The sequence below is a fragment of the Oncorhynchus tshawytscha genome, linkage group LG04, assembly GCF_018296145.1.
Source record: "Oncorhynchus tshawytscha isolate Ot180627B linkage group LG04, Otsh_v2.0, whole genome shotgun sequence".
Taxonomy (NCBI): Eukaryota; Metazoa; Chordata; class Actinopteri; order Salmoniformes; family Salmonidae; genus Oncorhynchus; species Oncorhynchus tshawytscha.
The window spans coordinates 59,561,768-59,839,373 of NC_056432.1; the positions used below are offsets into that span (position 1 = coordinate 59,561,768).

The 277,606-nt window shown below is 44.4% G+C and overlaps 8 protein-coding genes across 16 annotated transcripts; 4 read left to right on the forward strand and 4 right to left on the reverse strand.

Annotated features, from left to right (window-relative positions):
- Positions 1-6,682: 6,682 nt before the first annotated feature.
- On the forward strand, positions 6,683-25,267 carry cdh15 (cadherin 15, type 1, M-cadherin (myotubule)). Its single transcript, XM_024418781.2, has 14 exons — positions 6,683-6,938; positions 19,551-19,715; positions 20,159-20,314; positions 20,708-20,852; positions 20,952-21,133; positions 21,306-21,434; positions 21,621-21,806; positions 22,053-22,297; positions 22,417-22,559; positions 22,654-22,887; positions 22,988-23,227; positions 23,342-23,487; positions 23,596-23,790; positions 23,905-25,267. The coding sequence occupies exons 1-14, from the start codon at positions 6,870-6,872 to the stop codon at positions 24,103-24,105; spliced, it is 2,436 nt and encodes an 811-aa protein (XP_024274549.2). The 5' UTR covers positions 6,683-6,869; the 3' UTR covers positions 24,106-25,267.
- Positions 25,268-25,389: 122 nt separating this feature from the next.
- Positions 25,390-31,524, reverse strand: spg7 (SPG7 matrix AAA peptidase subunit, paraplegin). Of its 2 annotated transcripts, XM_024418780.2 has the most exons (18): positions 30,963-31,524; positions 30,639-30,870; positions 30,381-30,483; positions 30,199-30,291; positions 29,835-30,076; positions 29,294-29,433; positions 29,001-29,103; positions 28,787-28,912; positions 28,535-28,697; positions 28,246-28,419; positions 27,906-28,030; positions 27,712-27,814; positions 27,284-27,394; positions 27,053-27,168; positions 26,737-26,893; positions 26,496-26,659; positions 26,301-26,378; positions 25,390-26,145 (listed from the first exon to the last, which is right to left on the reverse strand). In XM_024418780.2, the coding sequence occupies exons 2-18, from the start codon at positions 30,852-30,854 to the stop codon at positions 25,930-25,932; spliced, it is 2,430 nt and encodes an 809-aa protein (XP_024274548.1). In that variant the 5' UTR covers positions 30,855-30,870; positions 30,963-31,524; the 3' UTR covers positions 25,390-25,929. The 2 variants fall into 2 exon arrangements, with proteins under 2 accessions (XP_024274548.1, XP_024274547.1); XM_024418779.2 differs by having other exon boundaries at positions 30,639-31,523.
- A 2,329-nt stretch (positions 31,525-33,853) lies between these two features.
- Positions 33,854-178,060, forward strand: LOC112249124 (ankyrin repeat domain-containing protein 11). Of its 7 annotated transcripts, XM_042320948.1 has the most exons (16): positions 33,907-33,922; positions 34,187-34,306; positions 58,921-59,069; positions 68,512-68,590; positions 125,242-125,309; positions 149,038-149,183; positions 153,465-153,597; positions 160,052-160,225; positions 161,278-161,478; positions 161,832-161,974; positions 162,065-162,212; positions 162,367-169,568; positions 169,768-169,866; positions 170,148-170,315; positions 170,951-171,043; positions 171,163-178,060. In XM_042320948.1, the coding sequence occupies exons 6-16, from the start codon at positions 149,097-149,099 to the stop codon at positions 171,346-171,348; spliced, it is 8,634 nt and encodes a 2,877-aa protein (XP_042176882.1). In that variant the 5' UTR covers positions 33,907-33,922; positions 34,187-34,306; positions 58,921-59,069; positions 68,512-68,590; positions 125,242-125,309; positions 149,038-149,096; the 3' UTR covers positions 171,349-178,060. The 7 variants fall into 7 exon arrangements, with proteins under 7 accessions (XP_024274551.2, XP_042176883.1, XP_024274550.2 ...); XM_024418783.2 differs by having other exon boundaries at positions 33,854-34,306; XM_042320947.1 differs by lacking the exon at positions 58,921-59,069 and having other exon boundaries at positions 33,906-33,922.
- A 752-nt stretch (positions 178,061-178,812) lies between these two features.
- On the forward strand, positions 178,813-196,868 carry slc22a31 (solute carrier family 22 member 31). The gene is made up of 9 exons (XM_024418788.2): positions 178,813-179,396; positions 181,880-181,983; positions 182,178-182,332; positions 189,316-189,484; positions 191,761-191,906; positions 193,732-193,840; positions 194,025-194,239; positions 194,560-194,671; positions 194,771-196,868. Exons 1-9 carry the CDS (start codon positions 179,007-179,009, stop codon positions 195,174-195,176), a joined length of 1,806 nt encoding a protein of 601 aa, XP_024274556.1. The 5' UTR covers positions 178,813-179,006; the 3' UTR covers positions 195,177-196,868.
- Positions 196,869-197,278: 410 nt separating this feature from the next.
- LOC112249126 (dipeptidase 1) lies at positions 197,279-205,926 on the reverse strand. Of its 2 annotated transcripts, none has more exons than XM_024418790.1 (10): positions 205,517-205,926; positions 204,769-204,895; positions 204,373-204,505; positions 203,885-204,035; positions 203,281-203,350; positions 202,667-202,843; positions 201,724-201,808; positions 200,100-200,175; positions 198,073-198,208; positions 197,279-197,845 (listed from the first exon to the last, which is right to left on the reverse strand). In XM_024418790.1, exons 1-10 carry the CDS (start codon positions 205,642-205,644, stop codon positions 197,654-197,656), a joined length of 1,275 nt encoding a protein of 424 aa, XP_024274558.1. In that variant the 5' UTR covers positions 205,645-205,926; the 3' UTR covers positions 197,279-197,653. The 2 variants fall into 2 exon arrangements, with proteins under 2 accessions (XP_024274558.1, XP_024274557.1); XM_024418789.2 differs by lacking the exon at positions 205,517-205,926 and adding an exon at positions 205,155-205,403.
- An 11,994-nt stretch (positions 205,927-217,920) lies between these two features.
- On the reverse strand, positions 217,921-227,301 carry LOC112249127 (sulfotransferase 2B1). The gene is made up of 6 exons (XM_024418791.2): positions 227,082-227,301; positions 226,529-226,737; positions 226,279-226,405; positions 226,086-226,183; positions 221,069-221,249; positions 217,921-218,319 (listed from the first exon to the last, which is right to left on the reverse strand). The coding sequence occupies exons 1-6, from the start codon at positions 227,218-227,220 to the stop codon at positions 218,123-218,125; spliced, it is 951 nt and encodes a 316-aa protein (XP_024274559.2). The 5' UTR covers positions 227,221-227,301; the 3' UTR covers positions 217,921-218,122.
- Positions 227,302-244,411: 17,110 nt separating this feature from the next.
- Positions 244,412-258,229, forward strand: LOC112249745 (sulfotransferase 2B1-like). Its single transcript, XM_024419521.2, has 4 exons — positions 244,412-244,547; positions 244,729-244,894; positions 255,276-255,456; positions 257,936-258,229. Exons 1-4 carry the CDS (start codon positions 244,534-244,536, stop codon positions 258,130-258,132), a joined length of 558 nt encoding a protein of 185 aa, XP_024275289.2. The 5' UTR covers positions 244,412-244,533; the 3' UTR covers positions 258,133-258,229.
- Positions 258,230-272,115: 13,886 nt separating this feature from the next.
- LOC112249128 (haptoglobin) lies at positions 272,116-276,854 on the reverse strand. Its single transcript, XM_024418792.2, has 4 exons — positions 276,711-276,854; positions 274,362-274,462; positions 273,029-273,297; positions 272,116-272,854 (listed from the first exon to the last, which is right to left on the reverse strand). Exons 1-4 carry the CDS (start codon positions 276,713-276,715, stop codon positions 272,279-272,281), a joined length of 951 nt encoding a protein of 316 aa, XP_024274560.1. The 5' UTR covers positions 276,716-276,854; the 3' UTR covers positions 272,116-272,278.
- Between the last annotated feature and the right edge of the window lie 752 nt (positions 276,855-277,606).

The window sequence follows — 277,606 nt, forward strand, 5'->3', positions numbered from 1 at the left end:
GATTTGTCAGGACCAGTGAAGGAGGGTCTCTGAAGCCCAATGTGTCTGTTAGATAGTCTTCTACTGCCCTCTTCAGGTGAGTATGAACTCCTTTATTATTTACATGCTAACGACAAAGACAAACTCCCCTAATCATAACACAGAATATGAATTGGTCTCAACAAATATACAGCGATGGGAGAACGTAAAAGACTTTCGAAGCCGAATAAACATGTTGAATTGAACACTTGCTAGAGATCAATCCAGAGAGCAGACACAGAACCGTAGTGTCCATTCACATAGCCTTCTTATTTCCAGCACCATCATATCCACCTAAGGCAGTATAATTATAATGAGGACACCCAGAGTGTGTTCCTAATGACACACCCCTGTACTGTCTGTCTCATTATCTCTGGGCCCGATGGGGAGAAAGGTTGCTATGCTTGCTACTGTTCTTATTGCTGCTTCAGAATGGTCAGAGTCACATGTCACCCCGGCAGAGTAAAATGACATAGAGAATGAGCCCCAAACCACCACAGGCTGCTCTTACTATTATCACCTCCATGGGCATTGAATGTAAGAGCTCTACAAGGACAGATGAGAGTAGAGGTGAGCCATACTCTTAATAGAGATCTCTAGCATGAGTAACACCACAAACCCTGCTCTCATCGTTGCTGCTTGACATTTTCTCTATAGCTTTTTGGACTTTCTGTTCTTCTCAAATGCTTGACTACTTCTTCCTTAATACATACAGTACCAGTCTGAAGTTTGGACACACCTACTCATTCAGGGTTTTTCTTTATTTTTACAATCTTCTACATTGTAGAATAATAGTGAAGACATCAAAACTATTTGTCACGTTCGTTATAAGGATTGGACCAAGGCGCAGCATGCGTACATTCTTATTTATTAAAATAATGAACACTGAACAAACTAACAAAATGACCCGATACAAAGGCGTGCTGACAGGCAACTACACATGGACAAGCTCCCAAAAACACCAAAGGGAAATGGCTACCTAAATATGATCCCCAATCAGAGACAACGATAAACAGCTGCCTCTGATTGGGTACCATATCAGGCCACCATAGACATACAAATCACCTAGATCTACAAAAACCCTGACATACAAAAACCCTAGACAATACAAAAACTAGCGTACCCACCCTAGTCACACCCTGGCCTAACCAAAATATAAAGAAAACAGAGATATCTCAGGTCAGGGCGTGACACTATTAAAAATCTCATATGGAATCATGTAGTAACCAACAAAATGATAAACAAATCAAAACATATTTTATGTTTGAGATTCTTCAAAGTAGCCACCCTTTGCCATGATGACAGCTTTGCACACTCTTGGCATTCTCTCAAGCAGCTTCATGAGGTAGTCACCTAGAATGCATTTCAATTAACAGGTGCGCCTTGTTAATTCATGGAATTTCTTTCCTTATTAATGTGTTTGAGACTATCAGTAGTGTTGTGACAAGGTAGGGGTGGTATACAGAAGATAGCCCTATTTGGTAAAAGACCAAGTACATATTATGGCAAGAACAGCTCAAATAAGCAAAGAGAAACGACAGTCCATCAATACTTTAAGACATGAAGGTCAGTCAATATGGAACATTTCAAAAACCATCAAGCGCTATGATGAACCTGGCTCTCATGAGGACCGCCACATGGAAGGAAGACCCAGAGTTACCTCTGCTGCAGAGGACAAGTTCAATAGAGTTAACTGCACCTCAGATTGCAGCCCAAATGAATGCTTCACAGAGTTCAATAACAGACACATCTCAACATCAACTGTTCAGAGGACACTACGTGAATCAGGCCTTCATGGTCCAATTGCTGCAAAGAAACCTCTACTAAAGGACACCAATAATAAGAAGAGACTTGCTTAGGCCAAGAAACACGAGCAATGGACATTAGACTGGTGGAAATCTGTCCTTTGGTCTGATGAGTCCAAATTCGAGATTTTTAGCTCCAACCGCCGTGTCTTTGTGAGACGCAGAGTAGGTGAACGGATGATCTCTGCACGTGTGGTTCCCACCGTGAAGCATGTAGGAGGAGGTGTGATGGTGCTTTGCTGGTGACACTGTCTGTGATTTATTTAGAATTCAAGGCACACTTAACCAGCATGGCTACCACAGCATTCTGCAGCGATACACCATCCCATCTGGTTTGCGCTTAGTGGGACTATCATTTGTTTTTCAACAGGACAATAACCCAACATGCCTCCAGGCTGTGTAAGGGCTATTTGACCAAGAAGGAGAGTGATGGAGTGCTGCATCAAAAGACCAGGCCTCCACAATCACCAGACCTCCACCCAATTGTGATGGTTTAGGATGAGTTGGACCGCAGAGTGAAGGAAATGCAGCCAACAAGTGTGGGAAATCCTTCAAGACTGTTGGAAAAGCATTCCAGTTGAAACTGGTTGAGAGAATGCCAAGAGTGTGCAAAGCTGTCATCAAGGCAAAGGGTGGCTACTTTGAAGAATCTAAAATATATTTGTTGTTTAACCCTTTTTAAGTTACTACATGATTCCATATGTGTTATTTCATTGTTTTGATGTCTTGACTAGTATTCTACAATGTAGAAAATAGTACAAATAAAGAAAAACCCTGAATGAGTAGGTGTGTCCAAACTTCAGAGTGGTACTGTATATTTTTGAAATGATCTGTGACAAGAACATCTTATTTTTGTATTGCTTACCAAAAAAACTGCATATTGGGGTTATATTTTGTACAATGAGAAAACAATGGAACTCGGCTAGTCTAACGCGAAATGTAGAGTTGGCGTGTGACCATGGATGGCCAGAAGTGGGCAGTAGACTATTTCCCTGTGTTCAGAGGGGAATCCAACCACCTCCTCTCCACCCCCCGTGGTCTGGCTGAGGAATGGGGGGGATGGAGTTTGTGTTGTGGGTGTGATGAAGGGCATGCGGGGGCGGAGGAGCAGGGAATGGGACGCTCCTGCCAGCTGCTCCCCTAACGTGACAGAGACAGGTGCTGACAATTCATCCCTCAGTCAGCCCAGGAACTTCCACAGACAGACACAGAGACACATTCATGGACAGACATTCATTCATCGCACATACCAGGGTTAGCCAACAAACACACCAGCTATTTTCACTCTTGTTATAGGCCTTCTGTACCCACTGGGCACAAAAGTCAATTCAACGTCTATTCAAAGAAATAGAACGTTAGTTCAAAGAAATTGAATTTACATGTTGTGGAAACAACTTTGATTCAACCAGTGTGTACATACTTCAACTTTAACACACTTAAACTGTTACATTAGTTACAATAGTCTGTTTCACACTTTTTCTACAAATCACCTGATTACTTCCATAATAATTCCATTACCCCAAACAAGTAGATTTAAACAACTTTTAAAGCACAGTGTAACTGTGGATCTTGCCTCCCAGAACCATGCTGGAAGGACAGCTTTAGTACATTGGGAAACATGGTGTAATGCAGGGCCGTGCACAGACCTTTCAGGGGACAGGTGCTCAAACTGAAAAAAGGGCATACGCCTATTTGTTTTGTAATTTATCTTCAGAGCTTTTAAATAATAACTTCATAATTTAATATTCATAACTTCTAACTCAAGATATATGGCTGGCTGGCTAGTGGCTTGTGTGGATATTTTAGTATAGACTAGACCTACCTGTGTTGCTGCTGCCGACTGAGGAAGGAGTTGGGTCGGAGGGAGGGTCGTTGATGCAGCCACTCCCCTCTGTCGTTGGAACCTGGACTCAGGTGTAAATGTAACATAGTAAATGTAAATCTGTCTGCCTCCAATTTGTTTGATATTTTACGTTTCGTATGTTATGTATTAATTTGTGGATGTCCATCATCCATTTCGTATGATATATAAGGAATTACAATTCGTACAATATGTTACGAATTTGCAATACGTATGATATATATGCCCACCAACCACCCACCTTTCATTTTTGCTGTCGCTCTTTCTTGCAGTCAAATTACCAAATTGCCCTCTATTTGCCTCATAGGCAGAATGTTATGAATTTTTTCCTAATTAATAAACTTGAAAAAATATATATATATATATTCCAGTGTTTATATGTCAAACGGTGTAGTTATATTTCAGTCTTCTGGGATGTATATAGAGTGTTACATTGGAATGCAAACTCAAAATTGAATAGATTTCAACTCTATATCTGACATGGTACAAGTGTCTTCTTTTTTGTTGTTGTTGCCCATAACCATGAGTGTAAGGTGTTTACTTTTGTTTCCAAGTAGATTTGTTTAAGACTACCAATAAACACTATGTATGACCCTGATTTACCTTGCTGCAGTAAATTAAGTAACCTTCTGTCTTAGTATATAACCATACCAAACGTAACATATGATACTAATTTGACTGTCCCAGATTTACATTTAGTATGTTACATCTAGTCTATGAGACCAGGCTGGTCGTTCTGGTACTCTCTGCTGCACATATCAGCAAATCAGACCGAATATTCATGATGATGTACAGTATATTAAGCGTTAATCAAATGTTATACAACTGGTGGGTCTAATGCTGATTGGTTAAAACCACATTCCAGCTGGTGTCTATTCCACAAGTTACCACCGGCTAAATCTACAACGTTAAAATGCCTATTTACTCTGATCCATCTGATTGCGCAATCCACTGTCTCATCCAGCCCAGGCAGGGAAGTTATCAACTTGATCTCAACTATAAAAATAATCTAGACATTCTATCAAATTTCTTTTAGACTAACTTTTAGTTTTCAACAGTGGATATTTGTATAAACCTTACTGTCTGTCTCTCCAACATTTGCAACATTGTTTCAATTTTCAAATTCCATCTCCAGCTGTCCCATAGTAATGAATGTGTCGAGAGTCGGGATGAGACAGACAGGCAGGCAGCATTTCTCAGCCAGTCGAAATCATGAATCAGCTGGCATAATGTTTATGAATATATACAAAGAAATGTCAATTGAAAAAAGGTCAAGCGAAACAAAGTGCAGCTAGTTAGCAGTCTTTCCAGCTTCAGTTTGAACTGATTGTGTTAGTTGTGTTGATGGCTAGCTCCTCTGAACAACTGACGAGAGAGCATATGTTCTATGCCAGGCACGAACAACTGGGTCACGTCCATAGATACAGAACAAAAAGACTGAACGACTGGGTCGTGTCTCTAGCAACCAAACCGATAGAACAAATGACCAGCCGGCTTGGGTAGCAGTGGGTGGGGGTTACGAACTTTACAATGCCACAACGATTTGTGGGCAATGGGTTCAGAACAACAAAGACAAAACTTTATACGAAAAAATTAGACCACCACCCAAAAGGATGAGTGTGAGGACAAGAGGGCATGTGCTGGGCACAGGTTGACTACTATCTGTGCAAGTGCCTGGTGTAAAGGTATAATGTGTTTACTCCCAGCTACTCATTTTAACGTCTGACCCTAGAGAACACTCAGAGACAGCGGTGATGAACATTGAGAGTAGCGTAGAGAACAGTCTGGTTTTCAGATCCTCCGCGGCTCCCCCTGTTCTCCCCTCAGTCTCCCCTCTCCTCACCTCTGGCCGCCTCATATCAATCAGCAGTCAGCACAGAGGGTGAAAAACAGAGATCAGTAAGTGAGCAGCACTCTCTGAGGAGAAAAACAAGTCTGGACTGGGTGAGAGGCCTAGCTTCACATCTCCACAAACTTAACACTACCTCCTCCTCTCTGCTCTTTAAAGACTCTTCAGAACAGCAGAGTCAGGCACCCTTCAAGGATGCATTTTGAGAGATACAGCACATTGAAAGATTCCCCACTGCCTTAAAAGAAGTGCCATACTGTAATGCACAGAGAGCAGTAAGATCTTCTTCACCCGCTGTTTTGACATGGTGTTCCAAACAGCTGAAGATGAAAGGGTGTTGGGAAAATGGTCTGTATTTCTGAGGACCCAACATACACATAACAGAACTGCATGGGCAGTAAAGGTTCCATATGCACCCTTAGGACATGTAATTACCTCCAACTGGGCAATAGGCTTGTGTCTGTGCCAGAGTTAGTGAAAAGCAAATGACCTGTTCAGAACTGTAGAGAGAGGACCTTCACAAACTGAATTTAGGGAATTGTCAGATGACGTTGTTTTGGACATGTGTTCTGTTTGCGACAGTGAATATTGTATTAGTACGTTGAGGGTGAGTGCAGTGTTGAGTGCGAGTGTGTACATACAGTAGAGGCTCCTCCTGGGCTGTGTGGTCCAGGGTCAGGGACAGCAGGCCGGCCAGAGCAGAGCAGTGACCGACTGAACACTGCTGCTGAGGACTGACCTTCCCCAGGGCTCTCTCCACACAGTACAGCCACCAGCTGCTCTTCTGCTCTCCTCTCCACACTCCTTTATTTTCCTCTTTCTCTCTCGTTCCCTCACTATCTCGTTCTCTTTCTACCTTTATGTTTCTCTCCATCTCTCCTTTACTCTTCCCTCTGTCCCTATCTTTACATTTTCTTTCTCTCTGTCTCTCGCTCTCTTTCTTGCTATCTCAATCCTCTCTATATATCCATCTTTCTCTCTCTCGCCTTTTCTCTCTCCCTATCTCTCTCTCTGCATCCAGTGACCCCCCCCCCTATTTCCCTGCCCATAGCTGGGGTGTGTCTCAGTTGGAGACTCAGAGGGCTAAGGGGTTAGAATTTCAAACTTCAGCCCTCCCATGCACCCCAGTGCACATGTGCTGTCACTCAATCGCCTCTGCACTCACTGCCCAGAGAAAGAGAGGGAGAGAGACACACAGGGGGTTTGGATTTGAGACATTTGGTTCCATTGCCCAGTACTGTCAGGAACCCCGAGCTTCTCTTAAAACTGGTTTGAGAAAGAGGATCCACCGTGGTCATTGGGTACAGTACGTGTTGGAGTTCGTTGAGAAGATCACATGCTGGCACAGGAGATGGCATCAAGGGGGTTGGCAGTGCTGTGTGTGCTGGTGGCTGGCCTTGGTCAGGTAGGAAATATCATACTACTTTGAGTACTGTGGTGTCACTCTATAGACTTCATGCCCTACACTTTCTTAAATCACACAGAATTGGAACCATTTCAACTTCAGGCTATAATATATATGCCATTTAGAAGACACTTTTATCCAAAGCGACTTACAGTCATCCGTGCATACATTTGACATATGGCTGGTCCTGGGAATCGAACCCACTGCAGTGGTATTACAAGCGCCATGCTCTACCAACTGAGCTACAAAGGGATACATTTGATATTTTCTCACAGTATGCTTGTCAGACTTTTACTTTGATGTATATGTGTTATTTAAAGCAGTTTAAATGTGATTTAAGTCGTTTTAGCTGTATTTGTTCTATATTTCCACAGTGCAGGAGTTAGGGGTTAGCTGTGGTGGGACAAACTTTTAGCTGTTTATTTAGTCAATCTATGGTTTATGTTTGAATTGATGAAATATGCTATGTTTAACATGTTTAACAAACTGATTTTCATCAATACAAGTGATAAACATCATGTGAAGAGGTGAACGTGGCTATTGGCTAATCTAAACATTTCAGAACCGTTGTAGATCAGATGATGAATACTCTTGTAAATGACCAACGAATGCTGATTTTTTTATACATCAGGCGGAAATCGGGGCTCGACTGTTAGCAGGCTTGTCATCAACACCATTATAAGACACATAATGGATGACATTGTAAACAGACATTTTACTAACATAACTTCAAAACTCATTCAGTCACTAGGGCTGTTTATACATGTAATGGAACCCAGGTTGGAGATGTAGACAATTGGCCCTCAGTAACCTCTTCTGTTGAATGGCCTGAAATCATTATGGATGTTGCAGGTTTGCAGCTAATTCATTTCCAAAATTATGGATCGCAAGATTTCAAACAATTTTTTAAGCAATGGCTTTGAATTGATGATGGCAAAGTGTGTAGCCTACTGTATATTTTTATAATGACATAGTTCTAAAAATGGGTAAGGGCAACTATCTGAGACACATTTTCTTTATTAGTGTATCAAATTCGAGAACCACATGGTAAACGACATCAGCTGTAGAAGATGGTCGTAATAGATCATTGAAACAGCCGCGGGGAATGCCAGTCAGTCACAGTTTGCCGCCAGCCATCGGTCATGTGTCTTACTGTGATTTAGAGGAACAGGTATGTGATGACGCAACCTATGGGGCTTAGCTTGCATCACAAAATGTGTAATCTGAAAGTAATACACTTTAAGTACAAACACATACCAAAGAACATGAACACCGGGACCATCAACAATAGACTATAGCCCAATGCCCACTCTACACTTGAAGGCCCATACATACATATGATTTGGATTATCCATACACTTCAAATCACATTTAATTAGTCACATGCGTCAAATACAATAGTGAAATGCTCACTTACAAGCACCTAACCAACAACGCAGTTTAAAAAATATGAATAAGAAATTAAAGGAACAAGTAATTAAAGAGCAGCAGTACAATAACAATAATGAGACTATAATACAGGGGGTACTGGTACAGAGTCAATGTGCGGGGGCACCGGTTAGTTGAGGTAATTGAGATAATATGTACATGTAGGTAGAGTTATTAAAGTGACTATGCATAGATAATAACAGAGAGTAGCAGCAGTGTAAAAGAGGGGGTGGGAAATGAAAATAGTCTGGGTAGCCATTTGATTAGATGTTCAGGAGTCTTATGGCTTGGGGATAGAAGCTGTTTAGAAGCCTCTTGGACCTAGACTTGGCACACCGGTACTGCTTGCCGTGTGGTAGCAGAGAGAACAGTCTATGACTACGGCGGCTGTAGACTTTGAGCATTTTTAGGGCCTTCCTCTGACACCGCCTGGTATAGAGGTCCTGGATGGCAGGAAACTTGGCCCCAGTGATGTACTGGGCTGTACGCACTACCCTCTGTAGTGCCTTGCATCGGAGGCTGAGCAGTTGCCATACCAGGCAGTGATGCAACCAGTCAGTCATGCTCTCGATGGTGCAGCTGTAGAACCTTTTGAAGATCTGACGACCCATGCCAAATCTTTTCAGTCTCGTGAGGGGGAATAGGTTTTGTCGTGCCCTCTTCACAACTGTCTTGGTGTGCTTTGACCATGTTAGTTTGTTGGACACCAAGGAACTTGAATCTGGACACCAAGGAACTTGAAGCTCTCAACCTGCTCCACTACAGCCCCATCGATGAGAATGGGGGTGTGCTCGGTCCTCCTTTTCCTGTAGTCCACAATCATCTCCTTTGTCTTGATCATGTTGAGGGAGAGGTTGTTGTCCTGGCACCACACGGCCAGGTCTCTAACCTCCTCCTTATAGGCTGTCTCGTCGTTGATCACCACTGTTGTGTCATCGGCAAACTTAATGATGGTGTTGGAGTCGTGCCTGGCCGTGCAGTCATGAGTGAACAGGGAGTATAAGAGGGGACTGAGCACACACCCCTGAGGGGCCCCTGTGTTGAGGATCAGTGTGGCAGATGTGTTGTTACCTACCCTTACCACCTGGGGGCGGCCAGTCAGGAAGTCCAGGATCCAGTTGTAGAGGGAGGTGTTTAGTCCCAGGGTCCTCAGCTTGTTGATGAGCTTTGAGTGCACTATGGTGTTGAACGTTGAGCTGTAGTCAGTGAATAGCATTCTCACATAGGTGTTCCTTTTGTACAGGTGGGAATGGGCAGTGTGGAGTGCAATAGAGATTACATCATCTGTGGATCTGTTAGGGCGGTATGCAAATTGGAGTGGGTCTAGGGTCTATGGAATATTGATGTGCGCCATGACCAGCCTTTCAAAGCACTTCATGGCTACAGACGTGAGTGCTATGGGTCGGTAGTTGTTTAGGCAGGTTACTTTAGTGTTCTTGGGCACAGGGACTATGGTGGTCTGCTTAAAACATGTTGGTATTACAGACTCGGACAGGGAGAGGTTGAAAATGTCAGTGAAGACACTTGCCATTTGGTCAGCGCATGCTCGCAGTACACGTCCTGGTAATCAGTCTGGCCCTGCGGCCTTGTAAATGTTGACCTGTTTAAAGGTTTTACTCACATTGGCTGCGGAGAGAGTGATCACACTGTCGTCCAGAACAGCTGGTGCTCTCATGCATGTTTCAGTTTTATTTGCTGATGGATCGTCGGAGGGCATAGCGGGATTTCTTATAAGCTTCCGGGTTAGAGTCCCGCTCCTTGAAAGCTGCAGCTCTAGCCTTTAGCTCAGTGCGGATGTAGCCTGTAATCCATGGCTTCTGGTTGGGGTATGTACGTACGGTCACTGTGGGAACAATGTCATCGATGCACTTATTGATGAAGCCAATGACTGATGTGGTGTACTCCTCAATGCCATCGGAAGAATCCCTGAACATATTCCAGTCTGTGCTAGCAAAACAGTCCTGTAGCTTAGCATCTGCTTCATCTGACCACCTTTTTATTGACAGAGTCACTGGTGCTTCCTGCTTTAATTTTTGCTGGTAAGCAGGAATCGGGAGGATAGAATTATGTAATCTATTTCAGTAATCTATCTGTGAGTGGACCGATGTGAGAGACCTAAAACCACAGAACAAGATCCTTCATACCTGAGGATCCTAGTTACTCAGGTTACATACAGCACATCAGATAACTATTTTAGCTCTGTGTGTAAGTTTAACCTATGTGAGTTTGAGGTGTTACAACCCAGTGAGTGGAAAGTGGCTGGCGAGATTTCACAAACACCTACTACATCTACCCCAATGGGAGAAAGGCTGTGTTGTTTTTGAGAATATCCTTTGGAAAGAAAGAGGGTTGTGTTGCCTACAGAGCATGGGCTCTGTTCATAGAGACGGTCATGTTGGCCAGCAGCTGTTCCCAGATGCGTACTTGATGCCATTTGTCCTGCTCAGTAATCCCCGCAGCGGAAAGAGGAGTCGGCCACTCCCTAAACCATGAAATCAGGGACAAATCCGTCCATAAAGCAGCAGCCGGTGCTGAGTTCATGCTCATTGGAAGAAATCACTCAGTACAGCTGCTCAGCGTCTGAAGCACAGGCCTGTTCTGTCTTCTTTCTGTTTTACACAGACTTGGGTTTCAGGAACAGGAAGGGCCTCCACTACAGGGTCAGAATCAACATTAAAACCACCATGCCAGTGCACTGTTACCAGAGATTATCTTTCCCAATGGCTCTTTCCCAATTCATATTTCCTTGATTGCTGGCATCCACTCTCCTCACCTCTTTCTCAAAGATCTGAGTGGAGAGGCCTTGGATCTTCCCCTCCAATGTGAGGTGAGGAGAAAGGACATGAAGATGAAGGAAAGACAAATTAGGAAAGAGACAATATTGTAACAGGCTTTGGTGTTACCTCCATTTTCACCAGCTGAGTCATTGACCAATTAGTGACCCTTCAAAGGATAGGGTCTCTCTCTTCATGTTGTTAGAAAACAGGTTCCATTTAGTCTTTGTGTTCATGTTCCATTCACAACAGATGTGACAAACATTACATGGAAAGGAACAGGAAAATACATTTTTGAAATGGGACACTTGTTATCCCATCTCATTCAGAGCACCTGATGCCTTGCATCAAAGGATGTTTTCTCTCTGACACAAAAGGTAATGTATTTTCTTTTGAATGAGATAAGGGAATGGCAGTGGCAGACAAGGCCGATGGAACAAAAACAGCAGTGTTAATGGGCACGGTAATGGTCTCTCCTTGGACTTCTATCATGACCCGCTGAAAGAGGACTGACCCTGGAGCGAAGAAGGGGTAGTGGTGGAGGTGGTGGTGGTTGTAGGGATGGTGGTAGGGGTGGATGGTGGTAAGGGTGGTGGTGGTGGTAGGGATGGTTGTGGTGGTGGTAGGAGTGGTGGTGAGGGTGGTGGTGGTAAAGGTGGTGGTGGGAAGACTCCTGAGCCAGAGCTGGGAGAAAGAAATAAAGGTGACATCATGAGCTGAGGAAGTGGTTTTGGTCCTGGTACAACCTCCCTCAGGTTTTAATAAAATTCCACTCCAAATGAACAAGTGCTATTTTCACTCCCACACTCTGGGAGCGGAGTCCTAAGTAACTCTCGCCGTCTCCACTAGGTCAGCATTCATGAAGCTCAGACATCTGCTTTTGTGAAACCCTGGCTCGTACCCCCAAAAATAGGAGGCCCAAGAAGCTATAGCTGAGGGGTTGGGAAGCGAGGTAGATAGCTGCTCATTACAAGACACTGAATGAGCCTTTGGAACAGTGACGGAGGGGGAACATGAGGGGAACAGGGGAACCTGTCTGACCCTCCACCCCATGACCAGAGGGATTGTCAGGCATGCTGCCTGCATTCTCTCCCTCTTCCCCTCCTGCTCATGCTGTGGTACTCTGGCCAGTTCACATACACAGACTGTACCTCCACTCAGCTAGCACATGGCTGACTCAGGGGTCTATTTTATATTCTATTTTAGAGAGGCAAGTCTCTAAAGTTATGACTTACTGTTTGAATCCGTAACAAAGCAGACATAGAATTGGAACTCTAGCAAGAGCATACTGTAATTCTAAAAGCCTTATGTTTCTGTCTAGATATATATGAGTGACGGTAAATATCTGTGTCTCTTGCACTGACTACGACCAGCTGCGGTAAATGGAGTGAATTAAGCAAAAATAGTTGTTTTTATCACACAGCAGCTACTACTGTAAACCACAAATACATATTTCAAACAGAGTTACTACTCTCATGACATACCTCATACAGTTGGTGCAAGCTTGTAACAGCTCTGAAGATATAAGGGAAGGGTATCAGTCATGCTCCCCCACCATGTCATACCCATGGGTGTGTGTGTGTGTGTGTAACTTTTTTTTCTCTCTCATTTTCAAGGCACTTGTTTTTTGTTGTTGTTTATCATTTGAAATCCCTCCCCTGACTGAGCATCCTTGACTCAACAGCATGAATTTGAATAATTTCATCCTTGGATACTATAGTAGACAACGGCATAATGTTCTATCGACCAAGCTTCAGTAAATAATTGTCCACTCCATGGGACAGATGTTGGTCTCTTAGCAGCTAAGTTTCATTCACAAAATGCAGGATCTAAATGAGAGATTGGCACACTTTCAAAGCTATTTTTAGAGACAACCGAGAGAGTTGCCAAGGGTCCTTGCTGCTGGCACTACCCATGACAGTCTCCCTTCAGCTCCTCAGTGTGGGGTCAGTCTGAACAGTATTTTCTTCACAGCAACCGCTTAATACGTGGAAACGTTGCCGCAAACCTTTTGACAGTAAACGTTATCACACACCGCAAATAAGATCATGGATGTTTTGATTGTGAAATACACAGTGATTTTGAAATACAATTTATTGAGATACTCTGCATAGTTGTATATCAAGCTTGGTGTTGACCTTGATATCAGCAACGCTGACCGCAATAACACATCTGTTCTGATACCTTAACTTTAACTTTCCCAATAAGTTTGCCAGCTTATTCCCTCCTCTTGGCCGCGTCATTAACCAGTCTGCAAATCAACACAAATAAACAATTGAAAGGTTGTGTATAAAGTATGATCTGGTTTGGTACCGCGAGACACTTACCACGAGACACGTACCGCAGTCCTACCTACCTACTTCAGAGCGCAGTCCTACCTACTTACTTCAGAGCGCAGTCCTACCTACCTACTTCAGAGCGCAGTCCTACCTACCTACTTCAGAGCGCAGTCCTACCTACTTACTTCAGAGCGCAGTCCTACCTACCTACTTCAGAGCGCAGTCCTACCTACTTACTTCAGAGGGCAGTCCTACCTACCTACTTCAGAGCACAGTCCCACCCACTTACTTCAGAGCGCAGTCCTACCTACCTACTTCAGAGCGCAGTACACCTCACTGTGTTAACGGGGGTGTTGACCCCCAAGAGACACCAGGCAACTGCTGGCCACGGGGTGAGAGGCCAAGGTGTAAAAGTATCTGGGAAAAAGTCCCTAAAACAGTTCATGTTGGTGAGAAGAAAGAGGAGGCCTGCTGTCCTTCACCCTAGCTGTCAGAGGTGACTGGTGCTAATTGGTAAGATGACTCCTAGGTGTAGCCCAGTCACTGCTGAACTGGAAAAGAGATGAAGACATTACAGAGCCCTCCTGGTTTTGTTTGCCACCCAGATGGAGTTGAGACCACAGGAGATCAACACAATGATTTTAACTGTGTCTGTTCACTGATTCTCTTCAGAATGTAGCAGGCTCTTTCCAAATTAGACCTCTAGCCCCATTCAACAACCTGATCTCACAAAACTAAACAGGAGCACAGTGTTCAGTTTTGGTTCACAAGGCTAGACCTCAACATCTATTTCTCTAATTCTGATAGTATATGCTATTATTTTACTTAAGTTATTCTTCCTGAGCTGTTGTTGTATTCAATCAAAACCAGTAACCCCACAACCACAAAAAACCTGTTTGAATTCACAAGTTGCCGAGTAGAGCGGTTGAATCAGGAATTCAACAGGAATGTAGTTTCAGTCTTAACCGCATCATCCAGTTACAGATTTTGATTGAACAGGGCCTTTGGCCTCTGACTGGCCGTAGCTTGATCTCTGATCTGTGATCAGAGCGGTAGTGGAAGGTGAGAAGGATTTGCTGTCTAGACTGGTATGTGAGTGTAAACATCTCTGTATGAGCGTAGGCAGGGCTACACCAGTGGCTTAGGGTCGGGGTCAGGAATATAGAGCACTCTAAGATTAGTCTGCTCCTAACTCAGCCTGCACATAGTTGATATTCTCCTCAGACTGTATGCTACAGCAGCGTAACAAAGTGCCAGTGTGTCATATCTCCAGGCTAAGGGACAGGGAAGGGTCACCATGTCCCAATATACAATAGTGATTCAATCTAATAATGTATTCCGCATATCAGTGTCTTTATGTATGGAAAGAGTCACATGAGGAATTGGCTATGGTCAATGTTCCATATTCTGTTTAGTTGTGTTAACATGTTATTACTCTGAAATTACAAGTTGTTACTACAGACTTTATGATTGACGATGAAAAGCTGAATGAGAACAAAAAGTGTTATTTTTATATAGACAATACTTATCTGCCAATGACCGTGATCATGTTGTTACCACTAAATGCTGAGATTTTTCTTCTGAAGAGTGATGACAGGTGGTGTCTTTCTTAAGGAATGTGTGTTTGAATGTGTGTGTGAGGAATTCTGTCATCAGAGCGGATTCGTAAGGTGACCCCCAACCCCTAGTCAGGTGCAAAGTTGAACATAAAGGGGAGTCTGTAAGTGTGAGAAAGAGAGAGGGTGGGAAATCACAGGAACTAAATCCATAGGTGACAGCTGGTGTGAGTGTTTCTGAGTGTGTCTGAGTGTGTGCTTGAGATAAAGGCAGAGCGTGCGTGATAGAGAATGAGAATGAACACGAGAGTAATTGTTTTTTGGCAGGCATGATGGGACCCCATGTCGTCCAAAAAGTTATACTTTTGACATTCTTCCAAGAGTCTTGATGATCATCCAGGTGCTTCCAGGTGCTTTTTGGCAAACTTGAGTCAACTTTTTGGATGAGATGGGTCCCATTATGTCTGGTGAATACCAAACACTGCATTCCACAGTAAGAACCTCATACCAACGGTCAGCATGGTGGTGGTAGTGTGATGGTTTGGGGATGCTTTGCTGCCTCAGGACCTGGACGACTTGTCTTAATAGAAGGAACCATGAATAACCATGAACCATGAGCCATGAATTCTGCTCTGTATCAGATAATTATATAGGAGAATGTTAGGCCATCCATTTGTGAGCTGAAACTGAAGCGCAGCTGGGTCATACAGGAAGACAACGATCCAAAATACAATCAATTCTACATGAAAATGGCTAAAAAGCAACAAATTTGCAGTTTAGGAATGGCCTAGTCAAAGTCCAGACCTAATCCCAATTGAGATGTTGTGGCAGGACTTGAAACAAGCAGTATATGCTTGAAAACCCTGTCGCTTAGTTAAAGCAGTTCTGCATGGAAGAGTGGGCAAAATGTCCACCACAGCGACATGAGAGACTGATCAACAACTACAGGAAGCGTTTGGCTGCAGGGATTGCAGCTAAAAGGTGGCACAACCAGTTATTTAGTGTAAGGGGGCAATTACTTTTTCACACAGGGAATTGAGTGTTGCATAGCTGTTAATTAACTAAATAAAATAAGTATCATATTTTTGGGGTGATTTATAAACTCAGGATCCTTTTATCTAATATTAGGTTTTGGTTGAAGATCTGATAACATACAGTATCAAAAATATACAAAAGTACAGAAAATCAGAAAGGGGGCTAATACTTTTTCACGGCACTATATGCATACTGTATCTGTATTCTCAGACGTGAAATCCATAGATTAGGGCCAAATGAATTTATTTCAATTGACTGATTTCCTTATATGAATTGTAACTCAGTATCATCTTTGATATTGCTGCATGTTGCGTTTATATTTTTGTTCAGTGTACAATATGCACTGAGTATACAAAACATTAAGAACACCTGCTCTTTCCATGAGATAGACTGACCAGGTGAATGGATCCCTTATTGATATCACTTAATAAATTCACTCCAATCAGTGTGGGTGAAGGGGAGGAGAGAGGTTAAAGAAGGATTTTTAAGCCTTGAGACATGGCTTGTGTGTGTGCCATTCAAAGGCTGAATGGGGAAGATAGCAGATTTAAGTGCTTTTGAATGGGGCATGGTAGTACAACCTGGTCTAAGACCATTTCGTATTATTCTGTACGTGAATCCGAGATACTCCATTTAGTATGGTATATTACGTTTCGTATGGTATGTATTCACTTGTGGATGTCCATCACCTATTTCGTAGACATGTTATGAAATATAATTCATATTATATGTTACGAATTTTAAAACGTACAATATGTTATGAATTTGCAAAACATACTACAGTTGAAGTTGGAAGTTTACATACACTTAGGTTGGAGTCATTAAATCTTGTTTTTCAACCACTCCACACATTTCGTGTTAACAAACTATAGTTTTGGCAAGTCAGTTAGGACATCTACTTTGTGCAAGACACAAGTAATTTTTCCAACAATTGTTTACAGACAGATTATTTCACTTATAATTCACTGTATCACAATTCCAGTGTGTCAGAAGTTTACGTACACTAAGTTGTCTGTTCCTTTAAACAGCTTGGAAAATTCCAGAAAATGATGTCATGGCTTTAGAAGCTTCTGATAAATGATGTCAATTAGCCTGAGTCAATTGGAGGTGTACCTGTGGACGTATTTCAACGCCTACCTTCAAACTCAGTACCTCTTTGCTTGACATCATGGGAAAATCAAAAGAAATCAGCCAAGACCTCAGGAAAACAAATGTAGACCTCCACAAGTCTGGTTCAACCTTGGGAGCAATTTCCAAACGCCTGAAGGTACTACGTTCATCTGTAAAACAATAGTACGAAAGTATAAACACCATGGGACCACGCAGCCGTCATACCGCTCAGGAAGGAGACACGTTCTGTCTCCTAGAGATGAACGTACTTTGGTGCGAAAAGTGCAAATAAATTCCAGAACAATAGCAAAAGACCTTGTGAAGATGCTGGAGGAAGCAGGTACAAAACTATCTATATCCACAGTAAAACGAGTGCTATATCGACATTACCTGAAAGGTCGCTCAGCAAGGAAGAAGCCACTGCTCCAAAACAGCCATAAAAAAGCCAGACTATGGTTTGCAACTGCACATAGGGACAAAGATCGTACTTTTTTGGAGAAATGTCCTCTGGTCTGATTAAACAAAAATAGAACTGTTTAAACACCATCCCAACCGTGAAGCACGGGGGTGGCAGCATCATGTTGTGGGGATGTTTTGCAGCAGGAGGGACTGGTGCACTTCACAAAAAGATGGCGTCATGAGGGAGGAAAAAAATGTGGATATATTGAAGCAACATCTCAAGACATCAATCAGGAAGTTAAAGCTTGGTCGCAAATGGGTCTTCCAAATGGACAACGACCCCAAGCATACTTCCAAAGTTGGGGCAAAATGGCTTAAAGACAACAAAGTCAAGATGTTGGAGTGGCCATCACCAAGCCCTGACCTCAATCCAAAAGAAAATGTGTGGGCAGAACTGAAAAAGCGTGTGCGAGCAAGGAGGCCTACAAACCCGACTCAGTTACACCAGCTCTGTCAGGAGGAATGGGCCAAAATTCACCCAACTTATTGTGGGAAGCTTGTGGAAGGCTACCCGAAACGTTTGACCCAAGTTAAACAATTTAAAGTCAATGCTACCAAATACTAATTGAGTGTATGTAAACTTCTGACCCACTGGGAATGTGATGAAAGAAATAAAAGCTGAAATAAATCACTCTCAACTTATTATCCTGACATTTCACGTTCTTAAAATAAAGTGGTGATCCTAACTGACCTTAGACAGGACATTTTTTACTAGGACTAAATGTCAGGAATTGTGAAAAACTGAGTGTATGTAAACTTCCAACTTCAACTGTATATGCTACGAATTTGCAAAACATATGATATAATGATATACAAATTCTAGCTAGGTGGCCAATGTTAGCTTGCTGACTAACATTAGATTGGCTAGGGGTTAATGTTAGGGTTAGGTTTAGGAGAAAGGTTAATGTTAGGGTTAGGGATAACTAAAAGTGTTAAGGTTAGGGGAAGGGTTAGCTAACATGGGAAGTAGTTGTAAAGTAGATAAAAAGTAGTAAGTAGTTGAAAAGTTGCTAATTAGCTAAAATGCTAAGGTTGTTCCACTCATCCAACCACCCTACTTTTGTTTTTGCCTTAAGTAACTATCTGCCAAACGTAACACATCATACTAATTTGAGCATCCAGGATTTACATTTACATTTACTACAGGCTGGATAGTAGGTGCCAGGAGAAACCGGTTTGTGTCAAGAACTGCAACACTGCTGGGTTTTTCACGCTCAACAGTTTCCCGTGTGTATCAAAAATGGTCCACCACCCAAAGGACATCCAGACAACTTGACACAACTGTGGAAAGCATCGCAGTCAACATGGGCCAGCATCCCTGTGGGATGTGTTCCTAATGTTTGGTATACTCAGTGTATGTCTCCACACACCTTGGCTATTGAGGGATTCAAGACAATGTCGTTTTTTTATTGATCTCAGATTCTGTCTGTCATTGTAAAAGTAGCCTGTCATTTAGATCATTTGTGAGGTAAAGTCTCCAGTCATCTACATTTTTCCCTGGACGCTAGGCTACAAAATAATTGTCCCCATGTGTGCAACTTATGCAAGCACCATTTCTTTATTACAATTGTGATTTATTTTCATACGTTCTGGTACTTCAGAGCACCCCCCAGAGCACCCCCTCTCGGGCTCACTTTTTGTTTCCAGCACCTCCCAATTTACATGTAGTGTGTGAAATCTGAACCCATGCCTCTCCACCCCTCACCCACTTTAGGGACGGGGTAGGGGACGGGGGTCACCATTCAACCACCACCAGGCCGCAGAGAGAGGCCAGCTGCTGCATCCCTCACCAACTGATATTAGTAGCCACAACACGACTACCAAAAATATACAAATGTATTTGGGTTCTGTACTCCTTGACATGAAGAATGTGAATCATGATTTAAACGACTTCATTCATCCAGAAATGTATGGCCCTCACTCAGACCATCTAAATGGTCTCTTAAATGAATCCCATTCTGTTGCCCCCAGGTCGGGAGCAGTGGCCAAGCGGGCAGGGAGGACCTGAACCCAGCGGCCCTGTATCCATGGAGACAGAGGAGCAGTGGGGGTCTGAGCAGGGTGAAGAGGGACTGGATCATCCCTCCAATCAGGGTGCTGGAGAACAGCAAGCAAGTCCCTGAAAACCTGGTCCAGGTACTGAATCACGTCATCTCATCTATACTGATGTTAGGGCCTCTATATTGTACACATTAACTGATGAGAGTGTTGGCTAAGTGACTACAACGTAAATGTTAGGGTAACACTGACACTTTTTGGTCCAGTGAAATTGATCTTACCAAACATGGTATGTAAGATCAGTCACGTGTGATCAAGACAACCTACTGCTCTCAGACTAAAGTGAACATGGCTATTGTCCAGACAGACAGCCATTTAAACTGAGCATGAAAGAGCCACGCTGGCCTCTCTGACCTCCAGAACCACTAACCAGTTATGTGCTGTTGCTCTCCCTCTCTATTCCCATCAGTGACCACAATCACATCTGGTACTCTATGTGCTGTTCTGTTCAGTTCACTCTCCTCTCACTCTTCCAATGAGATTCTCACCCAGCCATCCTCTTGTGTTGTCTGTTTCCCCAGATCAAATCAGACAAGATTTTCACTGGAGAAGTGATCTACAAGCTGGAAGGACCAGGGGTTGACCAGGACCCTAAGAACCTGTTTGAGATAGACGATAAAACAGGCTGGATCAGGAGCATGATTCCCCTGGACAGAGAGAAATACAGAAGCTTCACGGTACAACTCACAGGAGAGACATTAGCACTATTGCCTTTGACACATAAATTATACTATGTCACTGCAGGTCAGCCAGAACCCTTCTTTTTTTTGGGTAACAAGGAATGTCACATGACATAATAGCATGTTATTCAATGTTAGCATGTCATCCAATGTTTTTCAACTGAACGTCTACCAATGCGATTTTGTTAAATTGACTGTCTTGGTTGAGTGAGAAGGGAAGTATGTTACTATAGTGGGTTGTTTTCTTCCCAGGTCTACATGAGCAGCTGAATATAGACCCAAATCAATCACAGTCAATAAGCTGAGAATTGTGTAAGAACAGCAAACACTATGAATGAAAAGAGGATGTGGAGAAACATAAGAGTAATGTCCTGTTTCTGTTCTCGGCAGCTGAAAGCCTTTGCCCTGTCGCCCAGTGGAGAGAGACTGGAGAATCCCTCCACCATTGAGATCGTAGTGCTGGATCAAAATGATAACCGGCCCAACTTCTCCCAGAAAGAGTTTGCTGGATCCGTTTATGAATTCTCCGTACCAGGTATCACCTACACACGCTGTGGATGTACACGCAGTCGGTACACAAAATGCCAACTGATTGGGTAGTGAACTGAGAGAGTGATTGTTGTTGTTTTAACAGGCACATCTGTGATGTCTGTGACTGCGACTGATGCTGACGACCCAACCACAGACAACGCTATCCTGAGCTACTCCATCATTGGCCAGGAGAGCATCCCGCTTCTCCGCATCAACAAGACCATGTTTGGCATCAACAACGAGACAGGGGCCATTTACACACGAGACGTGGGTCTAGACTGGGAGGTATAAGGGCTCTTCCTTTGTCTTTTCATTGACCCATTATTTAGGTCATGCCCTTTCTGGTTCATCAGAAGCACAATATTTTGAAAGGTGTTTGAAAGGAAAAACTAATTCATGTAAAATAATATGCTGTATGTGCCATAAATGACTGTGAACGTCTGTGCATTCCTTACAGGTGGTTAAAGGCTTTCGGTTGAAACTGCAGGTTGCTGACATGTCAGGCATGGGGTTAACCAGTCTTGCGAATGCAGTCATACATGTGACTGACATCAACAACAACCCCCCACGATTCTCCCCAGACCAGGTGAGTTTCACTGTTTAATCTCTCAGGAAACTGTTAGCTCCCTTCCATCAATTGCCTTTTATCAGATGATATAAACGATATGGACACATCATTCAGGCCAGCTTCAAAATATAGACATGCACATTCACATGTGTTTATATAAACTAAACACAACACAACTGCGTTGTGTCTGTTTCCTGAATACAGTACACTATGTCAGCTGTGGAGAACAAAATAGACTTTGTGATTGGCTGGGTCAACGCCACAGACAATGATGAGCCAGGGACAGGAAACTGGGAGACAAAATACACCATCGCCAAGGGCAACCCCTCTAGGAACTTTGCCATTCGCACAGACCCTGTGACCAATGAGGGTATTCTGTCAGTGGTGAAGGTAAGTTATTCTCCATCCGGCAGGAGGACGGGAGGGAATGTGTGGGGGACATTCTGGCTCCATGTTAGAATGACAAACATGACAATCAGTTAATCCAGTTTATATAAAGCCTATATAGAGTATAGAGCATGTGTTCACACACAGTCAGAGCCAGGCCTTGATACATGACACTGTTACCCCATCTAGTGGTGACTAACTATCCAAGTTGTCTTTCAAAACCTCTGCCTTTTTTGTTTGTTATTGCAGGCTCTGGACTACGAGTCCCAAGAGGTGTATACTCTGACTCTGACAGTGGAGAATGTGAACCCTCTCAGCATCAAGGCCCCCAAGAACCCTGTAAGCAGTGCCATAGTGGTGGTGACCGTGGTGAATGAGAACGAGGCCCCACGCTTTATTAAAGACCCCATAGAGATCTTGGTTCCTGAGTCTGTGGACCCTGGCACCGTGCTGGCCAGTAACATTGCCTACGATCCCGATAATGCAAAACTCAAGTAAGTTTGGTGCACTGGAGAACTCTTTCATTTGTGTTTACACTGAATATATAAGAATATACGTTTATATACTATCTGTGTCTATAAGGAAATGAAAACATTGCTGTCATTTCAATCAGGTATGACATACTCAGAGATCCTGAGGGATGGCTTATAATCAATCACGAGACTGGAGAAATCGCAGCCAGGAAACCGTTCAATGTCCTCTCCCCTCATGTCAAGAACAACATTTACAATGCAGTCATCAGAGTCACAGACACAGGTGAGTATCCCGAGTTAGCCACTGCTTCACCTCACGTAACTTGAGGCGTCAGGTCAAGCAGGAAGTGACAGTAAATGATGCCATTTCCTCCTAGACGCTGGTGGAATCTCGACCACAGCGTCTCTGGTGATCACGTTGTGGGAGACCAATGACTTCCTCCCTCAGCTGTTCCCCTTGATGGGGACGGTGTGCAGCGAGTCAGGCCGGAAGACATCTGGTCTGTTCCTGACGGCTGTGGATGAGGACCTGCCCCCTCACGCTGAACCCTTCACCTTCCACCTGCAAGACATTAATGTATCTGCCAACTGGACCATCATACAGGTCAATGGTAAGGACAGAATTAGATACTCCTATCATCCAGGACATATGTTATGTCTTCTCATTCCAACTCCCTCTATCTGTGTTTGTGTCACTCTCTCTCTCTCCAGAGACTCATGCAGTGCTGCGACCCCTGGTAGAGCTGGAGACAGGGGAATATGCTGTCACTGTGTTGGTGACTGACTCTGGCACCCCAAGTCTCAGTGCATATGCTCAGGTCAATGTGACTGTGTGTCCGTGTGGGAAAGACGGTGAATGTAAGACCGAAGCTGCTGCCATATTCGGAACACGAGTTGGTGTCAGCTTCATTGCCTTACTGGTCATCATGGCCAGCATCGCACTCCTGCTGTGTAAGCTATACCTCATGTAAACCCTCACAACACCTGAACAAAGCACATCGCTACATGAACACACACATTTTCCCAAATGTTTCTGTGCAGTGAGATGGGTCTCTGTGTTCTCAGTGTTGCTACTCCTGGCTGTAGCCGTGGGTAACTGCAGACGGCATCATATGAAGAAAGGAGAAGGGCTGTTGGTGGGGGATTCAGACGAAGACATCCGTGACAATGTCCTGAACTATGACGAGCAGGGTGGTGGAGAGGAGGATGAGGTCAGACATTATAACACGTTCCAGCTGGCAGAACCAAGTTATCTGGTGACAACATCGCCTCTCTTGTCCTATAGACACTTCATATTCCTCATCCTTTACTCTCACTAGAATGCCTTCAACATTGACCTACTGAGGAACCCAACGGATGTGGGACCACTCCCAATATCCTACTACCCTCCCGTCTCTGGCATCCCCAGGGGAAAGCAGCCACTCAGGAAAGACTACCCAGACAACCTGCCCTCCCCCTCGTATCCACGGAAACCCCCAGCGGACCCCACTGACATTGAGGACTTCATCAATGATGTGAGAAAGGATTCCATCATGGCCCTGGCCTATTGTTTTAGTCCGTTGAAATAAGAACGGTCCAAATCCCCAGAGAGAAACAAATGTATTTCTTGCCTATTTGTGTCTCCACAGGGCCTGGAGGCAGCAGACCATGACCCCAACATCCCTCCCTACGACACAGCTCTGATCTATGACTACGAGGGTGATGGCTCCCTGGCAGGCAGCCTGAGCTCCATCGCCTCAGCCAGCTCAGACGGCGACCAGGACTATGACTACCTCAACGACTGGGGACCACGCTTTAAGAAACTGGCCAACATGTACGACCCACGCTAAGGAGACTGCCTGGTTATTTAGCTACCAGTACATTTACCGTAGCTTTATCCTCAGATGCCATCTATTTTCTCCTAAACTCCACCCAACTCCCTATTCTTCATCATACATCCTCCCTCTTCTTCTTGTAGCTAGAACCTGAGATCATCCTCAGTGTAGGATTTTGACTGATTGGCAGAAGTTTAGTGGATCTCTGTGTTCCTATTCCTTTATGTTTCCAGTTGTCTCCGGCAGTGCATTAGCTCAATTCTTTAGGCTCTTTTGACACTACATATTGTTCTCCTCCAATCCCTCTCTTTGCAACTGTAAAAGGTCACCGTTGTCATTTTCAGGACTATCATGGGTAATGTTTATATTCTCCTCCCAGTTTAGCGACTTTCTGACCGGCTTGATGAGACAACCACACAGCATTCTGCAACATCTGAATGGTTCACCTTGTGCTGAGTGGTATGCGTGTGAATGGCGAAGGGAGGGAAGGAAACACATGGTAGAGCATACCAATGAGAGAAGAGAAATATGCACTGTAGTCCTCCAGTCAGTCAGTCCATAGAGCCACTTAAAACCACAGTGGCCTTACCAGTCAGGTGTGTCATCTTGGAGGTTTCTCTAATCATTTTTTGGTTTGTGTTTTGTAGAAAGCTTTTTATGTGAGAGGAATGTATAGAAAGGTTGACCATGTACTTAAACAGTGATGGCAAAAAGGGCTAAGCATGCTATAAAGGGAAACAGAACGTCTGTGGAATTGTACCCATGTCTGGTATTAACTTTTAAAATACTGTATGTGACCTCTACCATATGAAAACATTGATTTTCTAAATGCTGTTAGTGTTACGTTTTTATAAATATTTTGTACATATATTTTCCATTTCTTTAATTTAGTTTTCCCCTAACAATATTACATTAATCCTCAACTCCTAAAACAAACTCCACTTGGGAGGTCTATACACTTTGATAATTCTCCTGCCATTTCAGTTTGACACCTACAATTAAAACATTTGAAGCCAATAACCAATGCTATTACATTTGAGGAGATATGGCTTGGTGGACAGTTTTCCTTCCAACATAATGCAATACTCAAACTCCTGTGAGAACCAATGGTTTGGATGTGACATTTTTGTTTTCTTGATTGACATGTATAAATTATAAATAAATACTTTACATAATACATATGTTTCAAAGCAGTTCTCATATTACTATTCATTTATAAATACTCAAAATAGAGGACATTTTCTTGAAGTCATATTCAAGTTTGGTAAACAGAACACAAGATGGCGCTGCCAACTCAAGGACAGTTGAAATAAAGCTTTATTTAAACACCCCTGAGCATCACAGGGATTTTGGAGCAAATCACCATTTTACAACTCAAGGTAGGATTCTGCCCATAATACAATGAACTGCATATCCACTGCAGCAATGAACAACCTTTACTGGTACACCATTTATGCCATGCTAAGGCTGACCCAGACCAGGTGCCACTTACCCAGAGTATGGTTAAAATACTCTGAAAACCTAAAAAAGGCCCAACAAATGTTCCCTCTAAGGAAGTGAAAGAGGACCCGTGGTCCTAAAAGGTCTATGAGTTCACTGTTCCTCACCACTAACAGATACACCTCGTCTAGTTACACCTCACTGGAGTGAATGGACATTTATCAACAAACTGAACTGATATCCACCAGGAAAAGCAGGTGAGGTGGCACTTAACTGTTTATGGTGATTTGTGTACTGGAAACTTGCAACCTCACAGCGAGGGGCTCTGGTCCTCCTACATTATATTGCTGGAGGAGTGTGTGTACAGATTCTTGCAGAGGAGTGTTGAGACTGACCGGGTCATACAGGCCTCAGGTTCAGATGTACATCATTATCATCCTTCCTACGAGGAGGTGGGCGTGGCTCATCATCCTCCCCTGTGTCCTGCTTGTCCTTCTCTGCTTCGATCCAGCTTTGAGGGGCGATCATCTTCTTGGGCCCGTGGGGAGGGGGTCCCAGCAGAGCCTCGATGTCCTCATAGTTCACCACTTCCCGCTCCAGAAGAGCATTGGCCAACTGAAAATACACACAGAGAAAGCCGGTTAGCCAACTGTGAACGCAAAATTGTTTGACAATGGAATACAATGCATGATGAGTGTTTAAATATGGTAGCTATGTAGACACCACGTCACACAAAAATATGGCTAACAAGTGTGGAATGAGGGTCTTACCATTATCAGCTTGTCTCTGTTATCTAGAAGCAGTTTCTCGGTCTGTCTGTAGGCGCGTGCTATCAACAGCTTCGCTTCCTGCAAGAACCAAAATACAAGCCATCCTTCACAAGATTATCTCCAATGAACAGAACTACAGGTAAACTTACAACAGGGGAATCTTCTACTCGTAATGTTTCGCGGGTGTAGACTTACGTGGTCCATCTGCTGCTGGAGGCCCTGGCTGAAGGGCCTGCGTCCGACAGCTCCCTGCTCCTCTGTCTCAGGGAAGGACACCTGACCCACACTGGAGGACATGCCATACTGCTTCACCATGGAGTAGGCCACACGAGTCACCTTCCGCAGGTCATCCTGGGCACCTAGCGCAAAGACAAACGTCTCACAGACTGAATGCTATAGGTGTGTGTATGTTGTGATGAATGGTCAGACAGCCTACCTGTGGTGACCTTGTTGAAGGTGATGGCCTCTGAGGCTCTTCCTCCTAGAGCCATACACATCCTCTCAAACAGCTGTTCTTTGGAGAACAGGTACTGGTCTCTGGGCAGGATCTGGGCAAAGCCGAGGGCAGCGTTGGTCCTGGGGGCAATGGACACCTGGCAAACAAGACAACCAGTGAATATATCACCATTGTACAATATATGGCTATCTACTATGTTTTTGGTCCTGTTCATTTCTCCATAGTATTCAACAATATCGCATTGAGCAAAGACACACTGACATTAGTGGATATACAGCTATGGAGGTGGTGTCACCTTCATGAGTGCCTCTGTGTGCTCTAACAGCCATCCAACCAGGGCATGGCCAGACTCATGGAACGCTACAATCTTCTGCTCCTCTTTGGACAGGATCTTACTTTTCTTCACACTTCCTGGATACAAACGGAGAAAGTCAATAAGGAACCAGAAATCAATCTCTACCACAAGAAATTTGGCGAGTGAGTTCCACGGTGGCAGACATTCATAGACATCGTAATGACCTCGTACCGGCTAGGACTCTCTCCACAGCGTACTCAAAGTTGAAGGTGTCAATGGACTTGTAGCCTTCCCTGGCAGCGTGCAGGGCTGCTTCGTTACAGATATTGGCAATGTCTGCCCCTGAGAGAGTAATACACAATCCCGTTAGTAAATCAGTGTATTCTAAAAACTGTGAGCCCATGTTCAGTGACAGCATACAAGAAGGCGAATATACAGTTGTTTTAGAGGGGTGCTATTTAAGCAATAAGGCCCGAGGAGGTGTGGTATATGGCCATATATCACAAACCCCCAAGGTGCCTTATTGCTGTTACAAATTGGTTACCAACGTAAAGGGTTTTGTCATACCTGTGGTATACAGTCTGATATACCATGGCTGTCAGCCAAATAAGCATTCAGGGCTCGAACCACTGAGTAACTTCAGCCATGTGTGTACATACCACTGAACCCTGGGGTGAGCTCTGCCAGACGCAGGGAATAGCTGCTGGCTGGGTGGGTGAGCTTGAGTATCTTCAGGTGCTGCTCGTAGATCTCCTTCCTCTCCTGAAATGCACAAGAAGGAAACAGCTCATGCACACTTAATACATTGGAGATCTTCAGGACATAGATACTTTCAGAGGACAGGGCACTGTACCTGCAGAGTGGGGAAGTCGATAAATATGTGCCTGTCCAGTCTCCCTGGTCTCATGAGAGCATTGTCCAAAATGTCCGCCCGGTTTGTGGAGGCCAGGACTATCACATGGTCAGTAGTGCCCATTCCTATTGGGAGAACGGTAATGAACAGTATGTAAGTGCAAACAATGTTGCTGAATAGCAAAAAAAGACATGATACATGTATTATGTTCCCCCCAAAAATACTTAAAACCTTCACATGTCAGTTATGATAAAGAGATTGATAACCGTGACGAAGTAGCAGAAAGCTATTATTTGTGTAACCCTAATCTCGGTTAACTCAAAACAAACCCCCTCCTCACCGTCCATCTCCACCAGCAGTTGATTGAGGGTCTGCTCTTCCTCGGTGTTCGAGAAGCCAGACATGTTATTGGAGCGCTTCTTTCCCACAGCATCAATCTCATCTATGTAGACGATGCAGGGGGCTCGGGCACGCGCCTCTTTGAACAGACTCCTCACCCTGGCAGCACCAAGACCTGCACTTACAGACAAAAGATACTTCATTATTGCTTTGACTTGCTGTCCACCTTGCAGTCTTCTTTGGACAACTTAACGGATAGGACTTCTGATTGGAAACAGTGCAAATCTTACCCCCAATGACTTCCACAAACTCAGAGCCTGCCATGGCCAGGAAGGGCACCTGTGCCTCTGTGGCCACAGCCTTGGCCAGCAGAGTTTTTCCACAGCCTGGGGGCCCCAGCAGCAGGGAGCCCTTAGGGACTTTGGCCCCCAGGTTGAGGTACCTGTCTGGGCACTGCCAAGAGAAATCAGGAGTTAGCAAGACACCTGTTGACATTGCTACTAACTGTCACACAAATCACCTCTTTACATTTGCCCTCTTACCTTCAAATAGTCAACAAACTCCTTCACCTCCATCTTTGCCTCGTGCATGCCCGCCACATCTTTGAAACTCACACCCTTCCCAGACTTGCCATTCACAATAGTGAACTTGGCCATTTTCAGCTGGTTCTGTTGAGCACATCACAGACAAGCATGAGAAACACAACAAAATGGCTAAGACTAGTAAAGGGAAAACAGTTCAACAGCCCCTACTTACAAATGCACTGAAGCCGCCCTCTTTTCCACCCATGCCAGCCAGGCGGAAAATATACCATAGGATTGCCACCCCAATGGCAGCCATTCCAAGGGCATAAAGTGCACTGTGACAGAAAGAGACAAAAGTAATATTGTACCAATGTCATGGAAACACACATGACATGTTATTGAGGTATAAACATATGACATGTCATTGAGGTGTAATCATATTACCTAACCATGGCTTCCATGTGATATTCATTCTTGCATGATCACATCACAGATACAGCTGTTGGTTGAGAGTCAGGTACTCACTTTCCAAAGAAGCCAGTGCGCTTGTAGGAGACTGGGATCCTGTCCTTGGCGTCAATATTCAGCTCCTCTTCTGCAGCTCTGAGCTTCTCCTCAAATTTGTCAATGTTGGCCACCTGCATACGGTACATCAGAGCCAGCCTCTGCACACAGATGAACGGAGGAAGCGTGTGAAGGGGGGCATATTTCACTGAACATCATCTAGATTCCTGTGCTTATAAATAGGTGACATGGCCATCACAACATAAAAGTGGGGATGGAATGTAGCAACACTAAAAGCTGAGGGGTATACTACAAAGTAGGATCAATGAGTTAGCCAGCTAACATTGATAAGCAACCCAAAATAACTATTGATTTTCTGGTTAATTAAAAAGCTACATTTAGATACGTGTTTTCATTTGTTGAATCAATTAGACCAAGCTCATCTTTCTAAAAAAAAAAAAAAATGAATATTTAGGCAAGTTATCAAGGGGTTAGCCAGTTTCTGCTTTGTAGTATACTGTACATCAGTGTCCAGATTCTAGAATGAGGAAAAGGAACGTACAGGCCTTCCGAAGATGACTGCTCCAGGGTGGAGGTAGATTTCCACGATGTCACTCTCCGGGACCACCTGCACGCGAGACACCTCACCCTTGGCCAGCATCTCATTGACAAAGTCATTCCAGGAGATGTTTCCCCCGCTGGTATTGATGGAGTTCAGGAGGCTCATGACCAGGGCGATGATGAAGAGAGTGCGCAGACGTTCCCTGTACATCTGATCCTCTTGCTCCCGCCGCTTCTTCTCCTCTGAACGACAATGGGGAATTAAGAGGTGCAGCTAACATCTCACCTGTGTATTCATGGCACAAGATAGCTAGTATAAAGGACTGTAGCCTGAATGCAAAGCGGTGTTGAGGTTTCTTACTGACCTTCATCTTCCTCTGGAGTTTTTCCCTTGGGTCCATCACTGTTCTTTTGATCTTGTTGTGTAGACTGGGATGTGCTGAAATAATTTGTGGAACCTGCAATGATAGGGTACGAGTCAGCGTCAGACTGGGAAATATTAGATCATCTTCAAATTAGTGTGTGTGTGTGGGGGGGGACTGCTTACCTAAAATATTCCACAGGTCAACAGGGTTTTTGAACAAGCTGTTCTTGATCATTAGCTTACTTATTGCAGTCAATCTGGGACTCATGGGTCTGTGTAGCAGTTGCTGGTGAAAGAAGTAGTAGCATAATATTAGACCAGGACCTTTTCCTGTTGCTCACAGTTACAGGAGCTAAGTACATAACAGAGGAGTGGTGTGACCATTGTGATTTGAATGACAGTCAGCTATTGTCATGGTGGAAACAAAGACATGCAACTAACCTGAATGAGCCCAGGGTTGAGGCCATTATGTGGTTGAGTCACAAATGGACGAAGTGGGCATGATAATATTTTACAGTTCATACATGTCGATTGCTGCAGTTTGGCGCCATCGTTGTTTGGACGCTTGTTGACAAATTGACAGTTGTTGCGTCCCGACACGGTCCATATTATAGTCTTGTACTTTCTACAAGAACTGGCACGTCGCAGAGCTGCCATTTCCCTGCCTGCTAGACTACCGAACATTCGCACAGGTTAGATACAAATACAGTACAGCTGGCTAGCTAATAAAACTGACATGGTCAACATTAACAGTGCATTCACTACCTGGCTAGCAAATTTCAGTAATGACAAATAGGCTTCGACCTTGAGATTGCAGCAGTGGTAAGCGCGGTATTTTGTTATATAAAAAAAAGCGAACTACATCGTTAGCTGTTGTTATTCAACATGACAAGAATAATAAAAATGGTGTGCTACATTAAAGACATTTCACTCCTTACAACGACCAGTCCTCAGTACATGTACAACTGTCTATGTATCTTAAACGACAAGATTTCGTTCACAAATCCTTTGATATGCTCTGAAATGTAGATGTACCCATCACTCTGTTTTGGTAACGAATTTGTATCATTGAAGCAAGGTCAGTGAATTAAATAGGTAAAATCCCTTGTTAAGCTGACCACGAGAGCAAATAAGCACATACATATCCTGACGCACTTAAAAAGTGTTTGCTGAACCCCGAACTTTAACCCCAAGAGATACGTGTCCCTTGACCAAAGAGTATCTATATATTTGATTTGATTCTATGTTCACGCTGAGATAGACATAACATTCAATTTGCGGAAAATATATAATTTATTGTCAATAAACTAATATTAGACTAGGACCTTTTCCGGTTGCTCACAGTTACAGTAGCTACAGTACATAAAAAAGAATATTCAGTACTAAACGGCCCTTTGACCCTTGTCGGATTACGTCACGATGTTGCTTCATGAGCGTTCTACCTGCGCAGGATTTTCACATCCAGGAAACACGTTCATTGAGATAAAAATGGCACATAGAATAGATGCTAACTGTAATAAAATACAAAAATACACGTATTATTGACATTGTGCTTGTGCGCTATAACATCATTGTATTTTACTGTATCTGCCTCTTGTGTATGCTAAATAATGTCTCTATGGACTTCTTTGCTGTAGTTACAAAAGTAGCCACCAGAGGTAGCTATGGCATCGAGCATTCATTGTGTTTATATTTTGAAAAAAATAACATTTCTAATACTTTTATCAGTAAAATCATGGTGAAAAACAGCTTGGAAAGTTTTGTTGTTTTCTTGTTCATAAAGGTTTGTGCATGACATTGTGATTGTAAAAGCTGCCCTGCCTAAGAAATATCAGAGAAAATCTTATTGTTTGGAGGCTCCTGAGGGGAGCAGCGGTCTAACGCACTGCATCTCAGTGCTTGAGGTGTCACTACAGATACCCTGGTTCGATTCCAGGCTGTATCAAACTGGCTGTGATTGGGAGTCCCATAGGGCGGCGCGCAATTGGTCCAGCGTCGTCCGGGTTTGGCCGGTGTAGGCCGTCATTGTAAATAAGAATTTGTTCTTAAATTTAGGTTAAATAAATAAAAAGTAGCCTGGTAGACAATACCAAAAATGATATACTCTGTGGTACAAGACTGAAGTGGAGCAGTTTGAGTGCTTCCCAACACAATTGTGAAGAGTACATGACAATACCTCTTCCCCCCCAGGAGGCTGAAAATAATTTCCAATGGGCCTTTCAGATCCTCAAAAAGTTCCATAGCTGCATCACTGCTTGGCATGGCAACTGCTTGGCATCTGTCCGCAAGGTGTTACAGAGGGTAGTGCGTGTGGCCCAGTACATCACTGGAGTCAAGCTCCCTGCCATCCAGGACCTCTATACTAGGTGGTGTCAGAGGAAAGCCCTGAAAATTGTCAAAGTGTTCTCTCCTGCTACCGCATGGCAAGCGGTAACAATTAGTTAAATAGTTAACCATATAGAGGTACAGATTCGTTAACCAAATATCTGCATTTACCCATTTTGCACAAACTCTTTTGATTTACATACACTGCTGCTATTGTTTATTATCTGTCCCTTTATTTCTAGTTATATGTACATATCTACCCCAATTACCTCGTACCCCTGCACATGGACTCAGTACTGGTACCACTTCTATATCGCCAAGTTATTTTTTGTTGTTACTTATTGTGTATCTAATATTATTATGTGTTTTACTTTACTATTTACAATTGTTTTTCTATTTTCTTTCTCTCTGCTTTGTTGGGAAGGGCCCGTAAAGTAAGCATTTCACTGTTAGTCCACACCTGTTGTTTACGAAGCATGTCACACAAAAAAAAATATCCTGAAAGCATGCAGTACAATGTTTATGTCCATTTAATATGGTAGAGGACCTCAAAACAAAGAATGTTTAGAAAGTCCAAATAAAGGCCCATCCCATCACCGTGACGAACATTTAAATAAGCCAATGAGGAAACAGATTCAATAAAAAAATACTATCTTAACCAATAATAGCTCTTCTTACATCTCCGTGCATGTCATTTTGTCGCCCAGCAGAGGCCGCTAGTCAATGGGTGCAATCGATATGCATTACCAAACAACCCAAACCCGTCTGACTTTCAAAGTGTGCAGAGCTCATCATCAACAACATTATGATATTGAGACTGTAGTTGTCAACGGTAGGAAATCATGTATTGATGAAAGCACCGAGAAAAAGTGTTTTGGAAGTGAAATAGGCTATTCAGACCTGTCCTACCTGTGATTTGTACATTTGGGTCAAACTAGGGTGCTATAGTTACCTGTAAAGGTGCTTTGGTTATACTGACATCATGAGTTGGACTACGATAATATTCAAGTATGCAATAATATGTTTGTTCACGTGAATAATAATAATACGATATGAGGTGTCTCACTCCATCACGCTGGGCGAGGTAAGTCAAGTGCACCCAACCTTTCGTACTCCATTTCCTTTGCTTGCTCTCCCAACTGTGTAATGGAGATGGGTCCCCAACCATGGAAACTGAAGTACTCGGTCAACCATGTTCGCGCCTTCATATTATTGTACAATATAGATTTAGTACTTTGATTTGATCCATAATGGCGCCAGTTTCATCGGTGCACAAATAGTACACGCCCACATTCAAGAGCCAACCACAATCAGTGTTTCATTTGGCCTCTTTCCTTCAGACGCATATCGAAGCCCGTCTGGAAACAGTTTGCAAGGGGTCGTTAAAGAAGATTAAGCCGGTAACAAAATATCGTTTTTAGCTACATTAAGTTTACCTTTGAAGGCTCCAGTTTTGATTACTGAGCATACAAATCTTCAATTCAGACCATGGTGACAAAATAAAAAGTGTACACGGACGTTTTCGAGGAGATTTTAAGCTTTCTCTGTCGGTTGTTGGTGTTCAGGAATTAGCAAGCTAGTTAGCACTAGCCTAGAAATACTAGCCAGCCTAGCTTGCTAACGTTAGCTTCCAATAGTCTGATTATCAACTGAGATGTTTGCAGCATTTCTCGGATGTCTACGGACGGCAGATTGCTGAACCAGAGGGCCTCAAATGGGAAAAACAAGCATCGGACAGGAATATCGGGGATAAGCTTGTCGACGTAACTCAGATTCTGTTGAAGGTAAGACGCAGTAACATTAGTTGGCTAGCTGGCTGTGTTTGTTAGGCGAATAACGTTAACGAACTAGATATGCTTAGCTTGTTATACCGTTAGCCTTAGCTGTTAAGCTAACTAGATAACATGGCTTCATGCTCGAGTCGAAGAAATGTGTTATGAAGCTAGCTGACCCTCCCCCCGACTCAGCATTCTAACTGCGTACGCGTTTAACTAGCAAGATGACAGGTATAAAGACTTAATTTAGGCGAAAAGTGTGGCATACTAGCTAAAAACTAGCCTGCGAGTCGTTTGTTGACCTACAGATCCTGTTAATGTTATAGCTAGATATTTAGTTGCATAGGTGTTTAGGATATACTCACAAATGTATTTGAAAGGCTTCAGTGCCATCCATGTAATAGCCTACACTTCTCTTCAGGCGAAGAGGCTGATGTATTTTGTTTTAAAAAAAAGAATAACACCATGTGTTCAAGGGGATGTTGTATCACTACCAGTGACGTTATTTCATACAACTCAACTGCTTATTTATTTTTGGAAAAAGACACAGATGGGATGAAATAATTGGTTATGTTGATGTGTAATGCAGTGGTGAGATCAACTAAGACGTGCTCTCCGAAGTTGCTTGACTTCTCCTCGATTTGGCCATTTTCCTGTTCGACTCATGGGTCCATGGATCCAGGATTGGTATTTTGATTAGAATATTTTACTGTAATGTATTAACACAGTTACTGTGAAATGTGTCATTTACTCTGTCCTAACAAGAACATCATTATGGTTACCATTAAAGTAACACAGGTGTGCAGTGTTTTCAAATTAGTTCCTAATATTAGTGCCAATATCATTCCATTGCTTGACAGGCTCTATCATTTGAGAGGCTGTGGAATGGTATGAATATTTCAACTCAACAATAAGTCACAACAGTAAGGCTTTGACTTCTGGTTGTGGGAGAGCATGAAAAGAAGGGCAAGGTTCCTAACAAACGACCACTCTACTTGGAGTAGACTGTTGTTGATAACGTTTTGGTGCAGTATCAGTTCTGTTGAAAACACTGCAGTGGAGCTGCTGGCTGTATTTTCTTACAGAGATACTCTGAGCTCTTCAGCTTGTTGGGTGTTCACATTGAAATTCATTGCAGACACAGCAATGCATGTAATCCCCCACCACCTTTGTCAAGATGTTGGAAGCGCCAATTTCATGTCTCTAAGTTTCTGTTGTTATTTTGCAACTTCTTCCCCCTTCATTTTTGATGTAAATACACCAAGGCTCTGTGTTGGATGTATTAAATCAACTTTCTGCAATATGTAGCCCTAGTACCCTTGTACAAAACACGTTACTTGATATATATGCTTGGTACACTCCCCATGTTAGTTTCAGCTTTAGGATGAGGTTTTGGAGAACTTTATAGCCTAAATTTTCACCAGAGTGTCCTGTTGTAGTGTGTAAGCCTGAGACAGGAAATTGTGTCCTGTCTGGGTCAGAGAGGTCAGGAGCTGTGTTGAGAGCTGGGATTTCTCAGAACGATTTCCTGTTCAAGGCAGCCATTCTGTGCCGTCCTGTGTGCCCCGTCTTCAGCTGCCTAAGTGAACCTCTTTTACTCAGGTTCAGAGGCCGTGATTCCTGTTGTGTCCTGGTCCAAGTCTTCTGAGCGTTTAGCCTGTTCGTGGTCATGGCAGTGCCACTATTTGACATGGTCCCACTGTGCCCTCTCCAGCCTACAGTGTGTAACGTGACACCTTCAGCACTATCAGGCAGGCTAATAATGGGCACAAATATAAATCGCAGTGGGGAACAATGAGTGTACCTCACAATGCCTCTCTGGCAGTCTGGATTGGACGGCCTTGCTCAGTTTGGCATGTTATATCTTGTGTAGAGGAGAGTGGCGTGGCTTCCGCAAGTCTGTACTTCCTCTGTCTTGCAGCCCTCTACTGTGTTTACGTTGCTGCTCTGTGCGACTATCTAAACCTGCAGTGCAGGAAAGACACAGCAAAACATCAGAACTGCGACTGTCTGTGGTTCGTCCCACCACATCCTCTCTATGCTTTTGCCCTGGGGTCAGTGTGCAGTAGCTGCATTGCCCCCACACTTGTTGTGGCATGCAGGGCTGAGAAACTGCTCACCTAAAGATTAACAATGTTTATACACAGACAACCGTTTCCATTGACTTGGGTCATAGCTCTGACAAGGTTTTGGCTCTTGAATCACAATGTTTTTTATTTCTGTTTACTCTGGTTCCAGGCCACATGTTTGAATGTGGGAAGGAAGGTTTTGTTATGATGAGAAACCCAGTCATTTAGCTAGCCCCACCAATACTGTGGACAGAATTTAGGTATAGCCAGTGTTCCACATTGGCCAGCAGTGTTTCAAAAGCTTTGTGCCCACTGAATGGAGCTTTTACATTTTGTTGATCAAATCCAATTTTATTTGTCACGTGTGCCCGAATACAACAGGTGTAGACCTTATAGTGAAGTGCTTACCATGCAACAGTATGTGGGTCCACCGTACTGACAGTGCCTGACATAAGCAGCAGTAGGGGTGCGTGTTGTTGCGGTAACCTACTTATTCAAGTTGAAATGGGAAAGAAGAACCCATCGTGTGTAGGCACAGGTAGAATACAGCCGAAAGTCCTCACACGCTCTGGCTTCTTCCTACCAAACCCTCTCCCAGTGCTGAGTGTTGGTCTGTTGCAAACAAGGATGTCTACTACTGCTTCTCTTTTGCTTCCCTTTTTTCTTGGCAGTGTCAATCTTTTATAGCTTTCTCCCAGCTAGTGCAATCTCTGGACTGTCAAATGCCATTTAAACCTCTTTGAAATTGGTTCCCATCTCTCTCTCACACACACACACACACACACACACACATAAATAACAACATGGCTGTGTCCCATTCTCCTTGCTCTGGGGAAGCCTCATTTGGGGTTTGGGTAGTCCTGTGTCTGATGCCTCCTCTACTGGTCACAGGTTTTTGCTCACGTCTTCCACTGCAGCACTTTTGATAATATTTCTTCGCTGACTCTTAGATTAAAGGGAACGGGTCTCCCATCCTCTGGTTTGCTGCATTTTTCAAACACAACTTTTAACAGTTTTGTTTTTGATTTTTTGGTAAGGGGACACTTGAAGTAGAACATTTTGTTATTGCTTTTAGGTGAGAGGCACGCAGTGTTATTTTTCAGAGACCAATACATTGTTTTCCAAAAGTCATGACGCAAATGCTTTAATGATGGGCTTTTGCTTCCTTGTTTACAGATGGATACTGTTGTACTTTTGTGTATTTCCTCCCAAAAAGTCCAGCACTTTATGTTCAAGAAGTTGTTTGCGTATGAGAGAGCAGTTACTGTCGAGTGTGGGGGAGACTACAGCGTTGCTAACGTGGGCAGATGTGAGCAGGGAAGGATCAAAAGGGGGGGGGGGTGGTCATGTAAACCTGAAGACAACAGTTGGTGTTTTGATTGGATGTGTAGAGCACTGCGTGGTGTTTTATCCATACGTGGCACTGAGAATGTCCTTTTGTAGCTGGCCTGTCCAGCCAGTTCTTCAGACACTGCCTGTGAGCCCCTGAAAGAGGAGAGCTCTGACGTGTCCTCTACTGCTGTCTGGGCCGAAAGAGGCCAAGCTCAGCTCACATGGACTTGCTTGCCTTGCTTCAATCACTCCTCCTCACTCGTAAATGTTTTAGTCTTTCTTTTTTTCTCCTCTCCCTCTGTTGCTCAAGTTCTAAGTGAGCATAGTTTTATCCATAGATTTGAAATGCCTCTCGATCACATACAAAAAAACATGCTTGGGAAGAGGACTGCCATTTTAGAAATGGGTTTAGGCTACCGGCTAGAGTTGTGCCAGAGAATTAGAGCAGTAGCCAGTTGAATTTCCTGTGGGTTGTCGTGGGCTCGTATGTCCCCTGTGATGGGGTGGGTGGGGGAGCTTGAACTGGCTGAATCTCAATCACTGGGGCCTTCAGCTCTGCTGTCCTTTTGACGGGGCAGCTGCAGCCATTCAATCGGCCCATTTACATTGAAATGCAGCGACAGGAAGGGGGTGGGGGGCGTGGGGCAGTGCGTGACAGAAAAGCAGACCTAACCAAAGAGGACGTCCACCACGGGGCTATGACGCTTTGTTTTCACCAGCCGTGGTGCCATATACATCACACAAAGGCCGTAAGCACCCTCCTTTGACCACCAAGGACATTTTCACCACTCAGCTATTCTTTTTTACATTTTTTTTTTATATACAACCACACTTTGATTTGTGGAGTTTGTTTGTTGGTCAATCTCTTTCCAACAATTAGCAGCTGAAGTTTTTGTTTGCTTTTGCGCTTTGCACATTGCCAATGTATTTTAACCACACATTAGTTAGGATTCTTTCATCACATTGTTTCCACCATATTCTTTGGCTTGTTTCCACTAGCATATACTCTGGTTGTTATTATGCATTGCATTCAGACCTTCTCGTTGCCAGTTCTAATGGGTGTCACACTGTGATCTTGGATGTTAAACTAAGCCTGCACACAGGAACTTTCTGTTACTCATTAGGTTTTGATAGACAACTGTGTTTCAGACAAATGAGGCCACTGTGCCATGGCTAGGTTCGTATAGCTAGCTTTCCAGGATTGCTTGAAGCTCCTTTGTGAAGTGTGACAATGATTTAGAGGCTCTGTCTGGTGGGGCGGTGGGTTGTTATTCTACATGCTGTTCATTTGGACAGGTTTATGTTTGTCGTACTTACCCTGTGGGCACCTTCACCTAACTGTTGGGATGGCCTTGCATAGTTCCTTCTAAGGTTAAAGCATGCTTCAGTTTGTTTTGCACCCAAATACTGTTTCCTCTTGAAGCCAAGCCAACTGCCCTTCAAACTAGTTTGTGGTGTTTGAGTCTATAGATTGTCAACTCCTGCTGGCTGAGGTGCTGGTTGACACCTGCTTTTCCTAAAGTGTCTCATACCGTGCATTCGGAAAGTTTTCAGACCCCTTGATCTTGTCCACATTTTGTTACGTTACAGCCTTTTCCTAAAATTGTTTAAACTTTTCCTCGTCAATACCCCATAATGACAAAGAAAAAACAGGTTTGTAGAACATTTTGCACATATATTAAAAACCTATCACACTTGCATAAGTATTCAGACTCTTTTCTCAGTACTGTGTTGAAGCACCTTTTTTGGCAGCGATTACAGCCGCCGTATTCTTGGGTATGACGCTACAAGCTTGGCACACCTGTATTTGGGGAGCTTCTCTGCAGATCCTCTCAAGCTCTGTCAGGTTGAATGGAGAGCGTTGCTACACAGCAATTTTCAGATCTCTCCAGGGATGTTTGATCAGGTTCAAGTCTTGGCCCCTCAAGGACATTCAGAGACTTGTCTCGAAGCCACTCGTGTTGTCTTGGCTGTATGCTTAGGGTCGTTGTCCTGTTGGAAGGGAAACCTTTGCTTCAGTCTGAGGTCCTGATGTCTCCGGAGCAGGTTTTCATCAAGGATCTCTATGTACTTTGATCCGTTCATCATTGTCTCAATCATGACTAGTCTCCTAGTTTCCTGCAGCTGAAAAGGTTCCCAACAGCATGATGCTGCCACCATAATGCTTCACCTTAAGGATGGTGTTGGCCAGGTGATGAGCTGTGCCTGGTTTCCTCGCATGGCATTTAGGCCAAAGAGTTCAGTCTTGGTTTCATCAGACCAAAGGATCTTGTTTCTCATGGTCAGACCTTTAGGTTACTTGGCAAACTCCCAGAGGGCTGTTGTGCCTTTTACTGAGGAGTGGCTTCCATTTGGCCACTCCACCATAACGGCCTGATTGGTGGAGTGCTGCAGTGATGGTTGTCCTTCTGGAAAGTTCTCCCATCTCCACAGAGTGACCATTGGGTTCTTGGTCACCTCCCTGACAAAGGCCCTTCTCCAACGATTGCTCAGTTTGGCCGGGCGGCCTGCTCTAGGAAGAGTCTTGGTGGTTCTAAACTATTTCCACTGTGTCCTTGGGGACCTTCAATGCTGCAGAAATGTTTTGGTACCCTTCCCCAGATCTGTCTCTACAGACAATTCCTTCAACCTCATGGCTTTGTGGGACCTTATATAGTGTGTGCCTTTCCAAATGATGTCCAATCAATTGAATTTACCACAGGTGGACTCCAGTTGTAGAAACATCTGAAGGATGATCAATTGAAACAGGATTAACCTGAGCTCAATTTCGAGTCTCATAGCAAAGGGTTTGAATACTTATGTAAATTCTAAACATGTTTTTTCTTTGTCATTATGTGGTATTGTGTGTGTAAATGAATGAGGAAAAACATGTATTTTAATACATTTTAGAATAAGGCTGTAACGTAACAAAAATTGGGAAGGGAAGGAGTCTGAATACTTTCCGAATGCACTGTACATCCTGCAGTTAACTGGAATGGTCCGCTTAGGGGAAAACACCTTCAGCACTGAGTTTTCATACTCTCAGGCGCAACATCGACTCAACAAACCAAATTGGTGTTTGGTAAGTCAATGGGAGTAGTTAAAAAAAAACAACCTGTGTCCTTAGTTGTTAATTTTCTCATTCTAAAGGCAAAACCTTGAGTGGAGTTGATCACTACTACAGCCGTGTTAAACAGCCAACTAGCGCTAGCTAATGCTACCTAGCAAAATCGGTACTTGGGAGTCAAAGTATCAATATAATATTCAGATAAGTAACTAAACTGGTGTTTAGGTTATCATGCTAGTCCTTAAGCTGTTTTGATGTTGAGAATGTTAATCATCCTACTGCCAAATGTTGGCCTACTTTCATTATTTGTCCTACGTGTGTCAAACTCCACTCGGTAGTGTTGCTTTTTATAGAAACATGCCAGCCTTATCTTGCTTGAGTATGTAAGTAGGACAGAACAATTTATTACTTGCTAATTACGTATGCTTCCAATGCCATTTTTCACCTACAATTATGGCACAGATGTTATTTTCCATGTAGAAAGCCTAACATGCCTTTACTCTGCCGTAGGTTTGAAATTCCATGCTAATTTCCCGGAATGATGTCTCGTTTTGAACGTAGCACGGGAGATTTAAAAAATCTTGGCTAATCCTATGGTCTGAAGGAGCCGGTTTTCAATTTCATGTGGAACTTGCGGTGCACTTTCAGAGAACCATTCCAGTTGCAGGGTCCACATTGAAATCTATTTAAGGCTATTGCTGTTCTATTATGAATGTTTTACATTATGAATTATTCAATTGTGTGTAACAGGGTTATTTTTGGAGCACTTGAAAGTGCAAGTAAGAGCGCTGACCAGCCACCCGCTGAGAAACTTCACAGGGTTGAGTCCTGCTGTGCCCCTTCTTGCTACTGTCAGTCAGTCATGCTTATCTGCCTTCCTGGCTGGCCCAGGCACAGCCAGGTGTGGCCATGTCATGCACAGTCATGTTAGCTAAACAAACACCCTCCTGAACCACACATACACCCACACAAACAACTAGGGCTGGGAATTGCCAGGGACCTCACAATAAGATATTGCGATTCTCATGATTCTATATGTATTTCGATTCTGCGATATCTTTAAAAAAAAAAAAATTTTTAAATGTGATTTGATCTTCCAAATGCATTGCTCACTAGACTACGGTCAAACGTTTTAGTACACCTACTCATTCAAGGGTTTTGCGTTTGACTGTTTTCTACATTGTAGACTAATAGTGAAGACATCAAAACTATGGAATCATGTAGTAATCCAAAATGTGTTCAACAAATCAAAATATGTTTTATATTAGAGATTCTTCATATAGCCACTCTTTGCCTTGATGACCGCTTTCCACACTCTTGGCATTTTCTCAACCAGCTTCACCTGGAATGCTTTTCCAACTGTCTTGAAGGAGTTGACATATGTTGAGCACTTGTTGGCTGCTTTTCCTTTACTCTGCGGTCCGACTCATCCCAAACCATCTCAATTGGGTTGAGGTCGGGTTATTGTGGAGGCCAGGTCATCTGATGCAGCACTCCATCACTCTCCTTCCTGGTCAAATAGCTCTTACACACCCTGGAGGTGTGTTTTGGGTCATTGTCCTGTTGAAAAACAAATGATAGTCACATAAACCAGATGGGATGGCGTATCGCTGCAGAATGCCGTGGTAGCCATGCTGGTTAAGTGTGCCCTGAATTCTAAATAAATCCGTGTCACCAGCAAAGCACCACCACCTCCATACTTTACGGTGGGAAATACACATGCGGAGATCATCCGTTCACCCACACTGCGTCTCACAAAGACACCGCGGTTGGAATCAAACATCTCAAATATCCACTGGTTTAATGTCCATTGCTTGTGTTTCTTGGCCCAAGCAAGTCTTTTTCTTATTGGTGTCCTTTAGTACTGGTTTCTTGGCAGCAATTTGACCACGAAGGCCTGATTCACGCAGTCTCTGAACAGTTGACGTTACATGAACTCTGAAGCATTTATTTGGGCTGCAATTTCTGAGGCTGGTAACTAATGAACTATCAAATAGGGCTATCCTCAATGTCCCCCTCTACCTTGTCCAACACTAACTTTTTAACAAGGCACACATGTTAATTGAAATGCGTTCCAGGTGACTACCTCATGAAGCTGGTTGAGAGAATGCCAAGAGTTGTCATCAAGGCAAATGGTGGCTATTTGTTCAACACTTTTTGTTGTGGTTGTTGGTTAGTACATGATTCTATATGTGTTTTCATAGTTTTGATGTCTATTAGTGTTCTACAATGTAAAAATAGACTCTCTCTTGAATGAGTAGGTGACCAGTAGTGCATGGCTGCTATATAGACATGAGAGAGGATGAGAAAATGAGTTTTGAACAGTCATGGAAATAAGTTCTGGAGACATGTTGGCTTACTATTTAAAAAAAGAAAGTTGGAGAACAAGTTACAGGATGAAAGCTACTGCACTCTTGACACTCTTGACACAGGTACAGCTGACTAAAGCTACCAAATCGCTTTTTACAAATCGATACTTGGAGTCACATCACTACGAACAACTTTTCTGCTCGGGATGGTCTCGCTAGATTGTGTCTCTGCTTAAAGTGCTGCTATACTTCCTCACACAGTTGGCAAGGCACTCTACCTATGCATAGCTCGAGTTCTTCAGGAAACGCTGTTCACCGGAAGTGAAGGGCGTTGGAGCTAACTGTTTGCCTCGTTTCCTTCATTGAGTAAATCACTGACACACTTTAGCGTGTCTGTGTTTGGGAGAGGGGCTATGCGGTACCAGCGGTTTTCCCATCTCCATTGTTTCTGCAAAGTTTGTTTGCCAAGTCATAGGTTTCCTACAGTGTCTCTGCAACATGTCAATTCTGAGTGAAAGTTCACTTCTCCTTCAGTGAGAGAATGCCAGGTATGCAGCACCTCGAATGTAAGGCAGGAGGTGGAGAGGCATCTCTCTTTTAATCTGTGTGATCAAAGCCTCTGCAGCATGCACTTCATTAAGCACTCCATTAAGTGCTTTTTTTAGCCAACATGCTCCAACCTCAGATTCATCTGTGCTCGGGGGGGGTTGATTCTCGGGGTGTGTGTGTGTGTTTCCTGGCAGTGGAAGGTTAGAAGAAGGGCTAATGGTACTGCTGATAACATATGCATGGACTTGGAATCTGAATCAAATGACTCTCCAGGCCAGAATAGTCCGCCTGCTAGCTGCTGTGAGCTCTTCGCTTTTCATTTGACACTGTCGTGTGATACTGATTCTTACCACTTAAAAAGACAGATCCACTGCAACATTACCAAGATTTTAAATAGGCTAAGGCTCTTTTTTTACGGGAGTAGACATGCTGTTCTCCTGCCTTTTTTGCGACGTCACCACTGATTTCTCTCTAATCTAAAAAAGGAACATCATGTTGACATACGATTCAAGCTTAAACGTGTATTAATCTGAATGTGTGTGTGCCCTTAAAAGAGAGAGCGAGGCGGTATGAGCACAGAATGATAGTGGAGAGGGTTGTTATGAAGGGTTATTGCGTTCCCTAATGACAACCTGTCCGACCTAGCTGTAGTGTTTTGTACAGCGCTGCATGCCAGCTCTGCCTGTGAGAACAGGAAGTTGATGCATCTTTCCCACAACCAGGCCCCATGCCCAGCACCATCCGTGATGAAGTGAGAGTGACCACCACAGCCATAAGCGTGGCCTCTACCTGTTAGAATCCTGTGTGATTCTATGTCTGTGTGAATGAGTGTTTGTTTGGTAACACCTCCGCACATCGTGTTGTTCTGAGCCCTGTTAACCTCTATAGGGTACGTGAGACGGTAGCGCCCCCACCTCTTCAACAGCCAGTGAAACTGCAGGGCGTCAAATTCAAAACAACAGAAATCCCATAATTAAAATTCCTCAAACATACATGTATTTTACACCATTTTAAAGATACACTTGTTTTAAATCCAGCCACAGTGTCTGATTTCAAAAAGGCTTTACGACGAAAGCAAACCAAACGATTGTTAGGCAAGTGCCTATTCACAGAATAACACAGCCATTTCTCCAGCCAAAGAGAGGATTCACAAAAAGCAGAAATATAGATCAAATTAATCACTAACCTTTGATGCTCTTCATCAGATGACACTCATATGACTTCATGTTACACAATACATGTATGTTTTGTTTGGTAAAGTTCATATTTATATTCAAAAATCTGAGTTTACATTGGTGCCTTACATTCAGAAGTTCCAAAACATCCTTTGATTTTGCGGAGAGTCACATCAATTTACAGGAATACTCATAATAAACATTGCTAACAGATACAACTGTAATGCATGGAATTTTAAATCCACTTCTCCTTAATGCAACCGCTGTCAGATTTATTTTTTTAAATGGAAAAAAACCATGCAATAATCTGAGTCGGCGCTCAGAGCCCAATCAAGACACAAATATATGCGCCATACTATGCAGTCAACAAAAGTCATAAATAGCATTATAAATCTTCACTTACCTTTGCTGATCCTCGTCGGAATGCACTCCCAGAGGACTCCCACAAGAAATGTTTGGTAATGTCCATCATTTATGTCCAAATAGTTACTTTTGTTCGCGCGTTTGGTAAACAAATCCAAAGTCACGAAGCGCGTTCACTAAAAGCAGACGAAATGTCAAAGTTCCGTAACAGTCAGTAAAAACATGTCAAACGATGTATTGAATCAATCTTTAGGATGTTTTAAACATAAATCTTCAATAATGTTCCAACCGGAGAATTCCATTGTCTTCAGAAGTGCGATGGAACAGAGCTCCCTCTCATGTGAACGCGCATGGTCAGCTCATGGCAGACCTTACTCATTCCCTTCTCCTTTGACCCCACTTCACAGTAGAAGCATCACACAAGGTTCTAAAGACTGTTGACATCTAGTGGAAGCCTTAGGAAGTGCAACATTACCAATATCCCACTGTATCTTCAATAGGAGCCGAGTTGAAAATCGACCAACCTCAGATTTCCCACTTCCTGGTTGGATATTTTTCTGCCATATGAGTTCTGTTATATCATTCAAACCGTTTTTTGAAACTTCAGAGTTTCTATCCAAATCTACTAATAATATGCATATTCTAGCTTTTATGGCTTTGTAGCAGGCCGTTTACTCTTTTCATCCGGACATGAAAATACTGCCCCCTACCCCAAAGAAGTTAAGGCTGGCTGTAGCTGCAATCTGTGATGTTTTCAATGCTTCATCTTCCAGGTGGTATTTGGGAAGCAGAACTAAATATACCCTTCACTAGTGACCACACACAGACTTGCACACACACAAGCATGTACACGCATACTGCCACACAAATGTTCCCCATCCCCTCTGTGGACTTGGCAGTAATTTCTGCCCAGCCTTAATTCATGCATATCCACTTGTCCTGGGCAGACAGGTTTCCGATGAGGAGAAAATGAGAAATCACAGGGACTGTGTCTGTTAGAGGTGGAGGGTGGGGGGTTGGTGGCTGGTAGTTTGGCTCCTGGCTGTTGGGGGAGGATTGGAAGTGACAGAGGACAGAGATCCTCTGAAATACCTCCTCCGCCCCACACACACCTGACACCCACAGCTAGCCAATAGCCATGGTGGTCAGCTACCGTTACAGTGAGGCCCCTGTTCGGGGACAGCGTGCCTCTCAACGCTATGGGAATGGAAATCCCCTTCAGAGCACATTACCACATGATCCATACTGCCTTGATGAGGGAGAAGAGTGTTGACTGTGCTTAAACAACCATAACAGTCATTGGTTTCTGCACCACAGGTATTATGTCCATGTCCTGTAAGTCAGCTGGTGTAGCAGCAGATTAGATGAATCGGTTGTGTCTGGCTGCCTGGCTGAGAGAGAGCTAGTGAGTGGGTGGATGGCTATGGGCAGTCTTAATGCAGAATTGATTTAGGGTGGCTGTATGGGGGATGATGTGCCATGGGCTGCTTCCTGCACCTCCCTCCCTCCCATCTTCAGATTCACTCGCCATCATTGAAACCCCTCTGCCTTTGCTGCCATGGGAACAGGAAATCACTAACAAAATGGTCCTTGAAACGGTCAGGTAGGCTCTCTAGCAGCAGATCTTACATCAGTGAGAAAATGACATCTTTGACTTTGAGGAATAATTTTCTTTTACATTTTTTCTTTTCTTTTTTACTTTGCTGTCTCTAGGGTAATTGGCCACCTTAGTTCTTATATACTTGGGTGAGGGGAGTCGTTGCTGCTAGTATAACCTACGATACTGAGGCCATGTTATGGGTTTCTGAGAAGGTTGTCGCAGTTTCCCTCCATGTCACTTTTCTTTCTCATCATAATGTCACTCTTAAGGCGTCCGCATGCTTCCCAGCCAATACTGTTCGGAAGAGTTTGCATATATTACGATGACATTTTGATGTTTTACTTCGTTTTGGACTTCGATAAGTTTTTTTTTTTTCGGCTGTTCGGTCACATTTTTCTCGACGCAAGCTGAACTCTGTAGGGAGTCTTCAGCAAAGTGTGTGTAGTCATTCAACGAGAGACAACTCGTCCTCATGCAAATGCTTTAACTTGAGAAATACTGCATCAAACATCCTAGCCGCCCTTTTCTTGTTTTTCAAGCAAAGGTCTTTTAAGGGAGAATGCAAGCACAGTTCGGCTAGGTACCAGCCGAATTGAAGCATGCTGACGCCTTTACCCCCCCCCCCCCAGGGCTCGTCCTCTAGTAAATCTCCTCAACCATGTTTTCCATTCCATTTTTAATCACTGCTCTTTCTGTTTCTCTCGCTGCCATTTCTCTCTGCATTCGAAGACCGTGTCAGTGCACCAGCCAAGGCTCCTGCAGCCCTGTTCGTCTCAGAATGTTAAGTGCGTGAGGCTGCTTATGCAGTGAGCTGCTCCACAGAAACACAGCGCTGTTCCCTTCCCTGCCTCCATTTCTGCTGTGACTCAGTCAGATGTTGTTTACTTCATTATTTCAGTGCAGCCGTCACATCTCCAACATGAGGGGGCTGGAGATGGGTGGAGGATAATGCTCATTTTAAAATGTTTTCTCACACACGTAGCCTCTCTCCCTACCACATCACTGGATTCCTGCCGCTTTGGATCATTACACCGGATCATCGCAGCAAGCTAGCTGCTACCGAGTGGCTACTGTTAGCTAATGCCTCTGCCCTGAAGCAAGCACCAGTTAGCTTTGAGCTAGCCACGAGCTAGGCCCATATACCAGCTACTTCTAGAGCTACAATGCCTCTTTTGCCTTTAACCAATTGGCGGAGCCCTGCCGATCCATCACGACTGGTCCGCCGACGTGGTCGCCCGATGTCGTCTCAATGGGCTTTTCCATTGCGATGCCGCCGAAGACCCATCTTCTTGCCCGGTCCGCTAGCTTTCTACGCGCAGTGTCTCCCACTCGCCTAGCGCAGTACTGACTACTGAACGGCTCCCTGACTCACCTATTGCTGTTCTTTGGACCCGATGATCACTCGGCTACACAGCTGATGCCCCCTTGACTGTTTCAATAACACGGTACCTCATTTTGTTTCTGTCGGCCCCAGCCTTTAACTCAGGTCCTGTATGTACCTAACTGACCCGCTCTGCCGTTCATTGCCATTTACTTGTTGTTGTCTTAGCTCTCTCGGTCAGCATATGTGACTGCTTTATGCCTCTCCCTAATGTCAACATGGCTTGTCTACTGCTGTCTCGGCTAGTCCTTATTGTTTTATTTCACTGTAGAGCCCTCAGTCCCCCTCACCTTGCCTTAGATCTCTTTTGTCCCACCCCCCACACATGCAGAGACCTCACCTGGCTTAACTGGTCCCACCAGAGGCGAAGCCTGTGTCACTCAAAGCCTAGGTTTACCTTCACTGTACTCCCATCCTACCAAACCCTTGTCTGTACGTTATGCCCTGAATTTATTCTACCACTCCCAGAAATCTTTTATTCTCTGTTCCCAAAGTATTAGACGACCAGTTCTTATAGCCTTTAGCCATACCCTTATCCTACTCCTCGTCTGTTCCTCTGGTGATGTAGAGGTTAACCCATGCCCTGTGGACCCCAGTACCACACCCATTCCCAGGCGCTATCATTTGTTGACTTCTGTAACCGTAAAAGCCTTTGTTTCATGCATGTTAACATAAGACGCCTCTTCCCTAAGTTTGTTTGATTGATTTCACTGCTTTAGCACACTCCGCCAACCCGGATGACCTAACCATGTCTGAATCCTGGCTTAGGAAGGCCAACCAAAAATTCTGAAATTTCCAACTACAACATTCTCCTCCAAGATAGAACTGCCAAAGGGGTCGCAATCTCCTGCAGAGTTCTGTCATGCTATCCAGGTCTGTGCCCAAACAATTCGAGCTTCTACTTCTACAAATCCACCTTTCCAGAAATAAGTCTCTCACTGTTGCTGCTTGCTATAGGCCCCCCCTCACCCCCAGTTGTGCCCTGGACTCCATATGCGAATTGATTGCCCCCTCCCATTTATGGTTTGTACTGTTAGGTGACCTAAAAATGAGACATGCTCAACACCCCGGCCGTCCTACAATCTAAGCCAGATGCCCTCAATCTCACACATGATCAAGGAACCTACCAGGTACAACGCCAAATCCGTAAACACGGGCATCCTCATAGATATCATTCCGACCAACCTGCCCTCTAAATACCTCTTCTGTCTTCAACCAGAATCTCGGCGATCACTGCCTCATTGCCTGCATCCGTAATGGGTCCATGGTCAAACGACCACCCCTCATCACTGTCAAACGCTCCCTAAAACACTTCAGCGAGCAGGCCTTTCTAATTGACCTGGCCCGGGTATCCTGGAAGAATATTGAACTCATCCTGTCAGTAGAGGATGCCTGGTTATTCTTCAAAAGTGCTCTCCTCATCTTAAATAAGCATGCCCTATTCAATTTTTTTTAAACTAAGAGCAGATAGGTCTGGAGTGAACAAAGGGCTGACTGCCCTTGACCAGCACAAAAACATCCTGTGGCGTACTGCTTTAGCATCGAATAGACTCTTTTCTCTGTATATATCAATGATGTCGTTCTTGCTGCTGGTGATTCTCTGATCCACCTCTATGCAGACGACACCATTCTGTATACTTCTGGCCCTTCTTTGGACACTGTAACAAACCTCCAAATGAGCTTCAATGCCATACAGCACTCCTTCTGTGGCCTCCGACTGATCTTAAATGCTAGTAAAACTAAATGCATGCGTTTCAACCGATCTCTACCCGGCCGCCCGGCTAGCATCACTACTCTGGACAGTTTTAACTTAGAATATATGGACAACTACAAATACCTAGGTGTCTGGCTAGACTGTAAACTCTCCTTCCAGACTCACATTAAGCATCTGTAATCAAATTTTAGATTCAGCTTCATATATCGCAACAATGCCTCTTTCACCCATGCTGTCAAACATACCCTCGTAAAACTAACTATCCTACCGATCCTTCACTTCAGCGATATCATTTACAAAATAGCCTCCAATTCCCTACTCAATAAATTGGATGTAGTCTATCACAGTGCCATCCGTTTTGTCACCAAAGCCCCATATACTACCCAACACTGCAAACTGTATGGTCTCTTTGGCTGGTCCTCGCTTCATATTCGTCGCCAAACCCACTGGCTCCAGGTCATCTATAAGTCTTTGCTAGGTAAAGCCCCACCTTATCTCAGCTCACTGGTCACAATAGCAACACCCATTGACTATACGTTTGTTTATCCCATGTGTAACTTTTGTTTTTCTCAGACTGCTTTGCTTTATCGTAGCCAAGTCACAGTTGTAAATGAGAACTAGTATATTAGCCATCTAAACTAGCATTGTAAATGAGAACAAGTAAATGAGAACAAGTATATTTGCAATCTAAACTAGCATTGTAAATACTGAGAACAAGATCTCATTTACAGCTGGCCTACCTTGTTTAAATAAAGGTGAAATAAAAATTAAAACCATCTTCCTATCTACTGCTGTTCTCCAATGAATAATACGGTAAAATCGGAAAATAATATTTCTTAAATGTCATGGCTAAATCTGCGCAGGCATTCTGACAACCTGGCATTCACCCTCTGATTTGCTTCTGCAGAGGAGTGTAAATGTAATATCAATGTACACATCACTGTGGTGATGACGATGATGGGGTTGGACTTGGTACTGAGAAATGTGCTGCTGAGTTTTAGATTAGGGAAGACTATGGGGTTGGTTTAGAATTGTTTTGTGTGCATTTTCTGACGTCTCCATTTTTGGGTCTTCTACAACGTAATGGATGGGGGCGGGTGTATGTTGTTAAATCTGTGTTCTCAGGCTGACCCTTAATCCACCTCTGCTGTTGCACTAGGGCATGTGTATGTGGTAGACAGTCGGGGGGGATCAACCCCTCCCATCGGGTCTGTGAACTAGTCAGTCACAAACAAGCACTCAGCCATGGTAGTGAAGATGTGTGTGCATGTCTGCTGCCTGCCTGACATTTAGAAAGTCTTCAAGGTTTAATTAGGGGCTATTTTGAAATGGCAGTGTTATTGTATGTTATTTCAGAAGACCGTATCAACAGGAGACCAGGGATGTCTGCCCCCCCATAGGGGAGGTTGGATTTCCTTTTGACCTCCTCGTCCACAACTCACTCATTTATCATACTCATGTTTCCTCTTGAATTCTGTGAAGGGTTTTGTTATTTCTGTAAAAAGGAAGCAGAAACTCTCCAGGAGAAAGCACACATACGTTAAAAGCACACGTTTTGGATTCGGGCCAGTGGGAATGTGGGTTTTGCAGTACGAGAAATGGTTACCTTGACAACAGCAGAATGTTGGGTGTTTTGCTGATCGAGTGTGTGAGCCCGGTGTGGCTGTGTTGAACAAACAAGTACTGGTCACTGTGTCAGGAATGGTGCTGATTCTCAAGTCAACCCTCCCATCTCCTTCCTGGCTCTCTTCCTTCATTTGATAAAATCCCTTCATTTTGTCCTTTTTTATTTTCTAACTTCTATCTTCTCCTCACCATCTGGTTGCATCACTCTGCCCATCTTCCCTTCATAATTGTTCCTCATCCCATTTTACATTCTGGTGATTTAGCAAACGCTCTTATCCAGAGCGACTTACAGTTAGAGCATTCGTCTTAAGATAGAATGCAGAGGGGATGTGGTTGTCCCGTAGGACTAACCTTAACCTACCCTGGCCATGTTGGAGGCCTTCTCTACGTGGGCCTGGGGTAATAATGCACATCCCTTCAGATGGACATTGGCATTTCTTATGACATCGCTTGTTTTGGGGAGGTTCAAAATCGTATTGAATTGGATTCCAGTTTAGAAGTCAATGAGATCCATATGTCTGAACTGTGGTGTGCAAAGTGCAATGTTCATTTGGCAGGAATGCCTGTTATGGGGGCCTAGTTGAAGGCACAAGCTTATCTTTTCCTAATGCAAAAATCTTTAAAAAAATGATTATATATAATATATTTTTTTCAGTAGTCAAACTCTGTCATCAATACCATGTTCAGGACTAAAACTTAGCCCTATTTCAGTGTGTAGCTTTAAGTACCTTGTTGAACATTTGTTTTATTCTGCTAAGAACTTATCAAAGGCCATGATGTAAGAAACGATGGGGCATATGTTATTGTTCATGAATAATCAGTAAATGTTAGGTCATTTCCCATTTCACTGCAGTCTTTAGAATACAAAACATGGATGTGCACGTGAGTGCAAACAACAAGGAGTGTTTGTGCCTGTGGTGTTGGCTCTGTTCTCAGTCCCCCTGTCTGACTGCTTCTCTGCAGCCTCGCCTGCCTGCGCTGGCAGTGAGGTGGTTTGGCATGCAGGAGCCAGCCTGATCAATAATGTAAAGGTTTTTGAAGAGGGGCAGTGTTGCAGGTCTCTCTCACATGCCGCGCACATCCCTCCTTCCCTCTACCCCCCCCCTCCCTCAGGTGGCAGTGTCAGGTTCCAGATGGGATGGCTGAATCTAATTTTCCTCTTTAAGATATTAAAATAAGCGTGCAGCTGATACTTGATGCTTGAAATATTGCAGGCTGCCACTGGACTCTCGCATCAGTCATATTAAGCTGCGGTTGTTCAGAGCTGTAAGTTATTGTGGGGGCTTTGAGAGGCGGACAGGGTGAGATATTGGATAAGGTGGAAAATAACATGCACCCCTTGTTTACATATCAGCTCTCACAGGGGTCATTTTTCACGCAGAAATGTCTTGCTGCGTTTTGTAAACGCAGATCTAAAATGCTTATTGTAATATCTGTTCGGGATCAGACGCATTTTGTGCTCCACTCTTGAGAATTCACTAATGAGTATTCTATAACGGGACTCTGAGAATTCACTAATGAGTATTCGATCACGAGACTGCACACAGATGTGTGTAGCTAATTTTCTCCTGTACTTTTCTCGGTGAAGTCGTCTACTTTTCTCTGGTAAAATGCTAGATTAACTTAAAGAAAACATTTAAGAAATATAGCTGGCTATGATAGTTTTTTGAAATATGATGGCCATGCATAGTTTTTGCAAAAAAGACCTTGCTTTTTCATTTTATGCTCATTTACTTGTCTCTCCTGGCCAAATAGTGTTGCGCTTCTGTCATCTGATGAAAATGAAGCTGTTTTCTGAATGTGCTGCACAGTGGAAAAGTTTAGTTGCACTCCCCTGATCAGCAAAAAACCCCACTGACTTTCAATATAAAATGCAGGTTGAAATGGTTTAAACTTTTTTTTGATGGTCTGCTTATCGAAAATGCTGCTTTCTGATCTCTTACGTGACCCCTGTCTCGATAGTAAGTGCCTGTGTCTCGTCAAAGGGGGTAGATGGAGGCTATGCTTTCGTGAACGAATGGAAGCCAAGAAACGGCGCTGTGTGCACCAATGTTTAAAAAATGAGGACTGCTCGGGTAGCAGGCTGCCAACACCCAAATGATTCCTTTCACACACCCATGCCGTACTACTTATTTATCATGTTTTGAATTGCTTTGAACTCCTACTCGTATTTGCAGCCAGCTCACACGTCTTATACTGGCTTGTATCACGTCTCTCCATGTCTGAGGACGTCAGGAGGTTACATGTAACTCGGCCACGGGGGCATCCGTGGGCGCTGTTACCTTCAAGTGGGTTTAGCTAGGTCGTTGTGGACTGGGATGTCGGATACATGTAAGCATCTGCCTCTGAATCCAGAGTTTGCATGTTCAAATCCAGATAGAAAGTTGTTTTTGAGATTGTAGTCAAACCTACCTTAAGCCTTAACCATTCAGCGTTAATGCCAAAACTTAACCTTACACTTTGAAATTTGACGTTTTAGAAACGTGGCTGAAAGTCCAATTCTGAAGTGAAACTGTATGAGCTTGTTGTGTGTTTGGTCTAGTGAATCATTCACGGTATTAACACAACTGATCTAAATAACGGAAACCCAAATTGCCATTTAGTCCCATTGTTTTCAGTTTGGGTTTACAGAGCTCCTGCTGTTTTAGATCCTACTGGAAATGTGTAATATCCTTCCCTGGTACACAACACTCCAGCTATTTGGGTAACTTGGTTAACATATTGTTTTCAAGAATAATTGACAACAGTATGTCTATTCCTGTATTCTATTTAGTAATACTTGTATTTTGGGACAGATTTGAAAAAATGCACTCTTCAAACAAGTGTTGAGTAACAACGCCACCCTGAGCAGCTTGGTGCCCCGCCCACAAAAAAATTGAGCTAAGGGAAATGCTGTCTGTGTGAATGCTGCTCTGTAGGTGAGCAGTGCAGACTCCCTGTCCCCCTGTGTCAGTGTCTGCTCTGTAATGCTTGTTCAGTGTTCAGACAAAGGTCGAAGTTAGTGTCCCAGTCCCAGGCTGCTGTCAGCTCCGTCAGATGTGTTCTCGATAGGGCAGCCAGCGAGGACTGGAGAGGTGCTCTGTATCCCAGGGACACAGGGAAAGAAGGGGGTGGGTCTGCCTCCTCGTTCAGATTTCCCAGATAAATGGAGCTGACCAGATTGTGAAAATGGTGGCGCTTCCTCTAATCCAATGCCCTGGGGAGCAGAATAGAGGGGGGGCAGAAAAGAGGCACGATAAAGGATGGCTGTGCATGCCCTTGGGCGACCATTAGACCACCCGTCTCCACCGTAATCCCACAATGCACTGGTGCCCCACATAAGCCTGCATGTTCACACAAGCCACGGGCCAGGCCGCAGACACACAGTGGCAGCCCGGGCTGAAACAACACAGTCCAGCCTGTTGTTTTTTAGAGCCCCACTCACTTTATCCTCCCCCAGCCATATTACTAAAGCTCTAATGGGACTGACCTCTCCTCTCAGTAGCTCGGCTCTCTTTTCCATATTTTCCAGTCTTTGCTTTGAGCTTCAGAATAGCATGTGTCTACACTCTTGCGTCCAGTATTTACCCCCCCCCTCTCCTGCAGACACAGCCAGTGTTTTCAGCTGTATCACCATTGCAACATAGACTAATCGCCGGAAATATACACTTTAAATAGCTATGGCTCTATGGCATGTGTAATTGTTTTGTGTTTGAGATCGAGGGTCTGAGTTTTAACGTTGTTGTGTGTGTTCCCTCTGTCTTATTTCCAGGAAGTTATCTGGACACAGTGTGGTATGGTTTTAACAGAGCAGCCCTGGCAGCCATTGTCTGTTGTTGAGGCTAGGTTTTTAGGATTGGCCATGACTGCTCTCCCAACTCCAAAACCCTGGACGTTGGGCCTCAAAGCTGGACTCATGAGTATACAGAGACCGTAGTTGAAATCGACACTGGCCAGGTTCTCGAACTTGTCAGAGGTATGACTTGCCTTATCATGCACCTATGTGCACACCACTCCTCATGAACAAAGTCCAGTATTTGGCATTCCCCTGTTGATGTTGAAATATCCCAGATTAGTAGGGATTGGTTTTAGAACGCAGTGTTAGTATTTTCACTTCAAATAGCCAAACATGCGAAAGAACACCTTTGTCCTGAGCTGCGACTGCTTACTGTCAGGATGGGGGTAAGGGAGTGGAGGCTTGAACTCTCACCTCTGACCTTCTGCATGTTTAGGTCAACTCCTATATGTCCTGCTTTACTTGTATTTCTTCTCATCAACTAGGCCATATCATAAAACCTTACCCCTGTAGGAGCAGAACAGGGATGTTAGCCAGAAGGAGAGAGAACTAGCTAGTATTTGTAGTCCTATGTCCTGCAGCGTGTTTGGATGTGAAGCTACAGGCTAGTTGTGTGCTGACAGTGCTCTCTAACCCTGGTCTTTCTGGTAGGCTCACCTAAAAGCCATGCTGATTAGTATCTCTGGATATTTGTGACAATTTTGTGCCAGGTTTTGTGCCTCAATCGGCAGTTTTTACTTGTTGCCTGCCTTCTCAATCTCCCGTTGTGCTGAGTCAAACCTAATTAGCCAGGATAGATGCAGCCATTACAAATGAGCACTTCAGTGCCTCAGTGTCGCTCAACACAAGTTTTGTAAACACGGCTGGTTTTGGGGAACCAGTCTCATTCACCAGAGAACCCTGCTAAACATGTATATTAGCACACAGAAATAAATTGGAGTAGTAACCTGTAGACGTTGCACCTGGATGGCCACTGTATGCCAAACACTCCCACTCTTTGGTGGGAGACCCTGGAGGGGCACCAAGCTGTAGCACAGAACCAAAAGGGAAAGAAAATGAATATAACATCAGCATCTCCCTTCTCTCTGCAGACAGGCCTCACTGCCCCTGCAAAGAGGCTCTTAAAAGGGGCCAGAAATAGCTCAGGCTCCCCACATGCCCTGCAACCCTTCAGTTAAGTCTAAGTAACTAGGATTTCTGGGTTTGACTGTGAATGGCCAAACCTATGGTGGCGTGTCGGTGCTCCCAGCAGTCTGTCCACCCATGTGGTAGAGATTAAAGGTCCAGTTTGGTCCTGTTAGACTTTACTACTTCCCCAGTCATAAATGTACAATTCCTGGACACATTGGACTGGCAGCTCCCTGCACTGCCTCTCTGTGTGTGAACGGGTGACTTCTAGTCCAGCTCAACGTCAGCAAGTAGTAAATTACCTCATGGGGGTGTGTATTTTTTTTCAAACCAGTCGGATGTCTCTGCCGTCTCCACTTGAGCCGCCGCGCCAAACATATGTCACATCCTGCCCAGCTGCCTCTGCCAGACGGGACTATGGATATTTGCACAAGAGCATTTGTGTACTTCTGCCTCGCTACAGCCAGGGCAAACACACTTTCAGGAAGCCTCAAATACTGACACAGGATGAACTTGTTTTGGCGTTCTTAAAATACCTGGTCTTCCCTGCCCCCTGCCTACAGACATAGCTGTCTCTTCTCGTTGAGTCTTGTGCCGGGCATGAGGGGGCCACCACATTACCACAAGGTAGGAGCCATGTGTTTTTGGCTGAGTCATCCTGCTTGAGATGTTTGAGAAGTGTAGGCTTGGGCGCCTTGCAATGACTGGTAGCTTAAACAGTCTCAACTATGTTGGCATGAAGTCTGCAGAGCCTGGCCCATGCCCTGTGGTGAAACTGGACTCCTGTCTTTGGTAATCCCTCCCAGTGTATGAATAATTGTGGAAGCATCCTCTTTCAGGAGGAAAATAACCAGCTCCCCGAGAGCTGCGGCAAAGCGCTGGGGCTTGGCTTCTCAGGCTCTATGTTTCCCTTTTAAGGTCAACATAGCGTCCACCCTATGAGTGGAGTAAAACCTCTGGCCAGCCCTGGAGGGAGAGAGATCCTCCGTAGACAGATAATGGAGTTTTAATGTGCAGTGTGTTTGCTAGTAGTAGGGGCTCTTATCAGTGACTTAAAGGAAACTTGTCTCGCTCATTTGTTCATAAGTGCACAAAGGGAAATCAGTGAGTTTGGCGTTTATCGCAGAGGTTTTTTTTCTCCAATCAGGATTTAAAGCTCCATACGACATTTCACTCAGTGTCAAGTTGAATTTAACCCTGGCATGATATCCTCAGATGTCCATAGTCTACCCAACCAAGAGCTTACCCTGGGTTGGTCTGCCAGAGACTGATCTGTGTTATCCATGAGTGATGTCTTGCGTGTTTTAGCATGACCCGGCTTAAAGGGAGTGTACTTTGTCACTGTGTGGCCGGGGGATTTTCTTAGTAAGATTACAAGCCTGTATTCAAGCCCCATTATGAGGGAGTGCTCTACTCTCCATTCTGGATTAGTCCAATCCCTGGATTCCTGCTGGGAGAACCAACAGGGTTCTGATTTTACCAGACACACCACCCAGCCCAGTGAGGCCTGACCCCTTTAATCTGGCCTGCCTGTCTTTTTTGCCCTTGCACCTCCAGCCCTTGGCCTGGCCTGGGCTCTAGTGTCATCCACTTCAGTCACTTCAGTTATGTTAACTTGAGATTCTTGCTGTCCCATTTCTAGCTGCTAAGATTGACATCCATTAAAATGGATTGCAGATGTAACATATTTTCTTAATCTATGACTATTGAAACAGTAAAGACGTGACCTACAGAAATTGCAATGCATGCATACAAGGAACTGCCATTTTTCATTAAGAGTTTAATGAACGCATGCAACAATATGCTTCTATCTTAGTCAAAAGGCTATATAGCCTATTATTGAACATGCAACTGTTGTAATGAAATCGCCAATAAAACATCATTTTCAAACATTTGCCAAAATGCCATTCGTGGGAAACACTGTTGTAAACAGAGCACCTAATGCCAGCGTGATAGAATTTGTATGTTTTAAGACGATGACTAAAGTATTCCACCCTGAAACCATATAATTGTATGAAATGTGCTACAGTCATAATCCAATAATATGTGCGACTAGGCTTTTTAACACTAGGCCATTGTGTTACTATTTCGCAATATGAGCAGGGTATAGTTGAGACATTCAAGGACAACTGAACTGTCGACCTGTGTTGATAACGGTGAAACTAGTAACTGGAATGAGGCCTCACCACCCTAGGAAGGAGAGAAACTGTTAGAAACGGCAAGGCATGCAGAAGACGATGAAACATGTTGCAGAAGTCTGACAATGTATGTGAATTGTGGAAAAATACAGCCCACCTAAAGAGGTCGAGTTTCTACTGATGTGAGTTAATTTGTATGTGTGTTTATAAAAAGATTGTTCTCATTTTGAAGACCGAGCGCTCTCTGAATAAAGTATTGATCTATTGCAGGCTGAGACTGTCAATTTCTTTGAACTGGAGATATACAACCTTCAGAAATTAGACAGACAAAATAGTTCAGTTAGAACATTGGGATAGAAATTCTCGTGACAACTTGGTCCTTCGAGCCGGATCTCAATACCTGTTTCTGTCGTCCCAGGGGACACGGAAACCGTGCACGGGCGGATCAGGAATCCGTAAGACAAAGGCCTGACCTCTGAAATTGAGGGTCCATTTCAGGCGAACTTGTACACGACAGGAACTGTGATGAGATCCAACCTACATTGAATTCTCTGCTGCAGGAATAAGGTCAGTAGTCTTTAGTCATGGATTTTGGGGGTAGGATCTAAACTTGCATTAGACGTATACATTGTAAATAAAAAAAATCTGATGTAGGTAAGGTGATAATCACGAGTCAAACAGGACTCTTATTCGGTATATCATTTTCAGGAATTTATATAGAGAAAGCTCAATGTCAATTATCTAGATATACAGTGGGGCAAAAAAGTATTTAGTCAGCCACCAATTGTGCAAGTTCTCCCACTTAAAAAGATGAGAGGCCTGTAATTTTCATCATAGGTACACTTCAACTATGACAGACAATATTAGAAAAAAAATCCAGAAAATCACATTGTAGGATTTTTAATGAATTTATTTGCAAATTATGGTGGAAAATAAGTATTTGGTCACCTACAAACAAGCAAGATTTCTGGCTCCCACAGACCTGTAACTTCTTATATAAGAGGCTCCTCTGTCCTACACTCGTTACCTGTATTAATGGCACCTGTTTGAACTTGTTATCAGTATAAAAGACACCTGTCCACAACCTCAAACAGTCACACTCCAAACTCCACTATGGCCAAGACCAAAGAGCTGTCAAAGGACACCAGAAACAAAATTGTAGACCTGCACCAGGCTGGGAAGACTGAATCTGCAATAGGTAAGCAGCTTGGTTTGAAGAAATCAACTGTGGGAGCAATTATTAGGAAATGGAAGACATACAAGACCACTAATAATCTCCCTCGATCTGGGGCTCCACGCAACATCTCACCCCGTGGGGTCAAAATGATCACAAGAACGGTGAGCAAAAATCCCAAGAACCACACGGGGGGGACCTAGTGAATGACCTGCAGAGAGCTGGGACCAAAGTAACAAAGCCTACCATCAGTAACACACTACGCCGCCAGGGACTCAAATCCTGCAGTGCCAGACGTGTCCCCCTGCTTAAGCCAGTACATGTCCAGGCCTGTCTGAAGTTTGCTAGAGAGCATTTGGATGATCCAGACGAAGATTGGGAGAATGTCATATTTGGTAAAATATTTTGGTAAAAACTCAACTCGTCTTGTTTGGAGGACAAAGAATGCTGAGTTGCATCCAAAGAACACCATACCTACTGTGAAGCATGGGGGTGGAAACATCATGCTTTGGGGCTGTTTTTCTGTAAAGGGACCAGGACGACTGATCCGTGTAAAGGAAAGAATGAATGGGGCCATGTATCGTGAGATTTTTAGTGAAAACCTCCTTCCATCAGCAAAGGCATTAAAGATGAAACGTGGCTGGGTCTTTCAGCATGACAATGATCCCAAACACACCGCCCGGGCAACGAAGGAGTGGCTTCGTAAGAAGCATTTCAAGGTCCTGGAGTGGCCTAGCCAGTCTCCAGATCTCAACCCCATAGAAAATCTTTGGAGGGAGTTGAAAGTCTGTGTTGCCCAGCAACAGCCACAAAACATCACTGCTCTAGAGGAGATCTGCATGGAGGAATGGGCCAAAATACCAGCAACAGTGCGTGAGAACCTTGTGAAGACTTACAGAAACCGTTTGACCTCTGTCATTGCCAACAAAGGGTGTATAACAAACTATTGAGAAACTTTTGTTATTGACCAAATACTTATTTTCCACCATAATTCATTAAATCCTACAGTGTGATTTTTCTGGATTTTTTTTCTTCTCATTTTACTTGTCATAGTTGAAGTGTACCTATGATAAATTACAGGCCTCATCTTTTTAAGTGGGAGAACTTGCATAATTGGTGGCTGACTGAATACTTTCTTGCCCCACTGTAAATGTAAAACGGGGCGAGGTTGAATATAGAATAAAACAGGAGGAATTGGGTCCGCAATGACTCAAGGTAGTTGAGGCCATTACCAAAATAGACCCTAAAAATAATCTGATATTGAGACAGTCTGGGACGGTCAAAAGAATAGGTGTGTACGTGTGAGATATATTAACAGGTCAAAAGCCACAAGAAACGATTAAATCGATTTTTAATATCATTGAACCCGTATACGTGTGAGACCTAATAATCCATCAAAAGTCGTAATACTAATTATTCCTAGTTCCAAGGGAACAAAGGAGAGGGTTTACTAACATGGGAAGTAAATCCTCAAAGGAGGTCCCGGAATTAACCGGGCATGAGAGGTATGTGGAATCCAAGGATAAGAGGAACATCTATTATGGTCCTAAGTGGAGAAAGAACTATGTGTATGAAGGACATCTAGACGTAGACAAACTCACATCTATGATTTAATAGAAGTGCATGTAAACTGGAGATAATATAAGGGAAAGAGCAGGTTTGGGGAAGAATTGGACTTACAAATAGGTTGACTAGTAATGGACCAGATTAAATTCCTGTAAACATTCAATGTCATAGTAAACTGCAAGGAAGATTTAATTACCCATAGAAAGGATTGACCTAAGTGGAGGAAGAAGTATGGTTTTGAAGGGTGCCTAGATGTAGATAAACTATGATAAAGCAGATACATTAGACGTGTGTCAATAATCAAGGGAAACAGCAGGTTGAGGGTTTGATACAGCCAGGGTGTGGCTGTCTGAAGCCTGGAAAAGAAGGCAAGTGTAAAGAAAGAAGAAGAAAGTAAGTAATAAAGATAGCGAGAGCAGAGAGAGACTGAGACAACGAGAGGGAGAGGGAGAGAGACAGAGATATGGAGATGAGACAGAAAAAGGTTAGGCTTCCCCTGAGCCCAGAAAGTCTAGCAGTGGAAGGAATATTCCATCCAAAAACTGGAGTAGAAGGGTTCAGGAGGGATATGGAAGGACTGACCGAATGTTTCAGGCTAGATACAGGGATACCGGAGATGTTACGGTTAAAAGGAGTGGCAGATGTGGGAGTTTTACCTGTAACTGTTACTCCTAAATTATTTTGTTGACCTTATTGAAGGCAGTATTTATTGAAACCAGAAGTAATAGCAGGGATTAAACATATGTTTAATTAAATAATGATGTTATTATTGGAGGAGAAGATGAGTTTTGAAACTTGTCCATGTTTTTAGTCCGAAAGGGTGGTGCTTAGTGGTGCTGGATTTATAGGGATTAAATAGACTTATTATTTTTAAGATTTTTTTTTTTTTTTTTTTGCGTCCCTGGTTCTAGTACTCTCCTAAATTTGTTGAAAATAGATAGTAGATATTTCTCTGATTTGGTAAATGAGTTTGTCTTAAATTTTATTTCACCCAGATGGTTTGGATTTATAATTTTAGGGCGAAGGTGGGTTTATAAATTGTTTTACGGTTAAGTAATGTTTAGTTACCAATCCAACTTGTATTCTCCCTTAGGTAGTTAGCTGTTGTTGTATGTAGATTATATTTCTGTGAGAAATTTAACACAAGGCTGTGAAATTTATATTTTTGTTGAATAAGGTTATAAAGTTAGCAAGAATAAGTTTTAATTATGGTAGACTTATGTCAAGTATTTAGGACATATTTTAAGCCAACAGGGCAGGAAATAGATGGAAATAGAAAGTGATTTTATAAGCGTTAAAATGAATTATGAAAATAAATATGTTGCAGTTCTTAGGGATGGCAAATTACTGTACATAATAGATCCCACACTATGCAACATATATAACTTAATTGATGGGACTGATTTATGATTAACCCATGTTATTGTTAGATAAAATAAAGTGGACTCCCGAAGGAGAGATTTAATTTGTACACATGAAACATATGCTATGCTTTGCATTAGTTTGAATTATTAGAAGATTTTTATTTAAATAGTATACCCAAAGACAGGGATAGAAGCGTCCAGGAGGGTATCGAGACAAACTGAATCCTCTATGTAATGATCTTAGGGATTACGACTATAGAGTTTTCCCAAATCTATGACGGTAAGCAGGGACACAGTCAGTCAGTATTTGGTAAGATTGAGGGAGCTATTTAATGCAAATAGTGGATTGGTAGATCCTGGACTGTGAAACTTGTCAGGCAATAAAAAAAGATTCTGATAGGATGGGGAACTGCCACTTTGGCGGAAGTGAAGAGGTATGCAATTCACCATGAACACCATGGGAAAGAGGAGAAGAATAAGAAAGAACAGAAAGGAGCAGAGTATCTAATAGTACGTCTTGGGGAAATAGTAGACCAGCATAAAGAAGGCTTTAAGGGGAAGGGACGATAGAAAGTGTTTTAATTGTGACAAAACAGGACATCTGAGCTCCTCCAAAGGATGAGAGACAAAGACCGTACCGAGACAGACAGAACAAGAATAGGAGGAGTCCGGAAGACTCTGAAGAAGAGGAAGCTTGACTAGATTGGTAAGAGGAGGATAGTGAGAGTGATCTAGACTGCGAGGTATTTGAATTGGCCAACATAAATTTAGCATTACAACAGGAACAGAAACCATACACAGCAGCACAGATAAATCTTAAAGAAGACAGAACAATTGAAAGAGAATTGTTACAGGATAGCCACGACACGGCGCCCCAAAAGGAATTGGACATGTGGAAAAGAAAAGGGGCGGTCCTACAGAATAATGTTTGGCATAAGGATAATTTACCCAAGTCACGGTTTAGATATGCGGCAATATTGACACATGGGCAGAGCCATGTGTCAACAGGGGGGTGGGTATAGCAGGTTAGGAAACACTTTGTGGCCTATGGGATAACACATCAAGGTAGAGTAAGAGCGCCACTGGGGGAATACCCCCCAGGTAGAATATCCATTCCAACAATTGGAAATGGACTATTTTGAACTATCCCGAAGTGAGGAAAAGAAGTGGTGATTAACAATAATAGATAAATATATTAAATGGGGAAAAGCGTTCCCAACTTACTTGGCGGACATGATTACGATAGCTAAAGCATTGGGTCAAGATATTATCCCTAGATTTGGTTTACTAGAATCTATTTCTTTAGACAACGGGTGACATTTTTGGTTAAGCGGGTAAAAGAGGCCAGAAATGGAAAATTTTTAAATAGGAAAAGATACGGTTCATAATACCCACAATCGTCAGGATTAATTGAACACAGGAGTGACACAATTAAGGAAAACACACATGAGCACAGGTAGAAATTGGGTACAATGTTTACCAATAGTATTAATGACTGAGGGAAACTTCAGTTAAAAATGGTCTGTCCCCTTCGAGAAAGTGTTTGGTCGACCATACAGAATGCCTGAATTGGGAGGACCCGAGCAGGCCCACATAGAAGTAGAACATACTCTAGCAGAACACATGAAGATTGTTTGTTAACCACACTCGTATGTCAAAGATTTTGTGTCCCACAGGTGAATTACAGAAGGTGATTCACTCAATACAACCAGGAGACTGGGTGTGGATCCAGTCCCTGAGGAGAAAAGACTGGAAGCAGTCCCGTTGGGAAGGGCCATACCAGGTTTTGTTGGTAACCGCTTTTGCCGTTAGAATAGCTGAGAGAGCCGCTTGGCGTTACCCACTACAAAAAGGTAGGAACACATACAAACACTGCTGAATACTCAGAGTTGAGGAACAGAACCGAGTACCAATAGGGTCCGGGGGTTACCTCCCTAACGAAGATTCCCTATCCTGACCTATCATCACTGTGTGCGCTCATAGAGTTGTGGGTATGGGGTGGTTCCTAGCAGATAGACTAAGGACAGGAGAGGGTTGGTGATTTTTGGGAATATGGGGGACCCTGAGCTGCATCATAGTCTTGGTAATTTTCCTGATACATCCAGATACACCACCTTCCGGCACCTATTATACTACACCCCCACCATTGTTAAGAAGTAAAAGAGAAACTACCCACATACCGACCGTCAAGGATGAGTGACCTACAAAATAGGAATCAGAGAGGGGCAGAATGTAGGTGATTTTAATGGCTGTACGACGGTAGTTAATGTGACTGACTTAGATTTGGAAGCACAGGAGAAAATTCTGAACCTCACAGCCCCTATAACGGCTGAATGGTGGGATTGTACCAGCAAAGGATGTATCTGACAGATACTACCAAAAGGGTGGGTAGGTACTTGTGCCCTGGTGTTATTGGTCCAACCAGTTATAATTAGTAATCAGAGGCCAGTTATAGGAGGCCAAAGTAGGCACAGGAGGAGTTTTGACCAGGATGGGAGTAGCCCTGTCTAGATGGATGCTGTTGGCATCCCTAGGGGAGTTCCAGATGAATACAAAGCTATGAATCAAATGGTTGAAGGCTTTACCACTACGTTCTTTTGGTGATTGACAATAAATACAATTTTGGATTGGATTAATTACATCTATTAAAATCAAGAGATTCATTAATGAAACCGAAGATGCAGTAAATTTTTCCCACCTCCCTCATGACCTGGCAAAATAGGCTGGCTCTCAATATATTATTGGCCGAAAAGGGCGGGGTATGTAGAATGATAAGGGTTCATTGCTGTACCTTCATTCCAAATAACACCGCACCAGGCGGAAGCGTCACGAAGGTATTGGCTGGGTTGACTGATCTTAGTGAAGAATGGGCTAAGAACTTGGGGGTTAATACATCACAGGGTGGTTTGATGAAATGTTTGGCAAATGGAAAACCATAGTAGCTACCATCTTGGGGGCTGCTATTGCTTGTATGGGTATGCCCGTATTATGTGGTTGTCTTATTCCATGTGGTTGTCTTATTCTCTGTGTCCGAGAGTTGGGAAGCATGGCGTTGGAATCTGCTGTGACCCAGCAGATGGTGAGGTATGAGCCCATACCTGACTCAGACCAGTGGGATGAACGCTACATGCCTCCTGGAATGCTGGACGATGATGACCAATTTGACCCCGATGATCCACAATTTAAAACTTTTCTTAGTTCTAACGTGTGAAGGTTATAGTGAAAATCTCAAAAGGAAGAGTTATAACTGGAAGTAGAAATAAAACTATACCCAGGTGAGGTGAAATAGACGTTGTACATTTATGGGTGATTTCTTTTAATAAACAAATGTTGTATCAAGATGTAATATTTAGTCAAAAGGTGGATTGATAGAATTTGGATGTTTAAGATAATGACTAAAGTATTTCACCCTGAAACCATATAATTGTATGAAATGTGTTAGTCATAATCCAATAATGTGTGACTAGACTTTTTAAGACTATGCTATTTTGTTACTATTTGAAGTGTTCACTTGTGATGATAACAGTGAAACTAATAACTGAAATGAGGCCTCCCCACCCTTGGGAGGAGAAAAACAGTTAGAAATGGCTAGTCTAGGGCCTCCCAGGTGGCGCAGTGGTTAAGGGCGCTGTACTGCAGCGCCAGCTGTGCCACCAGAGACTCTGGGTTCGCGCCCAGGCTCTGTCATAACCGGCCTCGACACACAATTGGCCTAGCGTCGTCCGGGTTAGGGAGTGTTTGGCCGGTAGGGATATCCTTGTCTCATTACGCACCAGTGACTCCTGTGGTGGGCCGGGCACAGTGCGCGCTAACCTAGGTTGCCAGGTACACGGTGTTTCCTCCGACACATTGGTGCGGCTGGCTTCCGGGTTGGATGCGTGCTGTGTTAAGAAGCAGTGCGGCTTGGTTGGGTTGTGTATCGGAGGACGCATGACTTTCAACCTTCGTCTCTCCCGAGCCCGTACGGGAGTTGTAGCGATGAGACAAGATAGTAGCTACTAAACAATTGGGGAGAAAAAGGGGGTAAAATTCAAAATAATAATAATTTTAAAAAATGGCTAGGCTTGCAGAAGATGAGGAAACATGTTGCCGAAGTGTGACAAACAATGTATGTGAATTGTGGAATAATTCAGCCCACCTAAAGAGGTGGAGTTTCTACTGTTAATTTGTGTGTGCAATAAAAATATTGTGTTCTCATTTTGAAAACGGAATAAAGTTTTGATCTATTGCAGGCTGAGACTGTCTTTCTTTGATCTGGAGATTTACAACCTTCAGGAATTAGACAGATAAAATAGTTCAGTTAGAACATTGGGATAGAAATTCTCGTGGCACAGCGGAGCTAAAAACACTGTTCTAAACAGAGCACCTGATGCCAGCAGAGCTGAAAAATGCGACATAATAAGAATGTGACAAATGAAAATCTCAGAAACCGAGGGGGAATCTAATAACATCAACTAGGATGAGTTGCTAATATGACCAGGATTGTGCCTTTGGGTTCTGAACAGCGAAAGAAAGTTGATATGAAAACCAATAGAACAACAGAGAAATGCTGGTTAATGGCATCAGGAAGTCTTTCTAAAATAACTGCTTCCACTATTCTATGGCTGGATTTTGGCGATTCTACTTTGAAGCAAGGTAACACATTTCTCATTTGAAGTAAAATGTTCACGTTTCAAACTTATGCAGCCTCCAGCTCACATTGCATATTGGTGGGTGACACGCTTGACGGCCTGCCTACCATTGACTTATAGCCTATACACTCATGGCGATTTTGTTTTGTAGGATTCTCTGGACTTCTCTACTACAGCCTTTTTTTAAAAAGCAGGATTGAGAAATACTAGCTGCTTTTAATCGTGGCCTTCAAAACATTTTAGAATTTGTTACATGGCATATTTGTTGTGCAATGGCTGCATATAAAAGCACTCCAGTACCAGCTTTTTGAGGAGCTCATCTTGCGTTGTCTGACAGGCAATAGGCTATTCTGCTCCTCAAACTAGGCTCTAAGGTTTGCGCGTGTGATAAATAAGATTCTTGACGACTAACGAAAAACACGCTGCAATATAATTCTACAAAATGATGCAAATTAACCTATAGACTGGATGTGACCGGTCAAATATATTTTCGCTGGCTAACCGATGTAACCATTAACATCTCTACTAATGGGATGAAATGTTGCTTTCATGGCCTTGTACAGTTTTTAATGGCAGTCTGACAGATTTGGTACACTTTGCACCTGTTCTCTTCAGAAGGGAAGAGGACAAGATGCAAGCGAAAGCCCGTTTTTATATTTAATTCATTTCTGAAAAGAAACAAACTCTTGGTTAATAACTCACTCTAAGACTGAAATCATGTTATTCTCTATCCTTTATACATATACTTTTCTACAATACCACTGAGCCTAACTGCGGGTGTGTGTGGTCCTCTTGAGTCAACTTATCATTTGTGCTAGTGGACACACTGGTATTTGAACAACTGCCATGGAACAAATGTGAACGAGGGGCTAGGTGACAGCGACACAGGAATGTAACCGAGGTGGCACAACTGAAGGCCTTTGAAAAGCCCCTCTATCGTTCAAATCCTGATAAACCCCTGCCCTCAGAGTTTGGACAAAGCTAGGGTTGAGGGGCTGGCTGTGGCTAGGGGGGTTGTGGGGCTGGCTGGGGGGCTGTGGCTGTGGGGTTGGTTGTGAGGGGCTGTCTACAGGGGTAGGAGAGGCTGGCATAGTGAGGCTTTAACCTTTTGAAAGGTTGCACTAAGACCAGCCTCTTCTGGAAGCCATACAATGTTGGGGGAATAGCACAACCTGAATGGGAGAAGATGACTCCCTACGCCAGATCTCATTAGGAATGTGAAACGCCAGCCAGCATCTCGGTAACTAATCCTCCGGTTTTGTTTTGTTTTGTAGGATTCGTTGGACTTCTCTACTGCAGCCCTTTTTAAAGCAGGATTTTAACGTCACCCATCCGCGGACAGCCATGGAATCGGTATGTATTGCTACATTCTCTCCACGTTGTCTCTGGAGCCATCTCTGTTCCTTGGCCCTGTGTTTGTTACGATGTACTGAAGGTTTGAACACGCAGTATCTTTTTTAATTTTTTAAAATGTTTACAGAAAGGGGTTTGTTTTCTAAGGCCCGTATTCCTGTACTCCAGCAGTCTTGTTGTTTTGACTGGCCACTTTTCGCCAAACCATCACAGACTCTAAATAAACTACACTCATATGGCACTATAGGGAGGGTTTGCTGTGGAACTGAGACATAGACAGGAGCAGTGCTAGTACCAACTGGCCGCTTTAAAGCCCTGCACTCTCGACTGGAATGTGTGTATTAAGAGCAGGACTTAGTGCATGCCCAGGCCCTGCCTTCCTGTCCCTTTGTTAAAGGGGTTCTGTGTTTTAGCTGGTGTGTGTGTGTGTGTGTGTGTGTGGCTGTTTGTGTGGTGAGCGACTTGGTTTGGAAAGTAGGTCACCGCTCCTGTAGAGCTCAGTGTCACTAATGAAGAGTCCCTCTCCTGCATGCGGCTCATGTGACCGTGCTGCTTGATCAGTAAGTGGTGGCAGCCCCACGCCTCTGAAGAGACTGCCGCCTTTTCCCCACGGCGCACAGCCCCGGCACACAGACTTTCAGCATGGGGGCTGTACAATCGATCTCCCCTTTCGTTCTCTTCCTACTCTCGTTTTGTCCTCCTGTAGCCTTCTCTTTAGCCAGACTCTGAGCAACGGGAGCTGGTGATGTTTACCTCTGAAATCACACCGTATCTGCTTACTGTCAATGGAAACCAAGGAAACTGATCAAAAAGCTCATTATGCTGTCAGTACCGTTTCTCTCGTCCCCACCCCAACTTCTCCTCGTGATGCCAGTCACATGGTTTCCAGGCACCAGTAGAGTAAATCAGAATCAGATTTTATTTTTAACTGCTCTACATCCTCCACTTTGCCAATGGTTAGCAGAAACAGACGTAGGATTACTGTGTACCTCTCTCCCTCTGTTTCATGCGCTGTCCTCTCTCTCTCTCTTTGCCACTCCCTGTCTCTCTCTCGCTCGCTCTCTGTCTCTCTGTGTTTAGCCTGCTCCCAGCCCTCGGCAGTGCTGATATTATTGTCAGCGTTATCTGCTGGTTGGGAGTTGTGCTGTGTTGGATGGTAGTGCAGATGAAAGGGTGTCTCTCCAGTGAATGTTCTCCCTGCACTGTTTTGCCTCTACTCTTTACCAGCGTGTTGATTTTTTTCTCTCTCTCCCTCCCCCTTTCTAAAGTAGGCCTGTTCTTCAATGGGATTAGTCTGCAGCACTCTGAACAGGAAAGTGGGCCCTGCCAGTCATATTACATAACTCTCATAGCCTGGCTTGAGACGACTATAGGGGCTTTGTTCCCCCAGACCCCGCTCCCACCCGCCTACCTCTCCTCCTGGCAGGCCACATGCTAATGCTCTATTGAAAGAGTCTGTGTGCTCCAAACAGGCATGGCTCTGTGGCCAGGGAGGAGAGCAACTCTGCATCATTACCCTGCAAATTGGCATTTCACTCGTATCTTTAGCTGAGGAATGTGAACTCGAGGCAGAAGGAGCGGGAACTTTGGTGTGATTAGGTTTCCTTGTAAGCATGTTGAATGATGAGATGATATAGGAGGTTGTGGACCGTTCAAAGGATTGAACCTTTGTGGTGTTGGCATGTCGTATTGTTTTTCTCTCGTATGTAATATTCTTGTTTGGGGTTATCCCCACTGACTAGACTATTGTGCCCCATTAAACCACTTAGGTTGCAGACCTGTATTGTGGTTATATTGTTCTCTGGTATAAGCCCATGCCTCGTGATTCTATAGCTTATTTGAGCAGAAGTTTGACAGTTCGTTCATTTAGTAGGCTTGCGGCATAATGTGAAGAGCAGGATTGGTAGGGGATAAAATGGTGCCTTTGCCCAAGGTTTTTCTTGCCATTCTGTTCCAAGTCATTGGAGCTAAGCACCGAGGAGGAACCGTTCTTTAAGATAATATCCAGGAGTGTGATGTCATTGTTCCATTAATCAGCGCAGCTGCTGATTGGCTCAAGTTCAAACCCACCCTGAAAGGAAGTGGCAACTAGCTCTCTCTCTCATCCCACTGCAGAGGGAAGGATGTTGGTAGCTGTGGTGCGTATCGCCAATATGTGACGACTCCAACCAGCGTTACAGCCTGGCTGATGGAAAACGCCTCCATGTATTTTTCAACTTACCTGCACTTGCCAACTCTTTCTTTGTTCTCGAAACCGGAAAAGGTGCATCTTTATAAATGTGCAGGTGGTTACAAAAACCAGCGATAATTCTGAAAGATATTAAATCCATGTTTTGTATTGAGTGAGAAATGCCTCTTGCGTGTGTCGATCTTTGTTTTGGTCGATCTGTGACGTGCCGCCATCTACTTCTACACTTGGCCGAGGCACATAGACAATCCTAGTTCCTGCCAAGATGCTGGGAAATGCTAGGTGTGCGGTAGCTAAGATGGCGAGGAAGCTATTTGGGCAGCGCAGAACATGGCTTTAATAACTTTCAGAATGTTCTCTGTTGAACCACATGCAACTGGACACAGGTGTTTTATACGATACTATGTTTCCCGTCTCGAGAACATAGTATCGCCAAATGCAGGTTATTTGAAAGATACATGCCTGCGTTTTCCATGAGCCAGACCGTAATGCCGATTTTGGAGTCATCACATATCGGCGATACCCACCGTAGCTAGGTGGTAGGTAGCATCCAGCTGTCTTTCTGTCTGTCCACAACTATAAATGCGGATTTCGGAAGTGTGCGGTCACCAGCTCGAGTCAAATATAACCCTTTTGATAAACGGGCTGAGACACCGACCTTTCGGCATGGCTTGATGGCAGAAACTTTGTATTGTGTGTTTTCTCTTTGCAGATGGCGAAGCTCCATGGCTGCTGGAGAAGTTGTAGGTAGCCGTAGTAATAGGAAGGTACAGGGGGTCATGTCCGACTCTGCCACTGAAATGGTTTTTGATGGCAGGTTGGTCCTAGCACCACACTGGTCTTTGGAAATTAGCATGTAGGTGTGAGAATGAAAAGGATAAACAGCGCGCCGGCTACATAGAAAATAGTTTGTAAGTGTCGACTACAGGGCTCTCTCCTCTGAGGAATGAAGTGGTTTGAAAGGGAAGTGGTGGGGAGATGGGAAGGGAAAATATTTAAGTCTTGAATGTGTCAAAAGAGAACAGTGCTTTGAATGCAGTTTGTGGTGGAGAGGAGAACAGGACGTATCTGTTTTTTAATTAAGAGATGTTATGCTGCCTGCTTGAAAAGAATGTGCTGCTAGAAGGTCAGGGTTGATTCTCGTGCTCTGCTCAAGGGTATGGCTCAGAGCTGCTGACAGCCAGGCAGGCCAGTGTCTGTCCCTCCACTCCCACACACTCGGTCAGAACCAAGCTCGCCCACCACAGCATCGTACTGACTGCATAGGAGATGGGACTGGCTGACTGGCTGTGATGATAGATAGCCAGTGCTACTCTGAAATGATCAGATTTATAGTGTGTTCTGGATGCTGAGGAGTTGGCTGACTGTTTTTGAAGATGGGACAGAATGTCTTTAAATGTTCTACCTCCCCTTCTCCAAAGCCAAGTTCCCATCAGTGAGTCGTCCGTCCACAAAGTCTGTGTTTAGATCTTCAGTCTAATTTTTAGAGCTGGGCTTTGGCTTAGTGCTGGGAATAACAGTAACCTCTTTACGGGCTGCTGTGTGCCTTGAACCAAAAGATATGACAGTGCATTGGACAAGACTAGACAATGGCCTCACGGGATTCTGTTCAATCAGGGTCCAAGAGACCAGAGTGACTGGTCCTAGCCTGTTCGCTGCCTCTCTCCCTCCAGTACAATACCCTCTGAACAGTGCTATGTACCCACCAGGCACCCAGTGTCTCCCTCTCTGGGCCTCTGTACTGTACCTTCTCCACCCCTCGTCTCCTCAGAGGATCAAACACTCCCCCCATCAAATCTGACGGGGGAGGAGGGGGTATGAACCACAAAACCCATTGGAACAAATGATTGTGTTTGTTCTAATGTGAGTTATAGGGGCCCTCCCACAGCGTCTCCTGGCAGCCTGTGTTTCTGCCTGTTTGCGCGGGTGTTTAGAACTCTGGCTGGGTGATTTAAGGAACATGGAGACACTACATTATCTGACCCTTTCAGCCCAATCTGCAAGCTGTAATTGGATTATTTGTAATGTAACGTGTTGGAAATATGGAAGGAATGGATCTTTTTCCTTTATCTGACTGGTGGAGTTTAGTGTCAGCTCAGCAGCCTGACTGTGAAAAGGCCTACACCACAGTGCTCTTCTGCACTTTGTTAGTGTTGTATTTACGGGAAAGGACAGTTTGATATGAGTGATGGGACTTAGTACAGATGAATTGGTTATTTCTACCTTACCTTCGTCTCCCTTTCTGGGGCGGGGGCGGCAGGTAGCCTAGTAGTTAGAGCGTTGGGCCAGTAACTGGGATCGAATCCCCGAGCTGACTTGGTAAAAAGGCAGTTTTACCCACTGTTCCCCAGTAGGCTGTCGTTGTAAATAAGAATTTGTTCTTAACTGACTTGCCTAGTTAAATGAAGGTTTAATTTAAAAAAAATACAATTTGTCAATGTCACCAGACTGGTCAGCCCAACTTCTGGGCAGCAAGTCTACTTCTCATTCCACAACACTAGGGTTTTCATCTATTTCTGACTTTACTGTCAATGTCTGTGGGATTTGAGTACTCCGTATTAAAATGAATAATGGAGAAAATAGAGAATCATATTTTAAGATAGATAGAACATGATCAATAAATATTTCTAAACATTGCCTCAACGATTTGCTTTCGATAGCATTACTTTTCTTACTATTTCACTTGCAGCTATTGTGTAGCTAATTTCTGAGATGATTGTGTCTGTGGAACTCGGTGAAGTCAGCGAGTGGGAAAGATGGTAGAAAGAGGAGCCACAACAACCATTATCCTCTTCCCTGTCCTTCCCCCATCCCCGAGTGACGCTGTGGTTTTTCCCCTGACTGCTGCCAGGTCTCTTCCCCCCCCTCCTCTCTTCTCCCTGGATCATGATGACTGAGCTGTTTGCACGGGGCTGGAGATTAGCAGGCTAATGTAGTGTTGAGTGGGAGAGGAGAAGCTGAGGCACAGACAGACACAGTGATGGGGCCTGGGCCTGCTGAGCAACACGGGGAAGACCCCCTAACATTGGGCCTGGGCTGTGCTGGCGAGAGCCTGACAGTGTCATGGTAAGCTATACCCTTGTGACGGTGAATGGAATGTATTGAGTTAGTATTAAACACACACACAGCCTTATCTCCTGCTCTGTCCGAGTGCTCTGGTAGTAGACAGGCCTACTTTAGGGAGCCACTTATTCACGTGTGAATGAGTGGAGTAGCTTGATCCCTCGTCTCTGGTTTCTCACCATAATGGCAGCCATAATGGCTCCGTTTCTGATTTATGTCAGGCGGGATCTGATTTCAGGAAACTCTGCAGTGAATGTAATTTTTTCTTCCAGTAATCTGAATTCCCTGTGCTCCCCACCCAGCCCACCTCTCAGGGGAGCCTGGAGCAAAGTGCTCGGGCCTGGGCGGACAGAACTGTAGCACGGCAGCCCAGCCCACTGGAAGGCAGTGGCAACCCAATCCTGCTTCCAGCTTTTCGGTTCAGTCCGCTGTCACTCCAGCAGCCAGAGCACTGTGACCTTGGTTTCAAGTAGCCCTGGCTTGGTAGTAAGCCAATACCACTCCTGGGATGGTATGACCTTGTTCACCAGCCCACTGTATGTCTGCATGCCTCTCTCCCCCCTTGACAGAGGGGGTGACCTTTGCTTGCTGCGATAATTCAAAACAAGAAATAGAGTCATTGGCTAGTCATTGGCCCTGTCCTGCTGCTGGTTGCATAAAGGTTGTTGATTGTCGTATTAACCCGTCCTGGGCTCTGCTCTGAGAGGCTCGGAGCTCTCTGTCTCATGTGATTATTTTCCTACAGGTGCCCTCCATTGTTCTCTGTGTGTTGGCTACAGCAGAAGACTATTACGTCACCATCAAATGAGCTCCCTCTGGTCTAGTACACCTGTCATTTGGCCCCTTGGCTTGGTTGGAACTGTGAAATTACTTTCCCCCCTTTTTTCAATCAACTGATTGGAGCCCTGGCCAATCAGTGGGTTTGTGTCGTCTCGTTGATACAGAGAGGGAACGGCACGTTTTAATGTTGTCTGAATGAATGGAACTGTTCAGTAGCTAGGCTAACTGTTTGTTAGATATTACTGCACTGTCGGAGCTGGAAGCACAAGCATTTTCGCTACACCCCCAATAACATCTGCTAGTCACGTGTATGTGACCAATACAATTTGATTTAACCGATATGCTCTCTTAGTGAAATCCTATGGCTTCTTTTGTGGTTGAGGTTTGTTTGGTGTTGTGCCAAATCACTGTTATCTCATGTTGGTTATTGAGCCGAATGCTTGTTGTCAGTGGTAAAGCCTTACACTGCTAGTACCCACTGTGTTTGCGTATGACTGAACAACAAGGACCTATAGTTCAGCAGCTGGACCGGTCTCTCGTCAGCATCCTGTTAAATCATGATGTTCATGACCAATTCTGCACTCCAGCCACCCAAGCCATAGTGTTCTCTCTGCTACCGCACTGCAAGCAGTACCAGTGCACCAAGTTTGAAACCGACAGTACCCCGAACAGCTTCTACCCCCAAGCCATAGGACTGCTGAACAAGGCTACTGAATAGCTAATCAAAGGGTTACCCGGACTACCTGCATTGACCCTTTAAAAAAAAAAAAGTTTTTAACACTGTGGTTCCCAAACTTTTTACAGTCCCGTACCCCTTCAAACATTCAACCCCCTCTAGTCCCAGGGTCAGTGCACTCTCAAATGTTGTTATTGCTGTCATTGTAATAAGCTTGCCACACACTCATGTATTACATTTATTAAACATAAGGAGTGTGAGTTTGTCACAACCCGGCTCGTGGGAAGTGACAAAGAGCTCTTATAGGACCAGGGCACATAATAATAATAATAATAATAATAATATAATAATTATTATTATTATCATTATAATCATAATCATCATCATCAATAATTTTGCTCTTTATTTAGCCATCTTACATATAAAACCTTACTTGTTCATCAAATTGTGAATAACTCCCCACAGATGAATGAGGGCGTGCTTGAAAATATGCACATAACTCTGAAATGTTGGGTTGTATTGGAGAGAGTCTGTCCTTTTCCACACAGTCTGTGCCTGTATTTAGTTTTCATGCTAGTGAGGGCCGAGAATCCACTCTCACATAGGTACGTGGTTGCAAAGGGCATCAGTGTCTTAACAGCCGATTTACCAAGGCCGGACACCCTGAGCGCAGCCCAATCCAGAAATCTGGCAGTGGCTTCTGACACCCTCAAATCAGTTAGCCTAGCTACTGAGAGTCCCTGTAATCATAGATTCAGATCATTCGGGTGAGAAAAAATGTCACCCAGATAGTCCAGACATGTGAGAAACTCGTCATCATGCAAGCGGTCAGACAAGTGAAAATGATGGTCAGTAAAGAACATTTTTTAAGCTTGTCTCTCAATTCCCAAAAATGTGTCAATACTTTGCCCCTTGATAACCAGCGCATTGTTGTATGTTGTAAAAGCGTTACATGGTCGCTGCCCATATCATTGCATAATGCAGAATATGCACGAGAGTTCAGGGGCATTACTTTAACAAAGTGAACCATTTTCACTGTAGTGTCCAAAACCTCTTTCAAGCTGTCAGGCAATCCCTTGGCAGCAAGAGCCCCTCGGTGGATGCTGCAGTGAACCCAAGTGGCATCGGGACCAACTGCTTGCACACGCGTTACCACTCTACCATGTCTCCCTGTCATGGCTTTTGCGCCATCAGTGCAGATATCAACCCATCTTGACCACCAAAGTCCATTTGATGTCACAATGCTGTCCAATACTTTAAAAATATCCTCTCACGCTGTCCTGGTTTCCGTGGTTTGCAGAAGAGTATCTTCCTTAATTGACCCCCCATAAGCGTAACGGACATATAACAGGAGCTGTGCCAGGCCTGCCACGTCTGACTCATCCAGCTGTAATGCATATAATTCACTGGCTTGTATGCGAAGCAGTAATTGTTTCAAAACATCTCCTGATATGTTACTGATGCGTCGTGAAACAGTGTTGTTTGATGAAGGCAGTGTTTGTATAGTTTGTTTTGGCCTTTTCCCCCAGCATTGCCCCAGCCATATCTGCGGCAGCAGGGAGAATTAAGACCTTCACAATAGTATGGGGTTTGCCTGTCCTAGCCACTCGGGAGCTCACCATATAAGACTCGTCTAGTAGACCCTTGTTATTAATGGTATCTGTTTCTTTTATACATGTCTTACTACTCGAAAGTCGTCTTTATTCTCGCTCAAAAAACTCCTGTGGCTTATTTTTCCAAATTGTCGTGTTTCGTTTCTAAATGTCTGCGCAAGAGTGAAGGTCTCCCACGAGAGAGTAACGGTTAATGTGATTGGATGTTAATTATTTGACTAGGCTCCCTGTACCTCAGTTTGGTTAATACCTGTTCTAACACTCTTGCACTGATTCTCTGAAAACACACACAAACACACACACACTTTAACATTCACCACATACGCTGCTGCTACTGCTCTGTTTATTATCTATCCTGTACCTACAGTGCCTTGCGAAAGTATTCGGCCCCCTTGAACTTTGCGACCTTTTGCCACATTTCAGGCTTCAAACATAAAGATATAAAACTGTATTTTTTTGTGAAGAATCAACAACAAGTGGGACACCATCATGAAGTGGAACGACATTTATTGGATATTTCAAACTTTTTAAACAAATCAAAAACTGAAAAATTGGGCGTGCAAAATTATTCAGCCCCTTTACTTTCAGTGCAGCAAACTCTCTCCAGAAGTTCAGTGAGGATCTCTGAATGATCCAATGTTGACCTAAATGACTAATGATGATAAATACAATCCACCTGTGTGTAATCAAGTCTCCGTATAAATGCACCCGCACTGTGATAGTCTCAGAGGTCCGTTAAAAGCGCAGAGAGCATCATGAAGAACAAGGAACACACCAGGCAGGTCCGAGATACTGTTGTGAAGAAGTTTAAAGCCGGATTTGGATACAAAAAGATTTCCAAGCTTTAAACATCCCAAGGAGCACTGTGCAAGCGATAATATTGAAATGGAAGGAGTATCAGACCACTGCAAATCTACCAAGACCTGGCCGTCCCTCAACTTTCAGCTCATACAAGGAGAAGACTGATCAGAGATGCAGCCAAGAGGCCCATGATCACTCTGGATGAACTGCAGAGATCTACAGCTGAGGTGGGAGAATCTGTCCATAGGACAACAATCAGTTGTATATTGCACAAATCTGGCCTTTATGGAAGAGTGGCAAGAAGAAAGCCATTTCTTAAAGATATCCATAAAAAGTGTTGTTTAAAGTTTGCCACAAGCCACCTGGGAGACACACCAAACATGTGGAAGAAGGTGCTCTGGTCAGATGAAACCAAAATTGAACTTTTTGGCAACAATGCAAAACGTTATGTTTGGCGTAAAAGCAACACAGCTCATCACCCTGAACACACCCATCCCCACTGTCAAACATGGTGGTGGCAGCATCATGGTTTGGGCCTGCTTTTCTTCAGCAGGGACAGGGAAGATGGTTAAAATTGATGGGAAGATGGATGGAGCCAAATACAGGACCATTCTGGAAGAAAACCTGATGGAGTCTGCAAAAGACCTGAGACTGGGATGGAGATTTGTCTTCCAACAAGACAATGATCCAAAACATAAAGCAAAATCTACAATGGAATGGTTCAAAAATAAACATATCCAGGTGTTAGAATGGCCAAGTCAAAGTCCAGACCTGAATCCAATCGAGAATCTGTGGAAAGAACTAAAAACTGCTGTTCACAAATGCTCTCCATCCAACCTCACTGAGCTCGAGCTGTTTTGCAAGGAGGAATGGGAAAAAATGTCAGTCTCTCGATGTGCAAAACTGATAGAGACATACCCCAAGCGACTTACAGCTGTAATCGCAGCAAAAGGTGGCGCTACAAAGTATTAACTTAAGGGGGCTGAATAATTTTGCACGCCCAATTTTTCAGTTTTTGATTTGTTAAAAAAGTTTGAAATATCCAATAAATGTCGTTCCACTTCATGATTGTGTCCCACTTGTTGTTGATTCTTCACAAAAAAATACAGTTTTATATTTTTGTTTGAAGCCTGAAATGTGGCAAAAGGTCGCAAAGTTCGAAGGGGCCGAATACTTTCGCAAGGCACTGTATATGTACATACCGGTAGTTACCTCATACCCCTGCCCATCGACTCAGTACTCCCTGTATATAGCTATGTTATTTTTAACTCATTATTCACTGTGTTTATTCCTCGTGTCACTTTTTATTTGATGTTTTTAAACTTTGCATTATTGGAAAAGGACCCGTAAGCATTTCAGTTTATTATTGTTATTATTAATTTGATTTATTTCACCTTTTATTTAACCTAGCCTACCACTAGTTGAGAACAAGTTCTCATTTGCAACTGCGACCTGGCCAAGATAAAGCGTAGCAGTTCGACACATACAACAACACAGAGTTACACATGGAATAAACAAAACATACAGTCAATAATACAGTAGAACAAAAGAAAACAAAAAGTCTATCTACAGTGAGTGCAAATGAGGTAAGATAAGGAAATAAATAGGCCATGGTGGCGAAGTAATTACAATATAGCAATTAAACACTGGAATGGTAGATCGGCAAGTAGAGAGAAATGTGCAAGTAGAGATACTGGGGGGGGGTGCAAAGGAGCAAAATAAATAAATAAATACAGTAGGGGGATGAGGTAGGTAGATAGTTGGGCTATGTGCAGTGATCTGTGAGCTGCTCTGACAGCTGGTTGGTCTACACCTGTTTAGAATGTGATAAATCGGATTTGATTTCATAGGCTTCCTCCTCCTGTGAATTCCTCCCCGAGGCCAGCTGCATTACCACCAGCTACCACCTCAGTTGTCAGTGTAGTGTTGGTGCAGCCTCTGTCTCCATGATGTGGTTGGTCCTCCAAATATGACGCTCTGTCTCATGTCTGTACACAACCAATGAAGCAGTTTTCTTTTGTTGTGCCTGCCTGTTTTAAACGACTTAAGACTATCTGAATGAAATCTTAAAAGCGTGTGTTTCCTTTTCTGTTGCGAGGGGTGCAGGCCATTTTTGTTGTTGCCTGTTGTGTGTCCTGGCCCGTGTATGCAGAGAAACAAAGAGGGTTAGCAGGCCCGGGCTTCTCTTTGCTCTGTCTCTCCGGATCCAGGTGTTCCTCTACCAGTGGGCTCACAGCGACAGACAGCAGACACATAATGTTTGCCCTGTGTGTGTGTGTGTGTGCCCCATCTCTTCTCCTGGCTTTGATTCACTCCAGCTGGCCGACTGGAATCAGCTCTGAATCAGCCCAGGCTTGTATGCTGGGGAGAATTCCTGCTTGGAATTGTAATTGCTGTTTTATGTGAAGATGTCCCCCATCTCACTAAGTTTCCATTTTAGCTAAGGGGTGGGGGGGAGGGGGTTATTGCTTAAAGTGCCTCGTTACATTCTGTAAAGTTGGGGGTCTGTTTTTTAATACAAAAACTATTGAAATAAAAATAATGTAAAGCTCTGCACTTTCCATCTACTTCCTTTGATGTAAACAAAATGTGTTGCTCTGTCATAAGCCTTTAGCACTCTGGGTTGGAATGGATCTTCTTACGACAGAGGGGCATACAACAAAGCAGGATCAATGAGTTAACCAGAAATTGCTATAGGCTTTCTGGTTCATTAAGAAAGCTAAACTTAGATATGTGTTTTTTTGGTTGTTGAGTCAATTAGACCATGCCTATTTCAAGCTGATCTTTCCAAAAAATACAAGTTATTTCAGAATAGTTAGTCAAGTTATCTGGCTACCTCATTGCTCCTGCTGTGTAGTATACCCTTAGGGCCAGTATAATGGGGATATAGATAGATCCTGAGAAACAGAGCAGTAGATTGATTGATGTTTTGGACTGAGTTGTTGTTCAGCTGTTCACAGAGATGGTGATAAAGAGCGGGGGGAGAGATCGAGTCACTGAGCATCTCTGTGTTTCCATGCTCTCTGACGGAGCCAAGCAGGGGAACAGACGAGGCAGCAGATGGGCCTTCTCGGACTTAACCCTTCCCACGCCTCTCACGGGCCTGTCTGTCCAGGCAGGAAGGAAGGAACTCGCTCATGGCTCGCTCTAGCCACCTCAGTGTTCATCCAAGCCATGTCATATCCACTATGGCGGACCATCAGTGTCTGATGAGAAGTGGTCAGGGTGACATATGGCCGTCTCCATGGGGGGCAACAGTGTGCTCCCTCATCCTCTCTCTCTCTCTCGGTCCCCCTATCTGCTCTCTCACACTCCATCTCCCTCTCCTCTCTCCTGCGGAGAAAGGGCCTGGTGTACTGCCGCTCCAGGTTTATGGAAATGAAGACACATCACACCCCTGTGATAACCACTGGCTGCCTGCCAACTCGGTCAGATGACCGCTGTCTGTGAGCGAAAAGTCTGTCTGTCTCAGTGGGCGGTAAACATGGGCTTAGTTTGAATCTGACTACCCTGCTACTGAGAATCTCTGGTCTACATATACTAGGCGTAAGCATGCTCACCTGCTATCTCCAAATGCAGATCTAGGGCCAGGCCCCTTGTTACTTGTTAATCCATTTTTGCTCAGCCAACTGTTTTGATGGTTTCTCTCTCCCTCCTGGCACCAGTGCTTTAAATAGAAGCCCCTCTGGGAGGATCAATACAAACTCCAGGGTAATTGATGAGAGGAGGCAGGCTCTGTGACGACCTGCACCCTGCCAGTGGGAACCTGAGGAGATTACAAGGTGGGAAGCGGGTTTCATCACATGCAGATTTAATCTCTCTTTTGGAGAAGCCCTAGTGTGTTGCTCGGTCTGTTAGGTGTCCACTGCCTACAGACAGGGAATTCAGGGTTGTGTCTTAGCTTGTGTTCCCTTTCCAGATAGTCTACATCTGTTGCACTGCCATATGACCAATGCTGTTATCTGGCAGCAGCTCTTTCTGTTTCTGTAATGAATACTAGCTTTACTCATCAGTGAAGAGAATAGCAGCCAAACAGTCATTTCAATCCATGGTTTAATCTTCGAGTAAGCTAAAGTCTGTGATACCATCTCTTGCTGCTGCTTAACGAAGGGCCACGCTATAGGCCCCCCTGAGGCCCCAACCTCACCCCTTTGGCCATCCACGGCGTCCTCTGGGCTGTTTAGGCTTGGCTTGGCTTCTCCTTTTTGTTTGGTGGGGAAGGGAGGCTGTGCATTATTCAACCTGACCCAACCTGATGCAGGGCTGTAGGGGGACTCTCTCTCATTGTCCTGCTTTTGTTCTCCTTTCACTTCTCAAGTCTCTCTGGACTAAAGTGTTTTTTCTGGTGACCTCTGACTAAGACTTAATGACCTCCCAATGAACGCCAGGGAGGCTTTATGTCCCCCACACATTCTGTTATTGTTTGGGGAACAGAAAGCAGCTCTCGGTCTCTGTTAATTTGAGGCCTGGATTGGAACGGTGATGGCTGGAGCTGTTGATGATGCATGGTGTGACTGATGAGGTGGAACACTTGGACCATGGAGCCCATTGTTATAGGGCCCAAGTAAATGGCTCTCACCCAGCCTCCGGTCCAGAACCCAGAGGACAGAAGGCCTCACATTTAGCTCCAGATTTAAGGGTTTCTGTTTTGGTGTGGTTTACTTTTCAGATTAAGTTGTCTGCTTCCTTGCAATGGTGCCTGCCAGGAACCTACTGTGTCTGTCTTGGACATGGTTTGCTACCCTTGTCACCGCATCTTGTGTTTGACTTGGACTTAGTGAAGCTCGGAATTTTGACTTCCACTCTGAAAGAAGCAGTGAAGGGGAGAGCAGGGATTGCATGTGTGTGTTTTTATGTCAGAGGTTTCTGAAGAAATGGACTGGACTCTCTCCAGTGGCAGCCCTGCTTCTCCTGATGGATTCTGGGGTTCAGAGTGTTGGGCTGTAGTTCTTGTTATACTGATACAGCAGTATTCTAGTTAAGCAAAACTACAACATTAATTGAAGTTAACTTTCCTTATTAAGTCTCGCATTCTTCAAGGATACAGAGTGGCATTGCCAAATACCTAGTTTCTGTTTACCTCATTTGCCCTCCTTTGCCGTAGACATGGCCCACGAGGAGTTATTTATTTTTTGTCTGAATTAGAAAACTCGCCCTCATTCCATCCACGCCTCATGTGCATTATTATTCGGTAGGCTATTTGTAACAGTTGTGCAAGGTCATTTTGAGTGTTGCGTTGTTGGGGGAACTACCATGTTTCCCCAGCTGCTGCTGCAACAACAACAACTTCCCCTCTGCTTCTCAAGCAGCTCTTTGACCAGCTCTTACTATTTCCCTCAGCCAGGAATGTGTTCCTGTCAAAATGGCATGTCCCTCTGGGTTCAGAGTACTCCACATTCGCCTTGTTTGTCATGGTAGTCCCAGGAGAGACTCACAACACCGGAATAGCTGATATATTCTGGACTGAAATAGTACGGCAATTATCATATTTTAATTCCATCTCTCTCTCCTTCTCTTTTTCTCTCCTCTCTTTCTCTCCTTCTCGGGAAGAAAAATGTGGTTTATCTGTGCTTCCTGTGTAATTGCTCTACATCAAAAAAAATAGTTTCTTCATTTAACCTTTTATTTAACAGGGCAAGTCATTTAAGAACATTGTTATTTACAATGATGGCCCACCCCAATTGTGCACCGCCCTATGGGACTGCCAATCCCGGCAGGTTGTGATAATCACCCACACAGCCTGAGTGCTGCTGTAGTTTGGAGGTTGTTTATATGTTAAGTGTAGATGCCGTGCGTTCAGAAAGTATTCAGACCCCTTTGACTTTTTCCACATTTTGTTACCTTACAGCCTTATTCTAAAATGGATTCAATTGTTTTCCCCTCTTCAATCTACACGCACTACGTTATAATGACAAAGCAAAAACTATCACATTTACGTAAGTATTCAGACTCTTTACTTTTGTACTTTTTTGTAGCGCTTTTGGCAGCGATTACAGCCTCGAGTCTTCTTTGGTATGACACTACAAGCTTGGCACAACTGTATTTGGGGAGTTTGTCCCATTCTTCTGTCAGGTTGGATGGGGAGCGTCGCTGCACAGCTATTTTCAGGTATCTCCAGAGATGTTTGATCGGTTTCAAGTCTGGGCTCTGGCTGGGCAACTCAAGGAGGTTCAGAGACTTGTCCCGAAGCCACTCCTGCATTGTCTTGGCTGTGTGCTTAGGGTCGTTGTCGTGTTGGAAGGTGAACCTTCGCGTTCGGGACAGTATATATATATGTATATATATGTATATACACTGCTCAAAAAAATAAAGGGAACACTAAAATAACACATCCTAGATCTGAATGAATGAAATATTCTTATTAAATACTTTTTTCTTCATATAGTTGAATGTGCTGACAACAAAATCACACAAATTATCAATGGAAATCAAATTTATCAACCCATGGAGGTCTGGATTTGGAGTCACACTTAAAATTAAAGTGGAAAACCACACTACAGGCTGATCCAACTTTGATGTAATGTCCTTAAAACAAGTCAAAATGAGGCTCAGTAGTGTGTGTGGCCTCCACGTGCCTGTATGACCTCCCTACAACGCCTGGCCATGCTCCTGATGAGGTGGCGGATGGTCTCCCGAGGGATCTCCTCCCAGACCTGGACTAAAGCATCCGCCAACTCCTGGACAGCCTGTGGTGCAACAGTGGATGGAGCGAGACATGATGTCCCAGATGTGCTCAATTGGATTCAGGTCTGGGGAACGGGCGGGCCAGTCCATAGCATCAATGCCTTCCTCTTGCAGGAACTGCTGACACACTCCAGCCACATGAGGTCTAGCATTGTCTTGCATTAGGAGGAACCCAGGGCCAACCGCACCAGCATATGGTCTCACAAGGGGTCTGAGGATCTCATCTCGGTAACTAATGGCAGTCAGGCTACCTCTGGCGAGCACATGGAGGGCTGTGCAGCCTCCCAAAGAAATGCCACCCCACACCATGACTGACCCACCGCCAAACCGGTCATGCTGGAGGATGTTGCAGGCAGCAGAATGTTCTCCACGGCGTCTCCAGACTGTCACATGTGCTCAGTGTGAACCTGCTTTCATCTGTGAAGAGCACAGGGCGCCAGTGGTGAATTTACCAATCTTGGTGTTCTCTGGCAAATGCCAAACGTCCTGCACGGTGTTGGGCTGTAAGCACAACCCCCACCTGTGGACGTCGGGCCCTCATACCACCCTCATGGAGTCTGTTTCTGACCGTTTGAGCAGACGCATGCACATTTGTGGCCTGCTGGAGGTCATTTTGCAGGGCTCTGGCAGTGCTCCTCCTTGCACAAAGGCGGAGGTAGCTGTCCTGCTACTGGGTTGTTGCCCTCCTACGGCCTCCTCCACATCTCCTGATGTACTGGCCTGTCTCCTGGTAGTGCCTCCATGCTCTGGACACTACGCTGACAGACACAGCAAACCTTCTTGCCACAGCTCTCATTGATGTGCCATCCTGGATGAGCTGCACTACCTGAGCCACTTGTGTGGGTTGTAGACTCCGTCTCATGCTACCACTAGAGTGAAAGCACCACCAGCATTCAAAAGTGACCAAAACTTCAGCCAGGAAGCATAGGAGCTGAGAAGTGGTCTGTGGTCACCACCTGCAGAACCACTCCTTTATTGGGGGTGTCTTGCTAATTGCCTATAATTGCCACCTGTTGTCTATTCCATTTGCACAACAGCATGTGAAATTAATTGTCAATCAGTGTTGCTTCCTAAGTGGACAGTTTGATTTCACAGAAGTGTGATTGACTTGGAGTTACATTGTGTTGTTTAAGTGTTCCCTTTATTTTTTTGAGCAGTGTGTGTATATATATATGTATATGTGTGTGTCTAAACCAGTTTTCCCTTTGTCATTATGGGGTATTTTGTGTAGATTGATAAAGGAAAAGGTTTTATGTCATACATTTTGGAATAAGTCTGTAACGAAACAAAATGTGGAAGGAATCACAGGGTCTGAATACTTTCCGAAGGCACTGTATGTGAGATCTGTCTGCAGCTCTTCAATTACGTCAATTCTTCAACTGTTCATTATCACTCTCTCTGGGTATAGGCCTATATATTAACATGCTCACCAAACGGACTCTGTGCGTGCGTCCGCCATCGTGCGCATGTTGATTTTGCCTTTCCGCGCCAGACGCGTTCATGACGTACAGGTTAAAATGGCAAAACCAACAGGGAACCAACAATATTAGTTGTCTTTTTTTGTTGGTATGTATTAGAGGTCGACCGATTATGATTTTTTTCAACGCCGATACCGATTTATTGGAGGACCCAAAAAAAGCAGATGTATTTATTTATTTGTAATAATGACAATTACAACAATACTGAATGAACACTTATTTTAACTTAATATAATACATCAATAAAATCAATTTAGCCTCAAATAAATAATAAAACATGTTCAATTTGGTTTAAATAATTCAAAAACAAAGTGTTGGAGAAGAAAGTAAAAGTGCAATATGTGCCATGTAAGAAAGCTAACGTTTCAGTTCCTTGCACAGAACATGAGAACATATGAAAGCTGGTGGTTCCTTTTAACATGAGCCTTCAATATTCCCAGGTAAGAATTTTTAGATTGTAGTTATTATAGGAATTAAAGGACTATTTCTCTCTATACGATTTGTATTTCATATACCTTTGACTATTGGATGTTCTTATAGGCACGTTAGTATTGCCAGTGTAACAGAATAGCTTCCGTCCCTCTCCTCGCCCCTTCCTGGGCTCGAACCAGGAACACATCGACAACAGCCACCCTCGAAGCATCGTTACCCATCGCTCCACAAAAGGCGCGGCCCTTGCAGAGTAAGGGGAACAACTACTTCAAGGCCACTTTAAACGTGTACATGACACTGCAACAAAATTTCCCCATGGGGACAAAGTAAGTATGTAAGTACATATTAAATTGGGGACAGGTTGAAAAACACATGGAACATTCATGGACATTTTGATAGCTTGCTGTTGCTAGCTAATTTGTCCTAGGAGATAAACACTTTTTTTTTTTTAACCTGAAATGCGTATGGTCTTTTTTGCCTGGTCTTTCTAGAATTCTGACCCATTTTGAGTCATACAAAATCATGTGTTCTCTATTCCTACAATTAATCCACATTATTTTTTTTTGTTTTTTTTTGTGGTGGTTGGCAAATACATTTTTAAGGTGCAGAACTGCCACCAACTGGACTGGAATGTGGACCTCGTTCATCTTTCATTCACCCATGTGGGTATATGCTCCTAAAATCAATGAGATGGGAGAGGCGGGACTTGTGGCGCTTCAAGCGTCTTAAATATAGCGTATTTCTATTTTAGCGCCTGACTACACAGAGGCTCGTGAGCAGTTTGGATGAAACGATTGAATAGCATATGTGTACATTTTATTTTGCAACGTGGGTGGTTTGGTCCGCATGTAAGCCCTATTTCTTAAAGAGTTTTCTCTGTTAGTTAAATTAGTTCATCCTTCATTCCTGGTCCTGACCAAGCCGGAGTACCTGTATCAGTACCTGTATCAGTGGTCAGCAAACAGTACAGACGTGACTGAGCAAGCCTCCAGCCATCCAGGAACGCCAGCCTGTTTTGAGTTTCCATTGAATCTCATAATGGTGTTCCTGAGGCTTTCTCTCTCTCTCCCTGGGGTGGGAGCATTATCTCTGCTGGCTGCAAGAACTCCATTATTTACCGAGCAGAGCACTGAGCCCGCCCTAATACAATGTTCCATTAGATTGCATCAGCCAGATTTATTGCTGGGCTCCTCATCTCCCTCACCGATCTGTGGTCTGGGCTCCGGATTCTGCAGGAGGGAGGAAACGAAGGGGGTGGTTCGGGGAAACAGGATCTGGTGTGGGGCATTTCTCCATTCTGTAGACGGACTGACTGAGAAGGAGGAGAGGAGCGGAGGGGCCTGGGCCTCGCACCTGTGAACCTCGTTTATGGCAGCGGAAACTCATCTGAGCTGCTCTGAGATGAGGAACTTGAACTGCACCATGAATGAATCTCGCGCCCATGGTTTTTAAACAGACATTTTTAATAATAACCCCCCCTCCTTCCTTGCCTTTATTAAACGAGGCAGTGGTGTGAACGGGGCTGTAGTCGCGAAGGTCGAGCGCCATATGTCAGAGTGGTAGCACCGTGTGAGGCCTTAGTCCTGTCTGCAGCACGGCCCAGCTCGCGCTTATCACTGTCTGGGGGAACGGTGTGCAGGGAAACACAATGCATGTTTCCTACTAGCACTCATGCCTTGTGGAGGTGTAGAGGTTTCCTAGGTTGCAAATATTCTAGTTTACAATCTCACACTCTTTGTTTACTTTATGGTCCTCGTAGTGTAGGCCGAAGGGCACATATGTGATCACATGCTTGTTATTGAATGCTGAAATGGCACTGCAGAATTACGATGCAGGCTACATGTATTCTCTCATCCTAAACCTTTCCTCCTCGTGTTCCGTTTTCATCCAAGCCATGGACAGTTGTTAGGAGTGACTCACTCATCCATCCATCAACCCACCCACACACACCAACGGTAGCAAATGGAATGGCTTATGTGGCAGCACTGGGGTCAAGTGGGACACCTGGGATGTTGGTTGCCTCTGCTCAAAGGACAACGTAAAGAATAATTCTGTGTCCTTTCCTCTCTGCATTTTGTTTGTAACTTAAGTAGAAGCTTATGCAGAAATCCAACCGATTTGCCTGGATCGTGCCATGTGGCATTCATAACCTAAGAAGGCCATTAGGGCTGTTAATTTTTTAGACCGAGAGTTGCAGCTCCCAGGTCTAAGTGCTGATGGAGCAGGATTTTGCTGTTATACTGTCTAGTCAAGTTCTGTACTATTTCAGCTGAGTGGTTTTAACTCTAGCTGTAAATTCCTAGCGTATAGTGGCTACTCCACTCTCCCTGTTATCTCTCATTTTTTTTCCTCTCCCCACCCCTTGTAGACCACTGCTCTCCTCCCCTTGTAGACCACTGCTCTCCTCCCCTTGTAGACCACCGCTCTCCTCCCCTTGTAGACCACCGCTCTCCTCCCCTTGTAGACCTCCGCTCTCCTCCCCTTTCTCCGTTTCCCCGGCGATTTTCCCTTTGCTGTCATTTTTCTTAGTATTAATCCATCCTTGGTTCTCTGAGCCATTATAAATTAAAATTAAAATAAACAACAGCCAGTCTAATCTATCCTCTCTCCTAACCGTTCATATCCCAATATTCACTGTGGTGTTGCTCATCAGGCAGAAAGCAGAAGTTAATTTAAAGGACATAAACTAGATGCATCATGACTGTTTTCCACTCCGAGTGAACAGAACACACAGCGTTTATTCAGATACAGCATTAAATGCACATGGTGCTGTAATCCACCCGCCCGGCTACAAGCTATACCATCAGAGCATGGAGGAAGGAGGATCCGGTTGCACAGGGTTTCTTATTGGTGTCGTTCGTATGATGATCAGTGTGATATGTTGAGTTTTTAGTGGGCCGTTTTTAATATCATCAGGAAAAGTAAAATTTTGGACCGTCTCAAAAAACGAACAAACCTGACACGTTCGATCGGGGCTTAGTGCTCGGAGCTCAGCCCAGCCCAGGGTGGAGCCTCACCGGGGTCCGGTTGTTGGTGCAGTGGGCCCCTGGGGAGCTCAGGGAGAGTGCATTACAAGTGCTTGGCTCTGTTGGAGAGCTACCTGCAGAGATGTTTTCGTCGTCAGCCGTATGCTGCCATTCCTACTGTTGAAAATATTTAGGCCTTGGGCCTCCCGAGTGGCGCCGTGGTCTAAGGTACTGCATTGCAGTGATAGCTGTGCCACTAGAGATCCGGGTTCGAGTCCATGTTCTGTCGCAGACAGCCGCGACTGGGAGACCCATGGGGTGTGGCACAATTGGCCCAGCTTTGCCCGGGTTAGTGGAGGGTTTGGACGGCAGAGATGCCCTTGTCGCATCCCACTCTAGGGACTCCTGTGGAGGGCCGAGCGCGTTGCTCGCTGACCCAGTCGCCAGGTGTACGGTGTTTCCTCCGACACATTGGTGCGCCTGGCTTCCGGGTTAAGAGGGCATTGTGTCAAGAAGCAGTGCGGCTTATTGAGTAATAGTCATTATGCCAATTATTTAATTGGTCTCTTATTAGATTATGTAACTGTAGTCAACGCCCAGCCACACAGCAGCTCTGCTGAGACAGACAGCTCTAATGGGTGTAATTAGCCTACGGTTCTTGTTTGGGGAAGGTGCAGGTGGTGTAGTGGTGGCCTGATACTGTTTGGACTGTGTGAGTGCGTTGAGGCTTGGTCTAATGTGGATGGTTATCTAATCTGGTTTCCTCCTCTTGGGTCATTGAGTTCAGTTGTGTCTTTCGGATCTGACTGGGGATCTGGCTGTATTGTTTTCTACATGGATCTCTTTTCAGACCGGTTTGGCTCTGGTTTATTTCCTGCATTGGAGGTGTTCAATATCATTTGATAGGCTGACCTGTCCCCCCAGTTGGGTGTGCATCTCATCTCCTGTGCTCTCCTCATTAGGGAAGCACAGTGGAAAGCAGCCCCCATCACAGGCCTGAGAGAGTGAAGGGAAGGAAGGCTGGCTGCTCCTAGAGCTAATGATCACAACACACAATTCATCATGTTGCCTTTCCATCCTCTCTATATTTAGAAGATAACCTCGTTAGCAAGACAGTGGGTCGTAAGGTATTTCTATCTCCCTCTTCCCAGTCTCTGAGGAGATGCAGATTTTCCGTTCCTTTGCAGAACCTCAGTCTACAGTAATGGGCCCAGGGCAGGCTGGCAAGCAACACACACGGCCCTCTCCCTCCATCTCCTCGCTTCCACGTTCCCCCAGCGGGCGTTGCCATGGCAACTGCCTGGTGGACGGCGCTCGGTGTTGCGAGGGGGTAATGGAGTGAGCGCTGGGGCTGTACGTGACAGGGAATGAGATGAGGTGGATCTGCTGTTCACCTGCCCTGCAGAGACACTCACAACAACAGCGGCAGCAGCAGAACAGGCCTCCCTCTCTCCGACTCTCTCCGGAGCCTCGGCCAGATAATCTACTAAACTCTGAATTGCATGCAAACCCACCTGTTACTGCGGCCCAAGTCCCCAATCCCGACACAGTAGAGAGATGGGAGCTTGGACATGTGGTGTGTCTGTGTTTGAAGAGGTGACAGAGGGCAGCTGTTCTTGCTGGTTGTTCTCATCTCACCAGTGACTCATGGGGAATGTAAATGGGACTTCATGGAATGAGAATGGATGGGTAGAATAGGCTGCCTGGGAGTGTAACGGTAGATAAGGTCAGTGTGGATGTGTTGGGATTTGCGACTCTAAATTCTGTATACATCAAAGAAATTGGTGAATTCTGTTTGATGGAATGGACGTGCCTTTGCGGTTAGGCTACACGTTGTGTGTGTTGCTTGCAGGCTGCAGCATATCTTCCCGAGACTCCTTCACTCTGCACCCTGGTTTAGATAATAGCGCCTACATGCTAACACTTGACGTCTTGTTGGGTCACGGTGATTCATGTGTTCTCTGAACATGTTTCATTCTCCCTCGTCCCTGAGAGGCCTTGTGCTGTTGCCCTTCCCTGACACTGAGCTGAAGGAGAGATGTGGGGCTGCTCGAGTGGCTCATTTGTCCAAGCTCCACGGTTTTCATGGTGGTGTAAATAGAGGACCTGGAGCGGGGAATGAAAGGCCCAGTGTCGTCTGGTCAGGGCGACCTTTCCAAAGACGTGACTGGAAGAGTTGGGTTTTTCCAGGCCTCTGCTCTGACCATAGCTGCTGGGCATGACCACGGAGTGACGAACCATTCACTCCAGGGGAATCCTCCCCGTTGAGTAATGGGAGATTTTACTGCAGGCTGTGGCCACGTAGTGGATGAAGTGGTGAGATGGGTGAGGGATTTTGATGCACCACTCAAACTGATATTCTTTTACATGGTAAAATCATCCATTGGCAATGAGGGTACTTTGCAGGAAAACATAAATATGGGCTAGCTAGTTCTAACCTTTTACAATGTCCAATTTGTTAATTGAATCTGTGGGAGCACAGCTGAAAAAAGCCATCAGATCGGAGTGAGTGAATATATGTTGTTTGGTGAGAATTTCCGGTTTCTCTTCTCTCCTTGACCGTGGCCTGTTAGTTTGTCTCTAGGCCTTGTTTCCCTTGGCTGGTTCTCTCAGGCTGCTCTCTGGAGCCCTGTGGCTGTAAGCCTATAGAGTGCTGGTACTACAGGGGGTAGTGCTGCTGTTTCCTGGTGCCTTGTACAAGGGCCTTTCATCTCAGGCACGTGGGGAGCGGCCTCTCTCCATAGGGGTCGGCTTCCGGGAGATGTGGACAGAAGGTTTGTCGGCTTCGCCCCTCCTTCTCTAGCAGCTGCTTTGGGAATCTGTTCTACCTCACACTTGGCGTCAAATGCTCTCTGGTGTTCGTTACCCAATGTGTCACAATAATGGTACACATCTTTAAATGGTACTGCTCTGAATGTGGAGAGTTGCTAGACAGAAGAAGCACTGCTCGTCTCCTGCACTTCCTCCTGCTCAATGGTTTTCTCACTCTACTGGCAAAAATGTGACCCTGAATAAATTGTGACACACACACAGGTTATCTTCACAGGATGTAATTCTGTGGAGGGAGGATGTTTGAAATGGCAGTCACAGCAAGGCACATGGTGTACACTGCTCCTGCCTGCCCCTAGCCCAGCAGCTCCTCTCTGTGCAGGCAGACCGCTGTTGCAGAGTGTAGTATTGCAGCGTAGCAGAGCCCAGAGCTGAGCTGTGCTCTTCATGCTTTGTTTGAAGTCATATGGCTGGGTAGACAGGGACAGTGGGGCGCTCTGATGAAACGTAATGAGGGAACATGTGAGCAGGTTTCACAGAGATGGAACAGGCCACACAGTTTATAGACAGCCTGATTTACAGCTGTATTATTCACGCCATCCCAGCCCCCCTCCCTGATCCCTTTCTCAATAACCCCCCTTCCTTCTTATCTCTTCTTTCAACCATGGCCTTTTCCTTCTCTCCCTTTCCCCTCAATCCTTTTACGAGCGGCCCATCCTCCCCCAGGCTGGCTGAGAGATGAGCCATCGGAGGGAGGGAGGGAGGGAGCCAGGGAGGGAGGGAGGGAGGGAGCCAGGCCTGGCCATTGACAGAGTAGTGAGACACAGCAGGAGGTGAGCAGCTATATATAGAGCAGCTTTGGAGGAGTGATGTCATGGGCCAGAGGAGAGGTGGGGCGCTGCGGAGTTCAGTTGCCCAGCGTTTTACTGTTACCTCTGGGAGACGGATAAATGAGCATTGGATAAATGAAAGGAAACTGATTGTCTAAGGCTGTTGGCAAGTGTGTAATGAGAAATGTTTGTTTTTGAAAAATAAGGATTAGAACTTAGATGTATTTATTCTCTAAATGCTTGTCTTTTACTACTCAATACAGGTGAAATCAACATCACCCTGACAGCTCATGCTCACTTTGATTAGAGGAAGTGTGTGTGTGTGTGTGTGTGTGTGTGTGTGTTTGTCAGCTGATGTTGCTATTGTGACGGGAAGGGTGTTTGAGTGTGGATTAGGGATGTATTGGTGCGTGTTGCATGGCGTGAGGGAGGATACTATTTCAATCTGTGGGGAAGGCCGATATGAAGTCAAGCAGTGCTGCTGGCATGAGTCTTGTTGACCCAAGAGTGACGCAGTAACCGAAACGCTGCTGCTTCCTCAAGGACAGGGAGGCGTGGTGCAGGTTCACTCTAACACACGTTGGCTAACAGAGCACAGTCACTCTCTGCCAGTGGTTCAAACGCTCAATCTGGGATCACACCTCATTATGATCCAAGGTCTAGTCTCAGTGTGTGTGTGTGTGTGTGGAGGGCTATGGGTTGCGTGGTGGGGTCATTCTGACCTGACAGCAGTGCGCTCAGTGTTAAGGCACCATAGTTTAGAGTAGGGAGCTGCACACTACACTGACCGACTGACGGACTGGTTGGTGTGGGTGTTGGCCGATGCTGTGGGGAGCAGCTAGATCCTTGGAGTGTCAGGGATTGCTGGAGCAGGTGTTGGCTGGGTCCTGCCCTCCCCGGTTTGCCTTTCACACCCCCGTTAGCATTGAGTCACGTGAGAGAGAACATTGTGCTACCCTGTAGCCCAGTGATGGTTCCTCTCCGTCATCAGGCCCCGACATGCTCGCCCACCTATATATACACACATACACACACACACACACACACACACACACCACACACACACACACACACACCCCTGTCACACTGGCTGCACCTCTCCTCTTCGCACGAGAAGCTGGAGTGTTTGAACTCATGATACACATCCAGCCGTTACTTGCGTTACCTCACGTAGCTCTTTCATAAAGCTTTTCCAATATGACATCCGATCCTGTATACAAGCCTGGGACTTGGCTCCAAAACTGGAGTCCAGATCCTGCTGCAGGCGTGTGGGCAGCTGCCTGACACCCTGCTCCTCTCCTCAGCCACAGGCCTATTTTAACACGGACCAGAGAGACTTGTTTCTGCTATTAGTCGTCTGTATGCCCCACTGTCAGAGGACGCATGTGTGAGAGAAAGCGAGAAAGAGGGGAGTTGGAGCCTAGTGTGCATGTGACTGAACTGAATAGTGTGGTCGAAATGTGACTGAGGGCTTTGTGAGTGTGTGACTGATGTGTGAAAGTGAGTGTCTTCGCTGTGCTGTACTGTGAGAGCCGAGCTGCTTTCATATCAGGCCCAGACTTTTTTTGCAATGTGGCAGCGACAGCACCAAGAAGCGCCCTCTTCTTATTGATCGTTAAACCTGATTCTTAAGTACAGAAGGCGGTTGGCTATAGCCCATCACCACCTCCTCCAAGACAGTCTCTCATGGACCCTGTCTCTGCCTTTCAACAAACTAAATGTAGCTGGAATGAGTCTTTCCTGTATATTTTCAGGGGAGGAAAAACTGGTTGTGTTGAATGGAGTGGTATTTTGGTTTATAAGGGCCACCGTAGATGTTAGTCAGGCTCCGTAAATGACAGCTGTTGGGTGAGAGGGCAGTACTCTGCACCGGGCCTTTTGTGTTGGTAAATATGGCGGTGTTGTAAAAGTGTAAAAATGCTCTCGTTTACGATGCGTCTTCAGTCTGCACCTCTGCCTCTCGTTTCCGTCTGTCTGACCTCTTCCTGCTGCTGAGCCCCTCGCACCTTTTTTACACCCCTTTCCTGCCATGCCTTGCCTAGCAACCCGCCTAACACCACAGCTGTGTGGCTCAATCAAATCAAATTGTATGTCACATGCTTGGTGAACACACTCAGTGCAATGCTGACTTACGGGCCCTTCCTAACAATGCAGAGAGAAACACAAGGGATAAATGCACTTTGAGTAACGATAACTTGGCTATACACACAGGGTACTAGGACAGTCGCTGTGCGGAAGTAGAAGGTAATGGACATCTAAGTAGAGGTCAATAGGCTAGATGATAAACAGTAGCAGCAGCGTCAAAGGGTCAACGCAGGCAGCTATTTAATGAACTATTTAGTAGTGTTATGGCTTGGGGGTGGAAGCTGTTCAGGATCCTGTTGGTACCAATGCACCAAATCTCAAACCGTTTGCCACGCCGTAGCAGAGAACAGTCTGTGACCAGGTTGGCTGGAGTCTTTAACAGTATGGAACCTTTTATTTAACTAGGCAAGTCAATTAAGAGCCCATTCTGATTTACAACGACTGCCTACCAAAAGGCCTCCTGCGGGGATAAAATATAGGACAAAAACAAACATCACAACACTACATAAAGAGAGACCTAAGACAACGACATAGCTAGCTAGGCAGCAACATGACAACAACATGGTAGAAACACTTTGGCAGCAGCACAACATGGTAGCAGCAATAAACGGTGTACAACACATTATTGGGCACAGACAACAGCACACGAGTCAAGAAGGCAGAGACAGCAATCCATTATGCGTGGACCATGTTAGTTCCTTAGTGATGTGGACACCGAGGAACTTCAAGCTCTCGATCCACTCCACTATAGCCCGGTCGATGTGGTTGGGGCGTGCTCGCCTTCCGTTTTCTGTAGTCCAAAAGCTGCAACCTTCTAGACATACAACCCACAGAGCACAAACACACACCTATAGGAACGGCCTATATTCCATTCGGAGGAGCTGTGATTGTAGCATGCTACTTTAGAGTCAATGTTGTTAATTTAGCACATCGATCTAAGGTAAATTGGCCAGAACAGTTTGCCAGCTGCGTTATGTTTTGTGCAACCTGGCTGTACAGGGGTCTCCGTCTGTTATGCTTTAAAGCACACGCAAATTGACTTGATATTGGCGGTGTACTTAGGCGTGTGTGCAGCCAGGACTCTGAACCTGCCAGACAGCCAGGACTTGGAACGTGTGTACGTATATATCCGTGTGCGTACACGTCACACTCTGCCTAGCCCCTTACATGGACATTTGCAGTGTGGCTTGCATGGGTTGCTAAGCAACATGCTGCTCTAGTATTCTCAGGTTCGGATGTCTTTTAATTTGATAGCCTGAGAAGGTTGGAAGAAGGTGGACAGAGCTGTGTGTTAGTCCAAGCCCTTTGACTTCACATAATTATTGTCCATCTGTCATCTAGGCAAAAGAAGACTGACCTCTCTCACCAAGCTAGGCATAAAAAGGGCAGGAAGGGAACAACATGATAGTGAGATGGAATCATGTTTCCCATGCCAATAAAGCCCCTTGAATTGAATAGAGGAGAAGATGCACATTTCTGTTGTGATGGGGAGTGGAGGCAGGTTTCTGTTGTGGTGGGGAGTGGAGGCAGGTTTCTGTTGTGGCGGGGAGTGGAGGCAGGTTTCTGTTGTGGCGGGAGTGGAGGCAGGTTTCTGTTGTGGCGGGGAGTGGAGGCAGGTTTCTGTTGTGGCGGGGAGTGGAGGCAGGTTTCTGTTGTGGCGGGAGTGGAGGCAGGTTTCTGTTGTGGAGGCAGGTTTCTGTTGTGGCGGGGAGTGGAGGCAGGTTTCTGTTGTGGAGGCAGGTTTCTGTTGTGGCGGGGAGTGGAGGCAGGTTTCTGTTGTGGCGGGGAGTGGAGGCAGGTTTCTGTTGTGGCGGGGAGTGGAGGCAGGTTTCTGTTGTGGCGGGGAGTGGAGGCAGGTTTCTGTTGTGGCGGGGAGTGGAGGCAGGTTTCTGTTGTGGCGGGGAGTGGAGGCAGGTTTCTGTTGTGACGGGGAGTGGAGGCAGGTTTCTGTTGTGGCGGGGAGTGGAGGCAGGTTTCTGTTGTGGCGGGGAGTGGAGGCAGGTTTCTGTTGTGGCGGGGAGGCAGGTTTCTGTTGTGGCGGGAGTGGAGGAGAGGCAGGTCGGTATTGCGTTGGACTAGTTAACTGTAGGGTTGCAAGATTGGATCCCCCGAGCTGACACGGTGAAAATCTGTTGTTCTCTGTTGCCCCCTGACTGAGGCAGTTAACCCACCATTCCTAGGCCGTCATTGAAAATAAGAATGTGTTCTTAAATAAACGTGTATAAATATTTTTAAAAATCGGCAAATCGGCGCCCAAAAATACCAGAAACGTACCTCTCCTCCTCTCCCCATCACAACAGAAACCTGCCTCTCCTCCCCGTCACAACTAGAGGTCGACAGATTAATCGGAATGGCCGATTATTTAGGGCCGATTTCAAGTTTACATAACAATCAGAAATCGGCCCTAAATAATCGTCCATTCCGATTAATCTGTCGACCTCTAGTTGTGACGGGGAGGAGAGGCAGGTTTCTGTTGTGATGGGGAGAGGAGGAGAGGTATGTTTCTGTTGTGAGGAGGGGAGGCAGGTCTCAGGGTTGTGACAGGGAGAGGAGGAGAGGCAGGTCTCTGTTGTGATAGGGAGAGGAGGAGAGGCAGGTTTATTTTATGACAGGGAGAGGAGGAAAGGCCGGTTTCTGTTGTGATGTGGAGAGGATGATTGGCATGTTTCTGTTGTGATATGGAGTTTAGGGGAGGCAGGTTTCTGTAGTGAGGGGGAGAGGCCGGTTTCTGTTGTGATATTGAGTGGATGAGGGGCATGTTTCTGTAGTGAGGAGGAGAGGCGGGTTTCTGTAGTGAGGAGGAGAGGCCGGTTTCTGTTGTGATATGGAGAGGAGGAGAGAACGGTTTCTGTTGTGATTGAGTCAGGAGGAGTGGCAGGTCTCAGTGTTATAACAGGGAGAGGAGGCAGGTTTCTGTTGTGATGGAGAGGAGGGGGGGCAGGTCTCAGTGTTGTGACAGGGAGAGGAGGAGAGGCAGGTTTCTGTTGGGACGGAGAGGAGGGGCATGTATCTGTTATGACAGCGAGAGGAGGGAAGGCAGGGGCAGGTCTCAGTGTTGTGATAGGGAGAGGAGAGGAGTCAGGTTTCTGTTGGGATGGAGAGCAGGAGGGGCAGGTCTCAGTGTTGTGATAGGGAGAGGAGGAGTGGCAGGTGTCAGTGTTGTGACAGGGAGAGGAGGAGAGGCAAATCAAAGTTATTTGTCACATACACATGGTTAGCAGATGTTACTGCGAGTGTAGCGAAATGCTTGTGCTTCTAGTTCCGATAATGTAGTAATATGTTGAGTAATCTAACCTAAAAATTACACAACTACTCCCATATACACACACACACACACACAAGTGTAAAGGGATAAAGAATATGTACATAAAGATATAAATGAGTGATGGTACAGAACGGCATAGGCAAGATGCAGTAGATGGTACAGAGTAGAGGTCGGCCGATTAATCAGAATTGCCGATTTAATTAAGGCCGATTTCAAGTTTCCATATCAATCGGAAATCGATATTTTGCGTGCCATTTAAAAATGTTTTTTAAACACCGTTATTTCATCTTTATTTAACTAGGCAAGTCGGTTAAGAACACATTCTTATTTTCAATGATGGTGGATTAACTGCCTCGTTCAGGGGGCAGAAAGACAGATTTTCACCTTGTCAGCTTGGGGGATCCAATCTTGCAACCTTACAGTTAACTAGTCCAACGCAATAACAACCTGCCTCTCTCTCATTGCACTCCACAAGAGACTGCCTGTTACGCAAATACAGTAAGCCAAGGTAAATTGCTAGCTAGCATTAAACTTATCTTATAAAAAACAATCATAATCACTAGTTAACTACACATGGTTGATGATATTACTAGATATTATCTAGCGTGTCCTGTGTTGCATATAATCTGACTAAGCATACAAGTATCTAAGTATCTGACAGCGGTGGTAGGCAGAAGCAGGCGCGTAAACATTCATTCAAACAGCACTTTCATGCGTTTTGCATTGCACTGTTTATGACTTCAACCCTATCAACTCCCGAGATGAGGCTGGTGTGACCGAAGGGAAATGGCTGGCTAGCTAGCGCGCGCTAATAGCGTTTCAAACGTCACTCGCTCTGAGCCTTGGGGTGGTTGTTTCCCTTGCTCTGCATGGGTAACGCTGCTTCGATGTGGTGGCTGTTGTCGTTGTGTTGCTGGTTCCAGCCCAGGGAGGAAAGGGACGGAAGCTATACTGTTACACTGGCAATACTAAAGTGCCTATAAGAACATCCAATAGTCGAAGGTTAATGAAATACAAATGGTATAGAGGGAAATAGTCCTATAATAACTACAACCTAAAGCTTCTTACCTGAAAATATTGAAGACTCATGTTAAAAGGAACCACCAGCTTTCATATGTTCTCATGTTCTGAGCAAGGAACTGAAACGTTAGCTTTCTTACGTGGCACATATTGCACTTTTACTTTCTTCTCCAGCACTTTGTTTTTGCATTATTTAAACCAAATTGCACATGTTTCATTATCTACTTGAGGCTAAATTGATTTCATTGATGTATTATATTAAGTTAATATAAGTGTTCATTCAGTATTGTTGTAATTGTCATTATTACAAATCGGCCGATTAATCGGTATCAGCTTTTTTGGTCCTCCAATAATCGGAATCGTCGTTGAAAAATCGTAATCGGTCGACCTCTAGAATAGAGTACAGTATATACATATGAGATGAGTAATGTCTGGTATATAAACATAAAGTGGCATAGTTTAAGGTCGCTAGTGACACATGTATTGCATAAAGATGGCAAGATGCAGTAGTTGATATAGAGTACAGTAAATACATATACATATGAGATGAGTAATGTAGGGTATGTAAACATTATATTAAGTGGCATTGTTTAAAGTAGCAAGTGATACATTTTTTATGTCAATTTCCATCAATTTCCATTATTAAAGTGGCTGGAGTTGAGTCAGTATGTTGGCAGCAGCCACTCAATGTTAGTGGTGGCTGTTTAACAGTCTGATGGCCTTGAGATAGAAGCTGTTTTTCAGTCTCTCGGTCCCTGCTTTGATGCACCTGTACTGACATCGCCTTCTGGATGATAGCGGGGTGAACAGGCAGTGGCTCGGGTGGTTGTTGTCCTTGATGATCTTTATGGCCTTCCTGTGACATGTGGTGTAGGTGTCCTGGAGGGCAGGTAGTTTGCCCCCAGTGATGCGTTGTGCAGACCTCACTACCCTCTGGAGAGTCTTACGGTTGTGGGCGGAGCAGTTGCCGTACCAGGCGGTGATACAGCCCGACAGGATGCTCTCGATTGTGCATCTGTAGAAGTTTGAGTGCTTTTGGTGACAAGCTGAATTTCTTCAGCCTCCTGAGGTTGAACAGGCGCTGCTATGCCTTCTTCAACATGCTGTCTGTGTGGGTGGACCAATTCAGTTTGTCTGTGATGTGTTCGCCGAGGAACTTAAAACTTACTACCCTCTCCACTACTGTCCCGTCAATGGGGATAGGGGGGTGTTCCCTCTGCTGTTTCCTGAAGTCCACAATCATCTCCTTAGTTTTGTTGACGTTGAGTGTGAGGATATTTTCCTGACACCACACTCCGAGGGCCCTCACCTCTTCCCTGTAGGCCGTCTCGTCGTTGTTGGTAATCAAGCTTACCACTGTAGTGTCGTCCGCAAACTTGATGATTGAGTTGGAGGCGTGCATGGCCACGCAGTTGTAGTGAACAGGGAGTACAGGATAGGGCTCAGAACGCACCCTTGTGGGGCCTCAGTGTTGAGGAATAGCGGGGTGGAGATGTTGTTACCTACCCTCACCACCTGGGGGCGGCCCGTCAGGAAGTCCAGTACCCAGTTGCACAGGGTGGGGTCGAGACCCAGGGTGGGGGTACTATGGTGTTAAATGCTGAGCTGTAGTCTGAACAGCATTCTCACATAGGTATTCCTCTTGTCCAGATGGGTTAGGGCAGTGTGGTTGCGATTGCGTCGTCTGTGGACCTATTGGGGCGGTAAGCAAATTGGAGTGGGTCAAAGGTGTCGGGTAGGGTGGAGGTGATATGGTGCTTGACTAGTCTCTCAAAGCGCTTCATGACGAATGAAGTGAGTGCTACGGGGCGGAAGTCGCTTAGCTCCGTTACCTTCGCTTTCTTGGGAACAGGAACAATGGTGGCCCTCTTGAAGCATGTGGGGACAGCAGACTGGGATAAGGATTGATTGAATATGTCCGTAAACACCAGCCAGCCAGCTGGTCTGCGCATGCTCTGAGGACGCGGCTGGGAATGCCGTCTGTGCCTGCAGCCTTGCAAGGGTTAACACGTTTAAATGTTTTACTCACCTTGGCTGCAGTGAAGGTGAGTCCGCAGGTTTTGGTAGCGGGCTGTGTCAGTGGCACTGTATTGTCCTCAAAGCGAGCAAAGAAGTTATTTAGTCTGTCTGGGAGCAAGACATCCTGGTCCGCGATGGGGCTGGTTTTCTTTTTCTAATCCGTGATTGACTGTAGACCCTGCCACATACCTCTTGTGTCTGAGCTGTTGAATTGCGACTCTACTTCGTCTCTATACTGACACTTAGCTTGTTTGATTGCCTTGCGGAGGGAATAGCTACAGTGTTTGTAGTCGGTCATGTTTCCGGTCACCTTGCTTTGGTTAAAAGCAGTGGTTCGCGCTTTCAGTTTCGCGCGAATGCTGCCATCAATCCACGGTTTCTGGTTTGGGAATGTTTTAATTGTTGCTCTGGGTATAACATCGCCGGTGCACTTTTTAATGAACTCGCTCACCGAATCATCGTATTCGTCAATGTTGTTGTTGTTGTTGTTGGACACAATGAGGAACATATCCCAATCCACGTGATCGAAGCAGACTTGAAGCGTGGAATCAGATTGGTCGGACCAACGTCGAACAGACCTGAGCGCGGGAGCTTCTTGTTTTAATCTGTCTGTAGGCTGGAAGCAACAAAATGGAGTCGTGGTCAGCTTTTCCGAAAGGAGGGCGGGGCAGGTCTCTGTTGTGACAGGGAGAGGAGAGGAGGAAGGTTTCTGTTGTGAGAGGGGAGAGGAGTAGAGGCAGCTTTCTGTTGTGATATGGAGAGGAGGAGAGGCAGGTCTGAGTGTTGTGATAGGAGGAGGAGGAGAGGCAGGTCTCAGTGTTGTAACAAGGAGAGGAGGAGAGGCATGTTTCTGTTGTAACAGGAAGTTGAGGTGCAGGTTTCTGTTGTGACAAGGAGAGGAGGAGGCAGGTCTCAGTGTTGTGACAGGGAGAGGAGGAGAGGCAGGTTTCTGTTGTGAGAGGGGAGAGGAGTAGAGGCAGCTTTCTGTTGTGATATGGAGAGGAGGAGAGGCAGGTCTGAGTGTTGTGATAGGAGGAGGAGGAGAGGCAGGTCTCAGTGTTGTAACAAGGAGAGGAGGAGAGGCATGTTTCTGTTGTAACAGGATGTTGAGGTGCAGGTTTCTGTTGTGACAAGGAGAGGAGGTGGCAGGTCTCAGTGTTGTGACAAGGAGAGGAGGAGGCAGGTCTCAGTGTTGTGATAGGGAGAGGAGAGACTGGTCTCAGTGTTGTGATAGGGAGAGGAGGAGAGGCTGGTCTCAGTGTTGTGATAGGAGGAGAGGCTGGTCTCAGTGTTGTGACAGGAGGAGGTCTCAGGTTGTGAGAGCAGGTTTCTGTTATGACATGATGAGAGGCAGGTCTCAGTGTTTTGACATGATGAGGAGGCAGGTCTCAGTGTTTGACATGATGAGAGGCAGGTTTCAGTGTTTTGACAGATGAGAGGCTGGTCTCAGTGTTTGACAGGAGGAGAGGCTGGTCTCAGTGTTTGATAGACTGGTCTCAGTGATGAGAGGCAGGTTTCAGTGTTTTGACATGATGAGAGGCAGGTTTCAGTGTTTTGACATGATGAGAGGCAGGTTTCAGTGTTTTGACATGATGAGAGCAGGTTTCAGTGTTTTGACATGATGAGAGGCAGGTTTCAGTGTTTTGACATGATGAGAGGTTTCAGTGTTTTGACATGATGAGAGGTGTTTCAGTGTTTTGACATGATGAGAGGCAGGTTTCAGTGTTTTGACATGATGAGAGGCAGGTTTCAGTGTTTTGACATGATGAGAGGCAGGTTTCAGTGTTTTGACATGATGAGAGGCAGGTTTCAGTGTTTTGACATGATGAGAGGCAGGTTTCAGTGTTTTGACATGATGAGAGGCAGGTTTTTGACAGTGTTTTGACATGATGAGAGGCAGGTTTCAGTGTTTTGACATGATGAGAGGCAGGTTTCAGTGTTTTGACATGATGAGAGGCAGGTTTCAGTGTTTTGACATGATGAGAGGCAGGTTTCAGTGTTTTGACATGATGAGAGGCAGGTTTCAGTGTTTTGACATGATGAGAGGCAGGTTTCAGTGTTTTGACATGATGAGAGGCAGGTTTCAGTGTTTTGACATGATGAGAGGCAGGTTTCAGTGTTTTGACATGATGAGAGGCAGGTTTCAGTGTTTTGACATGATGAGAGGCAGGTTTCAGTGTTTTGACATGATGAGAGGCAGGTCTCAGTGTTGTGATGGGAAGAGAGGCAGGTCTCAGTGTTGTGATGGGAAGAGAGGCAGGTCTCAGTGTTGTGATGGGAAGAGAGGCAGGTCTCAGTGTTGTGATGGGAGGAGAGGCGGGTCTCAGTGTTGTGATGGGAGGAGAGGCAGGTCTCAGTGTTGTGATGGGAGGAGAGGCAGGTCTCAGTGTTGTGATGGGAGGAGAGGCAGGTCTCAGTGTTGTGATAGGAGGAGGGAGGCAGGTCTCAGTGTTGTGATAGGAGGAGAGGCAGGTCTCAGTGTTGTGATAGGAGGAGAGGCAGGTCTCAGTGTTGTCACAGGAAGTGGAGGAGGTACAGGTCTTCAGTTGTGATAGGATAGGATTTGAGGCAGTTTCAGTGTGGTGATAGGGAGAGGAGTAGAGACAGGTCTCAATGTTATAGGGGGAAGTGGAGAGGCTGGTCTCAGTGTTGTGAGGAGGAGAGGCGGGTTTCAGTGTTGTGAGGAGGAGGAGGCGGGTTTCAGTGTTGTGGAGGGAGGTCTTGGGAGGAGGCGGGTTTCAGTGTTGGAGGAGGAGGAGGAGGCGGGTTTCAGTCTTGGGAGGAGGAGATGCGGGTCTTTGTCTTGGGAGGAGGAGGAGGCGGGTCTCAGTGTTGGGAGGAGGAGGAGGCGGGTCTCAGTGTTGTGAGGAGGAGGGCGGGTCTCAGTGTTGTGATAGGGAGAGGAGGACTGGTCTCAGTGTTGTGATAGGAGGGAGGAGGCAGGTCTCAGTGTTGTGATAGGAGGAGAGGCTGGTCTCAGTGTTGTGATAGGAGGAGAGGCTGGTCTCAGTGTTGTGATAGGAGGAGAGGCTGGTCTCAGTGTTGTGATAGGGGGAGGAGCAGGTTTCTGTTATGACATGATGAGAGGCAGGTTTCAGTGTTTTGACATGATGAGAGGCAGGTTTCAGTGTTTTGACATGATGAGAGGCAGGTTTCAGTGTTTTGACATGATGAGAGGCTGGTTTCAGTGTTTTGACATGATGAGGAGAGCTGGTTTCAGTGTTTTGACATGATGAGGAGGGCAGGTTTCAGTGTTTTGACATGATGAGGAGGAGGGTCTCAGTGTTTTGACATGATGAGAGAGGTTTCAGTGTTTTGACATGATGAGAGGCAGGTTTCAGTGTTTTGACAGGAGGAGAGGCAGGTTTCAGTGTTTTGACATGATGAGAGGCAGGTTTCAGTGTTTTGACATGATGAGAGGCAGGTTTCAGTGTTTGAGGAGGAGAGGCATTTCAGTGAGAGGAGGAGAGGCAGGTTTCAGTGTTTTGACATGGAGGAGAGGCGGGTTTCAGTGTTTTGAGGATGAGAGGCGGGTTTCAGTGTTTTGACATGATGAGAGGCGGGTTTCAGTGTTTTGACATGATGAGAGGCAGGTTTCAGTGTTTTGACAGGAGGAGAGGCAGGGTTTCAGTGTTTTGACATGATGAGAGGCGGGTTTCAGTGTTTTGACATGATGAGAGGCAGGTTTCAGTGTTTTGACATGATGAGAGGCGGGTTTCAGTGTTTTGACATGAGAGAGAGCGGGTTTCAGTGTTTTGACATGAGGAGAGGCGGTTTCAGTGTTTTGACATCTCAGTGTTGTGAGGAGGAGAGGCGGGTCTCAGTGTTTTGACATGAGAGAGGCAGGGTTTCAGTGTTTTGACATGATGAGAGGCAGGTTTCAGTCTTTTGACATGATGAGAGGCGGGTTTCAGTCTTTTGACATGATGAGAGGCAGGTTTCAGTGTTTTGACTTGTGATGAAGAGAGGCAGGTCTCAGTGTTGTGAGGGAAGAGAGGCAGGTCTCAGTCTTGTTGTGATGGGAGTCTTGTGAGAGGCAGGTCTCAGTCTTGTGAGGGAGGAGAGGCAGGTCTCAGTGTTGTGATGGGAGGAGAGGCAGGTCTCAGTGTTGTGAGGGAGGAGAGGCGGGTTTCAGTCTTGTGAGGAGGAGAGGCGGGTTTCAGTCTTGGGAGGAGGAGAGGCGGGTTTCAGTGTTGTGAGGAGGAGAGGCGGGTTTCAGTGTTGTGAGGAGGAGAGGCGGCTTTCAGTGTTGTGAGGAGGAGAGGCGGTTCAGTGTCTGTGGGAGGAGGAGAGGCGGTCTCTGTCTTGGGAGGAGGAGGAGGGGCGGGTCTCTGTCTTTTGATAGGAGAGGCAGGTTTCCATTGTGACAGGGAGAGGAGGAGAGGCAGGTATCAGTGTAGTGATAGGAAGTGGAGGAGATGCAGGTTTCTGTTTCGAAGGGGAGGAGGAGAGGCGCGTTTCTGTTGTGACAGGGAGAGGAGGAGAGGCAGGTTTCAGTGTTGTCACAGGAAGTGGAGGAGGTGCAGGTTTCAGTTGTGACGGATAGGATTTGAGGCAGTTTTCAGTGTGGTGATAGGGAGAGGAGTAGAGACAGGTCTCAATGTTATAGGGGGAGGTGGAGAGGCTGGTCTCAGTGTTGTGATTGTGATAGTAGGAGAGGCTGGTCTCAGTGTTGTGATTGTGATAGGAGGAGAGGCTGGTCTCAGTGTTGTGATTGTGATAGGAGGAGAGGCTGGTCTCAGTGTTGTGACAGGTAGAGGAGGAGAGGCAGGTCTGTGTTGTGATAGGAAGAGGATGTGAGACTGTTCTCAGTGTTGTGACAGGAAGAGTAGGAGATGCGGGTTTCTTTTTTGACTGAGAGGAGAGGCAGGTTTCAGTGTTGTGAGGAGGAGAGGCAGGTTTCAGTCTTGTGAGGAGGAGAGGCGGGTTTCAGTGTTGGGAGGAGGAGAGGCGGGTTTCAGTGTTGGGAGGAGGAGAGGCGGGTTTCAGTGTTGTGAGGAGGAGAGGCGGGTTTCAGTGTTGTGAGGAGGAGAGGCGGGTTTCAGTGTTGTGAGGAGGAGTGTTGTGAGGAGGAGAGGCGGGTTTCAGTGTTGTGAGGAGGAGAGGCGGGTTTCAGTGTTTCTGTTGGCAGGGAGAGGAGGAGAGGCAGGTTTTGGGGGAGAGGATTTGAGGCAGTTTTCCGTGTTATAGGGAGAAGAGGAGAGGCAGGTCTCAATGTTGAGGCAGTTCTGTGCTGTGATAGGGAGAGGAGGAGAGGCAGGTTTCAGTGTTGTGACAGGGAGAGGAGGAGAGGCACGTCTCAGTGTTGTGATAGGGAGAGGAGGAGAGGCAGGTCTCAGTGTTGTGATAGGGAGAGGAGGAGAGGCAGGTCTCAGTGTTGTGATAGGAGGAGAGACAGGTCTCAGTGTTGTGATCGGAGGAGAGACAGGTCTCATTGTTGTGATAGGAGATGAGACAAGTCTCAGTGTTGTGAAAGGGAGAGGAGGAGATGCAGGTCTCAGTGTTGATAGGCAGAGGAGGAGATTCAGGTCTGAGTGTTGTGACAGGAGGAGGAGGAGAGGCAGGTTTCAGTGTTGTGAGGAGGAGAGGCAGGTCTCAGTGTTGTGATAGGGAGAGGAGGAGAAGCCTGTTTCTGTTATGACAGGGAGAGGAGAGGCAGGTCTCATTGTTTTGATAGGAAGAGTGCCAGGTCTCAGCGTTGTGATAGGCAGAGGAGGAGAGGCAGGTCTGAGTGGTTTGATAGGGAGAGGAGGAGAGGCAGTCCTCAGTGTTGTGATAGGAGGAGAGGCAGGTCTCAGTGTTGTGATAGGAGGAGAGGCAGGTCTCAGTGTTGTGATAGGAGGAGAGGAAGGTCTCAGTGTTGTGATAGGAGGAGAGGCAGGTGTCAGTGTTGTGATAGGAGGAGAGGCAGGTGTCTGTGTTGTGATAGGAGGAGAGGCTGGTCTCTGTGTTGTGATAGGAGGAGAGGCTGGTCTCAGTGATAGGGAGAGGAGGAGAGGCATGTCTCAGTGTTGTGATAGGGAGAGGAGAGGAGGTCCTCAGTGTTGTGAAGGGGGGGGAGGAGGAGAGGCAGGTTTCAGTGTTGTGGAGGAGAGGCAGGTCTCCGTGTTGTGAAAGGGAGAGGAGGAGAGGCAGGTCTAAGTGTTGATAGGCGGAGGAGGAGAGGCAACTTTCAGTGTTATGATAGGGAGAGGAGGAGAGGAAGGTCTCAGTGATAGGGAGAGGAGGAGAGGCAGGTCTCAGTTTTGTGATAGGAGGAGAGGCAGGTCTCAGTGTTGTGATTGGGAGAGGAGGAGATGCAGGTGTCAGTGTTGTGACAGGGAGTGGAGGAGAGGCAGGTTTAATTTGCGACAGGGAGTGGAGGAGAGGCAGGTCTGAGTGTTGTGACAGGGAGAGGAGGAGTGGCAGGTCTGTCTTTTGACAGGGAGAGGAGGAGAGGCAGTTCTCAGTGTTGTGACAGGGAGAGTAGTAGAGGCAGGTTTCTGTTGTTCGTGCTGTAGGCAGGGAAATTTTGAGGCGAGGTGGATCTCTCTGATCAGACACGTCTGGGGAGGGCCATGGAGGGAGAGGCTGGCCGAGCTGGCTTCATCAACACAGACCGGGAGAACCAAATACAGAGGGGCAGCGATGACAGTATTCGGGACTTAAAGCCTTTGTGTGCTTAATAACAGTCCTGTCACTCTGCCAAGGACTCTGGGAGTGTGGGATTAGCCTGAACAATCAGGACTGCAGGATCAAAACAAGGAGGCAGGAATTGCGAGGTCACACAGCTACCATCTGCGCTGCTGCAGTGAAGGGGAGGGGGAGGGGAAGGCCAGGGCTGGCGGCTCAGGCTCCACAGGCAACAATGAATATCTGGAGGCAGTGGCAGCATCTCAGGCTCATCGTGCTCTGCTGTGTGCAGGCTGTTAACTGGCTAACTGCTGCAGCAGAAACACACACACTCCTCTAACCAAAACAGACTGATGCTGGTCTACTCCAAAGTCAACACACATGCACACACACACATGTATATCCATGTTGAAAAGCTCATAGAATGTGTGGCCTTGAGGATTGAAACAGACTGAATAGACATCTCATTCTGCCTCCGTGTTAGAGAGGTAATGTTATCTTTATTCATTTCTGTGCTCGGCCTACTCTCTCGTTCTCTCGCTCTCCCTTCTTTTCTTTCCTGGTCTGAGGCTTTAGGCTGCACCCCCACTCCTCTCCTCTGCACTTCCTGTTGTCTCCCGCGCTCCTTTCGCTAACATGAGCCCATGCACTTTTCACTGTGGGAGAGGCACAGAGCGGTGGCCAATGGGTTTTGCAATCTATGTTTGATGGCGCCAAGCAAGCACTCTACATGTTTGTAGTTTGTGTGCATAAGGAGGGTGGGAGGTCTGCTTGGTAAATATTACTGAAACAACTTCCAGGCTTCAGCTGTGATTTGGTTCGATACTGGTTGGGAATAAGATGTTGTGTCCACAAGCCTCGTACTGCTTTCTGTAGCGGTAGTTTTGTGTGCTTTGATTTACACCGTCTTTCCAGTGGTGTCGCCTAGGTTACACTTTGGCAATTGACTCACGAGGAAGTTGCTGTAGTTGTTGTGCGATATTTAGCCAACTACTTGTGTGATCGCCTCCCCAAAAACAGAGAAAAGTATGCAGGTGATGCCTTCTTACTCGTACTCTTACACAGTAATACCACAGTTGTACAACGGTTTTCGTGATACACACTCATCATAAATATCCTTTGAGTCCCCATCCGTTGTCCAACAGTGGTAAAAACGGCGGTGTAAACAGGCCCTAGGTCCATCCGACTCCTTATCTCACCCTCTCTCCCTGTTTTCCTCTTGTCCCTTTGTTCCTCCAGTTAATTTCTCCTCCAGGCCTCCTCTCTTTCCTTCCTCTGTCTCATTCCCACCGTTTCCTGCAGGCCACACGGTGCTGGCTAGAGGCAAACACACAGTGCTCACATGAGCTCTGTGCAGAGCGGGGGCAGGGGGTCAGTACTCCTACCTAAGCATAGTGTGGAATGGTTCAGTCCAGCTGTCTGTTGCCGTTGCGCTGCACAGGCACTTCTCTGTGAAGTTGTTTGGGAACTAGGCTACCAAGAGTGGTGTTAACGCTGAGTCATGCTGCGTTTTGTAAGCTCAGATCTAAAACGCTTCTTATTGTAATTTCTACTCGGCTTCAGTCACAGTTCGATCCAAATCATGAATGTAAAAGGACTGATTTTGTGCTTCAGTTGCACTTCTCCACTCGGATGAGAAATCTTTGCTGTCTGTTGATAAATCAGTTTCCCGCGTTCACGAACGGGCATTCGACCAGCGGACTGCGCTCTGACTGATGTACTTTTGTCTGGTGTAGTTTTTCTCCTGTAGCAAGATATCAACTTGGAGGAAAACATTTTTAAAAATGTAGCAGGCTACATTCTACGATTTAACATAAGCATTTGGGTGGCCATGCCTCGTTTTTGCAATAACAAATACCTTGCTTTTTCATTGTAAGCTAATTGACCTATGTGTGACCGTTAGACAAATAGTGTTGCATTTCTGTTGTCATCTGATGAAAACAAAGGTATTTTCTGCCGAATGTGTTGCATTCGTTTTTTGTGTGAATGAAAACTACAGTTGCACGTCCCTGATCACTCTAAGGGAAAGGGGGTACCGAGTCAGTTGCACCACCGAATGCATTCCACCAAAATGTTTTCTGTATTTAACCCAACCCCTCAATCTTCCTTAATCGATTTACACGCCATCGGAGCTTGGGGAGAAGTTGTTGTTGGGGATTAACTGCCTTGCTTCAGGGCAGAACCGTAGAGTTTTCCACCTTGCCGGCCCATGGATTCGAACCAGAAACCTTTTGGTTACTGGCCTAATGCTCTTAACCTTTAGGCTACCTGCGCAAACACTTGACTTTCAATATAAAACGCAGGTGAAATGGTTTAAAATGTAGATTTCTTTTAATGCTCTACGTTTTGAAAATGCTGATTTCTAAAAGCTTAATGATATAGCATTTTCATTCTTTATTCTCAATACTTATATCACATCTTCCTCTTCCATAATTCCTGACTGGTGAAGCACTTGTTTGATCTATCTATATGTGTGTGTTTGAGAGGGAGAGAACAAGAGGGAAGAGAGAAATGTAGTGCATCTGGATTCAGCAGGCCGGTGCAATCCCCGGGCCTGATTTAATAATGCATCCCAAAGAGTGTGTGCTGCGGATGGGGGAGCAGAGTCTAGGGGCAGGCTGGGGGGAAGGGAAGGGATGGTAGGGGAGGGATGATGTAATGTGTAATCGTATCCAGGCTGCTTTATGAAGAAGCCCTCTGCATTAGCACTGTGGCCTGGACTGATGGCTCAATCATCAATAATTCACATGCTCCTTTTAGTGCATCTCACCTTCCCTCTCCCCTCCCAACGCTCTCCCCTCCACTGGTCACACCTCAGTGCTGCCTCCTGCACTGCCCAGGCAACATGCTCCTCCAAGCATGCAGTCCAATCAACTCCTTATTAAGCACTTACCTTACACTAGGGCATATTTATTTTATTTTTATTTAACCTTTATTTAACTAGGCAAGTCAGTTAAGACTTGTTCTGTGGAGTGATGTATCGCACTTCACCATCTGGCAGTCCGACTGATGAATCTGGGTTTGGCAGATGCCAGGAAAACGCTACCTGTCCTAATGCATAGTGTCCTGTAAAGTTTGGTGGAAGAGGAATAATGGTCTGGGGCTGTTTATCAGGGTTCGTGCCCCTGTGAATGAGGATTCGTAACGCTACAGTATACAATGACATTCTAGACGATTCTGTGCTTCCAACATTGTGGCATCAGTTTGGGGAAGGCCCTTTCCTGTTTCAGCATGACAATGCCCCCGTTTGCAAAGCGAGGTCCATACATTAATGGTTTGTCGATCGGTGTGGAGGAACTTGACTGGCCTTCAGAGCACTGACCTCAACCCCATCAAACACCTTTGGGATTAATTGGAAAGCTGACTGCGAGCCAGGCCTAATGGCCCAACATCAGTGCCCGACCAAACTAATGCTCTTGTTGCTGAATGGAAGCAAGTTCCCGCAGCAATGTTCCAACATCTAGTTGGAAGCCTTCCCAGAAGAGTGGAGGCTGTTATAGCAGCAAAGAAGGGGGGACCAACTCCATATTAATGCCCATGATTTTGGAGTGCGATGTTCGACGATCATGTGTCCACATACTTTTGGTCATTAAGTGTAGCTAGCTAGCAAACTTAGCTACCCACAGTAATACCAAAGTTAATATCAGCATGTGAAGTAAGTAGCTAGTTGGCTGTTCAATCTCCCAAAGAAACTGCACTATCAATTTAGAAGTCTGCAATCTCACTATGTTCAACCTGCAGATCGATGTTCCACGCAGAGTGGAGTCTGACATTCACAACGGCCATGCGATGGCACCATGCAATACATTCTGGACTGTCGAGGCAGACAAATGGGAGAAATGTGGTGGACTCGTTATTAGGTTACAAATTTCGCGAGGGAGGAATAATCACAAAAAATATGATCAATGGCTCATTCAAGAGAAGACAACCTCCTGCGTTATGACTTTGGCCAGTGTTGAAATCTGACACATGATCAACGTTTTCGTGATCCTAAAGTCCTATTCCTATAACTTCCAGTGTAACGAGCGGCTTTATTGCAATGCTACATCATACCGGCCAATTTCCTGCCTTCTTGAATGTTAACAGCTCAGACACACAGGAAATGACCCCGGGAATCCATAAAACATAGCTCAGAGATGCACAAAACAATATAGCATTCAAAATGGGGGAATGTTTCATTTTTTAAAGTGGCTCTCTGTAGGTCCATCCATCTGTAGTTTGCTCAAACACGGGTGCAATGCCCAATTCATTGACAACTGGGGCTTTAGCTTGCTTATATAGAGCAGGTACTACCTGTTTGCTGAAATAGGTGGGAGAGGAAGTTAGTAATGTGGATCGAGTAGTTTCACGAGGTGCTGAATGAAACCCCTTATTCTCAACCACCGACAATGGGTGAATGTTTACGGCTATAAACCCCTATCGCTCTTGTAATTTCTTTGGCCCGGTCAGAATCAGCTGCCAAGGTCTGCTTGAATCCAGAGTGGGGAGACAATTGTGTCTTTGTGTTTCCGTCTCACTCCGCCGGTAGGAATATGGGGATGGGGGATGGTGGTGGTGGGGATGGGGGATGGTGGGGGGATGGGGGATGGTGGTGGGGATGGGGGATGGTGGTAGGAATATGGGGATGGTGGTGGGGATGGGGGATGGTGGTGGGGATGGGGGATGGTGGTGGTAGGAATATGGGGATGGGGGTGGTAGGAATATGGGGGGGGTGGTAGGTATAGGGGGTGTGGTGGTAGGAATATGGGGATACAGGGGGATGGTGGCAGGAATACGGGTGTGATTTCGGTATAAATGTGTCCACATGTTTGAGGTGTTGACAGCTACATAGGCTATCCTCGTTGAGTGGTGCCGATATTATATTAATGTTTTATCCACAACTCTGTCCATCGCCCTTGTCTGAGGAGACAAACTGTTCCCAAACTGGAGATTTGAAATGATGGAGAATCCTCCTGGCTTATCTACCTCCACTACTCGCCATCGTACAGAAGTAGTTCCTGGCTGCGCCTGACCAAAAGACTGTTTTGAAATGCGGCGATAGCAATTTAAATTTTGATTACAAAGTGCGCCTAGGCTCTGGTTTGTTTTTAACGGAATAGCCTGAAATGTTAAATCCCCTAATAGGGCTAGGCACTACACTACCACCATCATTTAATAAAGTCCTGGTTCCACCGCTGCCTGTTGCAACAGAGGTTATCTAGGAGAAAGGGGGCAGAGGAGAGGGTTTCAGAGGAGACCGTGTCAGAGGTTGTTTGTTTAAAAGAGGGCTGTGATTGAAAGCAGACATCCTGGGTCTCAGGCCTGGGCCTCCATGTGCTTGTCCTCAATTCTCACCATTCTGACTGGGATGTGAGGGGATGAGGAGACAAGCTGTCTGGTCTCCAATTTACCACCCAAAGAAGATGAAGAAGATGATTGTGGTGTTGGTGGGTTGGAACCAGCAGGTACACGTTTGAAGCTGTCAGTGACAGAGACTTAGCATTTGACTGGGTCTGATCCAGACACTCCTACCTTGATGTTGCATTGAAATACAGGAGCATTCATGTTGCTCGTCTGTTTCTTGGGTGGTCAAAGCCAGGTGTCTTTGGTTTCACAGGGATTAAGGTAGGCTCCATCCTACTTGTGCACTGTTGTGTTAGTTTTACAGCTGTGATTAAGTGTGTGCGTTCATGTGTGTGTGCGTCTACGAAGTGAGGTGGTTTTGGTGCTGGCCGTGCTCTCTGGCTGAGGCTGTGTGATCAGACCCACCAGCTTTAGTGGTGAGTGGTGACACAGCAGAAACCAGACACACAGAGGAGAGGAAAGCTGAATCTCCTCAGAACAGTCTCCTCTCATCCCCTCCCCTCTTAATGCAGTAAGACGAGCTGGAGAATCTTGACCCAGAACAACACTGTTAACTGGCCGGGCTTCACTCTGCACAATGCTTGGCCAGTGCCCCCAACTGACATTGGGGGCACTGTATTGAAGCCACGGCACAGCCATCTTGGTACTCCTCCACCATTGTAAAAATAAATAAATAAATTGCAAGCTGCATAAATGCATTAATGTCTACATTTGTTTTTGATACGTTTATTCTATTAGACACCCGTATGCTTACTTTTAAATTATATTTTTGGGGAGTACTGATGTTAGTCTCCCCACTACTACTACTACAAAAAAAATACTTAAATTGCATGCAATTTTGTCTTTGAAACATTTAATTGAAATACTGTAGAAATACATTGATTCTTATGAAGGACTGTTCCTACTGGGGAGTGCCAATATGGCCGACTGGTGGTGTCCAGGCATCTCCATGGCCAATACATAGAATCAGCAATCCAGGGTTTATACATGTCATTGAGAACAACCCATGTGTTTGGTTTGTGTGTGTTAAATGTTCTGTTTGTAGGCCCATCAGTATTGGTGTGTGTCACTGCAGCTCCTGCTGGGTTTGTTAGGCCTCCCCTCCTGGCTGATCAATGCCCTGTTTCTGATGCTTCCTCTCTCCACTTTTTTTTTTTTTTTTTTTTTTTTTAAACATTTTTCTTCGCTCTGTCGGGAAATGCTGAACAATTAGGAAATGCTGAACAATCTGCTTGGGCAGTACGGGGATGAGCACACAAACTAGCCTGTTTGTCTTTTGCTGAGCAATTCCTCCCTCAGCATAGGGTGTTTTCTCTGAGCTAACCCGCTACCACTCTTAAAGGGATACTTTGGGATTTTGGCCATGAGGCCCTTTATCTACTTCCCAAGAGTCAGAAACTTGTGGATACCTTTTTTTATGTCTCTGCGAGCACTTTGAAGGAAGTTGCCAGCTAGCGCATTTTGCTGATTTGCATGAGCGCAACGACTGGAAGTCTATGGGCATCTTTTAGCATGCCAGTAGATGGTAATGACTGGACGTCTGTGTTTCTGCTAGCATGCTAGTCGATACCCTTAGACTTCCTGTCATTGCGCTAATGCTAGTTAGTGTTGGTACACAAAGTCACGTCTAATTTCCTTCATACTGGAAACAGACATAAAAAGTGGTATCCATGACGTAATCTGACTCTGTGGAAGTGGATGCAGTGCCTTATTGCCAAAACCCCAAAGTATCCTTTTAAGACCCTTGGGTTTAGTTTTGTTTTCAGCATAACAAAAACCCACACTTTGTTCTTGTGGTTTTGTTTCTTTGTATAAAGATATTTTCCTACATGACAATTTAGAACAGCTCAACACATTCTCAACACATTGCTGCATAGAATGTTGTTGGTTTTTCAAATATCAGGCAGAAACCTCTCCTGCTGTTGTGATTGGATGAGAGCTGTGTAATTGATTTCAGTAAAGCAGGCCCACCATTGGAGGAAGATAATTCCACAATTAGCTAGCTGTGTGCAGGGCGCTAGTTGCGTTGAATGCTGACCCTAGTCTGGGTTTTTGTCCAACCTTGTCAATTTGAGTTTGAGCCAGGGACAGGTCTCCCTCCCCCCTCTCCCTAAACAGGCTGACCTAGCTCGGCCTCGTGCAGTGTGTGAAAACAGCGACATTGTATTGGAAAGGCTGGGGGGATGGGGAGGTGATTAGGAAACCAGATCCAGGGCTGGGCTTCAAAGGGAACTGAATACTTCTGCGGAGCCTATTGATTAAAAATGGAATGCTGTTGCCCTCATGTGCTCCAGAGGCAGTTCAATAGGCTTATACTAGGAAAGCTCCTATATATCTATGCCTATAGATCCAAGGCATTGAGCAGATTAATCTACTTTTCTTTCAATTTATGGTGCTATACTCTCCTGAAAAGTATGAGTGGATTATTGTGAATGCAGCTGGGGAAGTCTTTTGGGAATATGTGTCGTCTCTAAGAGGAGAGAGTGCTTTTGTGTGTCTGTGCGTGTTTACGTGACTCTGTGATGCATTGTGGGGAATGTGTTTGGCTCCTGTGTCTGTCCATCTTTTGAATCGATCAAGTGCTGTGTCTGCGAGTGGGGAAAGTACTAGAGATTTGGGCAGGGGTGCAGTCAGGAAGGTCCAGTAATAATGGCTGAATCAAAGATGACTTCCGCCCCCTCGTTGTTCCCTCTCCAACTAACTTCCCCTGTCCTCTCCTCCTCAAGCTCTCTGGCCTCTTCTGTTGGAGGAAGAGAATCACTCCATTCTCTCTCCCTAATGTCATCTCTATACTCTACCTTGCAATGTTATTGAAGTTCTGTTGCTCTCTCCCTCTGTTCCCTCTGTCCTCTTTGTTCATAGCCCCTTCTCCCCTCTCTCTCTCTCCTCTGTTTTTCCTCCCCTCCCCTATGAAGGTGCATGCCGAATGGAGCCAAGTAAATACTTCTCTATGCGGAAGCACAACCCTCTTCCACACACTGCCTATGTAGGTCACCGTGAATCTTTCTACGTTTCACATGCCCACGGATTTTTGCACTCCACAGATTCTCACATGCAGAAGGCAAGAAAGAGAGAACATGAATGTGGTTTGGATTGGGTTAGAGCACCATTGTTTAATTTGAATACATTTTTCTCTGCCTTTATTTTGACCAAGTAAACTCAGCAAAAAAACAAACGTCCTCTTGCTGTCAACTGCGTTTATTTTCAGCAAACTTGTGGAAATATTTGTATGATCATAAGATTCAACAACTGAGGCACAAACTGAACAAGTTCTACAGACATGTGACTAACATAAATGGAATAATGTGCCCCTGAACAGGGGGGGTAAAAATCAAAAGTAACAGTTAGTATCTGGTGTGGCCACTAGCTGCATTAAGTACTGCAGTGCATCTCCTCCTCATGGACTGCACCAGATTTGCCAGTTCTTGCTGTGAGATGATACCCCACTCTTCCACCAAGGCACCTATAACTTCCCGGACATTTCTGGCGGGAATAGCCCTAGCCCTCACCCTCCGATCCAACAGGTCCCAGACATGCTCAAGTGGATTGAGATCGAGGCTGTTCGCTGGCCATGGCATAACACTGACATTCCTGTCTTGCAGGAAATCACGCACAGAACGAGCAGTATGGCTGGTGGCATTGTCATGCTGGAGAGTCATGTCAGGATGTGCCTGCAGGAAGGGTACCACATGAGGGAGGAGGATGTCTTCTCTGCAACGCACAGCATTGAGATTGCCTGCAATGACAACAAGCTCATTCTGATGATGCTGTGACACACCGCCCCAGACCATGACGGACCCTCCACCTCCACATCGATCCCTCTCCAGAGTACAGGCCTCGGTGTAACGCTCTTTCCTTCAACGATAAACGTGAATCCGACCATCACCCCTGGTGAGGAAAACCGTGACCCGTCAATGAAGAGCACCTTTTGCCAGTCCTGTCTGTTCCAGCGACGGGGGGTTTGTGCCCATAGGCAATGTTATTGCCGGTGATGTTTGGTGAGGACCTGCCTTGCAACAGGCCTACAAGCCCTCAGTCCAACCTCTCTCAGCCTATTGCGGACAGTCTGAGCACTGATGGAGGGATTGTGCGTTCCTGGTGTAACTCGGGCTGTTGTTGCCTTCCTGTACCTGTCCTGCTGGTGTGATATTCGGATGTACCCATCCTGTGCAGGTTTTACACGTGGTCTGCCACTGCATGGACAATCAGCTGTCTGTCCTGTCTCCCTGTAGCGCTGTGTCTTAGGCGTCTCACAGTACGGACATTGTAATTTATTGCCCTGGTCACATCTGCTGTCCTCATGCCTCCTTGTAGCATACCTAACACTGAACCCAAACCGACTGCGCGCGTGCGCTATCGTGCATACATTTATTTTGTCCCCTCACACCAATCTCTATCACGACACGCAGGTTAAAATATCAAAACAAACTCTGAACCAATTACATTAATTTTGGGACAGGTTGAAAAGCATTAAACCTTTATAGCAATTTAGCTAGCTAGCTTGCACTTGTTTGCTAATTTGTGCTATTTAGTCAGCTTACTGTTGCTAGCTAATTTGGCCTGGGATATAAAGATAGTTATTTTACCTGAAATGCACAAGGTCCTCTTCTCCGACAATTAATCCACACATAAAATGGTCAACCGAATCGTTTCTAGTCATCTCTCCTCCTCCTGCGAGAGCCATGTGGGTGCAATAATTGAATAATATAGATTTCTACATTTATTTTGCAACACGAGCAGTGTAGTCAGCCTGTAAGGCACGTTCACACAGATGAGCAGGGACCCTGGGCATCTTTCTTTTGGTGTTTTTCAGAGTCAGTAGAAAGGCCTCTTTAGTGTCCTAAGTTTTCATAACTGTGACCTTAATTGCCTACCGTCTGTAAGCTGTAGTGTCTTAACGACCGTTCCATAGGTGCATGTTCATTAATTGTTTATGGTTCATTGAACACACATGGGAAACTGTTTAAACCCTTTACAATGAAGATCTGTGAAGTTATTAGAATTTTTATGAATTCTTTGAAAGACAGGGTCCTGAGAAATATATATATTTTTTGCTGAGTTTATCTCTGATTTGTGAGCTATTTGTCATGATTGATTTGTGTTCTCATTTTGGAAGCATTATGTTGTCATGCAGTGTTTTGTGTGAAATTTGCCAGGCCAGTTCCCATGGGAAGTTCTGTGGTGATGTTGTCCCGGAGTTTCATGTTCACCTGGCCTTTCAATGTACTAGAACTAAAATCAAGGAATGCAAAGCAGAGGGAACATGTCATGTTTAAACACAACCCTTCTCCTCTACACAGCCCTCAGACTTCGCTCTGACCTAATTGCTGAAATCCACTAGCAACCAACCAGAAAGCATAGGCTACTTTTCCTGTTTCAGAAATGTCAGAATCTTCTCCACTGAGTGTTGTATTGTTGATGGCTTAAAATCACATGGGAGCAGAATAGCTTGTTACTTAGTTTGTGCTGGTCTGATGTACTGTAACTTACTGCCAATATTGTCAGCTAGATCTCCAAGAATCAGAGTGTGAAACCATGGTCATTAGCTGTTTGTTTTACTTATGCACTCTGGTAAAGTGAGTGACTGGCTGGCCTATTATAGGACAGTTTTTCTGTGTTTGTCTCGCCGCTCTCCTGATGGGATGTGGGCTGTGTAGGGCAGGGGCTGTACGGCACGGTACAGTGAGTTGGGGTTTGCTCTGATCTAAGCTGACTTTGAGCTGAGACGCTGGCCTACCCGAGAGAGCTCTGGCCCACTCTCTGCCTCTGCTCTCACCTTATCTGGTCGACACTAACAGACTTATTTGCTTTTAAATTCATTACATTCTGCCCTAATTCGTTTAGCAGGCTGGAGTGCAGAGTTTAGGCCTGTGTGAAGTGGAAAAAGTGTGCAGACATATCGTGCACTTTCCTTGATTGTCTCATACATTAGAAACACTAAGAATTGGTCCTATTATACCTTTTGGCGGAGGAGAGGCAGAGGTTTATTATTGAAGGGAGCACAAGGCAGCGGTTTCATTCCGGAGGGAGAACCAAGCCTACTGTAGGTAGTAGCCCTTACAATGCCTCCAGCTAACACACATGTAACTCCCGGGGTTCACGTTAACTTCGAATTCTGCGTTTTTCACTCAGAAAAAAATGAAACACTTAACTATTTTGCTGCGTTTTATAAACGCAGATCTGAAATGCTTATTGTAATTTCTGCTCTGCTTCAGTCACATTTAGCTCCAAATCATGATGTAAATGGACTAATTTAGTGTGCTTCAGTTGCACTTCTTCACGCTGATAAATATTTACTCTTGTCTTGATAAATCTTATTCCTGCATTCACGAACGGGCATTCCGTCAACACTCTTGACTGAAGTACTTTTCTCTGGTGTAGTTTTTCTCCTGTAGCAAATTAAAATGCACGATTAACATAAGGAAATATAGGTGGTAACATTCTTTCTATGATTAGAAGGAGAAATCTGATGGCCATGCATCATTTTAGCAAAAAACAATCCCTTGCTTATTTCTATGCTAATTTCTTTTTGTGGCTGCTAGCCAAATAGTGTTGCAATTCTGTCATCTGATTTCTGCTGATTGTGTTGCATGAATTTATTTTGTGTGAATAAAAACCATGGTTTCATGTCCTTGATCAATCTATTGAAGCAAATGAACACGGTTGACTTTCAATATAAAATGCAGGTGAAATGGTTTCAAATGCAGATTTTGATGGTCTGCATTTTGCTAGCGCATATTTCTAAAAGCTAATGCAAACCCTGACTCCAGGAAACCACCCATCGTGTGTTCTTGTCTAATGGGAAACGACTTTCTTCTAATGGGAAATCACATCCTGGGGCGGCAGAATAGCCTAGTAGTTAGAGCGTTGGACTAGTAACCGGAAGGTTGCAAGTTCAAATCCCCGAGCTGACAAGGTACAAATCTGTCGTTCTGCCCCTGAACAGGCAGTTAACCCACTGTTCCTAGGCCGTCATTGAAAATAAGAATTTGTTCTTAACTGACTTGCCTAGTAAAATAAAGGTTAAAAAAAAAAAAAAACATTTTCTGATACATTTAGTTTCTTACTGCCTAGATGGAACAGTTAACACCTAAACCCAACGGTTTGTTGTCAACAAATGCAAATCATTGGGTTGGAGGCCGTCCACAGGTACGTTCTTGTTTGTAGCCAGGCCAAAAGGCTACGACAAGCTTCACTCCGTTGATCTAGGCGTGTGTTCGTGGGCGGAATGGGATATTTGGAGTAGCGGATACCTTTTTAGGTAATGTGATATCCTCGCCACTCACAAGGGGGGCAATAGCAATGTTTATTTTTTTGTCTTTTCATTTTGTGAAACCAATGAAGAATCGCCTTCCCTTGTATGTAGTATTAGCAAGTTGGCAGCCTAGCTAATAAAATCAAATTTTATTGGTCACATACACGTTTAGCAGATGTTATTGCGGGTGTAGCGAAATTCTTGTTTCTAGCTCCAACAGTGCAGTAATATCTAACAATACACACATCTAAAAGTAACAGAATAGGATTAAGAAATATATAAATATTAGGACGAGCAATGTCGGAGTGGCATAGACTGAAATACATTAGAGATGAGTGAAGCAATATGTATGTAAACATTATTAAAGTGACTAGTATTCCATTATTAAAGTGGCCAGTGATTTCAAGTCTATGTATATAGGGCAGCAGCCTCTAAGGTGCAGGATTACGTAACCAGGTGGAAGCTGGCTAGTGATGGCTATTTAACAGTCTGGTGGCCTTGAGATGGCTGTTTTTCAGTCTCTCTGTCCCAGCTTTGATGCACCTGTACTGACCTCGCCTTCTGGATGATAGCGGGGTGAACAGGCAGTGGCTTGGGTGCTTGTTGTTTTCTCAGGGCCGGTGCTACAGTCAATGTGTTGGTGGCACTTCGATAGTGTTTTCCGCACATTTTTTAAAAATCCCCTGCTACAATACATGTAGCCTCAGGACATGTGGTTTCCAGTTTGTATAATGTCCAGTGTAGTTTTGAGGGCCGTCGTGGGATCTGCTTGATGGGGAGTATACACGGCTGTGACTATAACCAAAGAGAATTCTCTTGGGAGGTAATACGGTCGGCATTTGATTGAGGTATTCTAGGTTGGGTGAACAAAAGGACTTGAGTTTCTGTACATTATCACAATCACACCATGAGTAGTTAATCATGAAACATACAAAGTCGTATTCCTGGTCGTAATGCTGGTGATTTACCTCCACTCTGATATCCAAACGTTCGTTCCGTCTGTATGCAATAACACAAAATATTCCTGTAAGAAATAACTTGCTTAGGGCAGCTCTGCTTCTACTTCCTATCTGTCAGCACCCACATCTCCATGTGAAATAATCACATTTCTAATTGAAAAATATGCCCAAGCAAATATTCTTACACTTGCCGATGTGACCTTAACCTCGGGACAGTTGATCTAACATGCATTAATGTGACTAGCATGATGTTTTAAGTAACAGGAAAATTTCTCAGGGCATAGACATATCTGATATGGGCAGAAAGCTTAAATTTGTGTTAATCTAACTGCACTGTCCAGTTTACCATAGCTATTACAGTGAAATAATACCATGCTATTGTTTGAGGAGAGTGCAAGTCAAATCAAAGTTTATTTGTCACGTGCTCCGAATACAAGTTATGCACAGTTATCAACTTGAAAATGTATTAATAAACCAATTAGGCACATTTTGGGCAGTCTTGATACATGTTCAGCAGAAATACAATGGTTCATTGGATCGGTCTAAAATCTTTGCACACTGCTGCCATCTAGTGTCTGCCATCAAATTGCGCCTCAGCTGATATAATAGTGTGGCCTTACTCTTGTATTTCAATGATGATGGGGAAAAAAGAAAAAAATATATTTTCTTTTACCAGATCTAATGTGTTATGTTCTCCTACATTAATTTCATATTTCCACAAAATTCGAAGTGTTTCCTTTCAAATGGTATCAAGAATATGGATGTCTGCTTCAGGTCCTGAGCTACAGGCATACCCAGATTTGGGTATGACATTTTTGGCGAAAATTGGAGAGGAAAAAAGTGTCCGATCCTTAAGAATGTTAACCTGCCTAGGACTGGGGTTCTGCTAGCCGCAACAGCCAGTGAAAGTGCAGGGCGCCAAATTCAAAACAACAAGAATCCTCAAGCATACAAATATTTTACACCATTTTAAAGATACAATTCTTGTTAATCTAGCCACAGTGTCTGATTTCAAAAGGGATTTACAGCAAAAGCACCACAAACAATTGTTAGGTCACCACCAAGCCACAGAAAAACACAGCCATTTTTTCCAGCCAAAGAGAGGAGTCACAAAAATAGAGAAAATGAATCACTAACCTTTGATCTTCATCAGATGACACTCATAGGACTTCATGTTACACAACAAATGTATGTTTTGTTTGATAAAGTTCATATTTATATAAAAAAAAATCTGAGTTTACATTGGCGCTTTACGTTCAGTAGTTCTAAAACATGCGGTGATATTGCAGAGAGCCACATCAATTTACAGAAATACTCATAATAAACATTGATAAAGATACGACTATTATACATGGAACTTTTAGATAAACTTCTCCTTAATGCAACTGCGGTGTCAGATTTCAAAAAAACTATACGGAGAAAGCAAACCATGCAATAATCTGAGTACAGCCTTTAGACAACAAAGCAGCCAAAAAGATACCTGCCATTATTGGGTGGTCAACATTACTCAGAAATAGCATTTTAAACATTCACATACCTTTGATGATCTTCATCAGATTGCACTCCCAAGAATCCCAGTTCCACCATAAATGTTTGATTTGTTTGATAATGTCCATCCGTTATGTCCAAATATCTTCTTTTGTTAGGGCGTTTGGTAAACAAATCCAAAAGCGCGTTCAGATCGCGCCGAACGTCGGACGAAAAGTTCAAAAAGTTCCGTTACAGCCCGTAGAAACATGCCAACCTAGGTATGGAATCAATCTTTAGGATGTTTTTAACATAACTTCATTAATGTTCCAACTGGACATTTCCTTTGTCTGTACAAATGAAGTGGAACAGAGCTACCTTTCACGTGAGCTCCCCAGACCGAGGCTGTGGCACTCTGCCAGACCACTCACTCAAAGAGCTCTTATGAGCCCCTCCTTTAGAGTAGAATCCTCAAAACAGGTTATAAATACTGTTGACATCTAGTGGAATCCTTGGGAAGTGAAACATAACTAATTCCCCACTGTTGGCTGAGTTGAAACACTACAAACCTCAGATTTCCCACTACCTGGTTGGATTTTTTCTCAGGTTTTTGCCTGCCCTATGAGTTCTGTTATACTCACAGACATCATTCAAACAGTTTTTTAGAAACTTCAGAGTGGTTTTTATCCAAATGTACTACTTATATGCATTTTCTAGCTTTTACGGCTTAGTAGCAGGCAGCTTAACTTGGGCACGTTTTTCATCCAGGCTACCCAATACTGCCCCCTACCCCAAAGAAGTTAAACCCTGCCCCTGTTTGATATGCTGCTTGTGTATTCATTCCCATATCAGCTAAAAAAACAATGTCATGTTTTCTCACAGAGCAATAAACCACATGGCTAGCTAGTTGGCTCCAGCAGGTTTTACCATTTCACAATACATTGTAATCAGTTATTACAGGCTAAGTTATTACTTCTAAGCAGAATACTTTTTTGGGTGTGTTCTTGTTGTTTGGTTTACTGGTTGAACAGTTGCTGATGTAACCGATGTGAAATGGCTAGCTAATTAGCGGGGTGCGCGCTAATAGCGTTTCAATCGGTGACGTCACTCGTTCCGAGACCTTGAAGTAGTTGTTCCCCTTGCTCTGCAAGGGCCACAGCTTTTGTGGTGCGATGGGTAATGATGCTTTGAGGGTGGCTGTTGTCGAGTGTTCCTGGTTCGAGCCCAGTTAGGGGCGAGCAACACTCAATCTTGCATCTGCGTAGAGATTGTAGTAATCTTAAGTGTTTTGGCTGTAAACTCAAGCTCATAGCCATAGTGGATGTGTTCTGCTCTTAAAGTTGGCATCTTAGTGAAAAAATTACATTTTTAAAATGGGGCCATTATGCCAAGTTGAGATTGAGCCTCCATGCAACTTTCCCCAATCTTTTTTTAACCTGTTGGTTGCTGCGGCCCGGCAGATGAAATTGAAATCCGCTTTAAGCCCCTCTTCATATTTGTCTGGGACTGTTTATAAAGGCAGCCCTAAATAAGTTACACAAAGGGTGGAAAGAAGGTGTGTAATTGCTTTGTTTTTATTTGTTTCCATTTCTGTTTTCCTGGAAGTCTTCACTGTGAACAAGTGATTGGTTCCAGTGTGGGAAGGCAATTCTTCTCCTGTTCGCCACACATGGCCCCCAGTATCTGCATATGAATATGGCCTTCTGCTCAGACTGAGTGGAGCCCCAGCCCTCTCCCAATGCCCCCCCCCACTCACAGCACAGGGGCCCCCGCTCCCCACATGCTGTTATGCAATCGTGTGTGTGTGTGATGACACTGAAGAGGGAAGACCTGGAAAGATGTGTGTCAGGGGAACACTGAACAGGAGTCTTGTGGTGGGGGATGGAAGGCTGGCTGGATGCAGACGCCTGTCACAGGCGTTTAGAAATGAAGAAGAGGCCTTGAAGAACAGCTCGATTCCCTGGCCTACTTTTCGGAGCCGTTAGCGTGCGCACATGTGTGTCCTTTTGTGTTCCCCTTTCTGTGTCTTCTTTTACGTCAGTGTGAGCGTGCCTCTTGATCAAAGGAGCATACTGAGGATTTTGATGAATCACTCAACCACACTCTCAAAAAAACATCCCGTCATTATGTCCTTATTTGGGCTGAGATGTATTTGACTACCTTTCACAGTGTTGGTCAAGTCCATTTAGGAGCAACGCTGTACTGGAACATAAGACATGCAAAGGGAGAGAGTCAGGAAACCACTAGGGAGGTTGGGGAAAATGGGAGCTATGTGGAGGGAACATGAGTGGCCGGGTATGCAGTCTGCACATTTTCATGCGTGTATCATCTTTCCCTTCTCCCCAGTTTCAATGCACCCCTTGTCCTGTGAGCGCCCAGGCTGTCGTGGATCCCGTGCCCCTGCTGTTCAACTGGTAAGACCCGGGGCCGCCCTCCTCGGCTGTGTTTTCCACCCAGCCCAAACAAAAAACAATTACCACTGACACTAGCTAACGCATCCAATCTGTTGCCCACATGTCTATCCGTCTCAGCCCAGGCCAGCCTACCTGATGTTCCCTCCCTCCCTCCCTTCCTTCCCACGTCCCCCTCTCTCTCCCTGGCCTGGCTTATCTGATAGAGCTGTATTATATCAGCAGCTCTCTCTCTCTCTACTCCACATGTCTGCTGGCCCAGTCACATGCTGCAGGCTGCCATGCTGCCTGACAAGACCAGCGGAGATCTAATCTCTGTGCTATCAAGAGGTGTCAGTATCACGAGCAGTGGTGTATCATTACAGCCGTACCAGGCCTTGTCTCTGGCTGGATAATTAGGACTCTGGGCCAGTGTGGTGCAACTCCTGGTACGCCAAAACCCTCAACGACACGTTTCTCATTTTTCTCTCCACTCTGTTATTCCCTCCCTCTCTTCGCTGATTGGCTGATTGCCTTCCTGCTCGTGGAGATAAAATGTTTGCAGCTTGTCAAATATTTCCATGAGAGTGAGTGTGGTGTTAGCAGTGGGCCATCAACAGGAAATTCCAGGCTGAAAGAGGGAAGGAGAGAGGGAGAGCTTATAGCTTCAGGCAGGCCTCTCCTGTCTCTTGCCTCTCTTTCTGCTGTGTAAAGCTTTCAGACATACAAGAGCGGGGCTGGATGTTTGAGACATGGGTAGAGAGTGAGAGAGAGCTGATGTAGCTCTCTGGGTTAGGTCGGGACTATGTGAGGCTCAGGCTGATGAGAAGTGCCTGTGTTGCGGTAGAGCTGCCAAGTTTTAGGGGAAAGCTTTAATTGTCTAAATTGCATACATCTGGTTGGAGTTGGTGTCTGGAAGTGTCTTGCAGCTTTGATGACAGACAGAATGGTGATGCCCTGTGAAAAAGGGGGAGAACTATCCCCTTAGGCCTGCGCCTCTGTATAGGACTGCAGAGCTGGAAACACACACACACACATATATTATTTATATATATATATATATACACACACACACACACACACACACACACACACACACACACACACACACACACACACACACACACACACACACACAGGGAAAGGGTGTTGTGGCTCTGGTATTCATGTCTTTTCCCTCCATTGATGCAATGTGATGAGTCAGGCTGGTGTTTTGACTCACTTTATATTTGATGTCATGGGGTTGAAAGCTTGGCCAACACAGGCCATAGGAAATCAAACTTTATTTTCCGCATGCGCCGATACAACAAGTGTGGACTTTACCGTGAAATGCTTACTTACAAGCCCTTAACCAACAGTGCATTTCAAGATGATGTTTTTTTTTTACCAAGTAGACTAAAATAAAAAGCTACAGAATCCATGTGAAGTATGAAGTTGTGTGCTTGCAACAGTAGAAAAGCTGACAATGTCATGTGGACAACTCATTTATGTTGAATTACTCAGCCATTTTTAGAGTTGTCGTCTCTCCCCCCCCGTCCTTGACTTTTCCTAAATAAGTCTGTATAACAACACACTGTTAGAATCTTAATATCACAAACAGTCATTTGTGTTGTACGCAGTTATAAGAGGACATGTCACACCCCCCATTCACCACCAGTCATTCACAGCCAGCCTGCGCAGATGGCAAATAAAAACGATACCAAAACAATATTAAAACTCATTTCACGCATATTAATCGAGTTAGCCTAACGACAAGATTAAATTGGCAATAGTCTGATAGGTGACAGTACTATGAATTGTGAGATTGTATGAAGAGATAGGTGCAGATTGAAATGTCCAAAAGACACGTCATTGGCTGGAAGGGGGTGTCCCTTGAGGACTTTCTAGTGTTAAGTATGTCACATGGTTTTTGCTGGACAGGTCATTCATTTGTATTCTTGACATGGAAAAGAGGAGAGAGGAATACGTTGAGAAGAGATCCACAATGCAATAGTTTGAGCCAAATTGTCTGTCGCCCCCATTTTTTACCCTCATCAGCCCCCTCCCTGAGTCTGAGGGGTCATGGCCTCCCCACTCCCCCAATGAGGCTCCAGAACAGAGTGGCCATTGTGACAGAGAAGCTTGTCCAGCCATTGAGCTGAAACCCAATAGGGGCCAAACACTGCGGCTGCTCCCTGCCTGGGCTAAATCAGGCCAGGGCTCAATAGCCAGAGCTCTTTGTCCTGCCTGGGGCCAGGAGAAGGCGCAAGGCTCAAATACAGACACTATGGGAAGGGGGAACACAAGCCACAGCTATACAAGTGTTTTTCCACCACAGTCAACCGAGGCACACATTGAAGGAAAGCACATTTCTTGGCCCAGAGTGCAAGAGAACAATTTCTTTGATGTATGGTTGTCAAAGGAAAACATTGGTCGGGATTTGTGAAGTCATTGTTTACGCTCACCCCTCACATGTGGTGAATGTGGACAGACTGCCATGTTCAGCTGACCATCTCCGCCGGGGGGGTCTTGTGACTCAGATCTTTTGTTTTACACAGAGGGCTCTGCTCATAGCTGGAGTGAGTGTGTCCCGAACACCCTGATATCCTGCTGAATCCGCCCACACAGCCCTGAGCACACTAGAGCCATTTTAGCCCAGCCAGCCACCCCTATAGGGAACCATACAGCATACCATGCAGCAGAGCTGTGCCCTGTCGGCATTGCACTGACATAAACAGAAGAACATTACGCCTTCTTACTGAATGCAAATAGCTCCTGTGAGAAATGGTCTGGTATCACCGTGTCAGCCTTCCCCCTCCTTCTACCTCTATAATACTAGGGCCAGATAGTCTCTCACTGGGTACAGATGTATGCTATTCCACATGGTACATTCTGCAGGAGCCACAATAATGTAGGAGGCCTGGGTTAAAGTGGTGAACGGGTTGGCTTTGTTAAAACTTAAAGGCCTGTATTAAAATCAGTGGGGAAGTCTGCTCGGAGCCTCTTAAAAGCACTCAGACCCAATACTGGCTGCTGAAAGCGAGGATGATTCATTACTTTTCCCAATTTACTGATATTTACTCCAGGAGCGTTGTGCCAGCCGGCCCCAAGGCCTGCTCTACTCTGCAGTCAGTGTGGGGGAGGGAGCACCAGGGCAAATGGTGCTAGTCTGGTTCAGTGCTGCCCCAGGAAATGGCACGGCCAAGCTGCTCTCCGATATGTCCATGGTTCTGTACAAGCTCAGAATGTGAGTCTGTTGCCATTGTGTCTCCACTGCAGGCTAAAACCCTGTTGTGTGCTGTGCAGCTCTCTTTGCTAGCTAGGTATCTCTCCAAGCTTAGCTGTTTTTCTGAGAAGGAAGAGGTGATGTTTGACTGGAAGGTAGCAGGGCTTCCTTTCCTTTCCCCACCACCTCCCAATTCCATCTGCTCCCTTGAACACGGCCTGTGTGTGTGTGCCGTTCCAGCGCTGCTAATGGAGAGGGCTTCCCAGAATGCATTGTAGCGTGAGGCTGTGCTCGGAATTCAGTGGCTGCTGCTCTCACATCGTCTAGTAGTGCGCGATGAGGGGGAAGGAAGACTGTTTCATTCCATCTTTCCTTCAGCCTTGTGAAATCATGTGAGCTTATAGCTATTAGCCTATTTCTCAATCACTCTCTATCCTTTTTCTCCTTCATTTTTCTCTCTCCTCTCTCTTGCTCTCTCCCTCCTCTCTCTTGCTCGCTCTCTCTGCCTGTGCGTCTACATATTTATTATTTAAACGGGATACACCCTCTCTCTTAATCAAGTGTTTTACTCGTTCTTCTCCCCTTACACATGTGTGGAGTTTGTTTACTGCCCAGTAACACACACAACATGGGCAGCCAGTCACAGCTCAGTGACGCTTCAGCTTGCCTTGGCTTCACTGAGGAGGGAAGAATATCCCTTTCATACGAAGACATTTTTCCACCGACTTTACCATACCGCCAACTATTTTCGCGTTTTCTTTAAATCTGAAAGGTATTTTCGGTATCAAAGCCGAAACTTTTATTTCTACCAAATGACCGCGTAATCATATTTCTGTCAGAGAAATGTGCATTCACGAGCTTCCTGTCACTCTGGTTACCATGACAATGATCACAACAGGGTCCAAGTTTAATGTCTCTCGCTCCTTCCTGGCAAAAGCAATGGCGATATGAAAGGCAAATGGTGACAAGAATGTGGTGAACATTTGGCTTTTTGAAAGGGGACCATATAAACATTGCTCAATTCTTTTTTTCAGGCAATGTACCGCAAGTCCTATGTGAATTGGGTATAACAGACCTGCATTAGAATCCACTGCAGGCAGCAGAGAGGATCTCTCCATACTAATCCATTCACGTCCCCTCTGACTAGCCCATGTAGCCTAGTCATTGGAAACGGACATATTTGTTGACCGGTGTCATTGGTTCAGTGGAAGGGTTCTTGGATGGCACTAGTCCAAACCACTAATTGGTGCGGGTCTACTTGTCTAATGAGAGTATTGATTGTTCCATTGTGTGGCTCAGGTCTGGCCGGCTGTGGACACAGTGCGTCTGTCTGAGGGAAGGGGCTGCCCTGGATATGTGGGGCTCAGTGGTGGCCAATGGTGATTTCATTTAGTAGCAATGAGAATACATGTATGGGAGGACAACATTGCAGAGAGTATAGTAAGGGGAAACAGGGAGTGACTGAACGACAGAGCTGGAGGTGGAATGTATTCAGAAGGAAAGAGCATATTTAGTGGAGCCAGCCTGCTCCAGGTCATCTGTTGTGGCTGTAATTGCTTGTGTGCTTGGTGGGGAACATGTTCCAAAGTTATACAGCGATCCCCAGGGGGGCGTGGGCGCTGGGAAATAACTTCTGAGCTCGTTAGAGTGTGACGTTCACCTTGGCCAAGCTTTCAGTGTTTTCCAGCCCATTGGTTCCCTTAGTCTAGCCACACACACACACACACAAGATGTATCCCTGGCTGTACCCTATTTAGCCAGCCACCTCCCAGTGGGCAGTTGGGGGTGCATAGCAGCACCCCAGGCCCCGCCCCAGCTCTCAGACTGCCATGCTGTGCTGTTAGAGGCCTTTCATCTGGCTTATAGATATATAATTCATCTGGGATCTGAGGGAGCTGCTCCTCTCATGCCACTGCTACTGCTGAACCAGGACAAATTAGAATTCTGTTTGGTCCCCCGGAACGCTCCCAATCAACTTCCCCATAGAGCAAGAGAGGACGAGTGTGTGTGTGTGTCAGGCCAGGATTCCTGTGAATCTGCTCCCCAGCCAGAGAGGCTCCATGTAGACTGAGGTGGTATAATGGAAGTGTTTTCTCTGCTGTTCTTTCTGCCTGGTGCGCTGAGGGTTTTTTCCACTGTGAGGGATCGGATTTCCACTCCTCATGGTTGTTTATGCTGTTGTCTCATGCAGCCCTGCCAACTGTCCCCTGTCAGCCTGCCTGTGGTCTGGGCTCTGGGGCCTCGGCCTGTCTTGGCGCCTGAGCCTGCTCCACACAGACACACACACACACACACAGACACAGACACAGACACAGACACAGACACAGACACAGACACACACACAGACACACACACACACACAGACAGACAGACACACAGACACACACACAGACACACACACACACACACAGACAGACACACAGACACACAGACACACACACACAGACAGACACACACACACAGACAGACACACACACACAGACACACACACAGACACACACACACAGACACACACACACAGACACACAGACACACACACAGACACACACACACACAGACACACACACAGACACACACAGACAAACACACACACACAGACACACACACACAGACACAGACACACAGACACACAGTAAGATCTAGGCTACTGACTGACGAGGAGCTAACCTAGCAGTGGCAGACATTTACAACACTAGTATGGCTGAGAGGCCTGAGAAACCTCTCCAGCCATGTTCTCTGGTAAACCTCCACGCTTCCCATCCCATCAGTAATCTACTGAGTGTCTTTCACACATGACTGCGTAATCCCGTTACGTCGGGGAAAGGTTTTGACAGCTTTTTCATCCTGGCACGACAAGATGGGTGCAGGCAGAGCTTGATGGCGGATTGTTTTGATGATGTTTTCGTACTCATTTTGGTAAAGGTCACATCCCATCTCCCTGTGTTCCTCCCCCGTGCTTTGTTCATTATCCTGCTCCGCTCCACGGTTATTTTTACCTCCTCCCATAATCCTTAATTAATGGAGCCCTAGTCACAGCGCCTCACATTTATCTCTTACACACACACACTCACACACTAATTCACACAAACTGATTATATACACATACACACTGGTAGGCAGTGACGTTCCTGCTGAATGTTATGTGAGAAACCATGCTAGCTATTTCTTCTTTCTCTCTCCTTTCATTTGATTCATCTGTAGCACAGTAAATGGGAAACAACTGAGCAGAATTTTCATGAGTTTGGATACTTGGGTCCTTTCAGTGCACAGAAACCATGTTGATACTACACTGGTGTTTAACTTCTGTGAAAGTTCAGGGCGCCAAATTCAAAACAGAAATATCATAATTAAAATTCCTTAAACATGTATTTTATACCGTTTTAAAGGTAATCTTGTTGTTAATTCCACCACAGTGTCTGATTTCATATAGGCTTTACAGCAAAAGCACCACAAATGATTTAGGTCACCACCAACTCACAGAAAAACACAGCCATTTTTCCAGCCAAAGAGAGGAGTCACAAAAACACAAATATAGATCAAATTAATCACTAACCTTTGATGATCATCAGATGACACTCATAGGACTTCATGTTACATGTATGTTTTGTTTGATAAAGTTCATATTTATATCAAAAAAGCGGAGTTTACATTGGTGCACTATACGTTCAGTAGTTCTAAAACATCCGGTGATATTGCAGAGATCCACATCATTTTACAGACATAGTCATTATAAATGTCGATGAAAATACAATTGTTAGACATGGAAATATAGATATACCTCTCCTTAATGCAACCGCGGTGTCATATTTCAAAAAAACTTTACGGAAAAAGCAAACCATGCAATAATCTGAGAACGGCGCTAAGAAAAGAAAAAAATATATCCACCATGTTGGAGAAATCAGAAATAACATTATAAATATTCCCTTACCTTTGGTGATCTTCATCAGAATGCACTCCCAGGAATCCCAGTTCCACATTAAATGTTTGATTTAGTTCAATAATGTCCAATATTTATGGCTAATTAGCTACTTTTGTTAGGGCGATTAGTACACAAATCCAAACGCTCGTGCAGGTCCAGCCGAACATCGGACGAAAACTTCAAAAAGTTATATTACAGGTCGTAGAAACATTTCAAACGAAGTATAGAATCAATCTTTAGGATGTTTTTATCAAAAATCTTCAATAACGCTCCAACTGGAAAATTCCATTGTCATCCAAGCTACTCAATACTGCCCCTGCAGCCATAAGAATTTAACGCTAGCATTTTGATTTGAGATGGTAATATAATTTCAAAGGCGGAAATGTGTCAGTCTCCCATAGCGTGTGTTAATTTCAGTTCAGGAGTAGGGAATTGAAAGATGGGCCTCATGTCCAGTGTGAGGTCGTAAGTGGTGTGTTTAATGGGGGCGGGGTTCGTTCTGCCGTTCCCCCGCTTTTCTTTGGCTGCAGTCTCATCCTGACAAGATTTGGCTTGGAGAACAACACACAGCTCCCTCCACAGATGTGGGTGTGTCACGCACTAACAGGTTGTTTATTTGTCCTAGCTTTGTGAATGTGGGTGTGTTTTTGTGTTGCCAAAGTGAGTTTAGTTGTTTTGTCCCTGGCGCCGGTCACAGCGCATTGTAAAGGGCAGTGTTTCAGCTGAGCAATTTATAAACAGAACAGTGGTTGGTTTCTGACTGCTCTACGTTCTGCAACCTGGCCTCGACATTCAATGGCGTGCTGCTCTTTGCCCCCCATAGGCGCATGTTTGATCTACGTACACACACGTAAGCCTACATTGTTCACGTATGTGTGTATGCTCTCCTCCTCCACTGAGGCACGGCAGGTCTTCAGGCCCTCCCCCTCTCAGGGCTGTGAGTTTCAGGCTTCAGCTCATTAGTTGTGGAGTGCGTCGGGGGGTGGGGGGGTGTTGAGTGAGGTAGGTGGAAGGGGTTGAGTGAGGTGCAGAGAAGGGGTTGAGTGAGGTGCGGAGGCTTGTTACTGTGTGTATTAGCCTACATGCGTGTGAAGGAGCTTGTGGGAAGCTGCTCAAAGCTAATCCCGTTGTGGCCCTCCCAGATCGGCCGTTGAGTTCTGAGGAACTACTGCGGTTACCCCCAGCTGCCTTCTACATTCAGAGGAAGTAGAGTGAGATGGCCCAGTCTTGTTTCTTATCGTTGGGATCCCCCGATGTTAATTTCTAGATCTTTGAGATGCAGGTTTGTTGCAAATGCACTTGGGTGGGATGATGGCCCCAAGTGAGTTACTGTAATGACTAATGACACTTAACAGGTCCCATGGACGTAAGTAAATACTACAGCAGTGCCGTTGTAGCAGTGAGCTAGGCTTTGTTTTGCTGGGATCCTCGTTAAGTATGGCTTTATCTAGCTCGCTGCCATGGCAATAGCACCGGCCTCCTCACTGCTGATAGGCCCAACGTTAATGCACTTCTGATTTGATGGACTCCCTGTTACACGCTCCATTGATCTATATGAATATGCATTATGAAATGGCCTTTTTTATATGGCCAATGCGTGTGCAGTACTAGGTGGAAATCCAATAACCATTCAGAGCACCCTACTAGTGATGCCATAGCTATCGTAGAGAAAAGCAGATTTACTATTCATTATGGAGATGGCCTGCTGGGCTGCATGTTTGAAGCTAGCTGGGTGCTTTGTGTGCATGGTTTTAAGTTGTGAGTGTGTGTGTGTGTGTGTATGCATAATGCTTGGGCAGAGTAGTCGACTGGCCCATTTTCCCGAATTTGTTTGGGATTCGGCGTGCACGCCCCCGAATTCATGATTTAAAGCTCCAGCTTAGCCTCGATGTTTTATGTTTGTGTACGTTAGAGGGTGGAATCTACCCGGCTTATGTAGAGACCGTGTGACTTTTAGAGTAACGTGTGTTGCCCTCCCTCGCCATACTGTAGTTGTTCCTTAAATCCGTCTGTCTCCGCCCAATCCCTGTTCTACTACCCTAGTTCCCCTCCTTCGGATCAGGGGCCTCCCCTAATCACTGGCAGAGTCCTTAATTAGCTGAAGTGCCTCTAAATCCGTTCACTTTATTTAAAAGGAGTCAATCAAGGTAAAAAAGGGTGTGCAATTGCCACCAATCCCAGTACCCTGTATGTCGATAACAGGATGGTTGACATTTCAGTGTGCAGTATAGCTGCTAACCGTACCATGCCCATCCTGCTCCTAGATACAAGCTACTCAATAATATAATAATTAGCCCGCGATCTCTTCATTGAATCAAAACAAACTAGGTAGCTTCTTGGCTAGCATTGGTTGCTCGGGAAAACTACACAGTCTCCTTACTGCTCTCCATTGATGTTTTCAGAGGCTAGTTAGGACCGGGCAGCATGACGACTGCGACACCTCGAGCATCTCTCGAGCCCCGGACGTGTCTCTGTGGATGTCTGTGTATACATGGTGTTTAATGTGGAATATCCCCATCTATGTTAGACTAGAGTGGAGATACTGCACAGGGAAAATAGTCTTACTCTTTCAGAAGGTGAAGGGCAGAAATGGATCCTCATCGCTGGCTAAGCTTAGTATGCAGAGGCATACATTATCATGATTACTCCAGTGCTGTTGGCTTTCTCTTCATCCCTCACCCCCTCTCACACGCTCTCTCTTTCTGTCAGTTCGTTCGGTACATGTGCCCTGTCCCCGCGTTGCTAGGCAACAAGCCCAGTGTGTATTATTATTGTGGCTATGTCAGGCGCTCTGCCTTTCTCTCATTTCTGTTTGTCCAGGAGATGGTAGGATCAGATGCTGAGCTTTGGATGGGAGAAGAGAAAGGAGGATGAGGGATGGAAGGATGCGTGGAGGGGGAGGAGCACTAAGATGAGTGAGTCAGCAACAAAGAGATGAAGCCTTATGATATGAGGGTAGAAAATATACAGGGGTTTTTCCCCCCAGTCTCTCTAGCTTTCCCTGATGCATGGCAGAATATATGGCACAACCTCACTTCACTGAGGTCACTGGCCGAAAAGGTGAGATGATTTACCAGAGAGACTCATTCAAGCAGCAGCACAGAGCTGTATTGGCCAGAGTGCTCTCTCCACAGTGGAGAGATAGAGGTGTAGGGGAATGCCGTCGTGCTCCGAGTATCAGATGAAGTTATTGGATTCCAGCCTCTCCAGCCCCCTGCTCTCAGACCAGAGACTGCTGGGTGGACAGGTGGCGCTGTCCAGTCTGGATGGAGGTCCTGTCTGTCTGGCCTATGGTCTCTCAGGTGAGAGAGATGAGACGGAGCCCCCTCCATCCCATCTTCACCCCCCAGGCCACTCCGTTCATCTTAATGCATCCCTACTCGGCTTGTTTGTCTTTCCCCCTCCCTACAAAGGCCTCTAATGAAATGAATTACGGGTCAGGGGCTGCACCGGCAATCTGGGTCCTGGTTGCCTGGGTACTGGAGTGGGCCAGACTGGCTCTATTTGCACACTAAACAGGGCTAGCTGCTGCGCCCTTCTCCTATATGAAATGTAAATAGACTGCACAGCCGCCGGGATGGTCCACACAGCAGTAAGGGCCTCACTGCTCCTGCTCTCCCCTCATTAGGTAGCTCTCAATAACTCCTGTGATCTTGCAAACCATGATTATGACAGCGATGAATGACAGACAGTGTAGGCTGGTGATTGATCATACACTATAACCATAACAGACATTACAGCACAAGAAATTGAATGCCGGAGACTGTGCAGTTGTTTCCGTATATAGCAGAGAGGCATGGAGAGAATAATATGGCAAGTCTCCCAAAATACACTCGCCATGCCGAATGACTATGTGCAGCTGCTGGGTCTGTGGCAGTTTAGCTTTATACATTTTTAGAATGAGAGCATCTGCTGTCGTGGAAAATGCAGTGGTGTGGACCTGATGACAGGCCTGAGTTAGGAGCGGGGGGAGGCTACCGATCTGCTTTTCATCTTCTCAGTAGCAGCAGGGGCTTTCAGAATACCCCTCATTGGCGCTGCATGTGTGTGCGTGTGTGTGTGAAAGAACGACATCCCGCAGTGAGGTGAAGCGTTGGCCTCTGTCTGACCGCAGAGGGAGTGGCTCGATGGAGGGAGACATGAAGCGGAGAGAGAGAGATATGACGCAGAGGGGGTATGACGCAGAGTCCTGGCTGTAACATCTCCACCTCGGGCTGAAACAGAGATTGCTTATTTCTACCACCTTTCCCATTTCTCTGATGCCTGCAATTGTTTTTAGTTTTTTTGTGCGTCCAATTCTTACTCAGTCACATAGTATCGCGTGCCAGAAGGAGTGACGTCATCCAAACCATATCAAAGCATTTATTTCACTCTATTTCCATCCTGTGTGCGCGTGTTTGTGTGTGCGCCTCACTGAGCTATTATCCAGTCTGGCAGACCCACAGACATCCCCCCTCCTCCCTGTCTTCTCCTTGGGGTTCTCTGCCCCTGTCCCTACAGGGTTTGCCACACTCAGAATGCTGATGTGGTCCTCCTCCAAATCACTGGTGGCTTAATGTTGGGGTACCAGGAAGCTCCGCTGAATCTTTTTGTCTCATTAATAGTTCCTCACGGCGTGACGTTTCGCTGCTGGCACGTGGGTCGTACTGGGGTACGGATGTAAAAAATCCCTCAATCTGCCATTGGTGCCAATTTTTTAATTAACCCCAAGGTTGCCTTGTTAAATCTTGTTCATTCTCTGAAATGAAATACCATGACTGTTTTATTAGCTGGGAATGTTTGTATTTTCGTGTGCAGGGTGTGCTGTTAGCATGATAACACTCATTAAGACAGACTGGTAGAATAGCTAGCCATCACTAGCATTCACTTGTTGAAGTAACTTTTCAGTGAAATGGAGTTGACTGGAAACTACGACATGAATATACACTGAACAAAAATATAAACGCAACATGTCAAGTGTCCCCATGTTTCATGAGCTGCAATAAAAGATCCCAGAAATTGCACATAGGTACGAAAAGCTTATTTCTCTCAAATGTTGTGCACAAATGTGTTTACATCCCTGTTAGTGTACATTTCTCCTTTGCCAAGATAATCCATCCACCTGACAGGTGTGGCATATCATGAAGCTGATTAAACTGCATGATCATTACACAGGTGCACCTTGTGCTGGGGACAGTAAGGCCACTCTAAAATGGGCAGTTTTGTCACACAACCCAATGCCACAGATGTGTCAAGTTTTGAGGGAGCGTGCAATTGGCATGCTGACTGCAGGAATGTCCACCAGAGCTTTTGCAAAAGAAGTTCATTTCCCTACCATAAGCTGCCTCTAACATCGTTTTAGAGAATTTGGCAATAGCAGAATACGTGTATGGCGTTGTGTGGGTGAGCGGTTTGCTGATGTCAACGTTGTGAACAGAATGCCCCATGTTCATGGTGCGGTTGTGATATGGGCACGTGTAAGCTATGGACAAACAGTTGCATTTTATCGATGGCAATTTGAATGCGCAGAGATACCGTGATGAGATCCTGAGGCCCATTGTCGTGCCATTCATCTGCCGCCATCACCTCATGTTTCAGCATGTTAATACTCTGCCCCATGTCGCAAGGATCTGTCCACAATTCCTGGAAGCTGAAAATGTCCCAGTTCTTCCATGGCCTGCATACTCACCAGACATGTCACCCATTGAACAGGTTTGGGATGCTCTGCATCGACGTGTACAACATCGTGTTCCAGTTCCCACCAATATCCAGTAACTTCGCATAGCCATAAAGAGGAGTGGGACAACGTTCCACAGGCCTGATCAACTCTATGCGACGGAGATGTCGGGCTGCATGAGGTAAATGGTGGTCACACCAGATACTGACTGGTTTTCTGATCCACGTATCTGTAACCAACAGATGTATTCCCAGTTATGTGAAATCCATAGATTAGGTCCTAATTTATTTATTTTTGATTGACTGATTTTCTTATGAACTGTAACTCAGTAAAATCTTTGAAATAGTTGCATGTTGTGTTTTATATTTTGTTCGGTGTGTGGTATGTATGTGTATCTATATCTCTATATATCTCATTCACAACATTTGGATGGGAGCTATTATCCAGTTATATAAGAGGCTTGGCTGAACTGCTTTCAATGGGGAAATATTGCTTCCTCAGCCCACTTCTGTGATTTTCATTGAAACTTTACTTTGCTGTGTGGACCTATAGTCCCTGCAGCTCATGGCGGAGGAGTAGATATGTTCTCTCTCTTTCTCTGTGTGTATATCCGTGCTAGCTGGTCATGTGATACTGTTAAACGTATGGAGAGGCTCAGCCCACGCAGTGGAAAAAGTGAACTCAACCCCACCGCTGCACACAAGCTCCCAGAGGACTGTCTGTTTACTAAGGCTTGCTATAATTTTAGGGGCGTGTTTGTTTTATCATCCCAATGGAATTACGGTAGTTGTGTATCCCGACTGTTTCATGTTCATAACCAGCGTGTCCAGTAAATGTGTTTGTAAGCCAGATGCAGTTGCTTGCGAGTGGAGACTGGAGATTATTAGCGGTGTGTGTTCTCCTCATGGGTCCTACCAAGTCAGTGGACAGTGAGGGGGACAGAGGCCTTCACAATAGGACCCTGTGGATCCTATTGGAAGATACCTGGGAACAACACACAGTGCTGTCTCAGAATGACATTAGGTTTTTGTGCAGCAACATAATCATCTGTTAGTATCATGGCTATGTAATTAACATGGAATATTTTTACCATAGTATTCCAGACCAGGGTTCTCCCCAAGGTTTTTTTTTAACAAGGTGGTACGGATTATTGAGGTGAGACCCGGAGGGGTGCTGTGTCCCTGTTTTGACTCAGAGATTTTTTTACATCCTTTAACACTTGAAACACCATTTCCTGCAATCTAGAGCCTAAAATTAGAACAAATAAAATAGCAAACAAGGTGCACTATATACTATTTTCCACAGCAGTTTTCCTAGAATTATACTAGTAATTTCATTTTTCAATGGTCAACAGAACTGGCAAGAGTAATTCAGTGTGTCAGAAGGCCTGGACTGTTGTGATGTTAGGGGTAGGGCTGGGATGATATGATATGGCTTAAATGTTTTTTTTCTTCAAAATAAGCTTTGTTGCACAATTTAAAGGTAAATACACTGCATTTCAAACAGTCGGTAATAATCTAATGAATTCAGGGCTTTGTCAAATTATACCTTGGCTAAATATAAGCCTTCAACCATAAGACCCACTAATTATTTTATCAAAATAGTATAACCTGCTTTTTTCTATAATCACTGATCTGGCTTTCAAGTCTGTCTATTAAAATTCCCCCTTTATGTTATTACTTTCTTTTTTTTTACCAGACCGATGCAGAACTTCTGGTAGCAGGCATAGAAAATGAAAACAGGTCTCATAAACAATCTCTCAAGCACATGCTCACCCGCTCGTATATAGACAGCTAATCTTTATATTTCAAATCTAGCCAACGTGGCTCTATTTGCTTGCTAATACTGTAGAACGGTACATCCTCCTGTCTGTCTCGGACTGTTTGAACAACAGCCTGTTCACGTTGTTTAGAACATTGAAATCAAGTGGCCTACCTGCATAAGAAGATTATTTCTCAGAATGAGTTCCCAATTCCTTATAGAAATGTTTTTTAAATTTTATTATTCTCATTGCACGTTCATCAAACACAGACTAGACAGCTATCACAAGTCTATGGCCAAAATGCTGCTGGCGGCACCGCGTGACAAACTAAGCATTCATGTTAGTAGGGTCTGCTCTGTGATTAATTTTGGGAGTCCAGATGTAAAAAGGGTATTGTTTCAAATGTTAAGTTCTCCTCTATTACAGTAAAATAATGTCTTAATGTGTTTTGGTGTCCAAATCACAAAATATCCAATTACATTTGAAGACCAAAAGAACACTATTCTGTTTTAAGAAAAAAATGTAAGTTTATGCAAATTGACATCATTTGCCTACATGTCAATGTGTAGGTGATAGCCTATGCATATTGGCTACACCCTCATGTCCACACCGATGCTGACATGAGGGAGGCACCAGAAAATGTAGCCAGACTTTTAATTACATATAAACAGTGGGGGAAAAAAGTATTTAGTCAGCCACCAATTGCAAGTTCTCCCACTTAAAAAGATGAGAGAGGCCTGTAATTTTCATCATAGGTACACTTCAACTATGACAGACAAAATGAGAGAAATAAATCCAGAAAATCACATTGTAGGATTTTTAATGAATTTATTTGCAAATTATGGTGGAAAATAAGTATTTGGTCACCTACAAACAAGCAAGATTTCTGGCTCTCACATACCTGTAACTTCTTCTTTAAGAGGCTCCTCTGTCCTCCACTCGTTACCTGTATTAACTGCACCTGTTTTGAACTTGTTATCAGTATAAAAGACACCTGTCCACAACCTCAAACAGTCACACTCCAAACTCCACTATGGCCAAGACCAAAGAGCTGTCAAAGGACACCAGAAACAAAATTGTAGACCTGCACCAGGCTGGGAAGACAATCTGCAATTTTGCAGGGCTCTGGCAGTGCTCCTCCTGCTCCTCCTTGCACAAAGGCGGAGGTAGCGGTCCTGCTGCTGGAATGTTGCCCTCCTACGGCCTTCTCCACGTCTCCTGATGTACTGGCCTGTCTCCTGGTAGCGCCTCCATGCTCTGGACACTACGCTGACAGACACAGCAAATCTTCTTGCCACAGCTCGCATTGATGTGCCATCCTGGATGAGCTGCACTACCTGAGCCACTTGTGTGGGTTGTAGACTCCGTCTCGTGCTACTACTAGAGTGAAAGCACCGCCAGCATTCAAAAGTTACCAAAACATCAGCCAGGAAGCATAGGAACTGAGAAGTGGTCTGTGGTCACCACCTGCAGAACACTCCTTTATTGGGGGTGTCTTGCTAATTGCCTATAATTTCCACCTGTTGTCTATTCCATTTGCACAACAGCATGTGAAATTTATTGTCAATCAGTGTTGCTTCTTAAGTGGACAGTTTGATTTCACAGAAGTGTGATTGACTTGGAGTTACATTGTGTTTAAGTGTTCCCTTTATTTTTTTGAGCAGTGTGTATATATATGTATATGAAAAAATAATTAAATTCCATGTCAATTTACAATGCACGATAATGGTCCTATTACATATGTGTTCCCGGGCAATGACGTTATCTCTACCGCAAACTTTTACAGACACAGAACGCAACTACAGTAACATGTCGATAGCGACAATTGATCACTTTTAAGAATGCCGGTCTGTACCTTTTTCCGACAGTAGAATTCTGCTCCGGCATAAAATGTTTGTTTTTTTTCAAGACAATAAGCATCGCTGATTGATATGCTGCAGTTTATTTTATAGTAGCTAGATGTTTTATTTTTCCTAATTGTCTTGGGAAGTCTAGGTACCAGGCAAGCAGGCTGCATTGCAGCAGCTTGATTATTTGATTGACCGTTCTCGTTGCCTAGTGATGGACTTTAGTCCTGCTTCAGAAGCATCATTCCTTTATAGACCAGTAAAATTTCCAGAGGGATTTTTCTTAACGTTAAGGATCCCAACTTAATTTTAATGTTTAAACGTTCACACCCCTAATATGAAACCAGCGTTTCTCATCTTCTATTGGTTTTCAAATCAACTTTCTTTCATTTCACCAGCAAAAGGCATGATCCTAGTCATATTAGAATCATTGTTGGATCTTTAGATCTCCCCTCTTTCAAAGTTTCAAACAGATATTTTCATCTCTGTCACATAAAACTGTTCACATGTGCGGTGCGCATTTGAGAGCGGTGTTTTACTGCTAATTGCATTTTGGAACGTTCACACGTATAGTCAACTGCCATGTACTCCTTGCTTCGCTTATATTGTGAAGAAATATTTGATCAACTTTAAGTTAAATGTTCTAATCTGTTGCATCAGCCTTATTTTTTTTTTTAATGTAAAGTGGTATGATTTGGGGATATAGCGTCCCTCAACTGTCCCAGAGTCAGTTTGGAATATTTATTTCTCCCACAGAATGACAAGCCAAATTATGTTTTTAACATAGTGGTGCAGCCAAGTCCAAAATGTGGCAAAGCGCCCCTCTTACGTTCTTTGGGGAGAGCCCTGCAGACATCGAAGAAGATAAAAAAGTCATAGCAGCACAGTTATAAAACGTCTATTTTCTGCCACAGTGTAGTGTAGAAGCAGGAGAAGAGGTGAGGGCTCTGTGTAGTGTAGAAGCAGGAGAAGAGGTGAGGGCTCTGTGTAGTGTAGAAGCAGGAGAAAGAGGTGAGGGCTCTGTGTAGTGTAGAAGCAGGAGAAAGAGGTGAGGGCTCTGTGTAGTGTAGAAGCAGGAGAAAGAGGTGAGGGCTCTGTGTAGTGTAGAAGCAGGAGAAAGAGGTGAGGGCTCTGTGTAGTGTAGAAGCAGGAGAAAGAGGTGAGGGCTCTGTGTAGTGTAGAAGCAGGAGAAAGAGGTGAGGGCTCTGTAGTGTAGAAGCAGGAGAAAGAGGTGAGGGCTCTGTGTAGTGTAGAAGCAGTAGAAAGAGGAGGACTGTCAATGTTGTGTTGAAGCAGGAGAAAGAGGAGGACTGTCAATGTTGTGTTGAAGCAGGAGAAAGAGGAGGACTGTCAATGTTGTGTTGAAGCAGGAGAAAGAGGAGGACTGTCAATGTTGTGTTGAAGCAGGAGAAAGAGGAGGACTGTCAATGTTGTGTTGAAACAGGAGAAAGAGGACTGTCAATGTAGTGTTGAAACAGGAGAAAGAGGAGGACTGTCAATGTTGTGTTGAAGCAGGAGAAAGAGGACTGTCAATGTAGTGTTGAAACAGGAGAAAGAGGAGGACTGTCAATGTAGTGTTGAAACAGGAGAAAGGAGGACTGTCAATGTAATGTTGAAGAAGGAAAAAGAGGAGGACTGTCACTGTGTTGAAGCAGGAGAAAGAGGACTGTCAATGTTGAAGCAGGAGAAAGAGGAGGATTGTCAATGTAGTGTTGAAGCAGGAGAAAGAGGACTGTCACTGTTGTGTTGAAGCAGGAGAAAGAGGAGGACTGTCACTGTTGTGTTGAAGCAGGTGAAAGAGGACTGTCAATGTAGTGTTGAAGCAGGAGAAAGAGGAGGACTGTCACTGTTGTGTTGAAGCAGGAGAAAGAGGACTCACTGTTGTGTTGAAGCAGGAGAAAGAGGACTGTCGATGTAGCGTTGAAACAGGAGAAAGAGGACTGTCGATGTAGTGTTGAGAAAGGACTGTCGATGTAGCGTTGAAGCAGGAGAAAGAGGACTCACTGTTGTGTTGAAGCAGGAGAAAGAGGACTGTCGATGTAGCGTTGAAACAGGAGAAAGAGGACTGTCGATGTAGTGTTGAGAAAGGACTGTCGATGTAGCGTTGAAGCAGGAGAAAGAGGAGAACTTGTGTTGAAGCAGGAGAAAGAGGAGGACTGTCAATGTTGTGTTGAAGCTGGAGAAAAAGGTGAGGGCCCTCAATGGAGTGTTGAAGCAGGAGAAAGCACTTTAGAGTCTAACCTCCAGCTCTGCTGACCAAGGGGTCAGTCTCAGTAAAAACGTCCCCATTGGGAACCCATAAAAGACCACATTCTTCACCCGTCTACTGGGTCAGTGCGATGAACCCTGCCTCTGTTGGGATAGTCTGATGCAGGCTAAGAGTAACATCTCTAACCTGTGTGTGAACCCACCCACCCTCTCCAAGCACCAATCATAGTTGAGAATAGTCAGCTAGCTAGCAAGCCAATGCTTTTTGCTTTGTCTAATGCCTCAAGTGCGTGGTTCCTAGTTACATGACCAATCACTGCTGTCAGGTGACATTGGTGCCTGGAACGGCTGTCACCAAAACAACCCACATCAAAGACTGTTTATGTAGACCTTTAACATGGCTGCCATGTGCACCGTGTTTATGCTGTTGAAATTGAACGGATAATACATTTCCAATGAGATATTCAAGCAAAATAAGGAACGTACGTCACTTTGCCTGAAAATGCCACATTTACACTTACCACACTTTTTGAAATTTTGCTGTTCCTTGATAGCAGATCAACTTTCTATCCAATAGGCCTTTAGCATTTGCAATTTGGCTCCTGGTGAGCTGCTCTTCCACTGTAAGCAGTGCTGTGAGGATGACGTGGGCTTTATTTACCTAGCCTCCCAGACAAAACAATGTCAAAGTGAAACTCAATCGATGAGGTCATTTCATTACTCATGTAGGTAATGCTGAAGCAAGATAACTGTTCAACATTGCATCAATAGCTTTGAAAAAATCTGACCGCCCCCAGGGTAGACCCTGTTTATAGAGTGCCAGGAAGGGACCCCTGGGGGGGGTGGACAGACTGCACACATGGTGTGTATTTATGGGGTTGGAAGGAAGAGAGCCAGGGTTTGTTGTGTTCAGTGTAAAAGAGCGGGAAACGGATGCTGCAGGATCCAGCATTGGACTAGGGCCTCGGCCTCTCTACAGTACCTTACAGTGCATAGACTTACTCATATGTGATGAATTAGAGCTGTTGGCTTGTGGAGAGAGGCCCCTCTGTGTGACGCACACACAGACTGATAGCAGATGCTGTGCAGCTTTTGAACGGGGTGGAAGGCGGAGGAAATGAGGCCTGTGTTTTGGAATGGATGTTATTGTGTTTCCTCTTAGGGTTCTGTGTCGTCTGTGTTCCTCTCCCCACTAAGAGATGAGAGCTCAAGAACACACAGATAATGCATTGAAGACTCTCTGCCAAAACCCCTAGAGGAACTGACTGAGGACTCAATAACACACTTACTTAGCCCCTGTGCCAAAACCACCCCAGAATCCTTGAAGACAACCTGATAACACAATTACGTCAAGAAACACAGCATCTGAATACTGATGTTGTCTATAATAATATAGGCCTGTGGTATTATATAATATAGTTATTACATGATTTTTTTTAAAGTGGGAAGAGAAGCTTCAATAAATAGTGTTCTACTAAGCCAGTCACTGATACAGTACACAGTGGAAACCATATAGGAAAACGTAGTAGGTTCTTATTGACCCTCCCATGGGCATTACAGGCACCAACATACACACTCAGTTATAGCGGAGGGGAAATTGTACTTGGTTAAGTTATTAGAAAAATAATTGTAATATCAATTTAATATGAAACTGTTTCACACCACTAACATCAAAGGCTGGTTTCATTCACAATGTGTGAATTTACAATGGAGGTTTGGAGTTGTAGATTAGATTATCCTAAAATAGTGTGGAGTTTATTGTTCTAGATAGCTCAAACTAGGTCAGCACACTGTGTGGATCATAGAATCTTTGTTTATCTCTGTAGTAGTAGTTGACCCCTTTGCCACTTTGTGCTGCTTAATGTGAGCTTGGAGTGTGTGGGGCTTTGGGGGACGGGGCCAGAGAACAGGGGTGGAGGCAGAGGTTTGCTGCGTGTCGCTTTCCTTATGCCAGGAGGAGAGGGGAGCAGTGTTCCTCTGACTGTGTGTCGCTGGCTCTGGGATATAAATAGCTGTCTTTGAGTAGGAGAGCTGCAGAGGGAGGACCATGGCGCCAGGGCAGAGCTGAGTGCCAGGCAGCGTTCCTGGGTAGTGGAGAGAGGGAGGAGGGGCAGGCGCCAGGGCAGAGCTGAGTGCCAGGCAGCGTTCCCGGGTAGTGGAGAGAGGGAGGAGGGGCAGGCGCCAGGGCAGAGCTGGGTGCCAGGCAGCGTTCCCGGGTAGTGGAGAGAGGGAGGGGCAGGTGCCAGGGCAGAGCTGAGTGCCAGGCAGCGTTCCCGGGTAGTGGAGAGAGAGGGAGGAGGGGCAGGCGCCAGGGCAGAGCTGAGTGCCAGGCAGCGTTCCTGGGTAGTGGAGAGAGGGAGGAGGGGCAGGCGCCAGGGCAGAGCTGAGTGCCAGGCAGCGTTCCTGGGTAGTGGAGAGAGGGAGGAGGGGCAGGCTCCAGGGCAGAGCTGAGTGCCAGGCAGTGTTCCCGGGTAGTGGAGAGAGGGAGGAGGGGCAGGCTCCAGCCCAGCCTTCTGCACACACTCTGGTGAAAAATGCATTATGAAGGAGAAAAATATTGAGGAACTCTATGTATAATTTATTCATAAGAGCTCGGAAGCGACCTCTCCACATGCAGACAGGGCAGTGGATACTAAAGAGAATAGGGCTAATCTAGTAGCATGGCGATTCAGCAGGAGGGAACTGGGTAAGAGAGGCCATACTAAGCTTACAGCAGAATAGGCCTCACTATGAAAACACTGCAGATGGTTTAGTAAGGCATCACTAGCTCACTGCAGAGTTGGCCTTTACTATAAAACCACTGCAGAGTGTTTAGTAAGGCATCACTAGCTCACTGCAGAGTTGGCCTTTACTATAAAACCACTGCAGAGGGTTTAGCAAGGCCTCACTAGCTCACTGCAGAGTATGTAAAAAGGGTTTCATGCTAGCACCTAGCAGTGGGTTCAGAAAGTCCTCCCATACTAGCATACCACTCCCTGCCAGGACACTAGCACACCACTCCCTGCCAGCACACCACTCCATGCAGCACACTAGCACACCACTCCCTGCTAGCACACACCTCCATGCAGCACACCGCTCCCTGCTAGCACACCACTCCCTGCTAGCACACCACTCCATGCAGCACACTAGCACACCACTCCCTGCTAGCACACCACTCCATGCAGCACACTAGCACACCACTCCCTCCAAGCACATCACTCCATGCAGCACATCACTCCCTGCTAGTGCTAGCACACCACTCCCTGCAGCACACAAGCACACCACTCCCTGCAAGCACTTCACGCCCTGCAAGCACTTCACGCCCTGCAAGCACTTCACGCCCTGCATGCACACCACTCCCTGCAAGCACATCACTCCCTGTAGCACACTAGCACACCACTCCCTCCAAGCACACCACTCCCTCCAGCACACTAGCACACCACTCCCTCCAAGCACACCACTCCATGCAGCACACTAGCACACCACTCCATGCAGCACACTAGCACACCACTCCATGCAGCACACTAGCACACCACTCCATGCAGCACACTAGCACACCACTCCATGCAGCACACTAGCACACCACTCCATGCAGCACACTAGCACACCACTCCATGCAGCACACTAGCACACCACTCCATGCAGCACACTAGCACACCACTCCATGCAGCACACTAGCACACCACTCCATGCAGCACACTAGCACACCGCTCCATGCAGCACACTAGCACACCACTCCATGCAGCACACTAGCACACCACTCCCTCCAAGCACACCGCTCCCTCCAAGCACACCGCTCCCTCCAAGCACACCGCTCCTCCAAGCACACCGCTCCCTCCAAGCACACCGCTCCCTCCAAGCACACCGCTCCCTCCAAGCACACCGCTCCCTCCAAGCACACCGCTCCCTCCAAGCACACCGCTCCCTCCAAGCACACCGCTCCCTCCAAGCACACCGCTCCCTCCAAGCACACCGCTCCCTCCAAGCACACCGCTCCCTCCAAGCACACCGCTCCCTCCAAGCACACCGCTCCCTCCAAGCACACCGCTCCCTCCAAGCACACCGCTCCCTCCAAGCACACTGCTCCCTGCATGCACACCGCTCCCTGCAAGCACACTAGCACACCACTCCCTCCAGGCACACCACTCCATGCAGCACACTAGCACACCACTCCCTCCAAGCACACCACTCCCTGCAGCACACTAGCACACCACTCCCTGCTAGCACACCACTCCATGCAGCACACTAGAAGACCACTCCCTCCAAGCACCCACTCCATGCAGCACACCACTCCCTCCAAGCACACCACTCCCTGCAGCACACTAGCACACCACTCCCTGCAGCACACTAGCACACCACTCCCTGCTAGCACACCACTCCATGCAGCACACTAGAAGACCACTCCCTCCAAGCACACCACTCCCTGCAGCACACTAGAAGACCACTCCCTCCAAGCACACCACTCCCTGCAGCACACTAGCACACCACTCCCTACTAGCACACCACTTCCTGCTAGCACACCACTCCCTGCTAGCACACCACTCCCTGCTAGCACACCAACACTGTGTAGTATGTATGTTCGGCAGGGTAGGGCAGCAGGGCTGTTGTCCAGACGTGCCATATCCCTGAAGACATTCCTCAGCTGTTACCGGGAGTCATGAAAGCAGAGATGTTTGTCTCCTCCTGTCCAACAGTAAAAAATAAATAAATAAATGTTTTACGGGCATTCCACAATTTCGCCCAACCTAAATTATTCTGCTCATGTTTTTGACATCAAGACATTGGTTTCATTTAGGAATGTATTTTGTGTGAATAAGGGATTAGCTACTTTTCAGGATTGTATTCAAATCTTGCTTAGACTTGCTTCTGTAGGCCTGTCTTTCACCCGCATTGGCCACTATAGTATCTCTCTCACCCTATGGATATGGCAGAGCATTGAAACCCCCTACTCTTCCAGGGTGGAGAGTGGGTCTGGAACAGGGGCATTATCCTGCGCTCTTCCTCACCTTTTGAAACCAGAGTGCAGGTGTAATTGTTGATATTGGGTAGTGTGATGTACTGCTAATGGGATCAATGTGTGGCGGGTGGAAATGTGTTTTCTGTGGAGGCGAGTGGCCCGGTGCTAATGTGTCTCTTTCATCTCCCTCTCTATCTCGCTCACTCTCTCCTTTGGCAGACGGTCGATGACGATGCGATGGAAGCGTGAATGAGGTTTGGCGTGGCGATAGCTGAACGATGCCCAAGGGTGGGGGTTCAAAAACCCCCCAGCTGGAAGACTTCCCACTCAACACTGACATGGTGGAGAAGCAGGGTGGGAAGAAGGTAAGAAACACACGCATCACACACGTACTGACACACCACAAATCTATACACACACACACACACACACACACACGCCCCTTACCACTCCCACTGCGGAGTCCTGCATCGAGGGGTCATGTCCTCATTACACAGTACAAATCATTATGGACATTAATAAGCAGCTTGATGGGAGTTGGCATTCAACTGGCTAAGAGCCCATTGTTGCTTTTTGGGGGGATTATTTCTTATGACTGAGGTCCTATTTTGGGTTTAGGCTATGGTGACATTTCTACAGTAGAAGAAAAAGCTTGTTGAGAACACTTACAATACAAGTTTGCAAAGTGCACTTTTGTCAAACTTTGAAAAATTATTTTAACCTACGTGAATTATTGCGTCATTTGCAATTTATACACGTGTCCCGCTCTCTAAAACATTCTTTGCTACTATATTGAATGTCCTATGAATAACATCACACAACCCTCCCCTTTAAACACGGACGTGCTTTCTGTTTTTCTAGATGTAGCCTAGAGCCAGGGAAATGGCTGTATATGTAGTGTTGCATCAGCTTAATGACTAATGATATAGCATAGGTTATGTGCGTTAGCCAGCCAGCTATATATGGCTCATCTGAATAGGTAGTCCAGGTTTTATCTATGAACTAATCTTCTTTATTTTTTACCAAAGAAGTGGAGGCTGCTGGCACTGTGTGGCAAATTTATATCCTCATGCATCAAACGCAGCGTTAAGTTGCTGGGCAGGCAGGCCAGGGCATTCTGCTGCAGTCAGCCTGACACTGAGACTCTCTACTCTTTCAGACAAAACAAGAGAGTATAGTTCCTAGAGATTTTCACCCTAGATTCTATGTTAGACCACTGAAATCATTTCCCAGAAGTGGATTCTAATGAACAGAGCTGTTAATTAGATGTGAACAGAGAGTTGTAATGGTAACGTAATAACAGGTGTCATTTCCTGTGTTATTGTTTCTCCACATGGTTGTGATACTAGGGATTAGGTTGTCATTTCAGTGGTGTTTTCCCCTAGGTAGTGGGGAGAGCTGTCCCTTCAAATGGCAGCTAAAGCCAGCCTGTGTTTTTGTGAACGTGTGGCTTTTTAATGCTGGCAACGGTGAGCTTTCGACGCAGAATGATGACATCATGGTAATCGTGGTTCAGCAGCAGTGAACCCGGAGGTGCAGTTTACACGCGTGTCAGCTATGTACAACCTTCCTCACAGAATTGCATCAGACTCTGGGAGGGAGAGGAGGAGCGAGAGCATTGCTAGGAGACCAGTAAACACGGTTTCTCATGAAGGCAGCCTTGAAGCTGTGGCTCATAGCTGTCTTCATTCAGCTCTTTTTTTCTGCCTAGCGCTAACGCCTCTGTCTGTCTTGACAAGTTGTTTTGTGTGTGTGTGCCTGTGTCAGCTGTCTGTATACTGTGTACTGTCTTTCTGTTTGGAAATTCCTCCTACATGTAGACCTATGTATATTGTCTCTCGTTCCCTCCCTCCCTCTCGCTGGTGTACAGAGTTACTGCTAAGCCCAGCTCGAAGCAGCAGGAAGAGCTTGCTGTGTGTCTACACTGTACTGTAAGAATGACATCATAGTCTCATGACTGTAGGAGGGCTGGGGGCTGGGACTTGCCAGGGTGGGCTGCAGAGCGTGCCACTGTGCAGTGTGCAGCAGTGGGAACTAGCCTGAGAAAGAGCGAGCGTTCTGCTACATGCCACCTTTTTATCTGACTTGGTCCTGCATCCCAGCTCTGTGGTAAACAGCCACCTACACAGAGCTCTTTAATGAGCCTTCCTTACCACAGTCAGCACCCGGCCAACAACTCAGCTGCTCTGGCCCTCCTGTAAATCTAATGGTTAGAAAAACAGGCATTACATAAGGTTGTATTTGTTTTATAATCGTTTGCAATGGTTTTAATTGTAGCAATCATTGAAATCTGAGTTCAGAGTTCTTTTAACTTTGACTACAAACTTAAAACACCAAGTTGCAGTTTACTAGCCTGATATTTGAGTATACAAGCAGGATATTGCATAGAGGAGAGATTTATTTTCCTGTCTTTGGAACACTGTACACTGAAATCCTTGCTCTCCTTAGAGCTTAATGTGAGAGCAGAGCAGACAAGCCTGAGCAGACGTGCTGCATGGCCCTTTAACAGCAGTCTTTTGAGGGAGAGGCAGCGCTGTGCTGTATAGACAGAACGTCTGCCGAAGGGAGAGCAGGCCGCTTGCTGACGGAGGGAAGGGGTCTTCTGATGGGATCCAGTTGCCGTGGACCACAGACACCTGCGGTGTCACCTCTCCTTCCAGCTCTCTCTTCCGATCTGGGTCTGTCTGTGCTGCTCTGCTGCCCGAGCGCCGAGACGAAATTCCATGGAAAAGTCACGCTCTGCAAATCCCCTAATCTCTGGAAGTCTCGGGGCAGACAGAAGCACACTGCAGTGTAAAGCTTTGGGATACGCAGCTGCCACCTGCCTGTCTCTCTTTGTGTCCTTCTGCCAGTGTGTCCTGTCCTAGATGGGCTGTGTCCCTGTGTCTCTGTCTGTCCAGGCTCTGTCTTCTCCCAGTGCTAAGGGAAGTCTCCAACATTAGGGAAGGTCTACAAATGGTGTTTAGAGCATTAGTGGTTAGAGCATTGGTCCGGTAACTGAAAGGTTGCTAGATCGAATCCCCGAGCTGAGAATGTAAAAATCTGTCCTTCTGCCCCTGAACAAGGCCACTGTTCCTAGGCCGTCATTGTAAATAAGAATTTGTTTTTAACTGACTTGCCTAGTTAAATAAAGGGTCAATTTAAAAAAAATATATAAATTAAAAAGTCCCTTTTTCAGGACCCTGTCTTACAAAATTAATTCGTAAAATTCCTAATAATAACTTCACAGATCTTCATTGTAAAGGGTTTAAACACTGTTTCCCATGCTTGTTCAATGAACCATAAATAGTTCATGAACATGCACCTGTGGAACGGTCGTTAAGACACAAACAGCTTACAGGCGGTAGGCAATTAAGGTCACAGTTATGAAAACTTAGGACACTAAAGAGGCCTTTCTACGGACTCTGAAAAACACCAAAACAAAGATGCCCAGGGTCCCTGCTCATCTGTGTGAATGTGCCTGAGGCATGAGGACTGCAGATGTGGCCAGGGCAATACATTTCAATGTCCATACTGTGAGACGCCTAAGACAGCGCTACAGGGAGACAGGACGGACAGCTGATCGTCCTTGCCGTGGCAGACCATATGTAGCAACACCTGCATAGGATCGGTACATCTGAAAATCACACCTGCAGGACAGGTACAGGGTGGCAACAACAATTGTCCGGGTTACACCAGGAACGCACAATTCCTCCATCAGTGATCAGACTGTCCGCAATAGGCTGAGAGAGGCTGGACTGAGGGCTTGTAGGCCTGTTGTAAGGCAGGTCCTCACCAGACGTCACCGGCAACAACGTCGCCTACAGGCACAAACCCACCGTCGCTGGACCAGGTAGGACTGGCAAAAAGTGCTCTTCACTGACGTTGCGGTTTTGTCTCACCAGGGGGGATGGTCGGATTCACGTTTATCATCGAAGGAATGAGCGTTACACCGAGGCCTGTACTCTGGAGAGGGATCAAGGTGGAGGGTCCGTCATGGTCTGGGGCGGTGTGTCACAGCATCATCGGAGTGAGCTTGTTGTCATTGCAGGCAATCTCAACGCTGTGCGTTACAGGGAAGACATCCTCCTCCCTCATGTGGTACCCTTCCTGCAGGCTCATCCTGACATGACCCTCCAGCATGACAATGCCACCAGCCATACTGCTCGTTCTGTGCGTGATTTCCTGCAAGACAGGAATGTCCGTGTTCTGTCATGGCCAGTGAAGAGCCCGGATCTCAATCCCATTGAGCCTTGAATCGGAGGGTGAGGGCTAGGTCCATTCCCGGGAGGAATAGGAGGAACTTGCAGGTGCCTTGGTGGAAGAGTGGGGTAACATCTCACAGCAAGAACTGGCAAATCTGGTGCAGTCCATGAGGAGGAGATGCACTGCAGTACTTGCTGCAGCCGGTGGCCACACCAGATACTGACTGGTGTATCTGACTGTTATTTTGATTTTGACCCCCCTTTGTTCAGGGACACATTATTCCATTTCAGTTAGTCACATGTTTGTGGAACTTGTTCAGTTTGTCTGTTTTTGAATCTTATGTTCATACAAATATTTACACATGTTAAGTTGCTGACAATAAACACAGTAAGAGGACGTTTCTTTTTTTGCTGAGTTTAGCTGTGCAATACGGTGTTCATGTTTTCTTTCTTATTTGCCAGGATAAAGTATTGTCAAACAAGACTCCTAAATTGGACCGCAGCGATGGCGTCAAAGAGATGAAAGAGAAGGCATCCAAGAGGAAGCTTCCCTTCACTGTTGGAGCCAATGGAGACCAGAAAGATTCTGACTCAGGTAAGACTGGAGGGGATGTGACGTGACATCACTTCCTCAGCCTTGCAGCCAGGAGGTGTAGTTTTGCATGCTGGAAGAATGAAATTATATGACATTTTATTGGTTGCATACACATATTTAGCAGCTGTTACAAAGGGGTGTAGTAAAATGCTTGCGTTCATAGCTCCAACAGTTAAATAATATCTAATAATACACATATCTAAAAAGTAAAAGAATGGGATTAAGAAATATTAGGGCGAGCGTTGTCGCAGTCCAGAGTATAAATGTGGGTGGGATGGGATGTAATAGTCAATATGGATAGAATATGTAGTATATCTGAAGAATAGTATATGTACAGCAATAGTTAAATCGGATACGCCTTGACTAGAATACAGTATATACATAGGAACTTGGTAAAACGGTATGTAAACATTACTTAAAGTGACCAGTGTTCCATGACTCCATGTACATAGGGCAAAAGCCTCTCAGGTGCATGGTAGTGTAACCGGGTGGGAGCCATCTCGTGAAAGTGACTTAAGTTCAGGCCAGGGTACTGGGCAGGGGCCAGCTAGTGGTAAATATTGAACAGCCTGATGACCTTGAAATAGAAGCAGTTTTCAGTCTCTCTGTCTCAACTTTGATGCACCTGTACTGACCTCGCCTTCTAGATGGTAGCGGGGTGAACAGGCCGTGGCTCGGGTGACTGAGGTCCTTGATGAGTTTCTTGGCCTTCCTGTGACACCGGTTGCTGTAGGTATCCTGGAAGGCAAGCGGTGTGCCCCCGGTGATGCATTTGGCTGACCACACCACCCTCTGGAGGGCCCTGCGGTTGTGGACAGTACAGTTGCCGTACCAGGCGGTGATACAGCCCGACAGGATGCTCTCAATGGTGCTTCTGTAAACGTTTGTGAGGGTCTTATGGGCCAAGCTAAATTTCTTCAGCCTCCTGAGGTTGAAGAGGTGCTGGGCTGAGAGGTGTGATGGAGGAGCTCCTGCAGGCAGTGTTTCTTTATAACCTCAAACAAGAAGGCTGTGTGCCATGGTTTAACTTGGTTCAACTGTCCATCATTGGGAAAAAGAGAAAAAAGGCCACACGGAACATGGGCCAATTAAGTGAGGATTTGTCAATCACGAGGGCCTGGAAAGGTTTGACACTCACTTGTGTTATTCTTTAATAAGAGAGAAAGGGGGAACTACTGTTCCAGCTTGTTTGGCTTGAGCTTTGAGGATCTTGAAATGATTTGTTGATGGTCTGTAATAACATGTACTCTAATGGAATCCACATCTGTGTGCTGGGCTATTGGGTTGGTTTGAAATGCTGCTGTGAACTTCCGCTGTTATTTCTTTGGGTAATATGGAGTCCAACCCATTGTGTACATTTCTCTCTTTTTTTGTTTTGTTGACGTGTGTTGGCTTTTTGCAGGAAACGTTTGAAAATGGTATTTCTCTGTTTTGAAGAGATATTGAATGTAGAACTTGTGTTCTCAGTGCAGCTTGAGTGACCAAATCAGGAGCGTAGTAACTTTCCCTTGTCATCACTGTTTAGTCACAGCTATAGTGGCTTGGTTTTGTATTTGTGTGTATGCTGGTGGTAGTGGCCCTGTAACCTTTTCGCAGGCTGTTGGCAGAGAAAGGTTGCCTCCCACCTCAGTTTCTCCCCTCCCCCTTTCTAGAACAGTGCCCTGATTGTCTATTGTCATGCTAATGTTAGGGTGGAGTCTCTGCCTCAACAGCAAGGCTGGATGTCTCTCACATTAACTAGACTGTCATTTATACACTTTCAGGTTGCGTTTGTCTTCGTGTTCCCTGCCTGTTATCCTTCTCAGTGTCTTTTCCATCCACATGTCTTAAATCTGGCTGTACAATGGAAACATTCATTTAAATGGTTCATCCTTCATTGTGTTAGTTGTGTCTCCATGCCGCCTTATTTAACGTATACACACTGTAGTGTGTGGGTGGGTGGTTTCACACACACACACTTCCCCTCTTCTGTTGTCTTGGCCTTGATAGCTAGTTCCTTTCATGCTGTGTTATTGTCTCTACCCTATGGAATTTGTTAAGTACTTTACAGCCGGCCCTATCCCCTCCCTCTGACGTTGATGGTGTCTTTCTGATGATACTGTATCTCCCCTTGATATGGTGAACTCTCCTTCTACGGCCCTACATTGTGGGGATAGAGTCTAGACTGTGGCCCAGTAGGCCCGTGTATGGAGGGTTTGTGTGCCCCTTGGCCTGCTCCCTTGTGCCAGCAGAAAAGCCACAAGGATTCCAGGAGTGAACTTTGAGAAGTGCAGGCTGTACAGTCCTCTCCTAGTGGACTAGTCCTCTCCTAGTGGACTAGTCCTCTCCTAGTGGACTGGGCTTCGTATGACCCTCTGCAGGAGAGAGAGCCTTCACATTGCTCCACCCTCCTCACCCTGAGTGGGAAAAAAACAACACAGAGCGCGAATGATGAAACAGAAACCTCCTTAATGACGTCATAGCCAATTTCTCTCAATCTGCCTTGAGGTTATTGCCGTCAGTCCAGCGTGGCTCCTCTCCTACTCAGAGCAGGAACTGCAGGTCTATTGTTTTCACTGTGCAGCGAGCTGCTGGGAGAATACACTCCCTGTGCTTCCAGCTCCTCGCGCTAGTGTGCTGATGGTGAGTTCAGACTGAGGCTATGCTCTATTTTTGCATAGGATCTATAACACGACTTACCATAGTTGGCCTATGAGCGAGTGTTTTGAAGCTATAGCTTGAGGCAGCTAGTGTTGAATTTGTAGCATAACATTGGCTTTTGAGAAATGTACGGCGTGACTACTTTTGATTGTGTTGTTCAGCTATGAAAGATGAGCAAGTCAGACCCTTCACATCCCCTTATTATTTGGATAGTTTTGATGGGAACAGACTGAGGACACAGGGAGCTCATCGAACATGGACTAGGCTACATACTCCATTTGAAATGCGTAGTTCATACTGTTGGTCCTTTTGTAGACAGGGATTTGCATGGTTCTGCATTTGTGTTGTCTTTGCACTCTCCGAACCCACAAGGTGACCGTGTTCCTACAGTGTTAGTTATCTAGGACGAGTACTACCCTGTCAGTACTTAAAGTGAAGTCAGTGTGTGTGGTTGTGCCTTATCTGAGTGCATAACATCCATTTCTATGGTCCTAACAGGGCACTCGATCTCTACTGAAGGTTTTCTCCCCGAGGCATCTGTTAGATGAACGATGTAGCTAATTGCAGGGATTGCTCTGTTATCTTGAACACACCGGTGTTGACAGTTTACAAGACATTCTTCTAGAGATGGTAGCTTGTGTAGCAAGCAGATGGTTGTTGTAACCTGTATTGGTGTAGAGCCCATCCACAGGCCTTGCAGCAGGAGTGTAGGAGTCATGGCCAGGGCTGCTCAGCAAGGGGACTGCTCTGGATAAAGCTATGAGGAGCGGGAGACAGATAAGAGACAGTGATGAGTGCAGATCAGCTACTTGCAGGCTAGCACACACATCATCACCTTCACGATATGGCAGGAATACAGGATGCCTGTCTTATCAGCAGGTGCAGCAGGTGCTGCTTTCAGTAGGGACGGGGGGACGGGGGGCTGCTGGCTTGAGATCTTCTCCACCGCATCCCAAATCAGCCCTGTCTGCCTGCTGCACACCACTATTATTCAGATCCCTGGAGGGAGAAATGTTTTTAATGTTTCATCTCCCATCCTTTGGAAGATCCATGAATTATTCACTGTTACTTGACTTGAAATCAGATTTGGTCCGGGTTCAGTTGTTTTGGAGCTTGAGTCTCCACTAGGTATATTAGATAGGCTAGTAGTTGCACTCTGTCCAAGCGTTCTGAAACGGTTCCATTGTTTCTCCAGACCACCTTTGACCCCTTGTGTGTACTGTAGCCTACATCAGGATGGCCCAGTCTACTCTGTACATGGAGATGAGGTCCAGCAGTAAGCGGCAGTAGGTAGGCCAACACGGTGTGAGAGAGAGCCCTTCGGTAGTCTGCCGATCTGTCCCGCTCTCTGATTATGACAACTGAAGGATGTTGTTCTGCACCAACACTCCTCTGCTCTCGTCATCGTAGCCAAGCACAAAACAAAGCAGTGACACAACATCCTGTGGGCACTTCCAGTCTCTTATTCCTTCATTTCCTGTTTGCTGGCTGTGTCTGACTGGGCTGCTTGACAGCAGAGCTCTCTCTTCTCTCCCTGTCTTCTGAGTACGAGGGAATTGCCTCTCACTGTCCCAGGCCATGACATTCTCCTGGGGGTAATCCCCATACAGAAGCATGAATGTGTCTGGCTCCTGTGTGACTGGGTGGTGGTGGTGTTGGCATGTGTGGTCATAAGCGCTAGTAGTGTTCATGCTTTGTTTTCAGTTTCGATCTCAGTTTAAGAATGAAGACAGAGTTGTGGTGCTAATATATTTACACATTGACCATGAGATCTCACCCTGCCTAGTCGTCCCACTCGTGTCTTCACAGTTGATTCCCATGTTCTACGTAAGTTAACACACAGGAAGGCCAGTCCTACATACACATTGCAGTAAAGCAAACGGAGCTCATCTGGTCTACCTCTAATAATAATTGTCTCCCACGGGGCAGGAACCCCAACTGACAGAACTGGTCGGAATATATTCATAGCTGTCACTCAGAGAAAGACAGGCTGTTAGCATGTTTGATGTCCCAAGTGGAATGATAGAAAGATGAGCTTGTCATCTTTGTGGTCCGATTGAATTTGGGGACACAACAAACGGACTAGGCCTACCTGGTTCCTCTGGTCGGGCTGGTTCTGGTTCTGCCTGCCCATACTGTGGGAAGCTGAAAGCAACGTCTCCACAATAGGCTGACACAGTGGAGTCCTGGGCCCAATGTAACTTGACTGTCGTCTTGCTGTGGGCTCCGCCCCTGGCATAGGCTGGCGTTCTTGGGAACAGTGAGGTACTTTGGTCTCCCTCCAACTTTGCCATCAAATCTCTCAAGTTAAAGGAAAAATCCAAATTACATTGTATACATAGGCCTTCTTTTGCTAGTGTATATATATAGTCTTAAATGTTTCTTAAAAAGCTATTTAATTGTTTAATTAGACCCAGCTACAGATGTCTATGGGCTTACATTGCATTTTCAGATGACTCTGTCTTAATCCCATCCTGGTCATCCATGTGGGATGTGTGTGAGGCTTACTTCATGCTGTTATGTTGTTTTCCCGTCTTCCCACTGCATCTCATTTACATTGAAGATGCATCACACATGTTTGCGTGCCACTTAGCCTACTCAATGCATGTCCAAAATCTCGTCGGAAAAAGTCATTGTAGTTAGGCAGCTTGAATGTAGTTTGATAGCAGCCCTTTTCAAGTACTGAAACGTGCTCATTACTGACTGGGTCCCACTGTCAAGGCTTGGAACAGCAACTCTAGCGTTTTCAGTCCTCGACATCCACCGCCTGAAACATCCACTGCTGTGGTTCATGCAGTTTAAGTCTGAATAAAAGGAATGTGTCTAAATGGCAAATTCCTTTCAGGATGTGAGTGTGTATCAGGGGTGGGGGTACATTAGGCGTAAGTATTCACAGATGTTACTGAAAGTTCATCAGCTCTGACTATGGAAAATCTCTGGAAAGGGTTTTGTGCCCGGAAGTGTGAGCTGCCATGTTTCCTACTCCTATTAATTCTATTTGTGGCCTTGAGCAATCCACTGTGTTGAGAGCAACAGCGAGCAGGCTTGTAGATCTCCCCTTTTGATTAGACAATGTGTGTTGTCTCCATGGACGCAGTTGAAGGCCATGCCATTTGTTTTTATTGATGTCAGAATGTTTCGGGAGGATCTTGAAGCTGGCGCAGTTTGGGCTTGTTCAAACATTGACGGAGCGTACCTCCAAATCGGCCAGCAGTTGCAAATGTAGAGTGTTTATGTATTTGTGTCTCAATAGTAAAGTAAGACTGACATTTGCTGTGGAGATTCGATCATTCCTCATGACACTGAAAATAATTGATGGGTGTGTCTTTGAGGAGCTGCTGATTTTTGTCCAGTGGCAAGTCGCCATTGTGATGACCTTGGCTCGGCCACATTGAAATGAACACCGGCCATCTTGTAATCACTGTCACTATGCCAAGTCACACACCCCCTGAGAGAGACATAAACATCAGACTGTCAATAGTTGACCCCTCCCTGCCTCTGGGCAGCTGGGTTTAAATGCCCACCACCATCAGCTGCTTCAGAAGATGGATGTGGCCTAAACTAGACTCGAAGTTGGTAGAGGTTTCACCAAGGGGGTTCCTTAGAACATCACAGAGGACATTTATCTGACCTGTTGCCATCGAGATGTTGAATGACTTATCAATGACTGTTGTTGTGGTCAGAATTGAAATCACTTCAATTTGACTGCTGAAGTAAAAGCCGATATAACCTGAGCAATTTGCAATCCTGTGTTTGTATGTGTGTCTGTGCTACCCATAGGCCTCACATTGTCCGTTCCCCTCTCTCCTCACAGAAAAGCAAGGTCCGGAACGGAAGCGCATTAAAAAGGAGCCCACCAACACCAGGAAGTCGGGCCTGCCGTTTGGGATGGGCATGCCAGGGATCCGGGCCGGGTACCCCCTCTCTGAGCGGCAGCAGGTGGCTCTTCTCATGCAGATGACGGCTGAAGAGTCAGTCAACAGTCCAGGTGCGTGTTTGTCATGGATGCCACGTCTCTGAGGGTTCAGCGGGGGGTGGGATGGGGTGGGGGGGGGGGTGCTGTGTCCCTGGTGCTTAGCGTCCCAGCCACACTTTTGCACCATGCTTCATTAAAGAACAGACCACACTGCGTAATTAGAATTCAATTGTACAAGATAACCCTCATCAATTTCCATTATTACAGTGAAATGGACCTCCCCTGTCTTAATCCACTGTTCTTTTCTGGGACTGGCTGTTTGTGGGAGATTTTTGGGCTCTACAAGTTGGTATCACGTTCCTGTATGGTAAATTGTGCTGCTTTGTTTTAGGATGTAGCGTTCAACCATGAGGGAAATGAAAGTAGCTTACCCCAGGGATTGGGTCTGAGGGGACCTAATAGTGCACTATCAGATCTGGGCCAAACCACACAATATCCAGACCAAGGCTTTTTGTTCATTTCATATCTGCTATCTGTTATTAGATTAGTCGGATTTAGCATTTCCTCCTCAAGTGCTGTACTTAGGTTCTGTCGTTAAAACATTGCGGTTTAAACGTTGAGGAAACATAGGCTTTAGTAGGCTATATTTCCTCTTATTAAGTAATAGAGCTGATCTCTATGGGTTAGTCATTATGTTGTGCTTCTGATTTGGGTCATATGTTGCCTGCTGTTTGTATTATTTGGCGGGTTGCTGCTGTTAAACAGCCGTGCCTGAGTTTGTGCCTTACAGACAGAACCCAGGCGAAGTGAGTTTCAAATGGCATTCAGGACCACGCTCTGCAAACTCAATAATGTAAATGTGGTTAAGGCTTTGGTTTAATCCACTAAATGTGATGAAATGAACTCGAGCAATTGGGAGTCTTGGAGTTCTCCTTCTGATGTTTTGAGCAAGAGCGCCACCTACAGGCGATGGAGTTGTAACAGTTGTTTTTCAATGAAATATTCTGCACTGTTACATAATGGTACTGTAATATGTAGCCCTATGCTCATTTGGCGTATGTTTTTACTATAGAAATGAATCATGCCAATTCTATTAAAACTCTGTTTTTGTCCTGTTTTTGTAGACACAACACCAAAGCATCAGTCACAGTCAAGTCTGGGCCAGAAGGGAACGCCAAACTCTGCATCTAAAACCAAAGACAAAGTAAACAAGAGAAATGAGAGGGGCGAGACGAGGCTGCACCGGTCAGCCATCCGTGGAGAGGCACGCCGCATCAAGGAGCTCATCAGTGAGGGAGCGGACGTGAATGTAAAAGACTTTGCAGGTGAGTCGCTGCCACTGCAGGCTGGTGGTCATCTTACTCTCTCTGCTCTTCCTCCTCCTCGCTCTCTCTGCTCCTCCTCCTCTTCGCTCTCTCTGCACTTCCTCCTCCTCGCTCTCTCTGCACCTCCTCCTCCTCTTCGCTCTCTCTGCACTTCCTCCTCCTCGCTCTCTCTGCACTTCTTCCTCCTCCTCGCTCTCTCTGCACTTCCTCCTCCTCCTCGCTCTCTCTGCACTTCCTCCTCCTCCTCGCTCTCTCTGCACTTCCTCCTCCTCCTCGCTCTCTCTGCACTTCCTCCTCCTCCTCGCTCTCTCTGCATCCTACGTTTGAGAAACATTAGTGTTTGGGATTCACAGGCTGGACTGCACTGCATGAAGCGTGCAACCGAGGCTACTACGACGTGGCCAAGCAGCTGCTGGCAGCCGGTGCAGAGGTCAACACCAAGGGCCTGGATGACGACACCCCTCTGCATGACGCATCAAACAACGGGCACTTCAAGGTAACTTCAGTGTAATGCTTGCGAATGCTCATGTAGAAAGCCAACGGCCGTGTTTAGGACTGAGACAAATGTTTCGATGTTTCTTTGTAGGTGGTAAAGTTGCTTTTAAGGTATGGAGGGGACCCTCGACAAAGCAACAGAAGGGGTGAAACCGCGTTGAAGGTTGCTAACTCCCCAACGATGCTCAATCTGTTGCTTGGAAAAGGCACGTATACCTCCAGTGAGGAGAGCTCGTCAGGTGTGTGACATTTTATACCATGAGTAGTTCTGAACACCTTCACTCTGCCATTTGTTACTTGTATTTCAACTGCCTTGCTTTTCCTTTAACCACTGGGTGCAACAGATTTTTGCTGTTATTTAACTGTTTTTTTGTTTGTTTGTTTTTTTTCCAGAATCTTCAGAGGAAGAAGATGCCCCATCGTTTGCCCCATCCAGTTCGGTGGATGGAAATAACACAGACTCGGAGTTTGAGAAGGGCCTGAAGCTGAAAGGGAAGAAAGGGCTGGATCAGCCCCTATCCACAACAACCACCCCCGTCAAGGACGAGTATGAGTTTGACGAGGATGATGAGGAAGAGCGCGTCCCTCCGGTGGACGACAAGCACTTGCTCAAGAAAGAGTTCCGCAAGGAGTCTCCCAGTGTCACCAAGGCTGGCGGTTTAATTTCAGTACCGAAGGGGGAGGTGGTCAAAACCTATTCCAAAAGCAACTCGCTCACACCAAAGAAGGCTGTTAGACGGATTCTCTCTGACAGCTCAGACGAGGATGATGGGACGTTGTGTTTCACACCTATGCCCACACCACGGCAACCAGCGCCACCTACTAATACCAAGGCCCGGGACTCTGCTACACTGAGCTCTAAGCAGCAGAAAGAGAAGACTAAAGTTAAGAAGAAGAGGAAGAAGGAGACAAAAAATGTCAGTAAGGAGGTCAGATTTGGTAAAGTCAATGACAAATTCTGCACTTCTGACTCTGATTGTGGGGACATAGGGAGTGAGGATGATGAAGGCTCTATGAAGAACTCGAACTGTATAAAGGACTCCACAATGAGCCTAAAAGAATCCTCTGAGTTCAGTACTCACTCTGCATCCTCTTCTTCCTCTTCTCATGGAAGCATGAGCTCTCAGAAACTGACACCCTCGCTGACAGAGCATAACCCAAAGCAGTGGAGGACAGACGGCTGGAAGACTGTGTCATCTCCTGTATGGTCAGATGTAAGCTCTCTCTCTGACTCGGTTAGAACAAGGCTTTCCAGTGAGTCGGACTACTCCTCTGCCGACTCGAGTGTCGAGTCAGTGAAACAGGTGAGAAAGAAAGCACAGGAAAACAGAAAGAAAAACAATGTGCACACCAATGCACTAGACAAAAAGAACTCTGACTTTCACAAGAACTCCAACACAGACAGTACTGTCTCCAAAACGGATAAAGATGGCAAAGTGTTGAAAAAGCATAAAGTCAAACACAAGCACAAAAACAAAGCGAAAGAAAAGGCTCCCAGTTTAGTGCTCAATCAAGACATGAATGAGAAATTTGTTAAAAGCTTCTCCTTTGATTTTGATGATTCAAGGCAGAAGTCACTCCTTGTTGAGACTGAGTCTCCAGCTGAAAGCAAGGTCAAGCTCTCTAAACATGAAAAAGAGCATTTGAAAAAGGAGGACAGGTTGTCGAAGGGCAAATCTGAGGACAGAGACTGGTCTTCTGGAAAAGAGGTGCAAAGAACTGCTAAGGAGGAGAAATCCAAGAAAACAAAAGAGTCCACCAAGGAGAAACCTAGCAAGGAGGAGAGGGAAAAGCCCTTGAAAACTGAAAAAGAAAAGAGCCTCAAGGAAAAAGAGAAGCCCAAGGAGGAGAAACAACAAAAGACTCATAAAGAGGAGAAGAAGAAAAAGTCAAAGGACAAGTCATCTAAACCAGACAGGAAGAGCAGTGAGCAAAAAGAAGAAAAACATATTAAGGTGGATAAGGAGAAAAATGCCAGGGAGGAGAAGGAAAAATCTAAGAAAGAAAAGGTTCTGAAGGAAGAGCCTGATTATGAAGTCTATGATGTCAGTAACCGTTTCTTAAACCTAGAAGACACCAAGCTCAGTGCCTCAGACGACCACCACGACCGATGGGCGTCAGACCTTTCCTCTGACTGCGACCTATATGGAGATGACAGCTGGGATGCTCCTCCTGTGAAGGACTACAAAGAATATAAAGCAAGCAACACTGTAAAGCTGATCGTTGAGACTGAAAAAATAGAGAGCAGAGACCGGAGGAAGGAGAACAAAATCAAAGACAAGAAATTAGATCATAATGACAAACGGTCAGAGAAAGAGCCTACCTCCAAGAAGAAAGAGAGAGACTCTTCAGAAAGAATCTGTGACAAGAAAAAGGATTTGACCGAAAAACAGAAACTCAACTCCAGCCACTCTGTGGAAAAGGAGAAGAAGCGAAAGGAATCTGCAGATACTGTCAAAGAGAAGAAAGAGAAGGACTCCACGGACAGCAGTAGAGACCGAAAAGATTCCTATGAGTTCACTAAAGAAAGAAAGGACTTGAAAATCAAACAGGAGTCCATAAGAGACGATTATGGGAACGATGCCTCCGTCAAAGAAATTGAAACTGTCAGCAAACCATGTGAAATTAGAGAGAGGAACCACTCTGGAAAAGAGAAGGAGAGAAAGGGAGATGGGGTGGAAAAGAGAGAAAAGACAAAAGCTGACAAACACAAGGAAAAGCCTAAAGACCGATCCATAGAACAGGACAAGGAGAAGCCTGAGAAGACCTCAACTGAGAAGCTTCTGAAAGAAAAGGACACAGACAGAGGCTCTAAAGACAAGAAGGAGGGAGCTAAAGACAAACACAAAGACAAGGACAGGAAGGTGTCTTCAGAACAAACTAAGGACAAGAAAGAAAAAGCTTCACAGGACAAGCATGCTGACCGGGATAAAGATGTCCTTGAGGTGAAGAAGGAGGAAAGGAAACCTGAGAAAGTTAAACCTGAGAAAACATGGTACAAGATAGCAGACATTTTCACAGATGAAAGTGAGGATGAAGAAGACAATTACAATGGGGGTGTGGCCAAGTTAAGTGATTCCCTTGGGTTGTCCGATTCTCACAGGAAAGACTCCACATCTGACAGGGATGAGCTTGATCACTTCCAAACGGAAAAACCCAGGAAATATTCTGCTGAGGCCAAACACACAACAGAAAAACAGAAAGAAAAAGACCACAAGAAAAAAGACAAGACCATATTTGATATGGGGAAAGAGAGGAAGGGTTCCTTGGAGAAACACAAGAAAGATAAGGATTATGTTGATGCCAAACACAAGGAACGCAAAGACAGAATGTCTGTGGACTCAAACCAAGAGAAGAAAAACAAGCAGAAGCTGCTGGACAAGAGGGACGCCAATGAGGAAAAGACCAAGAGTAAATATAAAGACAAGCAAGATCATGTTAACGACAGAAAGCCCTCAAAGGGGAGTGGGGAAAATGAAAAGTCGCTCTTGGAGAAGCTGGAGGAAGAGGCCATGAATGACTACAAGGATGACTCCAATGACAAGAACAGTGAGTTATCCTCAGACAGCTTCACTGATCAGGGTCATGAGCCAGTGCTCAGCAGCTACTATGATTCCTCCAACATCAGCCTTCCAGACATTACTGATGAGAGACGAGACTCACTCTCCATATCTAATCCTCAAGACAAGTTCAGAGAGAAAGAGAGGCACCGGCATTCATCTTCATCGTCGTCCAAAAAGAGTCACGACAAGGAGAAGGACAAAGTCAAGAAGGAAAAGGGGGATAAACAAGACAAGATCGAGGAAATAAGAGAATCCTATGGACGCAGAGAAAGTCTGCCCTTCGAGAAAGAGCCTATGCCATTAGAAGCGGACCCTTACACATTTCCATTTGGGTCTAAGGGTGATAAAGATGAATTTGATAAGACATTGGAGTTTGAAAAGGAGATGTCTAAAAAAGCTGACAAAGACAAACTGAGTACTGTCATCAGTGATAAGATCAAGGACAAAAAGAAAAAAGAGAAACATAAGGAGAAAGTCAAAGACGAGAAGCACAAGTACACGGATGGCTTTGGATCCCTTAAACACTCCAAGGAGGAGATTAAATGTGGAATGAAAGAGAGTCCTCAAATTACCAATTTGAAGGAAAGATCAAAGGAAGACAGTCCCAAATTTGATGTGAAAAAAGAAAGAAATCGAGACTCTTTGGACAAAGACAGTAGGGTGGACCATGTTAAGTCCAAGGTTAAAGAAGAAAATGAAAAAGTAATTCAGTCTAAAGAGACAGCTCGCAAAGACAACCGTCCACGTTCAAAGCTTCTGGTTGATGGGGATCTCAGATTAACCAGCTTTGGGCAAATGTTAGGTTTAAAAGACCAGGAGATTGAAGAACGCCATAAGAAGCATAAGGAGAGGATGAAGCAGATGGAGAAACTAAGACACAGATCAGGGGATCCCAAACTTAGGGATAAAACGAAGTCCACTGAGGAAATAAAGAAAAATCGCAATGAACTATCATCCAAAAAATCAAATAGTTTAGAATCTGCATTGAAAGAGAAGAAACTCAAAGATATTGGTCTCCCAGCCCAAATGATGTCTCCGGAAAGAAAGCCACAACCCATTGACACTCAAAATTCAAAGGACTGGCTTGCAGGCCATCAGATGAAAGAAAATCTCCCTGCCTCACCTAGGCAAGATCAGAATAGACCAACGGGTGTTCCCACCCCCACATCTGTTATCTCTTGTCCCAGCTATGAGGAAATCATGCAGACGCCACGGACTCCATCCTGCAGTGCAGAGGACTACCCTGATATAATGTTTGATGGGTTAGATTGTCAGAACTCATCAGCCATGGCCATGTCTATGAATGCCTGCTCACCATCCTTCTTTGACAGGTACTCCAACTCATCACACACCTTCCAAGAAGGGACTTGTATAACTCCGGCTAAGAATCTCCAGTTGCCCCTTGTCAGTCGATCGGCTTCGTCTGATGTTAGAAGACCCCTGGAAGAGGAGTTCAAAGCTGAAGCTGGCAAGTTTCTACAACACATTTTGCCAGACGCCTCTGAGTTTGACTTGGCAGCCTCCCAGCCTCCAGAAGACAAGGCAGCATCAGTGGAGAGACTTGAATGTCTGTCTCCTCCTTACTTCTCACCTATTAGAATGCTGTCTCCCGGGCTGGAACTTGCCGAACCTGCACTAGATGGGGCCACCACAGCAATGGCTGGCACAGAGACCTGTGAACACCTACCTGAGAGTGTCTACAACAACTTCCTGATGAAGCCCTCAACGCCAGTCCACAGACCTGACCCCCAGGAGCCGTGTCTGGACATTGCTGCTCCACCCACCCCTGCACCTGCTGCTCTTCCTCCCCTGGATATTGATGACCTTTCTGAGCCTCATCAAAGTGAGCACAGTCTTGTTCCCTCTGACCCAGTCAGTGGCAGTGAGTATCTGCCCCCTGTTGTGGAGGAGGAGGAGGAAGAAGAGGACTATGAAGAGGGGGAGGAAGAAGAAGAAGAGGAGGAGGAAGGGGATCTTGACGAACCAACAGATTCTGATCATCATGCGGCTGAGGAGACCAGGGACGTCTGCTCATTCTCTCCTCCAAGAGTTGAAGAGCCTTTGAGGAAGAGCTGGGCTGAATCTCCAGACAGAAGAGTTACAGAGGTGCATCAGTTGACTCCCCCACATCCACCACCCAACCAGTTGGCGAACTCCAGTGATCATACCATCAGCTGGAACTCTGAGATTTTGAAATCTCCTCAAAGGACTTATGGGGAAATAGAGGCAGCTGTCTCCAAGATAACCAGCCCCTTCTCACATTCAGACAGTGATTTGCAGCACATTACTGCCATACCTGGCCATCCATCAGTGACCCCTCCATATGCTGCTTACAGGTCTTATGTGCCTGACCCTGACTTTGACGAGCAAAAAGAGGCTGTGGAGGACATTCCAATTTCTCCAGCAAGACCTGAAATGACACCCATGGAATTGGAACCAAACTACTTGACAACCACCTCATCCTCCACAAGGTTAGAGTCTTTCTTCACAGACTGCAAGCCAAACTTGGAGGATAATCACCAGATGGACTCAGAGCTTTCTTGTGCAGTACAAGATGGCAGACAAAACTCCCATGGCTTTACTTCTGAGAGCCATATGCCTCTAGCAGTAAGCAACGAGCCAGTGGTGCCCTGGACAGACCCATTCTCAGCTACAGTGGATGAGCTGGATGATCTTGGCCCTTTCTCTCTACCTGACCTCCCTTCTCTCTCCCTCCCGACCTCCCTGCCAGACAAGGAGATGCCAGAGCTTGACGTCAGAGATGCAGAGCCAGCCGACTACAAGCCTCCATCTGCTCATATAAGGCCTCCTGCTATTGAAACAATAGAGGGCGAAGAGCTTATGGAGGTTGACCTGCCTATCCTGGCCAAACCCTTGTGCCCTCCCGAGGTCCTAACACTCAATGATTCTTTGCATGATTTGGTTGTGCCCTCACCAAAACACAATTTCCAACCAGAATTTGAGTCTGAGCCTCAGAATGTCCCTGAAATTAACTTAGTGAAAACACAGATCTTTGAAAACAGAGCCACATATGAAGAGACTGATGAGAGCGATGGAAACATGTTCTCAGCTGTTGATACAAACAATACCCAGCTTCACAAGCAGATGTCACTGACCGAGGCTTTATCAGTTGTAATTACTCCATGTATGGACTCCTTGACAACTGTTAAACCAGAACAAAGTGGGCAGGTATCAGATCCCTTTGTTGGGCCAACTGGCAGTCCTGTCCCCTCAGTTCCTCTGCCAGTTGCTGTCACGATTTCTGGAACAGTCCATGTTTCGGAGGCTCTTGAGACCACGTCTAAGCTCACGGTCACTCTGACAACGTTGTCAACTGACCTTCCCAAGAAGGTGGAGGAGTTCCCACAGAGGATGACCAGAAACAGGGCCCAGATGCTGGCAAAACAGGAGAATACCACCACCACAAAAAAGCCGAGTAGTAGAGTAGTAGCAGAGAGTACAATCACCAGCATTATACCTTCTAGCGTGATACCTCCATCTGCCCCTACCCCTGTCACCATGAGCATGGCTGTAACCACAACCACCCCTATCCCCACCCCTACCTTTGTCCCCTTTGTTGTTCTGGAGAAAGAAAAGGAACTTGTCACCACCATCTCCACCACACCAACCATTACCCCGACTCCTCCGCCGCCGCCTCCTGTAGTGGTCAGCAAAACTAAAGGGCGGCCTGTGGAGGAAGAGGAATCCCAGACGCAGCATCCACGCAAGAGGAAGTTCCCGAAACCGCAGGTTCAGCTGGTCAACACAGCCATGCAGCAGACCAGGGAGATGATTCAACAGACGCTGGCTGTCATTGTCAATGCCATCAAACTGGATGACATAGAACCCTACCACAGTGACCGCTCTAACCCATACTTCGAATACCTGCAGATAAGGAAAAAAATTGAGGAGAAGAGGAAGATCTTGTGCTACATCACACCACAGGCCCCTCAGTGCTATGCAGAGTATGTGACCTACACAGGCTCCTACCTGCTGGATGGCAAGCCTCTCAGCAAGCTGCACATCCCAGTGGTGAGTACCTCCCTTCCCCTACAAATGTTCACACTTCTGTTGATTCATAGATTTGATTTCATTACAATAATACACGTCAAGTAACTGCGTTCTGTAACCTATAATAACCGCACAGCACATTTACAACAAAAGTTTGAACTTTGTTGCAATGGAAAGGTTGGTTACATCATAATCTCAAATCATTGCTATGGTTTCTCAGATTGCTCCACCTCCATCGTTATCGGAGCCCCTGAAGGAGCTCTTTAGACAGCAGGAGACCGTGAGGGGGAAGCTGAGACTGCAGCACAGCATAGAGAGGGTAAGAACACGGGCTCACTGAACCCTCCCAAATATCTATCCATCTCACTTATGAAGTCGCAGTGAGAAGGAGTGCTTTGAGCAATCCTTTGATGAATGTTCAAAGCTGCTATGTAATAGAAATCCAAACTGCAATAGGCATTTCTCCAACCAAGCAATCGTAAAAAAAATTGTGACATTTCACATGAACCTTATCACTTTGCGTAAAGTAAAGTTAAAAGTCCAGTCTGTCTCCCCTCTCTCCAGTCTTATTGTATTGACTTTCTATATCTCTCCTTCCAGGAAAAGCTTATTGTCTCATGTGAGCAAGAAGTACTGCGGGTCCATTGCAGAGCGGCAAGGACGATAGCAAATCAGGCCGTCCCATTCAGTGCCTGCACAATGTTACTGGACTCTGAGGTGTACAACATGCCAACAGAGAGTCAGGTGCGTCTGTGGGTGGTTAAAAAGGTGGGCAAAAAGTTGACAGACAGGGCCATTCACACGGAATTTGTTTAGTCAGCTCTTCCAATTACTCTTAATATTTTATATACACTACCACTCAAAAGTTCGGGGTCACTTAGAAATGTGCTTGTTTTTGAAAGAAAAGCTACTTTTTTGTCTGAAATAACATCAAATTGATCAGAAATACAGTGTAGACATTGTTAATGTTGTAAATGACTTGTAGCTGGAAATGGCTGATTTTTAATGGAATATCTACATAGGCGTTCAGAGGCCCATTATCAGCAACCATCACTCCTGTGTTCCAATGGCACGTTGTGTTAGCCAATCCAAGTTTATCAATTTAAAAGGTTAATTAATCATTAGCAAACCTTTTTGCAATTATATTAGCACAGCTGAAACTGTTCTGATTAAAGAAGCAATGACAAGAATATTGAATCGCAACATTCTTGAATTATTCTTTTATCCTGTTTGGTCATTTAACAATGTCTACACTATATTTCTGATCAATTTGATGCTATTTTAATGGACAACAAATGTGCTTTTCTTTCAAAAACAAAGACATTTCTAAGTGACCCCAAACTTTTGAACGGTAGTGTACATATAAAAAATCAAATCTGACATTCTTGTCGTCTTTAACTCAGGGTGATGAGAACAAGTCAGTGAGAGATCGCTTCAACGCTCGCCAGTTCATTTCCTGGATCCAAGACGTGGATGACAAATATGACCGCATGAAGGTAACGATATGACTGTACTTCATCTTTTACGGCACATTTGCTATGTGGTTGAAATGCGGGCTATCTGTGTATGGCAGTTGTATTTCTGCTGGTTCATAATGGCCTCTCTCTCTTCTCAGACGTGTCTGTTAATGCGGCAGCAGCATGAGGCAGCTGCCCTGAACGCGGTGCAGAGGATGGAGTGGCAACTGAAGGTGCAGGAGCTGGACCCTGCTGTACACAAGTCTCTGTGCGTCAACGAAGTCCCCTCCTTCTACGTGCCAATGGTTGACGTCAACGATGACTTTGTGCTGTTGCCCGCGTGACAGAAACATGCACTCGTTCACAGAGTTAGAGGTCAAATATCATCACTTATCAAAGAGACATCAAACAGAACGTATGGTAAGGGCTAGCCGGTTTGAAGAGGAATAAAACCTATATATTATATAGAAAAAATTCAAAGAAAAAAAAACTTGCTAATGATTCCCTTCCATGAGAGGAGGAAGCATCTTTTTACCGGGGAAAAACACAACTTGCACTTTCATCCCTCAAGTTTTTATGCTTTTGTTCAGAATATAAAAAGCAGAAAACGGCTTTGCTTTGAAACACCCAACACCACCTCCCTTTTAGGTGATGTTTGGACAGAGAATAGGGGATATGATATAGAAATATTTTTCTGAATTTTTTGGTCCCCGTAAAATCAAACAACAAAGGAACGCTGGAGAGGAGCCCTCCCACCATTCTGGATCATCTCCTGGTGGATGAGAAGGAGGCACCACAGTGGACACAGAGCTCCAGGTGAGCCTTGAGAACGCAGCACATGGCCAGAAGGGCATGCATGCGCGATATGGTGGTGCAACAAGTAATATCTGCGGGACCTCCAGCCTCTTCCTGTTGAAAGGACAGGAGGGTCTGTGTGGACGCTGTCTCTCTGGTCGGGACCATAAGGCCACACTCAGAGAGCTTCAGTCCCCTCTGTCCACAGCCCACCACCACACCCGGTAGAACCAGCATCCTGCCCCGGAGCAGAGTACAGCCAAGGGTCCATAGTGTGTCGGGGGTTAATGTCGGAGGGGAAGAGGCGGCATCTTCCGCCTCATGGCCTGGGCAGAGGAGTGAGGCAGAGAATGGGGATGAACCGGAGTATCCCCACTAGAGTCTGGTCACCTGGTTCTGCATGCAGGAAGAACCAGCCTCTGACACTCTGCCAAGATAGGTAGAACACACATACCTGTTCACCTGCAACTATGACTGCAAATGGAAAAACAGGATAAAAGAATAATTCAAGAATGTTGCGATTCAAGACTAAACAGATGGTGGTTTAGAGGAGAATATTCTTCTTTTTGTCTTTCTTTACTTGGGCATTTAATTGTTTCTGAGGAAGTGACTTGAAACACTACAGAGCCAATATTAGTTTAATGGGAAAAAAGAAAACTGAAAAAAAATTGTATTCCGTAAATTATGTACAGTTTTTATATTCGTTAACCAATGTATTCTTGCTGCCTTCTAGATAATTTATTTTGCCACACATTACTGCACAGTTGTAAATAACGTATGTACTGTAACATCACTCAGTTAAGTGTAAAAAAATAAATGAATAAAAATGATCTTTGTATGTACAGTTCACTTTCGGGCAGCACTTTCCCCCTCATACCCATGGGCCAAAATGTGCACACGTTGTCAGTATTTTAAAGACTCCAGTGCACAGTTGTAACGTTCCCATCTATAGGTTTTGTCCAGGGCTGGTCAAAATAAGTTACCTGTGTTGGAATCACCACAACGTACATAGGTAGTACAAAACCCCACCGTATTGAACAATGCCCAAACTAAGGGCCACAACTATAGTCCTCAGATGTAGCAAAATGGTTATAAAATTATTTAAAGAATAGAATAGTTATATTAGTCATTGCTTTATTACACAATTATATCTGAAAAAAATCTAAACCAAGAAAATGCCTTTTTACAGTGAATATTTTTATTTACTCCGTGTTTGGCAAGTCAAACAAGGGTACATCTGGATTGGTCAAGAAAGAAATGCCACTAACAAGCAAAACCATCACATTATTTTCTCATTCTGGATGGGATTTTATTTTTGTCTTTATTTTTTGAAATTTCATCTACCCATTTAATTGGACTTTAATTGTATGTTTGGGTCTTTAGGAATAATATTCGTCATGACGTTGGAGAACTTTCAGGCCACAAGACTTGGGATCTGACAGCCAACTCAGTATTTGAAATCCTTAACTTCCCTTTTTGAATGTCACTGTCATAGGCATCATTTACAGGTTAACTGTTTTTCAGGCCACATCAGATTGGCATTGTTGTTCTTGATCTCTACCGTATACCACCTAAAACTACTTAACTAAAGAAATGTTTAGAATCTTAATTTTTAGCAAAGCTGTTTACCCACAAGATACAGGCCACAGTCCATATTGGTTTTAAAAATGAATTCTTGCTTTAATTATGGGATGTGTTCGCTTCCAAACTCCCTGGGTCCATACTAGCGCATATAAGATGTATTTTTGTAAGTAAAAATGTTTGTCTCAAAATGCACATCTGCCAATTCAAATCTTTGACGTAGTTGCATGTGATAAAATGCTCCATGTTAGCTGTTCCCATTACATAACCTGACACATTTAGCCCTATGCTAACCTGGCCTGAAGGCAGTGATTATGTCAGGTTACACATTCTACATCAGCCAATTTCAAATCTTGACTTGGATGCAATTAGAACCCTTTTCCATGAGAGCATCCTTAACAGATGTCAACCGGTACCATCTGCTAATCAAAGTTTTAAAAAACACACATGAAGTTTCAACCGTACGAATAGCTCAATGTAGTGAGCCTGGCTCCTGGTCATTTGCAACTGTCTGCCACTTCTCAGAATGGTGCTTGTTAAACCTCAAAGCCTTTGGAGGTGAGGGGAGTTTAACATATGGAATTGTTTTAAAATGGTCATACCGTGGATTATTTATCTATTTGATTTAGAATTTTAGGACCCCACTAGGTATGATAAAATATTGAATTTGGGCTTTACTACTATGCTATAGAAACTAATTGAGTAACTGATTCGTAAATGGAAAAACAGACGGTGTAAAAAAAAAAAAAGTCAATCATAAGGATTAAGGTTTTGCCCAAACTCTGTCTTATATCTGGGAGATCAGGAAAAGTGTATATATTTTTTGGGGTGACACATATTTAACCCCTTTTTTTGGCACAAAACTACCTCCATAATTCTAATTAAATTTGAATTACCGATACTGGGTTACATGTCCCGTGACAGTTGTGGGGGTTGTAGAGCAAAACTAAAACCCCATTGTGTTCTTAATAGTCTCATCTTCCCATAGTGTGGTCATATTAGTTTGTAGGCCAACCGTTTGGAAGCTACAGACATTTTCGTGAGAAGACTGATTTTCAAAATGTCTCTTGGTCTGACAAACAGCTCTGCCACTTTCCACAGCAGATACGGAAGGCCGACATGGGTGGATGTGGTGGATTGAGATGCATCCCATGCAAAACAACATATCTCTAGCTTAAATTGACAGATTTTTATTGGGATTTTTTTTAGGTTAATTAGATTTGTTGCACAGGTACGTCAATAGACTTAAGAATTTGAATGAAGTTTAGATCAAAGCTGAATCAATGTCTCGCAAGATCACTTAATGATTCATTCGTATTCTACATAGGCCTAACATACCAAATATAATAGCATAGTATAACTTTACTGTTAGACCAGAATCACCACTTATTTTCTTATTTAGGCTACAACATTTTATATGCATTATAAAAATCATCCACATCATCACATATTAGTTATTTGAATCGAGCTTTGAGGACCACTAGTAAAGTTTTTTTCCATTGCTTTCTATATATTTCCACACAGGTTGGAATACAGATATGATCAAAATTATAATGCACTTTTAGTGTAAGAGCTGTTTGAAATATCAGCTGGTTTGGCTGGGTGTTTTTTTTCGGCTGCCTGGTGAATGTAAGTGTAATAGACCAATAACAGAGTTTGCCCTCCTCTCTGCCAATAATTTTGTTTTCAGGTGACGCATCCCTCCCATAAGGCCCCTCTGACCACTCCCAGACAGTCCTATCAAAGTTCTTGCTGGAGAAGCTATTTATTTTTGACAATCACAGTAGGGTACTTAATTGATACACAGATATTGAGAGAAAAATGTTGCCATTGGATCTTCAACAAAAAAGCTTGACATGAAGGGGCCTCTAATTGCCTTAGCAGCATATGACTCCTCGCTGCGATGGTAGTAGGGGTACATGACGGCTATTTGACAAGACCATAACGGTGTGACTTTTTTGGGCCAATGTACGATAAACTTAAATGACCCTTTTATATTTTTAGCACATCGATGTGTGTGAAACGGATAAGCATAAACTTGTGATTTTGTCATATATGCGAAAACATGCCTTTTGAATTTTGTCCAACGTTAGTAGCAGCATAGTCAAGGATGTGTCATGCAATATTGGGACGCTATACTTTACAGACCAAGTTGAACAAATGTAAACCTTGAATTTGGAAGCTTAAAATATTCCTCTGGTGGCCAAGTTGATCTATATTAAGTAATGCCATTGGTTGGTGGATGTGAAGTCTCAGATCTTTGATAGGCTGATGTGGAATTTGTTACAGGAAATAATCACTGCCAACTGGTCAGGCTAGCATAGGGCTAAATGTGCCAGGTTATGTAATGTGCAACAGCTAACGTAGCCTTGTCAAATACAACTATGTCACTGATTTGAATTGGCTGATGCATATTTTGAGACAGAGAAAGTTTAAACTCAAACTTTTTCTAATGTTCGCAAGTATGGACCCCCTCTATTTATCTAGTTTTGTACAGTAGTGGAGATAAGTTTTTACAGTATAAGGTGCTGCTCTTCGAATACTTAAAGGGTGGAGCCAAAGTAAAGATCATACTCCTCTGTGGTCAATTGTTTCTTTGATTTTAAAAGAACTAGGTTTGACTTACATGCCCATGAATGAGATTTTTTTTAATCAGCCATTTAATCAAATTCCTTTTTTGTTAGTCAATAATCCTTTTTATGACTAATCACTCTAAAAGCAAGTTTCATAATAGTTTATTCAGAACGATTTGGTGGATGGTGATATTAACAGGCAGGTAGTTTGTTTCACTTTAGCTTCTCAAGTGTACCAAGTGTAGGTATTTGTCAGGGGTATCAGGAAGTTTTAATGTTCCGTTTGATTCATATTCAGTAGGCCATCATACTTTGCTCTATTGTGTTGTTTACCATGCTAAGAGTAAGGCCTAGACAATTATGAACCAAAAAGCAGACTAAGTTAACTCGTACACAAAGGGGGGGAAGAATGGTGCAAAAGTGATAGTTAAGAAAAAAATGTTTTTTATCCAATTGGAATATTGATTTGTGAGAATTGATTGTTTCCTTATTTTTGGTTGGTCCTGATTTTAAAAAAGATTGAGTCTGTGATCTGCACATTCATCCTAATGGCAATATCAAGTGACATTTTGTTATGTACACACTTTCAACATAGCTGTGTATGAGGTGTCTATTCAAGTGCAATGGGTGTTGCTACTCCAGTGTACGGGCAGTTGACTAGTTGTAGTCCTGGACATTTTGAATGAGGAAAATCTAGTCATAAGGCAGTAAACGCATAAATAAATGTCATAGCACAGGTAGTCAGCGTCATGTAGACTTCAGCAGTTTGATTTAAGCCCTCAATTTTCTTTATTTGATTTTGTTTTTTAGTGCTTTTTCTGCGGGGGAGAGGGAGTTTTGTCAACAGAATCCTCTTGTGTTTTAGATCAGAGTGTGTTGTGTTGTCTTTTTCTCTTGGGTTTTTCTTCTGTACGAAGCATAAAACACCAGTGGCATGTCAATCACTTCTTATGAGCAGAATGTATACCGTAACCACACCCCCACACCCTCAATATTGTTTACAAGACATCAAGTGTGTTTCGGTTTCGTCTCTCTCACCTTAACGGTTTGAGCCCTGCCTTGATTTCTTTATTTCATCATTTATTGAACCACAAAGGCTTGAAATTGTGATGGCTAATTAGTGTCAAATCTAACCTTGGAATTCAAAGCTTGCAGCAAACATACAGAGCAATAGTTTTAACCATTCAAATTATTTTTCATTCAAAAATGTTTATATATTTGTTTGATCAAGACAACATCCCCTGTGATTTTTGTCGAGACACCGGTGTCTCATACACACATCCAAATATTATTTCCAAGCCACACCAGTGAAGAATCATTTATATTAGGAAATGTACACCGGTCTCATTCCCTTCTCCCCCCTACTGTGAACCACTTGGCCATGCCCTAGATTACCCTGTGACCTCATTAGTCTGCAACAAGTTACCTCTACTGTGTCCATCTGAGTGTTCATTTAATATTTAACTGGACATAGTTATTTTACATAATAGAATCACAATTTCAAGCCTTTTTCTAGTTTCCTTTATTGAACAAGACAGTAGCTGATTCATTAGAATGGGAAATGACTAATAAAGCATGGAGAACTACTCTTTAAATGGTGACATAACCTATTTATTATCTTTCTGACACCTGTGGTATGTTTCAGTTAAAGGTCTCCGCTGTGTAAATTTTCCTCCTGTAATGCGTTGGAGACATTGTACATAGTTGTAAATAAATATCCCAGGACGTTTTGCACCCTCCTCTTTGTACTAGTCTAAACTTGCGTAGAATGTGGGGTTCTAACAGCAACGAGACAGTGCGTTCGCTGCAGGTGATGTAACAACGTCACTTTTTTTTATTTGTACAATGTAGTTGAATTGTGTACATATTGTTGGAGCAGCTATGGGGGAAGGGGTTTGTTGATGCTATCGTCAGTGCTGTAAAAGATCCAGTACTTTCACCTCTAGCTGTGTTGATTTCCTGCAAAAACAAAGGCGAGAAAATTAAAAAAGACTAAACTGATAAGAAAAATTCTAAATTGTTATTTTCTACAGTTGCATGTACAGAGAGCGCGAGAACTGCTGTTGTTCCTCAGAGATTATGTTCGTAAATAAAATTTTGAAATATTTCCTGTTTTCTGCTTTTACTTTGTCCTCATTCATACACTCTTACATATGCTTTGTGTCATTCGGGAGATGGGCACATCTATTTTAGCACCATGCCAACACGCGCGCACAGTTTCTGAGCCAAATGAGGAACTTTAACAACAGTTAATTTTTATTAATTAAGATTGGTTAGCACATTTATCACAGGCAAGTTAAGTTTATAGAATACCAATCAGTGTACACATGTGTAACACTTTACACCTATGTATACTTTATTTGTCAGGGACAATGTTCAACAAATCATCAGTCTGAGTATGAGAAGGGATATGTTGCACCAGATTTAATTTACATTTTAATTTCATCCCTATATTTAATCCCTGGTTTGTCCCAAAGGCCCTCAAGGCAACATTCAGGCTTCTGTGGCACCAAAGTGGTCAACTGAAACCAATTAGAAAACTGTCTATACAGAGGTAGCGGAAACACTGGCTCTTATCTTTCGCTTGGCCAGCAGGAGGACGCCTGGAAAAGTGTGTGTTTAGGCTGATATTTAGATCTATGATCATGAGGGGTTTTGACTTTGGAGAAAAACCTAAAGACCTGTGGGTATAACAGGCCTATTTTTTTGCCATGCAATATGACCAGTAGATGCCATTATATTTGTTGACACAGAAGCATTTATAGTAGGTTACTTATGAGTCAGATATGAAGAGGGTAACCATTTGAAATCATCCTCTAAATAAAGTTAAGAAATATGTCGATCTGTCAGTGCGAAATAGGCCTAGGCCACAGTGCGTACAAACACTGATCTACGAGCAGATAGACTTCCCACCAATGACACTTCGGTTACTCACCGACCTGCCCACTTGGCTGGAGTTGTGCTATCTCATCTAACCTATCCTGCCATGCCCAGCGGTGTGTGTGGATGTCCAACACTACTGACTAACAGCTGTCTCGGCATTGTCTCTAACAATGGACTTTGAAACGAAGATTTATACCAAAATCGGTGGATATGGACGATATAACAGAATTGTTTCCATATTCAGCTGGTTTCCGAATTTTGCTGTGATGCTGAATCTTTTTTGCGACGTTTTTTACACCCTGATTCCCGGGTCGTACCACTGTAAACCCGACCCGACCCTTTTACCTTCGGGTTTTCTTTTCAGTAATTATTCCAGACAAGGGTATCTCAATTTTGCCATACCGTGGGTGAATGGTTCTGGACTGAGTCACTGTAAACTTTATAAGTACCCTAGAAACGTCTCCAACTTCATAGACAGCATTCCAAAGGAGATAGTGCCATGTACGAGAGGATGGGAGTACGACCAAGCTGCGGCGCTTCAGAGCAACTACGTGACAGAGGTAAACAAATATATACTTGGATTCGATGGTTTGTGGTTGTTTTAGGAGAGTTCGTGCTTTTGGCAGATTAGCAATCATTCGTGTGCTAGTGATGTTTTTATGACGACGCATTTACCTTACCTGATTTGCTTTACAAGTAGCCGCCTTTTCAGGCTAATGTGTAAATATCTTTGCCAAGCCCTGTCGAATGTTATTCATCCATTCAAAGTCGGCTACTCAAAGTACATTTGGGTTTAGCCTATTACTTCGGGGTTTGCAACTTTTTAATTCCTATTTGTGTTTATTGAGCTTGTCCCAGACAGACTGCTGGGGCTAGAGTTGGTCATCAATAGGCCTACTAGATAACGTCAATAGATGACACGGCACATGCCCTGTTAGTCCTACTCATTGCTCAAGTCTGCTGTTGGTTAACATGCTTTAGAGTTGTAACTCTAGGATACATGGTGTTTTGGTTATGTGCTGAATTTGATTACCAGATTTCAACAACAAAAAATCCTATTAGCACTATTTATCAGATCACATTAGTCTGTTAATTACATAACGAAACTGCTGTGCAGAGCCATGAAATATGGGTGAATGTGTGATTATGTGATGATAGCAGCACAACAGGAAATGCAGGGACAACCGTGTTCTTCCACCCTGATGGAGTTCCTGGGAAGATATGTCCTCAACAGAGCACATGAGAGGGGTCAGTCTAGGATGAGCATTCATCTTTCTGTACTGACCCTTAGCCATCTCATAACCAAGGAACACTCGAGTTCAACTGAATTTATTTGGCTCTAAGGGAACCCTTTTCATATTTTTTACTACTAGGCCTATATGCTTATTTCAGACTAGCACAGTCAATGCCTCTCTAACGCTCTCCTGTTTTGCGTCTTGGGAAAAGTTAACTAAATGTTGACTTATTGCACCTGGACAAACCTCACCAGCCCATTATAATATCAAAAAAGGGGCAGGCCCATCCCACTGCAAATACTGGAACGGGATCTTGGTAAACAGAAGTATCAGCAGTTACTCAAATGTTCAGACACAAGGCAAATACTGGTGTGTGTGTGAGAGAGAGTGTGTGCCGGCTGTACAGGAATTCAACAAGGCAGACAGTAGTCCTGATGTGGTGTATTTTCTCACGCATGTTTCCCTGGCAACCAGCCCCCCCCCCCTCCTCTGATTTTTAACGGGTGGGATGATAGCGACAGATCAAGAGATGAAGCAAGGGAGGGAAAAGGAGCAAAATGAAATTATTAGATGGGGGAGGGAGGAAGAAAGAAAGCGTTAGAGTAGGGTGAAGAATGGTGGAAGGCACTGGAAACCAAACAGTGCAGTGGCTCTAATGTGATAAACCTATCTGCAGTCACTCTTATTCAATCAGGAGATGATATCTATCACACAGCTGAATTCCTCCTCCTTCGCACAAGGATTTCCATTGCCCTCAAGTGTGTGTGCGTGTGTGTGTGCCACTGGCCTATAATTCTCACTTATATAATAATAAGGGATAATGGAGCTACAGTTTCAAACAGTCTCAAACATTTTCCAAGCATGTTTATTAACAGTCCTTAAAAATAGGGTATGTTCAATCTGCCCCCGGAATTTCTCTACCCTGGTAATGCAATCCTGGACAAAGAAATGGGCCACCCATTATGTCATTATTTCAGTGGCTCTATTGACTTGGCTCTTTTACCTCATTCCTAACTATGTGGCAAAAGGGTCATTCCATGTTATTTCAGAAAGCCATGACACCCGCCATCTCAGATTGTTCTGAAATCGTTTCTGTAGTTAGGAACAGATAAGATTAGCCTTCCTGAAACATTATTTTGTTGAAAATAATTTTATCTCTGAGAAATTAAGCTAATTGATTGCAACTAAATAGTTACTATATGAATCCTGAACATTTAAAATGGCCAATTTGGGTCAAATCAATTATATTTCAACAAATAATGTTTCAGGAATGCTAATCTATTTTTATTTATTTTTACATTTTTACCCCTTTTTTTCTCCCCAATTTCGTGTTATCCAATTGGGAGTTAGTCTTGTCCCATCGCCGCAACTCCCGTACAGACTTGGGAGAGGCGAAGGTCGAGAGCCATGCGTCCTCCGAAACACGACCCTGCCAAGCCGCACTGCTTCTTGACACTGCTCGCTTAACCCGGAAACCATCTGTACCAACACCGTACAGCACAAGGAGTAGCTAGAGCGTGATGGGCCAAGGACATTCCAGCTGGCCAAACCCTCCCCTAACCCGAACGACGCTAAGCCAATTGTGCGCCACCTCATGGGTCTCCCGGTTGTGGGCGGCTGCAACACAGCCTGGGATCTAACCCGGATTGTGGCCTCCCACTTAGGAGGCCACTATCTTATCTTTTTCTAACTACAGAAACTATTTCAGAACAATCTGAGATGGTGGGTGTCAATCCTCTTTATTGTTCTTTTTGAGGTGGAATGACTCACCATCTCGCTCTCTCTCTCTCTCTCTCTCTGCTCCACAGTGGAACCTAGTGTGTGTTGACTACTGGAAGATTCCTCTGCAGCACATCTGCTTCATGACAGGGTGGATTGTGGGATATGTCCTCCTGGGCACAGTGTGTGACTGGTAGCTACACTTCTGCATTTTGTGTGTGTGTGCGTGATGTTTCTGTTGTATTTTTGTATAATTGTAAACTACAATTGTATTAATTTCACCATACATATTTAATGTTTATGTTATTGATGGTATTAGGCTGTTATGAATGTTTAATATGTGTGCATGGGAAGCTATGTGTCTCTAACTATCTTTTCTCTGTTCAGGTTGGGTCGTCGACAGGGCTTCCTGCTGTCTGTGTCTCTGTCCGGTCTGTTAGGAGTAGCTGTGTGTCTGTCCAACAGCCCTGTAGTGTTTCTGCTGCTACGCCTGTCTCAGGGCGCCATGTTGGCTGGGGTCTTCCTCTCCTCTTACCTCGCCAGTAAGTACACTTGACTCACCCTACTAATACCGCTCACTCCTGAGTACACACTTAATGGGGCAGTTTAAATTAAATAAACATATCAGACAAAACACACATGACAAGAGACAACACTGCATAAAAAGATACCTAAGACAACACCGCATGGTAGCAGCACAACATTGTAGCATCACAAAACATGGGTACAAACATTATTTGGCACAGACAACAGCACAAAGGGCAAGAAGGTACAGACAATAATGCATCACGCAAAGCAGCAACTGTCCATGATGGCAGGGGAAGCTGTACAGATAAGTCATCCAAAGGGCTTTGACTTTCCAAACACAGAAGAAAGCTAACACTATATGATGCCCCATCTCCTTATTAATTCAGCCACTTACGTAGATAACTAGCAAGTGTAAATTTGAGGGTTGCGTTAATGCAAAATGCAAGCGTTTTTCACCCAGAAAATAAATATAAAACGCATAAGAAATATCTTCCTGCATTTTTTGTAAACGCAGATCTAAAATGCTTCTTATTGTCATTTCTGCTCTGTATCAGACACATTTTGTGCTTCAGTTGCACTTTTCCACTCTGGGAATTCACCAATGGGCATTCTATCAGCAGCCAGCGCTCTGACTGATGTGTAGCTGCTTTTCTCCTGTACTTTTCTCGGTGTAGTCGTCTACTTTTCTCTGGTCAAATGCAATATTAACTTCAAAGCAAAAAACTTCAAGCAAAAAAAAACGTGCTTTTTCATTGTAAGCTCATTCACTTGTGTGGCTGCCAGCCAAATAGCGTTGCGCACTTTCTGAATGTGTTGCACAAATGTATTTTCTGTGAAGGAAAACAGTAGTGGTTTAGTTAGTAGTTGCACGGTCCTGATCACGATTGAAGCAAAAAAACTGTTGACTTTAAATATGAAACACGACCCCTGTCAATTCACAGCTAAACTCAACTGCTCCTGCTTTTCCCCGCTGTGCAATTTACAAACAAACACTTAACTGGCTCAACTGTTCTGGGGAGCTGCGGTAAGCTTCGTAATGTGAAAGGTGAAATGAAGAACGCGGTCTGCTTTATTTCTGAAAGTATTGCAAAAGTTGACTGCAGGTATTTACTTAAAAAGCTACAAATGTAAATTTATTGAAAAACTTCGGTATTGACGGTATTAAAAAAGCCTCCTGTGGCTATTTCTAAATACCCCGGTATACGGTATACCCCTGTATACGGTATACCTCCCAAGCCTAGGGCAGTTACTGGTATTGTTCTTACGTCAGCGCAGTGTATTTCTGTGAAATGTAATCACGTTTCCTCTTCAAAATGTAATCTAATTTGTGAAATGGTCATGTGGATCATATTGTAGATTTCTGTATTCTGGACAGTTCAGGTGGGAGTTCTACATCCGACTTTGTTTAGCTGAATTAAAGCAGTCGGCAAAATCTATTTAAATATATTTAATAGCAGTTTTTATTACTTCTCACTCAGAAGTGTGTCAGTGGCTAACATCTGTTGGATAACTATAGACCAAACCCATATATCGAAAGCTCCCACACAAAGTGCTTCCCTTAGCGTTGTGTAGGGACAATGATCTATGGGAAGCCAGGACGAAATCATTCTCACAATTTCACTAATATCATCAAAATCAATCAATCCTAGCACATTTTTGGGTTCATTCTGAGGTTTTTATCTGATTTAAGTAGAAACATGTTAAAAAATTATAAGTACCATGTAAACTCGACAAAAAAAGAAAGGTCCCTTTTTCAGGACCCTGTCTTTCAAAAATAATTATTAAAATCCAAATAACTTCACAGATCTTCATTGTAAAGGGTTTAAACACGGTTTCCCATGCTTGTTCAATGAACCATAAACAATGAATGAACATGTACCTGTGGAACGGTCGTTAAGACACTAACAGCTTACAGGCGGTAGGCAATTAAGGTCACAGTTATGAACACTTAGGACACTAAAAAGGACTCTAAAAACCACCAAAAGAAAGATGCCCAGGGTCCCTGCTCATCTGTGTGAATGTGCCTTAGGCATGCTGCAAGGAGGCATGAGGACTGCAGATGTGGCCAGGGCAATAAATTGCAATGTCCGTACTGTGAGATTCGTAAGATAGCCCTACATGGAGACAGGACGGACAGCTGATCATCCTTGCAGTGGCAGACCACGTGTAACAACCACCTGCACAGGATTGGCACATCCGAACATCACACCTGCGGGACAGGCCCCATTCTCTGCTGCCAATGACTGGAACGAACTGCAAAAATCACTGAAGCTGGAGAGTCATGTCTCCCTCACCAGCTGTCAGAGCAGCTCACTTATCACTGCACCTGTACATAGCCCATCTGTAAACAGCAAATTCAACTACCCCATCCCTATACTGTATTTATTTATTTATCTTGCTCCTTTGCACCCCATTATCTTTACTTGCACATTCATCTTTTGCACATCTACCATTCCAGTGTTTAATTGCTATGTTGTAATTACATCACCACCATGGCCTATTTATTGCCTTTACCTCCCTTCTTACCTCATTTGCACTCACTGTACATAGACTTAGATTTTTTTCTACTGTATTATTGACTGTATGTTTGTATATTCCATGTGTAACTCTGTGTTGTTGTATATGTCGAACTGCTGTGCTTTATCTTGGCCAGGTTGCAGTTGTAAATGAGAACTTGTTCTCAACTAGCCTACCTGGTTAAATAAAGGTGAAATAAATAATAATAAAATAAGGTAACGGATGGCAACAACAACTACGCGATTTACACCAGGAACGCACAATCCCTCCATCAGTACTCAGACTGTCTGCAATAGGCTGAGAGAGTCTGGACTGAGGGCTTGTAGGCCTGTTGTAAGGCAGGTCCTCACCAGACATCACCCGGCAACAACGTTGCCTATGGGCACAAACCCACCGTCGCTGGACCAGACAGGGCTAGCAAAAAGTGCTCTTCACTGAAGAGTCGCAGTTTTGTCTCACCAGGGGTGATGGTTGGATTCGCTTTTATCGTCTAAGGAATGAGCGTTACACCGAGGCCTGTACTCTGGAGCAGGATCGATTTGGAGGTGGAGGGTCAGTCATGGTCTGGGGCGGTGTATTAACAGCATCATAGAAATTAGCTTGTTGTCATTGCAGGAAATCTCAACGCTGTGCGTAACAGGGAAGACATCCTCCTCCCTCATGTGGTACCCTTCCTGCAGGCTCATCCTGACATGACTCTCCAGCATGATAATGCCACCAGCCATACTGCTCGTTCTGTGTGTGATTTCCTGCAAGACAGGAATGTCAGTGTTCTGCCATGGCCAGCGAGAAGCCCGGATCTCAATCTCATTGTGCACGTCTGGGACCTGTTGGATCGGAGGGTGAGGACTAGGGCCAGGGCCGTTCCCCCCAGAAATGTCCAGGAACTTGCAGGTACCTTAGTGTAAGAGTGGGGTAACATCTCACAGCAAGAACTGGCAAATCTGGTGCAGTCCATGAGGAGGAGATGCACTGCAGTACTTAATGCAGATGCTGATTGTTACTTTTGATTTTGACCCCCCTTTATTTAGGGACACATTGTTCCATTTATGTTAGTCACATGTCTGTGTAACTTGTTCAGTTTATGTCTCAGTTGTTGAATCTTGTTATGTTCATACAAATATTTACATGTTAAGTTTGCTGAAAATAAACGCAGTTGGCAGTGAGAGGACGTTTCTTTTTTTTGCTGAGTTTATATTACTAAAACATAAGTTGAGAAAAATACTGTTGCTGCTTCCTGTTGTTATGGTGTCAAAACACCAGTTTTAAATGTCCAAATTTATATCAATATGCTGAAATAAGTTCTGATGTTGAAGACAATAGATTTTTTTAAATGCTCCCTATACACACGTCACTTGTATACTGAACAAAAATATAAATGCAACATGTAAAGTGTTGGTTTCATAAGCTGAAATAAAATTTCCCAGAAATCTTCCATAGCTACAAAAAGCTTACTTCTCTAAAATTGTGTGCACAAATTTGTTTACATCCCTGTTAGTGAGCATTTATCCTTTGCCAAGATAATCTGACAGATGTGGCATATCAAGAAGCTGATTAAATAGCATGTGCACAGGTGCACCTTGTGCTGGGGACAATAAAAGGAAACTCTAAAATGTCACACAACACAATGTTACAGATATCTCTAGTTTTAAGGGAGAGTGCAATTGGCATGCTGACTGCAGGAATGTCCACCAGAGCTCTTGCCAAATGCTCACCTTCGATGGCCACTGTCATGCTGGAGAAGTGTGCTCTTCACGGATTAATCCCGGTTTCAACTGTACGGGGCAGATGGCAGACTGACTGTATGGCGTTGCTTGGGCGAGCGATTTGCTGATGTCAACTTTGTGAGCAGAGTGCCCCATGGTGGCGGTGGGGTTATGGTATGGGCAGGCATAAGCTATGTACAAGGAATGCAATTGCATTTTATCGATGGCAATTTGAATGCACAGAGGTACTGTGACGAGATTTTGAGGCCCATTGTCGTGCCATTCACCCACCTCCATCACCTCCTGTTTCAGCATGATAATGCATGGCCCCATGTCGCAAGAATCTGTACACAATGCCTGGAAGCTGAAAATGTTCCACATGGCTTGCATACTCACCAGACATGTCACATGTTGAGCATGTTTGGAATGCTCTGGATCAACGTGTGTGAGAGCTTGTTCCAGTTCCTGCCAATATCCAGCAACTTCACAGAGCCATTGAAGAGGAGTGGGACAACATTCCATAGGCCACAATCAACAGCCTGATCAACTCCATGCAAAGGATATGTCGCGTTGCATGAGGCAAATGATGGTCACACCAGATATTGATCCATGCCCCTACTTTTAATTTTTTTCTTCGGGTATCTGTAACCAAAAGATGCATATCTGTATTCCCATGTGAAATCCATAGAATAGGGCCTAATTATTATTATTTTTGACTGATTTCCTTATATTAACTGTAACTCAGGAAAATATTTGAAGTTGTGTTTATATTTTTGTTCATTGTATTTTGCTAAATTAGTATCTTAACTGCTCACCTATCAACAGTTACCAAACGGTCACTCCAGACTGAAATTGATTAGCTTGTTCTACTTTAATCAATAGCGCACACAGATTAATCAATCACGTCAATATTGCATAGAAATAAATGGAACTGAGACAATTCGCTGCCACTTTTCTAAAAGTACTGCAAAGCTACTGGTAATTTACCAAAATTACGGGAATCTTCAGTCATTTTGGTAATCTATCGTAACTCTGGTCATTTATACTTGGATAACTGTATTCATATATAGTTTACATTTTTTGTGTCAATATTGTCCATATGGTTAAAGAGAAAATAGTCTGATGAAAAAGTATCTAATCAACAATGGCATTATTTTCAATTAACTCTGCAACTCTTCCAACTATTGACTTTTTTCTCAACTGTTACCAGTTTCACGTCAATACATTGAGAACAAATACATATTGACGTTGTAAAAATAAAAATAAAAAAGAGGCTGTGTGGCATTCCCCCATTACTTCCCATAGCAACCTGGTCTCATAGACTCGACATGACATAGTATAAGTAAATCGGAGACACTCAAATGAGTATTTTATGTTTGGTATGGTTACAACATAAGACAGAAGGCAAACAAAAGCAGTGGTGATGGGTGGACTGGGCATATAACGCGAACGCCTAACATCTAGCAACCCAAAGATTGTGTGTTTGAATCTCATCACTGACTTTTGATTTTAACATTTTCTACTACTTTCTATTTTTTAAGCTACTTTGCAACTTAGCATGTTAGCTAACCCTTCCCCTAACCTTAACCTAACTCCTAACCTTAACTCCAAACCCAGCTAAAGTTAGCCACCTAGCTAACATTAGCTACAACAAATTGGAATTTGTAACATATTGTACGAATTGCAATTCGTAACATCGTACGAAATGGATGATGGATAGCCACAAATTAATAAATACCATACGAAACGTGTCATACTATTTGGAATGACCCGGATTTATGTTTGTTACTTCCAGGTTGACCATAGCCCTCTATTGCTGCTATGGGGGTTAGAAAGTCCTTACCTTATGTCCCATGATCCCACAGGGGTTTCCCTCTGTTGCCAATAAACATCAAGGATCACTGGAGGGAAAAGTGATTGGGGGATGTTAAAGGGGTAGGGGAGGGTGACGGGTTAGGGGTTGTGGTCCCATACCCGGGTCACCGGGTGCCATCTTGTTGCACTGCTGTCTTATTAGGGTTCAAAGGGCACTGGTTGGAACACACAGCCTGGAGCCAAGCTGAGCATTACTTATTCACTGACTCTCTCCTTCCCCCTTTACACCCCCTCCCTCTCTCAGAGATGGCTTGAGTGTGAGGTAACTCAAGGCTCTCTGGGCTAGACCATCCCTAGACCAAGAGTTGTCCCCTCCCCAGTGTTGTTCCATTGTTAGGGGGTTTGTGGTTTTCTTGCTGTAACCTTCCTGTGATTGTGAGCTAATTGTATGAAATGGTGTGTTCTTTGCTGAGTGAAAGTGGTCAAGCGGTGCTCCATGTGTTTTTAAGACCCTTCTGTGTGTAGGAGTAATGGTGCTAGATACAGCCTGAGAGGGAGGCCCACCGCAGTCTGTCTTTAACACACCCACACACACATTTGCTCTTCTTACATTCCTCTAAGGTCACTGGTTAAATTCTGGTTTTAGGCTGTATTCTGGAGGACTGCCTCTCAGTGATCTACTGCCAGAGAGTTCTTCAAAGGGGGAGTGGGGGAACAATAGCAGGACAGAACATAGTGGAAGAAAATGTGTATTTATTTCCTTTGTTTTCTCTGTGAGGGGTTTTGAAGGAGGAGAACTAGGGCATTGGAGTTTAGGTCAAAGTAGAGAGGAATTTCACACCACACAAATGGTCACAAATAGTTTTATGGTCAGTCAGGCTACTATTTGCATTTTCTTTCTCTCTTTCCTCTATCTCCTTCCTTCATCCTCTCTTCATCTCCCTTTGTGTGTTCTCCAGGACTGGAGCTGTGTGACCCTCCCCATCGTCTCATGGTTGAAATGGTCAGTGGTTTCTTTGCCGTCGTGGCAGAGCTCTTGTTGCCAGGGCTGGCGGTGCTCTGTCGTGATTGGCCAGTTCTTCAAGCAGTGGCAACCTTGCCACTGCTCCTGTTGCTCTCCTATTGGTGGTGAGTCTGTCATAAGCACTTTTTTTGTGTAAACCCGGTATAGTGCCAGGGGGGGGGGGCAAAGTACGGCCCACCGGGTACTTCAATCCAGCCCGCGAGACAATTATTATTTATTTTTCTCAATTGTTTTTTGTGTTTTTTTTTCTCATAAATTTTGTGATATTGTCATGAGAATTCTATACTCCTGTTCATTTACCAATTCAATTAAGTTACCCTTAGTCTGTTATATCAGGATTTGTAAGATACTGATAGAAAAGGAAACAGACAGAGGCCCAGTCTACCAAAGTTAAATGTTTATTCACGGGAACGTTCTGAAGTCAAGAATACAAATCAATTCATTTTATACTGACTTCTCACGCCCACACATACACACACACACACACATACACACACACATACATACGCACACACATACACACAAACATACGCACACACATACACACAAACATACGCACACACATACACACAAACATACGCACACACATACACACAAACATACGCACACACATACACACAAACATACACACACACACACATACGCACACACATACGCACACACATACGCACACACATACACACAAACATACACACACACATACACACAAACATACACACACACATACACACAAACATACACACACACACATACGCACACACATACACACAAACATACGCACACACATACACACAAACATACACACACACACACACACACATACACACAAACATACGCACACACAAACATACGCACACACAAACATACGCACACACATACGCACACACAAACATACGCACACACATACACATACACACAAACATACGCACACACATACACACAAACATACGCACAAACATACGCACACACATACACACAAACATACACACACACATACACACAAACATACACACACACATACACATACACACAAACATACGCACACACATACACATACACACAAACATACGCACACACATATACACAAACATACACACACACATACACACAAACATACGCACAAACATACGCACACACATATACACAAACATACACACACACATACACACAAACATACGCACAAACATACACACACACATACACACAAACATACACACACATACACACAAACATACACACACATACACATACACACAAACATACACATACACACACACACACACACACATACACACAAACATACGCACACACAAACATACGCACACACAAACATACGCACACACATACACATACACACAAACATACGCACACACAAACATATGCCCACACAAACATACGCACACACATACACACAAACATACGCACACACAAACATACGCACACACAAACATACGCACACACATGTCCTGCTACGCACACACTGTCTGTCTCACTACCCAGCCGACAGAGATAGTGACTTTGTCCTTGAGACGTACTCCCCGTCATCTCAACAAATCTCTAGTCAGGTCGACACCAAGCTGAGACAGTCTGTGTTTAGAATACCATAAAGGCATATTGTATCACCCTAATTCTGACTAGGACTACACATTTATTGATTATGATTTCATACATTATAATCAATACAATACAATGATATGTTTCAGGGCGGAATATTCTAATCATTCAATTAACAGACAATTCTCACCTATCAGATATCCAATTGGTAGTTAGTCTTGTCCCATCGCTGCAACTCCCGTACGGACTCAGGAGAGGCGAAAGTCGAGAGAGTGTCCTCCGAAACACAACCCAGCCAAGCAGCACTGCTTCTTGACACAATGCCCACTTAACGCGTAAACCAGCCACACCAATGTGTCGGAGGAAACACCGTGGACACCTGGTGACCGTGTCAGAGTGCATTCGCCCAGCCCGCCACAGGAGTCACTAGAGCGGAAATCTTGGCCTACCAGACCCTCCCTTAACCCAGACAGCGCTGGGCCAATTGTGCACCGCCTCATGGGTCTCCCAGTCACGGCAAGCTGTGACACAGCCTGGGATCGAACCCGGGTCTGTAATGACGCCTCAAGCACTGTGATGCAGTCCCTTAGACCGCTGCGCAACTATGGAGGCCCCCGCAAATTGACTTGAACAAGCAATTGGTCCCCCCAAAAAATGTGGCCGATGTGGCCCTCGAACCAAAAAGTTTAAAGGCATGGATAGAGAAAGAGGGATGTGTGTTATAATTATTATGCATTTTTGTGGAAGGACAGGAAGTAGAGAGAGTGTCATGGATGGAGAAAGAGACGTGTGTTTTTATATTCCTGTTTTCTCGTATCCCCCTCAGTTGTCCATCAGTGTTTCCCGAGTCTCCCCGCTGGCTTCTGGCCACAGGTCAGATCCACCAGGCTAAGAGGTGTCTCCAGATCTTCTCCACCAGAAACAGAGTCTATCTCAATGAGGACATCTACCCTGCTGAGAACCTGCTCTCAGGTATCATCATCCCCCACCCTATCCTGACCCTTTTAGCTGGTCTATGTCAATGAATAATGTCTGCTGCCTTTGGTAGTGTAATCGGTTGCAGCGAAATCCTGCACGGAGCCTTTACCGTGTGTTGCCACTTTTAAGAGCGCATCAGCAGTCAGGAAGGAGGAAATGAAAATGACTCTTCCGCTCAGTGAGAGCTGTCGGTTGACGCGGTAGTTTTGACTGTGGGTATCTCTTTGCAGAAGTCTTGTTTATTTTCAGCGTGCTTAGTTCGTAAAGTGTTTAAATCGATCGCCGGTGTTACCGCTCAATGTCGTGTTTTGAATCTGTTGGGACCGCTCTTGTCATTGATCGCATGGATTAGTAGCAACATTGTTTGCGAAGCGTTGACAAATAAACCAACAAACCAGACTGGCAGACGAGTGCAACTGAAAGCCTGGAGTTTATAGCTAAGACCTAGCCCTCTCTCGATCCAGTGCTTCACACTGGAGCTGATTTTTTTTTTTTTTTGCGCTGCACGCCATAGTATGTTCAGTACTGCTGGCCTATTATTGCTTTCAGGACATATTTGTGACAGTGGTGTTCAACAGAGTGTGCATTTGAGATTTTTTATTATATGGGATTATTGATTGAACTAGATTTATATTGGTTCCTATGGTTTTCTGTCCTTAGAGACTTAGGTACTTTTTTTTGTTTTGTCTACACCCACACAATTTCATACACCCATTCACTAACGCAGAGTATTGCAAATCATTTGTTGATGACTGGGTTCTCTATAGTCGGTTACCTATGAGTCGCTCTAATCCTTATTATTGTGTGAGGTATTATTGGTTGGGTTACCCCTGTGGTGTGCCAGGGGAGAGAGAGGATACCTGGCAAACAGGCTACACTCTAGGCAGCCACTTCTGTGTGTGTGTGTGTGTGTGTGTGTGTGTGGTAGCTGTACTCTCTCTGTCCTATTCTCTTCCTTTCAGCAGGTTTAATACCTGCCTGGCACCCAAACCAAAAATCTTTATCTTAACCTTGTAGCTGCATTGTTAGAGAGGTAAACTAATGCTTTGGGCGATACATCCAAACGCCCAGGTTTCCCCATATGTTAGGTTATTGGTTTTCACTTATCCACAATCAGCACAGCAACACCTAACAGACAACCCATCCAGTCCACTCACAGCATTCCCTCATATCCAATATTAGTGAACTTTGTTTGAGGTACACGTAGCATTGGACATTTCTGAGATGGTTCAGAAGTGTGCCTGGTTACCTGTGCCAGCTAGATATCGGAGCTCTTTCACAGGCACAGCCTTTCACAGGCAGCCAGTCACTTAATGAGTGAGAGCATCCAACACCTGTGCTCTCCTGTGGTAGTCACGATAAGAGCTCTTTGTTTGTTGGACATTTCAATGCGACCGTAGTGTACTAAATCGCGAACTGGAATTACCTTAGTCCAAATCAAGACCCATGACATTTTATATTTTGGTAATTTATCAGATGCTCTTATCCAGAGTGACTTACAGGAGCAATCAGGGTTAAGTGCCTTGCTCAAGGACACACCGGCAGATTTTCCAACTAGTCGGCACAGGGATTCGAACCAGAGACCTTTCGGTTACTGGCCCAACGCTCTTAACTTCTAGTCCGACTGAATGGTTCCATTTAGTGTGATTTAATCGTAGGCACTGGTTCTGAGGAGAGAGATTCCCTATGGAATGTGGGTTATATGTTTGTACCGAGTGAACAGCGTTTGGGTCAAGTGCCCTTTGGCTTTGGTATTGGCAGTGTGAATGCAGGCTCATATTTCTCCTTCTCTCCCTCCCTCTCCTTTTCTTCTCGGTAGAGATCGATGCAGAGTACCCAGATTATACCCAGCCTTGCTACCACTCAGTCCTGGAGTTGCATTCCACCCGAGTGATCTGGAGGAACTGCCTCATCCTTAGCTTTACTATGTGAGTTAGGAGCTAACACAGCTTGTATGACCTTCTATATGACTCCCCCAACTGAACAATACAGCCAAGAGGAATGGTAATGTTACCATTTACCGCAGCTGCTTTTAACAGTACAGTTTGGACAGAGTAAGTTTCATGTTTTGGGCCAAGGACCTCACCTTTCCAAACTCTCCTCCTCCTCCAGGTTCATAGGCACAGGCATCCAGTACTGTTTCATCAGGAACCTTCGCAGCTACTCCCACAACTTCTACTTTAGTTACTTCCTGCGTGTGGTGACTGGAGCTCTGGGATGTATCTTCCTCTGCCTGTCCGTCAACCTCTTTGGTCGCCGTGGTATCCTGCTTCTGTCTGCCATTATCACCGGCCTGTCCTCGCTGCTGCTGCTGGCCCTCACACAGTGTAGGTTTAACCTGCTTTATTTCTGTGCTATGATGATGATACTACGTTGCTTTACTATTTCTATACACACATTTTCTTTAAGTGCACCAATACAGGGTCTCATACGGTCTTCTCTCCCCTGTACATGGTTCATTAGTAACTCTTCTCCTTGTACAATAGCCATAGGTTTTCCACAATGACCTCATTCATAACGATGTCACTGTTATGATTCTGATTGGCCATTCAATTTTTTTCAGGTTATTTCAGGTCAATTTTCTTTTAAATTGCCTGCTTCCTAGTTTAGTAAGTCATCAGAAAGACGTGTCCTTGTCCTTCTCTAGATCTTTGTGGAGTGCTGGTGTTGGTGCTGTCTGTGCTGGGGCTCCTCTTCTCCCAGGCCCTGGCCATGCTCAGTGCATTCTTCGCCAGTGAGGTCATGCCCACCGTAGTCCGGTGAGTATTATGTCTACTCTCAGAATGCTGGGTCAGGTGCCCTTGACAATGTTAGTGAGCTCTATATCTCTCCTGACCCTCTCTCTCCCTCTGTCTCAGTGGTGGTTGTCTGGGGCTGGTGCTTGCGTCTGGCTGTATGGGGATGGCTGCCTCCTCTATGATGGAGCTCCAGAACAACAGGGGTTTCTTCCTCCACCACGTCATCTTCGCCTCCTTCGCCGTCCTCTCGGTGCTGTCCATCATGCTGCTGCCGGAGAGCAAGCGCAAGCCGCTACCCGACTCCCTGAAGGATGGAGAGGGCCAGCGACGGCCCCCTCTCTTCCTGTCCCATGAAGACACCCTGCCCCTGCTCTATACCCGGTGTGGAGCCTCCGAGTACAACCCTGATAACTACTCCCGCCTGGTCACCGCCACCAGGAAGATGCTCATCGAAGACAATTTACCCTATAAGATCGTTGTGCCCTCCCAGTCCCCACTGCTGCCTTCCAACAGCGCTGTGCACTGAATACTGGAGGAAGAGGCACTAAGAGAGGACTTATCTTAGCAGCCTCTAACTACCATCACCCATCCTCCTCTCCCACAGAGAGACCTCACCTCAAACCCACTGGATATCTCTCCCTGGTATCATCCTGGGCTAGCTGCCTGGTTCCCTTTCACCAGACTGAGACGGTGTGATCCAGACTCGTATCGCTCTGAACGACGGGTCTTCTTGGATATTTTGAAGGGGAGGAGAGTTGGAGATGTGTGTATTTACTGTGTCTGTCTTTTTTGTTGTTGTGCCAAGTGTTTCAAACAATACAACAAAAACGATCTGTGTGTGTGCTTGCACAGACTCTGCTGAAAGACTGTGCGAGTCCTTTGTTTTTGTACTGATTGAGATCTGCTGTTTCTAAGACTGTCTTAACAAACCTCTCTTCTCCAGGCTGTGCAGCGTGCAGCTTTTTATTAACCACTAAGGCTCACTTGAGAAGCGTTGCTTGTCCACTTAACTGGTGACTCATGCTTTTCAGTACTGCTGTCTTGTGCCTGTGACTGCAAAGAGAAAGAGCAGGGTCCTGACTGTTACTTAATCTGACTCATTGGTGAATCAACGAGGGGACCTCACAGATAGAAGTCAGTTTGGCTCAAACTGGAATGTATTGTAGCCAATTGTTTGATTTTAATATTAATATAATATGACCTAAGCAATGAAAGGTCATTTCATCCTGTCCACTTGTTGGATGTGTTTTAAGAACATGAGATGTTGTCACATGATGATTTGCACCAGGAACAAAGTTGTTAAAATGATTGAAATATGACCTTTACTCTGAGTCATTATAACCTTTCAAATGGGACTTTACCTCATTGTGCTTAGTTGTATCACGTCCATCTCTCTGCCTTAAACGGTGACCTTTCCTGTTCAAAGAAGGCAGTTGCTAGGACATGATACTTAACGTTCTATAAGTAATTTAATTAAATACATTTTTATCAACTATTAAACCACATTTCACTGCTCTTTTTGGTATTTGACTGTGGTTTGAGGTATTGCCCTTCTTGGCCTGGCTGTGGAACTGTTTTACGTTATTGTTGGATAGGATGTTTACACTCTTAACTCATTCGCTCTTCCTTTTTCATCCCCCCTCTTTTCACAATTCTCGTAGAAAAACAAATAGAATAACAGTGTCCTCGAGCATCAAGTAAAGAGATGCACAACTTCCTTTCAGATTATGGTAAACGAACAGACCCGGCCAGGACATTTTCAACAATGCTATTCTACTTTTGACATCAATGGGGTCTTAACGAGGTCACTGGGTGTTGAACTAAGGTTGCTATAGTATTTTTCTGAAGCTGATCCACTTGTATTTTTCATTTTTATTTGCTTTGCTCGCCTCACTTTTCAAAAATGAAATCAGTTAAAGCATTACCAGTGACCTCGTGAATAATATTAACATTAATAATATTAAACAGGAAGTTTGAATGGCCCGAAACTGAAAATGTTTTGAGTGCTGCCCTGTGCTTCATATGTCTGATACAATGCTTACCACAAGATGGTGCTGTTCTCTTATAAATGTATTGAATATACAAAATCCACCATTTGTCTTTCAACTTTGTGTTATGTTTTTATCAACAAAGTCAGATTTTTGTATTTTGAAGAATTGGAAACGTATTTCAGTGTAAATAAAATAAGATGGCTTGGAGTAAGTCCAAACACACCATTGCCAAGTTCACAATGTCTGTTTGTACAGCGTTCTCAAAATGATGGAGCCAGATGGGATCATAGACACTGTTTTGTTGAGTGAAACACCAATCTAACCTGCCCTTGAGTTTTAGTTTTGTGTATGTCAAAATGAAGTAAAATGTGCTCAATGGACAGTGTTCCGTGACTCTAGGGCTGTATAAGAACAGGGAAAGGGAGACAGAGGAACAGCAGTTGTCTCAGTCAGGGCTTCAGAACATGACATCTGGAACAGCCTATCAATTATTTGGGATGCTCACTGTTGTCTCTCAACCATAAACTCCCCTCTGAAAGCTTTTCAGTCAGTTTAGTATTTCCTGTGTCACATGGCTCATGGTACAACACTGAAGTGAAAAGGGCAGTGATGCAGTGGAAGGTGTAAGACAGCATGGTCGAGTTATTAGATGTTTATTATTATACTCCGAAAATACTTGTGCTTACACAATTTTCACGATTATTTGTTTATTGAGGGCCACATTTAACCGTTCAATTTCAACTCTAAAATGTCAAGTTGCCTGGTCATGGATTTACTTGGTATAAGGTCAACAGTGATGTGTATAACACCGTTTCAGAAGAATTTACTGGTTTACTAATGTTAACATTTCGTTGTACAAATCCTTCAAACACAGTTCATGGACTACATCACCAATAGAACTTGTGAAAGATGAAGTGACCACAGAACTCAAGTGGTAAGGTCCAGCTATGCCTTGGGCAGCCTACTGCCATAGACATAACATCACACCCAGCATGGTCTATGTAGAGGGGGCTTATAGAGACCAGGAGAGCAGGCTACTCAGAGTCAGTGTTAGTACCAGGGCCAGAGGGCTGAGGGAGAGAATCGTCCCAGCACTGTCTGGGTTGGGGACAGGGTAGCCGTAGCTGGTCCTGCAGTCGTTTTTCACTTCTTCATAAGGGATGGGCAGATCATCTGGGGCCGTACCCTTCAGGCTGTCTCGTACCTGGAAGATAGGAGTTCAGAGTCAGGGAGGGTAACAAAGCACTGGACCAAATAGTGCATGAAATATGCCTGTAATCTCTGTGTATGCACTGTATTCTGTATTGCATCAGCCCTTTTTTAAATGGATCTATGGAGGCTTGTGTGTTGATGTCAATTTGTGGAAGCAGTGGTGTTGTGAGTGGTGCTGAGCTGTAGAGGTCAGTGTGTAACTTTTACTGTAGTACTCACACGCTCCACCTCTCTGAACACTCTGAGAAGGTTGTCTCCCAGAGCAGCTTTCACCTCAGCATCTGTCCATCCTCTCCTCAGCAGCTCTGCCACCAGAGCAGGGTACTTAGACACGTCCTCCAGCCCCCCCGGTACCCTGACAGACAGCACAGGTAGAGAGGGGTGTGTGTGTCAAACTGAAGCCAATATTATGCAATTCTTCTGAACTCCTCCCCCAGCAGAATGGGTTTCTTTCCATGTAAAACATTTATAAAATATTTTACTACTACTACTCAGACATGACTTTTGATATATTTTTTAAATACTACTACTATATCTACTCAGACATACAGTGGGGCAAAAAAGTATTTAGTCAGCCACCAATTGTGCAAGTTCTCCCACTTAAAAGATGAGAGAGGCCTGTAATTTTCATCATAGGTACACTTCAACTATGACAGACAAAATGAGGAAAAAAAATCCAGAAAATCACATAAGATTTTTTATGAATTTATTTGCAAAAAACAAGTATTTGGTCAGTAACAAAAGTTTATCTCAATACTTTGTTATATACCCTTTGTTGGCAATGACAGAGGTCAAACGTTTTCTGTAATTCTTCACAAGGTTTTCACACACTGTTGCTGGTATTTTGGCCCATTCCTCCATGCAGATCTCCTCTAGAGCAGTGATGTTTTGGGGCTGTTGCTGGGCAACACGGACTTTCAACTCCCTCCAAAGATTTTCGATGGGGTTGAGATCTGGAGACTGGCTAGGCCACTCCAGGACCTTGAAATGCTTCTTACGAAGCCACTCCTTCGTTGCCTGGGCGGTGTGTTTGGGATCATTGTCATGCTGAAAGACCCAGCCACGTTACATCTTCAATGCCCTTGCTGATGGAAGGAGGTTTTCACTCGAAATCTCACGATACATGGCCCCATTCATTCTTTCCTTTACACAGATCAGTCCCAAAGCATGATGTTTCCACCCCTATGCTTCACAGTAGGTATAGTGTTCTTTGGATGCAACTCAGCATTCTTTGTCCTCCAAACATGACGAGTTGAGTTTTTCTCAAAAGGTTCTATTTTGGTTTTATCTGACCATATGATATTTTCCCAATCTTCTTCTGGATCATCCAAATGCTCTCTAGCTAACTTCAGACGGGCCTGGACATGTACTGGCTTAAGCAGGGGGACACATCTGGCACTGCAGGATTTGAGTCCCTGGCGGCGTAGTGTGTTACTGATGGTAGGCTTTGTTACTTTGGTCCCAGCTCTCTGCAGGTCATTCACTAGGTCCCCCCGTGTGGTTCTGGGATTTTTGCTCACCGTTCTTGTGATCATTTTGACCCCACGGGAAAATCTTGCGTGGAGCCCCAGATCGAGGGAGATTATCAGTGGTCTTGTATGTCTTCCATTTCCTAATAATTGCTCCCACAGTTGATTTCTTCAAACCAAGCTGCTTACCTATTGCAAGCTGCTTACCTATGTCTTCCCAGCCTGGTGCAGGTCTACAATTTTGTTTCTGGTGTCCTTTGACAGCTCTTTGGTCTTGGCCATAGTGGAGTTTGGAGTGTGACTGTTTGAGGTTGTGGACAGGTGTCTTTTATACTGATAACAAGTTCAAACAGGTGCCATTAATACAGGTAACGAGTGGAGGAAAGAGGAGCCTCATAAAGAAGAAGTTACAGGTCTGTGAGAGCCAGAAATCTTGCTTGTTTGTAGGTGACCAAATACTTATTTTCCACCATAATTTGTAAATAAATTCATTAAAAATCCTACAATGTGATTTTCTGGATTTTTTTTCTCATTTTGTCTGTAATAGTTGAAGTGTACCTATGATGAAAATTACAGGCCTCTCATCTTTTGAAGTGGGAGAACTTGCACAATTGGTGGCTGACTAAATACATTTTTGCCCCACTGTATGCCTTTATACTTTTTTACTGGTATATTACAATTAGCACCTTTTTAAGATAATACACTTTGCTCAATCAAGTTCATTGGTGTTTTATTGTAACTAGGTGAATAACTCCTAGGTCAATTCCCTCGACTCACCTGCCCACTCCATCATAATCCCCACCAAAACCAATGATACTGTGTCCAGCCACATTCTTTATGTGGTCAAAGTGATCTAGATTGAACATGAAAAGAAAGGTGAATATGCAGGGCAGTCCGGAAAGTATTCAGACCCCTTCCCTTTTTCCAATTTATTTTTACGTTACAGCCTTATTCTAAAACTGATTCAGACTCTTTGCTGTCAGACTCAAAATTGAGCTCAGGTGCATCCTGTTTCCATTGATCATCCTTGAGATGTTTCTACAACTGGATTGGAGTCCACCTGTAGTAAATTCAATTGATTCGACATCATTTGGAAGGGCACACACCTGTCTATTTGGCAGTGCATGTCAGAGTAAAAACCAAGCCATAAGGTCAAAGGAATTGTCCGTAGTGCTCCGAGACAGGATTGTGTTGAGGCACAGATCTGGGGAAGGGTACCAAAACATTTATGCAGCTATGAAGGTCCCCAAGAATAGAGTGGCCTCCAACATTCTTAACTGAAAGAAGTTTGGAACCACAAAGACTCTTTCTAGAGCTGGCCAAACTGAACAATTGGGGGAGAAGGGCCTTGGTCAGGGAGGTGGCCAAGAACCTGATGGTCACTCTGACAGAGCTCCAGAGTTCCTCTGTGGAGATAGGAGAACCATCCAGAAAAAGAACCATCTCTGCAGCACTCCACCAATCAGGTCTTTATGGTAGAGTGGCCACACGAAAGCCCACTTGGAATTTGCCAAAAGGCACCTAAAGACTCAGACCATGAAAAACATTATTCTCTGGTCAAATGAAACCAAGATTGAACTCTTTGGCATGAATGCCAAGTGTCACATCTGGAGGAAACCTGGTACCATCCCTACGGTGAAGCATGGGGGTGGCAGCATCATGCTGTGGGGATGTTTTTCAGCGGCAGGGACTGGGAGACTAGTCAAGATCAAGGCAAAGATGAACGGAGCAAAGTACAGAGAGATCCTTGATGAAAATCTGCTCCAGAGCGCTCAGGACCTCAGACTGGGGCGAAGGTTCACCTTCCAACAGGACAACGACCCTAAACACACAGGCAAGACAACGCAGGAGTCTCACCACAAGTCTCAATGTCCTTGAATGGCTCAGCCAGAGCCCAGACTTGAACCCGATCGAACATCTCTGGAGAGATCTGAAAATAGCTGTGCAGCGACGCTCCCCATCCAATCTCAGAGCTTGAGAGGATCTGCAGAGAAGAATGTGAGAAACTCCCCAAATACGGGTGTCCCAAGCTTGTAGCATCAAGACTCGAGGCTGTAATCGCTACCAAAGGTGCTTCAACAAAGTACTGAATGAAGTGTCTGAATATTTATGTAAATGTGATATTTCAGTGTATTTTTTTTATACATTTGCAAAAATGTATAAAAACATGTTTTCACTTTGTCGTTATGAGGTATGGTGTGTAGATGGGTGAGAATTATAATTTTTTGAATTCATTTTGAATTCAGACTAACACAAAATGAGGAACAGGTCAAGGGGTATGAATACTTTCTGAAGAAACTGTATAATAAAAATTTGAGAGACAAGTTTGGGTGAGTGAGTGAGTGATTGGTGGAGAGTAAAAAGTAATGATAAAAATGATGACCATGACTCAGCTACTCACCTGCCACCTGTGATAGGTTGGCTGTATTGCTGCATGTGACATAGTCGTTGTAAAAGTTCACCATGACAATTCCTTTTTTGTTTTGCTGGTGAGAAAAAAGGACACAGACATATAAACTGTATGATAAGTCAGAACTATAAACTCAAGTCACTAACCATTACAATGAAGAACTGTAGCTACCATATTGGTGTAGTCAGTTGGGCTTTTATGTTCTGTTGTTAGCATTTTATGGTGCTATATAGAAATACAATGTTCCTTCATCTGTAGTTTTATGGGCCCTTACCACTGAATAGCTCAAATGTTTCCCGTACTCTTGTTGGTAAAGCTATTGTCAGCATGAGGTATTTCACAATAAATGCTTCTGACGTGAGCTGGGTTTAATAGTGTAATAAAACGTTTTAGTTTGTGTCTGTTTTCCAAGGTACTGGAAAGATCTGATGGCTTTTCTAACTTCCTTTTGATATATTTGTAGTTTTAATATCACTGTAGACATTACCACGTTTTTTTTTCAGTCTTATTGCTTACTCTTCTTTGCCTTTGCCTCAACCTTCCCTTTCTCATCCTCCCCTCAGCCTATATTCCCAGACACCTCCTTTTCACTCTTAAACCCCTTTTCAGTTCCCTGTCTGTTTCCTCAATCCATGTTCTTCCCCTTATCCCCCGTCACATACCCCTTCATCCGATCACGTCCACTCACCACTCAATCTCAGGTCCAATTCCTTTATACACCTCACCCTCCAATCCCCTCACTCTACCTGCTCTCCTAGTCCTTCTCCTCTCACTACCCGACTCCCAATACTCTATCCCCTCGTCTCTCACCCTTCTCCCCCGACTCACCACCCTCCTCGTGGGAAGGGATGAGGTCTAAGGAGAAGGAATGACCAAGTCCCTCATATATATTCTGTAATCCACTATCCCCTTGCCCCTCTCCCCCTTCACTCACCACCTTCCTCAGGACGTCGTCAGGCACGTTCCTCTTGTGTGGGCACACAGCGTAGGCAGAGGAGTGACTGAAGATGACTGGGGCTTTGGACAGGTCTAGAACCTGGTTCATCACGTTCTCTGACACGTGGGCCAAGTCAATCAACATCCCAATGCGGTTCATCTCAAATATCAGTTGCTGTCGGGTGGAGAAAAAAATGAATGTTTCTGCCAGGACTGGGGGAAATGACCCTTTTACTGTGTCACCCTACTGGTGTTATAGAGACAATTCTATGTGATTCATTCAGCCTATCAAACCTAATGATATGGTTTGTAGCTAGGATCAAGAGAATGAACTTGTTTTCATCCAGTGTGTTTTATACAAGTGATATCATACTGCTATAACATAAATGAACATCTAAAGGTAAACTAGACGAAAAAGAGTCTTTGAGGGTAACCCAATTGTTTCTGAGGAATTGCTCATTTGACAAAAATTTTTACTTGGAATATTGCCTATGTTTTTGACAGAAGCGGAAGTATTAAAAGCCGCACCAAATAGTATCATAGATATGACCTTTGTTATGAGTGGGGTAATTCCAATGTGTGTGTGTGTGTGGCTCAGTGTGATAGACCAACCTTGCCAAACTCAGACAGTCCATTGTGCTGCGATGGCTCGGCTCCCGAATCCACGAGCCAATTATCTGCCCTGGGGTGGAAAACACACACAACCACAGTAAAACACCAGGTCAGCTTCTGGAAGTGATCTTTCCCTTCCACTCTCCTATATCCTGCTAACATGATATGAATCAGTGAGGGGCTGAGGGATTCACTAGACTCTGTAGTCTGTCCAGGGCCATGGTTTGATTAGCAGGCCCATCTGTTTAGACGACTCCCCCAGAATATGACACCTCTGAAACAGGTGGTGACAGGAATCCCCTATTTTCCCCACCACAGAATTGAGTGAAATACAGTCTTTTTTTGTTGTCTATTAATAAGCAGTTTCAGCTGTTACCTGTTGTGTCTCATTCATTTACATTCGTGTCATTTCTATCTTAGCTGTATGTGCTCTTTGAGAGAGCATCATATGGTGTGTAAAGCGTTGATATGCTTAGGAATCTCAACTATGAAGTACGACAAAAAAAAATGTTGAGCACCTTGTCACTTACTAAGTATAATCTGTGGCACCTAGTCCCCAGACCAGGGTGGCCCTGTCGTCAGCAGGGTAGCAGAGCCTACTCACCATGGTGTGTTGCAGCTGTGGGTGAGGGTGAGGTAGCGGACCCCCAGGTGGTACATGGTACGCAGGGTTCCCAGGCTGCTGTCCAAAGAGTGTCCTCCTTCCACCCCGATCAGACTGGCTGTCCTGTTCTGACTAAAGGCATCCACGATATCTGTGGTAAAAGAAATACTTGATGATACAGGTGGGTGAATACAACTCTGTTATCTATGGTATTTCACAGTTGAGTGTCCCAAAGGGGTTTCATAACCAAATGTATGGCTCCATTCAATCCGTATCGTGGATGTTCAGCTCTACAGTGTGATTGAAATTTAAAGGCAATGTTCCCGTGATGGCGGAGACTGCATTCACGGTAAACGCTGCATATGTCGGCTCAATTGGAAATTACCTTTAGATGTACATTGTGGAATCTGACACTTTCACTTTACATATTGAGTAAAGCCCTTACTGTACAACTTTTGATTACACTTTTTTTTGTAGATGACTCTCACCTTTGCTGCTGGTAGCAAACATGAAGGCTTCTGGGTATTTCATGCACATTCTGTGGATGACGTCAATCTGCTCCAGAGTTTGTCTGGCTGCGTCTTTGTACTGAGTGTCACATGGTACATATGCTGCCCAGAACTGCAAGTGGACAGTAAAGGTTTTATCAGTTTATTACGTAATACAGAGTTCCCCAACTGGCGGGCTTCTTGTGGTCAATTTGCAGTCTACAAATTATTTGTAATTATGTTCTGGCCCCCCGACCATCCACTCAAGAAGAAAAAAAATCGACCTGCGGCTGAAGCTAGGGTCCCTGATTTAATACATGTATTATTATCAACCACCCTCACATACACCGTTTTGTGCGTCCTTGTCAGTTTGTGTGGGTGCATGCGTGTGTGTACCTGTGCTGCCAGTCGTCCCTCCCTGATCTTGGGGATGTTGGTGTGTGTGTTGTTGAGGGTGTACAGATCCACTTTGTTCAGCTGGTTGTTAAACTTCATCCTCAACTGCCAGGGCAGATCATTATGGCTGTGGAGTCAAGACAGAGAGATCAACGCATGACACTATTCATGCAGGGCAGTCAGTGCTGCTAACACACAGCCATTATTTAACTGTACATTAGGACAGAACCATCTTGAAACGTTAAAAAACAGCCTCCAAAATCTTAGCGAAGCATATACTGTCACGCCTGCCCCCGCTCGCTCCCGAGCACGACGCACTCCTGCCACCATCATTACACATACCTGCCTTCCCCCCCGTCACACACATCAGCGATCATTGGACTCACCTGGACTCAATCCCCTCTGTCATTACCTCCCCTATATCTGTCTGGTTCCCCGCTCTGTTCCCCGCTTCTGCATTGATTGTCATACGTCCTTGTTTACCCGTGTGCTGACGCTGTTCCTGTCCTGTTACGTGTCCGTTCCTCATTAAATGTTCAACTCCCCGTACCTGCTTCTCATCTCCAGCGTCAGTCTTTATTCACATACAATACACACCTTACATTGGCACGTCTTCTGTGCCATTAACATTACAGTGTGAATCAAATATGTCGATGTAATGTATTATAAAATATTAATTTTGGTTTAAACTTTCAAAATCACCCATTCTAGGGTCTTGTGAGGAGAGAAATATGTGTTAGTCACTTACCCATCAATCAGTGGTGTCTCTGACATTAGCCTCAGTGCGTTGTTCATGTGTTCATCCTGTGTCAAGGAGAGCTTGAGAGCACAGGACAGTATCAGAAGAGTCCCCCATACACTACTTCCAGACAACATCTCTTACTCTGTCAAACTACACCCTAGCTAACACACAATCTGATCCAGCCTGACCTGGACTTGTCCCAACAGCCTCTGGTTCACTACAGCCACTATGGTTTTCTCTCTAACTCTGTTTGTTACTAACTCAAAAAAGTGTATTTTGACTTGTTTCAATACATTTCTCAGCCTACACTAAGTTAGTTTGACTTTGGTCTGTCTGGTGCTTCTTCAGATTTCACAGTTCACTGTGTTCCCTCCGAACTCTTCCTCTGTCCCCAAAGTGTCTCTTTGTGGGCCAGGGTCAAATACTTGAGAGAGTTTATTATGCCTACTCTGTCATTATCTCTTTGGTTGTAAAAGTCAACACATGAAGTTGAGCATATTGGTTAATGTGTAACGTTCAGTACAACTCCCTCAAGTTTGAAATCCATAAGCAAGACAACCCCAGGAATGATATAGATGTGGATTAATGTTGGAAAGTGCCCGATGATGGCATGACCACTCAAATAAGAAATGTTATAAACATGTGTTCTAAATATATGTAGAGAGCACCTCATCAACAATATGTGCTGAGGGTCGGAGTTTATCAGGGGTCAGTGCAAGTTTAATAAGATGGGTTAACCTTCTACTCTACTCGGAGTGGAGTCACTGTTATACGTCCACAAATATAAATACATCTATATTTGAGTCACAATACCTGCATATGACAGGTATGATAGAAAAATGACATATTTACCTGATTTGTTTGATATTAATAGTTAACGATTATATACTTAACCAATAGTAAGACATTTCTGTTCTATGAAATGTCTGTGTGAACCGAGAGGAGCCTAATAACCTACAGCTAGCATTCCATAGATAAGATGTGGTGGGCGTAACTGAGATAAAGAGAGCCTGGAGGAATAGGAATTTTAAAAATGTAAAAGCAAGCCAACGCCTGTTCTTAATCAGGAAATTAAAGGGGTTTGGGGTCAGCCAGGATGAGGGTGTACAGCAGCTTGGCGGAGAGCATCCTCGTGTTCAATATGACAGTCTGGTATGGTAATCTGAGCGTAGAGGAGCAATAGCAAACTGACCAGAATAGTAAACACAGCCAGCAAAGTAATTGGTCGACCACAGGCGTATTTGAACATTCTGTTCCACAAGGCAACCAAAAAGAAGACACTGGCTGTCATTAGCGACCCTCCCACCCTCTACACCCTCAGTTTGAGAGGCTTCCCTCTGAACGGTGCTTCAAAATAACAGAACAACGGGTTCAAACATTCATTCGTTCCTTGTGCTGTTGGACAACTAAATGCAAAGTAAATTGTATCGGTATATGTACTTATCTATCTAGTGCAGTTGGGACAGTGGTTGTTTGCGAGTGAATGTATTAATGTCCTCTATGTTGTTAGTGCATGCAACATGATGGACTGACTGGTTTAAATGTGTGAGAATGAATGTGTGTATTTTATTATTTTAATGAAGGTGATGCCAAAGAAAAATGTCCATCCTGGATGGACAATAAAGTTTTATTCTATTCTATTGTATAGAACAAAACCCTTATTGTGTCTATTCATTATTGCATCTGAGAAACAACACCAGAGGCAGATAAGCATCTTTAGTGACAACTATATAGAAACTGCATTGTCTGTAAAGGCTAGGCTACTGTTGGGTTGACTAGTCTCATTATTGCAATAATGAATCAATGTTAAATAAAGATGATAGTTTGAAGAAATGACAAAGTCTCTCTCAGTATGAATTTCTACAACACAGGACAACAGGTACAGTTAGCCTAGTGGTTAAGAGTGTTGGGCCAGTAAACGAAAGGCTGCTGGTTTTAATCCCTGAGCCAACTAGGTGAAACATTTGTCAATGTGCAATTTAGCAAGGCACTTATCCCTAATTGCCCTGGATAAGAGCATCTGCTAAAGGACAAAATATGTAAAAAGACAAAATAAACATCAGTAAAAATATAAACGTTTTTTTTATGCTCATGAGTAAACACACAATTCTTCAATTCACACAAGGTTAACCTCTGAACCCTCAGTGAAAATTATAATTCTAGAGGAACATTCTTGTCATTCTTGCTTTTATCCCTCTTAGGCCCTAATTTAACCAGACTTTGCTTTGCTATGCTGTCTCTGCACAGCTTCTGCTTCATGGTAGCTCTCTAACCTTTGATGAGAAAGATAATTCATTCATACAGCTCCTAGATAATTAACTAGGTGCAATGTACACAACTCAAGTTGTATGTGTTCTGCTTTGAATTGTCATTTTCAATAAATCAAATGCTTTGGCTTTCAGCGTTAATCCTTTTCTCAAATGACAGGCAGTGAATCTGGTCTCTGTATATCAATATAGCAGTGGGATATCTGATCGCTAGTACATAACCCTTGTAGTCAGTCTATAGGCTCTTTTTTATCTTATATGATAAGGCTTCTTTTTCCATTAGGTGACAAATATCATGTTCTTCCTGTCAAATGGCTTCTTGTTGAATTATGTCATTATTGATGTTGATATTGTTTCGTTTTGTGTTGTGTAGTGGCTTTGCTGGCATGCATTCCCCAACATTTTTTTGTTTGTCCCACCAAGATTTACAAAAATCGCCACTGGATTTGACTATAGCTGGAAATGCAAACTTCTACTGTATTCGAGGTGAAAAAGGCTTATAAAGTTTGTAATTTCCACTTAAAAATGTCAGACTTGAATTGTCCTTACTAAAACTTTATCAACCCCTACATAAATGTCCATTAATTATAATCCATACAATAATTCACATTTCCTGTTGTTGTAGGATTGTTTTCCTACTGTGAAACTGGTCAAATTAAGATCCTTTATCTGTACCCAATAATAAGTTCCTTGTGGAAGCTTGGCTATATAAGTGCTCATCTAGACCACTTGTGTTCACAGATGATTGTGGTCCACTTACGTGTTGAGCAGAGTGGTCTGTGTATGTCCATGTTTCTGGAGCCCCACTCTGAATTAAGAAAGCCATCGCTAACACTTTCTGCCCAGTCTTTAAACGTACGTAAGACACTCAGTCTCTCTCTCTATCTGTTGTCGCAGTCTCACCTACACATCGCATTTCTGTGCCCAACACACACACACACACACACACACACACACACACACACAGACAGACAGACAGACAGACAGACAGACAGACAGCCCAACACACACACACACACACACACACACACACACACACACACACACACACACACACACACAGACAGACAGACAGACAGACAGACAGACAGACAGACAGACAGACAGACAGACAGACAGACAGACAGACAGACAGACAGACAGACAGACAGACAGACAGACAGACAGACAGACAGACAGACAGACAGACAGACAGACAGACAGACAGACAGACGTCTCGTGTTTATGAAACGTGAGGCGCTTTGTACTTTTATGTTGATATTGGGTGATCACAATGTGTTCTGTGGTCTGATTAGGAGACTGACTTTAATTTCCTGTCTTCCTGTTTCCCTTCTCATCTACATCCCCAGGAATTCCTGTGTGTGTGTGTTTCTGAGAACATGTATGTGAGTAAAAAACATTTTATTTCCCATAGGGCCTGAGTTATCATACCATTATTAGACGAGTAGAATGTGGCTTTAGAAGGAGCCTTATCGGAAAGCCTTTCATGTTGCTGAACTGACAAATAAAAGTCAAACAGCCATTCAGAGTAAAATCCATGAATAATATTTGTTTTCAATCGCTCTGACGTTGTGGAGAGGACTTTGGCTTTGTCTCATGTCCTCCACTGTATCTGGGAAACTAATATCTGCCAAGCCAACCAGGAAACATTCACAGCTGACATATTTACAGTGACTGACCACACAAATGTGCCTTTTCAACATGCAACAATATCAGAGATACTGTATATCCACAGAAGCCTGTGAACTCTACCAGAGCGACTCCGTCTTCCACAGAAAATTCATACTGAACTAGTCAGATATTTAATTGTTATAGATATGGCTGGTATACAAACACGTATTTGATAATGCTAGTACACACTTAAAGAGTGTTTGTCGAGTGTTCTTTGGTAAGGGTAATGGTGTTATGTGGAATCATAATGACTCAACGAACCCTTCAAGCCCTTCAATGGTTATTGTCCTCCATCCACACCTGAGAAGCTGGGACAGTTCTGACTGGTTGTGGTGACTGTGGCCAACTCTCCCATGACTAAACTACTAGACTAAATGGTGTTGTATGAGTGACAGCCCCTCACTCCAGGTGGGAGCTGAGGGGTATTGTTTCCCAGTGGACAGAATACAGAGAAAGTAGAAAAGAGAGCTTTATATGGAGTTGAGAGGATTGTATGACAGGATGCCAGAGACACCAGCATGCAGAGATCAAGTCACTGAGAGATATGATGTAAGATAATACTTTATCATACAGGGCATCAGAAAACTCTAACTAGTGAAAATGAAATAAAAAACGGAAAATATTGCACCTTTTTGACAATTCTTCCATGTGTCCGAACCCCCTGCAACCCCAATCCCCTCCCGTTGAATGTAGTGTTTTATATCACACATACAGTGGGGATAATTGAATTAAGTCACTAATAGAGACAGGGAGTTATGACTATCTCCAAAAGCAGATTATCTGATTTGCTTATATCCCTGGCCTGTGCATAAGGGCTGAACAAACCTTCACTCTGAAAGTTACTGGATTTAAATAGATTATTCAGTGTTGCAGACAGCACCGTGTATGTGTGACATGTTTCATCTGTCCTTCTGTGGTTTCTGTGCCTTTGTCATCGATTCGGATTGAGTTTGCAGATTAGGTTATACAGTGCCTTGCGAAAGTATTCGGCCCCCTTGAACTTTGCGACCTTTTGCCACATTTCAGGCTTCAAACATAAAGATATAAAACTGTATTTTTTTGTGAAGAATCAACAACAAGTGGGACACAATCATGAAGTGGAACGACATTTATTGGATATTTCAAACTTTTTTAACAAATCAAAAACTGAAAAATTGGGTGTGCAAAATTATTCAGCCCCCTTAAGTTAATACTTTGTAGCGCCACCTTTTGCTGCGGTTACAGCTGTACGTCGCTTGGGGTATGTCTATCAGTTTTGCACATCGAGAGACTGACATTTTTTCCCATTCCTCCTTGCAAAACAGGTCGAGCTCAGTGAGGTTGGATGGAGAGCATTTGTGAACAGCAGTTTTCAGTTCTTTCCACAGATTCTCGATTGGATTCAGGTCTGGACTTTGACTTGGCCATTCTAACACCTGGATATGTTTATTTTTGAACCATTCCATTGTAGATTTTGCTTTATGTTTGGGATCATTGTCTTGTTGGAAGACAAATCTCCGTCCCAGTCTCAGGTCTTCTGCAGACTCCATCAGGTTTTCTTCCAGAATGGTACTGTATTTGGCTCCATCCATCTTCCCATCAATTTTAACCATCTTCCCTGTCCCTGCTGAAGAAAAGCAGGCCCAAACCATGATGCTTCCACCACCATGTTTGACAGTGGGGATGGTGTGTTCAGGGTGATGAGCTGTGTTGCTTTTACGCCAAACATAACGTTTTGCATTGTTGCCAAAAAGTTCAATTTTGGTTTCACCTTTCTTCCACATGTTTGGTGTGTCTCCCAGGTGGCTTGTGGCAAACTTTAAACAACACTTTTTATGGATATCTTTAAGAAATGGCTTTCTTCTTGCCACTCTTCCATAAAGGCCAGATTTGTGCAATATACGACTTATTGTTGTCCTATGGACAGAGTCTCCCACCTCAGCTGTAGATCTCTGCAGTTCATCCAGAGTGATCATGGGCCTCTTGGCTGCATCTCTGATCAGTCTTCTCCTTGTATGAGCTGAAAGTTTAGAGGGACGGCCAGGTCTTGGTAGATTTGCAGTGGTCTGATACTCCTTCCATTTCAATATTATCGCTTGCACAGTGCTCCTTGGGATGTTTAAAGCTTGGGAAATCTTTTTGTATCCAAATCCGGCTTTAAACTTCTTCACAACAGTATCTCGGACCTGCCTGGTGTGTTCCTTGTTCTTCATGATGCTCTCTGCGCTTTTAACGGACCTCTGAGACTATCACAGTGCAGGTGCATTTATACAGTGACTTGATTACACACAGGTGGATTGTATTTATCATCATTAGTCATTTAGGTCAACATTGGATCATTCAGAGATCCTCACTGAACTTCTGGAGAGAGTTTGCTGCACTGAAAGTAAAGGGGCTGAATAATTTTGCACGCCCAATTTTTCAGTTTTTGATTTGTTAAAAAAATTTGAAATATCCAATAAATGTCGTTCCACTTCATGATTGTGTCCCACTTGTTGTTGATTCTTCACAAAAAAATACAGTTTTATATCTTTGTTTGAAGCCTGAAATGTGGCAAAAGGTCGCAAAGTTCAAGGGGGCCGAATACTTTCGCAAGGCACTGTATAACATTACATGATCAAAACCTAGATAAGGTAGATAAGCAGCAAAATAATTACAATCAAATCACGTCAAATAATAACAAGAATTCGCTATTAGTTTTGTCTGTACCTGTCGGAATAATATAATAAGGACTAGCACATCCTTCAGCTATTATTAACAGAATACAAATGATTTTCCCTTCTGACCCTAGATTGGCATATCTCACCCTTTGACTGCACCAAGTGTAATTCTGTCTCACTACTGACATTACAAGCACTATGAGGTTCAGTGTAGCATTTGAGACCTTTACAACAGTATGACTGCAATGATGCTGTCTCTGTTGAAGGACACCAGCTTTCAGCCGCTTGATTATGTTTGAGAACCTATTTTACATTCAGATGAAGGACATGATTAATTATTGACTCAGGAGACGGCATTTCAGAGTTGTTACTTAGTTCACTGCTTCTTAGTTCCTGTATGTGAACATGCTGCCCAGACAAGGTCTGAAGATAATAAGAAAAGAGGGAAGTTCAAATACGATATTGAAGCCAAATGGCTGAGAAGATCAGGCATGAAATTATGTTTTTGACGGTCTGAATCTCTTGCAGGAAACGTTGTGGTTCTGTTTCAACTGAGCAGCAGCGACTGTGCACAAACTCAACTGCTTCATTCTTCATTCGTTCTTATTTTTTCTTCTTGGGTCTGAGAGGCAGTGCTCATTGGCTTTGATGTCAATTGGTAATGCATTCCCGATTTAACAAGGTTCTGGCTGACAGAGTTTGATTGAACAAAAAAGGCCAAGGCTTAACTTCATGAAGTGGATGAGATTATGTTGTAATTGGGACCAATTTGGATAGAGGCACAGAGAGGAAAGGCAACTTACACGCGACACTTACCTCTAGTCCCTTTCTATGCTGAAGTGAGTAGCATAGCCAATGAGGTTGACTTTTTAGGGAAGATCAAAATACGAATTATTCTGCTGCTGTTGGGAGTGGTTTGATGGTCTCCCTTCATCACTATTCCTGATAAGTTGTAGTGATTCAAATGCATAATTCACCTAATTCACATTTTTCAAATGTTCCATCTTACCTCTTCCGGAACATTTTCAATAATTTGATGCAATTTACAGGAACTTCATTCGCAGCCGATTTCAATTTTACTAGGAATCCCAAATCTGGTCTGTTTTTTACCCAATTGTAAATGATATATTTTCCATATTGAGTTCCCCATGGAAAGCTTTCAAAAGTTGCATAGTTATTTTATGTAAACATGTTTCTCTGGCTAAAAGCTCTGATGTGTGAGAACCGAGTGATGATGATGATGATAATCATTTGGACAAACAGACAAACAGACAGGGATGCAGACGGGCAGGCCTGGTTTGGAACTACAGTGGTCTCCAAAATTACTGGCACCCCTGACTGGCAATGCACGAATAATGCTTAAACAAATACAAACAATATAATTATAGAGATGAACTCAAATTACCAACATGTACTTTATTAATGTTTCAATGGAACCAAACCAGCACATGCGTATAAGCGTATGAATGAATGTGTGTCTGCATATGTCTTGCATGTTGTAAATATACTATGGGTTCTAGTCTATATCTGTGGAGCCTGTGCCTGTCTCTGAGCAGGATTGACTGTATTCTGTCTTTGTGGGTGGTTGGTGGGTTAAAGGCACTGGGCCAGGCTTCTTTTCTTCACAGTTCCCTCAGTGGCTAAGTGCCTTTCCACGTTCTAACATGATGGGGCATTACGATGGTCTAAATGAGAGGGGAGAGGTACTAAATGTCTGTCACACCTGTTTTAGGCAGCAATCTGCGATGGCCTTCTCTCTTGTCCTCACCCAGCCTTATTTACAGGAGAGGCAGCTGGACCATGGGTAGAGGGGGAAGCGGGGGAGTTGTCTCTGTCTCTCCGTCTCTCTCTCTCTCTCATGTTGTTCCAGCCTCATTTTCTGTCATATATTATATATTGCTCTCTACTTCGCTTGATATACAACATTCAATTTCTTGCTCGTGACAGTTTTCTTGATCGTCTCTCTCCCTCTCACTGACACATGCAGGGTCATCACCCAGGGAACAGTGGGGACGTTGAGGGTGGGTATTATGTTGGGTATTATGTTGGCTAAACACCCCAGAGCATGTCACACAGTTCCCCTGACATGAATCCATGTGAAAACATGTAGATGTTAAGATGGCTGGAGCCAGGTCTGGTCTATAACGACATGGGTGACATGTGGACCTCAGTAGGGCATATAGGGCTCATTGATGTGAGAAATATGCTCTTGATTCAACCATGATGAATAATTATAATGGATTGCATAAACAGTATAGTGCACAGTGACTAAACACTTTGGTCACACAACCATCAGTGTCATGCTACTCTCTGAAACTAAGGAGGGTTCTGGGGAGAGTCCTCTTCAGACAGACAACTCTCCCAACAAATCGTGAGGTTTGCTAAGGCAGGGCTTAAAATGTGGGCGGGAGTTGTTCTCATGTTTAGCTAGGGCAACAAGCAGATATGGCAGGGACGTCACCGGTGTGGCGCATCCCATTTCCAACTTGTCCTCCATGTCACAACTCGCGCCGGAACTTCTACAAACGCGTATGCAGGAAAATTAGTACATTGTGGGATGCAACCTGTCTGTCTTGAGAGACTATTGTCATGCTACACATTGAAATGTTTTTACATCTGAAGGTCTGCTGAGATTTGTCTGACTTCACTCCCACACAACAATTTCTCTGTTACTTAATCAAAGAAGAAAGTGACTCAGTGGAGTCTCATACAGTGAAAGCTGTAAAAGTTCAGAGCAGACCAGTACCTATATTCACCAAAGGTTGGGACAGATATTCGCAGTGACAATTCTCTCTCCTCTTAGCTCAGTGTACAGATGGAGGGGTGTGAAGAGGATCCCCACATGCGCTGTGTGTGTGTCTCAGTCAGAGCCTAGTAAAACTGAGGTGTTCTCTGGACAACAGGAGGACTCCAGAGCATCTTATCACAACAGAGTTTTTCTCCTCTTAGCCTGTTTCCATTCATTGTTTCACTGTGCATAACTTAATTAACAGTTGTTAGAATAACACATGCACTGCACAGTGTGCATTAGCATAGCTATGGTACTTCTATGAAGTGAATGTGAGGACGGCTATTGTGATGATTTTAGCCCTTTGCTGCCCTACTCCTCACTCAGTTCTACCTGTTTGCTAGGTGCAATTCCACAACAGGTTGGACCAAAGGTATTTATGTTTTGGATCTTCCTGAAATAAAACCATATGAAGGCCCTTTGGAGGAAGGATGTTTTGAATACCTTTTGAAGACTAAATCCAAGATTATTCATGAGAAATAATTAATTAAAATTGGGACATTTGTTACACTACAATGGATGAGTCTGTAGATGCTACAAAGTCAGTCTTGGTGTCATTTGCAATATGAGTAGGGTTTAGATTAAGAATAGCTAAATGTCTTTACATTCATTTATCCAAAACATTATAGATCTCTATGTAAATGAAAATTCAAAATACACCCGTTGGTGACAGGTGTATAAAATCGAGCACACATCCATGCAATCTCTATAGACAAACATTGGCAGTAGAATGGTTCAGTGACTTTCAATGTGGCACTGTCATAGGATGCCACCTTTCCAACAGCTAGACCTTCCCCTGTCAACTGTAAGTGCTGTTATTGTGAAGTGGGAGTAACAACGGCTCAGCCGCGAAGTGGTAGGCCACACAAGCTCACAGAATGGGACCACTGAGTGCTGAATCGTATAGCGCGTAAAATTAATCTGTCCTCGTTTGCAACACTCTCTACCGAGTTCCAAACTGCCTCTGGAAGCAACTTCAGCACAATAACTGTTTGTCGGGAGCTTCATGAAATGGGTTTCCATGGCCAAGCAGCCACACACAAGCCTAAGATCACCATGAACTCTGGAGCAGTGGAAACATGTTCTCTGGAGAACTGAATCACGCTTCCCCATCTGACAGACAAATCTGGGTTTGGTGGATGCCAGGAGAACGCTACCTGCCCCAATGCACAGTGTCAACTGTAAAGTTTGGTGAAGAAGGAATAATGGTCTGGGACAGTTTTTCATGGTTCAGGCTAGGCCCCTTAGTTCTAGTGAAGGGATATCTTAACACTAAAGCATATAATGTTATTCTATAAGATTCTGTGCTTCCAACTTTGTGGCAGCAGTTTTGGGGAAGGCCCTTTCCTGTTTCAGCCTGACAATGCTCCGGTGCACAAAGTGAGGTCCATACAGAATTGGTTTGTCGAGATCGGGTTGGAAGAACTTGACTGGCCTGCACAGAGTCTTGACCTCAGCCCATCGAACACCGACTGCGAGCCAGGCCTAATCGCCCAACATCAGTGCCCGACCTCACTAATGCTCTTGTGGCTGAATGAATGTAAGTCCCCGCAGCAATGTTCCAATATCTAGTGGAAAGCCTTCCTAGAAGAGTGGAGGCTGTTATAACAGCAAAGGGGGGACCAACTCAACATTAATGCCCATGATTTTGGAATTAAATGTTTGAGCGGGAGTATAGTGTACATACATCCAAAGACCCATCTATTCTGAACTATAGATTCAGAGTTATATTTGGATGGTGTATGAGGGAGGCAGCAGGTCTCCACAGTGAAGTCAGTCTGGCAACACAACCACGTGCCACCCCCTGGGTGGCCAGGTGCAGTGCTCTAGCTCTGGCCCCTCCCCTGATAAACACATTTCTGCCAGGTATGTACTCTCTGAAGCACCACTTGTCTTGCCGTGTAAGTACTAATCAAGCAGCCGGAGTCTGAGAGCAGCAGATGAAGATTGATGTCATTAGTTACTGAGGGGACACACATTGGATCAGCTTGACACACTGCCACTCATTGGATCAGCTTGACACACTGCCACTCATTGGATCAGCTTGACACACTGCCACTCATTGGATCAGCTTGACACACTGCCACTCATTGGATCAGCTTGACACACTGCCACTCATTGGATCAGCTTGACACACTGCCACTCATTGATATAAACTGTGATCGGGAGGATTATGACCTTTTGTTAATGTGTTCGCATAACTTCCTCGTCATGTTCCCATGAGCTGACAGCTTGACAGGCCCAAGAGTGATTGGGACACATGTGGAACTCACCACTAGTGAAATAATAGACCACTTCCTCTTTGACTAAACCACTTCTTATACTTATGTTGCTGATGCATGTCACTTGGGGACAGAGTTCATGCTGACCCCCAGCAACAGCTCTGGCACACGACTTTCTAATGGAATCCAGTGGTGAATCCTGACATCACTGACAGCAAGACCCACGACACACAAGCCCCCACAAAGACAACTTCAACAACCAACCCAGACTGAATAACATGACACGCATTAGGTGGACATACTGTATGTGGTTGTATATTTTAGCAGCATCAATGAGACAACCGGAGCGCTATGATAAAGACACTTGACCGCAATCTCTGGTCGGTGAGACAGTACCGTCTTGAACACTTTCATAACACAACTCACCATCTTTCACACTATTTTAGTTGAGCAGCACATGGAATCTGGGATTAGATAGGTCTAATGATGATATATATGCCCATATGTTAGCATCAGTCACATAGTTTCCTAACAACTCAGGGCTGTGAACCTTACTGATGGACATACACTAAGTAGATGAGCTATATGTGGGAAATCCAGGTTGTTCGGAGTCAAGCTATGTGACTGATGTAAAAACAACTTTTTATGTACACGTCAGCCTTTCTGGAGTTAATATATCATCCCTTCTGCTTGATGCACTGCCACAAACTGGGAGGTTTTCCAATGTGTCAATGTCAGGGAGTTAAATGTGTCCCTCTCGTGTCCCATCATCTAGCTATTGCAGCACAAGCCAAGATGGAGGAGAAACTTCACTCTCATTCAGTTAACTGTAACATTTAGATTTTTTATAGAGGTGGAAAAACCCAACTACAACAACAAATAGGTCACACACAATATTTTTGTTATATTAACATATCAATTTCATTATATAGTTTTACTATATTGGGTTGTGTACATTATATGTACATTCACAAAAACACAGAACATCAGTGAGAGAATTCCAGGACTTGTATGAAGCGTATCCATCAATCTCCGGCGTCATGGAGGATAAGGGCCCTATCCTGATCCCCAGAGGCCTGTCCTCCTCCTCCTCCCCCACAGGACTCAGGAGGACACTCCCACATGAAGGTCAAGGGACAGTCTTTCATCTGGTAGCTGTAGACGGTGTCGAAAATACCAATCTGCTCCTCTGTGAAAGTGTTTCTCCAGTCACCGATTTTACCTGTAAACAGAACAAGGCCTCCATTATTATGGCCAATCTCTCCACAGCACTGTAATTTTTATTAGGATTCCCATTAGCTAAGGCCATAACGCTAGCTAATCTTCCTGGGGTCCAACAAGCAATTAACAAGACATTACAAACAACCACAATCAAGACTTCAAACATTCAACAAGTAGACAATACAGATCATTAAAATACCTGACAGGAAACACATTTAACATTCTGTTGATACTTTCTATTTGCTGTCCAGTCATATGGTCTATCGCATTAGATGTTCTTTTATTTTTTTCTTGAAGGTGGATTTACTTTTTGCCTGAGAAATATGGATTCGTAAAACGTTTCATTCAGCTTTAGCTCTATATAAAACTAGATTTAAGGCAATTTGTCCCTGAGTTGATTTGTTTTAGCTGCACTGAATTTGTCTGTCTGGTTTGGTGGTTATGTGTGTTGCTAGTATGTACTAATTGGACAGAAAAATACTGTGTTTTTAATTTTTTTTAAATATAACATTCCTAAAGAAAATCAGAAGACTAGATAGTAATTTGTTTTTAACGTGAAGCCATGAGAGATTCTGATGCATTTTAATAATATTCATTCGGTTAGAGCAATGAAGAGAATCTGGCAACCCTGTTTTGAGCCATTTGGAGCTTTTTTATGTCTTTCTTTGCTGCAGGTTACCATACAACTGGACATTACTCTAAGTGTGATAGGACCATGGATTGACCATACAACTGGACATTACTCTAAGTGTATTAGGACCAGGGATTGGCCATACAATTGGACATTAATCGAAGTGTGATAGGACCAGGGATTGACCATACAACTGGACATTACTCTAAGTGTGGTAGGACCAGGGATTGACCATACAACTGGACATTACTCTAAGTGTGATAGGACCAGAGATTGACCATACAACTGGACATTACTCTAAGTGTATTAGGACCAGGGATTGACCATACAACTGGACATTATTCTAAGTGTGATAGGACCAGGGATTGACCATAAAACTGGACATTACTCTAAGTGTGATAGGACCAGGGATTGATGACCTGATTCAGAGCACTAGATGTTACATACTCTGAACATTTTCTTGTAACAGAAATTCCCTTACCCATCTTAATAACAATATTATCTATGTGTCCTGACCATGATAAAGCTGCGCCCAACATCACGCCTAGTAGTTTTGTTTTTTTCACTTGCTCTACATGTATTCTATTCAATCGACAAATTCAATTGGGGGTCATCAGCAAGCATATATCTTGAACCAAATACAATACATTTAGTTTTAGAAATGTTCAACACCAATTTGTTCATATCAACCCACTCAGACACCATTCTTAGTTCACCACTCAGTACATCTGTTAGCTCATTACATTCTGATGCTGTACTATACATTGTAGAGTCATCAACATACATGACCACTCTTGCTTTGTTCATTACTGAAGGTAAATCATTAGTAAAGATAGAGTAGAGCAGTGGGCCTAGGCAGCTTCCTTGAGGAACACCACAATGCATATCTTTACTATTTGAAAAGCTACCATTAATGAACACTTTTTCATTCTCCTGAATAGAGAGCTGCATCCTTAAAACCATAACATTTGAGTTTTCCTAGTAACAGTTCATGATCAATTACTTCAAAAGCAGCACTGAAATCCAGCAACACTGCACCAACTAACTTCCTATCATCTATACTCTTTAACCAATCTGTCATTTGTGCTAAGGCCGTACTCGTAGAATGCCCTTTGTATGCAAGCTGGAAACCCGTTATCAGATCATTACATGAGAAATAATCCTTGATTTGTACAGATACAATTTTTTGCAATAATTTACTTAACACAGGCAGCAAGTTTTTAGGATGACTTTTAGGACCAGTGAATGCAGATTTTTTATCCTTAGGTAGTGGAATAACCTTTGACTCTTTCCAAACTTCTGGGCACACCCCATACATCAAGCACTTGTTAAAAATACGAGAGATTGGTGTAGATATTTGGTTAGCTGTAACTCTAAGCAATTTGGCATCTAGACTATCTGTACCAGGCGACTTGTCATTCAAAAGAGACAACAGCATCTTTTCTACCTCTTCCCTTTCTACTTGATGAAATTTGAACCCGCATTGCCTCTCCTTCATGATAAAATATTTTATAAGGGTATATGACAAGGAGCCTTCAGTTGGAATCATAGCATTCCTCAACTTGTCCACTTTGCAGTAAAATATTAATTAAAGTAGTTTGCGATGTCATGTGGTTTTGTAATAAATATACCCCATGATTCAACAAAAGTGGCAGACATGTTTGAATTCCTACCCATAATAGTGTTCAATGTTCTCCACAGCTTTTTCCCATCACCCTTTACTTCATCAATTTTGTGCTGATAGAATCCCTTTTTGTTTCCTTTGTTTAGCTTGGTCACTAGTTTTCTTAATTTACATTAACTTCGCTTATCAAACAAAGTACCAGATTTATCTGCTACTTTTTTGGCATCACAACGTTGAATCATTTCTCAGCTCATCATCAATCCATGGGGCACCATTTCACCTCGCGGTGCATTTTCTTAAAGGGACGTGCTTATCAGCTGTACTCATAAATAATTTCATAAACAAATTTAGTGACATTTCAGGATCATCCTTACTACACACTTCTAACCATACTGTGAGTGCAGGGGAGGTCTATGGTACTGTTCTATCCTTCTGACACTGACTGACACACAACTCTAGTCAGGATTGTACTCCTGTTGAGCAAGGGCGCCTCACCTTTCCTCATGAATTTGCCTTTGCTGTGGTCCATGATCTCCTTTGGGATCTGAGTGTAGTTCACCATGGCATTATCGCTCATGCTGCTGAAGCTGCAGTGTCTCAGGGAGTTGGTTAACTCATCGCCCACCAGGGGGCAGTGCAGGAAAGAGCTGATCCTCTCCATCGAGCCTTGCAGGTCCTGAGGAAAGTCAATGCTCTTATTATAGATGTGGACAAAGAGGGTGGTTTTCACAAAAGGCTGAATTGATCATCTATGTCTAGTCTATCAACAACATTTGTGGCAAACTAAGACCAAACACTCATTAGGTTGGATACAGTTGGTTAGTGCAACTCCACGATGGTGTAGCAGTGCAGACGTTGTCGTTCTCCCGTGTTATTTTTCGTCTTTTTTGTATATATTTCAAAATATGTTCATTATCTTTATCGATTTTTAAAAATTAAATTTGTCTTCCGGCAACCCGCCTCACCCAATGTGATACAGATCTGCTATTTTTAGACCTTATAGCCAAAACCTCAATCAGCAGCTAACCAGCTAATTAGCTATTTAGTCATTGTTAGCTACTGCAAGCGGCCTTTACCTTTAGCACAGACACCAGACTCTTTTAGCCTGGATAATTACTTTCCAGCCTGCACAGTGCGTTATCAACCCTGAGCAAATCGGACAGTTTTTTTCCTCCACGACAATGCCGGATTCCTGCCGTAAGCTCTGGACCATTACTCCAGATCATCGCAGCTAGCTAGCTGCCACCGAGTGGCCCAGCCCCGAAGCTAGCCTTGAGCCAGGCCCATCTCCCGGCCTGCTCAGTGGACCCTATGATTACTTGGCCACACAGCTGATGCCTCCCGGACTCTTCACTAACACGACTAGAATTCACTACACTACCGGATTCCAGCCATTAGCTCTCGACCTTTGCATCGGATCATCGCTGCTATCTAGCTTCTACCGAGTGGCTATAGTGGCTAACGCCCTTGTCCCAAAGTTAGCATCAGTTACGCGAGAGCTAGACGCATCTCCCGGCTAGCAAACAAAGTTACTCCAGTGACAATACCTATGTGCCAACTGGACTGGACTCTTTGTCAACATGGAGCCCCGCCGTTCCATCATGACTGGTCTGCCGACGTAATTCCATCCGCTGTACCCCCAACTGACCTTTGCCAGACGTCGGAGGAGACGCTTCTATTAGCCCTGGCCTGATAACTTTATTAAGGTATTATTTATTTTTTTCAACGCTGTGTCTGCCGCTTCCTAGCCTTAGTAACGACTACCTAGCGGCTTCCCTATTTCATCTATTGCTGTTAACTGAACCCTATGATAACTTGGCTACTTAGCTGATGCCTACTGGACTGTTCATTAATCACAGTACTCCATTTTGTTAATCTGTCAGCCCCAGACTCGAACTCAGGACCTGTGTGTAGTTAACTGACCCTCTCTGCCCATTCATCACCTTTTTACCTGTTGTTGATGTCTTAGCTGATTAGCTGTTGTTGTCTTACCCGTTGTTGTCTTTGCTAGCTCTCCCAATCAACACCTGTGATTGCTTTATGCCTCGCTTTCGGTCTTTTTCTAATGTAAATAAGCATTGTATACTGTTTAGGATAGTTATCATTGTTTTAGTTCACTGCGAAGCCCCTAGTCCCACTCAACATGCCTCAGATACCTGTTTTGTCCCACCACCCACACATGCGGTGACCTCACCTAGCATAACTAGTGCCTCCAGAGATGCAACCTCTCTTATAGTCACTCAATGCCTAGGTTTATCTCTACTGTACCCTCATCCTACCATTACCCATCTGTACATTATGTCCTGAATCTATCCTACCATGCCCAGAAATCTGCTCCTTTTATTCTCTGTCCCCAACGCACTAGACGACCAGTTTTGATAGCCTTTAGCCGTATCCTAATCCTCCTTTGTTCCTCGGGTGGTGGAGGTTAACCCAGGCTCTGCGTGTCCCCAGGCGCTCTCATTTGTTGACTTCAGTAACCGCAAAAGCCTTTGTTTCAAGCATGTTAACATCAGAAGCCTCCTCCCTAAGTTTGTTTTACTCACTACTTTAGCACACTCGGCCAACCCTGATGTCCTTGCCGTGTCTGAATCCTGGCTTAGGAAGGCCACCAACAATTCTGAGATTTCCATCGCCAACTACTACATTTTCCGAAAAGATAGAACTAACAAAGGGGGAGGAGTTGTAATCTACAGCAGAGATAACCTGCAAAGTTATGTCATACTTTCCATGTCTATGCCCAAACAGTTTGAGCTTCTAATTTTTAACAATCTTTCCAGCAATAAGAATCTCACTGTTGCTGCCTGTTATAGACCACCCTCAGCTCCCAGCTGTGCCCTGGACACCATATGTGAATTGATTGCCCCCCATCTATCTTCAGAGTTCGTTCTGTTAGGTGACCTAATTTGGGATATGCTTAACACTCCGGGCAGTCCTACAATCTAAGCTAGATGCCCTCAATCTAACAAATTATCAAGGAACCCACCAGGTACAACCCCAAATCCGTAAATATGGGCACCCTCATAGATATTATCCTGACCAACTTGCCCTCCAAATATACCTCTGCTGTTTTCAATCAGGATCTCAGCGATCACTGCCTCATTGCCTGCGTCCGCAGTCAAATAACAACCCCTCATCACTGTCAAACGCTCCCTAAAACACTTCTGCTAGCAGGCCTTTCTAATTGACCTGGCCAGGGTATCCTGGAAGGATATTGACCTCATCCCGACAGTCGAGGATGCCTGGTCGTTCTTTAAAAGTAATTTCCTCACCATCTTAAATAAGCATGCCCCTTTAAAAAAACAGTCCTTGGTTCACCTCAGACCTGACTGCTCTTGACCAGCACAAAAACATATTGTGGTGGACTGCACTAGCATCGAATAGTCCCCGCGATATGCAACTTTTCAGGGAAGTCAGGAACCAATACATGCAGTCAGTTAGGAAAGCAAAGGCTAGCTTTTTCGAACAGAAATTTGCTAGGAAACACTGTCACCACTGATAAACCCACGATAATCGAGAATTTCAAGAAGGATTTCTCTACGGCTGGCCATGCTTTCCTCCTGGCTACCCCAGCCCCGGCCAACAGCTGCGCACCCCCCGCAGCTACTTGCCCAAACCTTCGCAATTTCTCCTTCACCCAAATCCAGATAGCAGATGTTCTGAAAAAGCTGCAAAACCTGGACCGGTACAAATCAGCCAGGCTAGACAATCTGGACCCTCTCTTTCTAAAATTATCCGCCGCCATTTTTGCAACCCCTATACCAGTCTATTAAACCTCTTTCGTATCGTCCGAGATCCCTAAAGATTGGAAAGCTGCCACGGTCATCCCCCTCTTCAAAGGGGATGACACTCTAGACCCAAACTGTTATAGACCTATATCCATCCTGGCCTGCCTTTCTAAAGTCTTCGAAAGCCAAGTTAACAAACAGATCACTGACCATTTCGAATTCCACCATACCTTCTCCACTGTGCAATCCGGTTTCCGAGCTGGTCACGGGTGCACCTCAGCCACGCTCAAGGTACTAAACGATATCATAACCGCCATCGATAAAAGACAGTACTGTGCAGCAGTCTTCATCGACCTGGCCAAGGCTTTCGACTCTGTCAATCACTGTATTCTTATCGGCAGACTCAACAGCCTTGGTTTCTCAAATGACTGCCTCACCTGGTTCACCAACTACTTCTCAGATAGAGTTCAGTGTGTCAAACCTGAGGGCCTGTTGTCCAGACCCCTGTCAGTCTAAATGGGGGTACCACTGGGTTCAATTCTCGGGCCGACTCTTTTCTCTGTATATATCAACAATGTCGCTCTTGCTGCAGGTGATTCCCTGATCCACCTCTACGCAGATGACCCCATTCTGTATACATCGTGCCCTTCTTTGGACACTGTGTTAACAAACCTCCAAACGAGCTTCAATGCCATACAACACTCCTTCCGTGGCCTCCAACTGCTCTTAAATCACTAGTAAAACTAAATGCCCACACCCGCCGTCCGACTAGCATCACTACTCTAGACGGTTCTGACTTAGAATATCTGGACAACTACAAATACCTAGGTTTCTGGCTAGACTGTAAACTCTCATTCCAGTCTCATATTAAACATCTACATTCCAAAATTAAATCTAGAGTCGGCTTCCTATTTCGCAACAAAATCTCCTTCACTCATGCTGCCAAACATACAATCGTAAAACTGACTATTCTACCGATCCTCGACTTCGGTGATGTCATTTACAAAATAGCCTCCAACACTCTACCCAGCAAAATGGATGCAGTCAATCACAGTGCCATCCGTTTTGTCACCAAAGCCCCATATACCACCCACCACTGCAACCTGTATGCTCTCGTCGGCTGGCCCTCTACATATTCGTCGCCAGCTCCAGGTCATCTGTAGGTCTTTGCTAGGTAAATCTCCGCCTTATCTCAGCTCACTGGTCACCATAGCAACACCCACCCGTAGCATGCGCTCCCGCAGGTATATCTCACTGGTCATCCCGAAAGCCAACATGTCCTTTGGCCGCCTTTCCTTCCAGTTCTCTGCTGCCAATGACTGGAACGAATTGCAGAAATTGCTGAAGTTGGAGACTTATATCGCCCTCACTAACTTTAAGCATCAGTTATTTGAGCAGCTTACCAATCGCTGCAGCTGTAAATAGCCCATCCAATCTACCTACCTCATCCCTATATTGTTTTTATTTACTTTGCTCTTTTGCACACCAGTAGTTCTACTTCCACATCATCATCTGCACATCTATCACTCCAGTGTTAATTTGCTAAATTGTAATTACTTCACTACTATGGCCTATTTATTGCCTTACCTCCTCACACCATTTGCACACACTGCATATAGACTTTTTCTACTGTGTTATTGTGTTCTGATGCGCTTAAATGGACACGTCTACAATATGGTTAGGGGTGACTCAACTGCAATGAGGAAGAGAGAATGTAATGGGATGTTTGCAATTGATGACAACAACAATACATATCAGACAGTGATAGACAAGAGTTATCCTACCAGCCACATCTCCTCATAAGAGATATAAAGACCATTTGCCAAGACTCCTGCTTGACTCGTCCAGCCTTTCACATGATCGAACCAGGACCCATAACTCACTGCAAAAAGGGTAAACGTTGGATTAGATCTGACTGTTAACAGTAGGATTAAATCCCAGAATTGCTCGAGGTACAAATCATTAGTGTCAACTCACCTGATCCCTCCAGAAAACTATCCAGAAACTCATCAAAGGAATTGGGTTCTGGGAGGAACTTGGCCATTTTATGGAAGTGGTAATATGACACAGCAACATCTTTGGGGTTTCTGGCGACATAGATGACCTGAGAGATGGGGTGGAGATAGTGACACTAACTATCAATATATTATTTTCATAGAGTTGCTTTACAAAATAGGAAATATCTCACAGCTTTGAGAATAGTCTCTTCAACATAACCACATCCTACCTTAGCTTTGGAGCCCTGAAGTGCAGAAGACAGCAGGTTGTAGGGCAGGTGAGTGGTGATGATTCGGTCCCCCTGGGTGGCCTCCAGCACCTTTGCACTGTAATGCTGTTCCAGCCAGGGGGCTCGTGCCCAGTTGGGCACAGTTTTGGAGAGTTGTGGGTCCCCTCTGTTTTTCACAAGAGTGACAATCTCCTGCATCCAGGTAGTCCCTTTAACCAGAGATCACAAAGGGAAAGAAAGAAGAGTTAAAGAGAGAGAACTGTACATCTAATACCTCTGTATTCATTGAATCCCTACCTAAACCACTAATTCCATAAAGACAGATGGTCTGAGAGAAGTGGATCTTGAAAGCAATTAATCATTGACAAGTTAAACCAACAGTAACAATACAATAACCTACTGGAGTCTGTGCATATACAGTTATTAAAGCCCTGACCGTTTGCTTCAACTGCAAAGTGTGAAAGAGGAAAAAGTCCTGCAGTTGGCTAGTGTTGCAGCATGTCTAATGTGTTGTGACACCGAGCAGTGGTGTGACAGAGCTGTCCTGTCTCACCTGATTTGGGGTAGGTGGCGATGACAGTGTCCCTGTCCCGAAACTGGAAGTGGAGGGCATAGTTCAGGGAGTCCTGGGTGTGAATGTGCCCAGGGAATGAGATGTGATGGAAGGTCTCTGTCATGTCCAGCCTGGCCATGTCTGTCTGCTTGTCTACCTAACTGCCTGTCTCTCTCTGTCTGTTTTTCTGACTGACTCTCTGTGAGGAGGGAAGTATGAGATGATCTGGCTTCCTACAGACCTTAAATAGCCAAGCAGTATGTCATGACGTTGTCCTGTGGGTAACACCAGCCTTAGTAAAGTTGAACATTTATTTTGAGGCCTTTAACTCTACAGCTACAGCACTCACCAGTTATCTTCTCAGAAGTTCATAGGTCATCCCTGTAGACTGCCCAAAACTAGTGTCTTACAGCTGTAGACTTATCATATAGCTATCAACTTAGGATAGTACCCTAAGCAACACCCCGCAAATTAGGAAATCCCTAGATATGACATCAGACAATGCCATGATAGGGTCATTTTGACAAGACCATGGACATAGATAGAATACAGTCCAATTAGATGATTAAGGTGTCATAACTATATTTTGTTTGATTTATGCTTTCATTCATTTTCTTCAGCACGTACAAAGTGATAGAGCCATAAACAACTCCCCCATACAACCATCAGTTAGTGCCACAATGCCGCTCATTTGGGAGGAAATGTAATGATATATTTCATGAATGTGTGTGCGTTGTTAAGTTACTGCCCAGATCTTCCAGTCTGGACGACCAGACGACAGGTCCGAAACGGCAATCCCAATCCGGACATCCGCTGCCGAGCCATGGAGCGGACTTCGTCATTTGCAGACACCCTACCCAGGTCGACCACCAGAGGGGGGACTGCAACAGTGATCACCAACTGGACATCTGCTGCCCAACCATGGAGCGCACCTCTTTATTCGCAGAAACCCTACCCGGGTCGACCACCAGATAGGGACCACAACGATGGTCCACAACCAGGACAACCCACGGTCATTTTTATGTTGGTTTGCAACATGCAGGTTAATCGCAAGATTGAACCCAACATGGGGGAACTGTCATGACGTTGGCCTGTGGGTAAGGTTTATGACCCCCCCCCATAAATACCTTTCTCTCTTGACTCTTCTGAAGGACTCTTGTATAGCCTTTGTTAAACATAGAGAGTTTGGGAAAGGAACCATATTTCGGTAATAGAACCAGTTGAAAATATGCGTTGGTACTTCATGAATATGATGTCAGTTCGGTTGTCATCTGAGACATTATGACTGATGACAGGACGACAAACTGTATCTGGGAAAGTCTCCACATTCTAGTTATCAGATTCACATGGAATTGTTTTGGAATTTAAATGTTTGAATATGACACTATTTGCGAAAAGATTCAATGTAATTTTAGCTTCCAAATGAGAGAATTGGGTTTGGGAATTGAGGTTAGAATTGAGGTAAGAGCTCTGCTCAATCAGTGGCCCGCCCCTGTGAAGAGACATGGATTGTAAACTATGAAACACACCCTTCTCTCCCTCCACTATATAAGCCCTTGACGAAAAGGTAACCTTCGGTTCCGAGTACGCAAGTAGGCTCTGCGTTAAAAGGGCAAATTACTTTCTGTTCCGGGTACATTAGGGCGACGGTCCGATGTCAGAAGGATTCAGATAACTACAGAACGAAGCCAACCTCAGCGTGAGCTTTGGACTCTTATTCACTACAGAAGTGATGCCTCCTAGCCGTTGAGTTAGCAGCGGCCGCTGTATACGTGTGCTAGGAAAGGACAGACGACGTATCCAGTCTAACACAACGACGATACTACAACGTATTCAATTTACCACCAGAGACATTCTTCCGAGGACAGGAAGATCGCTGTTGGTCAACACGGCCAGAATCTACGACCAACCTACCGAAGCGCAGCTCAGAGTAAATATTTATTACATTTTCCTTTTCCAAATGGGTAGTATATTTAGTATGCCTAAGATACTGTATTTACGATAGCTTGGCTTCTCCCTTTGTTCCTCAGTCTTCCCGCTCTTTCACCCAACCCCCTTTCCAATGTGTAACCAGCAGTCATGTTGGCTCCGTCCACCAGGGACCTTTTCTTTATGACATCTGCATTCTGTGTATATGTAATTCTGTATGATTAGTTAGGTATTTAGTAAATAAATAAACACAATTTTGTATAGCAGATTCAACTTGTTAGCCAGGGTTCAAGAAGATAACCAAGAATTTACAACTTTCAGATGAGACTGAAATAAGGTGCTGATTAATATTGACTGCTATTGATGTAAAATATTACTAGGTCTTTAAGAGTTTATTCGGAAGATAACAGCTATATAAACACTTCATTGGTGCCCCGACTTTCGAGTTAATTTCATGATTAGCTCAATCAGGTAATATTAATTACAGAGAAAGGATTTCATAGAATAGCATGTCATATCACTTAATCCGGCATAGCCAAAGACATGACCAGTACGATACAACGGGAACTGTAAGAGGAACTCGTGGGAGAAAAGCTGAGTGAATGTTGCTGTAGAAATCGTTCAAAGTCTGGGAATTTCCCAGGAAAACTTTTACTGTTCAGTAGATACTGGTACTACGGGAATTACCTGTAGTACCAGATATATAATTTTCTTTTGTACACCGGAAGTTGGGGCTGAGCAAAATTATCCGCACTGCCTGTACATAGAAACTGTCTCTGAGCCTGGTGGTCTGGGTCGTAAAGAAGTAACCCTTAGTGGCTACATCCATTTTTGGACTTGAAATTAATGATATATACTCAATGATGCTTAAAGAATATAACTTATAAATGCCTCGTGTCACATTCGTCGTAATGATGAGACCAAGGCGCAGCGTACATTGAGTTCCACATCATTTTAATGAAAGAGAACCTCACCAAAACAAAACAATAAAGAACAAATGAACCGTCCCGCTACTGGTATGCACTCAGGCAACTCAATGTAGACAAGATCCCACACCAGAAAGTGGGAAAAAGGGCTGCCTAAATATGATCCCCAATCAGAGACAACGATAAACAGCTGTCTCTGATTGGGAACCATATCAGGCCAACATAGAAATACAAAACATAGAACGTACAAAAACTAGAGTACCCACCCTAGTCACACCCTGACTTAACCAAAATATATAGAAAAACAGGGATATCTAAGGTCAGGGAGTGACAGTACCCCCCCCAAATGTGTGCAAACCTGAACTTATAGGGGAGGGTCCAGGTGGGCATCTACCCTCGGTGGCGTCTCCGGTTTGGGACGCAGTCCCCACTCCCTACACTGACCCCTCCGCTTCTGTGGAACGTCGCCGGAGGCCCCACACTGGGGACCGTCGCCGGAGGTCCCAGACTGGGGACCGTCGCCGGAATCTCCGGACTGAGGCCTGATGCGTGGGACCGGTACAGGTGGCACCGGGCTGATGACACGCACCTCAGGATGAGTGCGGGGAGGAAGCACAGGACGTACTAGACTGTGGAGGTGCACTGGAGGCCTGATGCGTGGCACCGGGCTGAAGATACGCACCTCAGGGCGAGTGCGGGGAGGCGGAACAGGACGCACTGGGCTGTGAAAGCGCACTGGAGACACGGTGCGTAGAACCGCATAACATGATGCCTGAACAGTGACACACCCCAGGGCGAGCGTGCGGAGGAGACACAGGACGCACCGGACTGGGGAGGCGCATCGGAGGCCAGATGCATGATCCCGGTGAACATGACACCGCTGACTGGCTCTGGTTCAGCCCTCGGCTCCGCCTACCACTCCGTGTGCCTCCCCAAAATCTTTTTTTGAGGCTGCCTCTCTTGCTTTCTTCCTTGCTGTGACAACTGGTATTGCCGCCGTTCCTCCCTCGCTGAATCCACCTGTTTCCACGGCAGACTCTCATGTCCTGCCATTCCCTCCTCCCATGTCCATGAAGTCCTCCACTCCGGGGCACGCTGCTTGGTCCGTTGGCGGTGGGATCTTCTGTCACATTCGTCGTAATGATGAGACCAAGGAGCAGCGTATGTTGAGTTACACATCATTTTAATGAAATTGAAACTCACCAAAACAATGAAGAACAAATGAAACGTGACGTTACTGGTATGCACTCAGGCAACTCAATGTAAACAAGACCCCACAGCAGAGAGTGGGGAAAAGGGATGCCTAAATATGATCCTCAATCAGAGACAACCATAAACAGCTGTCTCTGATTGGGAACCATATCAGGCCAACATAGAAATACAAAACACAGAATGTACAAAAACTAGAGTACCCACCCTAGTCACACCCTGACCTAAACAAAACATATAGAAAAACAGTGATATCTAAGGTCAGGGTGTGACATCATGAGCTTAGTTCAACTGTCCTACCCCATCAGAACCCAAAATACAGGTTTGTTTTACATTGTTTACAAACGAACAAACACTATATAGCCTCAAAACATGGTTAAAGGCCCAGAGCAGAAATATTTCCGCCCTATGTTTTATATATATTTCCACACTATGAGGTTGGAATAATACTGTGAAATTGTAGAAATGATGATAATGCCCTTTAAGTGTAAGTGCTGTTTGAAAAGACCACCTGAAATCTCTGCCTGTTTTGATGGGATGGAGTTTTGACCTGCCTAGGTGACATCACCTAGCAAAATTCTTGCTTGAGAATTTGCCATTTGCTTAGAAGCTATTTTTGTTTTCAATTAAAATGTTCAAAAGGAAACAATCACAGTAAGGTATTTAATTGTAACCAATAAATGATTTAAATTGAGATAAAAATGGCTGCCTTGGACCTTTAAAGGCTCCTCTTTTCAACCCTTTCTGTGGAAATTCAGTGTTACAGAATGATTGAAATTTAGGCGATGTTTCTGCGTTAGCGGTGACAGCATTCACGGTAAACACTGCATATGTTGGCACAATCGGAAATGACCTTTACATTTATATTGCGCAATCTGTAATGCTTCAGCAATACAAATTGAATAGAGCCTAAAACTATCATTTTGATATCATGCATCCTTGCATTCATAGCTCTGTCTATACATTTGAAAGCGGTTACATTTCTCTAAGCCCATCCCTCAGATTTTTACCAAAACACGGGCAAGGTGGCCACTTTGTTATTGTTTCCATTAAGGATTCTAGCTTTAATACTACAGTACTCTCTGCCAGACTGCAGGATTTGCTTGATTCATGCCGAGGGTGACTGGGGTTCCTGATTATACTAGTGTTGAGTTTTATTTTTGCCACTGTTTAATTGACTCGGGGACGAGAGTTGTTGATGATGAGCGAAGAGTCCTGAGGGCACTCTAAGGATGTTTTATCTAAGAGTTGATTATCATAATGCAAACAAGTCATGTCCTTCACAGCTCATCTCCATGGTCATGGCTCTCTTTACTGCTCCTGATAGAGAGCTGACTGTAATCTGATTAAAATTAACCTTTTACCTCCAAACACTTATCTTAAGAGTAGACTTCTAAGTAACCATTATTAAGAGACTATTATGGGATGATCCTCACAATAATCAGGTGATAAACTAATGGTATCCATAAATATTCTGAATTCAGTCATAAATGACTAAATCAACACAGTGGCCTTGTGGTTAGAGTGTCTGCACTGAGATAGGAAGATTGGGGGTTCCATCCATGGTCAAGTCATACCAGGGATTGAACCTCATGCCTCTCTGCTTGGCACTCTGCATTAAGGAAATGGGTTGAGGTCCTGCGACCGACTAGCGTCATGTCCACGGGGTGTACTTGCTCCTGTCCCTATGTGTCGTTCTGGCTTGGACAAAGCTTACTTGTCTAAGGCTTACTATTTAGGATTATTAGGAATACCTGTCATGTGCTATTTAGCAGTAAAAGTGTCCATGTGTAAACTCAACATGTCTGAATGTTCCTGACCTGAAACCTCTATCTTCCAGATCCCATATAGGCCTAACAATGTAGAACAGTGAGAGGGTGAGAGAAAATGTATTGAAAAGACCACGGAAAACCCTGGAATAGCTGAGGTCAAACGTTAATTATGCCTCAAAATGATACTAAATGGGAGATTACATGCACCAGCATGCTAAAAGAAGCTTATTTGCAACACAAAACCCACATACATCAACCAGCGATTTAGCTGATCTCACGTTGATACTAGGCAGCTGCAACTTTCCTAGTCTAGGCAATCTATTCCCATCCCAGTTGAAATCAGGGGATCGGAAACCGTAAGGCTGATGCCATACCAGTATAGGATTAGTAGGTTTACACTTCATTCAAACGTTTCATCTTAAATTACCTAATAATATTTGTGCCATTTGAAATAACCTTGTTAGACTACATTTTAATTTAATTAAAATAATAGATTCTACTCAATCACAATTGGGTTGATTTAGTTACACATTTCAAATATGGAGAGTGCAGGGATATCTCCCCCCGATCTTGATAAGAAATGACACTACTTTTCAAGACAAGTTGTAATTAAATCGATTACATAAATGGGAATAAAAAGAACAGTCGGCTACACCAAAGAGTTTTCCATTCATAAATCATGTAGGATAAATTGCCACAGTAGATTTGCCATGGTATATTTCAGTTGCATGAAATGATTGTCAAATAGTTACACCCCCCCCAAAGAAAGCATGTTTAATTTACTCCGATGATAATACACACCAGAGGGAGAACATTTCTCCAAAGATGTTGACAGCAAGCAGTAGGCTACTAAAAGTTAACACTGACATCAGGTTTAGGGAGCGGTAATTCAGTGGCCAATGATGGTTGCAATTGAGACAAGATGTGCGGGTGATTTGTGCAAATTGATGGTTTAACAATGGATTACCCTGTGTTAAATCGGTGGCCAATTGTGGTTGCAATAGGCCTATTTTAACAATATTTCCTCTTCACTTTGCGCCTCAATTCATCATCTTTGGTTGAAGAGTGAGGTAGCGACACATTCCTTTCCCTAAACAATGGACAGGATACATGTGTCCTTCTTATGGCTGCAATCCCATTAACGATATGACAACAGCCAGTGAAAGTGCAGGGCGCCAAATTCAAAACAGAAATCTCATAATTAAAATTTCTCAAACATACATGTATCTTATACCGTTTTAAAGGTAATCTTTTTGTTAATTCCACCACAGTGTCCGATTTCAAATATGCTTTACAACGAAAGCACCACAAACGATTATGTTAGGTCACCACCAAGCCACAGAATAAACACAGCTATTTTTCCAGCCAAAGATAGGAGTCACAAAAAGCACAAATAGAGATAAAATGAATCACTAACCTTTGATCTTCATCAGATGACACTCATAGGACTTCATGTTACACAATACATGTATGTTTTGTTTGATAAAGTTCATATTTATATAAAAAAAATCTGAGTTTACATTGGCGCGTTACTTTCACTAGTTCCAAAAACATCCAGTGATTTTGCATAGCCCCATCGATTCAACAGAAATACTCATCATATATGTAGATGATAATACAAGTTATACACATGGAATTATAGATATACCTCTCCTTAATGCAACAGCTGTGTCAGATTTCAAAAAACCTTTACAGAAAAAGCAAACCATGCAATAATCTGAGACGGCGCTCAGAAAAATAATAAAAATTAGCCGCCATGTTGGAGTCAACAGAAACCAGAAAAAACAAATGTTCCCTTACCTTTGATGATCTTCTTCAGAATGCACTCCCAGGAATCCTAGTTCCACAATAAATGCTTGATTTGCTCGATAATGTCCGTTATTTATGTCCAAGTAGCTACTAAAAACATGCATTCACTTTATCATTATGGGGTATTGTGTGTAGATGGGTGAGAATTATTATTTTTTAAATCCATTTTGAATTCAGGCTGTAACACAACAAAATGTGTAATAAGTCAAGGGGTATGAATACTTTTTGAAGGCACTGTATATAAACTTGGTGAACTTTTCTCAACCCTCAAAACTCACTGTTCAGGGTCTAAAAGAAAAGATGTCCAAAAAATGTCAGGGCCAAATTGTCAGCTACTTAACACAGAGGAATTCTCTAGGTTGCTTAGCCTCTGATTATATAAGTGGGGATATGCTGGTATTGAAACTAGTGAGTGTCAGTAGCCTTTAAACCCACTCTCCCCTGTGGTCTTGGTCCCTCTAGGTCGTGTAAGGTTATAGAGGCCAGTTAGTGGATCAGAGGTGTAGGAGGCAGTGCTTTTAACTGTGTGCAAGAGGGCAATAGTTCATGATATGTAATGTATGGAACTGTAAACCTTCCCTCAAAGAGTTGCATGCAAGCAGGGGCGGACTAGGTGATTTGGAGGCTCCAGGCAGAGTCCAGTCTGAGGTTTGACATGCCATGCTCGTTTTGGCCAGACAGCATCAGACACATGGCCTCTGCCTCGACGACTATGGCAGTATTATCAACAGCACCTGTCTTTTTACTGAAGAAATTAGTTAACTAAAATATCTGCTTACCTAAGTAATTTATTTTTTCAATTATGCCCAGCTCACTCTTGATGATACAATATATGAGGCCTGAGGCAACTGCCTCTTCTGCCTAATGGTAAGCCAACCACTGCACAAAAGGGCTCCACTGTTGACCATGAAGGAGATCAGAGTTGTTCAGAAGACTGTGATTATATCAGAACTTGCTGTCTGTGTTTAAATGTGTATTTAAAATAGGTACAAACATTAACACAAAGTACTAATTATGCCTGATGTTCTCTTTATAATAGTTGCATCACTTGTAGCGTTGCAGTTGTTTGTCAGTGTATCCTTGCAAGAAAAGACAACACAATTTCAAAAGCTCACACAGATGTCAAGTGTACAGAGCAAGTCTCGTAGTAACATCATTGACAAATGGCTTCGAAATCGTGTTGAGTCATTCTGGTAGTGGAATAGGATTGGTTAACCATTTCCTGTTGCTATGCACAAGCACTTGTAATGAAATAGCTACATTATAGAAGAGTGGCTAAGGTACATTTTCAATGATCAAGTATGAATTGAATCTTCCCATCTGTCATAACAGCCTCTGGGTTGAGGTAAGCTACTCTTTTCTCCTGAGATCAATGGTTCCGTCCCCCCACTGTTTAATTTAGGGAATTGGACAACCTGCTGTCAACAGAGGTAGATGTTGAAGTACCAAGAACCACAGCGAGTCATTTTTGTACATGTGGCAGCGGAAGAGCTCACCTCCTTCTTGGAATTTCATTATGTCAAAATGGCCCTCTCCTCTGTTCTCCTCAGTTCTCAACACTAGGTGGTGATGAGTTTACAGAATATTACGTCCTACTGTGGAGCCAAATGGACATATTCATATTGCACCTATTGTGTCTCCCTCTAGACTAACATCAAGAAGCTCAATTTAGTTCAGAATTTGATATCTCACAATACTAGCCTAAATGCTGTCACTTGTATATTGCTAAACAACGAGGAGGTATTGCTCCTATCATTCTAGGCTTTCGAGACATTTTGGTGGAAAGCTGAGCAAGGAGTAAAATCATTGATGTGTAATAATGTGATTGTGTTTTTGTATGTGATTGACTCTACATACAGTAATGAGAGAAGATTGATAGGGGTCCTCACAGTACTTGGAGGGGAAATATTCAATGTGCCATTGGATGAGCGGATACATGAGACGAGGCTTCAGTTCATGTCAGGAGAAAGTTGACAATGGTAGTGGAGTGGAATAGTCATCACCTCTTAATAAGGGAACAGGAGGGGACTTAGCTGGAAATACAAATAGCAGATACATTCCATTACAGCTGCACCATCATAGGTTTGGACAACGAGTTTCTCTATGAAGTTAAACTCAGACATCTCAAAATTCATAAAGTCAAACACAGACTGCGCATCTCGCCCACTTGACACATCAAAGTGGCCCAAGAAACGTTCCTGAATAAATCACTGATCATCAACATACCTGACAATAACAACTGCAAGCAGACTGGTGGCACCGTTGGTTCCAGAGCAGTGGGGTAATTTTTAATAGTTGATCAGACTGAAAAATCGTCTTGTTTTCATCCGATACAGCATGTCAGATTTCTAATGTTTAGGTGTAGCCTAGGCTGCTGCAACATTTATGTCATGAGTTTTTGCTTGTGTATGTCCGGAGTGATTGTGTTATCTTTGCTAAATAAATAACGGAGGAACGTGGAAAGCCTACCTGAGCACACGCAAAATAAATGCGCCGCGTCAACCTCTCTCGTTAATATAACTTTAATGGATGAGGCGATGGAAGCTATCTAATCATTCGGAATTGTTTTCAACATCCCAGTAAAGCATCATAATGTGCAATTACCTCTGCAAGCTCCTTGTAGTTGCCCTTGTTAACAGAACTTTCCCTCTCGCCGTGTCCTCCTAAAAGCATTTATTGCATGCCCCCCTTTGTTTTTTCATTTAGCTAGTTTTTAAGGTCACTGCACCCCCTTCGACTCAGACTTTCCAAAAACCAGGCAAGGCCAGCAACACAGGCGGCCTGGTGAAAGGCAAAAGTTAGTATAGAACACCCTCATCTTTTAATCTGTCTTCATGAAACTGATCTCAGGCAGAGGTCGACACTCACTTTTAATTCGCACCTTTTCCGTGCATCCCAGAGAATGAAAGGGGTTCTTCAACAAAATGTCCACAACATTTCGGCAGTGTTGGCCATTCTAACATTCAGCCGGAGAAAATTGCACACTTGTGCTGGTAGCTAGCTAGCTACTGAAGTTTGCAAGCAAATTTAAATAAATTGCACTAACTGAACACGGACGTGGTCATAATTACCATGTATATCTATGGAAGGGGGTGACGCGTACGAGCATCCTAGGTTTTGTATTGAAGTCAATGTAGCCAGAGGATGACGGAAGCTAGCTGTCCACCGGCTACACCATGGTGCTAACCCAGACAGTGCTGTCGACCTTCATTGCAAAACAGTGTATTTTAATACATTATTTGGTGACATATGAATATATTTAGTATAGTTTTATCTAAAGAGGATAACTTTTTAAATGTTTCACTATTTTTATGAAATTTCACTGAGAAGAAACATCCTCCCCTTCCTCTGGGGAGCTGCCACTGCTACACAACCATTTTTTGATATCAAGAAAAATTACAATCAATCATATCCTTACAGTACAATTTACAGTATATTGGTTGAGGATTAAAGATCTGTATGTATCACCTGTTGCCTCTAACTGTGGCTCTGAAGATGGACAGACAGACAGACTGACATGTAACCAGGGCAGAACCACAGGCGTTATGCACAGGGGCACATGCCTCCTCAGATTTATCCTGTTTAGTAATAATAATGAAGTTGGCTTGAAAGGGAGATACCTAGTCAGTTGTACAACTGAATGCCTTCAACTGAAGTGTGTCTTCTGCATTTAACCCAACCCCTATGAATCAGAGAGGTGCAGGGGGCTGCCATAATAAACATCCAACAACATTAACAGTGGGTTAACTGCCTGGCTCAGGGGCAGAACGACAGTTTTTTACCTGGTCAGCTCAGGGATTCGATCCAGCAACCGGCCCAATGCTCTAACCACTAGGCTACCTGCCGCCCCGTAGCCTAGTGGTTAGACACTTTAGCTAGCCCAGATAGGTTCCTAATCTCCCAACCTCATAACTAAAGCTATCAATCAAGTTTAAAGTAGTGAGTTTGTCTAACTATCTCAGCTGGCATATGCCTTCTGGCAAGGCTGGTAGACTTTAGAAAAACAAGCAATAACTAAATATACTGAATAAGACTCACATTAATTTCAATATTTTACCCAGATTTTAACAGAAATGCAGAGAAGCATATTTAGTTTCTTTAAAAAAAGAACCAGCAAGATACAGACAGCTCAAGAAGGTATGCTTAGATATGCATACCTGTAGAATTAAGCATAATCATTATTACACCCTCAGTCGAGAGGCTTCCCTCTGGCCGGCTCTTCAGAATGCCCATGGCCAAGAACAACTGGTTCAAACATTCATTCGTTCCTTGTGCTGTTGGACAACTAAATGCAAAGTAAATTGTATCGATATATGTACTTATCTATCTAGTGCAGTTGGGACAGTGGTCGTTTGCGACTGATTGTATTAATGTCCTCTATGTTGTTAGTGCATGCAACATGATGGACTGACTGGTTTAATGTGTGAGAGTGTACGTGATTATTTTAATGAAGGTGATGCCAAAGAAAAATGTCCATCCTGGATGGACAATAAAGTTTTATTCTATTCTATTGTATAGAACAAAACCCTTATTGTGTCTATTCATTATTGCATCTGAGAAACAACACCAGAGGCAGATAAGCATCTTTAGTGACAACTATATAGAAACTGCATTGTCTGTAAAGGCTAGGCTACTGTTGGGTTGACTAGTCTCATTATTGCAATTATGAATCAATGTTAAATAAAGATGATAATTTGAAGAAATGACAAAGTCTCTCTCAGTATGAATTTCTACAACGCAGGGCAACAGGTAGCTTAGTGGTTAAGAGTGTTGAGCCAGTAAACGAAAGGTTGCTGGTTTGAATCCCTGAGCCAACTAGGTGAAACATTTGTCAATGTGTGGTTTAGCAAGGCACTTATCCCTAATTGCTCTGGATAAGAGCATCTGCTAAATTACAAATATGAAGAAAAAATGTACAAAATTAACATCAGTAAAAATGTAAACTTCTTTTATGCTCATGAGTAAACACACAATTCTTCAATTCACACAAGGTTAACCTCTGAACCCTCAGTGAAAATTATAATTCTAGAGGAACATTCTTGTCATTCTTGCTTTTATCCCTCTTAGGCCCTAATTTAACCAGACTTTGCTTTGCTATGCTGTCTCTGCACAGCTTCTGCTTCATGGTAGCTCTCTAACCTTTGATGAGAAAGATAATTCATTCATACAGCTCCTAGATAATTAACTAGGTGCAATGTACACAACTCAAGTTGTATGTGTTCTGCTTTGAATTGTCATTTTCAATAAATCAAATGCTTTGGCTTTCAGCGTTAATCCTTTTCTCAAATGACAGGCAGTGAATCTGGTCTCTGTATATCAATATAGCAGTGGGATATCTGAACGCTAGTACATAAGTGCAATTCATGTATTGTTTAGTTTTGTGTTGTGTTGTGTAGTGGCTTTGCTGGCATGCATTCCCCAACATTTTTTTGTTTCTCCCAACAAGATTTACAAAAATCGCCACTGGATTTGACTATAGCTGCCTACAGCTGTAGGATCTTAATTTAACCACCCTGTTTTTGCAGGAAATGTCCAGCACAGCAGGAAATGCAACCTTCTACTGTATTCGAGGTTAAAAAAGGCTTATAAAGTTTGTAATTTCCACTTAAAAATGTCAGACTTGATTTGTCCTAACTAAAACTTTATCAACCCCTACATAAATGTCCATTAATTATAATCCATACAATAATTCACACTTCCTGTTGTTGTAGGATTGTTTTCCTACTGTGAAACTGGTCAAATTAAGATCCTTTATCTGTACCCAATAATAAGTTCCTTGTGGAACCTTGGCTGTATAAGTGCTCATCTAGACCACTTGTGTTCACAGATGATTGTGGTCCACTTACGTGTTGAGCAGAGTGGTCTGTGTATGTCCATGTTTCTGGAGCCCCACTCTGAATTAAGGCAAAATGAAAGGTTGACTCAGCTAATCCAGGGTTTTCCGTGGTCTTTTCTCTCATCCTCTCACTGTTCTACATTGTTAGGCCAATATGGGATCTGGAAGATAGAGGGTTCAGGTCAGGAACATTCAGACATGTTGAGTTTACACCTGGAAACTTTTTCTGCTAAATAGCACATGATACATTACAGGTATTCCTAATAATCCTAAATAGTAAGCTTTGTCCAAGCCAGAACAACACATAGGGACAGGAGCTGCTCAACCCCAATCCATTTCCTTAATGCAGAGTGCCAAGCAGAGAGGCATGAGGTTCAATCCCTGGTATGACTTGAACAGGGATGGAACCCCCAATCTTCCTATCTCAGTGCAGACACTCTAACCACAAGGCCACTGTGTTGGTTTAGTCATTTTTGACTGAATTCAGAATATTTATGGATACCATTAGTTTATCACCCTGATTATTGTGAGGATCATCCCATAATAGTCTCTTATTAATGGTTACTTAGAAGTTTACTCTTAAAATAAGTGTTTGGCGGTAAAAGGTTCATTTGAATCAGATTACAGTCAGCTCTCTATCAGGAGCAGTAAAGAGAGCCATGACCATGGAGATGAGCTGTGAAGGACATGACTTGTTTGCATTATGATAATCAACTCTTAGATAAAACATCCTTAGAGTGCCCTCAGGACTCTTCGCTCATCATCAACAACTCTCGTCCCCGAGTCAATTAAACAGTGGCAAAAATAAAACTCAACACTAGTATAATCAGGAACCCCAGTCACCCTCGGCATGAATCAAGCAAATCCTGCAGTCTGGCAGAGAGTACTGTAGTATTAAAGCTAGAATCCTTAATGGAAACAATAACAAAGTGGCCACCTTGCCTGTGTTTTGGTAAAAATCTGAGGGATGGGCTTAGAGAAATGTAACCGCTTTCAAATGTATAGACAGAGCTATGAATGCAAGGATGCATGATATCAAAATGATAGTTTTGGGCTCTATTCAATTTGTATTGCTGAAGCATTACAGATTGCGCAATATAAATGTAAAGGTCATTTCCGATTGTGCCGACATATGCAGTGTTTACCGTGAATGCTGTCACCGCTAACGCAGGAACATCGCCTAAATTTCAATCATTCTGTAACACTGAATTTCCACAGATAGGGTTGAAAAGAGGAGCCCTTAAAGGTCCAATGCAGCCATTTTTATCTCAATTTAAATAATTTATTGGTTACAATTAAATACCTTACTGTGATTGTTTCCTTTGAACATTTTAATTGAAAACAAAAATAGCTTCTAAGCAAATGGCAAATTCTCAAGCAAGAATTTTGCTAGGTGATGTCACCAGGCAGGTCAAAACTCCATCTCAGCAAAACAGGCAGAGATTTCAGGTGGTCTTTTCAAACAGCACTTACACTTAAAGTTTACACTTTCTACAATTTCACAGTATTATTCCAACCTCATAGTGTGGAAATATGTATAAAACATAGGGGGGAAATATTTCTGCACTAGGCCTTTAACCATGTTTTGAGGCTATATAGTGTTTGTTCGTTTGTAAACAATGTAAAACAAACCTGTATTTTGGGGTTCTGATGGGGTAGGACAGTTGAACTAAACTCATGATGTCACGCCCTGACCTTAGATATCCCTGTTTTTCTATAAATTTTGTTTAGGTCAGGTTGGGACTAGGGTGGGTACTCTAGTTTTTGTACATTCTATGTTTTGTATTTCTATGTTGGCCTGATATGGTTCCCAATCAGAGACAGCTGTTTATCGTTGTCTCTGATTGGGGATCATATTTAGGCAGCCCTTTCCTCACTTTCTGGTGTGGGATCTTGTCTACATTGAGTTGCCTGAGTGCATACCAGTAGCGGCACGGTTCTTTATTGTTCTTTATTGTTTTGTTTTGTTTTGTTTTGTTTTGGTGAGTTTCTCTTTCATTAAAATTATGTGGAACTCAACGTACGTTGCGCCTTGGTCTCATCATTACGACGAATGTGACACGAGGCATTTATAAGTTATATTCTTTAAGCATCATTGGGTATATATCATTAATTTCAAGTCCAAAAATGGATGTAGCCACTAAGGATTACATCTTTACGACCCAGACCACCAGGCTCAGAGATAGTTTCTATGTACAGGCAGTGCGGATAATTTTGCTAGGCCCCATCTTCCGGTGTACAAAATAAAATAATCTATCTGGTACTACGGGTAAAGGGCTTATATAGTGGAGGGAGAGAAGGGTGTGTTTCATAGTTTATAACCCATGTCTCTTCACAGGGGCGGGCCACTGATTGAGCAGAGCTCTAACCTTATGAAAACCCAATTCTCTCATTTGGAAGCTAAAATTACATTTAATCTTTTCGCAAATAGTGTCATATTCAAACATTTAAATTCCAAAACAATTCCATGTGAATCTGATAACTAGAATGTGTAGACTTTCCCAGATACAGTTTGTCGTCCTGTCATCAGTCATAATGTCTCAGATGACAACCGAACTGACATCATATTCATTAAGTACCAACACATATTTTCAACTGGTTCTATTACCAAAATATGGTTCCTTTCCCAAACTCTCTATGTTTAACAAAGGCTATTCAAGAGTCCTTCAGAAGAGTCAAGAGAGAGAGAGGAGAAAGGTATTTATGGGGGGGTCATAAACCTTACCCACAGGCCAATGTCTGAAAGTTCCCCCATGTTGGGTTCAATCTTGCGATTAACCTGCATGTTGCAAACCAACATAAAAATGACCGTTGGTTGTCCTGGTTGTGGACCATCGTTGTGGTCCCTATCTGGTGGTCGACCCGGGTAGGGTTTCTGCGAATAAAGAGGTACGCTCCATGGTTGGGCAGCAGATGTCCAGTTGGTGATCGCTGTTGCAGTCCCCCCTCTGGTGGTCGACCTGGGTAGGGTGTCTGCAAATGACGAAGTCCGCTCCATGGATCGGCAGCGGATGTCCGGATTGGGATCGCCGTTACGGACCCGTCGTCTGGTCGTCCAGACTGGAAGATCTGGGCAGTAACTTAGGCAGATGTTAACAACGCACACACACTCATGAAATATATCATTACATTTCCTCCCAAATGAGCGGAATTGTGGCACTAACTGATGGTTGTATGGGGGAGTTGTTTATGGCTCTATCACTTTCTATGTGCCGAAGAAAATGAATGAAAGCATAAATCAAACAAAATATAGTTATGACACCTTAATCATCTAATTGGACTGTATTCTATCTATGTCCATGGTCTTGTCAAAATGACCCTATCATGGCATTGTCTGATGTCATATCTAGGGATTTCCTAATTTGCGGGGTGTTGCTTAGGGTACTATCCTAAGTTGATAACTATATGATAAGTCTACAGCTGTAAGACACTAGTTTTGGGCAGTCTACAGGGATGACCTATGGACTTCTGAGAAGAGAACTGGTGAGTGCTGTAGCTGTAGAGTTAAAGGCCTCAAAATAAATGTTCAACTTTACTACGGCTGGTGTTACCCACAGGCCAACGTCATGACATACTGCTTGGCTATTTAAGGTCTGTAGGAAGCCAGATCATCTCATACTTCCCTCCTCACAGAGAGTCAGTCAGAAAAACAGACAGAGAGAGACAGGCAGTTAGGTAGACAAGCAGACAGACATGGCCAGGCTGGACATGACAGAGACCTTCCATCACAACTCATTCCCTGGGCACATTCACACCCAGGACTCCCTGAACTATGCCCTCCACTTCCAGTTTCGGGACAGGGACACTGTCGTCGCCACCTACCCCAAATCAGGTGAGACAGGACAGCTCTGTCACACCACTGCTCGGTGTCACAACACATTAGACATGCTGCAACACTAGCCAACTGCAGGACTTTTTCCTCTTTCACACTTTGCAGTTGAAGCAAACGGTCAGGGCTTTAATAACTGTATATGCACAGACTCCAGTAGGTTATTGTATTGTTACTGTTGGTTTAACTTGTCAATGATTAATTGCTTTCAAGATCCACTTCTCTCAGACCATCTGTCTTTGTGGAATTAGTGGTTTAGGGAGGGATTCAATGAAGACAGGGGTATTAGGTGTACAGTTCTCTCTCTTTAACTCTTCTTTCTTTCCCTGAAAAACAGAGGGGACCCACAACTCTCCAAAAATGTGCCCAACTGGGCACAAGCCCCCTGGCTGGAACAGCATGACAGTGCAAAGGTGCTGGAGGCCACCCAGGGGCACCGAATCATCACCACTCACCTGCCCTACAACCTGCTGTCTTCTGCACTTCAGGGCTCCAAAGCTAAGGTAGGATGTGGTTATGTTGAAGCGACTATTCTCAAAGCTGTGAGACATTTCCTATTTTGTAAAGCAACTCTATGTAAATAATATATTTCCATCACATGGACTGGGATATTTTCAGTATTGCATCAGACAACAACATTGACGAATACGATGATTCGGTGAGCGAGTTCATTAGAACGTGCGTTGAAGATGTCATTCCCATAGCAACGATTAAAACATTCCCAAACCAGAAACCGTGGATTGATGGCAGCATTCGCATGAAACTGAAAGTGCGAACCACTGCTTTTAATCAGGGCAAGGTGACTGGAAACATGACCGAATACAAACAGTGTAACTATTCCCTCCGCAAGGCAATCAAACAAGCTAAGCGTCAGTATAGAGACAAAGTAGAATCTCAATTCAACGGCTCAGACACAAGAGGTATGTGGCAGGGTCTACAGTCAATCACGGATTACAAAAAGAAAACCAGCCCCGTCACGGACCAGGATGTCTTGCTCCCAGGCAGACTAAATAACTTTTTTGCCCGCTTTGAGGACAATACAGTGCCACTGACACGGCCCGCAACTAAAACATGCGGACTCTCCTTCACTGCAGCCGACGTGAGGAAAACATTTAAACATGTCAACCCTCGCAAGGCTGCAGGCCCAGACGGCATTCCCAGCCGCACCCTCAGAGCATGCGCAGACCAGCTGGCTGGTGTGTTTACGGACATATTCAATCAATCCCTATCCCAGTCTGTTGTTCCCACATGCTTCAAGAGGGCCACCATTGTTCCTGTTCCCAAGAAAGCTAAGGTAATTGAGCTAAACGACTACCGCCCCGTAGCACTCACTTCCGTCATCATGAAGTGCTTTGAGAGACTAGTCAAGGACCATATCACCTCCACCCTACCTGACACCCTAGACCCACTCCAATTTGCTTACCGCCCAAATAGGTCCACAGACGATGCAATCTCAACCACACTGCACACTGCCCTAACCCATCTGGACAAGAGGAATACCTATGTGAGAATGCTGTTCATCGACTACAGCTCGGCATTTAACACCATAGAGCCCTCCAAGCTCGTCATCAAGCTCGAGACCCTGGGTCTCGACCCCGCCCTGTGCAACTGGGTACTGGACTTCCTGACGGGCCGCCCCCAGGTGGTGAGGGTAGGCAACAACATCTCCACCCCGCTGATCCTCAACACTGGGGCCCCACAAGGGTGCGTTCTGAGCCCTCTCTTGTACTCCCTGTTCACCCATGACTGCGTGGCCACGCACGCCTCCAACTCAATCATCAAGTTTGCGGACGACACAACAGTGGTAGGCTTGATTACCAACAACGACGAGACGGCCTACAGGGAGGAGGTGAGGGCCCTCGGAGTGTGGTGTCAGGAAAATAACCTCACACTCAACGTCAACAAAACTAAGGAGATGATTGTGGACTTCAGGAAACAGCAGAGGGAACACCCCCCTATCCACATCGATGGAACAGTAGTGGAGAGGGTAGTAAGTTTTAAGTTCCTCGGCGTACACATCACAGACAAACTGAATTGGTCCACCCACACAGACAGCATCGTGAAGAAGGCACAGCAGCGCCTCTTCAACCTCAGGAGGCTGAAGAAATTCGGCTTGTCACCAAAAGCACTCACAAACTTCTACAGATGCACAATCGAGAGCATCCTGGCGGGCTGTATCACCGCCTGGTACGGCAACTGCTCCGCCCACAACCGTAAGGCTCTCCAGAGGGTAGTGAGGTCTGCACAACGCATCACCGGGGGCAAACTACCTGCACTCCAGGACACCTACACCACCCGATGTCACAGGAAGGCCATAAAGATCATCAAGGACAACAACCACCCGAGCCACTGCCTGTTCACCCCACTATCATCCAGAAGGCGAGGTCAGTACAGGTGCATCAAAGCTGGGACCGAGAGACTGAAAAACAGCTTCTATCTCAAGGCCATCAGACTGTTAAACAGCCACCACTAACATTGAGTGGCTGCTGCCAACACACTGACTCAACTCCAGCCACTTTAATAATGGCAATTGATGGGAAATGATGTAAAATATATCACTAGCCACTTTAAACAATGCTACCTAATATAATGTTTACATACCCTACATTATTCATCTCATATGTATACGTATATACTGTACTCTATATCATCTACTGCATCCTTATGTAATACATGTATCACTAGCCACTTTAACTATGCCACTTTGTTTACATACTCATCTCATATGTATATACTGCACTCAATACCATCTACTGTATCTTGCCTATGCCGCTCTGTACCATCACTCATTCATATATCTTTATGTACATATTCTTTATCCCCTTACACTTGTGTCTATAAGGTAGTAGTTTTGGAATTGTTAGCTAGATTACTTGTTGGTTATTACTACATTGTCAGAACTCGAAGCACAAGCATTTCGCTACACTCGCATTAACATCTGCTAACCATGTGTATGTGACAAATAAAATTTGATTTGATTTGATATTGATAGTTAGTGACACTACCCTTTTTGCAGTGAGTTATGGGTCCTGGTTCGATCATGTGAAAGGCTGGACGAGTCAAGCAGGAGTCTTGGCAAATGGTCTTTATATCTCTTATGAGGAGATGTGGCTGGTAGGATAACTCTTGTCTATCACTGTCTGATATGTATTGTTGTTGTCATCAATTGCAAACATCCCATTACATTCTCTCTTCCTCATTGCAGTTGAGTCACCCCTAACCATATTGTAGACGTGTGTCACGCCCTGGTCAAAGTATTTTGTGTTTATCTTTATGTATTTGGTCAGGCCAGGGTGTGGCATGGGGTTTTTGTAATTGTGGTGTGTTTGTCTTGGGGTTTTGGTGGTGGTATTGGGATTGTAGCTTAGTGGGTTGTCTAGCAAGGTCTATGGCTGTCTGGAGTGGTTCTCAATCAGAGGCAGGTGCTTATCGTTGTCTCTGATTGGGAACCATATTTAGGCAGCCATATTCTTTGAGTTTGTCGTGGGTGATTGTCCTTAGTGTCTTACTTGTACTCTCTGTTAGTTTGCACTAGATAGGCTGTTTTCGGTTTTCATTACGTTTATTGTTTTGTAGTGTTTAGTGTTTAGTCGTGTTTAGTGTTTAGTCGTGTTTACGTTTTGTTTAATAAATATGGATCGCAATCGACACGCTGCAGTTTGGTCCGACTCTCCTTCATCACCACTAGAAAACCGTTACAGAATCACCCACCACCAACGGACCAAGCAGCGTGTTAACAGGCAGGAACCACAGGAGAGGCAACAGAGGCAGCAGCAGCAGGAGCAGCAGCAGCTGCAGTGGGAGAGGCTGCACCACCTGGAAATGGACATGGGAGGAAGAACTGGACGGTAAAGGACCCTGGGCTCAGCCTGGAGAATATCGCCGCCCCAAGGAAGAACTGGAGGCGGCGAAAGCTGAGAGGCGCAGATATGAGGAGGCAGCACGGCGTAGCGGATGGAAGCCTGAGAATCAGCCCCAAAAATTTCTTGGGGGGCTCAGGGAGAGTGTGGCAGAGTCAGGAGTCAGACCTGAGCCAACTCTCCCTGTTTATCGTGAGGAGCCAAGGAGGAGACCAGAACCAGAGACTGTGAAGGAGTTAATGGGGAAATTGGAGGAGAGAGAAATGAGGGAGTTGCTGTGTTGGTGCTTTTTGCATGGAATTCGCCCGACGGAACGTGTTGGGGATTTGATGGCACCTGGGTTAGCGCTCCATACTCGTCCTGAGGTGCGTGTTAGTCGGCTGGTGAAGTTGGTGCCAGCCTCACGCACCAGGCCTCCTGTGCACATCCCTAGCCTTGCACATCCTGTGCCAACACTGCTCTCAAGATCTCCAGTACGCCTTCACGGTCTAGCCCATCCTGTGCCACCTCCACACTCCAGTCCTCCGGTAGCAGCTCCCCGCTCCAGGCTTCCTGTGCGTGTCCTCGATCCAGTACCACCAGTTCCAGCACCATGCACCAGGCCTTCAGTGTGCCTCGCCTGTTCAGCGCAGCCAGCGCTTTTCTCCTCTCCTGCGCTGCTGGAGTCTCCCGCCTGTTTAGCGCAGCCAGAGCTTTTCTCCTCTACAGCGCTGCCGGATCCTCCCGCCTGTTCAGCGCAGCCAGAGCCTTCCTCCTCTACAGCGCTGCCGGAGCCTCCCGCCTGTTTAGCGCAGCCAGAGCCTTTCTCCTCTCCTACGCTGCCGGAGTCTCCCGCCTGTTCAGCGCAGCCAGAGCTGCCAGCCTGCATGGAGCAGCCAGAGCTGTCAGTCCGCATAGAGCAGCCAGAGCTGTCAGTCTGCATGGAGCAGCCAGAGCTGTCAGTCTGCATGGAGGAGCCAGAGATGTCAGTCTGCATGGAGCAGCCAGAGATGTCAGTCTGCATGGAGCAGCCAGAGCTGTCAGTCTGCATGGAGCAGCCAGAGCTGTCAGTCTGCATGGAGCAGCCAGAGCTGCCAGTCTGCAAGGAGCAGCCAGAGATGTCAGTCTGCATGGAGCAGCCAGAGCTGTCAGTCTGCATGGAGCAGCCAGAACTGCCAGTCTGCATGAAGCAGCCAGTCTGCATGGAGCAGCCAGAGCTGTCAGTCTGCATGGAGCAGCCAGAGCTGCCAGTCTGCATGGAGCAGCCAGAGCTGCCAGTCTGCATGAAGCAGCCAGAGCTGTCAGTCTGCATGGAGCAGCCAGAGCTGCCAGTCTGCATGGAGCTGCCAGTCTGCAAGGAGCAGCCAGAGCTGTCAGTCTACATGAAGCAGCCCGAGCTGCCAGTCTGCATGAAGCAGCCAGTCTACATGGAGCAGCCAGAGCTACCAGTCTGCATGAAGCAGCCAGAGCTGTCAGTCTGCATGGAACAGTCAGAGCTGTCAGTCTGCATGGAGCAGCCAGAGCTGTCAGTCTACATGAAGCAGCCCGAGCTGCCAGTCTGCATGAAGCAGTCAGTCTACATGGAGCAGCCAGAGCTGTCAGTCCGCATGGAGCAGCCAGAGCTGTCAGTCTACATGAAGCAGCCCGAGCTGCCAGTCTGCATGAAGCAGCCAGTCTACATGGAGCAGCCAGAGCTGTCAGTCTACATGAAGCAGCCCGAGCTGCCAGTCTGCATGAAGCAGCCAGTCTGCATGGAGCTGCCAGTCTGCATGGAGCTGCCAGTCTGCATGGAGCTGCCAGTCTGCAAGGAGCTGTCAGTCTGCACGGAGCTGTCAGTCTGCACGGAGCTGTCAGTCTGTAAGGAGCTGCCAGTCTGCAAGGAGCTGCCAGTCAGCACGGAGCCGCCAGAGCGGTCAGTCTGTAAGAAGCCGCCAGAGCTGTCAGCCTATATGGAGCAGCTAGTGCCGCCAGTCTGCCCAGCGCCGCCAGTGCCCCCAGTCTGCCCAGCGCCGCCAGTCTGCCCAGCGCCGCCAGATCTGCCAGTCAGCCAGACTCTTCCAGATCTGCCAGTCAGCCAGACTCTTCCAGATCTGCCAGTCAACCAGACTCTTCCAGATCTGCCAGTCAACCAGACTCTTCCAGATCTGCCAGTCAACCAGACTCTTCCAGGTCTGCCAGTCAACCAGACTCTTCCAGATCTGCCAGTCAACCAGACTCTTCCAGATCTGCCAGTCAGCCAGGATCTGCCAGTCAGCCAGGATCTGCCAGTCAGCCAGGATCTGCTGAAACCACCAGCCAGCCAGGAGCTGGTAGATCTATCTACCTGCCTGAGCTTCCTCTCACTCCTGAGCTTTCTCTCACTCCTGAGCTTCCTCTCACTCCTGAGCTTCCTCTCACTCCTGAGCTTTCTCTCACTCCCGAGCTTCCCCTCAGTCCCGAGCTGCCTCGGTCCCGAGCTGTCCTTCAGTCCCGATCTGCTCCTCAGTCCAGTGGGGTTCTGGGTGGGGACTACTAGGCCATGGTCGGCGGCGAGGTGGACTATCCAGGGACGAAGGGAGAGGGGACTAAGACATTAAAGGAGTGGGGTCCACGTCCCGCGCCGGAGCCGCCACCATGGACAGACGCCCACCCGGACCCTCCCTATTGTTTTGAGGTGCGTTCGGGAGTCCGCACCTTAGGGGGGTTCTGTCACGCCCTGGTCAAAGTATTTTGTGTTTATCTTTATGTATTTGGTCAGGCCAGGGTGTGGCATGGGGTTTTTGTAATTGTGGTGTGTTTGTCTTGGGGTTTTGGTGGTGGTATTGGGATTGTAGCTTAGTGGGTTGTCTAGCAAGGTCTATGGCTGTCTGGGTGGTTCTCAATCAGAGGCAGGTGCTTATCGTTGTCTCTGATTGGGAACCATATTTAGGCAGCCATATTCTTTGAGTTTGTCGTGGGTGATTGTCCTTAGTGTCTTACTTGTACTCTCTGTTAGTTTGCACTAGATAGGCTGTTTTCGGTTTTCATTACGTTTATTGTTTTGTAGTGTTTAGTGTTTAGTCGTGTTTAGTGTTTAGTCGTGTTTACGTTTTGTTTAATAAATATGGATCGCAATCGACACGCTGCAGTTTGGTCCGACTCTCCTTCATCACCACTAGAAAACCGTTACAACGTGTCCATTTAAGCGCATCAGAACACAACACTTTTATTACAGTCTCATGGTTCTCTGAGGTTGTGTAACTACAGAAATAGGCTATCCTTCAGACATGAAAATATTAGTCATAGATTATAAATAGACCTTTGTGAGATGCTATTTTAAGTGACATTGTGAAATACTACGTGAACATAACATGGCTTTGTTGCAAAATAGGAAGCCGACTCTAGATTTAATTTTGGATTGGAGATGTTTAATATGAGTCTGGAAGGAGAGTTTACAGTCTAGCCAGACACCTAGAATATCTGGACAACTGTAAATACCTAAGTCAGAAACGTCCAGAGTAGTGATGCTAGGTGGACGGCGGGTGCGGGGCAGCGATCGGTTGAAAATCATGCATTTAGATATACTAGTGATTTAAGAGCAGTTGGAGGCCACGGAAGGAGTGTTGTATGGCATTGAAGCTCGTTTGGAGGTTTGTTAACACAGTGTCCAAAGAAGGGCACGATGTATACAGAATAGTGTCGTCTGCGTAGAGGTTGATCAGGGAATCACCTGCAGCAAGAGCGACATTGTGGTACCCCCATAGAGACTGACAGGGGTCCGGACAACAGGCCCTCCGATTTGACACACTGAACTCTATCTGAGAAGTAGTTGGTGAACCAGGTGAGGCAGTCATTTGAGAAACCAAGGCTGTTGAGTCTGCCGATTAAGAATACAGTGATTGAATACAGTGATTGAGTCAAAACCCTTGGCCAGGTCGATGAAGACAGCTGCACAGTACTGTCTTTTATCGATGGCGGTTATGATATAGTTTAGTACCTTGAGCGTGGTTGAGGTGCACCCGTGACCAGCTCGGAAACCGTATTGCACAGCGGAGAAGGTACGGTGGGATTCGAAATGGTCAGTGATCTGTTTGTTGATTTGGCTTTCAAAGACTTTAGAAAGGCAGGCCAGGATGGATATAGGTCTATAACAGTCTAGAGTGTCACCCACTTTGAAGAGGGGGATGGCCGCGGCAGCTTTCCAATCTTTAGGGATCTCGGACAATACGAAAGAGGTTGAACAGACTGGTAATAGGGGTTGCAACAATGGTGGTGGATAGTTTTAGAAAGAGAGGGTCCAGATTGTCTAGCCTAGGTCCAGGTTTTGCAGCTCTTTCAGAACATCTGCTATCTGGATTTGGGCGAAGGAGAAATTGCGGAGGTTTGGGCAAGTAGCTGCGGGGGGTGTGGAGCTGTTGGCCAGGCTGTGGTAGCCATGAGGAAAGCATGGCCAGCCGTAGAGAAATCCTTCTTGAAATTCTCGATTATCGTGGATTTTTCAGTGGTGAAAAAGCTAGCCTTTGCTTTCCTAACTGACTGCGTGTATTGGTTCCTGACTTCCCTGAAAAGTTGCATATCGCAGGGACTATTCGATGCTAGTGCAGTCTGCCACAGGATGTTTTTGTGCTGGTCGTGGGCAGTCAGGTCAGAAGTGTTTTAGGAAGTGTTTGACAGTGATGAGGGGTGGTCGTTTGACAGCGGACGCAGGCAATGAGGCAGTGATCGCTGAGATCCTGATTGAAAACAGCAGAGCTGTATTTGGAGGGCAAGTTGGTCAGGATAATATCTATGAGGGTGCCCGTATTTAAGGATTTGGGGTTGTACCTGGTGGGTTCCTTGACAATTTGTGTGAGATTGAGGGAATCTCGTTTATATTGTAGGACTGCCTGGAGTGTTAAGCATATCCCAGTTTAGGTCACCTAACAGAACGAACTCTGAAGATAGAGTTCAATTCACACATATGGCACAGCTGGGAGCTGAGGGTGGTCTATAACAGGCAGCAACAGTGAGATACTTATTTCTGGAAAGATTGTTAACAATTAGAAGCTCAAACTGTTTGGGCATAGACATGGAAAGTATGACATAACTTTGCAGGCTATCTCTGCAGTAGATTGCAACTTCTCCCCCTTTGGCAGTTCTATCTTGACGGAAAATGTAGTAGTTGGGGATGGAAATCTCAGAATTGTTGGTGGCCTTCCTAAGCCAGGATTCAGACACGGCAAGAACATCAGGGTTGGCAGAGTGTGCTAAAGCAGTGAGTAAAACAAACTTAGGGAGGAGGCTTCTGATGTTAACATGCTTGAAACAAAGGCTTTTGCAGGTTACTGAAGTCATCAAATGAGAGCCCATGGGGACACACAGAGCCTGGGTTAACCTCCACATCACCCGAGGAACAAAGGAGGATTAAGGATACGGCTAAAGGCTATCAAAACTGGTCGTCTAGTGCGTTGGGGACAGAGAATAAAAGGAGCAGATTTCTGGGCATGGTAGGATAGATTCAGGGTATAATGTACAGACGGGTATGGTAGGGTGAGGGTACAGTGGAGATAAACCTAGGCATTGAGTGACGATAAGAGAGGTTGCATCTCTGGATGCACTAGTTATGCTGGGTGAAGACACCGCATGTGTGGGTGGTGGGACAAAACAGTTATCTGAGGCATGTTGAGTGGGACTAGGGGCTTCGCAGTGAACTAAAACAATGAAAAATATCCTAAACAGAGACCTAAAGCGAGGCATAAAGCAATCACAGGTGTTTATTGGGAGAGCTAGCAAAGACAACAACGAGTAAGACAACAACAGCTAATCAGCTAAGACAACAACAACAGGTAAAAAGGCGATGAATGGGCAGAGAGGGTCAGTTAACTACACACAGGTCCTGAGTTCGAGTCTGGAGCTGACAGATAAACAAAATGGAGTACTGTGATTAATGAACAGTCCAGCAGGCATCAGCTATGTAGCCAAGTGATCACAGGGTTCAGTTAACAGCAATAGATGAAATAGGGAAGCCACTAGGTAGTCGTTACTACACAGTGTTGAAAAAATATATATACTTTACTAAAGTTAGCAGGCCAGGGCTAGTAGAAGCGTCTACTCCGACATCCGGCAAAGGTCAGTTGGGGGCACAGCGGATGGAATTACGTCGGTAGACCAGTCATGATGGAACAGCGGGGTTCCATGTTGACAAAAAGTCCAGGCCAGTTGCAAATAGGTATTGTCACTGGAGTAATTTCGTTTGCTAGCCGGGAGATGCGCCCAGCTCTAGGCTAACTGATGCTAGCTTCGGGACAAGGGCGTTAGCCACTATAGCCACTCGGTAGAAGCTAGATAGCAGCGATGATCCGAAGGTCGAGAGCTAATGGATGGAATCCGGTAGTGTAGTGAATTCTAGTCGTGTTAGTGAAGAGTCCGGGAGGCATCAGCTGTGTGGCCAAGTAATCATAGGGTCCACTGAGCAGGCCGGGAGATGGGCCTGGCTCAAGACTAGCTTCGGGGCTGGGCCACTCGGTGGCAGCTAGCTAGCTGCGATGATCTGGAGTAATGGTCCAGGGCTTACGGCAGGAATCCGGCATTGTCGTGGAGGAAAAAAACTGTCCGATTTGCTCAGGGTTGATAACGCGCTGTGCAGGCTGGAAAGTAATTATCCAGGCTAAAAGAGTCTGGTGTCTGTGCTAAAGGTAAAGGCCGCTTGCAAGTAGCTAACAATGACTAAATTGCTAATTAGCTGTTTAGCAGCTGATTGAGGTTCTGGCTATAAGGTCTAAAAATAGCAGATCTGTATCACATTGGGTGAGGTGGGTTGCGGAAGATAAATTTAATTTTAAAAAATGGAAAAAGATATTGAAAATATTTGGAAATATATACAAAAAAGACGAAAAATAAAATATGTACACAGGAGAACGACAAACAATGTCTGCATTGCTACGCCATCTTGGAGTTCCAGCCAACCAACTGTATCCAACCTAATGAGCGTTTGGTCTTAGTTTGCCACAAATGTTGTTGATAGACTAGAAATAGAGGATCAATTCAGCCTTTTGTGAAAACCACCCTCTTTGTCCATATCTATAATAAGAGCATTGACTTTCCTCAGGACCTGCAAGGCTCGATGGAGAGGATCAGCTCTTTCCTGCAGTGCCCCCTGGTGGGCGAGGAGTTAACCAACGCCCTGAGACACTTTAGCTTCAGCAGCACGAGCGATAACGCCATGGTGAACTACACTCAGATCCCAAAGGAAATCATTGACCACAGCAAAAGCAAATTCATGAGGAAAGGTGAGGCTCCCTTGTTCAACAGGAGTACAATCCTGACTAGAGTTGTGTGTCAGTCAGTGTCAGAAGGATAGAACAGTACCATAGACCTCCCCTGCACTCACAGTATGGTTAGAAGTGTGTAGTAAGGATGATCCTGAAATGTCACTAAGTTTGTTTATGAAATTATTTATGAGTACAGCTGATAAGCACGTCCCTTTAAGAAAATGCACTGCAAGGTCAAATGGTGCCCCATGGATTGATGATGAGCTGAGAAATGTAATGATTCAACGTTGTGATGCCAAAAAAGTAGCAGATAAATCTGGCACTTTGTTTGATAAGCAAAGTTATTGTAAATTAAGAACTCTTGTGACCAAGCTAAACAAAGGAAACAAGAAGGGATTCTATCAGCACAACATTGATGAAGGGTGATGGGAAAAAGCTGTGGAGAACGTTGAACACTATTATGGGTAGGAATTCACACATGTCTGCCTCTTTTGTTGAATCAGAGGGTATATTTATTACAAAACCACATGACATCGCAAACTACTTTAATTCATATTTTACTGCAAAGTGGACAAGTTGAGGAATGCTATGATTCCAACTGATGGCTCCATGTCATATACCCTTATAAAATATTTTATCATGAAGGAGAGGCAATGCGGGTTCAAATTTCATCAAGTAGAAAGAGAAGAGGTAGAAAAGATGCTGTTGTCTCTTTTGGATGACAAGTCACCTGGTACAGATAAGATCTCTCGTATTTTTAATAAGTGCTTGATGTAAGGGGTGTGCCCAGAAGTTTGGAAAGAGTCAAAGGTTATTCCACTACCTAAGGATAAAAAATCTGCATTCACTGTTCCTAAAAGTTGTCCGATAAGCTTGCTGCCTGTGTTAAGTAAATTGTTGCAATTTTTTTATCTGTACAAATCAAGGATTATTTCTCATGTAATGATCTGATAACGGGTTTCCAGCTTGCATACAAAGGGCATTCTACGAGTACGGCCTTAGCACAAATGACAGATTGGTTAAAGAGTATAGATGATAGGAAGTTAGTTGGTGCAGTGTTGCTGGATTTCAGTGCTGCTTTTGAAGTAATGGTGGTCAATACCTGGTCCTATCACACTTAGAGTAATGTCCAGTTGTATGGTCATTCCCTGGTCCTTTAACACTTAGAGTAATGTCCAGTTGTATGGTCAATCCCTGGTCCTTTAACACTTAGAGTAATGTCCAGTTTTATGGTCAATCCCTGGTCCTTTAACACTTAGAGTAATGTCCAGTTGTATGGTCAATCCCTGGTCCTTTAACACTTAGAGTAATGTCCAGTTGTATGGTCAATCCCTGGTCCTTTAACACTTAGAGTAATGTCCAGTTGTATGGTCAATCCCTGGTCCTTTAACACTTAGAGTAATGTCCAGTTTTATGGTCAATCCCTGGTCCTATCACACTTAGAGTAATGTCCAGTTGTATGGTCAATCCCTGGTCCTATCACACTTAAGAGTAATGTCCAGTTGTATGGTCAATCCCTGGTCCTTTAACACTTAGAGTAATGTCCAGTTTTATGGTCAATCCCTGGTCCTATCACACTTAAGAGTAATGTCCAGTTGTATGGTCAATCCCTGGTCCTATCACACTTAGAGTAATGTCCAGTTTTATGGTCAATCCCTGGTCCTTTAACACTTAGAGTAATGTCCAGTTTTATGGTCAATCCCTGGTCCTTTAACACTTAGAGTAATGTCCAGTTGTATGGTCAATCCCTGGTCCTTTAACACTTAGAGTAATGTCCAGTTGTATGGTCAATCCATGGTCCTATCACACTTAGAGTAATGTCCAGTTGTATGGTAACCTGCAGCAAAGAAAGATATAAAACAGTTCCAAATGGCTCAAAACAGGGTTGCCAGATTCTCTTCATTGCTCTAACCGAATGAATATTATTAAAATGCATCAGAATCTCTCATGGCTTCACGTTAAAAACAAATTACTATCTAGTCTTCTGATTTTCTTTAGGAATGTTATATTTAAACATTTTAAAAACACAGTACTTTTCTGTCCAATTAGTACATACTAGCAACACACACAACCACCGAACCAGACAGACAAATTCCGCGTAGCTAAAACAAATCAAGCCATCAAATCTACAGTTTTATATAGAGCTATAGCTGAATGAAACGTTTTACCAATCCATATTTCTCAGGCAAAAAGTAAATCCACCTTCAAGAAAAAAATAAAAGAACATCTAATGCGATAGACCATATGACTGGACAGCAAATAGAAAGTATCAACTGAATGTTAAATGTGTTTCCTGTCAGGTATTTTAATTATCTGTATTGTCTACTTGTTGAATGTTTGAAGTCTTGATTGTGGTTGTTTGCAATGTCTTTTTAATTGCTGTTGGACCCCAGGAAGATTAGCTAGCGTTGTGGCGTTAGCTAATAGGAATCCTAATAAAAATTACAGTGCTGTGGAGAGATTGGCCATAATAATGGAGGCCTTGTTCTGTTTACAGGTAAAATCGGTGACTGGAGAAACACTTTCTCAGAGGAGCAGATTGGTATTTTTGACACCGTCTACAGCTACCAGATGAAAGACTGTCCCTTGACCTTCATGTGGGAGTGTCCTCCTGAGTCCTGTGGGGGAGGAGGAGGAGGACAGGCCTCTGGGGATCAGGATAGGGCCCTTATCCTCCATGATGCCGGAGATTGATGGATACGCTTCATACAAGTCCTGGAATTCTCTCACTTTTTGTGAATGTACATATAATGTACACAACCCAATATAGTAAAACTATATAATAAAATTGATATGGTAATATAACAAAAATATTGTGTGACCTATTTGTTGTAGTTGGGTTTTTCCAACTCTAAAAAAATCTAAATGTTACAGTTAACTGCAATAGCTAGATGAAGGGACACAAGGGGGACATTGACACATTGGAAAACCTCCCAGTTTGTGGCAGTGCATCAACCAGAAGGGATGATATATTAACTCCAGAAAGGCTGACGTGTACATAAAAATCTGTTGTTACATCAGTCACATAGCTTGACTCCGAACAACCTGTCAGCTCATGGGAACATGATGAGGAAGTTATGCAAACACATTAACAAAAGGTCATAATCCTCCCGATCACAGTTTATATCAATGAGTGGCAGTGTGTCAAGCTGATCCAATGAGAGGCAGTGTGTCAAGCTGATCCAATGAGTGGCAGTGTGTCAAGCTGATCCAATGAGTGGCAGTGTGTCAAGCTGATCCAATGAGTGGCAGTGTGTCAAGCTGATCCAATGAGTGGCAGTGTGTCAAGCTGATCCAATGAGTGGCAGTGTGTCAAGCTGATCCAATGAGTGGCAGTGTGTCAAGCTGATCCAATGTGTGTCCCCTCAGTAACTAATGACATCAATCTTCATCTGCTGCTCTCAGACTCCGGCTGCTTGATCAGTACTTACACGGCAAGACAAGTGGTGCTTCAGAGAGTACATACCTGGCAGGAATGTGTTTATCAGGGGAGGGGCCAGAGCTAGAGCACTGCACCTGGACACCCAGAGGGTGGCACGTGGTTGTGTTGCCAGACTGACTTCACTGTGGAGACCTGCTGCCTCCCTCATACACCATCCAAATATAACTCTGAATCTATAGTTCAGAATAGATGGATCTTTGGATGTATATACACTACATGTGGACACCTGCTCAAACATTTCATTCCAAAATCATGGGCATTAATGTTGAGTTGGTCCCCCCTTTGCTGTTATAACAGCCTCCACTCTTCTGGGAAGGCTTTCCACTAGATATTGGAACATTGCTGCAGGGACTTGCATCCATTCAGCCACAAGAGCATTCGTGAGGTCAGGCACTGATGTTGGGCGATTAAGCCTGGCTCGCAGTCAGTGTTTGATGGGGTTGAGGTCAGGGCTCTGTGCAGGCCAGTCAAGTTCTTCCAACCTGATCTCGACAACTATTTCTGTATGGACCTCACTTTGTGAACCGGAGCATTGTCATGCAGGAACAGGAAAGGGCCTTCCCCAAATCTGCTGCCACAAAGTTGCAAGCACAGAATCATCTAGAATAACATTCTATGCGTTAGCGTTAAGATTTCCCTTCACTAGAACTAAAGGGCCTAGCCCAAACCATGAAAAACAGTCCCAGACCATTTTTCCTCCTCCACCAAACTTTACAGTTGACACTGTGCATTGGGGCAGGTAGCTTTCTCCTGGAATCCGCCAAATCCAGATTCGTCTGTCAGACTGCCAGATGGGGAAGCGGGATTCAGTTCTCCAGAGAACATGTTTCCACTGCTCCAGAGTCCATGGTGATCTTAGGCTTGTTTGTAGCTGCTTGGCCATGGAAACCCATTTCATGAAGCTCCCGACAAATCGTTATTGTGCTGAAGTTGCTTCCAGAGGCAGTTTGGAACTCGGTAGAGAGTGTTACAACTGAGGAAAGACGATTTTTACGCGCTATACGATTCCGCACTCGGTGCTCCCATTCTGTGAGCTTGTGTGGCCTACCACTTCGCGGCTGAGCCGATGTTGCTCCCACTTCACAATAACAGCACTTACAGTTGACAGGGGAAGGTCTAGCTGTTGGAAAGGTGGCATCCTACGACAGTGCCACGTTGAAAGTCACTGAGCTTTTCATTAGCCATTCTACTGCCAGTGTTTGTCTATGGAGATTGCATGGATGTGTGCTCCATTTATACACCTGTCAGCAACGGGTGTAGCTGAAATAGCCGAATCCATCAACTCGAAGGGGTGTCCCTATACTTTTGTAAATATATTTTGTATGTTGAATTTTCATTTACATAGATATATCTATAATGTTTTGGATAAATTAATGTAAAGACATTTAGCTATTCTTAATCTAAACACTACTCATATTTCAAATGACACCAAGACTGACTTTATAGCATCTACAGACTCATCATTGTTGTGTCACAAATTTACCAATTTTAATCAATTATTTCTCATGAATAATTTTGGATTTAGAGTTCAAAAGGTATTCAAAACATCCTTCCCCAAAGGGCCTTCATATGGTTTTATTTCAGGAAGATCCAAAACATCATTAATATCTTTGGTCCAACCTGTCGTGGAATTGCACCTAGCAAACAGGTAGAACTGAGTGAGGAGTAGGGCAGCAAAGGGCTAAAATCATCACAATAGCCGTCCTCACATTCACTTCATAGAAGTACCATAGCTATGCTAATGCACACTGTGCAGTGCATGTGTTATTCTCACAACTGTTAATTAAGTTATGCACAGTGAAACAATGAACAATGAACAGGCTAAGAGGAGAAACACTCTGTTGTGATAAGATGCTCTGGAGTCCTCCTGTTGTCCAGAGAACACCTCAGTTTTACTAGGCTCCGACTGAGACACACACACAGCGCATGTGGGGATCCTCTTCACACCCCTCCATCTGTACACTGAGCTAAGAGGAGAGAGAATTGTCACTGCGAATATCTGTCCCAACCTTTGGTGAATATACTGCTCTGAACTTTTACAGCTTTCACTGTATGAGACTCCACTGAGTCACTTTCTTCTTTGATTAAGTAACAGAGAAATTGTTGTGTGGGAGTGAAGTCAGACAAATCTCAGCAGACCTTCAGATGTAAAAACATTTCAATGTGTAGCATGACAATAGTCTCTCAAGACAGACGGGTTGCATCCCACAATGTACTAATTTTCCTGCATACGCGTCTGTAGAAGTTCCGGCGCGAGTTGTGACATGGAGGACAAGTTGGAAATGGGATGTGCCACACCGGTGACGTCACTGCCATATCTGCTTGTTGCCCTAGCTAAACATGAGAACAACTCCCGCCCACATTTTAAGCCCTGCCTTAGCAAACCTCACGATTTGTTGGGAGAGTTGTCTGTCTGAAGAGGACTCTCCCTAGAACCCTCCTTAGTTTCAGAGAGTAGCATGACACTGATGGTTGTGTGACCAAAGTGTTTAGTCACTGTGCACTATACTGTTTATGCAATCCATTATAATTATTCATCATGGTTGAATCAAGAGCATATTTCTCACATCCAAGAGCCCTATATGCCCTACTGAGGTCCACATGTCACCCATGTCGTTATAGACCAGACCTGGCTCCAGCCATCTTAATATTGTCACGCCCTGACCTTAGAGATCCTTTCATGTCTCTATTTTGGTTTGGTCTGGGCGTGAGTTGGGGTGGGCATTCTATGTTGTGTGTTCTATGTTTTCTATTTCTGTGTGTTTGGATGGGTGTGGTTCTCAATCAGAGGCAGCTGTCTATCGTTGTCTCTGATTGAGAACCATACTTAGGTAGCCTTTTCCCACCTGTGTTTTGTGGGTAGTTGTTTTCTGTTTTGTGTTTCTGCATAGGACAGGACTGGACAGGACTGTTTTGTTTTCGGTCATTCTCTTTGTTAGTTTGTTTTGTGTTCAGTTTAAATAAAAATAACATGAGCACTTACCACGCTGCGCTTTGGTCCACCTTCTTCATACGACGACCGTTACAAATATCTACATGTTTTCACATGGATTCATGTCAGGGGAACTGTGTGACATGCTCTGGGGTGTTTAGCCAACATAATACCCACCCTCAACGTCCCCACTGTTCCCTGGGTGATGACCCTGCGTGTGTCAGTGAGAGGGAGAGAGACGATCAAGAAAACTGTCACGAGCAAATAATTGAATGTTGTATATCAAGCGAAGGAGAGAGCAATATATGACAGAAAATGAGTATGGAACAACATGAGAGACAGAGAGAGAGTACACCCTCTACCCATGGTCCAGCTGCCTCTCCTGTAAATAAGGCTGGGTGAGGACAAGAGAGAAGGCCATCGCAGGCTGCTGCCTAAAATGGGTGTGACAGACATTTAATTCCTGTCCCCTCTCATTTAGACCATCGTAATGCTCCATCATGTCAGAACATGGAAAGGCACTTAGCCACTGAGGGAACTGTGAAGAAAACAAGCCTGGCCCAGTGCCTTTAACCCACCAACCACCCACAAAGACAGAATACAGTCACTCCTGCTCAGAGACAGGCACAGGCTCCACAGATATAGACTAGAACTTATAGTATATTTACAACATACAGTACAAGACATATGCAAGCACAGTATATGTCAGCACACTATATGCAAGTGTAACAGTATAACTTTAGGCCGTCTCCTCGCCCATACCCGGGCGTGAACCAGGGACCCTCTGCACACATCAACAACAGTCACCCACGAAGCATCATTACCCATCACTCCACGAAAGCCGCAGCACTTGCAGTGCAAGGGGAACCACTACTTCAAGGTCTCAGAGCAAGTGAAGTCACCGGTTAAAATGCTATTTAGCGCGCACCACTGCTAACTAGCTAGCCGTTTCACATCCGTTACGCAAGCACACTACACAATACATGCACACTATACTCATGTGCTAACAAACACACACACACAGTGCTGAGTGTCTCTGGAATACTAAATAGAACATATTGTTAGAATTAGCTGCTGGTCCATGACGTTCAGCCACAGAGACAGAGGACTCTTAAAAGGCCATGCAACAGAATGAGTTTCATCTGTAATGGAGTGTGAGTGACAGTGTTGGGTACATAGTCTCAATGCTGATGACCCACAGACAGACAGACAGACACACACACACACACTGTGTTTCTGTCTGGCTCATCCTGGTTGTAATGGGGCCGCTGTGTAGAGCCTGGCCTGGGCAGTAATGAGCGTTTCATTCATGAGTGGAGGGGGTGTCTTGGAAGAGCCACTGAGACAGCCAGGCTTCCTGTGCCATCTGGGACCAACGTCCCCAGTTCTTAAAGTTCCAAACCAGGCCTGCCCGTCTGCATCCCTGTCTGTTTGTCTGTTTGTCCAAATGATTATCATCATCATCATCACTCGGTTCTCACACATCAGAGCTTTTAGCCAGAGAAACATGTTTACATAAAATAACTATGCAACTTTTGAAAGCTTTCCATGGGGAACTCAATATGGAAAATATATCATTTACAATTGGGTAAAAAACAGACCACCCGCAGATTTGGGATGCTCTAGGGTAGTAAAATTGAATCATCGGCTGTTTCCAATTCCGAATGAAGTTCCTGTAAATTGCATCAAATTATTGAAAATGTTCCGGAAGAGGTAAGATGGAACATTTAAAAAATGTGAATTAGGTGAATTATGCATTTGAATCACTACAACTTATCAGGAATAGTGATGAAGGGGAGACCATCAAACCACTCCCAACAGCAGCAGAATAATTCGTATTTTGATCTTCCCTAAAAAGTCAACCTCATTGGCTATGCTACTCACTTCAGCATAGAAAGGGACTAGAGGTAAGTGTCGCGTGTAAGTTGCCTTTCCTCTCTGTGCCTCTATCCAAATTGGTCCCAATTACAACATAATCTCATCCACTTCATGAAGTTAAGCCTTGGCCTTTTTTGTTCAATCAAACTCTGTCAGCCAGAACCTTGTTAAATCGGGAATGCATTACCAATTGACATCAAAGCCAATGAGCACTGCCTCTCAGACCAAAGAAGAAAAAATAAGAATGAATGAAGAGTGAAGCAGTTGAGTTTGTGCACAGTCGCTGCTGCTCAGTTGAAACAGAACCACAACGTTTCCTGCAAGAGATTCAGACTGTCAAAAACATAATTTCATGCCTGATCTTCTCAGCCAATTGGCTTCAATATCGTATTTGAACTTCCCTCTTTTCTTATTATCTTCAGACCTTGTCTGGGCAGCATGTTGACATACAGGAACTAAGAAGCAGTGAACTAAGTAACAACTCTGAAATGCCGTCTCCTGAGTCAATAATTAATCATGTCCTTCATCTGAATGTAAAATAGGTTCTCAAACATAATCAAGCGGCTGAAAGCTGGTGTCCTTCAACAGAGACAGCATCATTGCAGTCATACTGTTGTAAAGGTCTCAAATGCTACACTGAACCTCATAGTGCTTGTAATGTCAGTAGTCAGACAGAATTACACTTGGTGCAGTCAAAGGGTGAGATATGCCAATCTAGGGTCAGAAGGGAAAATCAGTTGTATTCTGTTAATAATAGCTAAAATCATTTGTGGATTCTGTTAATAATAGCTGAAGGATGTGCTAGTCCTTATTATATTATTCCGACAGGTACAGAGAAAACTAATAGCGTATTCTTGTTATTATTTGACTGTAATTATTTTGCTGCTTATCTACCTTTTGATCATGTAATGTTATTTAACCTCATCTGCAAACTCAATCCGAATCGATGACAAAGGCACAGAAACCACAGAAGGACAGATGAAACATGTTTTATTTTTTAATTTACCTTTATTTTACTAGGCAAGTCAGTTAAGAACTGCCGGCCTAGGAACAGTGGGTTAACGGCCTGTTCAGGGGCAGAACGACAGATTTGTACCTTGTCAGCTCGGGGATTTGAACTTGCAACCTTCCGGTTACCGGTCCAACGCTCTAACCACTAGGCTACCCTGCCGCCCTGCCGTATAGTGTGCATGTCACACATACACGGTGCTGTCTGCAACACTGAATAGTAAACTATTTAAATCCAGTAACTTTCAGAGTGAAGGTTTGTTCAGCCCTTATGCACAGGCCAGGGATATAAGCAAATCAGATAATCTGCTTTTGGAGATAGTCATAACTCCCTGTCTCTATTAGTGACTTAATTCAATTATCCCCACTGTATGTGTGATATAAAACACTACATTCAACGGGAGGGGATTGGGGTTGCAGGGGGTTCGGACACATGGAAGAATTGTCAAAAAGGTGCAATATTTTCCATTTTTTATGAGAGAACATCAGAAAACATCAGAGAACATGAGAAAACATCAGAGTTTTCTGATGCCCTGTATGATAAAGTATTATCTTACATCATATCTCTCAGTGACTTGATCTCTGCATGCTGGTGTCTCTGGCATCCTGTCATACAATCCTCTCAACTCCATATAAAGCTCTCTTTTCTACTTTCTCTGTATTCTGTCCACTGGGAAAACAATACCCCTCAGCTCCCACCTGGAGTGAGGGGCTGTCACTCATACAACACCATTTAGTCTAGTAGTTTAGTCATGGGAGAGTTGGCCACAGTCACCACAACCAGTCAGAACTGTCCCAGCTTCTCAGGTGTGGATGGAGGACAATAACCATTGAAGGGCTTGAAGGGTTCGTTGAGTCATTATGATTCCACATAACACCATTACCCTTACCAAAGAACACTCGACAAACACTCTTTAAGTGTGTACTAGCGTTATCAAATACGTGTTTGTATACCAGCCAGATCTATAACAATTAAATATCTGACTAGTTCAGTATGAATTTTCTGTGGAAGACGGAGTCGCTCTGGTAGAGTTCACAGGCTTCTGTGGATATACAGTATCTCTGATATTGTTGCATGTTGAAAAGGCACATTTGTGTGGTCAGTCACTGTAAATATGTCAGCTGTGAATGTTTCCTGGTTGGCTTGGCAGATATTAGTTTCCCAGATACAGTGGAGGACATGAGACAAAGCCAAAGTCCTCTCCACAACGTCAGAGCGATTGAAAACAAATATTATTCATGGATTTTACTCTGAATGGCTGTTTGACTTTTATTTGTCAGTTCAGCAACATGAAAGGCTTTCCGATAAGGCTCCTTCTAAAGCCACATTCTACTCGTCTAATAATGGTATGATAACTCAGGCCCTATGGGAAATAAAATGTTTTTTACTCACATACATGTTCTCAGAAACACACACACACAGGAATTCCTGGGGATGTAGATGAGAAGGGAAACAGAAAGACAGGAAATTAAAGTCAGTCTCCCAATCAGACCTCAGAACACATTGTGATCACCCAATATCAATATCAACATAAACATATTTTTTTACAATAACCTTAAACTCAAAGAAAAATATACACGAGTTCCTTACCAAGACAACATTGAATGTCCCTGATTGGCCTAGTTACAGTTTTGACTTAAATCGGATTGAAAATCTATGACAAGAATTGAAAATGGCTGTCTAGCAATGATCAACAACCAACCTGACAGAGGTTGAAGAATTTAAAAATAGTGTGCAAATGTTGCACAATCCAGGTGTGCAAAGCTCTTAGAGACTAACAGCTGTAATCACTACCAAAGGTGATTCTAACATGTTTTGACTCAGGATATCAGGTATGAAGGTAAGACCCAGATGCAGACACGCCGAATAAACAATGGTTTAAGGTCAGGGTAGGCAGAGGTCAAAAATCCAGAGGTGAGGCAAAGGTACAGGAAATATTTCTGTACTTAATTTTCAATACATTTGCAAACATTTCTAAAAACATGCATTCACTTTATTATTATGGGGTATTGTGTGTAGATGGGTGAGAATTATTATTTTTTAAATCCATTTTGAATTCAGGCTGTAACACAACAAAATGTGTAATAAGTCAAGGGGTATGAATACTTTCTGAAGGCACTGTATATAAACTTGGTGAACTGTTCTCAACCCTCAAAACCCACTGTTCAGGGTCTAAAAGAAAAGATGTCCAAAAATGTCAGAGCCAAATTGTCAGCTACTTAACCCAGAGGAATTCTCTTGGTTGCTTAGCCTCTGATTATATAAGTGGGGATATATGCTGGTATTGAAACTAGTGACTGTCAGTAGCCTTTAAACCCACTCTCCCCTGTGGTCTTGGTCCCTCTAGGTCGTGTAAGGTTATAGAGGCCAGTTAGTGGATCAGAGGTGTAGGAGGCAGTGCTTTTAACTGTGTGCAAGAGGGCAATAGTTCATAATATGTAATGTATGGAACTGTAAACCTTCCCTCAAAGAGTTGCATGCAAGCAGGGGCGGACTAGGTGATTTGGAGGCTCCAGGCAGAGTCCAGTCTGAGGTTTGACATGCCATGCTCGTTTTGGCCAGACAGCATCAGACACATGGCCTCTGCCTCGACGACTATGGCAGTATTATCAACAGCACCTGTCTTTTTACTGAAGAAATTAGATTACTAAAATATCTGCTTACCTAAGTAATTTATTTGTTCAATTATGCCCAGCTCACTCTTGATGATTCAATATATGAGGCCTGAGGCAACTGCCTCTTCTGCCTAATGGTAAGCCAACCATTGCACACAAGGACTCCACTGTTAACCATGAAGGAGATCAGAGTTGTTCAGAAGACTGTGATTATATCAAAACTTGCTGTATGTGTTTTTAAAATAGGTACAAACATTAACACAAAGTACTAATTATGCCTGATGTTCTCCTTATAATAGTTGCATCACTAGTTGCAGTTGTTTGTCAGTGTATCCTTGCAGGAAAAGACAACACAATTTCAAAAGCTCACACAGATGTCAAGTGTACACAGCAAGTCACGTAGTAACAATGATGAGGGGGAGCACTTTTTCAGTAGGCCCCTGAGGAACCGGCCTAGGCTAGACTATGTGTTGGATAAGGTGATGACACGAACAAGCTGCGGAGTCTAAGCGCCAATGTGCTGAAAGAAACCATGAGACCTAGCCCTTGATCCGGGGTGAGGGACTGTTAATGTAACTAGCACATCAGGAACATGATGCACACACTGAGACTAGAGCGTAATGTACCCTGACAGGGACATTGACATTTTAACTTGACAGAGGTGCACCCACCACGTCACTCTGTTACCGATTGCTTTAAAAATGCCTTCTTAATCCTCAAACATGAAGGTTGTGTTTTCATTGACAAATGGCTTCGAAATCGTGTTGAGTCATTCTGGTAGTGGAATAGGATTGGTTAACCATTTCCTGTTGCTATGCACAAGCACTTGTAATGAAATAGCTACATTATAGCAGAGTTGCAAAGGTAAATTTTCAATGATCAAGTATGAATTGAATCTTCCCATCTGTCATAACAGCCTCTGGGTTGACGTAAGCTACTCTTTTCTCCTGAGATCAATGGTTCCATCCCCCCACTGTTTAATTTAGGGAATTGGACAAACTGCGATCAACAGAGTTAGATGTTGAAGTACCAAGAACCACAGCGAGTCATTTTTGTACATGTGGCAGCGGAAGAGCTCACCTCCTTCTTGGAATTTCATTATGTCAAAATGGCCCTCTCCTCTGTTCTCCTCAGTTCTCAACACTAGGTGGTGATGAGTTTACAGAATATTATGTCCTACTGTGGAGCCAAATGGACATATTCATATTGCACCTATTGTGTCTCCCTCTAGACTAACATCAAGAAGCTCAATTTAGTTCAGAATTTGATATCTCACAATACTAGCCTAAATGCTGTCACTTGTATATTGCTAAACAACGAGGAGGTATTGCTCCTATCAAGCTAGGCTTTCGAGACATTTTGGTGGAAAGCTGAGCAAGGAGTAAAATCATTGATGTGTAATAATGTGATTGTGTTTTTGTATGTGATTGACTCTACATACAGTAATGAGAGAAGATTGATAGGGGTCCTCACAGTACTTGGAGGGGAAATATTCAATGTGCCAGTGGATGAGCGGATACATGAGACGAGGCTTCAGTTCATGTCAGGAGAAAGTTGACAATGGTAGTGGAGTGGAATAGTCATCACCTCTTAATAAGGGAACAGGAGGGGACTTAGCTGGAAATACAAATAGCAGATACATTCCATTACAGAAGCGTCATCAGACATCTCAAAATTCCTAAAGTCAAACACAGACCGCGCATCTCGCCCACTTGACACATCAAAGTGGACTAAGAAACGTTCCTGAATAAATCAATGATCATCAACATAACAACTGCAAGTAGACTGGTGGGACCATTTGTTCCAGAGCAGTGGGGTAATTTTTAATAGTTGATCAGACTGAAAAATCGTCTTGTTTTCATCCGATACAGCATGTCAGATTTCTAATGTTTAGGTGTAGCCTAGGCTGCTGCAACATTTATGTCATGAGTTTTTGCTTGTGTATGTCCGGAGTGATTGTGTTATCTTTGCTAAATAAATGACAGAGGAAAGTGGAAAGCCTACCTGAGCATACGGAAAATAAATGCGCCGCGTCAACCTCTCTCGTTAATGCTATGCTATGTCAAGGCTATGCTATGCTATGTCAAGGCTATGCTATGTCAAGGCTATACACTTCATCGCTGCCGACGTGAGTGCTACGGGGCGGTAAACATTTTGTCAGGTTACCTTCGCTTCCTTGGGCATAGGGACTATGGTGGTCTGCTTGAAACATGAGGTATTATATGACTCAGTCAGGGAGAGGTTGAAAATGTCAGTGAAGACACTTGCCAGTTGGTCAGCGCATGCTGGCGCATGCTGGTAATACATCTGGCCCCGTGGCTTTGTGAATGTTGACCTGTTTAAAGGGCTTGCTCACGTCGGCTACCGAGAGAGTTATCACACAGTCATCCAGAACAGCTGGTGCTCTTGTGCATGTTTCAGTGTTGCTTGCCTCGAAGCGAGCATAAAATGCATTTAGTTCGTCTGGTAGGCTCGCGTCACTGGGCAGCTCGCGTCTGGGTTTCCCTTTGTAGTCCATAATAGTTTTCAAGCCCTGCCACATCCAACGAGTGTCAGAGCTGGTGTAGTAGGATTCAATCTTAATCCTGTATTGACACTTTCCTTGTTTGAGGGTTTGTCTGAGGGCATAGCTGGAGGGGCAGCTCTAGCCTTTAGCTCAATGGGGATGTTGCCTGTAATCCATGGCTTCTGGTTGGGGTATGTACGTACGGTCACTGTGGGGACGACGTCGTCGATGCACTTATTGATGAAGCCGATGACTGAGGTGGTATACTCCTCAAGGCCATTAGATGAATCCCGGAACATATTCCAGTCTGTGCTAGCAAAACAGTCCTGTAGCGTAGCATCCGTGGCATCTGACCACTTCCGTATTGAGCGAGTCACTGGTACTTCCTGCTTTAGTTTTTACTTGTAAGCGGGAATCAGGACGCTAGAATTATGGTCGGATTTGCCAATTGGAGGGCGGGGGAGAGCTTTGTATGCATCTCTGTGTGTGGAGTAAATGTGAGCTAGAGTTTTTTTTCCTCTGGTTGCACATGTGACATGCTGGTAAAGATTTGGTAGAACTGATTTAGTTTGCCTGCATTAAAGTCCCCGGCCGCTAGGAGTGTCGCTTCTGGCTGAGCATTTTCTTGTTTGCTTATGACCTTATAGAGTTGGTTGAGTGCACTCTTAGTGCCAGCATCGGTCTGTGCTAGTAAATAGACGGCTATGAATAATATAGTTGAGAACTCTTGTGGTAGATGGTGTGGTCTACAACCTATCATATGGTACTCTACCTCAGACGAGCAGTACCTCGAGACTTCTTTAATATTAGACATCGCTCACCAGCTGTTATTGACAAAAAGACACACATCCCCACCCCTCGTCTTACCAGACGTAGCTTCTCTGTTTTGCCAGTGCATTGAAAATCCCAACAGCTCAATATTGTCCGTGTCGTTGTTCAGCCACGAATCGGTGAAACATAGGATATTACAGTTCTTAATTAATGTCCCGTTGGTAGGATAATCGTAACCCTAGGTCATCCATTTTATTTTCCAATGATTGCATGTTAGCAAGTAGAATTTATGGGAATGGGAGTTTACTCACTCGCCTACGGATTCTCAGAACGCATCCCGATCTGCGTCCTCTTTTCCTCCTTTTCCTCTTTTTCTTCACGCAAATGACAGGGATTTGGGCCTGTTCCCGGGACAGCAGTATATCTTTCTCGTCTGACTCGTTAAAGGAAAAAGCCTCTTCGAGTACGTGGTGAATAATCTCAGTTCTGATGTCCAGAAGTTATTTTCGGTCATAAGAGACGGTAGCAGCAACATTATGTACAAAATAAGTTTTAAAAAAAGGTTACAAACAACGCAGAAAAATGAACAAAATAGCATAATTGATTACGGGCATGTAAAACGTCAGCCATACTCTTCAGCGCCATTTCTGAGATATCTCTTGTTGAAACTGAACAGATTGTGGTACAGCAGGCTGCTCCAAAGCAAGAGAGCTATTAACTAGTGTTGAGCTATGGTGACAAGCCTTTTGTCTTCTGTATTTAAATGAGTCACTAACCAGGAGTGACAGGACCTCCATTCCCCTGCTGGGAGGGGAAAGGAGGTCCTCGTTTATGCAGCTCTATTTTAGAACAAGTTATTTCCTTCTTGGATGATTTTCATGACAAATCCACTTAAAAATCCTTGCTGGTCTCAACACAATATCCTCCTTGGCCAGATAACAATTTGTCCTTAATAATTCCATTGCTTAAATTAATGTCACACCCTGACCATAGTTTGCTTTGTATGTTTCTATTTTTTGGTTGGTCAGGGTGTGAGCTGAGTGGGCATTCTATGTTACATGTCTAGTTTGTCTAGTTCTATGTTTGGCCTGATATGGTTCTCAATCAGAGGCAGGTGTTCGTCATTGTCTCTGATTGGGAACCATATTTAGGTAGCCTGTTTGGTGTTGGGTTTTGTGGGTGATTGTCCTTGTTCCTGTCTCTGTGTTACTTTGCATCAGTATTAGGCTGTTTCGGTTTTCGTGTTACGTTTTTGTATTTGATTCGTGTTTACTTTGTTTCATTTAACATGGATCGTAATAGCCACGCCGCATTTTGGTCTGACTCTCTTTCACATGAAGAAAACCGTGACAATTAACTTTTAAATTGTCTCATGTCCTGGCTTTAGGCTACTTGTTTTAATGGCTCTAACATGCTCTCATCTTACAGCTTGTAGAGATTATCTAAAACATGTTTCCCAGCATTCTAATATGAGTTGAAGAAAATGTGAATAAAAGTTATAAGGTGAAACATCGGAAACCAAACTTCTTAGGAGAGATGAATTTATTGAAAATCGGAAGACACACTCAATGAAAGTCATAACTTGAGAGAGTTTGACAAGATCAAGTCAGAAAATGACTTTGTAAACAAAGGCATAATGGAGATTATGAGCCCCGGCTCTCATATCTGAAACTGTGCTGAGTGGAGGCTACAACTGTCTCGAATACATCTCAGACATTACACTGGAGCGGAGACTGGCTGATGTCTCACTGTCGCCCCTGAGGACACTGTTGATCCAAGGCATGTAGGCAGAGAGCTTCATGTAGACAGCGTATTTCTCCACGGCACAGGTCTTATCGAAGGACAGGATCCCTGCAGCATACACTCTGCCGTCTTTGGGGTCCTGGACTGCCAGGGCACCGCCTGCGTCCCCAAAGCACACATTCTCCTGGTACTTGTTGGCTCCAGTACAGAACATGTTGTCATCTACGGTTGGAGTGCTGCTCAGCACTTGGCCACCAGGGTTGTACTCTGCCTTACAGGAGCTATGCGATGCCACAGGCAATACCAGGTGTTTCAGTGACTCAGTGGGGGTGAAGAGGACCCCCCAACCCCAGCCTGTGATGATGCCTTTCTCCTGGGCTGCCTCAGCCAGGTCCTCACCCCTCTCAGGCAGAGGGATGGGCATCACAGCCTCGCTCAGGGTGAATGGCTCCTTCAGCTGAATCAGAGCCAGGTCGTTGTCCCAGTCTGACACGTTCTGGAAGCCTGGGTGCAGAACCACCTAGAAGGGGGAAGGGAATCATTAATAGGGCCTCTTTTTGATGATCTACTGTATTTGTGCTCTAACTACCTGTAAGACTGAATATGATGATGTAGGTGAGAGTGCCCAGTGCAGTTCTGCTTGCTGAAAATACTGAATTGTTTGAAAGAGATGGTAATGGGCATACTAGCTCACCTTTTCTACAGCAACTTCTTTGGAGTTATCGGCTTGGGATTGTCGCGTGATGCCTAAGTACACCTTGGGGATGATTGGTTCTTTCCCCTGGGTGTCCTGTCTACTCTTCCTGACAAACAAGTTCCTGCCAGCGGTCAGGACCCAGCGGTCAGAGATTAGAGCTCCCCCAGCGAAGCCCCCGTTCATGACGCTTTTACTCAGGTAGACCATGGCCTGCCAGGGGACATGAGGGGCCAGGCTGCCCCTAATCATACGCCTGAAGCGCAGGTCTGGGCAAGAAACACAACAACATTATTTCTATACAATCTCTATATGGTTAAAACATCCCCAACTCAGCACCACCTAGCACATACTGCTGTGCAACTCAAACACAACTGTAAAAGATTATTGCAGAAAAATGAAATGTGGCTCAATACAATTCCAGCCTTAGTTTTAGTTTGAGTTTGCTAAAATCAGCACTATTCACTTGAATACACACAGCATTTGGTAATAGCTTTGTGGAACCTTTTAGCTTTGACCTGACAAAAGTTCAGTAAATTCATTAATCATCTACTATTATCTGAAAAAATAAGTGTTGACCTGACTTGAGCCAGACAAGGCTGGTTTTCACAGAATTACCTTGGAGGTCACAATACTCAGAAACCTAGATGAGGATGGAATTAGTGTCATTTCTCTTCTCAAACATTTTCCTGAAACGCTTGATGAGAGGTGGATTTTTGGAGGAATTTTACTTTTCAAGGCTTTCATGCATCTCATGTGTGTTGCTGCTGAATCGATTTTTAAGATAATCGGGATAATAGCTGTGAGCCGCGAGACTTAAGGTTTTCACTTGAAAGTGATGGTGACATACTCATTTTGGCCACAGCTACTGTATTCTCTTCCTCTTACAGAGGCCAACAGGCTGAATAGGAACAGCTTGTGTCTGCTCAGCTCAGAGTAGCATAACGGGAGGCATAGTGAAGATTGACTTCAGAACATCCGATGAGAATGACAGTGTAATTGAAATGTGAGTGATATCCTTACACGAACCAGTCACAATGGGCCAGCAAATATAATATGTTTCGGAAATAGACAAATTGCACGTGCGAAAACACACGTGGAATGTGTATGTCCAATATTTTTGGGCGATATTCTGCATCAATGGTGTCACTAATACCCACCTTAACATAGACATGGGATAAAAAAAAAGTTGTCAATGGCTCCTTGAAATGTACATGTTTTTGTTTGAAAACGTTTCATCCCTCTCACTTTGTTGACATTTCAATCTAAATCAGAAGAAGTAAGCCCGTATTGGCATAAAGCAGGGAGTTGGTTATGTGTCAGTTAGACAGACCTGAATCGTCTGAGATCTCATCAATTGATTTGGTTTTGGTTTTGATTTTGACCTGTGCCAGACAGACACAGGAGGCCGCGAGGAGCACTGCCAGGGATGACCTGCGGACAGAAGGAACACATGAGTACAGTACACACACAGAGAGCCTCACTGCAGCCGACGTGAGGAAAACATTTAAACGTGTTAACCCTCGCAAGGCTGCAGGCCCAGACGGCATCCCCAGCCGCGCCCTCAGAGCATGCGCAGACCAGCTGGCTGGTGTGTTTACGGACATATTCAATCAATCCCTATCCCAGTCTGTTGTTCCCACATGCTTCAAGAGGGCCACCATGGTTCCTGTTCCCAAGAAAGCTAAGGTAACTGAGCTAAACGACTACTAGTACTCACTTCCGTCATCATGAAGTGCTTTGAGCGACTAGTCAAGGACCATATCACCTCCACCCTACCTGACACCCTAGACCCACTCCAATTTGCTTACCGCCCAAATAGGTCCACAGACGATGCAATCTCAACCACACTGCACACTGCCCTAACCCATCTGGACAAGAGGAATACCTATGTGAGAATGCTGTTCATCGACTACAGCTCGGCATTTAACACCATAGTACCCTCCAAGCTCGTCATCAAGCTCGAGACCCTGGGTCTCGACCCCGCCCTGTGCAACTGGGTACTGGACTTCCTGACGGGCCGCCCCCAGGTGGTGAGGGTAGGCAACAACATCTCCACCCCGCTGATCCTCAACACTGGGGCCCCACAAGGGTGCGTTCTGAGCCCTCTCCTGTACTCCCTGTTCACCCACGACTGCGTGGCCACGCACGCCTCCAACTCAATCATCAAGTTTGCAGACGACACAACAGTGGTAGGCTTGATTACCAACAACGACGAGACGGCCTACACGGAGGAGGTGAGGGCCCTCGGAGTGTGGTGTTAGGAAAATAACCTCACACTCAACGTCAACAAAACTAAGGAGATGATTGTGGACTTCAGGAAACAGCAGAGGGAACACCCCCCTATCCACATCGATGGAACAGTAGTGGAGAGGGTAGTAAGTTTTAAGTTCCTCGGGGTACACATCACAGACACACTGAATTGGTCCACCCACACAGACAGCATCGTGAAGAAGGCGCAGCAGCGCCTCTTCAACCTCAGGAGGCTGAAGAAATTTGGCTTGTCACCAAAAGCACTCACAAACTTCTACAGATGCACAATCGAGAGCATCCTGGCGGGCTGTATCACCGCCTGGTATGGCAACTGCTCCGCCCACAACCGTAAGGCTCTCCAGAGGGTAGTGAGGTCTGCACAACGCATCACCGGGGGCAAACTACCTGCCCTCCAGGACACCTACACCACCCGATGTCACAGGAAGGCCATAAAGATCATCAAGGACAACAACCACCCGAGCCACTGCCTGTTCACCCCGCTATCATCCAGAAGGCGAGGTCAGTACAGGTGCATCAAAGCTGGGACCGAGAGACTGAAAAACAGCTTCTATCTCAAGGCCATCAGACTGTTAAACAGCCACCACTAACATTGAGTGGCTGCTGCCAACACACTGACTCAACTCCAGCCACTTTAATAATGGGAATTGATGGGAAATAATGTAAAATATATCACTAGCCACTTTAAACAATGCTACCTAATATAATGTTTACATACCCTACATTATTAATCTCATATGTGTACTCTATGTCATCTACTGCATCTTTATGTAATACATGTATCACTAGCCACTTTAACTATGCCACTTTGTTTACATACTCATCTTAGAACTAGCTGGTCTGACATATTATAATAGAGACAGTAGATCTAGCTAGTCTGTCATATTATAATAGAGACAGTAGATATAGCTGGTCTGTCATGTATATACTGTACTCGATACCATCTACTGTATCTTGCCTATGTACCATCACTCATTCATATATCTTTATGTACATATTCTTTATCCCCTTACACTTGTGTCTATAAGGTAGTAGTTTTGGAATTGTTAGCTAGATTACTTGTTGGTTATTACTGCATTGTCGGAACTAGAAGCACAAGCGTTTCGCTACACTCGCATTAACATCTGCTAACCATGTGTATGTGACAAATACAATTTGATTTGATTTGATTTGACAGACAGAGCCCAAACACTCACGGGGCTTGCATGTTTACTTATATTTAGAAAAGGTCTCTAGATAGAGCAGTTTGAATGTTTTTTGAAAGATTTAAGTAGCTGCGTTTCCCTGCCATTTCACAAAGATCCTTTGTCCAAAGACATTCCAGAGATTAATTTGGATTGGTACTGCCAAGACAACAATTGCCAGGCTACTAGGGTTTCGTTGAGGAAATAATATGAAAAGTATAACATACCACATTTTGATGGAAATATCAGTATATCAGTTTGTATGTTGAGCTGTGTCTCCTCTGTAAAGACAATGTACTCCGTGAGAAGTTATAGGACCAAGGCCTTATATCTGCTGAGAAGAGAACTCACTGTCTGTCTGCCCACCCATGGGAATTTTGCTGGACACAGCTTCAGTTCTGATTCCCGAAAATCGGAGAGATTGCAAAATCTCTGTTCATGCCAACCCCTTATTGGAATCGTGTCCAAACCCTAACCCTGGCCCCATCTGGAGCTCAGCCACTGCCAACTAGAATCAGAGAAGATCATCGGAGGGATAAATCATTTCATAGGGTATGAATTATGAAATCAGAACAGGACACAGCACATCTATAATTTGTGTGTCAATTTGGTTTATTGAAAGTAAATGAGGTGCATATAAATGCCGCATCAGAGTGTGTTATTTAAAAAATGTGGTACCATCATAATCCCCAAACATTTTCTTGATTATGCTATTTGGAAAACCCCAATAAAAATTGTTGTTGTTGTTTGTTGTTGGCTCACATTTGCTGTTTACGACTCACTTTGGTAACACTGTACTTGACATCCAGCGTCATAAAACATTATGACACAGTCATAACCATGTCATAATATGTCATAACAGCTAACATAACTTGTCAGTTATAATATGGTCATAACACTGTATTGCGTTATTTTATGGCTGGTTATAACACCTACATAAGAGTGTCAAAACCCAGAAAACCTACCACACAAGGCAACACATTCCATTACACCATAGCCTACATGTCAACAGTATGTTTATGTTATATAAAAATGTTTGAAATGGACCATATTCAATTATTGTAATTGCGCACACATTGATGTCAGATATTTTTTATTTTATTGATTTATTTTAAAAACACCT

Coding starts and splice junctions, on each gene's coding strand:
- cdh15 (XM_024418781.2), top strand. CDS start 6,870: ATGCTGGCACAGGAGATGGCATCAAGGGGGTTGGCAGTGCTGTGTGTG. Junction 21,807..22,052: donor GTATTCTGTCAGTGGTGAAG/GTAAGTTATTCT, acceptor TTGTTATTGCAG/GCTCTGGACTACGAGTCCCA. Junction 22,298..22,416: donor CCCGATAATGCAAAACTCAA/GTAAGTTTGGTG, acceptor CATTTCAATCAG/GTATGACATACTCAGAGATC.
- spg7 (XM_024418779.2), bottom strand. CDS start 30,881: ATGTTCGGTAGTCTAGCAGGCAGGGAAATGGCAGCTCTGCGACGTGCC. Junction 30,292..30,380: donor TGACCTGTGGAATATTTTAG/GTAAGCAGTCCC, acceptor CTATCATTGCAG/GTTCCACAAATTATTTCAGC. Junction 26,146..26,300: donor ACAGAGACAAGCTGATAATG/GTAAGACCCTCA, acceptor GTGTATTTTCAG/TTGGCCAATGCTCTTCTGGA.
- LOC112249124 (XM_024418783.2), top strand. CDS start 149,097: ATGCCCAAGGGTGGGGGTTCAAAAACCCCCCAGCTGGAAGACTTCCCA. Junction 149,184..153,464: donor AGAAGCAGGGTGGGAAGAAG/GTAAGAAACACA, acceptor CTTATTTGCCAG/GATAAAGTATTGTCAAACAA. Junction 171,044..171,162: donor ACAAATATGACCGCATGAAG/GTAACGATATGA, acceptor CTCTCTTCTCAG/ACGTGTCTGTTAATGCGGCA.
- slc22a31 (XM_024418788.2), top strand. CDS start 179,007: ATGGACTTTGAAACGAAGATTTATACCAAAATCGGTGGATATGGACGA. Junction 182,333..189,315: donor CCTCTCCTCTTACCTCGCCA/GTAAGTACACTT, acceptor TGTGTTCTCCAG/GACTGGAGCTGTGTGACCCT. Junction 194,672..194,770: donor GTCATGCCCACCGTAGTCCG/GTGAGTATTATG, acceptor CCTCTGTCTCAG/TGGTGGTTGTCTGGGGCTGG.
- LOC112249126 (XM_024418789.2), bottom strand. CDS start 205,297: ATGAGGAACGGACACGTAACAGGACAGGAACAGCGTCAGCACACGGGT. Junction 203,351..203,884: donor CACAGCTGCAACACACCATG/GTGAGTAGGCTC, acceptor TTTCCACCCCAG/GGCAGATAATTGGCTCGTGG. Junction 202,844..203,280: donor GACTGTCTGAGTTTGGCAAG/GTTGGTCTATCA, acceptor TCCACCCGACAG/CAACTGATATTTGAGATGAA.
- LOC112249127 (XM_024418791.2), bottom strand. CDS start 227,220: ATGGCCAGGCTGGACATGACAGAGACCTTCCATCACATCTCATTCCCT. Junction 226,406..226,528: donor TTCAGGGCTCCAAAGCTAAG/GTAGGATGTGGT, acceptor CCCATCTCTCAG/GTCATCTATGTCGCCAGAAA. Junction 226,184..226,278: donor TAGTTTTCTGGAGGGATCAG/GTGAGTTGACAC, acceptor CCCTTTTTGCAG/TGAGTTATGGGTCCTGGTTC.
- LOC112249745 (XM_024419521.2), top strand. Junction 244,895..255,275: donor TTCAGGGCTCCAAAGCTAAG/GTAGGATGTGGT, acceptor GACTTTCCTCAG/GACCTGCAAGGCTCGATGGA. Junction 255,457..257,935: donor AAGCAAATTCATGAGGAAAG/GTGAGGCTCCCT, acceptor TTCTGTTTACAG/GTAAAATCGGTGACTGGAGA.
- LOC112249128 (XM_024418792.2), bottom strand. Junction 273,298..274,361: donor TGAGATCTCAGACGATTCAG/GTCTGTCTAACT, acceptor TTTCTTGCCCAG/ACCTGCGCTTCAGGCGTATG. Junction 272,855..273,028: donor AAGAAGTTGCTGTAGAAAAG/GTGAGCTAGTAT, acceptor TCCCCCTTCTAG/GTGGTTCTGCACCCAGGCTT.